Genomic DNA, 263,000 nt, shown 5'->3' with positions numbered 1-263,000 from the left:
CTCTCATGGGCTTTTCAGCCAGATCCGAATGCCTTTAGGGCTGATTCTGAGGCCAGAGTGCTATTTAGGACATCTGCCATTCTATGAGTCTGCTGAGTATCTCACTTCCCATGTTGAATCACTCTCCCCTTTATTTATTCTATCGGTTAGTGTTAGCAGGTACTAGACTTGTTTATGTGCTCCCTTTGACTCTTAGTCCTTTCATTATGATCAATTGTGAACTGAAATTGATCACTTGGACTAGTGAGATGGCATTGGTACATGCCACCTTGATGGGATTGAATTGGAATCCCCTGGTATGTTTCTAACTCTACCATTTGGGGCAAGTCAGCTTGAGCATGTCCCAAATTATATATCTCTTCCCTCTCTTATTCCTACTCTTATGTTTAACAGGGATCACATTTCAGTTAAATTTCAACACTTAAGAATAACTGTGTATTAATTACAGAATTAAACCAGTCATATTAAGTAGAACAGACAAAAAAAACTACTAAGAGGGATAATGTATTAAGTTGTTCATTAACAGTCAGGGCTATGCTGATCAAGTCACTGTTTCCCATAGTGTCCATTCCACTTCAACAGGTTTCCTTTTTGGTGTTCAGTCAGTTGTCATTGTTTCTTACTGCGGTATAGTATTCTAAAGAGTACATATCCCATAATTTCTTTATCCAGTCTACTGTTGATGGGCATTTAGGTTGGTTCCAGGTCTTAGCTATTGTGAATTGAGCTGCAATAAACATTAGGGTGCACACCGCTTTTTTGTTTATCAATTTAAACTCCTTTGGGTAAATTCCAAGGAGTGGGATGGCTGGGTCGAACGGTAGGGTTATCTTCAGGTTTCTGAGGAATCTCCAGACTGACTTCCATAGTGGCTTGACCAGTTTGCATTCCCACCAACAGTGGGTTAGTGTCCCTTTTTCCCCACATCCTCGTCAGCATCTGTTGTTGGTAGATTTCTGAATGTGAGCCATTCTAACCGGGGTGAGGTGAAACCTCATTGTGGTTTTGATTTGCATTTCCCTGATTGCTAATGACCTTGAACATTTTTTCATGTGTCTTTTGGCCATTTGGATTTCCTCTTTTGAAAAATGTCTATTGAGGTCCTTGGCCCAGCTCTTAAGTGGGTTGTTGGTTTTGTTGTTGTGGAGTTTCTTGATCTCTTTGTAGATTCTGGTTATTAACCCTTTATCTGTTGCATAGTTTGCAAATAATTTTTCCCATTCTGTCGATTGTCTCTTCACTCTCCTGATTGTTTCTTTTGCAGTACAGAAACTTCTCAATTTGATGCAATCCCAATAGTTGATTTTGGCTTTGACTGCCTGTGCCTCCCGGGTCTTTTCCAGAAATTCTTTGCCTGTGTCAATATCTTGAAGGGTTTCTCCAATGTTCTCTAGTAACTTGATGGTGTCAGGTCGTAGATTTAGGTCTGTAATCCATGTTGAGTGGATTTTTGTGTAAGGTGTAAGGTAGGGGTCTTGCTTCATGCTTCTGCACGTGGAAATCCATTTTTCCCAGCACCATTTATTGAATAGACTGTCCTTGCTCCAGGAATTAGTTTTAGATCCTTGATCAAATATAAGTTGGCTGTAGATGTTTGGGTTGATTTCTGGTATTTCAATTCTGTTCCATTGGTCTATCCATCTGTTTCTGTACCAGTACCATGCTGTTTTGATTACAACTGCCCTGTAGTATGTCCTGAAATCTGGTATTGTGATGCCTCCGGCTTTGTTTTTGTTGTACAAGATTGCTTTAGCTATTCGAGGTCTCTTGTGCCTCCATATAAATTTCAGCACCATTTTTTCCAGATCTGAGAAGAAGGTCTTCGGTATCTTGATTGGTATTGCATTGAATCTATAAATTGCTTTTGGGAGAATGGACATTTGATGATATTGATTCTTCCAATCCATGAGCATGGAAGATTTTTCCATTTCTTGGTATCCTCTTCTATTTCTTTCTTTAAGGTTTTGTAATTTTCATCATAGAGATCTTTAACATCCTTGGTTAAGTTTATTCCAAGGTATTTGATTGTTTTTGTAGCTATTGTGAATGGGATTGATCTTAGAAGTTCTTTCTCAGCCGTGGCATTATCTGTGTATACAATGGCTGTTGATTTTTGTGCATTGATTTTATACCCTGCTACATTGCCAAACTCTTCTATGAGTTCCAATAGTCTCTTAGTAGAGTTCTTTGGGTCCCCTAAATAAAGAATCATGTCATCTGCAAAGAGGGATAGTTTGAGTTCTTCCTTCCCAATTTGTATCCCTTTAATTTCTTTTTCTTGCCTAATAGCTCTGGCTAGAACCTCCAGAACTATATTGAATAGCAGTGGTGAGAGTGGGAATCCCTGTCTGGTACCAGATCTCAGTACAAATGCTTCCAACTTTTCCCCACTCAATAGGATGCTGGCTGTGGGATTTTCATAGATTGCTTTGATTGTATTGAGGAATGTTCCTTCCAAACCCAGTTTGCTTAGAGTTTTCATCATGAAAGGGTGTTGAATTTTATCAAATGCTTTCTCGGCATCTATTGAGATAATCATATGGTTTTTCTTCTGCAGTCTGTTAATGTGGTGAATCACATTGATTGATTTGCGAATGTTGAACCATCCCTGCATACCAGGGATAAATCCCACTTGGTCTGGGTGGATGATCTTTCTGATGTGTTGTTGCATTCTATTGGCGAGAATTTTATTGAGGATTTTTGAATCTATGTTTATCAGGGATATAGGTCTGTAATTTTCTTTCAGTGCTGCATCTTTTTCCGGCTTAGGAATTAAGGTGATGCTGACTTCATAGAAAGAATTTGGGAGGACTCCCTCTTCTTCGATTGTTCTGAATAGTTTGAGAAGAATTGGAGTTAGTTCTTCTTTAAATGTCTGGTAGAATTCAGCAGTGAATCCATCTGGTCCTGGGCTTTTCTTTGTTGGGAGGGCCTTTATTACTGTTTCAATTTCTGTCTCAGTTATGGGTCTGTTTGGGTTTTCGATGTCTTCCTGGTTCAATTTAGGTATGTTGCATGTGTCCAGGAATGTATCCATTTCTGATAGGTTTCCCTGTTTGCTGGCATACAAGTCCTTGTAGTAATTCCTGATGATTCTTTTTATTTCTGTGGTGTCTGTTGTTACGTTTCCTTTTTCATCTCTGATTTTATTGATTTGGGTCTTTTCTCTTCTTTTTTTAGTTAGTTGGGCCAATGGGGTGTCAATTTTGTTTATTTTTTCAAAAAACCAGCTCCTCTTTTGGCTGATTTTTTGGAATGTTTTTCTTGATTCAATCCTGTTAATTTCTTCTCTGGTTTTAATTATTTCTCTTCTCCTACTAGATTTGGGTCTGGTTTGCTGTAGGTTTTCTAGATCCTTGAGGTGAATTGAAAGCTCATCGATTTGGTGCCTTTCCAATTTCTTGATGTAGGCACCTATTGATATAAAGTTTCCTCTTAACACTGCTTTTGCTGCATCCCATAAGTTTTGGTATGTTGTGCTGTTATCCTCATTTACTTCCAGAAAATTTTTGATTTCTCTTTTAATGTCTTCTATGACCCATTGTTCATTCAGGAGCATGTTGTTCAATCTCCATGTGTTTGCATATGCTCTAGGGATTCCTGAGTTGCTAATTTCCAACTTCATTCCTTTATGGTCTGAGAAGCTGCATGGTATGATTCTAATTCTTTTAAATTTGCTGAGACTTGATTTATGGCCTAGTATGTGGTCAATCCTAGAGAAGGTTCCATGTACTGCTGAGAAGAATGTAAAATCTTTAGCTGTAGGATTGAAAGTTCTGTATATATCTGTTAGATCCATTTGGGCTATAGTGTCGTTTAAATCTACTGTATCCTTGTTGATCTTCTGTCCTATTGATCTGTCTATTTCTGAGAGTGGAGTATTGAAGTCCCCCAGTACTATAGTTTTGGGGTCTAAGTCTCCCTTTAAGTCCGTTAACAAATCTTTTAGATAAACTGGTGCCCTGTAGTTAGGTGCATATACATTGATAATTGTTATATCTTCTTGTTGAATTGATCCCTGAATCATTATATAGTGTCCCTCTTTGTCTCTCTTAACAGTTTTTGTGGTAAAGTTTATGTTGTCTGATATTAAGTCAGATCCATGACTGTCACTTATGCCAGCAAGAGACAGGCACCTGTACTGCTCCCCAAGTTCCCTTATACCTCCACACTGACATTCACAGACACAGAAATCACCCACACAATTCTTGAGTAATAGGAGGAAAGCCCAGCACCAGGAATTCTATGGAGATGGTGGTAGTGGTTGGAACGGCACACACTAAGAAGGAAGACAGAGGAGAGTTTCCATGGTTCTGTCCCCCCAACATCATGGGCAGATGAGGCTACATTTCCCATAAAGCAATGCAGACCTCCATTAGGAAGCAGTGAGGATGACCCATATATTTACTAGATAATCAGCCTCCTGTGACACAGAGAGTATACATCAGAACTTGTCTAACCACATGAGATACCCACATAATACTCGAATTCCTCATTAATTCTTGGTTTGACAGATATACATTTCAAAGCAACATACAATAACTGGCAAAATTCAAATGTGGAAATAATTTTTGGAAATTATGAAATTTATTATTTAAAATTGTCATAATTAAATTGTGGTTCCAGAGCCTTTCATACAAATATTAAGAAAAAAAAAAAACTCCAGGGACTCTTTTTAACATAATACATAATACATAATATTATGTACATACATATGTATTTAATGTACATAATACATAATATTATGTACATACATATGTACATAATATACATAATACATTCATATGTATTAATATTCCTGAAAAAAGGATTTTTTTAACTTTTATTTAATGAATATAAATTTCCAAAGTACAGCTTATGGATTACAATGACTTCCCCCCCCCTTAACATCCCTCCCACCGGCAAACCCTCCCATTTCCCACTCCCTCTCCCCTTCCATTCACATCAAGATTCATTTTTGATTCTCTTTATATACAGAAGATCAGTTTAGCATACATTAAGTAAAGATTTCAACAGTTTGCTCCTACACAGAAACATAAAGTGAAAAATACTGTTTGAGTACTAGTTATAGCATTAAATCTCAATGTACAGCACACTAAGGACAGAGATCCTACATGAGGAGTAAGTGCACAGTGACTCCTGTTGTTGACTTAACAAATTGACACTCTTGTTTATGGCCCCAGTAATCACCCTAGGCTCTTGTCATGAGCTGCCAAGGCTATGGAAGCCCCCTGAGTTCACTGACTCTGATCATATTTAGACAAGGCCATGGTCAAAGTGGAAGTTCTCTCCTCCCTTCAGAGAAAGGTACCTCCTTCTTTGATGACCCGTTCTTTCCACTGGGATCTCACTTGCAGAGATCTTTCATTTAGGTTTTTTTTTTTTTCCCAGAATGTCTTGGCTTTCCATGCCTGAAATACTCTCATGGGCTTTTCAGCTGGATCCGCATGCCTTAAGGGCTGATTATGAGGCCAGAGTGCTTTTAGGACATCTGCCATTCTATGGGTCTGCTGTTTATCTCACTTCCCATGTTAGATCATTCTCTCCCTTTTTGATTCTATCAGCTAGTATTTGCAGACTCTATTCTTGTTTATGTGCTCCCTTTGGTTCTTAGTCCTATCATTATGATCAATTGTGAACAGAAATTGATCAGTGGGACTAGTGAGATGGCATTGGTACATGCCAATTTGATGGGATTGAACTGGAATCCCCTGGTATGTTTCTAACTCTACCATTTGAGGTAAGTCCTTGGGCCCCTGCACCCACATGGGAGACCTGGAAGAAGCTCCTGGCTCCTGGCTTTGGATTGGCACAGCTCCAGCCATTGCAGCTATCTGGGGAGTGAACCAGTGGTTGGAAAACCTCTCTTTCTGTCTCAACCTCTCTCTGTAACTCCGTCTTTCAAATAAAAAAAAAGGTACATGTAGTTGGAAATATTTCTTCAATATCTAACACAAGCGTAAGCCAATTAGAGAAGAACTCTTCATAAATTTTCCATATAGACATACAATATGTACACAAGTATAATACATAACATACATTACAAAAGAGAACAAAAGAATTTCAGTAATAGCTTTTTTTTTTTAAGATTTTAAGTATCTTTTTCCTTGTGTTCACCTGAAGAATGTAAGATTGGGATGAGAAATAATACAGGATGTGAGACTGCCTCTTTAAAGAAGGCAGGAGTAAAAAGAACCTAAAACGACTGAAGCTTATGTCCTTTTTTTTAAAAAGAAAATTTATTTATTGTACTTGAAAGTCACAGTTACACAGAGAGGAGAGAGAGAGAGAGAAAGAGAGAAAAAGAGAAAGAGAGAAAGGGAGGGAGGTCTTCCATCTACTGGTTCACTCCCCAGATGGCCGCAACAGCCGGAGCTGTGGCAGTCCAAAGCCAGGAGCCAGGAGCTTCTTCCAGATCTCCCATGTGGGTGCAGGGGCCCAAGGACTTGGGCCATCTTCCACTGCTTTCCCAGGCCATAGCAGAGAGTTGGATTGGAAGTGAAGCAGTGGGATCTTGAATTGGCGCCCATATGGAATGCTGGCACTGCAGGTGGCAGCTTTACCGGCTATCCACAGTGCCAGTCCCGAGGCTTATGTCCTTTTTCCATCATCAGCCAAAGCCAAAAAGATCCCAGAACTCCTTCTGCATTGCCACATGTGTGGTAGTGCCCCAGGTACTTGGGCCATAGTCTGTTACTTTCTCAGGTGCATTAGCATTGAGATGAATTGGAAGTGGAACAGCTGAGACTTCAATGAACACTGAGGTGTGATTGCTTGCATGTAGTTGATGGATTAACCCACTGTGCCACAACACTGACCTGATATTGACATACCATTAACTAAAGTCTATATTTTTATTTCCTTTCATATTACATAATATTCTTTTTCTGTTCCAATAACTCCAAATTATTATTTGAAAATCAGAATCTAGCTCTTTTAGTAATAAAAGTAATACACAGAGCAGTATTGTGATTCTGCAGGTTAAGCTGTTGCTGCTTCGAATGCCAGCATCCCATAATAGAAAGCCTGATATGAGTCCTGGCTGGGCTTCTGTTCCAGCTTTCTGGTAATCCCGCATCCTGGTAATGCACTTAGGAAGGCAGAGGAAGATGGTCCAAGTGCTTGGATCCCCATCAACTATGTGGGAGACCCAGATGGGGTTCCTGGTCCTTGGCTTCAGCCTGGCCCACCCTACTTATTGTACCCATTTGGGGAGTGAACCAGTAATGGAAGATATATCTCTCTCTCACTCTCACTTTCTCAGTCTCTGTCTTTAAAAAATACATCTTTAGCAATAATGTACATATTAGCTATTAAACATTGCAGAAGAACATAAAAATATAAGCATTATTCCCTTCTTTCTAAGGAGTACTAGTCATACTTCCAAGAACAAACTACTCTTAAAGGATTCTTACATTCCATTCTGAGACTTCCATATACATATACAGAAGGGTACTTTAAAGCATCATAAAAAGTGGAATTAAATTATTTGTCTGTTTTACTATAATAAGTTTTCAAGCTGATGCATACAAGAAGGTTTCAAAACCATTTGGGTATATTATGAAAAAAAAAATTGAATGAATTTCAATTGTTGCACCAAAGTAATGTCAGCTTTTAACTCCCATTTTCCATGAGGCTTTTGAAATGCCTTCATAAAGATATATGTGCATGGGGCCAGCATTGTGGTATAATGGTAAAGCCACTGTCTTTGATGCTAGCATCCCTTACAGTCATTACTGTGTGTCCTGGCTGCTCCACTTTTGATAAAACTCTGTGAATGTGCCTGGGAAAGCAGCAAAAGATGGTCAAAGTCCTTGGCTTTGGCACCCATGTGGGAGACCCATATACATTTCTGTTTTATTCCCATAATGAACAATATTACAAAGAACTTACATGGCTTTATGTATTTGACCAAATATATGTAAGATAAATTCCTGTAGTTGAACCATACCAAAGAACATTTGCATTTAAAGTATTTCACAGAGAGATCTGTCAAATTTTTCCTCCAAAGAGACTCTACACCCATATGAATGCAAGAACCTGTCTCCTCACACCTTCAATACATGTATGTGTGATCAGTCAGAATTCCCTCAGATGCTCCCAATTTACCATCTCTTTTGATCTCTATCTTCAAGCTTGCTTTTCTTCTTTTTAGCTCTCTGATCACACTTAGTTTTCTTACCAAACTTCTCTGTGAATACGGTCCTGCACTTATTTCCTCTATACTCACCCTCTTCATTGCCTTTTCTCATGCCTCCAACCTCACTTTTCCTGCTCACAAACTTCCTATATAGCTTCCATGGAGTTCAGCACAACTGAACAGAAAACAGGTGCTCTTTCCCTGGCCTCCGAACCTGTCAGCCTCCAGAACCAATAGAAAATGTTAATCAGGAAACATGGAAATAATTAATGTGAGTCACATTATAAGAAGAAGTAAATTCCCAATGGTATAGCCACAGGGAAAAGGCATCCAGAAAAATTCTGTATTGTCTTTTGTTAAGATAGAATCTGGGGCTCATGCAGTGGCATAGCCATAATAAAGATTGCCACTTGTAGTGCTGGCATCCCGTAAGGGTGCCAGTTTGATTCCTGGCTACTCCATTTCTGATCCAGCTCCATGCTAATGAGCCTGAGAAAGCAGCAGATGATGACCCAGGTGCTCGGGCACCTGCTCCCATGAGGGAGACCTGAATGAAGCTCCCGGCTCCTGGTTTCAGTCTAGCCCCACCTTTGACATTGTCATTTGGGGAATGAACCAGCAGATAGAAGATCTCTCTCTCTCTCTCTCTCTCTCTCTCTTTGCCTTTGTCTCTCCCTCTGTAACTCTGCCTTTCAAGTAAATAAACATTATAAATAGAAAAAATATATAGGTAATTTTAAAAGCAATGGAATCTTTTTTTTTCTTTATTCCATACTACATAGAATTCCTGTCTTTCAATCATGATTTTTATTCACTATTCCTTCTTTGAAACTGGGGTCAGAATAGACAAAAAAAGTGGATGAGAAAGAAAGGGAAAAAATAAAAACCTAAAAGTACCAGATTGGACAGGAAGACTGGAGAAGAGAGAATAAAAATAAGGTTAAGAAATAAAGCCAACTTCTTAAATCATTAAAAACAGAAATGAAGAAAGGAGGAGGAAATAGGCAAAGAAGTATGGTTATGTTCTGAGAATTATATCCATTAAATACATGGAATCTGCTCTCTTTATATTAATAAATATAAGTGTTTAAAAATTAAAAGCTTTTTCTTCTTTTATTGAATCACTGCAGTGCTCCAAAAGCAGAATTCAAAGGCAAGCATGGGTTTCAGGGTTGGGACAGAGTGCAAAGGGCAGTGACAGCCTTATTCCTCTAATAGCAACTTCTGCACCCCAACTTGTGACCAATCACCCAGAATCAGCTTCATAAAATAAACCTCTTAGGGGGAAGGCTCAGAGAAAATCAACAATCTCACAATCTCTTTGCCTATGAAGCATCTTGGAAATAAGCATGCTGCTGAAGAAAGTGAGATTATGGCCAAGCTGGATATAAAGAACACAAGGATATAAAGCTTGGAGGCAGTTTGGTGATTTATGAGCACTCACAGTGAACTGCAGATGATGGAAAGGCATGGATCACAGAATGGGAGCCAAAGTGGGCAGCCCAGAAAGCAGTGATCACCCAGACTTTAAGCTGAGATTTGTGAGTATTTGCAAAGTGTACAATGAGTTCTACATACAGCAGCAGTAATTTTTTTTCCTTTGGACATAAGGCAAAACATTTTTTTTTAATTTTTAACTATTTTTTCATTTCCTTTGAAAGGCAAGGAGAGAGGTGGGAAGAGACAGATTTCTTCCATTTGCTGGTACCTCCCAAAGTGCCCACAGCAGCTGGGAAAGTGCTAGCCTGAAGCCAGGATCCTGGAACTCCATTCAGGCCTGGGTGAGTTCAGCTGTTCCTGAGGACAGAGTCCTCAGTGATACCTGACTTTGTAAAGACACATCGCAGTATAAAATCACACCACCTACTGAAGGCTTTTGGGATCTAAGAGAAAACTAACTGCATCACAGATGAGAGCAAAGCATTGACCCAGAGGCTGCTGTGACCCAACAGGTTTCCTGCCTACCTGAGAATCAGCCTGCTCACTAGCGAACCTAGGAAAGAGGACCAAGCAAAGCCACTTGGGACCTGTGAGCAGAGCCCATCTCTTGAGTGAGCAAGAAAGAGGAGCCAGTCATGGGCAATTCTGGGCCCCCTTAACCCTGGAATGGGTGCATGAACTAGCCAACTCCAATTTAGACTGAGTGAACAGACCAATAGGCTGGCCAAAGCTTGTATCAAGGGGCCAGCACTGTGGTGCAGTGGGTAAAAACCACCCCTGTCATGCCAGCATCCCATTTCGGCACAAGTTCAAGTCCTGGCTACTCCACTTCTGATCCAGCTCTGTACTATGGCCTGAGAAAGCAGTAGAAGATAGCCCAAGTCCTTGGGCCCCTGCACCTGTATTGGAGGCCTGGTGGAGGCTCCTAGTTCCTGGCTTCAGATCAGCCCAGCTCCAGCCATTGCAGCCATTTGGGGAGTGAACCAGCATATGGAAGATGCCTCTCTGTCTCTGCTTATCAGATAAATCAATAAATCTTAAAAAAACAATACTGTGTCACCTATTCAGGAATCTGGATACAAGAGTGATCAAGAAAGAACCATCAAGAGAGGTACACAAGAGGAGCGATTGTGGTAAACAGGTAATAAGTGCACAGATTCTAGCCCAAGACAGCAGACAATGGCAATGTTCTCGTCTGTTGTAAAGTTTTATTGGGAACAGCTTGGGGAACATATCTGTAGACAATTCCTATGTAAGACACACATGGGCCCTTTGCAATAGGTCTATAAATATTATCATTACTAGTATTTACTTGAGCAATGATCATCAGGAACTACCTCAGGGAAGAGCAATTAAAGGGAATTGTCTCAGTCCCTTTCCTAGGGAATATTGCATCCTACTTCTTACAACCACTTTCCTAATTTTTCATTCAAAAACAACAGAATCTTTTTTTCTATATTCTGTACTGGATAGGAATCAATTGCTCATGATTTTCATCATTTTATTGTTATTATTTGTATTATTTATTCAGGGGAAATAATTCATCCCTGAAGAGGCTTTTTTTCCAGATACCCAACAACTGTCTTGGAAATCACCTGTGATGTCGGATGGATGGACAAGCAACCCCACTGGAGTCATCTTCTAGGAGAAAGGACACTATACCCAAATGGCTATATTTCATTCCACAGAAAAATGCAACCTGAAACAAAGAACTTGTCCATCAGTCCCCTGGTTTAAGCAAAGGGCATATGTACATTATTCCAGGTCTGCAGCCCTTTTCACTCTACTCACGTATGGACTATCTGCATTAGGAAGTAGAATGTGAGCCAGAAGTAACCACAGCAAAAGTGGTCAGCATTTCCATTATAAAACTGATTTTAATGACCTCAAATTCAGTCATAAAAATTCTGCTCTTAGCAAGGGACACACACACACAGCCATATTCATCCCTTTATGAAAACTTTATTGTGAACTGCTTATTTAGGAGTGTCTTTGCATTTAATTACAGCAGTTCTCTACTGCTTATAAAAATAGCTACATAAAACCTGAAAAATGAGTCAACTACATCAAACTATTTAAACCAAAAAAACCCTGGGGCTGGTAGTGTAGCAGTACCGGCATCCCATATGGGTGCTGGTTCAAGTCCCAGCTGCTCCACTTCTAATCCAGCTCTCTACTATGGCCTTGGGAAGCAGTAGAAGATGGCCTAAGTCCTTGGGCCCCTGCACCCATGTGGGAGACCCGGAGGAAGCTCCTGATTCCTGGCTTCAGATTGGCACAGCTCCAACTGTTGCAGCCATCTGAGGAGTGAACCAGTGGAAGGAAGACCTCTTTCTGTGTAATTGTAACTTTCAAGAAAGTAAAAAAATCTTTAAAAAAAATAAAAACCCTAAAAGATAAAATGTTAATTCTGGCAATCTACACAAATGACCCATGTCCACTTTGTGTTTTGAATACTTCCTGACATCTCTCTGGCTTTCCCCTCCTCCCTCACCCCTCACTCCCTTTCTACATCATTGCCCCACATACCCCTGAAGCTCTCTCCCTTTGGAGCAGTCTCAAATGATGGCATCCCATATGAATGCCAGTTTCTTTTAAGATTTATTCATTTATTTGAAAGTTGGAGTTATACACAGAGAGAGACAGAGAGGTGACGGCAATGTGGTATAGCATGTAAAGCCACCACCTGCAATGCTGGCATCTCATATAAGCACCAGTTCATGCCCCAGCTGCTCCACATCTGATACAGCTACCTGCTAATGGGCTGAGGACAGCAGAAGATGGTCCAAGTACTTGGACTCTTGCCTCCATGTGGGAGACATGGATGAAGCACCTGGCTCCTGTTGTGGACCTGGCCAGGGCCTGGCCCAGCCCTCACTACTAAAACCATCAGGGGGGCCAGTACCATGGCTTACTTGGTTAATCCTCCACCTGTGGCACTGGCAACCTGGGTTCTAGTCCCTGTTGGGGCACCAGTTCTGTCCTGGTTGCTCCTCTTCCAGTCCAGCTCTCTGCTGTGGCCTAGGAAGGCAGTGGAGGATGGTCCAGGTACTTGGGCCCTGCACCTGCATGGGAGACCAAGAAGAAGCACCTGGCTCCTGGCTTCAGATCAGCACAGTGCCAGCCACAGCATGCTGGCCACAGCGGCCATTGGAGGGTGAACAAACAGAAAAAGGAAGACCTTTCTCTCTGTCTCTCTCTCTCACTGTATAACTCTGCCTGTCCCAAAAAAAAAAAAAAAAAAAAAAAAAAAAAAAACCAAAAAACATCAAGGGAATGAACCAGTAGAGGGAAGATCCCTCTCTCTCTGAAACTCTGCCTTTCAAATAAATAAATATATCCTAGAAGAAAGAAAGAGAGAGAGAGACATCTTTCATCTGCTAGTTTTCTCCCCAGATGGGCACAACAGCCAGGGCTGAGTCAGGTGGAAATAAGAAACCAGGAGCTTCATCCAGATCTCCCACAATGGTGGGGGGAACTCAAACACCGGAGCCATCCTCTATTCTTTTCCCAGACCATTAGCAGGGAGCTGGATCATAAGTAAAGCAACAGGGATATAAAGCATCACCTATTTGAGATGCTAGAATTATAGGCAGTGGTTTTAGCCCATGATGCCAAAATGCTGCCCCCCGTGAGTGCCAGTTTAAGTCACAGCTGCTCCACTTCTGATTTGTCTCTGTTAATACACTTGGGGAAGAAGCAGAAGATGATCCAAGTATCTGGGCCCCTGCTCCCACATGGGAGCCTTGGATGGAGTTCCAGCCTCCAGTCTTTCAACCGGCTCAATCCTGTTCATCGTGGCCATTTGAAGAGTGAACTGGCAAATTGAAGATCCTCATCCTTCTCTGTCTCCCTCTTCCTCTGTAAACCTGCCTTTAAAATAAAATGCTTAATTCTTACAAGAAAAGGAAAAGGGTAAAAGAGGAGCCACATACAAATAACAGAGCAAAGCTACACTTGTGCAATCCCTCAGCAGCCTTCTGTCTTAAGTGGGAAGTCTCCAGCTTACAGACACTGACATAAAAGTCACACTTACAACATATTTCAAAATAACAGAGGACAGGTTTACAAGGCAGGTTGATTTTAAGATGACTTTTATTGTAAAGTTACACTATCAATAGGCAGATCCCTTTTAGTGCAACCAAGTGAACCCAGTGCCTACTTCAAGGAAACAGCCAAGATGTGCTGACAGTGGAGATAGCTGAAATGTCTCTGTTACTCTTCTCAACATCCTAAACAGAAGGGAAGAAGGTACTCATGTCTGTGATTATAGAGGATGGAAGCACACCAATTTCAGAAGAGGGGCAGAAAAGCTCAGAGAGAGTTTTCTTAGAAAAGAAAAGAAAAGAAAAGAAAAGAAAAGAAAAGAAAAGAAAAGAAATCTCAAACTATAATGCGGGTTGAAAAAAAAAACCATCAGTTCTCACCAGGTTCCAGGAAAACTGCTCATGTGAGCCAAACAATGGTATAGTTCCCATTATGGGCAGGTGTAACCCAACCAGGAACTCAGAGAATGAGCAAAGCTTTTCCAAGATGAAACATGAACTGTGAACCAGTCACACAGGACATCTATGTCTAGTGCTCAATGCGAGTCCCAGAATAATCACCCAGCAAACCTGTTAGGTCCCAAGAGAAGTCAGCTTTTTAGCCTTATGGTCACAAGGAAAACACAGCTGCTTGAAATGCTTTATGGTAACTAATAACACCTTCGTCCTTCTCTGAAAAACAAGGGCTGACAGTTAGGAAAACAGAATTATATGTAGTCTACCAGATGTGAATCAATGGAAAAGCTAGAAAATCATGTCAAGAAACATAATGATAAAAGCAATGAAATGAGGGATGGATGAGTTTCTTCACCCCTTTTCCTCCTTCAAATTCCCTAGGAACCTACACTTGTTAACATAGTGGCATTCACTCCACTGCCAAAACATTGGAAGGTAAGACAAGTTTGTCTACTTGAAGGTGCCCAATGTGAGTCCTTCAGTCTTTTTCAATGCCCAGTGTCACACAAGAAGCAGTCTTCCCAGGGAGAGGCCAAGTAGCTGGGCCATCATCCCCATTACAGACCAGCAGAAACAGCAAAGAGAAAAAGTGGAGAAGAAAGTTAGGGAAAAAAAAAATGGAAACCTCAATTTGTGGAGACTCCATCTTTCTGGCTTACAGGTGCTCAGACAAGAGCCACCACAGGTTTTAGGAGCCACTGGGGGGCAGCAGCACATCAGGGTCACTCAGAAAAATCAACAGCTTCCTGTTGTCTATACAAAGCTGATTTTGGTCTGTACACAATCCAGGTGAAATGCAACTGAATCAAGAAAAGAAAAAGACTTACAAAAACCTTCAAATACAGTATTCCACTGGAAATGAACTTTGCAAAGCTAAGTCACCCAATAGAGTAGATGGGGGAATCCATATTTCATAGAAATGCCATCCATGATAGCCCTGATATTCAGAGACCAGTTTTGAGTTTTACAATCCCCCCACATATGCATCCTCTCTTCATCTCCCCCAACAAAGACCAGACACTGAAGAATCTCCATATCATGCACATCTAGGAAAGCACATCTGTACACATGAGTTGTACAAACTGTGCACATGGATACCTCATGCACACTGGCCATAAACATACATCTCCACATGTCACTTAAGACTGTTCCAGAACCAGGTTCTCTGAGCCAACAGTAGCAACATTATTTTTGATACATACACCTCTCTCATCACACAGGATTCATATTTCTCTTTCTGGAAAGTAATAAAGTCATTTTCAACCACATGATTGACATCTTTGACAGTATGTAGAAACAGAATTGATGTCTTTGGGATGTGTTGTCTAGAAGTGTCTGTCTTCCACAGGATTGGTAATTGTAGCCATTCATTCCCACTTAAACAGATTTGTTAACTTTCTTGGATTTGCCATTAACATTTGACAGGGGAGAGGATTTTTTTTTCCTGCCAAGATTATTTGTATATTTATGACATCATTCATGGATCACACAAAATTACCAAATTAAAAGTTATATGCTGTAGATTGAGTATCCAGTGCCACATGCAGTTGCCTTGGCAGGGCCAGAACAGATGATTTCATGGACGGGCTATTTCCCACCTCTGATTTAAAGCAAAATGTTAGCTAAAGTTCTGACTTCTTTCACTTTGGTTACTGGCCAAGTTGGAGCCAATGTCCACTAAAGGCCCCTGGAACCTACTGGAGTTAGAAGAAACTTTTTTCCATTTCCCTTGTAATTCTAGAGTGCACTTTCATAGCCACCACTTCCACTTCAAATTGTCTGTGGATGACCTAGTTCTGTGGCACACTGGTTTAAGCTACCTCCTGCAAAACAACCTTTCTACATGAGCACCAGTTCAAGTCTCAGCTCTCCACTTCCAAACCAGTTTTCCATGAACAGGTCTGGGAAAGGCAGCAGATATCCCAAAAGCTGTAAAGGACTTGTCCCACCTATCCTTTCCTCTCTTTTTTCTTAACCCACTTCCTCAACTTTGTGGAGACCCAAGTTGCCAAACCAACCCTTCATGTGTCCTTGCAATGCAAATAGCAAAGCTGATAAGTAGCACAGAGCATCTTGTGAAACAGAAAAGCTAGACATCCATTTTTCCCCAATTGCTTTCTACACCTACCCACCCCTTTTAGTGAAAAATTCCCTCTGCACTGAAGAGCCAGGTGGGTGTCCTGGCTCACCTGCCAACAGCCCTTTCCTGAGATGGGCTGCACCCCCCTTTGCTTCCAAGAAAGCAAACTGTCTCTGTTGAGGTCAGTCTCTGTCTCCTTTTCCTATCTCTCCTTCTGAGGGTACAAAAGGCCAGAACTTGAGCTATTCCAAACCTAATAACTTGGGTCCCTGCCACCCACATAGGATTCCCAAAAGGTGTTCCAGGCTGTATCCAGGATTCACTTTCCAACTGAGCTAAGGACACTATCCAGGACTCACTTTCTATTTTTACTTCCTAGATGGCCTCATTGTGCTCAACAATTACTAATCCATGAAACACCACAACACATGAATCACTGAAACACAGTTATGCATGTGAAAACTTCATTATCCTGAAAGTCAGTGAAAGGAATGGCTGAGAGCCAAGAGCCGCCATAAGAATGGCCTTAATAAAACAGTCCTGGGAAATGGGGAGTAAACTAAGTTCACAGAGAAAGCAGATAGCTACTACCCAGAGATAAGGGCTACTACCCAGAGATAAGGGCGACAGAACATCCTGGTATGCACATAAGCCCCCTCCCCTGTGCTTGTTCAAGCTTAACAAAAAAAACCGCAAGGCACGTAGGGCACGTAGCCACCCCTTTCTGCTCTTCAAGGACCCCCTCCCCTTGTCCAAGCTTAGACACGTAGCTTAGACACGTAGCCCCCCGTTTCTCCTCCTCCTCGACGACTTCCTCCCCTTGTAGTTGCCCAATAAACTTATGCCACCCTATGGTATGTTAATTTTGTGGTTTTGCCCTTTAAAAACTGTGTAAAGTGATTGTACGGGGCTCCTCTCTGCCTCCGCTGCTTGCGGCAGCAAGTAGAGGGCCCATTTGCGTAAATGAAATAAAATTGCCTCCTGCCTTTTGCATCGTCTGGCCTGGAGTCTGTGTTTCTGGGGTCGTCACAAAAGGACACCGCTTTTGGGGTCCTTCATTGGGGGCTCGTCCGGGATTTGGGGGACCCAAGACTCCCACACTCCATCGACCTGATGGAGGTAAGTTTGCTTACTTGTGTATTATTGTAATTGTGGTTTGTACTGTTTGTCTTTGTCTGCCAGGGCGACGTGGAATCCATCCTGGGGCACCTGTACAGGCTCAGTATTGAGAATACTGGACCAGTGGGGGAGACAGACGTGTCCTGAGACCCCTGGTTCAACCCTGGAGGATGCTCCAGTGGTGGTCTGGGAAGGAGGGAAAGAGGGAAAGAGGGAAAGAGCCTGGCCAGACGGCCGCTCCCTTCTGATAGTTTCGGTTTTGTCTAGGTCTATTGCCGCGCAGCTTGTGATTTGTGTTCTGTGTGTCGCTGTTTTTGTTGTCCTTTATTTCTTACTGTCTCCCCCATCTGTTTTTATTGTTGTGTTTGATTGTTAGATGTATACTTGTATAAAAAATGTGTATTGTATTCTTATAATGTGTTAATGATGTCTAATTCTCAATGCAACTCTAGGGCCAAATGTAAGGACAAATTTTTGGGATGGAGAGGCTTGTACCTAGATTTGGCTCTGGTAACCAAGAAACTTTGCTGCCGAATGACCTTCTCCTGCTCCTTGGGAGCCTGGCCAGCTCCCGGGGAGGGGGATAAAGGAATGTTTTCTGATAAACAGGTGGGCATGCTTCATGTCTCGGCTCTCTGGCCAAGACCCGAGATGGGACGCACTGCTTGCCTAACATCTTGGCAATGAGCCACCCTTGTCCTTGGGGGCTTTAAGGGGGAGCTGGAGCAAGCCTCTGTTGCTGCTGTTTCATCCTGGGGGAGCACACAGTCAAGCTGAATGTTAAATGTGCCCGTGATGATTACTAATGATGTTTAATTCTCAGTATGGATCCTTCTCCGGAGCTGTGTGAAGATTGCCTAGTGATGCCCACAGTACTGTAAATTCTACCAAACCTCCTTTGTAGGCTTTGGGGAGGTGAGGATAAATTTTGTTATCTGTGTAGTGATGCATGTGTAAGCAATTAAAAAAAAACAGTATAGGATAAATGTAAATTAAAAAAAAATGCTGCCCTTTGGAGTCAAACTGCTAGATAGTGGTAGAAAAATTATATCAAGCTCTGTACTGCTGCCAGAGACAAATAAGGTTATTCAGTGTAAACAATACAGAATTCCAGGTGGATATGAGGAAATATCTAAAACTGTAAAAAAATTATCTTAGTGCTGGAGTAATGATTCCCATAATCACTAAAAGGAATTATCTAATTTGGCATGTTAAGAAATCAGATGAAACCTGAAAAATGACTGTGGATTACAGGGAATTAAACAAAGTTACTCTCCCATTGACTGCTACAGTCCCAGATACCATCATTTTAATGTAAAAGGTCACAAACATAAAAGCGTGTTCTTGATAAGAAAAGTTAAAAGAAAAAGATACTTTTAAATAAAAAAAGGACATGGTTTGTAAAAATTGTTTATCTTAATGGCTGGTTTATACTGGAATGAAAAAAGGGGGGGAGAAGAGAAAGGTTTGAGCAAGTTACAGAAGGTGTGAGAAAGTTGCAAAATGTTATGGAAAGCATAAGTTAAAGCAATAAGTTAAAGTAATCCATTATGTTCTCTTGATGTCTCTGTTAAATTCTAACTGTTTAAAAACAGCTGCAAAAAGAGCAGTGGTGAAATGGAGGGATCCTATCACCAATCAATGGAATGGACTTGATCCAGTACTGGTATGGGACAAGGGCTCCTAAGGGATGGGTTTTTCCATGTAACCAACATGCCTTTCTGCAATTGCTCCCTGGGCCGTGTGGCCCTGATGCTAACATCTGTATTTACAGCAGCGGATAGAGCACGTCAGTGGTGTGCTTTATCTGAAGACTACAATAACAATCATCCTAATAGGAGAGGACACTGCCCTTGCCATGGCTGCATCAGTAGTAAGTGTTCCTGGACTGGCTTTTGGAAATAATCATGGACCATGAAGGCTTACATGTTTGGTGACCAAAGCAATCAATCTTACTGCTACTGTGCTATCCAATATAGCCAAAGAATTGGATCAAGTTCACTCAGGAGTGCTTTTAAGCCATGCAGCTAACAATTACTTACTGTTAAAAAAAATCATATAAGTTGTAAATCTGTACCTGGGGGATGTTATTTTAACATTACTAACAATGTGCCATATATAGAGTCTGTTATTGATTAACTTAAAAGTAAAATGCAACATATGTTTATTACTAACCCACTATTCATTTGAAGGGTTTCAATGGATTCATTGGTTATTAATGTTGACTGGACTGCTACTGCTTTTCCTACTTTGTATGGGATGTATTCTGTGTGTTCTGCATTTTATGCTGACTTCGCTACAGTATGAATGGACTGAGATTCATCATTTAAAACTTTGTACCAAACCTCCTTTGTAATCAAAATAATTGATATTTGGCTGTATGTTTCATCTCTCACCTAATGTGGGGCTGGAATGGTACTCAAAGACGGGTAAGACGCTCAGCATCCTGTACCAACCTAAGACAGGGCTCTAGGCCAAGCTGCCAGAGTTACCGATGACGGGTAAGGACAGAGATGACTGAGGGCAACCTAAGACAGAGGCCATTCTCAATTAAATAAAAAAGGGGGAGATGTGGGGACCCATGGCTGACCATGGGCCCACATGCTAAGGCCTGGCTTGCTGATCATTGGCATTAGCCCTTACACAACAGTATCAAGCCCTGGCCACCAGTGACTGTATTGAAACCCCTCATTAACGGGCACACAATTTTAGGATTAAAATTAGTTCAAAAAAAAAAAAATGGGAGAATGAAAGGAAAGGCTGAGAGCCAAGAGCCGCCATAAAAAATGGCCTTAATAAAACAGTCCTGGGAAATGGGGAGTAAACTAAGTTCACAGAGAAAGCAGATAGCTACTACCCAGAGATAAGGGCTACTACCCAGAGATAAGGGTGACAGAACATCCTGGTATGCACATAAGCCCCCTCCCCTGTGCTTGTTCAAGCTTAACAAAAAAAACCGCAAGGCACGTAGGGCACGTAGCCACCCCTTTCTGCTCTTCAAGGACCCCCTCCCCTTGTCCAAGCTTAGACACCTAGGGCACATAGCCCCCCATTTCTCCTCCTCCTTGACGACCTCCTCCCCTTATAGTTGCCCAATAAACTTATGCCACCCTGTGGTATGTTAATTTTGTGGTTTTGCCCCTTAAAAGCTGTGTGAAATAGCTGCTCGGGACTCCTCTCTCTTGCTCGCTGCTTGCAGCAGTAGAGGGCCCATTTGCGCAAATGAAATAAAATTGCCTCCTGCCTTTTGCATCGTCTGGTCTGGAGTCTGTGTTTCTGGGGTCGTCACAAAAGGACACCGCTTTTGGGGTCCTTCAGTCAGAAATAGTTTTCAAAGTCACACCTTCTACTCCACTATGCAGGGTATTCTGTAGGAAGAGATGCAGTTTTTTGTCACCTCTCTTCTTTCTTACCCTTCCTCACATTAACAACTTGTATAGATGCTTCCACAGACCACAGTCATTATGAAACTATAGAACTAATATCCCCACATGTCAAAAATGTCATAGGCTTAAACATGGAACCCCAAACAAGGCAAGTAATGGGCCCTCTTCATTAAAACTGTATGGACTGTAAGATAATCAGCTTGGAGGATCTTTGGGTGACTGTAAAGACTGGGCAGAGAGAAAGTATTACTTTTCTATATTTATGCTTTTATGGTCCTCCACTCTATGCAGATCCAGATTAAAATAGCTCCAGTTAACCCACACAGTAGATAGACTGTGTTAATTTCAGCTCACTTTGCAAAGAGATCAGTGGCAGGTAATTGATGGAACAAGGATATAAGCCACTCTTGCTCATCGCCCAAAAGATAGATCAACACGGGGCCAGTGCTGTGTGCAGTGGGTTAACACCCTGGCCTGAAACGCCAGCATCCCATATGGGTGCCTTTCGAGACCCAGCTGCTCCACTTCCAATCCAGCTCTCTGCTATGGCCTGGGAAATCTGTAGAAGATGGCCCAAGTCCTTGGGCCCCTGCACCTGCCTGGGAGACCCAGAGGAAACTGCTGGCTCCTGGCTTTGGATCGGTGCAGCTGCAGCTCTGGCCATTTTTGGAAGGCCTCTCTCTCACTCTCTCTCCATGTAACTTTGACTTTCAAATAAATAAATCTTAAAAAAAAAAAAAGAAAAACATTGGAATGTATTCCTTGCCCTTGAATCTCAATTGAGTCTCACACCCTATGGCCCTCATACCCCACCCTGCATTCTTTCCCAAGTACCCAAAGCCCCACCCAGTTCCAGGAATTCCCCTCCACCTGCAGCCCCCTATCTCCATTCCCATCCCAATCCCTCCTAAAATATAAGAGTGACAGCCCCTGGGGATCCGGGCATCCTGCCACATAGTCCATCAATGTACATCAAGGCAGTTGGTCACACACCTCTAGGAATTTATTTCCTCTGAATAAATTCAGTCTGGCTGTAAATCCACACACTGCCTGCTCTCTATTCTGCACCTCTTTTCCTAACACTGTGGTGCCCTGTGTGAGGAGGCACCAATCTGCAACTCTTTTCCTAACAGTAATAACAGTTGACATCCTTGCTAACAGAAGGAAGGGCTAAAGACAGACATCAAAAAGCAGTGAGATAAATCAACAGCTATGATTCCATGGTCTCAAATTCAAGATTGAAAAAATGTTGGTCAACTAAATATGGAAGAGGTAAATCCACAAAGCTTCAGCACACCCTTCATACTGCTCCCACTTGGAAAAGGTCAACTGAACACTAGGATACCAGCTGCCAGCTGTGCCCACAGGGACCCCACTGGGCCAGCGAGCACAGGATGCAGGCTGTGGAGCAGATTCTAGTCTGATCCTCCTTCTCCAACCTCCTACCCCCTCGGGCTCCCTGCTGAAGGCTATCAACACCCACCCTGCTGGAATGGCCTCAGGATACAGCAGGAGGCCTGACCAGAAGGCATTCTCTGATCCACTCAAAGTGAGAACCGGCCTTATTTATATTTAAATAAATATATTTAAATATTTAGAGAAAAGGAATCTTGCTGATCTTCGCTGTGCTCTTATCTGTCCTACTTGTGCAGCTCCCCAATCTGTTAACCCTCCCCTTATAACTCTAAAATAAAACACGTTAAGGAAAGTTTGGGCAAGGTAGCTTGCTACTGTTCTTGCACTGGGAGGCTGCAAGTGGCGATGGGAGATGGGACAGCCCAGATTCCAGCCCTGACTTTGCACTGAAAAGCTGCCAGGATCACTGAGAAGCAAGTGAGCCACATCTGGGAGCCGCCAGCGGCCCTAGCACCCACCCCTTCCCCGACACGAATCCGCGCACCTTCTTATTCTCCATACTTGCCATGGAAAGTCCAGGGAGCACGTCCTCTTTCTTCCGGGCACAGAGGAACAAAGTAGAGTGTGGGGCAGAGAAAGTCCCCAGCACGTGGGACCCACAGGCAGCAAATGAAGAGGCGCAGCAGCAGCGGGTGGGAGGCTCTGGGTGTGTGTTTGCAAACTGCCTGGGATTGCAGTGTGGAGCGAGAGGCAGTGAATGTGTGGGAAGGATCAGAGCAGTCAGAGCAGCCTCACGGTACTGCACAAGCTTCCTCTGCTCCTAACTCAGAGGCGCTTGGGCAGGAATGCGCTCCCACAGATTCTTTCCTAACAGGGAATACATCGGGACACCTGAGGACTCTGGGAAATGGAGTCCAGGCTGGGGCATCTGGCTCTCCTCAAGGGCTTCAGAGGGCATTTGCTTTCTCTTCCTTCTCACCTCAGAATCTCAAGGATCAGTTGGTATTCTTCCTTTCGTGAACAAAAGCCTAGAATCTTTTTACCCAGAGGTTTTCTCTTTCATTAGAAGGCTCTTTTCTAGCATTTTCTTCTTAGCATAAACCTCTCCTGCCACCAGATCTCCCACAGGCCCACATCAGAGGGCAGATGATAATGACTTGTTGAGTGCACAGAATATTGAGGTGTCATCTAAATAGAAGACTCATGAGTCAAAACTCACCTCATGAGTGTACTGCAAGGTGAGAAAACTGAGGCAGGGGATTTTGGTCATGCTCAACCTTAGAGGCCTCCTTAAAAAGCAAGAACAAACAAGCAAACAAACAAACAAAACCTATCATAGCTCAGAAATGCCCAGCTGCCCACCTCTTGAGTACATGCTCCTGGAAAATGATACATCCCCTAAAACCAGAAGTAGGGGCAGGCACCATCTTGATACCCTAGAAAGCATATGCAGAGAGAAAAAACCCAACCCTACTAGAACCCATGTTTCAAAGGATCCAGCAGAAGCCTCAGAGGCTGGCCTCATGACAAATTTGCCCACAGGGGAGGCAAGACACAGAGGGTGTGAAGTGTTAGAGTAGACCGCCCGAAAAATGTCACTAAGAGACGTCTCTTATGCAAACAGCAAGGGGAAGCTTTATTGATTATCCAGCATGCTGGGGCTGTCTGATCATCATGAGCAGAGCAGCCCCGAATAACCAAAGGTTAGGGTTTATAAAGGCAAAAACCGCAAAATCGGGAGGGGGGAGAGAATACACGGTTGCTACGTGGTTGCTAATATTTTACAATCAGCAATTATATCTTAAGACATAGACAAATCACATTTTCATTATTAGCTCAGGTAACCCAGGTGTAACCTTTTTATTTTTAAGCTTGAGCAATCATGCTAGGGGGTTTTTGCGCTCTGCCAAGGGTGATGTTGTGCACTGCTATTGTCTGACTATTTGAGATCATAGTTTCAGACCAGAGTCTCACAGTAAGGGGGGGGGGGTGTTTCTTTCCCAGAATGCAGTCTCAAGTGCTCCAAAATGGAGTCCCTACTGTCAAGGTGCTACTTTACTCTGTCTTATTTTCACAGCTGCACCAGCAAGGTTTAAACCTGTAAGCTTAAGCTTAACTTTTTACACCCGCACATATGCAATTTTAACTCTTCATTCCCCACTCCTCGTTGTGAGGATTTCTAATCTTAGAGATTATTCATTTTTGTTTCTCTTAATGTGACATATTGATGTCTTACAACCATGAGTTTAACATTTTTAACTTGTTCCCGCATGAAGGTGATGAGTCTATTTAATACACAAGGTCCTATGGTTACAATTATGAGTAGAACAATTAAGGGTCCTGTTAGGGCTGACAGTAGAGTAGTAAGCCATGGGAACTAGCTGAACCATGACTCACACCATCCCTGTTGAGTTTCCCTCTCCTGTTGCCATTTTTTTCAGTCGTTTTTTGAGTTTGGCCATGGAGTTTTTAACCACCCCAGTTTAGTTGGCATAAAAACAACATCTTTCCTTTAGGGTCGCGCATAAATCCCCTCCCCCATGAAAATGAGATCCAACCCCCGCCTGTTCTGTAATACTGAAATGTAGATACTGGGCTGCATCTGGGAGATTGTGGAAGATTTGTCAGGCAGAAGGGGCGGGGATCTCCACCTGGCAGGTTATCAGGTAGAAGGGGGCAGGGCAGGATGCAAAGGCCAGGCTGCCCATGAAACATTGTCAGGATGACTGAGATGTAGATGCATATGCTGGACACATTAGGCCTTTATGTCACACACACACATAAGCTTATAACTGACTTACTGCCTAACATTTTTTTTTCAAGAGGTAATACCCAAAATTCTTCTTTGGGATTATGGATGGAGTTCCGTTTTCTGTAACTTCTTCGAAGCTGGCATGTGGGCGTCGAGGGGGATTTGGGTATTTCCTCTTGCTACCTGTCTTATGGTGTGCAACAGTGGCTTTGGAAAGACTGTGTTGTTCGATCCAGAGGGCTGCTCAGGTCGTCCAGTGGAATGGGCTGGAAGTCTTGCCTGATGACCATTTGGAGTTCAACAGCTTTTAGTCTGTTAGAGGGCATTAAAAACACATGGTGCAAAGAGAAGCATCAAGATTGCAGAAATTAGTGGGCCAAGGAGAGGAAATAGCCAGGATTTTTATGATCAGATGTTAGGCCAGAAATCCCAGCCCTGCTTGGCCTGGTCCTGGAGCTGTTTGGCTTTTTTCCAGAAAAAGTACAAATTTGGGTTTGTGTCTGTCTAGTCTGATTGACCCAGAGACTATATATATATCTGTCTGTCTATCTATATATATATATTGGATAACTAGTAGCCAGTTTTGCTAGGAAGTTAAGCCAATGTACAAGACGAGAGTCTCAGGCTGGGAAAGAAGACAGACTAATGAATTATTTACATTTAACTATTTATATTATGGATTATTGTGTACACCCCTCAAGAGATAGGCCCTTTAAGTCCTCAGTGAGGACCTGTCCAAATAGGTGTAGGGCTATCTGAGTTAGCTGTTACTGAAAGCCCTGTTTTTAGGAACTGGCAGGGAGGGCTTTCTAAGCTTAATGTTATTGGATAGACTTTTAAGGCCTGGCTGGGTGTGTGAGGCCCAGAGCTATCCATGGGATGTTGGAAGAGAATTGAAAGAGATGCAAATCTCCTTTAAGGGAGGCACCCTGTTGACTTGCATTACATGGCTGGACTAGGAGGAGAGCTGAATAGGAGGCTGATAGAAATAGGCAACTTGCGTTTCACTGACCCTAGGCCATTCCCTCAATAGCAGGGGCTGGAGCTGGAAGCTGGGCAGAGGCTGGGCAGAGCCAAAGGCTTTTTAGCTCGGGGCCACAGGGTCTGCGGTTCTGAACCAGGAGTCCTTCGACACCCAGGGCAGTTCCGTGTCCAGTGACCATGCTCTTGGCAGAGCTGACAGAAGGCATTTGCTGTCATGACAGCTGCTTGTCCAATGTCCTGGCTCCTTATATCAGTAACAGGTGCCGTTTGGGGTGCATTGGCCTTGCTGGGTCTCCTTGACGGCAGATCACCGTGTAAAGCAGCCATTGATTGGCCTGTTGCCTATCCTTTGCTGCTAGCTTGCTCCTTGTTCTCCTGGTGTCTAATAAAGTAGACCAAGGAGGCAGCCTCTATGCTGTCAGTCAAGCGGGTGCTCAACCCAACCCTGATTTTTGGAGATCTTTTTAATATCAGGGTGAGCTAGAAAAACTATGGTCATGGACAAATTATGACACTTAGTATTTTCCTGCGAGTTAAGACCGTGCCCATGAGGAAAACTATGACCTTTTAGGTAAGATCAACTGTGGTGACCTGTTTGTATACTTTGAGGTCATCAGTGTAACTTTTTATTTATTTTTTTAGTTTTGTTTAAAAGGGGAGTTCTGCCCATTTACCACATACACCGAAAAATTGATTTAGCTGTTAGTTTAACCTCTTTTTTTTTTTTATGTTGTTTGGGGCCCTATACTGTGGCCAGGCATTATTACAGAAAAGGTCAGTCATCCCTTACATAAGGTCTGGGGATCAAACTGTACATTACAGTGGAGAGTCCTGCAGAACAGTAGTAGTAACTTCCCTTCTGGAAGAGAAAAGAGGAGAAGTGAGGCAGTGAGTTGGGTCTCTAGCCTGACTTTCTGGGCTTTTAGATTTAACTGGCAGTTTAACCAGTGTTTACTGCGTAGCCTGACTTAGAGGAGAAATTGTGGCAGAGGTCTCTGCCATTCTTTGGCTTCTGGGTATTTACCATGTAGCCTGTGGACACTAGAGTATTTTTGGTTTTTTGGAACCCAGTTTTCTAGCATCTGCCGCATAACCATAATTTAACAGAGACAGTAGAGTACACAATGGATTAACATGAATTTTATGTCTCTTGTTGTCGAATAAACCAGAAATAATTAAAAAAAACCTTGTATATAAGCGTTTACATAATTTAGAATTATTTAACAGAGTCAAAAAGAGCTTACAGGACCTAACTCTAGAAATGGCAGAGTAACCGATTAAGCAGACACTGTTAAAATAGACATTACAGTTTTTGCAAAAACAGATTCCAAGCTTTATGATTTAGACCATTTTTAGATATTTACTAATATTAGTACACATTTTTTTTTAAACCCATTGTTATAACAGAAGATCAGACTTCAACTTTAGGTCAGTGTAATTTTGGCATTAGCACTCAACTCTGTAAACAATATTTTAAAATCGTAAACATTTTAAAACTTTTTATGACTTGTTTACACCTTTTGAAACTTTATACCCATAGTTACTTTTACATAGCCTTGAATTGTCATGTATGGACAACCTATGAGAAATATATTTTTTCAAGTTTTACTTAGCACTGATGCCTAGATGACTTAAGACACTGAGTTATTAATGAATACCACACCATTATTTGAAATAAAAGTTAAAATTACACTTTTATGTTTTTAAGTAACATGAGGATAACACCTCCTGGACAGCAAACACTAGTGCATGTTTACAACTTTGAAAAGATCTTTATCATTAAGAGAAATAAGTTTAAAGCATATTAAAGACTTGTAAAACTGAGCAAGCAAGCCACTGAGCAAACCAAAGGGCATTTGTATTACCTCAATTTTCTGAACTAATCTGCATTGGCTTACTTTAGTTAACAACATAAAGGCTTGTATACACAGAATTGTACTCTTATTTTTATAAGACCACTTTAGCTGGAAAGCAAAAACATAAATACAACATAGGTCTGACACCATTTATAACATTTTAATATATTTTATATAATCTGAATTGACCCAAGCAGCTGTTACTTTAACAAATTTAGAGTCTCATCCTTTGAGAGTTCCAGGGATCCGACTGGAAGCCCAAAGTTGGAAGACTCGGTTTAGAATTTAAGCTGTCAGAGAGTGAAACCATTTAGACAAAATTAGTACATTTCTGATCAGTTGGGTAATCACTCAGACATTAAAAACAGATAAACAATGTAAACAAACTTTGCATTGTAGTTTTTCCAATCAAGACTTTAATGGCAATAGAAAAACGCGAAACCTTCAAGACAGGTGAATGCTCTCAGATGAGTCAGGGACAGCAGCACAGAAAAGAGCTGATTATTAGCATATGAACCCACTGTTTAGGTTTTCATTAGCTGCAAAGAGAAAAACTCATCAGGTTGGAAAGGGTGAATGGCTTAAGGTTCTGGCTCCCTTAGGTAAGGTCAGCAGTAGCATTGAATTGGAAATTCCTCCAGGAGAGGAAAAAGAAGCAGCACTGGGGTGGGGGCTCTGCCCAGAGATATTTGGCTATGCCTGCCGGGGTGCACCAGGCCACATGGACTAGAATAGAGTGCAGAGAAACGCTGTGGTCCCCCATTTACAGGGAAGACTGCACACACCAGGGCTCGGCAGGACTAACCGTGGGGTTGGGTAGGTGCGCCGTTTCACCAAGAGTGTTGGGAACCTCCTAACCAAAGCCAGATCAATTAGGACTACTGCAGACACTCAGTCAATTACAACAGATATTTAACTTTAGCTCTTTTCCAGATTTAGTCCTCAGGCAATCAAAGCTTAGCAACAGTAATAGTTCACAAAAAACTTTAAGACGCACCAGAGCTACCATAAGCTGCAAAGACGGAAAACTTTCTACCAGGTTGGAAAGGGTTAACAGGTAACAGGTAACAGCTCTTCCCTAGGTGGAGAGACCTCTGGAATTTCCCTCTCCCTTTCTCCTGCCCAGTGGTATTGGAATGGAGATGAGGAGAGCAAAAGGGTGGGGGAGGGAGCCCCCAGGAGGAGGAGGAAGGCAGAAAGCAATGAAGCTCCTCATGTCTGGGGGCTGAGTGGGGTTTGAAATCTCCTATCACTCAAGGTTACCCACTACCTAGTTGTCTGAGTTTACCTGAAGGGCCAATATTAGCCTCGGCCAAAGCTAAGCCCTGCTCATGTAGCAGTAGGCAGCATGACCAGGCGTCCCTCCGAGAGAGAGACCTGATCCTCGGGTCACAGTCCAGCCGCCGGGAAGCCAAAGCAAGCTCAGGGGGTCTCCAGGCTCTCAGCCAACTGCCCTTCCTAATTTCCCTCCCGTCCTTACAATCCCTCTGGAGTTTCGGCTGTAGCTGAGCCGTGGCCAGGGGACTCCGCGTACTCGGAGAGCTGTGGGGTGCCGGACACTCAAAGGTCACTTCCACAGATCTGGTCCCGCTTGAGGGAAAGAATACTGACCTCTGATGTCTTCTCAAAATCCCGGTCCGGGTGCCCATGACGGCCAGGCAGGAGAATGGCCTCTTTCACTCAGCGAATGAGTGGTAAATGGAATGAGCCCTCTGGGGGGGCCAATCCACTCCTAGAGCAGACCATTCAGAGGCACAGAAAGACTGCTGCTTTACCTTCTTAATCAGAAGAGAGAGATTAGATCCCCTAGCCCGTACATCAGGCCAGTGAGCCAAAGTAAGAGATAGCAGCGTGGACACAGTTTGACCCATGTTACAGACAGAAAAGCAATTCCCCAAAAAAACTGAAACCTAAAATGTAACCGCTGTTGGCACAAAACTCTCACCTAGGGGAATTTCTGATGGGAGTTTCGCTGAGCGTCCTCAGTCTCCTGGTCCTCTCGGGGCATCCCCCAAGGTGGTAGCCTGGGGCTTCCAGGCACGTCTGCCAACCACAGTGCATACTGTGCCAACCCAAAAACTGAAACCAAAACAGGCCTGTAACCTGAAAAACTGAAACCTGAAGCGCGCATATACTGAGTCCCTACCTTAGGCGCCTTGATACTTACCCCAAGAGATGTCCATTGGAGGCGTCCACGGGCAGCCGAGATCTCGTTGGGGCCTCCAAATGTTAGAGTCGGCCGCCTGAAAAATGTCACCAAGAGACGTCTCTTATGCAAACAGCAAGGGGAAGCTTTATTGATTATCCAGCATGCTGGGGCTGTCTGATCATCATGAGCAGAGCAGCCCCGAATAACCAAAGGTTAGGGTTTATAAAGGCAAAAACCGCAAAATCGGGAGGGGGGAGAGAATACACGGTTGCTAAGCGGTTGCTAATATTTTACAATCAGCAATTATGATCTTAAGACATAGACAAATCACATTTTCATTATTAGCTCAGGTAACCCAAGTGCAACCTTTTTATTTTTAAGCTTGAGCAATCATGCTAGGGGGTTTTTGCACTCTGCCAAGGGTGATGTTGTGCACTGCTAATGTCTGACTATTTGAGATCATAGTTTCAGACCAGAGTCTCACAGTAGGGGGGGGGGGGGTGTTTCTTTCCCAGAATGCAGTCTCAAGTGCTCCAAAATGGAGTCCCTACTGTCAAGGTGCTACTTTACTCTGTCTTATTTTCACAGCTGCACCAGGAAGGTTTAAACCTGTAAGCTTAAGCTTAACTTTTTACACCCGCACATATATAATTTTAACACTTCAGAAGGTGTATTATGAGTTGTAGCCTTGTGGTGCTGGCTACAGCTACTAACACACTAGGAATAAGTGGTAGGCAGCAGTCTAAGCTATCCCTGCCTCTGTCTGGCCAGCACCGTAGCATGCATGGACTGAGCCTGCCCTTGGAGTGCCTGCTGAGGCCAACAGATACATGGAGACCTAAAGTCAGAGGAAGGAGGAAGCACTGCTGCAAGGTTGGAAAGTTGCCATAGCAATGGCATTTTCAGGGGGTGATGTGGCAGGGGCCCTGGGAAAGTGGGCTGATCTGATCCTATGTTCTTCCTCTTATGTTCTTCTAAGCTTAGCTTTGCCTGGGTTGAGCACAACAACCTGGGTGGGTAATGCTGAGAGGCCACCAGATGAGATTCTGGTTAATGTATGCAGGTTGTGAGTCACAGTGCACAGAGTATGTGCAACACTGGGTGTTGACCAATGTGCTCACCCACATGCATGATCTGAGGGTCTGACACAGGGAAAGTAGGGCATAGGGTTTGTAAGACAGACTGGTGAGTGAGTGAACTGGCTGACTTCTTAGCTGGGACTACTAGAGAAGGGGAGGAGAGGTTTGCAGGCTAGAAACAGAGCAAAGAGATAGCAGTTAGTACATTCCATTTGCCCCTTCCCCAAGATGCACAGCCAAGGTTAGCAGCTGACTTCTTAAATCTGAATTGGTGGTAGTAGTCATGTTTGAAGTTGTGAAGAAGGGACTCATGTGGCTAACATTCTGCCTGTCCTTCCTGCAAAAGGTCCAGCAAATAATATTTCCTTAAAACAAACATAGGCATGCACATAGTGTGAGGCTTTACAGAAAGTTCTTGCAAAATATAAGTACTCCTTGCAGACTTGAAACATGTTATGTGTGTGGCCACTCATTGGGATTTGTAGTTTCATCATTAGGGCTGGATTTTGCCCTGGTGGAGCACAAAACTGTGTCTACTGGAGTCTCTGGCCACTCCTATTGCATTTACCTTTGTTAGTCATTTCCTCAGGTTCCCAGCTGAAAGGCACCAAACATGAATCTCTTTAGCTAAAGACTAAAATCTATCTGAACTGCAATAGGTAGTAATTGGCTAAATTTTCATTACAAAGTTTCTACCAGAGCTTGCCTTCATCAAAGTCTGTTTTATTCTGACTTTTTCATGCACAGTGATGGAGCCAGGACAAAAAGCCTTAAATCCATGCTAACCTCTCACTTACATAACAAGCAGTCCCCTGTTTCTCTACCTTGCTAATACAATCCCACCTCGCATTGATTATTCCTGCCCTAACAGGCCTATTGGACACAACACTATTTGAAGACTCTTCATATCAGTCTGAGAGCTCTCCATCTCCTCCCAAGCTGTCTGCCCCTTCTCAGCTCAGCCTCACAGTCCAGCCTCAGTCTAAACCCCTCCCATCTCACACTGTTATCTGAAAGGACCTTTAAAACTAGCCCAAACTCTTCCTCTGTCTCAGCAGCCCCCAGCTTTGGCTCAAACCTCCAAGTCCCTTCCAGCCCCTTTGTATTATAAACCACTAGTCTGCAAGGGAGGGTGTTCTTTTTTTTTCTGCTATGTGTTCACTGGCAACTCTCTTTCATGAATTCACCTGAGAGGGAGCCCCTCCCAGGTTTTAGTCTTCCAAATAAAACTGGTCTGACTGTGGCTTCATGCTTTCTCCTCTTTCCTAACTCACAGCATGTCTTGTTTTGAGGACTTGTGTTTGGAGATTTAAGTATACCACCTCAATCTCCTACAATTTAAAGGCCAATTTATGGCCAGTGCCACGGCTCACTAGGCTAATCCTCTGCTTGCAGCACTGGTACCCTGGGTTCTAGTGCAGGTTGGGGCACCGGTTCTGTCCCAGTTGCTCCTCTTCCAGTCCAACTCTCTGCTGTGCAATCTGCCTTTCAAAGGGATGCTGGCCTTTTTCCTCTCCTAGAGATTCCATAGTGAAACACAAAGCAGCCTGGAATGACATGCTTTTCATTAGTTAGAGCAGTGCAGTAAATGAATGACATTGAATTAGGTTGGCTGAGAAAAAGAAGGAAAAATTTAAACAACAGTTTTTTTGTGATGATTCTTTGATAGCTGACATCGAAGTATGTTTCTAGAATGAACAAGGTAAGGGTTTACTGCACATGGTGAACTGAATAAGCAATAACTTTATCATAGCCTTATCAACTGAAAATATGTAACTTTAAACATTATTTTTAATGCTTATATAAATTAGCTTTCACTTAGACACTGTAAACCATATTTTTCTATTACATAGTTCACCCACTTCTTGAGTGTCTGCTATTCAATGCCAGGTGCTTGATCCAGTGGCAGAATTATCATCCAGCTTGAGCCACTCTACTGAACTATCAACAGTAGTTAAAGAAGAATCCTAAAGCAGAGGTTAAAATTAAACCAATATTTTGATTTACAATGAATGTAAAATACAGCAGAGATCATGGTGCATGAAGCAATTTTGAGTTTACATGTTTATAATATTTCAATGTTTAAAATATCTTTTCTTCCTAAAGATAAAGTGTAACATGTGCATATGTATACAGCCATCTATGTACACTGGATTGTAGTTGTGCTCCTGGTGAATCTTTTCTCCCCAGATTCACTTAAAAATTCATGGGAGTACCACTGCTATAAGACCTTCTACTAAAAATATTTCACAGTAAGACAGAAAAAATAGCTGGGACACATTATTAAATTTTCAAGTAATGTTATGCACAGTATTATTAATTAATTAATTAATTAATATATGCTCAACAGTAAGCTTAGAACTATAAATGTACCATGTAATTAACATTAGAGAATAAAACTGTTACAGGTAATGGGAGAGGACATAGAGAAGCATTTTTCCTGCTGCTCAAAGAGAAACAAAGAGAGGGAAAAGCCTAGGATGTCATCCATTCAGTACGCTTGTCTAAATTCTTTACATATGTTTCTACATTTTTTCAATTAAATGAAGTACAGATAATTCTGTAACAATGTCAAATTGCTTCCCTAATAGCTACTTGCCTTGCAAGTCAAATTTGCTTTATATTAGGATTTACAAAAATAATAAAAGTCAAGATGAGAAACCATTATCATCCTGGTTCCAAGTGACATAATTTGGCCTTTCATCAAAACTGGTAATTTCTGAAGTTTTGCTACACATGAAAAGAACAGGTGTCACAGAACATGATTAAAAAATTTGTTAAAAATTAATAGAAAATCACCCTTGAAGGAGCTTTCCAAAAGACACTATAGGCAGCAGTTCAGTTAGAAATATCAGCCCTGAAGAGGTAGAAAATTTGAGCACATTATCTGAAGACAGCTTTGGCACCATCTTCTCTCTCCTCAGGATCAACGTTTTCAAGTAAGACAATTTCATGGTAACAGGAAACCAGGTTCCATAACTGAACAAAAAGGTGCTGGTCAACTCCCATGTCTCAATAATTAGTTTATTACATACAAAACAGAACATGGTTATGGACATGCCTGCACTTGATTTATTTTGGTCTGTTTCCATGATCAAGTTTATTCATAAGTGAATTTGATTTTAATAAATACAAAAAGGTATCATTCGTAACAAAGATACAAAGAAAACCCCCTGCAATAAAACCTATTTTCAAAAATATCAAGAAAACAACAGGGAGATGATTTGGTGCAGCTTTCTTAAGAGATCATAGAGAGGACACGGTTTTAAATAAAAATGGCAAGATCAATAACCAACAAGCAATATCAGTTGCACAGAACTAGATGATTCTGTAACATTTCTCTTTGAGGTCTTAGTTTTCAAACTACAGATCACCCTGAAGAAGTGGCAGCTAATGACAGGTATCACCATCACAAACAGAGGCCTGTTGAAGTTCAATACAGTCCTGCATTAGTTCACATCATTTAAGTATTTCTAGCATAGGACATGATACAGGACAAAACTCAAAGTAGGAATAAAAATATTATTCTGCAGTGGAATAAAGGCAAAAAATGTTTGAAAGTGTTAACTTTTAAAGCTTTAAGCATTCCTGTTTAACCAGGATTTTTAAAAAATTATATAATCATAAAATTGGCAAAGGTTAATGGGAAGACAAAGAACTACAAATATGTGAAATGATGAATTAGGTTAAAAATTACTTTGTACTGGGGCCGGCGCCATGGCTCACTTGGTTAATCCTCCACCTTGCCGCGCTGCCATCCCATATGGGATATGAATCAATGGAAGGAAGACCTTCCTCTCTCTCTCTCAGTGTCTATAACTCTACCTGTCAAATAAAAACAAATTACTTTGTACTTTTTGATGTTTATACTGCTTCTTGGGGCTGGCACTGTGGCACAGTTGGTTAATCCTCCGGCATTACTGGCAACCCATGTGTGTGTCAGTTCTAGTCCCAGCTGCTACTCTTCCAATCCAGCTCTCTGCTATGGCCTGGGATAGCAGTGGAAGATGCCCCAAGTGCTTGGGCTCCTGCATCCACGTGGAAGAAGCTCCTGGCTCATGGCTTCAGATCAGCGCAGCTCCAGCCATTGTGGCCATCTGGGGAGTGAACCAGTGGATGGAAGACCTCTCTCTCTGTCTCTGCCTCTCTCTATAACTCTGTATTTCAAATAAATAAAACAAATCTTAAAAAAAAATACTGCTTCTTCATGAATCTGTAATTACTACTCTAAAAGTTACATGCAGGCTGAGGGCAGTCCTCCATTACAGAAAGTAGAAAATGAAACAAAATGAAGTTCTAATACTAGGAAACAATGGTTAAGCTCCAAAAGATGTTTTTGAGTATTCCTTTTCACTAATGAGGGTAGTCTGTCCTTTTCAGTAGAGACCTGGTTCACTTTGTTGAGCTTCATTAACTTTGTCCAGAAATATCAGTAGTGGGATCAATTCCTCCTGAACCTCTCTGTGCACTTTTGATGCAAAGATGACAAACATTTTATTGCTGGTGAGTTGGCTGAGATATGGTTTTAGCTCATCACCAATCACTGCATGAACAGCCACCAGACAGAGGACACCAGCTTCCTGAACACTGCTCTCTGAGTGATCATAACCCTGTATTAGGCCTAGCATACTTTCTGGCAATAGTAGGTTAAGGGGTTCCTTGGACTTTCTCGCTATCACATTTGTTTGCATTTTGATTACAGCCATGTTAATTGGGTAATCTGTAGTCTGGATGATAGGACCAGGCACTTTGATACATTGCTCTGGAGTAATGGAAGTAGCTAATGCTGATGCAGCTCCCTCAGCCGATCTCATCACCTCCTTATGAGGATCTTTATGTGCTTCCAATGTTTTCATTACAGTCAGTTCTGCATCGTTTTTAAATCTTGCTGGTTGATGCCTTAGGTTCTCTCAAAACCTCTAATGCCAAAGCCCTGATTGTTGGCTCTTTATCTCCAAGGGTTTCAAGCAATAAAAGCAATATTGTTTTGAAATGTTCATCCCAAACACTGAAAGATTTTTCCTATTCCACTTTCATGAATTCTTAGAGGGTGATCTTTCTTTCTTCCACACGTTCATTGTGATTAGACAGCTCCTTCAATAATTCTGCAACTAGGTCAGAATGCTCTAAGGAAAGATCATCAGGAAATTGGGCAGCATCATCATCAAACATGGGTTCCTTGACTGTAGAAATGTTGAAGGGACTGATGCTATCTTAAGAATGGTGTGGATTATAGTCTTGAGAGCATAGGTAGGAGTGAGCAGGCAACAAATGGAGCAATGAAGTTTTATTATCAAGAGCTGTTTGGCTTGAGTCAGTAGCATCACCTCCTGCTCTTGGGTCAGCAACACCAGGACCACCACACACTGAATCACCATCATCTTTTTTAGAATCCTTTTTCAATGGCTCATTCATATCTTCTTGACTACAGAAACTGAAATTCTGTATTGCTTCAGTGACACCTCAAAGAGAGCTGTAAATATCTTCAGAGTTTATATTTTCTGAATCATACTCAAATGCACTTGGAGATAATGTATTCTGTGATTTACTGGTAGGAGAAGTAAGAGGAATGGACTAGTTGGCTGGCGATCATGGTGTTGGCCTCATCAAAGGATTCCCCATGGAATTCTGCATTCTGTTGCTGGTATTTCAAAGGTGATTATGAAGAAGCTTGGTAGCACCATCCTGAAAAGATTTTGGTAAAGTTCCTAATAACATTGTAAACTCCAGTGTATTGAGTTCAAATAAAGAAATCAGCACTGATTGTGCTGCCTTCCGAACATCAGAACATTTGGGTTCTGTTGCCAAATGATAACTTGAGACATTGCCAGGCAAGTTTCACTGTAATTTATAAAATCTCATGTGCCCATCTGTTTGGCTATAGTTTTTATGTATATAAGTATAGCAACGTTCACCTTGAAGCTTGGTGTTTGGGTCTGGTCAACTGTAAATCTCATTAGAATATTAAACTGAAGATCAATTGGAAAAGATTCTCTGGTGCCATCAGGGCTTTTCTGAACTTTTGCCTGAACAGACCCAAGCAAGTCAGCACCCATTTCTTTTTTTATTAGTTGTGTGAGCAGCACAGATAACCAATCTTGAGGATCATCCTTGTGGACCTGTATCAAATCCACTAGGCTCTCCAAAAACATGTTGAACACCCTGCCATAAGGATTAGAAAATATTCTTGTGAAAATCTCACATAATCTTTTCAGGTCAACTCGACTTAAGGGTCTCTGATTTTTTTTAAATAAGTTCTGCAGGCCCAGGAGTCCTTCCTTCCTTTCTGACCAATTGGAACTAGCACATCTATTAAGGACTTTTGCAGCATCTTCCATCTGCCTCATATATGTTGGACTACTACCATTTTGAGAACTATATAAGCCTTCTTAATAACCACTAGGCACATTGCTGTTGGCATCATCATCTGAAAACATTCCATATAATTCATATCTTTGAGCAGGTTTTTCCAGGGCATCTGCTACTGCCTCTTCCACATTGGAACCTGTGTTCAGGACTCTCATATCACTGACTGATTAAAACCAATACCTGGATTAATGTCAAGATTATAATTGAAATTGTTAAGATTGTAATTGGTATTGTCAAGATTGTAATTGACATTAGTTTCACATAGGTTTTAGTTCAGCTTGACCCCAGTAATCATGTATTCCCCCATGATCCTAGCAACCATATATTCCCCTCCCAATTTTGCATTTTTTGCCTTTATAAACCCTGTTGCTTTGCGCTGCAGGGTCGATAGTTCTTTAGGGCATGCACCCATTCTCCATGCTGGCAATAAAGGACCATCAAATTTTATCAATGTGTGGTGCTCCTTTGTTTACACTCACTCAGGTACAACAATGAGACTTTTGAGGCTGTGATAGAGACCATTCCAATCTGCCTTGGATCATTTCCTCTGAGGGAAATTCTCATGCTGCTAGGACACCCAGGAAACCCTGTGGAGAGGCACATGTATGTAGAAATCAGGACATAGCCAAAGTCCAGTGACAGCTTGTCAACCATGTGAATGAGCTTTAAGTGAGTCCATCAGCCTCAGTCAAGCACTCAGATGACTGCAGCTCAGTGGATGTCTGACTTCAGCCGCAGGAAAGACCCTGCACCACACAGTTACTCCATCATTTTCCACATTTCCAGCTCACAGGATCTCTGAACAATATCAACTGATGATCTAATGATTCTTTTAAAGCCGGAGTTGGGATAATTTCTTGAGAGCAACATTAGATAGCCTAAGTAAGGACATTTTTGGTTGTTGGAAAAGAAATTTTCTTGGCTTGCTTATTGTCTTATATCTAACTGTGCTCAAAGACCGTTTTACCTCATACAGTTGTTCCCCTAGAAGCATGCAGTGGCAGCAGGGAGGCATGTACACTATGATCCTGAAGTGCTCGGTGTTTACCATGAGGCCAACTGCAGCCGTTATTATGTGTGGATGCCTTGGTTGTTCCTGGCTTAAGGACTATGACTGTCTTGCAGGCCTACACCATTGGGCTGCATCAACCTGCTGCTGTGGGGGCTGTTTCTATAGAAAGCAGGAGGGGAAGAAGAGAACCTCAGCATTGGGCACTTGGGAGACAGGAGGAATAGGACCTTTCAAAGAAAAATGGGCTCAGATTTTTTAAAGCTTTCTTTTTTTATTTGTATTTATTTGTTGAAGAGACAGTTATAGAAAGAAAAAGGAGAGAGGAAAGAAGAGAAGGAGAGTGATGGAGGGAGAGAGGGAGAGAGAGAGGGAGGGAGAATCTTTCATCCACTGGTTCATTCCCCAAAAGGCCACAGTAGCCAGGATTGAGCCATGTCAAAGTGAGGAGCCAGTCACTCCATCCAGGTCTCCCACATGGTGCCATCCTCCATTGCCTTCCTAAGTACAGAATCAGGGAGCTAGATCAGAAGTAGAGTAATCAGGAGAATACCCATATGAAATGCTGGCACTGCAGGCTGTGCCTCAAGCCACTTCTTGTGGGCTCATTTCTTGTGACTGATTTTTCTGTGGTCTTTCTTTAGAAAAGTAGAACAGTGGCAGACAGCTCTGTGATGTAGCAGGTAAAGCTGCCACATGTGGAATCAGCATCCCATATGGGAGCCAGTTCATGATCTTTCCTCTCCACTTCCTGTCCAGCTCTCTGCTGATGTTCCTGGGATAGCCCAATCACCTGGCCCCCTGAGACCCTGTAGGAGATCAAGAAGAGGCTCCTGGCTTAATCCCAGCCCAGCTCTGGCCATTGCAGCCATCTAGAAAATGAACCAGTGGACGGAAAATTCTCTCTCTCTCTGTCTAAATTTTTTAAATGAAAACAAAATAGGTAACAGAAAATATAAACCAGGGAGAGTTCAGGTGACATAAAAGAATCAGTTCCACATCAGTACACATATAAAAAAGGAAAAGTGGTGTATTTTACCTTTAGCAGACTTTACTTTTCCCTTCTTCTCTTTCCTATTCTCCATTGAAGAAATGGCTTGCCACTGGGGCACTGGCATCAGGACTTCTGAGGCCTTGGAAGGCAGGATATGGGTAAGGAGAAGTCCAAAGAAGGAAAGTATGGGTGAAAGGGAATAGCATTTGGGAGTCGCCCATGCTATATTTTTTCAGCTTCTACCTCCTTCCTGTGCTATAGAGTCATCTCTACTTTTTCAAACACCATATTATTTCTCTTAAACACCACATTATTTCTCTTAGAGTGACCAAATATGCTTTAGTAGGAAATGAGACTACAATTGCACACACATTCATTGCATGCCCACCTGAACTTTCATAATCACATGGTACTTCCATTATGAAATTTAGTGCCTCCTGCTTCACAGCACCTGCTTATATATGTGTGTTTGTAGGCTTGAAGTGGATTCTAAACTCAGATAATTACAGAGCTTTGTTCTCTTTTCTTGAAGAGGGTCCCATCCATGTTCCTGAAGGTAAAGTCTTATCTGTGCCTCAATTTGGTCCATCATGGCCATTTCACATCTTTCTCTCAAGAATGTTCACTTATTTATTTACTTATTTCTTTAAATGCTTATGGCATAATGTAGTGCATATTTTAAAGACCTGTATCACCAATTTCCTTCCTAGATTTAGGCACCAAGTCCTTCCAGACCTAGGCCAAGCTAGTTCATGCAACTTACCAGGGCGCACCTGATTTTTTAAAGATTCATTTATTTATTGAAAGGAAAAGTTACATAGAGGCAGAGACAGGGTTGGGGAGAGAAGATCTTCCATCCACTGGTTCACTCACCAAATTACTTCAGTGGCTGGAGCTGGGCTGATCTGAAGCCAGGAGTAAATAAGTAAATAAATAAGTGAACATTCTGGCCAGGAGCCAGGAGCTTCTTCTAGATCCCACATGGGAGTAGGGGACCACACATCTGGGCCATCTTCTACTACCTTCTCAGGCCACAGCAGAGAACTGGATCAGAAGACGAGCATTCAGGTATTGAACCAGTGCCCATATGGGATGACAGGATGCAGGTGGTGGTTTCACCCACTACACCAGTGTCAGCCATGATTTATGCCTGATTCAAGATTATCTTCTGGGGCCAGTGTTGTGGCATTGAAGTTTCAGCCACTGTTTGTGAAACTGGCATCCCATCTGGATGCCAGTTTGAGTCCTGGCTGTTCCACTTCCTATCCAGTTCCCTGCTAATGCATCTGTGAAGGAAGCTGAAGATGGCCCTAGTATTTGGACCTCTGACAGCATGTAAGAAGACACTCCTAGCTCCTGGTCTTGGCCTGGCCCAGCCCTAGCCATTGCAGCCATGTGGGAAGTTAACTAGTGAACCAGGCCAAACCCATGGGGAAGGAACTCAATTTGGGTTTCCCACTTGGGTGGCAGGGTTCCTAGTACTTGGGCCAAATTGTGATGCTTTCCCAGATGCATTCAAACAGAGATGTATTGAAAGCAGGACAGGCAGCATGTGAAGTTTTAAGCTTTTTGTTTAGTGAGAGAAATGCATAGGAGAGTGAGGGCCCTATCTAAAAGAGAAAGGGAAATATGGGTTCATACCAAGCACCAGAAGCCAGCTACATGGAGGGGCATTCTGGTGGGAAAGCATGGGTCAGGTGGCCAGAAGACCATGTGCCCCAGAGGCACAGAGCAGCAAGGGGATTCAGGGCAAAAGGAAGAAAAAGGGCAAAGGGCAAAATGTCAAAAAAGCCAGATCCACTATACTTCAGGCCTTTCATCCACTTCCCAAGTGGAGTGGTTAACTAGTCTGGCAGATGGGTACACTGGTGTGGCCAGGAAGGGGCATGAGATCACACAGGGGACATGGTGAAGGTGTGGCCTTCCAGCTCACAAACCTGATCAATCCTGTCCTATATGCCTGCCTACAACAATTAGAGACATAGATATGTGACAACATTTTCCTATTAAAAAAAGATTGAAAACTCTCTCTTTTAGTGTTTGATTTATTTTCTAGGCTAAATAAATTTATCCTTTAGGAGCAATTATTCCAAATAGTATTATGATAACTTCCTTTTCATTTTAGTAAAGACAAACAATGAATTTAAATGGAGGCAGAAGGGGCCAGCATTGTGGTACAGTGGGTTAACATGCAGCTTCTGATGCTAGCAGTCCATGTGGAAGTGGTGATTCAAACCTCAGCTGCTCTGCTTCTGATCCAGCTTCTTGCTAATACACCAGTATTACACTCACTCCCTGCCAATACACCAAAGAAATCAGCAGATAATGACTCAAATACTTGGGCCCTGGCCACTCCTGTGGGAGACGTGGATAAAGTTCCAGGCTACTGGCTTCAACCTGGCTCAGACTCAGCTGTGAACCAGGAAATGGAAGACCTTTCTGTTTCTCTAACTTTTCCTTTCAAATAAATAAACAAATCTTTGAAGAAAAAAGAAAAGAGCTTCAGAAAACATTTATTTGTATGCCCCCCCTACAGTAAAACAGATACTGTGTCTACCATATCATAGGCACAATCCTAAAAAATATCCAAAAATGTAAATAGAGAATGGATTCTGCCCTATATTTAAGTTTATATACATGTATATATGATATATATGTATGTATATAAACAAGGAAGAACAGAAAAGTATAATTTGCCAATTCTACAAATGAAGTGAAGAACTTAAAGTAAGGGTATAGAGGAGGAAATCGTATATAAGTCTGGGAAGCTCAGAAAATGCTGCAAAAGTAATGTCATATTTTGACAAATGGATTAAGCACAAAGATATTGTGAGAAGGTTATTCTAGACAGGGAAGCATGAGCAAAATATGAGCTATGAAACAACATGGCAAACGATGGGTACGAAAGTCATGTGATAAAATAAGAATATATTTGATGGGAAAGAGGCAGAGTGATAAATGGCAAAGTCAGAGCCAATCCACAAATGACATGGGTTATACTAGAATGTGAACCTTTACCTTCATTAAATTGCAATCCTCTCAATAAGCAGTTGTTATGACATGAAAAATATACTTTATAATGGCCACATTAAGGGCTATGATATAGCAGATTAAACCACTGCTTGTAGTGCTGGCATCTCATATGGGGGCTTGCTCAAGTTCCAGCTGCTCCACTTTTGATAATTTGTCTGGGAAATCAGTGGAGGACAGCCCAACTACTTGGGCCCCTATACCCTTATGGGTGACCCAGATGAAGCTCCTGGCTCCTGTCTTTGGCCTGGCCCAGCCTTGGCCACTGCAGACATTTAGGGAGTGAACCAGCAGATGAAAGACCTCTCTCTCTCTCTTGCTCTCACTCTCTCTCTCTCTCACTCTCCCTCTCCTTCTCCCCCTTCCTCTCCCTTTCTGTCTCCTTCTCTTTCTCTGTAACTCTGTCATTTGAATAAATATAAATGAATCTTTTTTAAAAAGGCCATTTTAGCAATAATATAAAGATACATGATTATGTGTTCAGGATATGATGTACCAGAACATTCACAAGACGCATCTAGATAATAGATTTGGATAAGGGGTAGATGAATACACTCAGGAAATACATATGCATTAAAAATATCTTTCAGCTGGTGCCACAGCTCACTAGGCTAATCCTCCACCTGCGGTGCCGACATCCTGGGTTCTAGTCCCGGTCGGGGCACCGGATTCTGTCCCGATTGCACCTCTTCCAGGCCAGCTCTCCTCTGTGGCCTGGGAGTGCAGTGGAGGATGGCCCAAGTCCTTGGGCCCTGCACCTGCATGGGAGACCAGGAGAAGCACCTGGCTCCTGCCTCCGGATCAGCGCGGTGTGCCAGCCACAGTGCGCTGGCCACAGCGGCCATTGGGGGTGACCCAATGGAGAAGGAAGAGCTTTCTCTCTGTCTCTCTCTCTCACTGTCCAGAAAAATATCTTTGAATTTTGAAATTACAGATATCAACATTTCTTTTAAGGGCACAAAATATACTTTCATTACAGTATATAAATATTTATTTCTGGGCTAATGACAATATGTATTTTTCAGTTTAATGAAAATATTTAATATTAAAGTAACAATCCAAGGTGCTATGGAATAACTATCTGAATGTTAATCTTTAAATTTTAAGATGTAAACTAGAAATGCCTGTCATTATAGAGTAATAAAACATTTTAAATACTACCATGATATAAAAGATACATATATAACCATATTTTAAAATTCACAAGGTTGATATATTCACTTTGAAACATCATATTATAATAAAATTCTTTGAAAAGTTTAAGAAAAAATATATTATGAAAAAAGAATGCAGAGACTTCAAAGACTTTTCCAACAAAATAATGTTTTTTAATTCCATTTATAGGGGTTCATACAATCTTCCTTCCTTCCTTCTTTCCTCCCTTCCTTTCTTCCTCCCTTCCTCCCTTCCTCCCTCCCTCCTTTCCTCCTTTCCTCCTTTCCTTCTTTTCTTCTTCATTTATTTGAAAGACAGAGTTACAAATAAAGAGAGGGAAAGCTAGATCTTCCATTCACTTGTTCAGTCCACAAATGGCCACAATGGCCATTTATTTATTTGGATCAGTCTAAATAAAGAGCCAGGAGCTTCTTCCAGGTCTCCCATGTGAGTGCAGTGGCCCAAGTATTTGTGCCATTACCTGCTGCTTTTCCAGGTGCATTAGCAGAAAGCTGGATCAGAAGTGGAGAAGCCAGGTCTCAAACCAATGCCTATATTGGAAAGCTGGCATCCCAGGCAGCTTTACCCTATGCCACAATGCTGGTCCCTATTTTTGGAATTTTTGAAGAATCTTACAGCTTTAATGTTTTGGCCAAATGATTAAGACACCTGCTCTCCATAATGAAGACCCTGAAGTTGATATCTGGTTGTGCCTCTGGCCTCCAATTTCACCCAAAAGCAAGCCCTGAAAAGCATTGGTGATAACACAATTAATTAGAATCCTTCTACCCATATGGGAGCTCAAGATTAAGTTTTTGGTCCTGGCTTCTTCCCATTTCAGGCAGTTGGAGAGTAAATCAGTGGGCATGATGGGAGCTATCTCTCAATCTCTCTCTCAGTTCCTTGTTCCCAGATTTTGCCTGGCCTAACCCCAGCTATTGTGCATATTTGGGGAGTAAGTAAATCAGCAGGTGGACAATCTCCCTGGTTCTCAAAGAAAAAAAAATACATGCAATTAAAAAGCCCTGAAAATAACATGTGAGAATTTTGATTTCTGGTGTTGATTTATATTTTAATTCCATTTCACTTGAGAAATGCACTTGGTAAGATTTCAATTTTCTAGAACTAATAGTTGAGACATTTTCTGAATTAATAGGTGCTCTCACCTGAAGAGTAGTTAAGAATATGTGTTCTGGGACTGGTGTTGTGGTGTAAGGGGTTAAGCCACTGCCAATTCTGAACCAGCTTCCTGCTAACGTAACTGGGAAATGAGCAGAAGATGGCCAAGTGCTTAGCCCCTAAACCCATATTAGAGACTCAGAAGAAGCTCCAGTCTCCTGGATTTGGCCTGGCCTACCCTTAACTGTTGTGGTCATTCGGGGGAGTGAACCACTAGAAGGAAGATCTCTCTCTTTGTCCCTTCCTCTCTCTCTCTGTAATTATGCCTTTCAAATAACTAGATAAATAAAACTTTTTGTTTTTTTTTTTTTTTTTTTTTTTTTTTTAGAAAAAGAGCATGTGTTCTGATGCGGCCAAGTAGAATGCTTCTTATAGAATTGTTAGAAAAGTTGATCTCCACTGTTGTTCACATCTGCTGTTTCATACTGATTTTATTTCTGGTAGTTCTATCTTTTCTTGGATATCAGGTTTTAACATTTCCTTCCAGTTATTCTGTTGCTGTCTGATTCTCCTTCTACTGTGTCAATATTTTCTTTTTTTTTTTATTGAGTAAATATAAATTTCCAAAGTACAGTTTCTGGATTACAATGCCCCCCCCCGCACAATTTCCCTCCCACTCACACCCCTCCCATCTCCCACTCCCTCTCCCATTCCATTCACATCAAGATTCATTTTCAATTCTCTTTATATACAGAAGATCGATTTAGTATATATTAAGTAAAGATTTCATCAGTTTGCACCCACACAGAAACACAAAGTGTCAAATACTATTTCAGTACTAGTTATAGCATTTTCATTGAGTATTATTCATCATAGCTAATTCACTGCAGCCAAGATTTGGAAGAAATGTCACTGTAAAGATGAATTTGTGAAGAAAATGTAGTCCATACACACAATGGGATTTAATGCAGCCATTGGAAAGAAGAAATTCCTTGACATGGATGAAATTTGAGGATATTATGATAAGAAAATAAGCCAAACAAAGAAAAATACTATAAGATTCCACCTAATTAAAGTCTTTAAAGCACTCAAAATGCTAGAAGTAGAAATATGGTTCTGGATGGCAGGAAGGGTTTACTCTTTAATGAGATGAAGAAGTACTGGAGATCCATTACACAAGGATGTGTTTGTGTGTGTATCACTACTGAACTGTACATGTAGATGTTAAAGATGGTAAAGTTAGTATGTGCTTTTATCATAATTATCACTTGGGGGTTATTTTGTTTGTGAGATGCTGTATCCAAATCCTCTTGTACCTTACCCTAAAAATGGCCCTGCCTGTGGTCTTAAGTCACTCTGAGATTGCATGTGAGCATAGCTGTCATCAGGTCACTCCCAGGTGGATGTTTGGCAGTCCATGACTGGTGTGTCCAGAAATATCGAGAAACATTGCAAATATATGCTTCTTTTCTCTTCTCCCAATCTTGTCTGTGTGGTTATCAGAATGGTTTTGCTTGAGAGTACAGGAAGCCCCAGAGGTCTCCAGAGTTCATGACAATGCAACTGCAGTGCAGTAGGAACTTGCTCTGTCATGAATGGTACCTCCATTTGTCAGTAAATGGGCAGCTTCCTTTTCCTGGCCCAGGATTTCTAAGTGTGCCCAGGAAATAGTAGTTCCAATATTACTTCATTAGGTCTCTGGCAGATGTTTATAGCATGCAGAAAATAACCACGAAGGTATAGCCTTCCCCAGATTTTCACTGGCCTTCATGTTCCATTAAGGATGCTGTTTCAGAGAAGGAACATGAGAGTCTGGCATTTTTCTTCTCTATCCCATGGCAGTGACTGCAGTGGGCTTAAGTGTGTGGTGAGCACAGGAAACATAGCTGAGTGGAGAAATTCACAGTGCCCTGAAGAGTCAGTGTATTCTTCCATGAGTTCAATAAACACAGTGGTAAAAGGTGCTGGAAGAGGCCCATATAGTATTGAGGGAGGAGAAAACAGAGGGTTAGAGTAGGCAACAAGAAGGAATTGTGTGTTTATGTACAAAAGTTTTAAATGTATAAAAATTTTACTTGAGATTTAATGGAGTATTTTCATAATTTCTTTTTTTTTTAATTTACTTTTTTTGACAGGCAGAGTGGAGAGTGAGAGAGAGAGACAGAGAGAAAGGTCTTCCTTTTCCATTGGTTCACCCTCCAATGGCCGGTGTGGCTGGCACGCTGCGGCCGGTGCACCGCGCTGATCCAAAGGCAGGAGCCAGGTGCTTCTCCTGGTCTCCCATGGGGTGCAGGGCACAAGGACTTGGGCCATCCTCCACTGCACTCCTGGGCCATAGCAGAGAGCTGGCCTGGAAGAGGGGCAACTGGGACAGAATCCGGTGCCCCAACTGGGACTAGAACCCGGTGTGCCAGTGCCGCGAGGTGGAGGATTAGTCTATTGAGCCACGGTGCCGGCCAATTTACATAATTACTTCAAAGTATTCATTCACAGTTCCTTCCTTGTTTCCAACAAACCAGTTTCCTTCTTGTTAATTAGTGTTATTTGCAATTATAATATAGTTTTAACTTATTTGAGAGACAGAGAGAGAAAGTGACACAGAGAGGAAGAGAGCTCTCATTTGCTAGGTCAATCCCCAAAGGTCTGCAATCACTAAGACTGAGCCAATACCAAAAGTAAGAGCCAGGAACTTAAATTGGTGCCCAGAACCAAAATACTTAATCCATAATGCATTAGGAAACTGAATTCAGGAGCTGGAAGCAGACATCAAACCCAGCCACTCTGATTGAGAAAGATATCTTAAATGCTAAGCTAAGTGGATTCTGTCTCAGATCTTGGCCAGAGAGCCGAGACATGAAGCATGCCCACCTGTTTATCAGAAACATTCCTTTATCCTCCTCCCTGGGAACTGGCCAGGCTCCCAAGGAGCAGGAGAAGGTCATCCGGAAGACAAGTTACTTGTTTACCAGAGCCAAACCTAGATACAAGCCTCTTCATCCTAAAAATTTGTCCTTACACCAGCTTAACAAACAAACAGAACAAAACAAAGCAGGCAGAAGTTGGGATTGCAGCATCCCATATTTGAGTGCCAGTTTGAGTCCCAGCCACTCTGCTCTGATCCAACTTCCTACTAATATGCCTGGCAGGACACCAGAAAATGGACCAAGTGATTGGTTGGGTCCCTGCTGCCCACCTGGGAGAGCCAAATGAAGTCTCTGGCTTCTGAATTTTGCCTTGTCTACCCCTGGTGTTGCAAGTTTTGTAGAGTGAACTAGAAGATGGAAGATCTCTCCTTCTCTCCTTTCCAAGTAGATGAAAAATAAACAAACATAAAACAGTTTAAACATAAAACTATTTGTTTTAGATTCTGGGGGCCAACTTTGGAAAGGTGTTACTTCATGCCTGGTGCATGTGCCAGGACCTGAGCCTCCTGTTAGTTCCTAAAGACAGAAATAGGCAGCAGTGAAACTCTGTGGTTAAATTTGCACTGACAGTTTTCGGAAGAGGGCCAGGTTTCCATTAGATCCTCAGTGGACCCTGTTTGAACCATCATGTTTGTGCCAGGTGTTGCATTTCTCTCAGTAATGCCTATATACATATACTGTATAGCTATATATACATTTATTTGTATACTCTTCCTAGGGAAAGGAAGCATGTCCTTTGTTTTAGTATACACAGCAACATCCCTGCACCACACCTTAACATGGGGATGAAACTCATGGCCAGAAATGTGGGAGCCTTGTTAAATATACTCTTCATCCATCCACCTTGGAATGGGGGTGGTAACACTCTGATTTTGACCCACTGATGTTGCTCCATCACAGTCTAGGTAAACACAAACAAATCTGACCTGTTCTCCAGCTGCAAGGTACCTGAAAAAAAAAAGAACTTAAGGCTTTTGACCCCCAGCTTTGTGGAGTCCAGATAATAAGCAGGCCAACTACCACTCAGAGAGGAATGCCTGCATTTTACGGACATAAGTAGAAATTATCAGACCAAGAATGTGATGTCTCCAGAGGTAGGATCACTTAGTCTGGCTCTAGGATATTTCCACAGGGTCATAGGTGATTTTTTAAAAAAAGATTTATTGATTGATTTGAAAGTCAGAGTTGCACACAGCGAAGGGGAGGCAGAGTGAGATCCAAAGCCAGGAACCAGGAGCTTCCTGCAGGTCTTCACACATGGGTATAGGGGTCCAAGCACTTGGGCCATCTTCTATTGCTTTCCCAGGCCATAGCAGAGAGCTGGATGGGAAGTGGAACAGCAAGGACTTGAACTGCTGCCCATATGGGATGCCAGCACTGCAGGTGGCAGCTTTACCTGCTATGCCACAGAGCTGGCCCCATAGGTGCTTTAAACCCTGGCAAGATTGCCTCTCATTCTGAAGCTCTCTTCCCTCCTCTAGTTTCCCACTGCATCCAGGGATGCCTGAGAACTCACAATTAACTACACTTCTCCTCAGGGTAGAGCCTGAGTACCACCATCAGCATTGCCAGCACACATTCAACATCTTATTACTTATTCAAAAAATAGGCTCTTATCCTGGTGCAACTCTGTACAGAGGAAGCCAATATCTTACTGGGAATGTTGTATCTTTAGTAGGCCTTGTTAAAGGGCCAAGTCCTAGTTGTTTCTGTTAGTCAGAAGTCAGCTTCAATAGGCAGCATGATAGTATAGTGGCTTAAGCATCTGCTTGCAGTGTCAGCATTCCATATGGATGCTGGTTCAAATCCTGGCTGGTCTGCTTCTTTTTTTCTTTTTTTTTCCCGTAGAAACCATTGAAGCTTATTGGCAGTCACAATGCTTACACCATTTGTAGCAAACACTCTCACATGTCTATCCCAACCTGATCACATGAGAAAGGATTCACCACACAGTCACCAGAGAAGGGAGGGACTCAACAGGCCTGTTTCCAGGGGTGGAGGAAAAAGAAAAGCAAAACCTCGTTGATGAGTGGCCCATGGCAAGAGCTGAACTAGAGATGGGTACAACCAGCAGCAATAATTGTGAGGAAAGTACAAGGTGAATAGCTTTCTCCATAATTTTTCCTCTGTAGGTTCATTCTTTATTAAATATTCAAAACATTTTTTATGGTTCCCATTTCATAAAAACATATACTTTCAAGGGGTGGGAGGATGTTTACTCCATGCTAGGTAGGCCTTGTTATGAGAACCCCTCCACTGAAGGAACTTCCTCCTGTTCATACATTCACAAGTGCAGGTGCATGTATAAATATCCACATGCATACATCCACACACCCTGCCTCAAGGGCTGGGGAAGGCAAAGGTATTGGCCACATGCACCTGGGCCTCTGGTGGCATCAACCAAACTGCTCAGCCTGAGAGCAACCGGCTCCCTTAGTTCTCTGTGGTCTGTGTGTCCAGAGGCCAGAAATCCTAAAACACACTGTGAAACCCAATGTGTAGGAGGCATCTATTGGAGGATGAGCATGAGCCCCAGATGAGGAAGGGTGGAGGTGAGGACACTGAACGCTGTTAGGTGGCTGCATGGCATGGTCAGAGCCAGGGGCTGGGGCACTGCTCTGGCATGGCTTAAAGGTCCTAAAAACAAGAGTTCACATGGTAACAGGACGTGACCATTTCTGGGGTGAGGAAAGGGTAATACAAAAAAATGTGCATTTGGAATTTTTACTTCTTTTGCCTCTCTACAGTTAATCACTAATTAAATCTCTGCACTTTGACACACCCTTGTCCAGTAAAGCTTCAGGCCAACAGGATACATGTCTTCACTCACATGCACACCCCTCACATCAACACTAGTGCACTAGACCCTGTAAAAATTTTTGTCACACTATTTGTTTTTAAACTGGAGTCAATATAAACCTTGTTCAAATGTTATGAAAAAAATGTACATGTTTATACAAGGCAAGCTGTGGCAGGACACTGGGGGTTCTCCCCCTCAGGAGGCCCCAGGAGGAGGGGCTGGAGGCACAAATGTCCTTGTCTCTATCTCCTCCCACCACCATTCCCACCCCATCCCCAAGAACCAGCAGTGCCCTGCCCTCAGTGAGTGCATTTACATCTGTTCCCCTGAGAAGTAGCTAGGTGACTTTTGCCATTGCCCCCACACCCCTGGATGAAGGAGCTCAGAACAGGCAGGCCCTCTCCCTTGCAATTGTTCTCTCCTCTGGGCCAGACCCAAGGGACACTGCTCTGTAAAAGTAGAGTCCAAGGAAGTGTGAGCTCATCATGTCATTGCTGTTCATGGGTTGGTCCACTTCTAATCCAGCTCCCTGCTAATATGCCAGGAAAAGCAGCAGGGGATGGCCCAAGTGCTTGGACCCCTGGACCCATATGGGAGACCCAGTGGAAGGTCCTGGCTCCTGAGTTTGGCCTGACCAAGCTCCAGCCATTGCAGCCATTTACGGAGTGAACCAATTGATGGAGGACATTTCTCTCTCTCTCTCTCTCTCTCTCTCTCTCTCTCTCTCTCTCTCTCCCTTTCTCTCTGTGTGTGTTTGTGTGTCCCACTCCCTATTTTTAAAATATTTACTTTTATGAATTTGAAAGGCAGAGTTACAGAGAGAAAGAGAGGGGAAGAAAAGAAAGTAAAACAGAAATAGCTTCCAATTGCTGATTCACTCCCCAAATGGCTGCAGCAGCCGGGACTGGGTCAGGCTATTTGCCATAAGTCCCACATGGGTGCAGAGGCCTAAGTATTTATATCACCTTCTGCTTTCTCAGGCTCATTAGCAGGCAGCTGAGTCAGAAATGATGTCAACTGGTGCCAATATGGGCTGTGGGCATTACAGGTGATGGCTTAACTGGCAATCAGCAGGGCCAAAATATTCCAGAGATGCCATTTCCTGCTTCCTCCTTCTGCCAGAGACCTTTAGAGCCTGACCATTTGACCAGTTCCAGCCAAAAGTACATTCTTACTTAGACATTTGCTTATTTATGCTTATTTCCACCAGCATAAGAATCCATCTACTGAACATCAAATAGAATTTGAGATTTTTATATTGCAATACCTTGGGTCAAGTTCAGACTCTATCCTGAATAAACTTTTCACTAATTCTGAGATTTCAGGTTCCCCCACAAGCTTGAAATATAGGAGGAGGGCAGATGGCATCAGGGCGCTTTCATTGGCTACTGATCTGGGCAGATCAAAAGTTTTTATTCTGACTCCTTTCAATGTTTAGTAAAGGCAGCTGATCTCCAAACTTGTCTTCAGCTTTTCAGTCATATTGCAGGAAGACATGAAATTAGCATCTACCTTGGAATGGTTCAGATCCTACTGAAAAAGAAAATTCTGAGCTGATGGGTCAAAAAGTATTCAAAGGTTATTTTATTTCATGTTAAAACTGAGATCTGCATTCCAGGAAGAGCTTCTGCCTTCCTGTTCTAACATGCAGCCTATGCTGGGGCATGTTGCTGAACTGAACCTGCACACACTCGTAACTGTGATGACCACAATGTCCATTCTTACATATTAATTTCACCCTAAAAGAGAGCAGATGGCCATAAACAAATGTCCATCTGTCCAGATCTCAGAAGTTGCTGCCTGGGGAGAGAGAGATCATGAGATCCACACCTACACCTCTACCTCATGGTGTTTCAATCTGGGCTGTGGGTTTCCCAGTGATATCAATGGGAGGTACAGACTACAGATGAGACACTTCTGCTGTGATGCTAGGTTATTTGTTAGGATTTATTTATTTTTTTTATTTTGAAAGTCAGAGTTACACAGAGAGAGGGGAAGCAGAGAGAGAGAGAGAGAGGTCTCTCATCCAGTGGTTCACTCCCCAATTGGCCTCAATGGCTGCAACTGTGCTGATCCAAAGCCAGGAGCCAGGAGCTTCTTCCTGGTCTCCCACATGGGTGCAGGGGCCCAAGGACTTGGCCATCTTGTACTGCTTTCCCAGGCTATAGCAGAGAGCTGGATCAGAGGTGGAGCAGCCAGATCTCGACCTGGCACCCATATGGGATGCCAGCATTTCAGGCCAGGGTATTAACCTGCTGTGCCACAGCACTGGCCCCAGCTAGGTGATATTAAAATGGGAGTCCAATAGAGAAAAGTTGAAGATCTTAGGGAAGCTGCAAGCCTGCACCAAAAGACCAGGTGAAGGGCAGGTAACTGTCTACTAGGTACCTCTTAAGTTTTTTGCCCAGTTTCACCAGCTAGCACTAAGAGATGGGTATTATCATCTTGATTTTCTAATGAATGAATTGGACATCATGGGAGTTAGGCAATAGTCCCAGGTCACACATGAGTAGAGGAATAGAGTCCACTATGGGCAAGCAGACTTCTGCCCATGCTTATTATCCTGAAGTACATGGCCTGTCTCTGTTCATGGGGAGTTGACCAACTTGGCATAGGAATGGACAACCAGAGCTTCACACCCATGCACACAGAAAGCTGAAAGAATTTCCCAGAATCCCTCCCTTTTGTTTCCTTAACATTCCACCTGGTGTAGGTTAGATGTATTATCTCTTTTTTATAAAATTTCACTTCCTATAAATCTTCAAAATAATTGTGTTGACACTCAGCAACCTCAAAGTGGCCAATGGTATTTTGACACCATTGTCACTATCACCATCATCTCATGTATTTCTGCTTGAAGGCCTTTGGGCCACTGTAATTATGACCATTTGTTCTCACACTGAATCTTTCCAATCTTAGGTCACTGGGAACTTCCTCATGCCAGCCCCATTGGGGTTTTATTCATCCCACTAATACAAGTGAAGCTTCTTGCAAAAGCCTCTCATGCTGTCTTTCTGTTTCTTCCTAGAGCACCCAGTTGTGTGGCCCTCTGTAGGAAAACGAAAGCCTCATGGACATACATCAAAGAACTACTCTAAGGGTGTAAAGTTCAAGGCTTTGCTACTAGGAAACAGAAAGTAGTTGAGCGTCTATGTTTTTCTTTAGCCAAAATAAGAGCCTAGAAGACTTAGCTCTGGAATAAAGTCACTAAAAGCATTCCAAATGGGTCTATCAGCTTTTATTTACAGTATTATGACAGTTGCTCTTCAAGGAGCACACTCTTCTCCCTCTTATTCAAACATATCTTAAACTCTGGTCCTGACTGCTGATGCAGATGCAAGAATCTGGCCTGGAAGGGACTCTGGAGATCATGCCACAGTGAGGCCCCATTCTTCCTGGTTCTAACCTAGTAGCTATGAAATGGGAATGCTCACCCAATCCTATCCCCGAGTAGTCAGACTGTATCAAAGCATCCAATAACAAAGAAAATTAATTAGAATTTTCATGTATTTGGACCTTAGGTGTTTGCAAGTGTAGATAATGAGACAGAAAATTTTTGGGGAGGGGGAATCACAAGACAATTGGCTTCCTGGAAATACACCTTCAACACGGGCTGCCTATAGCTGCTCAGCACAAAGTCCCAAGAAAGTCAGCTTCCAGCAGCACAGCAATGCTCATCAGAAGCTGTACTCTGGCAAGGTTTTCTTTCCTCTTATGAAAGGAGCGTGGTACTTCACCTTCTGCAAGTTGCCATAGGGAGTCTGCTCCCCTGGGGCTACTTTGTGCCATGCCCAGGGCACTGCCTCTGGAGGTCTGTTGGCTTTCCAAGGGAGATGGATGGACTTGGGTGCATACTGGATGTCCCTGCCTAGGCACTCACAGAACCTGAGGGCAGGAGACCAAGCTTTTACATGCTGGGCCATGGCTGGTCTGAAACTGTCACTCCCTCAGGGGGACTGTGAGAACCCTGTTGTGTAGCTCTCTGACCTGTCAGTCTTCCTGTTCTTCCGAAACACAAACCTCAGAAGGGTGAATGTCCCCTGCAATGATCATCAGAAGGGTAAGCAAGCAAACTGTTTCTGTCTCTGCTTTTCAAAAAACCGTACTCTCCTTCATAGCCATTTTTCTTTAAAAAACACCAGGTCTCTGTCAGACACTTAAATCAATTAGCATGGCTCTCAACAGGAGGAATAGTCTATCCTTCTACCCTATATGTTTTACCTTCTCTTCTGCTTAAAATCAACAGTCAGACAGCAAAGACCAGGCCTCCCTCCAAACTTTGGCTTGAGAGTATTAGTTGAGACTCTTTTTGTCAAAGCTCACTCCCAAATTCAGGCATGTAAGACTGAGCTCAAAGCAAGGGGATACAAGTCCACTGTTTCTAGTACATGAGGCAGGAAGTTGATGCAGGTAGGGCACCCAGTGTGGATCTCAGCCCTTCAGACATGCTATTAGAATCCCCCCAGATCTCAAGTGAGAAAGGGTTAAGTGTGGGTGTAGGCACATAGTCCTACCAATCACTCCCTCCCTCACTGTGGGCTTCAGGATGCATCTAATTCCATAGATTGGTAATTTGAGAAGCATCTCAAGCTAAGGAGAGAAAAACATCTCAAACTAAGGAGAGATAAAAGCATAAATGTACTTTTATCTCTATAATTGTATTACAGATGTGAAGCAAGGCATTTCTGGTTGACAACACTTTAGAGTGAATTCTCAAAACCTGGGATTCCTTTGACCCCCAAAGTCTAAAGAACAAAAAAGTGTCTTGATAATTTTTGTCATCATTATCTAGCTGGGTTATAAACTAGAAGATGGAGAGGACTGGCTTCCTGTGAATCTAGATATTTCACCCAGCCTCTATCTTCACTGCCTGTCAACAAGTGTTGTCACTGCAGATCATCCCTCGTACTATAGCTTAAAAATCCATGAACAGCTTGTGGGGCCAAACTTCTTTTTTTATTTAATTTAATTTAATTTATACAAGTTTCATGCATTTTGTAAGTGCAGATTTAGGAACGTATTGTTATTTCCCACCCTAGCATCTCTCCCACTCACACTCCAATACTTCTTCCTCCTCTCATCTATGGCATTCTTCTCAAATTTCAAAAAACTAATGCTAAAATTCATATTGAAGCACCAGAGACCCCTCCCTGAATAGCTAAAGCAATCATACAATGGAGCCAAACTTCTATTGTGCATGTATAAGAGCTTAAAAAGTTAAAATCTTTTTAAAAGAAGGCTAATTTGTTTATTTATTTCAGAGGCTGTGTGTGTGTGTGTGTTTGTGTGTGTGTGTGAGAGAGAGAGAGAGAGAGAGGGAGAAAAGTCTTCCACTTGCTGGTACACTCCTGGAATGACCAGGAAAAGGAGAGAAAGTTCTATATATGTAAGAATTTATGCTTTCACAGCAAAATGGGCCAAAACAAAGTGGTTAAAATCATACATTGAGGGACATTATGCATGAGGGACATTATGATGCAGTGGGTAAAACCACTGTCTGTGATGTCAGCCTCACATGTGGGCACTGCTTTGAGAGCTGGCTGCTCTACTTTCGATCCAGATCCATGCTATTGGCTGCACAAGATGGACCAAGTGCCTAAGCTCCTGTCACCCACATAGGAGACCCAGACAATGCTCTTGCTCCTTGCTTTGTCCTGACACAGCTCTGGCCATTGTGGACTTCCGGAGAATGAGCCAGCAGATGGAAGATCTCTTTCTGTGCTTCTTCTACTCTCTTGTAACCTTTTCTTTAGATTATTTATTTATTTGAGATAAAGAGTTACAGAGATAGGGAGAGACAGAGAGAATGGTCTTCCATCTGCTGGCTGCAATTGCCAGAATTGAGCTGATCTGAAGCCTGGTGTCAGGAGCTTCTGGGTCTCCCACATAGGTGCAGGGTCCCAATTACTCGGACTAATTTCTACTGCTTTCCCAGGCCATAGCACAGAGCTGGATAGGAAGAAGAGCAGCAGGGACACTAACCAGTGCCCATATTGGGTTATAGCACTCCAGGCTGAGACTTAGCCCAACAAACCACAGCACCAGCCCCATTACTCTGACTTTCAAATAAATAAGTCAGTCTTCTAAAAAAGAAGTACTGATCCAAATGCCTATTGGTTTCTGTAATTTAAGCAAGCCTTTGATAACCTGCTTTAAATCTGTTTTTCTAAAAAATGGAGATCATTGTAAAAATCAAGAGAATGACTAGGAGAAGAAGGAGGAGGAAGAGTGGAATCATGGGCTGGAGGGAAGGTAAGGTGGGAAGAAGTATCACTATGTACCTAAATCTGCATATATGAAATACATGAATTTGTAAACCTTAACTAAAATGAAACTTTAAAAAAAGGTATTTTCAAAATCATTAACATGCACTTGTACCTGTATTGGCTGGACACGAAGTATTGTAAACTTACTCTTGTCAATTATGTAAAAACATAATAATTTCTGTTAAAATTACAAATAACTCCGATAAAGGCATAATGTTCATTGTGTTCTGTGTATTTAGTACAAAGAACTAGCTTATAGAGTTTTCTTTGGTCTGAACATGATTTAAAATATAAATTTACTTGTCTAATATCTCAGTCTCTTATGCCATCTATATGTAATTGGAAAGTATACATTGTTCACTTTGGGTAAAGGTAAGAAAAATGTCTCTAAATACCAACTTAAATATGCTTTGCATCTTAAATTCTTTGGAAATGACTATCTAAATTTATTAGCAAGTATATTTTCATAAATTATTCACATATCACAAATAATTCAAGACTGCTTTAAAGTAACTAAAGGCTTAAGTAAAAATAAATCTTTATAAAGTAACTAAAGGTTTACATAAGCTGCCAAATTAGTGACTAAGTCATAAAAGATTTGAGAAAAAATTCTTTTTTTTTTTTTTGACAGGCAGAGTGGACAGTGAGAGAGAGAGAGACAGAGAGAAAGGTCTTCCTTTTTTCTGTTGGTTCACCCTCCAATGGCCACTGCAGCCAGTGTGCTGCGGCTGGTGCACCACACTGATCTGAAGCCAGGTGCTTCTTCTGGTCTCCCATGTGGGTGCAGGGCCCAAGGACCTGGGCCATCCTCCACTGCATTCCATGTGCCCCAACTGGGACTAGAACCTGGGGTGCCAGCACCGCAGGCAGAGGATTAGCCTGTTGAGCTGCGGTGCCAGCCAGAAAAAAATCTTAAAAGCATAATTTCTGCATAGTACAACTGACTATGACTTCGAGATACTGTCCACAGCATCTTCAATACAACTGACATAAAAATAATATATAATCTTCATGGTATTTTTGACTGTAAGCTCATTTTGATTCCGAAGTTGTTAAATTGCTCTAAATTATAGGATAATATTCTGTGCTAAGACCAAGGAAACACAAATTTTGCATTTTATTAAAGTAACCTCTTGCAGTGTCTACTGTCCTTAAGTTCAGAGTTTTTAGAAAGAGCTAAATCTTAAAATGGTTAAAGTTGCATTTGAATATGTACCTGTTCTAAAATATTTAGTGATCACTTTATGACTTTGATTATATCTTGCTTACAACTGGTTAGATCACTTTAATTAAATAGATGGAAATCATTTCATACATTAAGTGATCTTATTTTGACCAGTTATCTTAAACCCTCTTAGCATGTCTGTCAGGTTTTCTGAAAATAAAGTTGATAAATATTTTGGACTTCATATCAAAGGCTATGCCTCTCATATTGCAGAGCTAATACCTAGTTAGGCTACTTGAATTATTTTAAAAGTACTTTCAAGATGCAAAACAATGCTGAAATTGAAGGTATTTTTTTTTAACTTTTATTTAATGAATATAAATTTCCAAAGTACGGCTTATGGATTACAATGGCTTCCCCCCCATAACGTCCCTTCCACCCGCAACCCTCCCCTTTCCCATTCCCTCTCCCCTTCCATTCACATCAAGATTCATTTTCGATTCTCTTTATATACAGAAGATCAGTTTAGCATACATTAAGTAAAGATTTCAACAGTTTGCTCCCACACAGAAACATAAAGTGAAAAATAATAGATGATTTTTTAAATGATGATGAAATCAGATCAGACCTATTGTCATGTTTAATCCCAGCGAGAGTCAAGTTGGGAGTTGCTAATTCCTTCTTTTTTTTTTTAACAGAAGATCAGTTTAGTATACATTAAGTAAAGATTTCAACAGTTTGCACCCCCATAGAAACACAAAGTGAAATATACTGTTTGAGTACTCGTTATAGCATTAAGCCTCAATGTACAGCACATTAAGGACAGAGATCCTACATGAGGAGTAAGTGCACAATGACTCCTGTTGTTGACTTTACAAATTGACACTCCTGTTTATGGCATCAGTAATCTCCCTATGCACCAGTCATGAGTTTCCAAGGCTATGGAAGCCCCTTGAGTTCTTGAGATCTAAATGAAAGATCTCTGTGAGTGAGATCCCAGTGGAAAGAACAGGTCTTCAAAGAAGGAGGTACCTTTCTTTGAAGGGAGGAGAGAACCTCCACTTTGACTATGACCTTGTCTAAACAAGATAAGAGTCGAAGGTATGTTGATATAAAAATACTCTTGATACAAATGTCCAAAAATTCACAAAAATCTAACATTCTTATGGAATTGTTATGTAATGATGGAAAGGCCTAGAGGCTTAAAAGGGACAAATGATTATAAAGTCTTTTAGATATTTTCTAAAATGGTGTGCAGATTAAACATAAGTGTACTCATTGTCATTTAATAAGTTCTTAAATTTTAATTATGACAAAAGTATTTTTGCTATACACAGTTTTATATTCTCCAAAAACACTTGTAATCAGATTTATGGAGAAAGATTCTAACAAAAATGAGCTACAAGATGACTAATCAGAAATTTGCTCAAGAAAAAAGGAATTTGGTCGCAAGAAGAGAACAAATATCAAGATGAAGTCACTGGTGTCAACCCTGAACAAAATTAAATGAAGCCAAGATGTTGTGGAGGAAGGAGTTTTATGCAAGGTTGCATGATAGCAGCTCAATATGGAATGGTTAAAATGCTGGGTGTCCTTTATTTGCTATTATTGATTTTGGTATTGTTTCACTTTGGCTTAGATGCCTCCCTCAAAACTCTGTAATGTGACATTGCTAAAATTCCTGGCCTTAAAACTCTGTATATTTTGAAACTTTTGTAAAATTTGTCTCTGCAAGTCTAGAGGCTGTCAACCTACAGATGCACTGTGGATGGAAGCCCAGAAGAATCCTCATTTTATCAGGTACCCTATAACCAACCCTCAGAAAACGCTTTGCTGCCCACCCAGTTCTACACTGCTTGTGAGCACAAAGTAGCCAGAGTGATCGTTGTCCCACAATCCTCTAATAGAACTTAGGGCCACTTTTTGTTTTCTGAGAGGGGATTTGAGGAGCTAGAAGGGTTAATAGACAATTGGTAAAGTCCCCTTTGGTAATAGGGAACTAGGTCTTCCTTAGGTGCTGAAACTTTTCATCTGCTCATTAGACAAAATACATTTCTCCAAGAAAATGAAAGATAGGGAATATAATTGGTCTCATACCCATAGGTACCCATATAAGAAACAAGATTCTGGCATCATACAGGAACACACCACAAAGCAATGTCTCAATTTCCAGCTCTAGAAACCACTTCTAGCCTTAAAATCAATATAGGCATTTTTCATCTTTCAGGAGAGTAAGCATCTGAGGGTTGTTTGGACAGGGAAAAAACCACACAGAAAAATAGGCCTCCATATGAATGGGCAAGTTCTCTAGATATCTGCAGAACTGTGACTTCTGTGACAAAGGAAGTGAACCCAAGCCTGTACATATGTTCATTGTGACATGAGTTGGAACCAGCTCTCAACATCTCCCATTTTCAGAGAATCGTCTCCTTCAACCTCTAATCGGCACCGTGGTGCCAAGGGTGACATCCGAATCAGTTAAGAGGAGCAGAATCAGTAGTAGTGATGAATCCCTGAAAACAAATTCTTCATTAAAGCCTAATTAAGAGTTGATAGGGGCCAGTGCCATGGCTCACTTGGTTAATACTTCATCTGCAGTGCTGGCATCCCATATGGGTGCCGGTTCTAGTCCCAGTTGTTCCTCTTCCAGTCCAGCTCTCTGCTGTGGCCCAGGAGGGCAGTGAAGGATGGCCCAGGTGCTTGGGCCCCTTCACCCACATGGGAGACCAGGAGGAGTCACCTGGCTCCTGGCTTCGGATCTGTGCAGTGCCGACCATGGCGGCCATTTGGGGAGTGAACCAATGGAGGGAAGACCTTCTCTCTGCCTCTCTCTCTCTCTCTGTCTATAACTGTCAAATAAAAAAAAAAGAGTTGATAAGGGACAGCTGTGATTTGGCCCAATCATCTCAGTTGAGAAGGATGGGGCAGGTGGAAAACAAGTGAAATACAGTAAAGTATTCCATTTCAAGGCCTTGGGGATAATATATGAGTGTAGGACTCAGATCACAAGCATTACATTGCAGAAAAAGCAGTATAATGTGTGTTGGAATGTAGATTGCAGTCATGATTTATATGTAAAATATTGCCTCCTGGGAAGCATTTAGAAAAACCAGATAAACCCTCCATGTAGGGCTGGAATACAGGTGTTCATGGGCAAAGATTCAGATGGAGTGCCTACATTTACTCATCCAAATAAGACTTTGTGTGAAACTCCAAGCACTGCTTTTGAATATTTGGATCCATAAACAAAGGAGATTTCCAGCAATTTTCACTTCCTTGAAAAGATCTTTCCCAGGCATGAATGAGGTCCATAACATCAGCAACTGCAGAATTTTCCTTCCCATGAACAGTTAAGATTTTGGACCCCTGAGTAAGGGTATTAGTCTTAGAAACCTGGAGAGTCTCCGTGTGTTTGAATTTGAATTGTGCTGTGATTAGACAGACTCTCCAAGCTGCTCATTTTTAGGGAAATGGTTCTTAATGCCTCCAGGTCTCAATGTTTTTTGGAAATAGGAAGGACATCAGGCAGAATAAGAAACATCTGCAACTGTCTGGAGCAATCTGATTCCTAACAGGCACTCTTTAAGGCTAATAAAGCTTGATGTGGAACTGCTGTGGCTTGCTCCAGCCATCGTAAGTAGAGTTTGCAGGATGTGGAATATAGACAAAATTCAGAAAATCCTTTCTTTTCTGGCACTTGGGAGCAAACTCAGAAGGCAGGAGACAGATCATATGGATGTATTTTCTACCAGTGTTGACGAACATGACAGAATTCAAGCAGTGGCTGTGTCTTATGGTGCAATATAATTTCCTGAACAATATCTGGTAAAAGTAACTGAACCCCCTCAGGAAGGCCAGGAATAGGGATGATCATATAAACATTTTTGACAATTGTTAAAAATCTACAATTTCTAAAAATCCTGGGAAGTAATCTCTAGCGCATCTCTGGATACCTCTTTACACCATAAAAAAGAAAACCAATACAGGTGTTTTGAGTTTTTTCTGTGAGAGTAAACATACCAAATATTTGTGAGCACCATAAGCACACCAAGCAGTATAATATACCTTCATATTAATGGCCAAGGTCTTTGGGTAGCTGCAATATTGGGATGATTGATGTAAGTGAGCCTGAACTTATCCATGTATGAGTTGCATCCTTGTTTGGCAATTGTTCCCAAAGCTGTCCTTTTTAGGTCAAATGGTTCTTTTGGCCACTAGGTGGTAGTGTGGTGCCGGGGGAGAATGTCTAATTTATCAGAATGGGAGACATCTGCAGCTATTCTGAGTCCCCTGGAACAAATGCCTCATTACAGTAATTGAAGTTTGATGATAAACAAATGTGTCTTGGCCAAATCATGCTGAGTGAGGAGGATGCAGAGGGTGGAAAGTAGGTAAATATATAGAGAACTCCATTAAAAGCCATTGGTGGGAATATATGAATGCAGGACACAGATCACAGGCATTTCATTTGACACAAATCATGTCAGACAATTTGGAATTAAACAGAGGCCATGATTTAGGTGAAAAAGAGCATTTCCTCAGATTAGGATTATAGTTATTGTTAATGTAATGTTTAGAATTATGAGTAATATTAGGTTTAGGATAAGAGGAACCTTGGAAGCTTCAATTAGCATTAGGATTAGAGTTAGCATTAGAGATATTGCTAGTAGAGGGAGTGTTTGTATTTAGGATTAGGGCTTGAATTAGCATTGAGTCTAAGGTTAGACTTTGGGGTAGATTTAACATTAAGATTATATGGCTAATGTAGAGTTAGTGTAGGTATTAAATTTATGGTTGAAACCTTGGTTATGTGCTGCTCCTCCGCACGCGGAGGAGCCGCACCGGACCGGGCGCTTGTTATTCCCTTTTTTTACAAGTCCTTTCTATAGTAAAGTAAGAATAAGTAAACAGCAAAACTCCCAAAGCAAGAATGAGTAGAGAGAAATGAGAAAGAACGAAGTAACGAACTTCCCCGTGAACTCTCCAACACACTCTCCAACCAACCCACACCACTATGCCGTCTCTCTCCTCCTATATAGTCCTCCTCCACCAATCCCAACTCGGCTGCCCACACGTCGAGCACGCCGCTCTCCTCCAATCAGGAGCAGCTCCTGCAGCTTGTCAAGTTGGTGAGAGGCAGCTGGGTAGAAGCTGTTTACTCCTCTCCCAGCGCCATATTGTGGGAGAGCAGATGCATAGAATAAGTCTTAATTCCAGTAACAGTCTAGTCCGAGTTGCTCCCCACAGATCCCCCTTTCTTTTTATTTTTTGGCGTTGATACGCGCCTGTGTAAAGTTCAGCGTGATCTTCATGCTATTGACTGTCTTGTTTGTCGTGCTACTTCAGAGTTCGTTGAAAAATGTCCCATATTCCAAAGATCCCAGGGATTGGTTATTCATTGTTTTCTTCCTCAAATGGAGTTTTCTTCTTCTAGATCTTCTGCTGGCAGGTTTATCAACCGAATTCTTCTCTCAGGGGTCCATATTGGTTGTGCCGCACCCTGTGGAAAAAAACAAACGGCGCCTCGTACTCTTCTGAGTAAGGGGAACGGGCCTTTCCATTGGTTGTCCTGTAAATCCTTCCACATTACCCACTGTATTGATTCCTTATCAACTGATTGAGCATGCATTTCTGCAGGTGTTTTACCGTTCTTTTTCTTGTTCAAAAAATTAATTGTATAAAGAGCTAGGGCCAAGACATCCTTGTTGGATGTGGCCATTTCCCCTATTCCCCCTTTTTGTTTAATTATTAAATTTTTTAAATATAAGTGAGCGCGTTCTACCACAGCTTGCCCCTGTGGATTGTATGGAATACCGGTAATATGGGAGATTCCGAATTCTTTCAAAAATGCAGCAAAACGCTTTGATGTATACGCTGGGCCGTTATCCGTTTTGATCACATGAGGAACTCCCCAGGCTGCAAAAGCCTGCAAGCAGTGTTGGATTACTTGTTGTACTCCTTCTTTATTCATGGCTGTGGCCATAATTACACCTGAGTATGTATCTACAGTGACGTGAACACAGCTTTGTCGCCCAAAAGAGGGGATATGTGTAACGTCCATCTGCCAGATATGTCCTGGTTTAAGGCCACGGGGATTGGCTCCCGCAGGAATCTTTGGAACTATGGTAACAACGCACTTTTCACTGGATCTAATAATATCTTCTGCTTGCTTGCGGGGAATATTAAATTTAAAACTTAAAGTGTGGGTGTTAACATGCCATTTAGAGTGATATTCTTTAGCTTGTTCCAAAGCGGTGCATGCAAGCAAGAATCTTGAATAGTGATCTGCCATCATGTTTCCTTGAGTAAGTGGGCCAGGTAAATTAGAATGAGCTCTTATGTGGCCTATGTAAATAGCATGCTCTCTTTGATTTAATAACCCCTGAATTTCACTTAGATAAGAATAGACTGAGGAGGATTTAAGAATAAGGCACTGTGTAGCGAGCATCTGAACTGCATTCACCACATATGCACTATCAGACAAAATATTCATGGGTGCACTCTCTCTGCGTAATACTGTTGCGATAATAGCTAATTCTGCATGTTGTGGAGAAGGGGATGCTGTTAAAACGAAATATCGTTGATTGTTAAATATAGCTGCTCCTGTTCCGCCTTTAGCTCCATCCGTAAATACGGTAACTGCCCCTTGAATTGGATCCCTTCGCACCTTCTGCACCCGTTTTATTGAAACCTGTGTGCAGAAGTTAACAAATGGATGGCGAGGGTAGTGATTGTCAATCTCTATTTGTAGAATGAGAACTATGTATGCCCATTGCCAGCATTCCCTTGTAAAGGCTTCTACTGCCTCTTGAGCAAAGGGAACTACACATCGCTTTGGAGTCTTCCCCGCCATTTCTGTCGCCTTTTTTATTGCTGTTAATATTAAATCAGCCACCGCAATGCCTTGGGTGTATAGTACACGCGGTGCATGTGAATGTGGGTATACAAACAACAAGGGTCCTCCTTGCCAAATGACTGCGAAGGGATACAGCTGTTCCATAAAAATTAATATTTCTAGGGCTTGTTGTGGATCACATCTTTCCATCTGCATTGCTTTAATTTGTTTTTCAATTTTCTGTAACGCCAAGCGGGCTTCTATTGTCAATCTACGAGGGGAATCAAGCTGGGCATCTCCTTCTAAAATATTGAATAATGGCATCATATCTTCGGTAGTTAATTTACAATAGGGCCTCAACCAATTTAAATTGCCACATAATTTTTGGAAGTCATTAAGGGTCTGTAACCCATCTATTGCAATTTCAAATTCTAATGGGGTTACCTTTTCAGAAGTTACTTTAAGTCCTAAGTACTGTACTACTTCCCCTTTTTGTATCTTCTCTGGCGCTACTTGTAACCCAACTTTTTCCAAATATAATAGCAGCAGCTTATATGCTTCCATTAGGTGACTTTCACTTTCGGCCGTTATTAACAAGTCATCCATGTAGTGTAAAATTTGTACCTTTGGGCACTGTTGTCGAACCGGCTCTACTGCTTGGTCAACATATAGCTGGCATATGGCAGGACTGTTGGTCATTCCTTGGGGAAGTACCCTCCATTCATATCTTTTGTCGGGACCTTGATGATTAATGGAAGGTACGGTGAAAGCAAACCTCTGAGTGTCTTGTTCATGTAGAGGTATGCTAAAAAAGCAGTCCTTCAGATCGAGTACTATTAGTGGCCAATGCTTTGGGATCATAGTAGGAACCGGGAGTCCGGGTTGCAATGCCCCCATGGGTTGCATCTGCTGATTAACAGCCCGTAAATCATGCAACAACCGGTATTTCCCTGATTTTTTCTTTATCACGAATATTGGCGTATTCCATGGGGAGGTTGATGGTTGCAAATGGCCTGCCTCTAATTGTTGTGATACTATATCATTTACCGCAGCCAACTTTTCCTGGGTAAGGGGCCACTGTGGTATCCACTTTGGCTTGTTGTCCAGCCATGACAATGGCAGCGGCTGCATCTCAGTGGCCCCCACGAAAAACCCGTGTCCTGTCTTTTAAAATCGCCTTTGGGCTGGGCTAGGTCCCTTCTGCCTTCTCTGGAGCCTAATCCTCTCTCCTGATATCCCTTTTTATACATAATACGCCGTCCTGTAGAACTCTCCAATTGATCCTCATTTGTTAACGTCAGTCCCAATTGTTCTAAAATGTCTCTTCCCCATAATGTGATGGGGAGTGCACTAACATAAGGTTGCACATTTCCCTTGTTCCCTTCTTGATCCTGCCAATGAAGCACCTGAGCACTCCTTGATGGTGTCATGGCCGCACCTAGGCCTACTAAAGTATTATCTCCTGGCTGAAGGGGCCATGACTTCGGCCAATCATTTTCCAAAATTATACTTACATCCGCACCTGTGTCTAGCAGGCCCTGAATTGACTTTCCTCTAATGGTTAAGGTCCACAGAGGTCGATCTGCTAAAGACAGGGACAAGGCTGCAAATTTCTCCCCTTGGGGTCCATTAACATCCTGCGCTCCAATCATGATTAGTATTTGAGCCACAGGTTCTTCTGGTTTGATTTGAATAATACCCTTTGTAGATTGTATTAGCACTTTTAACTTATCAAAAGGTAATTGAATGACTCCGGTGATGACCATTAGGCCTCTCAAAGCATTTGTTTCTTTTCCTACGATTATTCCAAGTCCGTTATGCTCCGCTGAAATTGTTTCTGCCCTCACCTCTATGGCTTGTGGCCCCATTTGAGGTGTCAGTACCGAATATTCGGTGGCTCGTAACTCTGCGCGGTAAATATTTGGTTTTGGGACCGTGGCACCCACCGATTGTTTTGGCCCCGGGGTGCAGGGGCCCACATTCCGTTTTTTTGCTGTTGACCATATACACCTGATCTTCTTATGGGGCCCGGCTCATTTGGCATCCTCTGGGGATTGCCTGCGCTGTTTATTTTAAAGTAACATTCACTGACCCAATGATTTCCTCTTCTACAGCGTGGGCAAAGGCCTGGTCTTCTCGAGTTCTCTATGCCCTGACGATCTCGGGCTGGAAATCTGGCCCTACATTCCCTCATTAGATGCCCTTCTCGACCACATCTAAAGCATATACGTCCCCTCATGTTCTGTCTAAATTGTCGGGTTACTGCTACTGCAGCATGTGATCCAGAAACTACATCATCCATGACATCCCTACAGATTTTCAAAAAGGTAGGGATGTCCTTATGCTGCCATGGTCTAAGAGCTTCCCGACATGTTTTATTGGCCTGCTCATACGCCAATCTTTTGACTAAGGGCATTGCTTCTTCCACGGTTTCGAAAATGTTTCCTGCTGCTTCCATTAATCTGTTCACGAAATCAGCGTAAGGTTCAGTAGGGCCCTGTACTATCTTAGTTAGGCTGTGTCTTACTTCTCCTTTTCTGGGTATCACCTTCCAGGCTCTTCTTGCTATCTCTCTCACCTGTAAGAGGACAGCTGTTGGTAATCGGGCCTGCTCATCGGGACTAGCAAATCGCCCTTCTCCATTTAACATTTCCTCATCCCATGCTTGATTCCCTGTTTGATAGTTCTGCTTTGAATATTCTCGTGCAAATTCTTTATAAGCGGCTAACCACAAGAGGAAGTCACCCCCGCCTAACACCGCCTTTACTAAGTTTCTCCAATCCTCAGGTATTAGGCCTTGCTGCCCAATGTTATCAAGGATTGCCTGAGTGTAACTTGCATGGGGCCCATACAATTGTACTGATTGCTGCAACTCTTTAAGTAATTTATGGTCAAGAGGCGTCCATCCCCTGTTTCCCTGTGGATCCTGAATTACAGGAAACACCTGGCCTGGTTCCTGGTACTGCTCCCAAGCAGGTTTTCTATAAACAGCTTCCCTTTGCTTGTTTTCGGTTCTTGGCCTTTCTAGCTCCTCCTGCATACCTACTCCCTCCATCACTCCTTCTTCTTCCTCCCACTCTTCTTCAATCTCATATGGAAAAAAGGGGCTTTTCTTTACAGGAGGAAACTTTGGTAGTACCAATGGGCGATACCGGGGTGGTGATTCATCCTTTATGGTTGAATTTGCCAGCCTTGTATGGCCAGGATATATTCTTGGCATCTCTCTCGGGGGCGAGGTTCCCTCCTCAGCTTCCTTCTCCCCCCCATAAGCTTCCTGGCTCTCTAAATCCTTCTTTGATTTTCTTCTCACTTGTTCGTTACAATAGTTGCTCGCCTGGCTGCCCTGCCATAATTCTTCCTGCATTTCACTCCCCTCATTAAGCAACAACTCGATCCCTTCCGTGGGGTTCTGAAGCACCTGATCAACGAGTTGCCACAGCTTCAGCACTTCTATCGGTTCCCCAGCCTCGCGCATTTTCCGTCCCACCTGCCTCCACTGCTGTGGAAACCAGGGGGACGTCTCTACGATTGCTCTTACGAATGCATGAATTTTCCTCCCCCCTTGTTTCCCTTGCTTAGAGGAAAAGCTGCGAGGAGGTGGGGAGTAGGAAGAGAGAGAGAGAGAAACCATATTTAGCCCATGGATGATCTTTAGGGAGAAACAGAGGATGGTGCCCAGCAGGAGGAAGAGGTAGCCAGTGGGCAAAGAGTAGCCAAAGAACTCCATTGTCTGTACCGTCTGTGACATGTTGGAGCAGTGGGCGCAATGGAAGACTGAGTCTCCCAGACGTTCCCAGTTAATACCTCCTTCCTAGCTTCTAATTTTCTTCCCCCGCGGCTTTTTTCCTAGGTTTTAACTAGCTTTTCACCGGCACTCTTTCCGTCCGGCCTTCCCCTAGGCTCTTTGCTAGTCTCCCTCTCCAGTAATTTCCCACTTCTTCCCGGTCTTTCCCTCCTAGGTTTCCTATCCGAGTCACGGCACCACTTGCTGCTCCTCCGCACGCGGAGGAGCCGCACCGGACCGGGCGCTTGTTATTCCCTTTTTTTACAAGTCCTTTCTATAGTAAAGTAAGAATAAGTAAACAGCAAAACTCCCAAAGCAAGAATGAGTAGAGAGAAATGAGAAAGAACGAAGTAACGAACTTCCCCGCGAACTCTCCAACGCACTCTCCAACCAACCCACACCACTATGCCGTCTCTCTCCTCCTATATAGTCCTCCTCCACCAATCCCAACTCGGCTGCCCACACGTCGAGCACGCCGCTCTCCTCCAATCAGGAGCAGCTCCTGCAGCTTGTCAAGTTGGTGAGAGGCAGCTGGGTAGAAGCTGTTTACTCCTCTCCCAGCGCCATATTGTGGGAGAGCAGATGCATAGAATAAGTCTTAATTCCAGTAACAGTCTAGTCCGAGTTGCTCCCCACAGTTATGGCTCAGATTATGGTTGGAGTTAGACCTAAGGTTATGGTTAAGGTCATGGCTCATTTTACAGTTGGCTTACTGTTATGGTGAGTGTTAAATTTAGAGATTTTTGCTAAAGTCAGGATTATACTTATGAATAGATTTATGGTTAAGTTGAACGTTAGAGTTAAGATAACAGTTAGTGCTAGGATTAGGGTTAGGGTTACATATTTTATAAAGGATAGTATAGTGGCTCACATTAGGATTTGAACTAAGTTATGTTTTGAGTTAGGGTTTGTTGCTCCCCCTCTTCGTGGAGGAACGACACAGGACCCTGCGCTGTTCTTTTGTCTGCTCGGCCCTTCCCGGGTTTGCTGCTGGTCCTTCCCGGGTGGGCTGCCGATCCTTCCACCTCTGTGGAAGGGCGGTTCCCCCTGCCACTTTCCCCACTTCCTCAGGGGAGCGACACACTGCCGGCCGGCTCTCTTGGGGGCTGCTCAGATGTTCCTTCAGATAGATGTTCCTGGTGCATGTTTTCTCTCTCCTCCTTTATAGTCCTCTTCCACCAATCCCAACTCTGCTACCCACATGCCGAGTACGCTGCTCTCCTGCAATCAGGAGCAGGATCAGCTCCTGCAGGTTATTGTTCGAACTGGAGGCAGCTGCGTAGAAGCTGTTTCCTCCTCTCCCAGCACCATATTGTGGGAGAGCAGATGCATAGAATAAGTCTTAATTCCAGTAACTTAGTCTAGTCCGAGTTGCTCCCCACAAGGGTTAAAGTTAGAAAAGAGAATAGGATTATTGTTAGGGATAGTGTTATGTTTAGGTTTAGGGCTAGGGTTACAGTCTTGGTTGTGGCTAGAGTTAGGGTTAGGATTAGTCCAAGCTTAGAGTTATAGTTAGGGTTAGAATTAAGACTAGGTTAATGATTAGTGTTAATGCTATGGTTAGAGCTGGAGTTAGGTGTAGGATTAGGATTACTCCAAGAGTTCAGGCTAGCTTCAGGGTCAGGGTTATTGTTAGATTTACAGTAAGGCTTAGGTTTAGGCCTATGTTTAGGATTCCTTTTAATGTTAGTGTGAATGTCAGGTTTAGGCTTGGGTTAGATCTACGATTTTGGGTGTTAGTTCTACGTTTAGGGTTAAGGCTGGGGATACCTAGTATTAGATTTAGGGTTAAGGTTAGGGCTATGGTTATGGTTAGATCTAGGACTAGGTTTATGACTGTGGTTGGTATTAGGCTTAGGGTTGGGTTAGGTCTAGTATTGGGTTATAGTTAGGGTTATAGTTAGGGTTAGAGCTTGTCTTATGGTTAGATTTAAGAATAGCAAAATTATAGAATTAAGATTAGGGATAGGATTAGTTAAGTTTAAGGTCAGGATAAGGGTCAAGGCTAGTGTTAAGAGGTAGTCCTGGGGTTAATGTAAAGATTAGAATTAGTGCTAGGGTGAAAGCTAGGATTAGGGTGAGGGGAAGTGATTATTTTAGACTAAGAGTTAGGGATATAATTATGGTTAGGGAAAGGGAGGGAGAAGTCTTTGGGTTAAAATGGGGTTTTGGTCTGATAAGGTTAGGTTTATGCTTTGCAGCAGGTGTAGCATTGGGACTGAATCTATGATTATAATTAGGGTAAAGGCTATAGTTTGGGTTATGGTTACTGTCAGGGAATTACAAAGGAGATGAAGCTTCACTCTAAGCTGCTCTGCAAGAGGAAATGGCCTAACCACAGACCATTGTTACAACTATGTAACCCTTCTACTAGGACTACAGGGCCTAGGAGGGTGGTGTTGCTATGACTACAAGACCCTGGGAGGGTGGCACAGGGATGAAGTTGCCCTTCAAAAACTGTATATAAGTGGACCCTCAGATGCTGTAAAGCAGAGGTTGCTCAGCCTCTCTCCCTGGTCTGTAGTGCCTTGTGCCCTCGGGGATTCTCCTGGTCTGTAGTGCCTTGTGCCCGCAGGAGTTTGGCTGAACAGTCTCTCCCTTGAGATGCCATAATAAAGGTGTGCACCTGAGTCTACATATGAGAAGAATGTCTTTGGTATCTTGATTGGGATTGCATTGAATCTATAAAATGCTTTTGGGAGAATGGACATTTTGATGATGTTGATTCTTCCAATCCATGAGCATGGAAGATTTTTCCATTTTTTGGTATCCTCTTCTATTTCTTTCTTTAAGATTTTGTAGTTCTCATCATAGAGATCTTTAACGTCCTTGGTTAGGTTTATCCCAAGGTATTTGATTGTTTTTGTAGCTATTGTGAATGGGATTGATCTTAGCAGTTCTTTCTCAGCCATGGCATTGCCTGTGTATACAAAGGCTGTTGATTTTTGTGCATTGATTTTATATCCTGCCACTTTGCCAAACTCCTCTATGAGTTCCAATAGTCTCTTAGTGGAGTTCTTTGGATCCTCTAAGTAAAGGATCATATCGTCTGCAAAGAGGGATAGTTTGACTTCTTCCTTCTCTATTTGTATTCCTTTGATTTCTTTTTCTTGTCTGATGGCTCTGGCTAAAACTTCCAGAACTATGTTAAATAGCAGTGGTGAGAGTGGGCATCCCTGCCTGGTGCCAGATTTCAGTGGAAATGCTTCCAACTTTTCCCCATTCAATAGGATGCTGGCTGTGGGTTTTTTATAAATTGCTTTGATTGTATTGAGGAATGTTCCTTCTATACCCAATTTGCTTAGCGTTTTCATCATGAAAGGGTGTTGAATTTTATCAAATGCTTTCTCTGCATCAATTGAGATAATCATATGGTTTTTCTTCTGCAGTCTGTTAATGTGGTGAATCACATTGATTGATTTGCGAATGTTGAACAATCCCTGCATACCAGGGATGAATCCCACTTGGTCTGGGTGGATGATTTTCCTGATGTATTTTTGTACTCTATTGGCCAGAATTTTATTGAGGATTTTTGTGTCTATGTTCATCAGGGATATTGGTCTGTAATTTTCTTTCAGTGCTGCATTTTCTCTGGCTTAGGGATTAAGGTGATGCTGGATTCATAGAAAGAATTTGGGAGGATTCTCTCTTTTTCGATTGTTCTGAATAGTTTGAGAAGAAATGGGATTAGTTCTTCTTTAAATGTCTGGTAGAATTCAGCAGTGAATCCATCTGGTCCTGGGCTTTTCTTTGTTGGAAGGCCCTTATTACTGTTTCAACTTCTGTCTCAGTTATGGGTCTATTTAGGTTTTCGATGTCTTCATGGTTCAATTTTGGTAGATTACATGTGTCCAGGAATCTACCCATTTCTGGTAGATTTTCCTGTTTGCTGGCATACAGGTCCTTGTAGTAATTTCTGATGATTCTTTTTATTTCTGTGGTGTCTGTTGTTACGTTTCCTTTTTCATCTCTGATTTTGATGATTTGGGTCTTTTCTTTTTTTAGTTAGTTGGGCCAATGCGGTGTCAATTTTGTTTATTTTTTCAAAAAACCAGCTTCTCACTTGGCTGATTTTTTGTAGTGTTTTTTTGGATTCAATCCTGTTAATTTCTTCTCTGGTTTTAATTATTTCTCTTCTCCTACTAGATTTGGGTCTGGTTTGCTGCAGTTTTTCTAGGTCCTTGAGATGCGCTGAAAGCTCATTTATTTGGTACCTTTCCAATTTCTTGATATAGGCACCTATTGCTATAAATTTGCCTCTCAATACTGCTTTTGCTGTATCCCATAAGTTTTGATATGTTGTGTTGTTGTCTTCATTTACTTCCAGAAAGTTTTTGATTTCTCTTTTGATTTCTTGAATGACCCAGTGTTCATTCAGGAGCATGTTGTTCAGTCTCCATGTGTTTGCATACTTTCTGGGGTTTCCTGAGTTGCTAATTTCCAGCTTCATTCCGCTGTGGTCTGAGAAGCTGCATGGTACGATTCTAATTCTTTTAAATTTGCTGAGACTTGCTTTATGGCCTAGTATGTGATCAATCCTAGAGAAGGTTCCATGCGCTGCTGAGAAGAATGTGAAGTCTGTAGATGTAGGGTTGAATGTTCTGTAGATATCTGTTAGATCCATTTGGGCAATAGTGTCAATTAAATCTGCTGTTTCCTTGTTGATCTTCTGTCCTATTGATCTTTCTATTTCTGAGAGTGGAGTATTGAAGTCCCCCAGTACTATTGTATTGGAATCTAAATCTCCCTTTAAGTCCCTTAACATATCTTTTAAATAGACCTGTGCCCTGTAATTAGGTGCATATACATTTATAATAGTTACATCTTCCTGTTGAATTGAACCCTTAATCATTATATAGTGTCCCTCTTTGTCTCTCTTAACAGTTTTTGTATTAAAGTTTATTTTGTCTGATATTAGTATGGCTACACCTGCTTTTTTTTGGTTTCTGTTGGCATGGAATATCTTTTTCCAACCTTTCACTTTCAGTCTGCATGCCTCTTTGTTAGAGAGATGTGTTTCTTGTAGGCAACAAATAGTTGGGTTGTGTTCTGTGAGCCAGTCAGCCAAACGGTGTCTTTTAACTGAAGAATTCAGACCATTAATGTTCAATGTGACTATTGATAGGTAGTGACTTTGCCCTGCCATTTTCCCAGAGATATTTTCTAGTATATGCTTTGAGCTTCCCATGCTCTTTTACTGGTAGGTGTTCTTCCTTTCCCTTCTTTCATATTGATGGGCATGTTTCTGTGTTTCTGAGTGTAGCACATCTTTAAGTATCTTTTGCAGGGCCGGACGAGTGGCCACAAAGTCTTTCAATTTCTGTTTGCTATGAAAGGTCTTTATTTCACCTTCATTCACAAATGAGAGCTTGGCAGGATATAATATTCTGGGCTGGCAATTTTTCTCTCTTAGCACCTGTGCTATGTCTCGCCATTCCCTCCTAGCCTGTAGTGTTTCTGATGAGAAGTCAGCTGTGAGTCTGATTGGAGATCCTCTGAGAGTAATCTGACGTTTCTCTCTTGCACATTTTAGGATGTTTTCTTTATGTTTCACTGTGGTAAGTTTAATTACCACGTGTCGTGGTGAGGATCTCTTTTGGTCATGTTTATTGGGGGTTCTATGAGCTTTCTGTACTAGGATGTCTCTGTCCTTCTCCAAACCTGGAAAGTTCTCTGCTAGTATCTCACTAAAAAGGCCTTCTAATCCTTTCTCTCTCTCCATGCCTTCAGGAACTCCTAGAACTCAAATGTTGTTTTTTTTAATAGTATCCTGTAGATTCCCAAAAATATTTTTTAGATTTCTAATTTCCTCTTCTTTTCTTTGGTTTGACTGTATGTTTTCCTGTGCTCTATCTTCTAAGTCCGATATTCTCTCTTCTGCTTCACCCATTCTGTTTTTAAGGCTTTCTAATGTGTTTGTCATTTGATCTATTGAGTTCTTCATTTCATTTTGATTTCTCTTCACTATCACACTTTCCTGTTCTACTAGTTTCTGAGTTTCATTTTGATTCTTCCTTAAAATTTCATTTTCACGAGAGAGATTTTCAATCCTGTCCAATAAGGATTTCTGTAGTTCAAGGATTTGCTTTTGAAAACTTCTAATTGTTCTTATCATAAATTTTTTGAAATCCGTATCTTGCATTTCTTCTATCTCATCATCTTCATAATCTTGGTTTGGGGTGTTTTGTTTATTTGGAGGCATCATAGTGTCATCATTGATCTTGTTCCCTCGATTTCTGTGTTTGTTGCTTGGCATAGTTAATTCTTCTTTTGTCACTGTGCATTTTTTTTTAATTTTTTTTTATTTTATTTTATACTATGTCCGTGTTAAGTGGACTGCCTGCTGTTGGAGGAGCCTTGGAGGCTTGAGATGGGTGCGGCCTGAGAGCTCTGCTTGGTTCTTCCTGGTTAACGGTGTGCAAAGGTGACACCCTCAGGTTATGCGTGGTAAATCTCTCTCTTTTTATTTATTTATTTATTTTATTTATTCAGGGGGTAAGTAACACCGCACGGCACGGCTTCTCCCCAGAGTCTGTTTAGGCTCCTCTGGGCTCCCACTGGGTTGCCTAGGCTACTGAATTGTAGTGACTCAGTTCCTTAGCTCTCCGCTGTTGAGCTGTTGATATGTAAATCCAGAGAGGGGGCCTGCTCTTTGTCTCTTTCGAATTCTTCAAGCCTTGAGAGAGAAACCCCCAAGCTCTTTTTTTTTTTCTTCTTTCCGGTAGTGAGTCTGCTGCACTTTCCAGCCCCCCTCTAGATTCTGACCCCCTTTTCCCCGCCAATGTCTCGGGTTATTGAGCTCACCTCCCCTTCCAGCGCCGATGTGTGGACTCCGAGCCCTGGACGTCGGAACTCTCCCCGCAGTTGTCTGTGTTTTTTCATGAACTCCCCTTCCTGCACTGGCGCACAGACCCTGCGGCTTCCACGGCAACCACAGCACGGCTTCCGCGCGGTGGGCGACCTTGTTCTCCCAGTAGGTCCTCCGATTCACAGCCACTCGATCCAGAAGAGTTTACTCTGCAATATTTTCCTGGTTCTTTTTTCTGAGGCTACCGTAACTCCCCTTTTATTAAACTAAATTTTCCCTGACTATCGGTGCGCCACCTTACTATTCCGCCATCTTGGCTCCGCCCCCTCAGGAATTATCCAAGATTAGGTTTCAATGCAAATTTAAAGGAATGGTTGTCGTAAGCCTAGGAACACCAAAGAGGCATTGTGCCTTCAAATATGAAGACGTGCATACATATGGACTACTTGAAAAATGCAGTGTGCATGAAACTGGCATAATGAATTTGCAGTGTGCATCAGAACACACTTGCAACAATTTTTTTCCAGAAAAAGATTAACTGAATTCTCTTTCACTACACAGTGGTTAATAAATAATACATTTCCATTATTCAAACACTGGTTAAATAAATCATACTTGAAATTTCTGTTGTACCTTAAGTTATAATAGCAATAGGGTTAGTGTCTCAATTTGAACACAGCTACATTCATTATACTTTGAATATTCATTAATTGGTTGATGAATACAAATCTTAATATGTAGCAAGAACAAAATCAAAGAAAACAGGAAACGAATGTTGCTGGATAACAGTGTTTCGCCAGAAGTTACCTAAAAAGATGAAATTACCTCGCAGTGTCATACCAGCTGACATCATCAGAGTACACCATGGGGTCTTCATGCCAAAGAAAGGCAAAGCTTGACTTAACACTGTATGCATTTACCACTGGGCTTTCCAGTATGAAAACTTCACACACTGTATGGGTGAATTACAAACTGCAGAGGGGGCGATCCCGGGAGGAGCCCATGAATGCATGAGTGCCCACACTCTGGTCTTGCGGGGAATATGAAACAGCCCGTGCCGTTCAGAGGGCCTGATGTGACAGCCCCTACCCCAGCTACCAGCTCATCCCCTGAACGGCCACGGTTCCGGTCAGGAGTGGATCACACCAGCAGTCCCTGGGAGAGGACCCCGCCCTTCAACCCCCTCTTGCCAGGAAGCCTCAACAGCACATGTGCAAGCCTCGAGCTTCCCAAAAACTATGTTTCTGAGGCTCGGTTTCACCCACAGGCGTGTTCCTGAGGCCGGCCACTGCCTCTAGCTAGGACTTGTGGCCTGTTTGGCGCACCGGGCGGGCTCCTAGAGAGCCAGCTGATTGGGGCATCTGGGGTCCTGCTGGCTCCATGTGCGAATGGCAGACGTTAGCCGAGTGGGGCCAGGCCTGGCCACCCTGACCAAGGGCCGATCCTCACCCTGCAGCCAGCAATCTGCCCTGCAGTCGGTTGGGGGCCTCAGGTCAGTGCTGTCCCAAGCTCTGCGTGTATTGGTGTGCAGTGCCGTGTGCATTCTTCCTGTCCCTAGCCCTAACTGAACCTTGCCCCTGCTCTAGAGCTTGCGGTCTTCTCAGGCTTTTTGCTGAAGATCGGGGGCTGTGCCCCAGGCTGGAATGTTCAGGCTTTCATCTTGGACCTGCCTCGCCCCAGCCCAGTGGCTTCATGGGCTTCTCAGTCTGCCTGGAGCACCAGCCAGTCTCTTTCTCAGGGAGCTAGCCAAAGATTGAGTCCCAGTCCCGCAATATGTCTGATCTGTCGGAAAGGCTGATCATCCAGCAGATTGCTAGAACAAAACAGGCGCCTTGCCTGGGATCCAAAGAGGAGTTTAGATTTTCTATGTCTTTATGGTTCAGTTTAGGTAGGTTGTATGTTTCCAGAATCTGTCCATTTCTGAGAGATTTCCCAGTTTGTTGCCATACAACTCTTTGTCGTAATTTCAGATGACTCTTTTTATTTCTGTGGTGTCTATTGCTACATTGCCCTTTTCAACTCTGATTTTATTGATTTAGGTTTTCTCTCTCCCTTTTTTGGTTAGTTGGGCCAATGGTGTTTCAACTTTGTTTTTTTTTTTTTTTTTTTCAAAAAACCAGCTGTTCATTTTGCTGAGCTTTTGTAATGATTTTTTGGATTCATTTCTGTTTATTTCTTCTCTAATTTTAATTATTTCTCTTCTCCAACTAGTTTTGGGTTTGGTTTACTGTAGATTTTCTAGATCCTTGAGATGCATTGCTAGCTCATTTATTAGTTGCCTTTCCAAATTCTTGATGTAGGCACCTATTGCTATAAACTTTCCTCTTAACACTACTTTTCTGTATCCCATACGTTTTGATATGTTGTGTTATCTTCATTTGCTTCCGGAAAGTTTTTGATCTCTCTTGATTTCTTCTATGACCCACTGTTCATTCAGGAGCATGCTGTTTAGTCTCCATGTGTTTGCATATGCTCTACGGATTCCTGAGTTGCTAATTTCCAGCTTTGTTCCATTGTGTTCTAAGAATATGCATGGCATATTTTTGATTCTTTTGAAGTTATTGAGACTTGCTTTATGGCTTAGTATGTGGTCAATCCGAGAGTAGGTTCCAAGCACTGCTGAGAAGAATGTAAATTCTTTAAGTATAGGATTGAGAGTTCTGTAGATATCTGTTAGATCCATTTGGGCTATAATGTCAATTAAATCTGCTGTTTCCTGGTTGATTTTCTGTCTGGTTTATTTGTCCATTGATGAAAGTGGAGTATTGATACAATACAATACACTACAATACTCTTGTTTTGGATTCTAAGTCTCCCTTTAAGTCACTTAACATATATTTTAAATAGCCCAGTGACCTATAATTAGGTGAATTTATGTTTATAATAGTTACAACTTCCTGTTGAACTGATCCCTTAATCATTATATAGTGCCCCTCTTTGTTTCTCTTAACCATTTTAGTGTTATTGTTTATTTTGTTTCATATTAAGATGGCTATGCCAGCTCTTTGATGGTTTTTGTTGGCATGGAATATCTTTTCCAACCTTTCACTTTCAGTCTGCATGAAGCTTTGTTGGAAGGATGTGTTTCTTGTGAGCAGCAAATAGATGGGTTCTGTTTTTTAATCCATTCAGCCAGTATGTGTCTTTTAACAGGAGAATTCAGGCCATTAACATTCAATGTGACTATTGATAAGTAGTAACTTTGTCCTGCCATTTTACCAAAGATAGTTTCTAATATATACTTGGAACTTCCTGTGTTCTTCTACTGAGAGATTGTCTTCCTTCACCTTCTTTCATATTGATGACTGTGTTTCTGTGTGTAACACAACTTTAAGCTACTTATGCAGGGCTGGATGAGTGCTGACAAATTCTTTCAATTTCTGTTTGCTATGAAAGGTCTTTATTTCACCTTTGATCCACAAATGAGAGCTTTCTGGATATAATATTCTAGGCTGGCAGTTTTTCTCTCTTAGTACCTGGGCCATATCTCGCCATTCCCTCCTAGCCTGTAGGGTTTCTGATGAGAAGTCTGCTGTGAGTCTAATTGGAGATCCTCTGAGAGTAACCTGGCATTTCTCTCTTGAACATTTTAGATTCTTTATGTTTCACTGTGGTGACTTTTATTACAAAGTGTCATGGCAAGGACCTTTCTGGTCATGTTTATTGCTAGTTCTGTGTGCTTCCTGTACTTGGATGTCTCTTTCTTTCTCCAATCCCAGGAAGTTTTCTGCTAGTATCTCACTAAAAAGGCCTTCTAATCCTTTCTCTCTCTCTTCAGGAACTCCTAGAACCCGAATGTTGGGTTTTAATAGTATCCTGTAGATTCCTAATAATGTTTTAGATTTCTAATTTCCTCTTCTTTTCTTTGGTTTGACTGCATGCTTTCCTGTGCTCTGTCTTCCAAGTCTGATATTCTCTCTTCTGCCTCAGTGATACTGTTTTTAAGGCTCTCAACTGAATTTTTTATTTGTTCTATTGATTTCTACATTTCATTTAGATTTCTCTTCAATATCTGAAATTTTTGTTTTATTGAATACTCATTTCGTTTTTATTCCTCCTTAAGATTTCATTTTCATGAGATTTCTTTTCATGTGCTGCATGGATTTCAGTAGTTTGTGTGTTTGTTTTCATTACTTCTAAATATTCTTATCATCAGTTTGCTGAGTTCCATTTCTTGTATTTATTCTGTCTCTTCATCTTCAAAATTCTGTATTGAAGTGTCATGTTGTTTTGGGAGTGTCATGTTGTCTTCCTTATTCTTGTTTCCTCGGTTGTTGCATTTGTTGTTCAGCATATGTGGAGATACTCATTGTATGGTTTATTTATGTTAATCTCTGTGAAATGGTATCCTTTTGACCAAAAGGTTAACTCAGTGGCTATAACTCAGGCTTAAAGTTAGGCATTTAGTAACTTTCCCAAACTCTCTTATGAGTTCAAGTATTGTCTATTACTAGAGTTATTTGGTTCTCATATATATAGGATCATGCCACCTGCAAACAAGGAAAACTTGACTTCCTCTTTTCCAACTTGTATCCCTATAATTTCTTTTTCTTGCCTAATGGCTCTGGTTAAAGCTCCAAGATTAGCAATGATGAATGTGGGCATCCTGACAGGTCCCAAATCTTAGTGGAAATGCTTGCAACTTTTCCCATTTAATATGATGCTGTCTAGGATTATCAACTATTGCCTTGAATGGGTTGAAGAATGTTCCTTCTATGCACAATTTGCTTGTATACACAATGCCATGGCTGAGATAGAACTTGTAAGATCAATCCCATTGACAATAACTACAAAAATTTAAATGCATTGAAATAAAGTTACCCAATTATGTATAAGATTTCTAAAATGAAAATTAGAAAGGATTTTTAAAAATAGAAGAGAAAAAATTAGAAAAATAAAACTCTTCCATGTCTATGGATTGGAAGAATTAATAAAAATTAAAAAAAATAAAAAAAAGGTCCATACTACCCAATACAGTTTAGAGATTTAATGTGATCCCTATCAAAATACCAAGGACATTCTCTAAAGATGTAGAAAAAGTGTTTATATTCATATGAAGCACAAGAGACTCCAAGTAGCTAAAGCAATTTTAAACAACAAAATTAAATCTGAAGGGTAATAATTTCAGATTTCAAGATGTGCTATGTGGCAGTTATAATTAAAATTTCCTGGTGATAGCAACAAAACAGACATGTAGACCAATTGAATAGAATAGAAACTTGAGAAATTAATTTATGCAGCTAACTCAACTAATCTTTGACTACTGAGCTAAAACCAGTCTCTGGAGACTGAACAATCTCCTCTGTGGTGGAATGAGAAGGCCATGCCAAGATGGCCACTGGCAAGTGAGCATCAGTTACTTGGGAACGGCTTTGAGTCCCACCTGGCAATGGAGCCTGCCTGGCAACAGGCTGTGATTGGTTGGGGCATAGACCACCCCTTGACTGGATTGGCTGGTCTTGGCTATATAAGCTGTTGTACTAACTGAAATAAATGAGTCTGCAGGCTGCTTGCCTCAAGTCCACATTTACCCAACTCCCAGGATCTGTGTGGTGACTCTGCGCCTCTTGCCCCCACCATGCTCCTCCTCTCAGAAATGAATCCCCTGCAACATTGTTGAGAAATCAACTGCAACACTCCTCAACAAATGGTGTTGAGAAAAGTGGATCCACACATACAAAAGAATGAAACAAGATGACTACATTACACCTTATATAAAAATCAACTCACAATGGATACAGGATCTAAATCTATGACATAACACCAATGAAATATGAGAGGGAAACATTTGGGAAACTCTGCAAGACAAAGGTATAGGCAGAGTTCTTGGAACAGAGCCCAGCAGCACAGGCAGTAAAGGCAAAAAATAGACAAATGAGATATATCAAGCCAAAAGCTTCTGCACTGTGAAGGAATCACTTTACAAAGTGAAAAGGCAACTGACAGAATGGGAGAAAATATTTTCAGGGTACACAACTGCTAAATGACTAGCAACCAAGTCCTATAATGGGCTCAAGAAACTCAATGAGAACAGAACAATCCAGTTAAGAAATGGGCTAAAGATGTAAACAGGCATTTTTCTAAGCATGATATAAAAAATTGCCAGTAGTCAAATGAAAAAATGCTCAGGATCACTAGCCACCTGGAAATTCAATAAGAATGACAATGGGGTTTCAGCTCACCCCAGTTAGAAGAACTGTCATCCAAAATAAAGAAAAATAATAAATTCTGATGATGTTGTGGATAAGAAGGTACCATAATATACCAATGTTTGGAATGAAAACTAGTACAAACATTATGGAAGACAATATGGATATTCCTCAGAAATATGAAAACAGATCTACCATTTGTCCTAGCAATCTCACTCCTTGGAATTCATTCAAAGAAAAAGAAATCCTCATGTGAACAAGTTGTATCCCTGTGTTTATTACAGCTCAATACATGATAGCCAAGATATGAAATCAACCTAGATGTTCATCAATTGATGAGTGGATAAAAATGTGGCATGTACAGACAGTTCAATACTACTCAACCATAAAAAAGGAGTGGAATCTTGTGTTTTGCAACAAAATGGATGCAGCTGGAAAACATTATGCTTAGTGAAATCATCCAGTCCCCAAATGACAGACGTTTTTCTGATTTGTGCTAGTTAATACAGAATACAAAAAATTGTATAAGAATGAAATGGGTATCTTGTGATTAGATTGATATTTTAGTGTTAGGCCTGTGACTACAGAGTGGATTTAAAAAAGTTTTTGCAAAATCTAAAGAAAAAGAAGGAAGGGAATTCAGGGAGAATGTGGAAGGGGAAGAAACTATGATATCTTCTGATAACTGTACCTATGAATTATATGAAATCTGTTCGCTTTATATTAATAAAAATTGAAAAAGTGTTAGGTATCTATTTTTGCAAAAGAAAGAAACACAACAAAAATATTCCATGGAATTTGAGGTATAAACCTGCAGAATTAATTGTGGTGGAATGAGAAGGCCATGCCAAGGTGGCCACTGGCAACAGAAACTGCCTGGCAACAGGCTGTGATTGGATGGTTTTGGGAACCACATGAAACAGAGCCTGCCTGGCAACAGGCTATGATTGTATGGTTTCAGAAACTGCCTGGCAACAGGGTGTGATTGGTAGGGCATAGACCACCCCTTGACCAGCTTGGCTGCCTTGGCTATATAAGCTGCTGTAGAAACTGAAATAAACAGGCTGCTTGCCTCTGGCCTTCTTTCACCCAGCTCCTGGAGTCTGTGTTGTGACTCTGCACCTCTTGCCCCGCCACACTCCTCCTCTCAGAACGAATCCACCTCCACCAATTAATAGCAATTTTTAATTATAGTTTTTCTGGAGATTTCTCATTTAGAAATTTTAGCATCTTTCTACACACTAGATTTTTCTATAATTACTTACAATTAGAATAAATTGTCATGAATTGCAGATGTTACTTTAGAAGTTGTGCAATTAATTTGCAATTAATTGCAAGCTATAGCTGTCATCTGAATAGCATCTCATCTGTGTAACATCTAGTGCTCACTGCTTTATGATTAAAAAATCATAGAATAAACAAAATTTATGGTACTTCTGATGAAACATTCTAATAGGAAAAGGCTAACAAAGTTTGAAAAGATAATGAAAATGGGACTGACTTGAATAGAATCCTATTTGTTGTAAACAGTAGCTAGTAACTATTGTTTATTGTGGAATAAAAAATACTGATTTCTAGCTTGATTATCTTGCCTTAATTCACATTAAATTTAAACATCTTTTTAATTCACTTACATTAACTGTTAAATTTACTTTATTCCACTGATTCAAAGTCTAATCTCATCCAAAAACCACTTTACAGACACACCAAGAAATAATGTTTAATCTGAATACTCTATGATCCATGATGTTCACATATATGATTAATCATCACAGCAGGTTTCTAAAACCTGTCAAATGATAGAATTATTAAGTCTTAACTATCCACATCAGCAATGTAACTAGATACTGCCAAGATGTTTGTCAGGATTTTTCAATTTTAACCACCATACATACAACTTAGTCATATTCCAATCTTTCTAATTTCATGAATCAAATGTGCCAAATTATTTTAATGTGTATTTCCTTAACTATTAGAAATGCCAGGCACTTCCTTTGTTAGTCACTTGGATTTTCCCTTTTTGAAATTGCCTAAAACTTGGTGGGAGGATCCCTGGAAGAACCACCGACAATTTTTTTTTCCAAATATAGCCAATTATTCCAATATATTTTGTTTAAAAGTTGTTTTTAACTTATCTAAAATGTCATATTATCTTTATTTTTAAAAAAGTTTATTTATTTATCTGAGAGGTAGAGTTACAGACAGAGAGAGAGGGAAAGACAGAGAGAAAGTTCTTCCATCCACAGTTTCATTCTCCAATTGGCTGCAATGGCTGGAGCTGGACATCTGAATCCAGGAGCCAGGAGTTTCTTTCAGATCTCCCACATGAGTTCAGGCTCCCAGACACTTGGGCCACCTTCCACTGCTTCCTCAGGCAATAGCAGAGAACTACATTGGAAGTGGAGCAGCCGGAACATGTATTGGCACCAATATGGGATGCTGGCACTGCAGGTGGAGAATTATCCCACTATGCCATGGTATCAGCCCCAACATTATCCATCTATTTATACTTGTTTCTCTCAGGTAAATGAGATTTTTTTCTCTATGGCGTTTAATTCTGTTTTAGAAGTAAATCCAAATAATTAAAGGTATGCATTATTCCATGTTTCATTACTTTAACTACAATATCTGAGAGGAGTTTCTTTGGGAAAGAAAAGGTTTGTTTCAGCTCACAGTTTGAGGTAACAGGATCCAGTGTCCTCATCCTTCATCTTGGATGGATGTTGCTCATTGGTGTGGAGACATGATCATATGGTGCTCCAGGAAGGGGAGAAACAATAGCTAGGCAGAACCTGAACTCAGGTAATCAAACCTCTCTTGAAAACCATCTTCTAATGGTGCTCTCCCAACGACCTAAAAAATTACCACTGGCCCTACCATCTATCCACTACAATTTGATAATCTCTATCTTTAATCTTTCACTTTTAACATGAAAGTACCACGGTGTAAACAGCTCCATGAGTCATGGGGAAACAACTCCTACTGTACCCTTGACAGGTTATTCAGCAAGTGATTTGATTTTTCTTGTCCTTTCCTGCTCTGGCAAGTTACTATTGCAACTCCTGTAGTTCTAGATGATGTCATACATTGGTAGGATGATTATGAATCAGTACTAAGTTTCTCTTTTAAGAGTTCTGAGTATTCTGCAGGTTATGGATTTTAGGTTTTAAAATTTTGAAGTATTATTAGGACACTTAAGCATTTTCATTAAAGTACAATTTATTGGGATATAATGGGTACTATATCCCATAATAGACTCTTTCTGAGAAAACTGATAATCTTATAATATTGGGAATCCCTGTCCAATTATTTGTCCATTCTGATCTTAGTAGTCTTATATCTTTCTGATATATTCTGATTTATTTATTTATTTGAAAGTCAGAGTTACACAGAGAGAGAAGGAGAGGCAGAGAGAGAGAGAGAGAGAGAGAGGGAGAGAGAGAAAGAGAGAGGTCTTCCATCCACAATTGGGTTCACTCCCCAATTGGATGCAAGAGATAAGCTGTGTCCATCTGAAACCAGGAGCCAGGAGATTCCTCCAGGTCTCCCACATCAGTGCAGGGGCCCAAGGACTTGGGCTGTCTTCTGCTGCTTTCCCAGGCCATAGCAGAGAACTGAAGTGGAAGTGGAGCAGCCAAGACTCAAACTGCTACCCATATGAGATGCCAGCACTGCAGATGGTGGCTTTACCAGCTACACCACAGCACCAACCCCCAAAGCAATCTCCTGAAGGAAGAAAGGTGGAGGCTTCACACTTTCTGATTACAAAAGTATAGTAATAAAAAAGTATGGTACTTACCATAGACACTGGAGCTGTGGAACACAATAAAACCCAAGAAATAAACTCTTGCAATGATAGCCAACTGATTTTGGACATGGGCACCAGGAATACACAATGGATAAAGGATAATTTTTTCCATATATTGTGTTGGCAATAGTGTGCATTTATTTGCAAAAGAAAGAAAACATACTTTACATTTCATCACACAAAAATAAACTTAAAATGGATTAAAGTGTTAATCAAGAGCCCCAAAACCATGAAACTCCTAGAAGAAAATATCAGAGAAATATTCTTTGACATTGTTCTTGGAAATGGAATTCAGATAGGAAAACAAAAGCACAGGCAGCAAAGCAAAATGAAGCAAATGGCATTAAATCAAACTAAAAAGCTCCTGCATGGAAAAGGAATCAATCAAAAAAATGAAAGGATAACTTACAGAATGGGAGAAGATATTTGTGTATAGAGATGATCATATAAAACATACAAGGGACTCCTGGCAATTGGAGATCTACTATGCAGCATAGTGCCCAAAACTAAAATACTGTAATAGTTAGCCTTTCATTACTAAAAGAAAATACCTATTTCAAGCTTCTTATAATGCAAGGAGCTTTATTTGGGCTCATGATTTCAGATTTTCACAGTCTATGTTTGGACAGGCCCCATTGCTTCAACCATCTTGTGAGGCTAGAGGATGGCAGAGCATATAGGAACTATCACATAACAACTACAAAGCAATGAAAGAGTGGCTAGGCCAAACTCAGGCTGTTATAACCAACCTTCTCATCAGAACTCCTTTTCAAAGCATGTCTCCAGAGACCTAAACAGTTTCCCCTATGCCTACCTCTTAAACACCATAAAATCCACCTCCTAAATGCCATAATAAAGTCAAGTATTTGTGAAGGTTTTAACACATGGCCCCTTGGGAGACACACAAACTAATACCTAAACCATAGCAAAGAATGTATTAAATAACTAAATTTGCTAAGAGAATTGATATATATATATGTATCATATATATATATTTATTTATTTAAGGTACACAAATTTGATGTATTTCCTATATACAGATTTAAGAACCTAGTGGTACTTCCGACACTAACCTCCCTCCTGCCATGCCCACACAATTTCTTCCTTATTCCTCTACTATTCCAACTTGTAATATTTACAAAGATTCTATTTTCAGTTTACTTTATACTCATAAGATTAACCCTAAACCAAGTAGAGTTCAACAAATAGCATGAAGAAAAAAAAATTGTTCTTCAACAATAGAGACAAGAGATATAAACAATCATCAAATATAAAAGTGCAAATTCCACTCAAAGATCTTATGTGTTCTTAGAAAAGGAAACAACAAAACAATAATAAAAATAGTAAAGAGAGTGGAGTAAATTTTGAAAAACGATGGGTATGATTATGGGTTTGATGCTGGTAACAACGTCACAGGTGCATACTTATCACCAAACACAGTAAGTTGTGCACACCTATTTTTATATCAGTCATACAATAAAGTGTTTTTTAAAGTTTTGTATATATATATATATATATAAAATATAGTATATTTTTTTTAAAAATCTTTTTTATTTGAAAAACAGAATGAAAGAAAGAGACAGAGTAAGAGAGCTCTTCTATTCATATATATATATATATATATATAGCCAAGAGCTAGTGGGTGGCATAGGCATAAGCACTTGAACAACCTTCTTCTACCTTCCCAGATGCATTAGCAGCAAGCTGGATTAGAAGCACAAGAAGCACACCAGACTGCACCCTAACTGCCTAACTGGCTTTCTGATATGGGATGCCAGTGCCACAAGTGGCAGCTTAACTTGCTGTGCCATGATGCTGTCTCCTATGTATGTAGTTCTGAAATTTCTTTTTTGGAATTAGAATAATGATGCAGCAAAGCCAGCATCCAATTCCTCTGTGAGATTGACTCCTGTCAGTCCACTTCTGATCCAACTCCCTATGCATGCACCTGAGAAGGTAGCAGATGATAGCCCAATTGGTTGGGTCACTGCCACTCCTGAGGGAAAACAGGAAGGAGCTCCCAGCTACTGGCTTCAGCCTGGCCCAGCCTTGATTATTGTGGGCATATGAAGGAGAGTCAGTGGACAAAAAAATCTCTCTATCTCTCCCCCATCATACAAACTTTCAAATAAATAAATAAATTTTGTAAAAAATACTGCCTTAAATAATCTCTATTGCATTTTTTCAACATGTAACAATTTTTTGGGTGTATTGATTGAGAAATTGAATATTGGTAAATTTTCTGATTACTATTATTTATTTCTTTGTTAAGAGGTAGATGGAGTGAGCTCCTATCATTTCATGCACTTCTCAAATGCCTGAAATTAGCACTGCAGCTTCCAGGAGCTCAGTAATCAATCCAGATCTCCCATGTGAGTGGCAGGAATTCAATTACTACCTCACAGGGTGCACATTAGCAGGAAACTGGAATCAGTGTCTAAGCCGGGAGTGAGTTGGGACTAGAATCAAATTATTCATGTTTCTAGTTATAATTAGACACACATTGTTTGCTGCTAGACAGGAAATCTCACAAATGGGAACTGAGATAAGGCAATAGGTTTATTAAATAAGCTAGCATTTGGGGGAGTTCTGTAGTTCTAAAAATGATTAGCTCTTTAGTTCTATCAGTGTTCTTTTTCATTTGTAAGTTAGTAAGAAGCTTTGTAAAAAGGAGAAAGCAGAGTGGGCCACTGCTGTGTTGTAGGGAGCTAAGCCTGTGGTCCCGGCATTCCATATGGATGCCTGTGCATGTCTCAGCTGCTCCTCTTCTGAATCAGCTCTCTGCTATGGCCTGGGAAAGCAGTAGATGTCTCAAGTGATTGGGTCCCTGAAACAACTTTGGAGACCCAGAAGAAACTGTTGGCTCCCAGATTTGGATTGGCTCAGTTCTGGGTATTGTGGCCATTCGGGGACTGAGACAGCAGACGGAAGACCTTTCTGTCTGTTACTCTACATCCAAAAGAAATAATGGATCTTTAAAAAACAACAAGGAGAAAGGGGAGGTAATAGGAGAACAAACAACAGGAACAAAGTAGAGGGCCAGCTATGTATTGGACTCCAAACAGGTGATAAGCAGCTGATTGGGATTATAGCATATACAATTATTCTGCAGTTACAAATCCAATGCTTTGGTCGTGTGGACTCGAGTGAGCCAGATTACTTTATACCTATAGCTGGCTTTAACAGGGACAGTATTTGAAATTTTTAAGTAACAGCATTTGGAATTAAATAAGTGATTTGTTTCCCTTGAAATGAACCCTCTAGTTAGTAACAAGGACAGCATTTACCTTTTTTGATATTCAGATTGTGAAAAGAAAAAGGAAGATGTAGCATGGTTATAATCTATTACTGCTACTCCTTCAATCTATATCTAGGAACAGGAAAATTGGCTAATTTTGGCTGTGTTTTGCTGAGTGGGGGCTATGTGAGAGATTTGGTAATTATGGAATGTGGCAAAGGGAAATGTATCTTTTTTACTTCTCCCCTTTAAGAGAGAGCAAACCAAAGACATCTGTTTAGCTGTAAGTTTAGATTTTGGTTTACAAAGTTTTTATATGCACATACCTATAATGTCGTTATGTCCTCAGCAGGGTTTTGATACTATTATTATGTTACCCATACTTTTAAAATTTCTTGAAAAATAAAATGGATTTTAAATGGTATCCAGGAAAAAAAATTGAAAATCATTATAAATCATTGGAAGAAAGAGCTTGGATGATCCAGTCTGTTGTAGCCAGGTAGCCTGTCTTTAAATCTTGTGAACACTTATTCATATGTGGGATGAAGTGATGAAATGTTATTAAAAGCATAGAGTGAAAATTGACCACTATACAGATAATACTTTGATTTGATAGAATTCAGTTGAAGGGCCGTAGAATATATAACCACCTTGGCTAGAGAAGTTAAACACGTAAGATTCTAAGTGAGTTTTTTTTTTTTAATTTTGTATCAATGTTTTCAGGTTAAATCATTACCTCTAATAGTGATTGAAAATATTTTTATCACCTTACTGGATGTTCTGTATATAGATTTTACCCTCAGGTATGAGAATACAAAACATCAGAAATAGTTACCACCTTTTAATTGTATTGTTTGTGTAGGGTTGGGGCACAGGACAAGAAGATACAGATTCCAATAGGTCACAGAACAACTTGAAGCTGCTTGTGTTTTACCTCTCTACAACACACAGTGGCACTATGACATGAACAAGAGACATCTGTATATTTGCACATGCAGCCACAATACCCCCACCTTCACATAGAGCTATATCTTACCAAGAGCAGCATCCACGGTCTTGTTTAGAGTACCACACAGTTCCATATGTATTTTTAAAGATTTATTTATTTATTTGAAAGTCAGAGTTACACACAGAGAAGGAGAGGCAGAGAGACAGAGAGAGGTCTTCCATCAGTGGGTTCACTCCCCATTTGGCAGTAATGGCCAGAGCTGAGCTGATCCAAAGCCAGGAACCAGGAACTTCTTCTGTGTTTCCCATGCAGGTGCAGGAGCCCAAGGACTTGGTGCATCTTCTACTGCTGTCCCAGGCCATAGCAGAGAGCTGGATTGGAAGTGGAGCTTCCAGGACACGGACTGTTGCCCATATGGGATGCTGGCACTGCAGAAGGCAGCTTTACCTGTTCTGCTACAGCGCTGCCCCCCATATATATGTTTATAGACAAAAGTCACCTGGAAACAAGTCATTAAAAAACAGGGTGTTGGACAGCAAGCCAAGCCAGTGGACCTGTTGGTTATCAGGATATTCATTGCAATTTGAGACAAGCAGATAAAGGGGTAAGGGCATAAATTGTGGGGACTTGATACCTTCATCTTCTGATGTTCAGCTTCTCAACATTCTGCCATTTCTGGTATTCTCACTGTACAAGGTATGTGTGCCTCCACTTCTAGAAGTACCTAAGTGTGAGGTGCAGAGTACAAAATGTGGTGTGGAACCTTGCATCCCAAGGACATAACAGCAGTGCATGCTACAGAAAAAAATTATGACATAACATAGACTATTCCCCAGTCAGTTTCTCAAATTAACTTACTCAGTTGAGTAGGCAGGCGCCATCATGTCAAAACATCAAGCCAGAATTGTCTGCCTTTGAATTGGGAGTTTGTAGAAAGCTGACAGGTGACCTGCCTGAAGCTCCAAATAAAAAACACAACAGACTAACAACAGTACAACCAATCAAGTTTATACCAGGAAAAAAAAAATGTGAAAAAATGTAACTCTAGTCATATTAAGTTGGACCTCCAAAGAAAGTAGGAAAAGATGATTTCTTTTAGTTTGATCTCAGAATTAGAAACTGCTTTAACAGAGGAAGCCGAAGCAAGAAACTCTTAGATTTTTTAAAAGCTATTAAGAAGTATAAGAGCTGTTATGAAGTGATCATTTTTATTTACTCACTGAAAGGCTGGAAGGCCTTGAAATCAAGTGTTTTCTGTATAGTTTTAGACATATCAATATTTTAAATTATATTTTATTATTAACAGAACATGTTGTTTTAATAGTTTTAAAAATAATTACATTGTCATGAAAATCAGAAATTCCGATAATTTGGGAGGAATTCGGTAGGAAGGAAAGGTAAATATCTTGGCTTTCCTTAAAACATAGCCCAACAGAGTGTTATAAATGCTAGCAGTCACAGGAAAATCTATAAGCCATGAGACACAACAATTAAGGAGCAAACCAGCAATGTTAACAGTTACATGAATCTATAGTCTGACCACTTTGGGTCTCTATGTGGTTACTTTTTTGTCTTGCTTGATTACATAAGTTTCATTAATATGTTAGTTTTTTCATCAAAATGTGTGATGTTTTCATTCATTCGCTTTGTTGGAAACCTGTGTTAAAAATGTTTATTGGGGGAGTGCTCCAAGATGGTGGATTAGGGAGGGAGCACACTGATAGTCTGAGAAAAGATAGTTTAATAAAAGTGGAGATACTGTAGTCTCAGGGAAGAGTTAGAGGAAAAACAGCAGAGGAAACTTCCAGAACTAGTGGGACATGGTGGACCTACATGGAGGGCACAGATGCCAATGGCTTGGGTCCCCAGTCACCAAGTCTATGCACCAGCACAGAAAGGGAGGTGAGGCAGTAGCTCAAGAGACTGGAGGAAAAGCAGCAGGAAGTGCCTAGAGAGAATGAGGGTTGAAGCCCCATGGGGAAAAGTTCACCAGGCTAACTAGAGGAGAGAAATAAATAAATAAATGGACCCGTATGGACAATATTCTCTCTCTCTACTCACCTTACAAAAGTGGAGAAAACAATACAACAGGCACCATTTTGGACATACGTAACAGCTGCACCAGCTCAGGGCTGAGCCAGCTCTCAGCCAAGCAGAAAAACCTGACTCTGATGGGGAGCAATAACAGGAGGTTAAGACCTAATGAAGTGTGGTGTTTATGAACTGGGAAGCACTTGGCTCCTGGCTTCGGATCAGCACGTAGTGACCATTTGGGGGGTGATCCAATGGAAAAGGAAGACCTTTCTCTCTGTCTCTCTCACTGTCTAACTCTGAAAAAAAAAAAAAAAAAAGAACTGTTAAACCAATGTGGTTTTTGCATTGTATATATTATTATATATTCTTAAATAGTGTTAGTATGTATTCTGAAATAGTGTTAAAATCTATTATTTATTTGTTTATTTATTTATTTTTTGACAGCCAGAGTTAGACAGTGAGAGAGAGAAAGGTCTTCCTTCTGTTGGTTCACTCCCCTTATGGCTGCTACAACCAGCAGTGCACCAATCTGAAGCCAAGAGCCAGGTGCTTCCTCCCGGTCTCCCATCTGGGTGCAGGGACCCAAGCACCCGGGGCAACAGGGACAGAATCCGGCGCCCCGACCGGGACTAGAACCCGGTGTGCCGGCACCGCTAGGCAGAGGATTAGCCTAGTGAGCCACGGCGCCGCCCATAATTCCATGTGCTATTTTAAGTTTTATTTGTGATTCTTTGGATGAACAAAAATATATTTTGTGTTCTGTTGAAGTAATCTATTGTGTTCTCTTAATGTCTCTGTTAAGTTCTAATTGTTTAAAAACAGTTGATTTTTTTTTAACTAAGAGCTATGCGTTGTTTAAATATGTGCTTATTTTAAAGCATTTGAGTAATCATTTTGTATCAATGATTCAATTTGGTCTGTGTTAACAAAACCCAAGAGGAAGCTAGGCTGCACAAGCAATATAAAGATAAGTGGCAGGCCAATTAATGGCTGCTTTACACAGTAATTTCCCATCAAAGAGACCCAACAGGCCAGTCCACTACATTGGTTTTTGATGTGGAAAGCCAGGGCTTCAGAAGTCAGCTTATGAAAAGCCCTGGCAGCTATGCCAGCCAAGAGTTGGGTCACTGGAAACTGACCTGCCCTGGAGTCGAAGGGCTCCAGGTCAGAGCCACAGGCCTTAGTCTCTTGAAGCTGAAAAGCCCTCCACTCAGCCCAGCATCCAAAGTAACAACTGCTGTTGGGGGGATGGTCAAGTAAGGTCAACAACATTGCAGGCAGAACTGTATATTAACTAAAAATGTTTTCCTTTTAGAAAGCTGCCTACTTTCTCCTTGAGCCAGCTCTCCTCCCCAGCCAGCTAGGTAATGGAAGTCAACAGGGTACCCCCTTTATGATGTACCACATGTAAAGAGATATAGATAGGTCTGAGCCTCATAATTGATAAGGTCTGAAAGCCTACCTGATTGTTTTCAAGCTCTTTCTGTCAGTTTGTATTAGCCTCTCAATGAAAAAACTTGCTCATGATTTAGACACTTTTCTTAGGGCCTCAAATAATGACTCTGTCCTCAGCTTTAGATCCTGTGAGTTTACACTGCTTGTTAGATTCATTTTCTTCAGACTTAGAAAAATTCTAGGTGGCCATGAACATGAAACATCCAATGGAAGCAGTTTCTGCAAGCTGGCACTGCATTCCTCTGGAAAAGCCACCTCCTGCTGAGAAGACACCTCCTGCTGAAAGCCTGTCTTAACATCCCTTCCCAAAGAAACCCCTTTTCAGCATGAAGAATCCAGAGTGATCATTGCCCAGCTCCCCCTAACAGATGTTAGGGTTTCTATCTTCAGAAGGTAGGAATGTGAGGAGTCATATGGCTGAATATGTAGGGGATCCCAATGGAATTTGTTGGTAAAATATTTGCTTCCTTCCCCAAAACATTATCTTTAGCAAAGAACAAATAAACAAGCTGTGGTGAAATTAGAAGGCCATGCCAAGATGGCTGCTGGCAACAGAAACTGCCTGACAACAGGGTGTGACTGGATGGCTACAGAAACCACATGATAACTGAGCCTGACTGACAACAGGCTGTGATTGGATGGCTTCAAAAACCACATGACAGTGTAGCCGGGCTGGCAACAGGCTGTGATTGGATGGCTTTGGAAACTGCCTTGCAACAGGGTGTGATTGGTTGGGGCAAAGATCATTTACAATAATTGGTACTTAGGGAGAATAAAATAAAATACCCAGTGCTTGTAATCCAACTTCTTAGTAATTAACCTAGAAGGTTTCCAGTGATGATCCAAGTACTCGGTTTCCTGACACCCCCATCAGAATACCATATGCAATTTCTAACTCTTGACTTCAATGTGAGCAAACCATGGATGTTGTGGGTATTTGAGGAGTGAACCAGGCTATAGATGGCCCTTTTTCCCCTCCTCTTTATGTCACTCTCCCTTTCCAATCAGTAAAAAAGCCTTTTTCATAATTTCTGAAGATTAGATACAGAAGGCCTGCTACCTTCTCTATTTTTCCCATCAAAAAAAGTTATTTTTGAGTTTCTCTTTTCTCAAATAAAACCCATTTCCCCAAGAGTAAATTCAAGACAGTATGTGTGTATTTCACTGAATTTTGTAAATGGTGAGAGAAATAATACACACACACATGTGCATGCACACAATGTACACATCCCCCATTTACTACGCATCTTAAAGTTGGAATCAGGAAAGTGTAGCTAATAATAAAATGGCATTAGCAGCCTTCCCAGAGCTTGCAAGGAAAAATGTACATGAACATGTTAAAACCTGAAGCACTGGCATCCAATATTGCCTCTGGACCAAGTCGCAGCCAGCTACCTGATGATGTGCCTGGGAAAGCAGATGTCCCAAATGCTTGGTCCCCTGTACCTGCCTGGGAGACTGGGAAGAAGCTCCTTGCTCCTATTTTCAGATTAGCCTAACCCCAATCATTGCAGCTGTTTCATGAGTGAATCAGCAATTGGAAGCCCTTTATATCTGTCCCTCTCTCTCTCTGCAATTCTACCTTTCAAAATAAATAAAATCTTTAAAAAATGAAAAAAAGAAAACAGATTTGAATGAAGATGTTGTCTTTTCCGTGATTGTTTGATAAATATTTAACATGATGAGATGAGCTATTGTTGCTTAATATAGGCTGGATCCTATCTCAGATGTTGAGGTCCCAGGAACAAAACAGACATGGGTTTCTTGTCTTTATGAAAAGAATGCAGAATTTGGAGGTAATTTGACACATAATATTAGATGAATTAATTCATTAACAAAAAATAAATGAGCCAAAATCAATGCAATGGGAATAAATACCAAATACTCCCTTCAGAGAAAGTCATCTTCCCTCACTTGGGAGAGGAGACACTCCAAAGACACCATGTGGGCATATGGTCTTGACCTAATGAATCAAGGAAGTCCCCCACTAAACACTGGACATACATATGATCTGATACACCACTATCTGTTTGTCTAACACAGGGAAACCTCCTCAAAATGCCATCAACAGCGGAGGTGCTAGGAATTTGCTTTGTTATGGCAGCAGTGCTGTGCGTGTCTTTCCTTTGGCTAGAGTTGGCATACTGTGCTGCTCTTAAGCACTCAGACATGGGAAAGATACCCCCCTCTCAGAATCCTGTGCAGATTATGAAAGATAGTGAATCTGTGAGTGATAAGAGCCTGACATTCCAGATACCTGTCTCATAGAGAACAGTTGATGACTTAGGGAGAGAGAGCTCCAACAGTGAAAAAACAAGGTAGCAAACAAGGTAGAAAACAAGTTGGAACACATCATGCTGAGTGAAATAAGCCAGTCCCAAAGGGACAAATACCATATGTTCTCCCTGATCGGTGACAACTGACTGAACACCAAAAAGGAAACCTCCTGAAGTGAAATGGTCACTATGGGAAACGGTGACTTGATCAGCATAGCCCTGACTGTTAATGAACAACTTAATACATTATCCCTCTTAGTAGTTTTTTTGTCTGTTCTACTTAATATGACTGGTTTAATTCTGTAATTAATACACAGTTATTCTTAAGTGTTGAAAATTAACTGAAATGTGATCCCTGTTAAACATAAGAGTGGGAATAAGAGAGGGAAGAGATGTATAATTTGGGACATGCTCAAGCTGACCTGCTCCAAATGGTAGTGTTAGAAACATACCAGGGGATTCCAATTCAATCCCATCAAAGTGGCATGTACCAATGCCATCTCACTATTCCAAGTGATCAATTTCAGTTCACAATTGATCATAATGAAAGGACTAAGAGTCAAAGGGAGCACATAAACAAGTCTAGTACCTGCTAACACTAACCGATAGAATAAATAAAGGGGAGAGTGATCCAACATGGGAAGTGAGATACTCAGCAGACTCATAGAATGGCGGATGTCCTAAATAGCACTCTGGCCTCAGAATCAGCCCTAAAGGCATTCGGATCTGGCTGAAAAGCCCATGAGAATATTTCAGGCATGGAAAGCCAAGACACTCTGGCAAAAGATCTCTGTGAGTGAGATCCCAGTGTAAAGAACAGGTCTTCAAAGAAGGAGGTACCTTTCTCTGAAGGGAGGAGAGAACCTCCACTTTGACTATGACCTTGTCTAAACAAGATAAGAGTCGGAGAACTCAGAGGGCTTCCATAGCCTTGGAAACTCATGACTGGAGCATAGGGAAATTACTGATGCCATAGACAGGAGTGTCAATTTGTAAAGTCAACAACAGGAGTCACTGTGCACTTACTCCTCATGTAGGATCTCTGTCCTTAATGTGCTGTGCATTGAGATTTAATGCTATAACGAGTACTCAAACAATATATTTCACTTTGTGTTTCTATGGGGGTGCAAACTGTTGAAATCTTTACTTAATGCATACTAAACTGATATTCTGTTAAAAAAAAAAAAAAAGAAATTATCAATTCCCAACTTGACTCTCACTGGGATTAAACATGAAAATAGGTCTGCTCTGATTTCATCATCATTTAAAAAAATCATCTATTATTTTTCACTTTATGTTTCTGTGTGGGAGCAAACTGTTGAAATCCTTACTTAATGTATACTAAGCTGATCTGTATATTAAGATAATCGAAAATGAATCTTGATGTGAATGGAAGGGGAGAGGGAGTGGGAAAGGGGAGGGTTGTGGGTGGGAGGGACAGTATGGGGGGAAGCCATTGTAATCCATAAGTCGTACTTTAGAAATTTATATTCATTAAATAAAAGTTAAAAAAATAAATAAAAAAAAAGAAAACAAATATGTTATTACTTGACATATATGAGGCTGTAGCATAGATCAATTCATACAAAAAAGTAGAGCAGTTATTTGTAGGGCATGTAATGAAAAACATAAAAATAATTCTTTAGAGGGATGCTGGTGATTGTTGCAAAGCCGTATGATGTATTTAATGCCACTTAAATGTTTACTTCACATGGTTTAAGTGCCACATTTAGGCATACATACTTATATAAAACAATAAAAACTTTGACTTTTATAACCACTGTTCTAGATAATAGTCATAAATATGATTAATACATACATCCATTGTCCCATACCCATGTGGAAGTGACTAAAAGAATAGAATTAAAAGTTTGAAAGCATGAAAAGTCATTTTTGTATAGAAGCATAATTTTAGGGGCTGTCACTGTGCTAAAGGCACCAGCTAGGATGCCAGCATCCCAGATGGGTGCTAGTTCATGTCCTAGCTGTTCCATTTCTGATCCAGCTCCTTGTTGATATCTCTGAGAACAAAACCGAGCAAAGTTCATGTGTCTGGGCCCATGAATACACATAGGAGACATGGATGAAGCTCCTGGTTTCTGTTTCTGGCTTGGCTCAGCCCTGGCCATTGCAGTCACTGGGGAGTATATCAGCAGCTGGAAGATTCTCTGTCTCTTTTCCTTTAAATAAAATTAATTTTGAAAAGCATAATTTTATATCAGTAAAAATTATAGATGTATTCCCTGTTCTTTATTCTTTGTGGACCTTTATCTTGACACTTATTCACATGATAACCATTAACTCATAAATTCTTTCACTCCCAGGGCTGTTATCACACTTTCTAGCTACTACCATAGCACAAAATAGATTCAGTCTCAGATGGAAGATGGCCCAAGTGCTTGGGCCCTGCACCCATGGGAGACCAGGAGAAGCACCTGGCTCCTCCCTTTGCATCAGCGCGGTGCACTGGCCACAGCACGCCAGCTGTGGTGGCCATTGGAGGGTGAACCAATGGCAAAAGGAAGACCTTTCTCTCTGTCTCTCTCTCTCACTATCTGCTCTGCCTGTCCAAAAAAAAAATATATATGGAGACTTACTGAAGGATCTGCAGTACAGTCTCCACGCATTCCCAGTTCTATCCATCAAACAAGCATTTCTCTGAATAATTATCAGCAATAATCTGGTGTGAGTTTTCAAACCACAGTATAATTATCAAAACTATATAGAAGTAAAGTCAGTGAAAATACAAAATGTTCTTTCTATATTTGAATGCATTCATTCATAGCACATTTAATTCCAAATATGAACTTACTAAACCACACATTAATAAAAAAGTTAGAATTTCCCATGAGTTCTGCTGTATCCTATCTGCTTTCCAGGAAGATGGGCTGTCTGCAAAGAAAATATAGGGATCATCCTCCTTGTTCAGTTATGGATGGCTGCAGTGTCATGTAGGAAATGTAACCTTATGTTCCCTTGATTCACCAGCTCAGGTTCATGAGAAGCCTTTCTAGGCTGCCAGAAGATACTGCAAACTTTTAACAGTAAAACAAAAAATTCCAAAATGTGCAATACAGAAATGTCAGTTAAATTTCAAAGGATTTCCAACTAGATTCACAGGCGACTTCTCATTAGAATCTTTATGATATATGAGAGAATGGAGAGACATAGCGTGAGTCTTAAGAGAAAAAAAAAATCAGTCCACTGAGAATACTATACCCTGCAAAGTACTCCTTTATGTTGAATGTGAAGTAAAGACCTATCAAACAAAAAGAAACTGAATTTGTCAACACTCACCCAGCCTTATTAAAGAAGCTTTCAGGTGTTATGAGTTGTGATTTACAGCAAAAAGCTTTTCTGTAGTCATAACATTCATGAGGTTATTCTGTGTGAATTCTCTGGTGCACTATGAGTTGTGACTTCTGGCCAAAGGTTTTCCCACAATCATTGCACTCATAAGGTTTCTCTCCTGTGTGAATTCTCTGATGTTTCTTCAGGTCTGACATTTGGACAAATGCTTTTCCACACTCATTACATTCATAAGGTTTCTCCCCTGTATGAATTCTTTGATGGACTGTGAGATGTGATTTCTTGCCATAGGCTTTTCCACAGTCATTACATTCATAAGGTTTCTCCCCTGTGTGAATTCTGTGATGCATTATGACATGTGACTTCTTGCCAAAAGCTTTTCCACATTCATTACATTCATAAGGTTTTTCCCCTGTGTGAATTCTCTGATGGACTTTGACTTGTGACTTAGAGCTGAATGCTTTGCCACAGTCATTACATTCATAAGGTTTCTCCCCTGTGTGAATTCTCTGATGGATTTTGAGTTGTGGCTTACTGCTGAAGGCTTTTCCACAGCCATTACATTCATAAGGTTTCTCCCCTGTGTGAATTCTCTCATGGATTTTGAGTTGTGTCTTACTGCTTAAGGCTTTTCCACATTCATTACATTCATAAGGTTTCTCCCCTGTGTGAATTCTCTGATGGACTTTGAGTTGTGACTTACTGTTGAAGGCTTTTCCACAGTCATTACATTCATAAGGTTTCTCCCCTGTGTGAATTCTATGATGGATATTGAGCTGTGACTTGTAGCCAAAGGCTTTCCCACAGTCATGACATTCATAAGGTTTCTCCCCTGTGTGAATTCTCTGATGGATGATGAGATGTGACTTCATGCCAAAGGCTTTTCCACAGTCATTACATTCATAAGGTTTCTCCCCTGTGTGAATTCTCTGATGGATTTTGAGTTGTGACTTACTGCTGAAGGCTTTTCCACAGCCATTGCACTCATAAGGTTTCTCTCCTGTGTGAATTCTCTGATGCATTATGAGTTGTGCCTTTCGTCCAAAGGCTTTTCCACAGCCATTGCACTCATAAGATTTCTCCCCTGTATGAATTCTTTGATGGACTGTGAGATGTGATTTCTTGCCATAGGCTTTTCCACAGTCATTACATTCATAAGGTTTCTCCCCTGTGTGAATTCTCCGATGCATTACAAGATGTGACTTCTTGCCAAAGGCTTTCCCACAGTCTTTACATTCATTAGGTTTGTCCTCTGTATGAATTTCCTGATGTCTAATATCATCTACCTTCGAGTATATGGCTTTTCCACATTCATTACACTCTTGCGAGTTTTCCTGTAAGGAAGTACTGTGAATGATGGTATGGCAGGACTTAGACCTGAAGGATTTTCCACGAGGCTTACATGCATAGGGTTTTTTCTGTATATGTTGTCTCTGATTTATTAAAAGATCTGATTTGTAAAGAAGAGGTTCCACATATCCCATATCTTCATAGAGTTCCTCTCTTGTGTTGATTTGTTGATGCTTACTGAGGTTAGTATTTTTATGAAGAGTTTTTTCTATTTGAGTTGTCTTTCCAACAGTGACAGTTGACTTATTACAGGAGTCTCCCATATGGACCGTTCCAAATCTAAAGAATATCTTCTTCCTTTTGAAGTCTTTCCCTTGTCCACTATGTTCAAATGAAGGCTTCACAGTCTGAATCTTGTGATACTCACTAAGAAGCTCATAGCACTGGGCAGAGTTCCCAGGTACCTTAGCGGCATCAAGTTTCTCTCTAGCTTGCAGCTCATCAGCCCCACCATTGGGATACACATTGTGACACACGTTGTATTCCTCAGGTTTCATTGATGAATAATTTCTTTTTTTGTTAATCAGCTTTGAAACATGACTTGAATTTAAATTAAGTCTTTTATTTAATTCAACTCTTCTGGGAGTTGATGTCTTATTATTTGTAATAACATTCTGCTTAAAATTTTTTTCTTGAATTTCCTGGTTGGTCCTAATAATGTCATCACTCTTCATGGCAACTGAAATGAGACAAAAAAAAAATCATTGAATCACATATAATTACTTTCTTCTGGAATACTGATGTAAGGGGAATGAAGATTGTAACATAATCAGTAGAAGACACTTATTGACACTCATTATGCTTGTTTTTTTCCCTTAAGACATTGATATATTAGGTTGTACCAATAGATTTCTCTGTACAATCGTTTAGTACTTTAATTTTATTCAAGTATGGCAAATGGCTTTCCTGGTTAGATTTGTTAATTCACTGCTTAGGGTGCCTGTATCTCAAAATAGTGCCAGTTTGAGCCCTGGCTACACTGATTCCATTAAAGCTCTTGCATATATAAATGAGAAGGCAGCAAATAATGAATCATGTGCTTGGGACCTGTGATAAATCAGGTTAGACTAGATGAAGTTCCAGCCTTTTGGCTTCAGACTAGTCAGATCTCACTGTTGCAGGCATTGGGGAAATGAGCTTATAAATGATCTTTCTCTTCTCATTGTCATTCTACCCTTAACAATGATGAGACAACTATAAGATTTTAAAGAATGGATAAATATTTAGTAAGTATATTCCCCCATTGCCTAAGAAACATGTTTTTCCCTTTCCTTCTTCTTTAGTTAATTTTTATTAAAAAGTTTATGTTGTGTGCTCTCTGATATTTCAAACATAAATATAGGAACACTTTACTGGATCATTTTCTTGCAGGTGCAGAAGAGTGAAATGTGTCTGTACTCTAAACAGTATCACATGTAAGGACCAAGATTTGAACCTATAGTTGTCTCATGATCAGTCTTTCCAGGGGAACATTTGTGGATTTTACAAATGAGAAACTCTGCTTTTATCTGCACTCTATGATAGCTTCCCCATATTCATAAGGAAATCTAACATCTTCAGCATCTCAGAACTACAACAGGTACAGAAACATTGCAATATACCACCTTGGGTATACACTCTCTAACAGCTGAAACAATTTATTTTTGCAACCCAGAGTGTGTTTGCCTTCTTTGAAATACATTTTCTAGCTCATTCTGAAATCACTAGTCTTGGTTATCTCCCCTCAGGTTTTTCTATTAACACTCATATGTGATAATTTGTGTTTCTGGAGGCTTTTGATCAACTGTCTCTTATATTCAGAGAAATCTTAATTTCCTATTCCTTTCTTATCTTTTTTCTTTGAGACAGAATTCATACTTCAAACTACATATTTGAGACAATCAACATAAAACCATGAGGTTACTTGACCTTGGGATTCAGAATCTCAAGACTTTCTTGGTGAGTTTAGGATCACTTATTTTTCTGTTTCTATACAAGTTCCTGCTTACTTCAGGACCTCTGATGTCACAGCACAGAGGCTTACTTCTGACCATCTCTTAGCATTCCCTTATTTATTTACATACTTGAGAGTCAGAGAGATGGAGAATGAGACACACAGAGAGAATGAAACAGAAGGTTGCCAACCACAGGCTCTCTCCTCAAATGTTTTTAACAACCTACTTTTTTCTTATTTTATTTGAAAGGCACAGAGAAAGAGAAAGGAGAGAGACAGAGAGAGAGAGAGAGAGACAGAGATCAGATTTATTTGTTCAGTCATGAGTTTCTTAAAATATGTGCCTGGCCAAAACCATGAGTGGTAACTCATCTGAAAGAAGTTTTTCTAACTTGCCCAACTAACAAGAAATGAAGAAAAGAATAAATGCATGAAGGAAAAGGTATTAAATATAGAGAATTTGGGGAATGTATCTAACCTAGAAAAAAGCCTTAGTAACATCAGAAAAGGATTGCAACTTTTTTTTTAATCAAAGAATGTCTTTATCAAGAACACAGAGATTTAGAGATCAAATGACATCCCTAGATACTCTAGAATCCCTTGTCTGATGCACAAAGCCAGATATCATCAGGAGTAACACTTGGGAAAAAGTCATGGAAAGAGCATCAGTGAACATCTGTTGCAATCTTTCTGCCTTGGCCTCCCTCACCATTAAGTACGTACTGACCTGGAAGGTTCTGATTTAGGAATTCGTTCACCATCCATGGCTCTGCTCCTTGCTCCAACTTAAAGATCAAATCGGGTTTGGTAATGCAGTGTCCTATTAATGCAAACAATGTAAGACTTTGTGAAATCACTATCTTGGGTTATTTAAAGGAAAACAGCTTATTTCAGGAGCTATGCAACAAATGTTCCAATTTGGATCCTTTCCTAGATGATACAACCTTAGGATTATTCATGGACACAAATTCTCTAACTGCACATCATTAAACTTTATAAAGTCTTCACTTATTTTTCAAATAGCAAGGCAATGTGTTCATTACACATGTGATGGGTGCCACTCACCCAAGAAGAGCAGGCTGCTGTAGGTCTCCAGCATCACATCCCTGTACAGGATTTTCTGAGCTTTGTTCATGTGCTGCCATTCCTCCCAAGTAAAGTAAACAGCCAGATCTTCAAACATTATCATCACCTGTAATAGAACACTTGTGGTCAACAGATCAACTGTCACAAAGCAAATACTGGTGTTTTTTACCTTACAGATGGGTATGAAGGAAGAGGGAAGGATGTGCTTTCATTTCAGACTTGTTGAGCATTTGGACAGCCACACAGAAGCACTCAGCAGGGAGTCAAACCTATGGCCTACAGGCTGTGAAAAATGCCCCAACTGGAAGAAAACATGGGTTTCAGGTCACAAAGGGCCATGTATTTCAAGGGGAATTGCACCCAGGCTAAAAGGAGGACAATATTGAATCTCTCTCTCTCTCTCTCTCTTTTTTTTTTTTTTTTTTTTGGCCCCAAGATCAGTTTAATATTTCACTCTCTAGAGCAAAGAAAGATGATCTGAAAACTGGACACAAAGACCTCTTAACTTCTTTACAAACTACTGTCAATTATGTTAGGAAATTTACACGCCTCACTTTTTTATTAAAAAAAAAAACATCTTAAGCACAAGGGTAAGATAGCTGTCACAAATACAGAGAATCATAATAAAGATAAACAACACTGTTAGAGGAAGTAGTAAAGGGCAGGGGAGAAAAACCCAAGAGAATGAACCTTTCCCATAATGACTAACAGCATCCTGTAGATGCCTATGGTTGAAGACAAGCAGATTGCTTATTTCACAGCTCTCCTAGGGATCCTAGAAGCAGTGATGGTCCTGGTTGAATGCCATTAGACTACTGCTCAAGATACAGCCTCCCCAATTAAAAATGTAATTGGCACTTCGTAAACAGGAACATGGTCAAAATACAATGAAAACCTTACAGAATGTGTGAAGTCAGGCTGGAGTGAGTCTCTGACCCATGACACTCAATCTTTTCCTCATCCAGAAAAATTATTGAAGGTGAGAAATGAAGCTATGCAAAAAAGCCTATCCACAGATAGGCATTCCATAAGTGGTAATTTCCATCTATAAAATGGGGATAGTACCCATTTCCCAGGAGTGTGTTGGGGATTAAACAGGAGTGTCTGAAAAGCATATGGCTTGATGTTAAGTGCTCAATAATATTGACAGCATTCCATAAATCGTAACCACCACAGGAGATATCCTAAAGCAAATTCAATAGCAGCAAAAACCACATGGGCCTTTTCTGATTTACTGTGTTTGAAATTATTTTTATAGCTACCAAGTGTTATGATTGTATTTATGACACATTTTCCAGGAAAAGATTAACAAAAACCCTCAATATTTGTACTCAACAATATTTTTTGAACCAACTGAATATGCAACTTAATTTTTGTGCCCCTTGAAAGTTTTAACCTCAATTCAAAAGGTAATGGAGAAGGGAGGAAGAGGGCAAAATATCTGTGAACCATATAGATATTAACTTTGGAAAATACAAGGAATCTCTACCCATAATAACTACCACTAGAATGCTATTATGTAAAGGCATAAAACAAGATACATTTTTCTAATGAAATTTAGCCATTTTTGCTGGAAATTTTAGATTCCATTATACCAACTTTATTTTCTCCAAGAAAACTAAGCTATAAAAACATTTTCCCATTTCACTCAAAACAAAATACGAAAAGTAACAGAGATGCGTCCCTGGGCTCCTGCACCCACATGAGAGACCCAGAAGAAGCTCCTGGCTCCTGGCTTCTGATTGGGACAACTCCAGCCACTGTGGCCATCTGGGGTGAACCAGTGGATGGAAGATCTTCTCTCTCTCTGCCTCTCCTTCTCTCTGTGTGTAACTCTGACTTTTAAATTAATAAATTTCAAAAAAAAAAAAAAAGCCCTGGAATCACACAAATGAATTCATTGGAGATCATAACTTTATGTTTCACATTTCTGCTTATATGTGGTCATATTTTTGTTATATTTTAAGAAACTTATTAGCACATGAAGTCTGAGTCAGCGTAGTTTTACTATTCAGAAAATAGGAAAAAGCTCACAGTAATTTTCTGAAGCGGCATGGATACTAAATATTGGTCAAGACTTTCAAGAAGAAATTACTGAAAGTGAGTGGGAAAATTTTGATACGCCTTTTAATGTCACACAATCCATACATAACATCAAGATCAAAAGGAAAGGCATGCTCAGGGCAGTCTTCTAAAGAAATACTTATTTGAAACTGGTGAGTTTCTGAAAGTAATCTGAAAAATCAAAGTTTTCTTTTTTGAACAGATTTATTTATTTATTTGAAAGTCAGTGTTAGACAGAAGGAGAGGCAGAGAGAGAGAGAGAGAGAGAGTCTTCCATCTGTTGGTTCACTCCCCAAATGGCTGCAATGCCTGGAGGTGTACTCATCCAAAGCCAGAAGCCAGGAGTCAGGAGCTTCTTCCAGGTCTCCCACATGGGCAAAGGGGCCCAAGGCCTTGGCCTATCTTCCACTGCTTTCCCAGGTCATATCAGAAAGCTGGATCAGAAGTAGAGCAGCTGGGACTTGAACCAGTGCCCATATGGGATGCACTGCAGGTGGCAGCTTTACCCACTATTGCACAGTGCTGACCCCAATAAATGTGTTTTTTAATTAAGTGTAGCAAAATAGAAATCACCATCCAAAAGTTAGGTTGCCAGGCATCTACAAATCATCTGACACTACTCAAACCATCTATCTCCTGAAATATAATTTATTTCATCTTTTTACATGCAGAGACCCTCACAGACATTCCTTGAGCTACCAGGATGAATTCCTAGAATATAGAGGGCAGCAGCATGGCTCTAGATATCAAGTATATAGCAGACTAGGTTTCACAGACCCCCCATTTCTGAAAAACATGATAGCAGAATGAAGTAATGGGCATGTGGTAGAAAGCAATGTAGACAGTGACTCTCAGACATGAGGGGTTGTCCCTCCACCCCAGGCCACACCCTCAAGACCATTTAAGAAACATCTGCTATGCCCTTGCCTGTCTTTCTAATCCATACACAACTTTTTTTTGAAGGCTGGTCCAGAACTGCCAATATCACCAGTCCTTCCATAACTTATGGATGAGGTAAGGTAATATCAACTAAATCGTATTCATTCTGGTCAGTATGATTAATAACTGCTAGGATCATGCAATCTAGGATCTTTGCATTTCAGTGACTTTTTGCTGTGCTCTGAAGTAGTAAGGAATTGTCTCAGAGAGCATCAAGTGATATTCTGTCAGAAATGATTCTTATTCCTGGAGTTCCCTTCTTCAAGTATCATAAAAGCTACTCACTTCCAAAGGAAATAGGACTGTCAGCCAGGACCCAAAAGTCCATGTTGCTAGAAACTAGGTGTTGTATAAACTTCCATAACCTCAAATGAGTAGTGCTGCTCAGTCTACACAGTGCAGGAAACTAGAAAATTCATTTGGAGAAGATATACCATAAGCCCCACAAATGCAACTGTCACATAGTGTAAGTCGGCCTGCACATATCTCACAATGGTTTCTCAAGAAATGTGGGGACATTTCCCTAGTACTACTAATATACTTCATCTTACAGATGGGTAAACAGTGACAGGGGTACAATCTACATTCAGTTAGCCCATACACATTTCAGCTAAAATGGTCTGAAAACCCATCTCCATCCTGTGGCCATCTTGGCTGAGACAGATTGTCTGTAGTAACTTTGGAACTACCTTCTGTACACCTGGAGTCACACTGCATCATTTGACAAAAAAACAATCCTTGAAAGCCCAACCTTATTCACTCTTTCTCCAGCTCTAGAACTGAGGATTTACCACTGGTGTCTCTTCCTGGACCAGCCAAGATCTTTACGGTGGATCTGAATGACAGATTCTAACACCTCAGATCCATGACTGTTACTTTTGCCAGCAAGAGACAGGCACCTGTACTGCTCCCCAAGTTCCCTTATACCTCCACACTGACATTCACAGACACAGAAATCACCCACACAATTCTTGAGTAATAGGAGGAAAGCCCAGCACCAGGAATTCTATGGAGATGGTGGTAGTGGTTGGAACGGCACACACTAAGAAGGAAGACAGAGGAGTGTTTCCATGGTTCTGTCCTCCCGACATCATGGGCAGATGAGGCTACATTTCCCATAAAGCAATGCAGACCTCCATTAGGAAGCAGTGAGGATGACCCATATATTTACTGGAAAATCAGCCTCCTGTGACAGAGAGTATACATCAGAACTTGTCTAACTACATGAGATACCCACATAATACTCAAATTCCTCATTAATTCTTGGTTTGACAGATATACATTTCAAAGCAACATACTATAACTGGCAAAATTCAAATGTGGAAATAATTTTTGGAAATTGTGAAATTTATTATTTAAATTGTGGTTCCAGAGCCTTTCATACAAATATTTAGAAAAAAAAACTCCAGGGACTCTTTTTAACATAATACATAATATTATGTACATACATATGTATTTAATGTACATAATACATGATATTATGTACATACATATGTACATAATATACATAATACATTCATATGTATTAATATTCCTGAAAAAAAGGATTTTAATCCTTTAAAATGATGCTTGACCTTACGTACTAAATTAATTTTGGTCCATCAATGGATCTCACTTCACAATGAGGAAAAATATTAATACATTAAGTGGATTAATATGGCTGGAAAACAGAGTGAGTGCCATCTGAAATGTTTGTGAATATTTAAAATTGAACTACTTGGTAATTCTATACCCAGTTACTGAAATTTATCTACTCATCACTCCATCCAATTATTTGTGTATATTTAACAAAACTTTATTTATTCATTTATTTTTTTAATTTGGATTCTTCCACAAACTAGGCAAAGAGACAAACATGATCATGTCATGGAGCTCCTGCTTTTACTCCTTTTCCTGTCTAAATGAGGATGGGCTGAAATTATCAACTTCTTGAGGATCTGAGTGGTAGTGTCACAGGCCATTGACTCTTGGTTCACAGCTATTGGTCAGTTTTCTATGTATAATGTAATAATTGTGCTGTTCAAATTCCTGTATCATCTCTAATCTGGTATTTGCCTTTCAGTGACTTTATTCTACAAATTGAGGGGGGTCAGTCTCTTTTTTTTTAAATATTTGCAGAATTTTTTAAAGATTTATTTATTTACTTAAGAGGCAGATTTACTGAAATTTTGTAAGTTACTTGGCTAGAGAAAATAAGAATTCATAGATCACAAACTAAAATAATTAAGATGGCCCTATAAAAAAACTCAAGGTCTTCAAGCATTAACATTTATTACCCTAGACTTAATTATCAAAAAGCTGATTATTTCAACTATTCCCTATTTGGCAGCCCAATTTTATCTATTAAATCTGAAAAAAAAAATAAATAGCACCTCATGTTAGATTACTAAAATCTTAATGCTATGTGCCACCCATATGTCTACTGTAACTTATATCTAATACCAATGTATCTGATGTCTCTCATTAGATAAATGATGTGTCTCAACTATTACAAGTGTGGAGACTTTTATTCAAAGCTTTTCCAAAAGCCCCTCAGTCTCTGCCTTCACTTTGAAAGGACACTTCTAGGATATACATGGGCACCTCATTGATTTTGCCAGCAAACACATTTTTTTCAATGGGAATACAAGCATAAATCACATTGATAACATCCTCCTTGAATGACACTATTTGACACATTGTGAAGAACAAGGCTAATATCTTACAGTTCATTTGGGCCATCTAGCCCAAACCTTGGAGAGTTGGAAACTGTTATACTGGGCCTACCCATAAATGGGACATTGTGCCAGGTGGGTTTTGTATACTTGAACTGCAAGGGCAGTATCACAGAAATTAATGCTCCAAACTGATCCAGCTCCCTGCTAATGTGTCTGGGAAAGTAACCACAGGATGTTCCAAATGCTTGGGCTCCTGCACTCATGTGAGACACCTGGAAGAAGCTGCAGGCTTTTGATACCAGTCTAGTCTAGCCACAATCATTGCAGCCATCTGGGGAGTGAACAAATCAGAAGATCAATCTCTCCCTCTCTCACTCTATGACACTTTCAAATGCATAAATAATCTTTTAAAAAGTAGATCATTTCAATGGATTCCCCAATGCTCAATCATGATGACTTTTACTACTTTACATCTTTTTTATTCTTTTTTAAAGATTGACTTATTTGAAAGGCAGAGGGGATCTGGTGTGGTGGCACAATGGGCAAAGCTGCCGCTCGTTCAGTTGGCATCCTGTATAGGTGCCAGTTCAAGTCCCAGCTATTCCACTTTTAAACCAGCTCCTTGCCAATGGGCTGAGAAAAGGAAGATGGCCTAAGTACTAGGGTTCCTGCCACCCACATGGGAGACCCAGAAAAATCTCCTGACTTCAGCCTGTCAAATTTTTCCTCCAAAGAGACTCTACACCCATATGAATGCAAGAACCTGTCTCCTCACACCTTCAATACATGTATGTGTGATCAGTCAGAATTCCCTCAGATGCTCCCAATTTACCATCTCTTTTGATTTCCAAGCTTTCTTTTCTTCTTTTTAGCTCTCTGATCACACTTAGTTTTCTTACCAAACTTCTCTGTGAATATGGTCCTGCACTTATTTCCTCTATACTCACCCTCTTCATTGCCTTTTCTCATGCCTCCAATCTCACTTTTCCTGCCCACAAACTTTCTATATAGCTTCCATGGAGTTCAGCACAACTGAACAGAAAACAGGTGCTCTTTCCCTGGCCTCCGAACCTGTCAGCCTCCAGAACCAATAGAAAATGTTAATCAGGAAACATGGAAATAATTAATGTGAGTCACATTATATAAGAAGAAATAAATTCCCAATGGTATAGCCACAGGGAAAAGGCATCTAGAAAAATTTTGTATTGTCTTTTGTTAAGATAGAATCTGGGGCTCGTGCTGTGGCATAGCCATAGTAAAGATTGCCACTTGTAGTGCTGGCATCCCATAGGGGTGCCAGTTTGATTCCTGGCTACTCCATTTCTGATCCAGCTCCATGCTAATGAGCCTGAGAAAGCAGCAGATGATGACCCAGGTGCTCCGGCCCCTGCTCCCATGTGGGAGACCTGAATGAAGCTCCTGGCTTCAGTCTAGCCCCACCTTGGACATTGTCATTTGGGGAATGAATCAGCAGATAGAAGATCTCTCTCTCTCTCTCTCTCTCTCTCTCTCTCTGCCTTTGTCTCTCCCTCTCTGTAACTCTGCCTTTCAAATAAATAAACATTATAAAAAGAAAAAAATATATAGGTAACTTTAAAAGCAATGGAATCTGTTTTTTCTTTATTCCATACTACATAGAATTCCTGTCTTTGAATCAATAGCTCATGATTCTTATTCACTATTCCTTCTTTGGAACTGGGGTCAGAATAGACAAAAAAGTGGATGAGAAAGAAAGGGAAAAAATAAAAACCTAAAAGTACCAGATTGGACAGGAAGACTGGAGAAGAGAGAATAAAAATAAGGTTAAGAAATAAAGCCAACTTCTTAAATCATTAAAAACAGAAATGAAGAAAGGAGGAGGAAATAGGCAAAGAAGTATGGTTATGTTCTGAGAATTATATCCATTAAATACATGGAATCTGCTCTCTTTATATTAATAAATATAAGTGTTTAAACATTAAAAGCTTTTTCTTCTTTTATTGAATCACTGCAGTGCTCCAAAAGCAGAATTCAAAGGCAAGCATGGGTTTCAGGGTTGGGACAGAGTGCAAAGGGCAGTGACAGCCTTATTCCTCTAATAGCAACCTCTGCACCCCAACTTGTGACCAATCACCCAGAATCAGCTTCATAAAATAAACCTCTTGGGGGAAGGCTCAGAAAAAATCAACGACCTCACAATCTCTTTGCCTATGAAGCATCTTGGAAATAAGCATGCTGCTGAAGAAAGTGAGATTATGGCCAAGCTGGATATAAAGAACAAAAGGATATAAAGCTTGGAGGCAGTTTGGTGATTTATGAGCACTCACAGTGAACTGCAGATGATGGAAAGGGATGGATCACAGAATGGGAGCCAAAGTGGGCAGCCCAGAAAGCAGTGACCACACAGACTTTAAGGTGAGATTTGTGAGTATTTGCAAAGTGTACAATGAGTTCTACATACAGCAGCAGTAATTTTTTTTCCTTTGGATATACAGCAAAACATATTTTTAAAAATTTTTAACTATTTTTTCATTTCCTTTGAAAGGTAAGGAGAGAGGTGGCAGGAGACAGATTTCTTCCATTTGCTGGTACCTCCCCAAGTGCCCACAGCAGCTGGGGAAGTGCCAGCCTGAAGCCAGGATCCTGGGAACTCCATTCAGGCCTGGGTGAGTTCAGCTGTTCCTGAGGACAGAGTCCTCAGTGATACCTGCCTTTGTGAAGACACATCGCAGTATAAAATCACACCACCTACTGAAGGCTTTTGGGATCTAAGAGAAAACTTTAGCTACATCACAGATGAGAGCAAAGCATTGACCCAGAGGCTGCTGTGACCCAACAGGTTTCCTGCCTACCTGAGAATCAGCCTGCTCACTAGCGAACCTAGGAAAGAGGACCAAGCAAAGCCACTTGGGACCTGTGAGAAGAGTCCATCTCTTGAGTGAGCAAGAAAGAGGAGCCAGTCATGGGCAATTCTGGGCCCCCTTAACCCTGGAATGGGTGCATGAACTAGCCAACTCCAATTTAGACTGAGTGAACAGACCAATAGGCTGGCCAAAGCTCGCATCAAGGGGCCAGCACTGTGGTGCAGTGGGTAAAAACCACCCCTGTCATGCCAGCATCCCATATGGGCACAAGTTCAAGTCCTGGCTACTCCATTTCTGATCCATCTCTTTGCTATGGGCTGAGAAACAGTAGAAGGTAGCCCAAGTCCTTGGGCCTCTGCACCTGCATTGGAGGCCTGGTGGAAGCTCCTGGTTCCTGGCTTCAGATGAGCCCAGCTCCAGCCATTGCAGCCATTTGGGGAGTGAACCAGCATATGGAAGATGCCTCTCTATCTCTGCTTACCAGATAAATCAATAAATCTTAAAAAAAAAAAAAAAATACTGTGTCACCTATTCAGGAATCAGGATACAAGAGTGACCAAAAAAGAACCATCAGGAGGGGTACACAACAGGAGTGAGGGTGGTAAGCGGGTAATAAATGCACAGATTCTAGTCCAAGACAGCAGACAGTGGCAATGTTCTCGTCTGTTGTAAAGTTTTATTGGGAACAGCTTGGGGAACATATCTGTAGACAATTAATATGTAAGACGCACATGGGCCCTTTGCAATAGGTCTATAAATATTATCATTACTAGTATGTACTTGAGCAATGATCATCAGGAACTACCTCAGGGAAGAGCAATTAAAGGGAATTGTCTCAGTCCCCTTCCTAGGGAATATTGCATCCTACTTCTTACAACCACTTTCCTAATTTTTCATTTAAAAACAACAGAATCTTTTTTTCTATATTCTGTACTGGATAGGAATCAATTGCTCATGATTTTCATCATTTTATTGTTATTATTTGTATTATTTATTCAGGGGAAATAATTCATCCCTGAAGAGCATTTTTTTTTCCAGATAGCCCAACAACTATCTTGAAAATCACCTGTGATGTCGGATGGATGGACAAGCAACCCCACTGGATTCATCTTCTAGGAGAAAGGACACTTTACCCAAATGGCTATGTTTCATTCCACAGAAAAATGCAACCTGAAACAAAGACTTGTCCATCAGTCCCCTGGTTTAAGCAAAGGGCATATGTACATTATTCCAGGTCTGCAGCCCTTTTCATTCTACTCATGTATGGACTATCTGCATAAGGAAGTAGAATGTGAGCCAGAAGTAACCACAGCAAAAGTGGTCAGCATTTCCATTATAAAACTGATTTTAATGACCTCAAATTCAGTCACAAAAATTCTGCTCTTAGCAAGGGACACACACACACAGCCATATTCATCCCTTTATGAAAACTTTATTGTGAACTGCTTATTTAGGAGTGTCTTTTTGCATTTAATTACAGCAGTTCTCTACTGCTTATAAAAATAGCTACATAAAACCTGAAAAATGAGTCAACTACATCAAACTATTTAAACCAAAAAAACCCTGGGGCTGGTAGTGTAGCGTAGCAGGTAAAGCCGCCGCCTGCAGTACCGGCATCCCATATGGGTGCCGGTTCAAGTCCCAGCTGCTCCACTTCTAATCCAGCTCTCTACTATGGCCTTGGAAAGCAGTAGAAGATGGCCTAAGTCCTTGGGCCCCTGCACCCATGTGGGAGAACCGGAGGAAGCTCCTGGCTCCTGGCTTCAGATTGGCACAGCTGCAACTGTTGCGGCCATCTGAGGAGTGAACCAGTGGAAGGAAGACCTCTCTCTCCCTCTCTATCTCTGCCTCTCCCTCTCTCTGTATAATTCTGACTTTCAAGAAAATAAAAAAAATCATTAAAAAAAAAATAAAAACCCTAAAAGCTAAAATGTTAATTCTGGCAATCTACACAAATGACCCGTGTCCTCTTTGTATTTTTGAATTCCTCCTGACCTCTCTTCTGGCTTTCCCCTCCTCCCTCACCCCTCACTCCCTTTCTACATCAGTGCCCCACATACCCCTGAAGCTCTCTCCCTTTGGAGCAGTCTTGTAGACTGCCAGTCAATCATGTGAGAAATGTTACCTACTTCAAAATGGTTTTGTAGGGCATGCCTGAATGGCATCTAATGGCAATAAGCAGGCCTTTTAATATCCCTTAACTATATTTCCAGCATATGTGGGGCCAGCATTGTGGCATATTAAATAAAGCCACTGCATATGACACTAGCATCCCACATGGGCTGTGGTTCATGTCCCAGCCACACTACTTCTAATCCAGCTTCCTGGTAAAGTGGCAGAGGATAGCCCAAGTGTCTGTGCCCTGTTCCTTCACAGGAGACTTGGATGAATCTCTTGGCTCCTGCTCTGACCCAGCCCAGCCTTGGCTGTTGTGACCACAGAGGGTGTGAACCAGTAGAAGGAAGATTCACTTCTCTCTCTTTCTCTCTCTCTCTCTCTCTGTGTGGTGAGAGTGTGGGTGTCTTTCCCTCTTTCTAATTCTGCCTTTCAAATAAATAAATATGTCTTAAAAAAGTATTTTAGGGGCCAACGCCGTGGCTCACATGACTAATACTCCATCTGCAGCACTGGAATCCCATTTGGGCACCGGGTTCTAGTCCCAGCTGCTCCTCTTCCAGTCCAGCTCTCTGCTGTGGCCTGGGAAGGCAGTGGAGGATGGCCCAAGTACTTGGGTGCCTGCACCTGTGTGGGAGACCAGGAGGAAGCACCTGGCTCCTGGCTTTGGATCAGCATAGCGCCAGCCATAGCAGCCATTTGGGGGGTGAACCAACAGAAGGAAGACATTTCTGTCTGTCTCTCTCTCGCTCACTGTCCAATTCTAACTCTACCTGCCAAATAAGTAAAAAAAAAAAAAAAAGTATTTTAAAAAGGGTCCACACAGTGGTACAGCAAGTTAAAATCATAGTCTGCAGAACTACCATACCTTATAGGTACCAGTTCATTTCCTGGTGGTTCCAATTCCCATGCAACTCCCTGCTAATGGTCTGGGAAAGCAGCAGAGGATGGCCCAAATTCTCGGGCCTCTGCAGACACATCAGGGATCTGGCTTTGGGCTCTAGGCCTCAGTCTAGCCCAGCCCAGGCTGTTCTGCCTATTTGGTGAGTGAGCCAGTAGATGGAACATCACTCCTAAAATAAAATAAAAAATAAAATTAAAAAGAAACAAACACACACACACACAATTCCTGTCTTTCTGCCTTTCTGCTTTAAAAAAAAAAAAGATTTATAAAATAAAAAAAAGCTGGTCATGAATATTATGACTCAAGTTGACATATGATGGAACCAAGAAAGCTACTGCTAACTTTGTCTAGTGCCTCCTAATGCTTTCCTGCAGAAAAATCATTTCTCTTCCTTTCCAAGCACCCAAATACCAAAGGTACCAGTGCAACCCAGCATAACACTGTTTAGGGCTGCTTCAGTATTGAAGGAAAAAAATAGGAGCAAGGACACAAACCCAGGATGGTTTCAGGGTGACAGGATCCTCCTTACTTTGCACCTTGGTTTCTAATTGGAAATGGTTACAAGGCGAACTTCAGATACTGCAGAGCTGCACAAACACCTTCAGTCAATCACAGACATTGCCATTGGCTCCCTGTGTGTACACTGGAAGCACAACACAGAGCACTCCACAAGGCAGGAGCATGTTATACAAAATTTCTCCACCCTGCTGACCACAATCTAAGAATGTGCTGATCCAAATGCATTTCAGTTCAAGAAAGAGACTACCTGACGTTTTCTCCCTCCGATGTATTCCTGTGTGAAGAATCCATCCTCATGGCACCACCACCCAATGAAAGCCAGGCTACTAGCAGAGCTGTGGCTTTGATGCTCTGAGAGGAATGGGTAACATCTATGGGTTCTGACTGGACTAAAAAGCTTCTCCCTGCTCTAGGAGTCTGATACAGATTTGAATTAAAAGATAGAAACACAAAAACCAGCTGAATCTGTTAGGAAAGAAGAAAGGAATATTGGTTTCTAATAGTTACTTTGTATCATATTAGCCTTGAGAGGATTTCATTTAGTACTTACTTTTGAGGAAATAAAAAGATTGATCCAGTTCAGTCCCAACACATAGCATCTTCAGCCACTGATCGCATTACAGCTTGCCTTCATCACTATTTCCACTCAACAAATGACAGCCCAACACAATGCTGACACCTGTTCACTAGGCATCTCCAAAATCTTGACACACAGTCAACAAAAGGGAAATGATGGGGCTGGTATTGTGGCACAGTGGGTTAAACTACCACAGCCTCAAATGATGGCATCCCATATGAATGCCAGTTTCTTTTAAGATTCATTCATTTATTTGAAAGTTGGAGTTATACACAGAGAGAGAGACAGAGAGGGGAAGGCAATGTGGTATAGCAGGTAAAGCACATCTAGGAAAGCACATCTGTACACATGAGTTGTACAGACTGTGCACATGGATACCTCATGCACACTGGCCATAAACATGCATCTCCACATGTCACTTAAGACTGTTCCAGAACCAGGTTCTCTGAGCCAACAGTAGCAACATTATTTTTGATGCACACACCTCTCTCATCACACAGGATTCATATTTCTCTTTCTGGGAAGTAATAAAGTCATTTTCAACCACATGATTGACATCTTTGACAGTATGTAGAAACAGAATTGATGTCTTTGGGATGTGTTGTCTAGAAGTGTCTGTCTTCCACAGAATTGGTAATTGTAGCCATTCATTCCCACTTAAACAGACTTGTAAACTGCCTTGGATATGCCATTAACATTTGACAGGGGTGGGGATGTTTTTTTTCCTGCCAAGATCATTTGTATATTTATGACATCATTCATGGATCACACAAAATTACCAAATTAAAAGTTATATGCTGTAGATTGAGTATCCAGTGCCACATGCAGTTGCCTTGGCAGGGCCAGAACAGATGATTTCATGGACTGGCTGTTTCCCACCTCTGATTTAAAGCAAAATGTTAGCTAAAGTTCTGACTTCTTTCACTTTGGTTACTGGCCAAGACAGAGCCAATGTCCACTAGAGGCCCCTAGAACCTACTGGAGTTAGAAGAAACTTTTTTCCATTTCCCTTGTAATTCTAGAGTGCACTTTCATAGCCACCGCTTCCACTTCAAATTGTCTGTGGATGACCTAGTTCTGTGGCACACTGGTTTAAGCTACCTCCTGCAAAACAACCTTTCTATATGAGCACCAGTTCAAGTCTCAGCTCTCCACTTCCAACCCAGTTTTCCATGAACAGGCCTGGGAAAGGCAGCAGATATCCCAAAAGCTGTAAGGGACTTGTCCCACCTATCCTTTCCTCTCTTTTTTCTTAACCCACTTCCTCAACTTTGTGGAGACCCAAGTTGCCAAACCAACCCTTCATGTGTCCTTGCAATGCAAATAGCAAAGCTGATAAGTAGCACAGAGCATCTTGTGAAACAGAAAAGCTAGACATCCATTTTTCCCCAATTGCTTTCTACACCTCCCCACCCCTTTTAGTGAAAAATTCCCTCTTCACTGGAAGAGCCAAGTGGGTATCCTGACTCACCTGCCAACAGCCCTCTCCTGAGATGGGCTGCACCCCCCTTTGCCTCCAAGAAAGCAAACTGCCTCTGTTGAGGTCAGTCTCTGTCTCCTTTTCCTATCTCTCCTTCTGAGGGTACAAAAGGCCAGAACTTGAGCTATTCCAAACCTAATAACTTGGGTCCCTGCCACCCACATAGGATTCCCAAAAGGTGTTCCAGGCTGTATCCAGGATTCACTTTCCAACTGAGCTAAGGACACTATCCAGGACTCACTTTCTATTTTTACTTCCTAGATGGTCTCATTGTGCTCAACAATTACTAATCCGTGAAACACCACAACACATGAATCACTAAAACACAGTTATGCATGTGAAAACTTCATTATCCTGAAAGTCAGAAATAGTTTTCAAAGTCACACCTTCTACTCCACTATGCAGGCAACTCTGTAGAGAGATATGCACTTCTTGTCATCTCTCTTCTTTCTTACCCTTCCTCACATTAACAACTTGTATAGATGCTTCCACAGACCACAGTCATTATGAAACTATAGAACTAATATCCTCACATGTCAAAAATGTCATAGGCTTAAACATGGAACCCCAAACAAGGCAAGTAATGGGCCCTCTCAATTAAAACCGTATGAACTGTAAGATAATCAGCTTGGAGGATCATTGGGTGACTGTAAAGAACTGGGAAGAGAAAAAGTATTACTTTTCTATATTTATGCTTTTATGGTCCTCCACTTTATGCAGATCCAGATTAAAATAGCTCCAGTTAACCCACACAATAGATAGATTGTATTAACTTCAGCAAACTTTGCAAAGGGATCAGTGGCAGTTAATTGTTGGAACAAGGATATAAGCCTTAGCCATTCTTGCTCATCGCTCAAAAGATAGATCAACACGGGGCCAGCACTGTGTGCAGTGGGTTAACACCCTGGCCTGAAATGCCAGCATCCCATATGGGCACCAGTTTGAGACGCAGCTGCTCCACTTCCAATCCAGCTCTCTGCTATGGCCTGGGAAATCAGTAGAAGATGGCCCAAGTCCTTGGGCCCCTGCACCTGCCTGGGAGACCCAGAGGAAACTGCTGGCTCCTGGGTTTGGATCGGTGCAGCTGCAGCTATGGCCATTTTTGGAACACCCCCCCCCCCCCCCCCGCCTCTGTGTTGTAACTTTGATTTTCAAATAAATAAATAAATCTTTAAAAAAAAGATAAACATTGGAATGTATTCCTTGCCCTTGAATCTCAATTGAGTCTCACACTCTATGGCCCTCATACCCCACCCTGCATTCTTTTCCAAGTACCCAAAGCCCCACCCAGTTCCAGGAATTCCCCTCCACCTGCAGCCCCCTATCTCCACTCCCATGCCAATCCCTCCTAAAATATAAAAGTTACAGCCCCTGGGGATCCGGGCATCCTGCCACATAGTCCATCAATGTACATGAAGGCAGTTGGTCACACACCTCTAGGAATTTATTTTCTCTGAATAAATTCAGTCTGGCTGTAAATCCACACACTGCCTGCTCTCTATTCTGCACCTCTTTTCCTAACATTGTGGTGCCCTGTGTGAGGAGGCACCAATCTGCAACTCTTTTCCCAACAATAACAGTTGACATCCTTGCTAACAGAAAGAAGGGCTGAAGACAGACATCAAAAAGCAGCCAAATAAAGCAACAGCTATGATTCCATGGCCTCAAATTCAAGATTGAAAGAAAGTGTGTCCACTAAACATGGAAGAGAGGTGAATCCACAAAGCTTCAGCACACCCTTCATGCTTCTCCCACTTGGAAAAGGAAAACTGAACACTAGGGTACCAGCTGCCAGCTGTGACCACAGGGACCCCACCGGGCCAGGGAGCGCAGGATGCAGGCCTTGGAGCAGATTCTAGTCTGATCCTCCTTCTCCAACCCCCTGCCCCCTCGGGCTCCCTGCTGAAGGCTAACAAGACCCACCCTGCTGGAATGGCCTTTGGATGTAGCAGGAGGCCTGACCAGATGGCATAGTCCTATCCACTCAAAGTGAGAACCGGCCTTATTTATATTTAAATAAATATATTTAAATATTTAGAGAAAAGGAATCTTGCTGATCTTCGCTGTGCTCTTATCTGTCCTACTTGTGCAGCTCCCCAATCCGTTAGCCCTCCCCTTATAACTAAAAAATAAAGCACGTTAAGGAAAGTTTGGGCGAGGTAGCTTGCTACTGTTCTTGAGCTGGGAGGCTGCAAGCGGCGATGGGAGACGGGACAGCCCGGATTCCAGCCCTGACTTTGCACGGAAAAGCTGCCAGGATCACTGAGAAGCAAGTGAGCCACATCTGGGAGCCGCCAGCCGCCCTAGCACCCACCCCTTCCCCCGTCACGAATCCGCGCACCTTCTTATTCTCCATACTTGCCGTGGAAAGTCCAGGGAGCACGTCCTCTTTCTTCCGGGCACAGAGGAGCAAAGCAGAGTGTGGGGCAGAGAAAGTCCCCAGCACGTGGGACCCACAGGCAGCAAATGAAGAGGCGCAGCAGCACGGGTGGGAGGCTCTGGGTGTGTGTTTGCAAACTGCCTGGGATTGCAGTGTGGAGCGAGAGGCAGTGACTGTGTGGGAAGGATCAGAGCAGTCAGAGCAGCCTCATGGTACTGAATGAGCTTCCTCTGTTCCTAACTCAGAGGCGCTTGGGCAGGAATGCGCACGCACCGATTCTTTCGTAACACGGAATACGTCGGGACACCTGAGGACTCTGGGAAATGGAGTCCAGGCTGGGGCATCTGGCTCTCCCCAAGGGCTTCAGAGGGCATTTGCTTTTGTTTACATTCTCCTCTCTTCCTTCTCACCTCAGAATCTCAAGGATCAGTTGGTATGCTTCCTTTCCTGAACAAAAATCTTAACGAGTGACACCCGCTGCTGATAACTGATACCCAAACCTTTGCTCCTCATAAAGTGCATTCTTCTGGAAAAGTCTTATTTGCTGCTTTGTCCCTGGAAATTTCTCTCAAATAATAAATAACTACGAATACAATATAACTTTTTGAAGAGGTGTGGAAGGCATAGTTTAACATCCAAATTTGAGAATACAATTTTTATATGTGTTTTATTGATGTTTATAATTAGTTTTTAAAGAATTTTATGTATTTGAAAGGCAGAGTTACAGAGAGGCAGAGAGAGAGACAGAGAGAGGGAGAGAGAGAGAGAGGTCTCCCATGCACTGATTCACTCCCCAAATGACTGCAATGGCTGGAGCTGAGCCTATCTGAAGCCAGGAGTATCTTCCAGGTCTCCCACGTGGATGCAGGGGCCCAAGTACTTGGGCCATCTTCCTCTGCTTTGCCAGGCCATAGCAGAGAAATTGATAGGAAGTGGAGCAGCCTGGACTCAAACCAGTACCCATATGGCATGCCAGCACAGCAGACAGTGGCTTTACATGCTACACCACAATGCCGGCCCCTATACTTCTTTTCAAATTATTTTTCACCATCTTTTAATGCACCAAGCACAGAAACAAACAAGGGAACTGGATACAGAACTAACATTGTTGTGTGTCTTATAGGAGCCGGGTTAAGAGACTAAATGCCTTACATCATATCATTTATACCTTAGATTAATTCTGGAGACAGTATCATCAGGAGTTTACAAAGAAGAAACTGAGGTACAAAGAGTTCAGCATTTACCCATGGTGATATCACTAAAAGATCTGGGTTCAAGGTCAACCAAATCTACTACTGGTTTAGGAAATCTTTGTTTTGTCTTGGGGCTTAGTTTATAAAACCCCAGATTTCTCATCTGGAAAAACAGTGAGAAATAATCTACACTATAGAGAACCACCAACAATTATAACTTGTCTAAAAAAGGAAGGAGATTCAAAGTTGCTATTATTCCATGGTCATTTTTCTTAGGTTTAATGTCAAGGAAGCACATATAAGTATTCTTAAGAATATGTGTGGGTTTTTTTTTAAAGCTTTTAAGTAAAAATGTAACTGGATAACTGGATGACATGGAGTTCTATGTTTATGATTACTTCTGTCCATTATAGTCCATGGGGTTAGGCTGTTGCTGGATTAGGAATGCTTAAATGTTCATCCATTTACTTCACACTAGTATTTACTACCCTAGGCAATATTCTTTCAGTAGATTCCTCTTTCTTGCCAAATTGAAAATTTCATGAGGACAAGAAATGTGCTTGCATTGATATTGTAACTCAGCATCTTGACAGTCTCTTAATTGAATGAATAATTGAAAATATAAAAAATTAACAAATAAGATTTCTGACCTCCAAAAACTGTCTAGTAAAGGATTAAGTCTGTTTGATGACTGCCACAATTAGGTGGATATATAATTTGTTGTTCTGATACAAATTTGATCATAAAAGGGACATATAAATCAGTACACAGGGTTGAAAAGCATAAACAGAGATCATCCAGGGCCACACAGTTTAAATGTTCACTCTAGCTATGCAAGACATTCCATTTATTTATTTAATAAGCATTTATTGAGCAATCCTTTGTGTGGTGTATTGATAGATCTAGGCACCTGGAGTGCCTGCTGAGGCCAACAGATACATGGAGACCTAAAGTCAGAGGAAGGAGGAAGCACTGCTGCAAGGTTGGAGAGTTGCCATAGCAATGGCATTTTCAGGGGGTGACATGGCAGGGGCCCTGGGAAGGTGGGCTGATCTCCTGATCCTATGTCCTTTCTCTTATGCTCCTCTAAGCTTTGCCTGGGTTGAGCACAATAATCTGGGTGGGTGATGCTGAGAGGCCACCAGATGAGATTCTGGTTAATGTATGCAGGCTGTGAGTCACAGTGCACAGAGTATGTGCAACATTAGGTGTTGGCCAATGTGCTCACCCACATGCATGATCTGAGGGTCTGACACAGGGAAAGTAGGGCATAGGGTTTGCAAGACAGACTGGTGAGTGAGTGAACTGGCTGACTTCTTTTTTTTTTTTTTTTTTATCTTTTATTTAATGAATATAAATTTCCAAAGTACGACTCATGGGTTACAATGGCTTCCCCCCCCATACCGTCCCTCCCACCCACAACCCTCCCCTTTCCCACTCCCTCTCCCCTTCCATTCACATCAAGATTCATTTTCGATTATCTTAATATACAGAAGATCAGCTTAGTATACCTTAAGTAAGTATTTCAACAGTTTGCTCCCACACAGAAACATAAAGTGAAAAATAATAGATGATTTTTTTTTAAAATGATGATGAAATCAGATCAGAGCTATTGTCATGTTTAATCCCAGTGAGAGTCAAGTTGGGAATTGAAAATTTCTTTCTTTCTTTTTTTTTTTTTTTTTTACAGAAGATCAGTTTAGTGTACATTAAGTAAAGATTTCAGTCATTTGCACCCCCATAGAAACACAAAGTGAAATATGCTGTTTGAGTACTCGTTATAGCATTAAGCCTCAGTGTACAGCACGTTAAGGACAGAGATCCTACATGAGGAGTAAGTGCACAGTGACTTCTGTTGTTGACTTTACCAATTGACACTCCTGTCTATGGCATCAGTAATCTCCCTATGCACCAGTTATGAGTTTCCAAGGCTATGGAAGCCCCTTGAGTTCTCCGACTCTTATCTTGTTTAGACAAGGTCATAGTCAAAGTGGAGGCTCTCTCCTCCCTTCAGAGAAAGGCACCTCCCTCTTTGAAGACCTGTTCTTTCCACTGGGATCTCACTCACAGAGATCTTTTTGCCAGAGTGTCTTGGCTTTCCATGCCTGAAATACTCTCATGGGCTTTTCAGCCAGATCCGAGTGCCTTTAGGGCTGATTCTGAGGCCAGAGTGCTATTTAGGACATCCGCCATTCTATGAGTCTGCTGAGTATCTCACTTCCCATGTTGGATCACCCTCCCCTTTATTTATTCTATCGGTTGGTGTTAGCAGATACTAGACTTGTTTATGTGCTCCCTTTGACTCTTAGTCCTTTCATTATGATCAATTGTGAACTGAAATTGATCACTTGGAGTAGTGAGATGGCATTGGCACATGCCACCTTGATGGGATTGAATTGGAATCCCCTGGTATGTTTCCAACTCTACCATTTGGGGCAAGTCAGCCCGAGCATGTCCCAAATTATACATCTCTTCCCTCTCTTATTCCCACTCTTATGTTTAACAGGGATCACATTTCAGTTAATTTTCAACACTTAAGAATAACTGTGTGATAATTACAGAATTAAACCAGTCATATTAAGTAGAACAGACAAAAAAAAAATACTATGAGGGATAATGTATTAAGTTGTCCATTAGCAGTCAGGGCTATGCTGATCAAGTCACCATTTCTCATAGTGTCCATTTCACTTCAACAGGTTTCCTTTTTGGTGTTGAGTCAGTTGTCACCGATCAGGGAGAACATATGGTATTTGTCCCTTTGGGACTGGCTTACTTCACTCAGCATGATGTGTTCCAGATTCCTCCATTTTGTTGCAAATGACTGGATTTCGTTGTTTCTTACTGCGGTATAGTACTCTAAAGAATACATATCCCATAATTTCTTTATCCAGTCTACCGTTGATGGGCATTTAGGTTGGTTCCAGGTCTTGGCTATTGTGAATTGTGCTGCGATAAACATTAGGGTGCAGACCGCTTTTTTGTTTATTAATTTAAACTCCTTTGGGTAAATTCCAAGGAGTGGGATGGCTGGGTCGAATGGTAGGGTTATCTTCAGGTTTCTGAGGAATCTCCAGACTGATTTCCATAGTGGCTTGACCAGTTTGCATTCCCACCAACAGTGGGTTAGTGTCCCTTTTTCCCCACATCCTCGCCAGCATCTGTTGTTGGTAGATTTCTGTATGTGAGCCATTCTAACCGGGGTGAGGTGAAACCTCATTGTGGTTTTGATTTGCATTTCCCTGATTGCTAGTGACCTTGAACATTTTTTCATGTGCCTGTTGGCCATTTGGATTTCCTCTTTTGAAAAATGTCTATTGAAGTCCTTGGCCCATCTCTTAAGTGGGTTGTTGGTTTTGTTTTTGTGGAGTTTCTTGATCTCTTTGTAGATTCTGGTTATTAACCCTTTATCTGTTGCATAGTTTGCAAATATTTTTTCCCATTCTGTCGGTTGTCTCTTCACTCTCCTGACTGTTTCTTTTGCAGTACAGAAACTTCTCAATTTGATGCAATCCCAATAGTTGATTTTGGCTTTGACTGTCTGTGCCTCCAGGGTCTTTTCCAGAAATTCTTTGCCTGTGCCAATATCTTGAAGGGTTTCTCCAATGTTCTCTAATAACTTAATGGTGTCAGGACGAAGATTTAGGTCTTTAATCCACGTTGAGTGGATTTTTGTGTAAGGTGTAAGGTAGGGGTCTTGCTTCATGATTCTGCACGTGGAAATCCAGTTTTCCCAGCACCATTTATTGAATAGACTGTCCTTGCTCCAGGGATTGGCTGATCTCCTGATCCTATGTTCTTCCTCTTATGCTCTTCTAAGCTTAGCTTTGCCTGGGTTGAGCACAACAACCTGGGTGGGTGATGCTGAGAGGCCACTAGATGAGATTCTGGTTAATGTATGCAGGTTGTGAGTCACAGTGCACAGAGTATGTGCAACACTGGGTGTTGACCAATGTGCTCACCCACATGCATGATCTGAGGGTCTGACACAGGGAGAGTAGGGCATAGGGTTTGTAAGACAGACTGGTGAGCGAGTGAACAGGCTGACTTCTTAGCTGGGACTACTAGAGAAGGGGAGGAGAGGTTTGCAGGCTAGAAACAGAGCAAAGAGATAGCAGTTAGTACATTCCATTTGCCCCTTCCCCAAGATGCACAGCCAAGGTTAGCAGCTGACTTCTTCTTAAATCTGAATTGGCAGTACTAGTCATGTTTGAAGTTGTGAAGAAGGGACTCATGTGGCTAACATTCTGCCTGTCCTTCCTGCAAAAGGTCCAGCAAATAATATTTCCTTAAAACAAACATAGGCATGCACATAGTGTGAGGCTTTACAGAAAGTTCTTGCAAAATATAAGTACTCCTTGCAGACTTGAAACATGTTATGTGTGTGGCCACTCATTGGGATTTATAGTTTCATCATTAGGGCTGGATTTTGCCTCTGGTGGAGCACAAAACTGTGTCTACTGGAGTCTCTGGCCACTCCTATTGCATTTACCTTTGTTAGTCATTTCCTCAGGTTCCCAGCTGAAAGGCACCAAACATGAATCTCTTTAGCTAAAGACTAAAATCTATCTGAACTGCAATAGGTAGTAATTGGCTAAATTTTCATTACAAAGTTTCTACCAGAGCTTGCCTTCATCAAAGTCTGTTTTATTCTGACTTTTTCATGCACAGTGATGGAGCCAGGACAAAAAGCCTTAAATCCATGTTAACCTCTCACTTACATAACAAGCAGTCCCCTGTTTCTCTACCTTGCTAATACAATCCCACCTTGCATTGATTATTCCTGCCCTACCTGGCCTATTGGACACAACACTATTTGAAGACTCTTCATATCAGTCTGAGAGCTCTCTATCTCCTCCCAAGCTGTCTCCCCCTTCTCAGCTCAGCCTCACAGTCCAGCCTCAGTCTAAACCCCTCCCATCTCACACTGTTATCTCAAAGGACCTTTAAAACTAGCCCAAACTCTTCCTCTGTCTCAGCAGCCCCCAGCTTTGGCTCAAACCTCCAAGTCCCTTCCAGCCCCTTTGTATTATAAACCACTAGTCTGCAAGGGAGGGTGTTCTTGTTTTTTTCTGCTATGTGTTCACTGGCAACTCTCTTTCATGAATTCACCTGAGAGGGAGCCCCTCCCAGGTTTTAGTCTTCCAAATAAAACTGGTCTGACTGTGGCTTCATGCTTTCTCCTCTTTCCTAACTCACAGCATGTCTTGTTTTGAGGGCTTGTGTTTGGAGATTTAAGTATACTACCTCAATCTCCTACAATTTAAAGGCCAATTTATGGCCAGTGCCGCCACTCACTAGGCTAATCCTCTGCTTGCAGCACTGGTACCCTGGGTTCTTGTGCTGGTTGGGGCACCGGTTCTGTCCCAGTTGCTCCTCTTCCAGTTCAGCTCTCTGCTGTGGCCCAGGAAGGCAGTGAAGGATGGCCCAAGTGCTTGGGCCCTGCACCCATATGAGAGACCAGGAGGAAGCACCTGACTCCTGGCTTTGGATAGGTACAGCACACTGTCCATAGCAGCCAATTGAGGGGGTGAACCAATGGAAGGAAGACCTTTCTGTCTCTCTCTTGCAATTTCCTACTCTGCCTGCTAAAAAAAAAAAAGCCAATTTATAAACAAGGACTTGGAGGTTAACACTACTGATGTGTTTCTATGATCTAAGAAATTCTCTTGGCTGCTTTTATTGGGAGGTGGGTGTCAGGAAGGGAGTTGCTGGTGTTATGCCACCACAAAACACACCAAACACCAGAGTAAGGGAAAGGGTTTTTTGGGGGAAACCTAGCAGACTGGAGGGAAGAGGCAAAGAAGGAAAAGGAGAATAAGAGAGAAAGAGGAGAGAGAAGAGGAGCTAGCTAGAGAAGAGAAGAAGTGAAGAGAGCCACGTGTTCAGGAACAGGTCCTTTTAAAACTTTGCTGGAGGGTGGGCAGGGAAGCAGTAGTAGCGAATCCCATTAAGAGGGGGGTGAGGCTGACACCAGTGGTTGGGCCATGTGGCTACCTGGCTTCCAGCAATGGTGGTGGGGACTAGGGCCTAGGATGCAAATCAGAGTGTAGATCGCACCATAGATAAAACTGTGCCATTTTCCTAACAGTAGGGAAGAGATGGATGAGGTTTCCTTTATGAATTCTGTGGTACTTCACTAAAGCTTTTAACACTTTGGAGATTTAAGCTCTTCAGATTAAAAGCTCATTAACAATTCCTACTCAAAGATGCTGAAAATAATCAGCTATCTAGGTTATAGACCTTAGCTGTGTTCTTACTCCAACTTGAAATTTCTAAAGAGGACTTCACTTAATGTTTTGAAAGTGAAGTTTTCAGGAAGAGAAGACTAAGAACTATGCTTTTTCCCTTTACTTAGAATTTAGTTGTGTTAAGAAAGGGGAGTGTGGAACCCAGGGACTGTTGGGAGGCCTGACCTCCTAATGGCTACCCATGATTTCCTACAGCTTTTTTATGTAAGTGAAATCAGATGAGAAAGGTTAATGTGCAAGCAAGAGGACTCTGGCCATCAATATATTGTCCATAGTGGAGACTAGGGTGCATGCGGAGTCTTCAAGAATTCCTTTAAAAAATGTGTATAAGGGAAAAACTAGATACTGATTTTTAAAAATTGTACCAACAGTAACTTACCTTTTAACTCCATTTCCCCTGTGCACTTTTTACAATCCTTTGGGTATAGTTTACTCTATGTGAGGTCTAGAGCACTCTGGGGATACAGGAGACATTATTATAACTGAGACTGCATCATGTGTTGATTGCACTTTATAGGCTCAGCGTATGGGAACTCAAGTGTGGCCCATTGGACTTAGCCTGATGGGACAGTAGTCATAATAAAGGCAAGCTAGTACTGAGTAATTACCAGCGGGATATGGTCCTTAGCATTTTAAATGTGTTGCCCTATTTCATTCTTGCTTAAATGGTAGGTATCATTATTATCATAATTTTACAGGTGAAGAAGAACAGAGATTGCCCAAGATGCTATTGGTAAAAAGCGGCAAAACCACCATTTAAACCTGGAAGGATTCTTTAATGATGATGCTTAATTTTAGTTGGATGTGTCAGAGTCTGGCTGACTGTACATACTCTGTATAGGCTCTGCACAATGAGGAAGGTGAAAACTTTCAAAAGTCATTACACATGACTTAAATTGATGGAGCTAGAGAAGAATTTGAGGCCCAAGGGACTTTTCCCCCACCTTGGATGAGAAATCTAAGAATCCTGGTGTCTCCCATATAAGCCAACTTTCAGGAGTGGGTGATGTATAGTTCTTTTGCAATCTGTCTTTCAAAGTGATGTTGGCCTTTTGCCTCTCCTGGAGATTCCATAGTGAAACACAAAGCAGCCTGGAATGACATGCTTTTAATTAGTTTTGAGCAGTGCAGTAAATGAATGACATTGAATTAGGTTGGCTGAGAAAAAGAAGGAAAAATTTAAACAACAGTTTTTTTGTGATGATTCTTTGATAGCTGACATCATTTCTAGAATGAACAAGGTAAGGGTTTACTGCACATGGTGAACTGAATAAGCAATAACTTTATCATAGCCTTATCAACTGAAAATAGGTAACTATAAACATTATTTTTAATGCTTATATAAATTAGCTTTCACTTAGACACTGTAAACCATATTTTTCTATTACATAGTTCACCCACTTCTTGAGTGTCTGCTATTCAATGCCAGGTGCTTGATCCAGTGGCAGAATTATCATCCAGCTTGAGTCACTCTACTGAACTATAAACAGTAGTTAAAGAAGAATCCTAAAGCAGAGGTTAAAATTAAACCAATATTTTGATTTACAATGAATGTAAAATACAGCAGAGATCATGGTGCATGAAGCAATTTTGAGTTTACATGTTTATAATATTTCAATGTTTAAAATATCTTTTCTTCCTAAATTAAGGTGTAACATGTGCATATGTATACAGCCATCTATGTACACTGGATTGTAGTTGTGCTCCTGGTGAATCTTTTCTCCCCAGATTCACTTAAAAATTCATGGGAGCACCACTGCTATAAGACCTTCTACTAAAAATATTTCACAGTAAGACAGAAAAAACAGCTGGGACACATTATTAAATTTTCAAGTAATGTTATACACAGTATTATTGTCAATATATGCTCAACAGTAAGCTTAGAACTATAAATGTACCATGTAATTAACATTAGAGAATAAAACTGTTACAGGTAATGGGAGAGGACATAGAGAAGCATTTTTCCTGCTGCTCAAAGAGAAACAAAGAGAGGGAAAAGCCTAGGATGTCATCCATTCAGTACGCTTGTCTAAATTCTTTACATATGTTTCTACATTTTTTCAATTAAATGAAGTACAGATAATTCTGTAACAATGTCAAATTGCTTCCCTAATAGCTACTTGCCTTGCAAGTCAAATTTGCTTTATGTTAGGATTTACAAAAATAATAAAAGTCAAGATGAGAAACCATTATCATCCTGGTTCCAAGTGACATAATTTGGCCTTTCATCAAAACTGGTAATTTCTGAAGTTTTGCTACACATGAAAAGAACAGGTGTCACAGAACATGATTAAAAAATTTGTTAAAAATTAATAGAAAATCACCCTTGAAGGAGCTTTCCAAAAGACACTATAGGCAGCAGTTCAGTTAGAAATATCAGCCCTGAAGAGGTAGAAAATTTGAGCACATTATCTGAAGACAGCTTTGGCACCATCTTCTCTCTCCTCAGGATCAACGTTTTCAAGTAAGACAATTTCATGGTAACAGGAAACCAGGTTCCATAACTGAACAAAAAGGTGCTGGTCAACTCCCATGTCTCAATAATTAGTTTATTACATACAAAACAGAACATGGTCATGGACATGCCTGCACTTGATTTATTTTGGTCTGTTTCCATGATCAAGTTTATTCATAAGTGAATTTGATTTTAATAAATACAAAAAGGTATCATTCGTAACAAAGATACAAAGAAAACCCCCTGCAATAAAACCTATTTTCAAAAATATCAAGAAAACAACAGGGAGATGATTTGGTGCAGCTTTCTTAAGAGATCATAGAAAGGACACGGTTTTAAATAAAAATGGCAAGATCAATAACCAACAAACAATATCAGTTGCACAGAACTAGATGATTCTGTAACATTTCTCTTTGAGGTCTTAGTTTTCAAACTACAGATCACCCTGAAGAAGTGGCAGCTAATGACAGGTATCACCATCACAAACAGAGGCCTGTTGAAGTTCGATATAGTCCTGCATTAATTCACATCATTTAAGTATTTCTAGCATAGGGCATGATACAGGACAAAACTCAAAGTAGGAATAAAAATATTATTCTGCAGTGGAATAAAGGCAAAAAATGTTTGAAAGTGTTAACTTTTAAAGCTTTAAGCATTCCTGTTAAACCAGGATTTTAAAAAAATTATATAATCATAAAATTGGCAAAGGTTAATGGGAAGACAAAGAACTACAAATATGTGAAATGATGAATTAGGTTAAAAATTACTTTGTACTGGGGCCGGCGCCATGGCTCACTTGGTTAATCCTCCATCTTGCAGCACTGCCATCCCATATGGGATATGAACCAATGGAAGGAAGACCTTTCTCTCTCTCTCTCACTGTCTATAACTCTACCTGTCAAATAAAAACAAATTACTTTGTACTTTTTGATGTTTATACTGCTTCTTGGGGCTGGCACTGGGGCACAGTAGGTTAATCCTCTGGCATTACTGGCAACCCATGTGTGTGCCAGTTCTAGTGCCAGCTGCTACTCTTCCAATCCAGCTCTCTGCTATGGCCTGGGATAGCAGTGGAAGATGCCCCAAGTGCTTGGGCTCCTGCATCCACGTGGAAGAAGCTCCTGGCTCATGGCTTCAGATCAGTGCAGCTCCGGCCGTTGTGGCCATCTGGGGAGTGAACCAGTGGATGGAAGACCTCTCTCTCTGTCTCTGCCTCTCTCTTTAACTCTGTATTTCAAATAAATAAAACAAATCTTAAAAAAAATACTGCTTCTTCATGAATCTGTAATTACTACTCTAAAAGTTACATGCAGGCTGAGGGCAGTCCTCCATTACAGAAAGTAGAAAATGAAACAAAATGAAATTCTAAAACTAGGAAACAACGGTTAAGCTCCAAAAGATGTTTTTGAGTATTCCTTTTCACTAATGAGGGTAGTCTGTCCTTTTCAGTAGAGACCTGGTTCACTTTGATGAGCTTCATTAACTTTGTCCAGAAATATCAGCAGTGGGATCAATTCCTCCTGAACCTCTCTGTGCACTTTTGATGCAAAGATGACAAACATTTTATTGCTGGTGAGTTGGCTGAGATGTGGTTTTAGCTCATCACCAATCACTGCATGAACAGCCACCAGACAGAGGACACCAGCTTCCTGAACACTGCTCTCTGAGTGATCATAACCCTGTATTAGGCCTAGCATACTTTCTGGCAAAAGTCGGTTAAGGGGTTCCTTGGACTTTCTCGCTATCACATTTGTTTGCATTTTGATTGCAGGCATGTTAATTGGGTAATCTGTAGTCTGGATGATAGGACCAGGCACTTTGATACATTGCTCTGGAGTAATGGAAGTAGCTAATGCTGATGCAGCTCCCTCAGCAGATCTCATCACCTCCTTATGAGGATCTTTATGTGCTTCCAATGTTTTCATTACAGTCAGTTCTGCATCGTTTTTAAATCTTGCTGGTTGATGCCTTAGGTTCTCTCAAAACCTCTAATGCCAAAGCCCTGATTGTTGGCTCTTTATCTCCAAGGGTTTCAAGCAATAAAAGCAATATTGTTTTGAAATGTTCATCCCAAACACTGAAAGATTTTTCCTATTCCACTTTCATGAGTTCTTAGAGGGTGATCTTTCTTTCTTCCACACGTTCATTGTGATTAGACAGCTCCTTCAATAATTCTGCAACTAGGTCAGAATGCTCTAAGGAAAGATCATCAGGAAATTGGGCAGCATCATCATCAAACATGGGTTCCTTGAGTGTAGAAATGTTGAAGGGACTGATGCTATCTTAAGAATGGTGTGCATTATAGTCTTGAGAGCATAGGAAGGAGTGAGCAGGCAACAAATGGAGCAATGAAGTTTTATTATCAAGAGCTGTTTGGCTTGAGTCAGTAGCATCACCTCCTGCTCTTGGTTCAGCAATACCAGGACTACCACACACTGAATCACCATCATCCTTTTTGGAATCCTTTTTCAATTGCTCATTCATATCTTCTTAACTACAGAAACTGAAATTCTGTATTGCTTCAGTGACACCTCAAAGAGAGCTGTAAATATCTTCAGAGTTTATATTTTCTGAATCATACTCAAATGCACTTGGAGATAATGTATCAAATCCACTAGCCTCTCCAAAAACATGTTGAACACCCTGCCATAAGGATCAGCAAATATTCTTGTGAAAATCTCACATAATCTTTTCAGGTCAACTCGACTTAAGGGTCTCTGATTTTTTTTTAAATAAGTTCTGCAGGCCCAGGAGTCGTTCCTTCCTTTCTGACCAATTGGAACTAGCACATCTATTAAGGACTTTTGCAGCATCTTCCATCTGCCTCATATATGTTGGACTACTACCATTTTGAGAACTATATAAGCCTTCTTAATAACCACTAGGCACATTGCTGTAGGCATCATCATCTGAAAACATTCCATATAATTCATATCTTTGAGCAGGTTTTTCCAGGGCATCTGCTACTGCCTCTTCCACATTGGAACCTGTGTTCAGGACTCTCATATCACTGACTGAAGATGACGGTCAGCTTGATTGACTGATCCCATACCCCAGACCCAGGGGTTGAAAAATCAAACAGGATTTGTGTCCTGGTTGCTCTCCTGATTTTCTTCCCAGCTGCATCCCTGACTCACATTGGTCAAGGAATATGACTATTCTGGGCAACTCAGAGTCTTGATGGGCTAGCATCTCTGCTACATCCCTGGCCTCTTGGTACCTTGTTTCTTTTCTGTACTAGGGCAAAATTGACCAGGACTCTTTGAACACCAGAACTCACAGTATAGAGGGCTATTGTGGACAGAACTCTTCCAGAAGACCCCGACTGGCTACCAGGCTGTGATTTGGAGACCATTTTCACTCAGCTTTGTCCTCTAGAATCCATCTTGGCATTTCCCATGCCAGAATGCGGTGCTGAAAGCTTTGCTCTCACCTGGCCTAGGAAGCATAGGAACCTGGATTCAGCGCACGTGCAGCCATCTGCACCCAACTGCCCACTTTGCACAGACTGCCCAGAAGCATGATGTGCCTTGGCACCAGCAAAAGTATTCACATCAATGTCACTTCGTGAACACTGCAGACTTCCTGGAAGGGAACTGGCTTTGCTGCTATCTGCTGATACTCTTCCAGCCACAGCTGACAGATTTGCTGTAGACCATTTGGAAGAAAAAGGGTAATTAAAACTTTCTTGTGAGCTAGATGAGGACCTGTCTGATTGTGGAAGAGATTCGACACTGCTGGAACTCTTCAAGTAGGCATGAATACTTTTGTTTAACAGGTAGTATTATAGACAGTGAGAGAGAGAGAGACAGATAAGTCTTCCTTCCATTGGTTCACTCCCCAAATAGCTGCTATGGCTGGTGCTGCACCAATTTGAAGCCAGGAGCCAGGTGCTTCCTCCTGGTCTCCTGTGAGGGTGCAGGGGCCCAAGAACTCTGGCCATCCTCCACTACTATCCCAAGCCACAGCAGAGAGCTGGACTGGAAGAGGAGCAACTGAGACTAGAACCTGGTGCCCATATGGGAAGCCAGTGCCTTAGGTGGAGGATTAACCAAGTGCGCCATGGCACCAGCCCCCCTCCTTAATTTTTTTGACCAAGACAGCTGCATGTCTTTGTAAGGAATGAGTCTGCCACTCTTGCAGCAAGAAATCTAAAAATTCAAATGAACCTATCCTCACAGACTGATTTTGATGTGCAATTGCATATTATTAAAGGCACAAGTCTGGACACATGTGTATTCTGAATGATGAACATGATTGCTGCACATCCAGAAGTTGCCATGTCTGTTCCAGCTATGGTAACACAAGCTTCCTGAACCACTTGGAATCTAAAATCCTTAGCTGCAAATTTAAATGACCCACCCAACAAGCATAAATGTGGAGAAAGCAATCATATTGTGCAGCTCCAGCAACCAGCAGTGACCAGATGTTCTTAAGTGCATTGGCACGCTGATCCCAGTCATGTTTGTCCTCTGACAAACTTTCCCTGATTTTATTTAATGTTTCTTCAAGTTCTTGACTAGAATAGATCTGAATAGAAGGGACATCTGTAAAAGCTTTTACAAAATCATCCTCATCTGGCCCAAGTCCTTGGGCCCTGCACCTGCATGGGAGACCAGGAGGAAGGCTTTGGATTGGTGCAGTGTGCTGGCCATGGTGGCTATTTGGGTGGTAAACCAAGGGAAGGAAGACCTTTCTCTCTGTCTCTCTTTGTCACTGTCTAACTCTGCCTGTCAAAAAAAGAACAAACCACAAAATCATCTTTGTCAATGGCTCCAGCACCTCCTTTTGAAGCATCTTCAAGCTAAGGGCCACCTGCTGAACCAGGTTTCCTTGCACTGTTAACAGGATTTCTGGACATTTTAGGTTCAGGAACCTTGAAGGCTGAAGCAGCTGATGATGGTCTATTTCCATCCCCTGATTTTTTCATCATCAAAGCGTTTATGTTTGCAGACACTCAAAAATCATACCACCTGGATTTTGCACTTCTTTAAATTTAGAAATGATCATTTTTAATCTAGCAGAAGGAATTCCTCTTGTTAAAGATCTACTCACACTTTCTCTCCCACATGTCTATAAATCTCCACTATACCCAATATTGCAGCTTCTCTCACTTGACTATTAGAATCTCCAAATAGGACACACAATGTTACACCAACTTGATGAGGACTAATGGCTGAGTCCCAAAATTGTTTAATGTTTCAATAAGACACAGACACATACCTTGTTGAGATAGAAAATTCTCGTTTTTAAAAACTGAAGCCAAGAGTCCCCATGCACACATAGGTGGTGCTACTTCATTCATGAACTTCAATATCACTGTTTGAGCTTCATCTCAAACCTTATTTTTGACATCTTCCATTCTATTAAAATTTCAATAATTTTTGCTGTGTAAGATTTAAATTGTGCTGAAAATTTATGAAAAAGGCACTTAAATTGCCAATCCCATTAATGATACCTGATCATTGCTCGATCTCACCCAGCCAATGAGCGCATCAATGATCTTGGCCAGGTGGCTCTGGTCATCTTCCAGGTCTGAGATGGCACTGGGGGTATTGAGATACAGCAGGAGTTCCTGGATGACCTGCAACCTGCTGCCAACATCCTTCTGCAACACCTGGGCACTGAAATACTCCATGCTATGGGGTTCCATGGCTGCAGCCAGTGAGGGGCCAACTTGTGCACAGCCTCCAGTGTGGGTAGGCACCGGGAACCCACAGAAAGTGCCCCAGAGGTGTGGCTCCTGGGGCTAGGCAGGCGGTGGGAGCAGTGCCAGGTGCCCAGCTACCCCCAAACTAATCAAACTTGCACCTGCTGAGCTCCAGCCCACTTCTGAGACATTTCTGTGCTAGGCAGTGAAATTTATTGTTTGAAGTTTGAGTTAGTTTGAACTGTAGGTGTTGGGTTTAAAAAGTGGAAAGGCACAACATCGCTGCTTTTATTGTTTCTATTTTTTGAAATGATTTATTTGTAAGTTAACTTTAAGCTTTGATTTTTTAAAAAAGATGTTATTTATTTACTTATTTTAGAGGTAGAGTTACAGATAGTGTGAGAGAGAGAGAGAGAGGGAAAGGTCTTCCTTCCATTAGATCACTCCCCAAATGGCCACAATGGCTGGAGCTGTGCTGATCTGAAACCAGGAGCCAAGAGCTTCATCCATGTCTCCCATGTGGGTGCAGGGGCCCAAGGACTTGGGCCTTCTTCTACTGCTATCCCAGGCCATAGCAGGGAGCTGGATTGGAAGAGGAGTAGCTGTGACTAGAACTGGTGCCCACACGGGATGCTGCACTGCAGGCCAGGGCTTTAACCTGCTGTGCCACAGCACCAGCCCCTGATTTTTATATTTAATTAGGCTTCAGAAAGTCAGACATCTAGCAAATTTCATAAAAAAGTGTCAAGGGAAAATAATTATTTCACATGTTTAAATTTTTTTTTGAGACTTTCAGCAATGCTCCCATTACTACTGCATTTGTGTTTTCTTTCTTTCCATAGTTAAAAAGTCCTATAGTCATTCAGGGCCTCTGGGGAGAGTGAGTCTGAATGAAGGCAGCCAATGGAAAAGCCTAAGGCTATGGTCACCTGTGCTCTCCAGGCCTTGTTCAGTCCCCCAGCATGTTAGCTCCTAGTGTAGGGGGCTGGGAAATTTCCAGAATGTCTTGAGCAAACTCCCCTGTGGTGGACATTGTTTTCACACTGGGAGAAGGGAAGAGGCTGTGCAGAGATGTCCAAACTGAGACGGGAATGCCAGGGGCGAGGGATCAGTAATGAGGCTGAGCAGAGAGCCTTGGTCTGTTCCCCTGAGCTTTAATGTGAACAATGGCCACTCAGTGTTCACAGATTTTTCAACCTTCTCTCTTTTGAGCTTCGGCACTCCATCTACAACTGAAGGCCAGAGTTGCATGCAGTTTTGAAAATGATTTGGGAGACTCAGAGCTGTAATAATACATCAGGTACTGGAATGAAGGTTTTGAACTTCCAGTAATAAGTACTGTGATTTAGAAGAGGGAGGCAGAGACATGGGAGATGGAAGTGTTGCAAGGGCATCACTGAAAACTAGTTAGGACAGGGCCACAGTGGGCACAATACTGGAGGAGTGGCCAGGCTTTCTCATCTTTACTTTCCTCCCCAAAGTTTTAGATGCATCTTTGTTTTAAACTCTACCATCTTTACAGAATATAGCAACTCCCTTTCGTTGTATTTACTTTCAAGAACAAGGAAAGTTCTAAGTTCCCACTTATTTCCTCCCTGTTCTGTTCAAGATTAGTGCTCCAAATTCACTAGAATACTGATGTCCATTGCATTGATGCATCCATGGTGACAATAGCATCATTCCCTCCTCAGAGGCATCACCATTTTTAGATTTTGAGACCATGTGTGTTAAGCCACAAATTCATCCTCAGGTAGCTGTCACATCATAGCTTCTATAAAGTTGAGGTATGCAAAGAGGGAGGGAGGGCAGTTGTGATTCCTGAGACCCAGAGGAGCTTTCTCATTGCATCCTGGCTTTTGTGACCTATCTGGAGTCTACTTTGGAATCTGGACCTGCTTCAGGCATTCTAGGGTGAATAGACATCACAGTGGGCTCAGAAGTCTCAAGGAAGAACTGGGTGCATTTTTTTCTCTCTGCTTTCAGCTTTTATGAATTGGAACATATGCTTCTCTTCCATCCTCTCTCTCTTTCCCTCCTATCTACTTTTCTTATATGCTTCTTGTTCTTTTAAGTGCTATTGCAGCTATCTCCAAGATGATCCCCAATGATCCTTATCAGTATTCACACCCTTTGCACACTCACTGAATCTGAGATAGCCCCGTAGAAACAGTAGTGTTATGGAAGAAATGACATGTTGAAGTAACACCTTGACAGTAGGGACTCCATTTTGGAGAAACTGGGACTCCATTCTGGGAAAGTACCCCCACGCCATGAGACTCTGGTCTGAAACTATGATCTAAAACAGTTGGACAATAGCAGTTCACTACATCACACCTGGCAGAGCATAAAAACCCCCTAGCATGATCACTCAAGCTTGGAAGTGGATAGGCTGCACCTGGGCTAATGATAAAACTGTAATTTGTCTATGTCCTACATATGATTAAAACCAATACCTGGATTAATGTCAAGATTATAATTGGAATTGTTAAGATTGTAATTGGTATTGTCAAGATTGTAATTGACACTAGTTTCACATAGGTTTTAGTTCAGCTTGACCCCAGTAACCATGTATTCCCCCCGATCCTAGCAACCATATATTCCCCTCCCAATTTTGCATTTTTTGCCTTTATAAACCCTGTTGCTTTGCGCTGCAGGGTCAAGAGTTCTTTAGGGCATGAACCCATTCTCCATGCCGGCAATAAAGGACCATCAAATTTTATCAATGTGTGGTGCTCCTTTGTTTACACTTACTCAGGTACAACAATGAGACTTTTGAGGCTGTGATAGACACCATTCCAATCTGCATTGGATCTTTCCTCTGAGGGAAATTCTCAGGCTGCTAGGATACCCAGGAAACCCTGTGGAGAGGCACATGTATGTAGAAATCAGGACATAGCCAAAGTCCAGTGACAGCTTGTCAACCATGTGAATGAGCTTTAAGTGAGTCCATCAGCCTCAGTCAAGCACTCAGATGACTGCAGCTCAGTGGATGTCTGACTTCAGCCGCAGGAAAGACCCTGCACCACACAGTTACTCAATCACTTTACGCATTCCCAGCTCACAGGATCTCTGAACAATAACAACTGATGATCTAATGATTCTTTTAAAGCCAGAGTTGGGATAATTTCTTGAGAGCAACATCAGATAGCCTAAGTAAGGACATTTTTGTTTGTTGGAAAAGAAATTTTCTTGGCTTGCTTATTGTCTTATATCTAACTGTGCTTAAAGACCATTTTACCTCATACAGTTGTTCCCCTAGAAGCATGCAGTGGCAGCAGGGAGGCATGTACGCTATGATCCTGAAGTGCTCGGTGTTTACCATGAGGCCAACTGCAGCCGTTATTATGTGTGGATGCCTTGGTTGTTCCTGGCTTTAGGACTATGACTGTCTTGCAGGCCTACACCGTTGGGCTGCATCAACCTGCTGCTGTGGGGGCTGTTTCTATAGAAAGCAGGAGGGGAAGAAGAGAACCTCAGCATTGGGAACTTGGGAGACAGGAGGAATAGGACTCTTTCAAAGAAAAATGGGCTCAGATTTTTTAAAGCTTTCTTTTTTTATTTGTATTTATTTGTTGAAGAGACAGTTATAGAAAGAAAAAGGAGACAGGAAAGAAGAGAAGGAGAGTGCTGGAGGGAGAGAGGGAGAGAGAGAGAGAGAGAGGAAGAATCTTTCATCCACTGGTTCATTCCCCAAAAGGCCACAATAGCTGGGATTGGGCCATGTCAAAGTGAGGAGCCAGTCACTCCATCCAGGTCTCCCACATGGATGGCAGGAGTGCAAATATTTGTGCCATCCTCCACTGCCTTTCTATGTACAGAATCAGGGAGCTAGATCAGAAGTAGAGTAATCAGGAGAATACCCATATGAAATGCTGGCACTGCAGGCTGTGCCTCAAGCCACTTCTTGTGGGCTCATTTCTTGTGGTTGATTTTTCTGGGGTCTTTCTTTAGAAAAGTAGAATATTGGCAGACAGCTCTGTGATGTAGCAGGTAAAGCTGCCACATGTGGAATCAGCATTCCATATGGGAGCCAGTTCATGATCTTTCCTCTCCACTTCCTGTCCAGCTCTCTGCTGATGTTCCTGGGATAGCCCAATCACCTGGCCCCCTGAGACCCTGTAGGAGATCAAGAAGAGGCTCCTGGCTTAATCCCAGCCCAGCTCTGGCCATTGCAGCCATCTAGAAAATGAACCAGTGGACAGAAAATTCTCTCTCTCTCTCTCTCTGTCTAAATTTTTTTAAATGAAAACAAAATAGGTAACAGAAAATGTAAACCAGGGAGAGTTCAGGTGACATAAAAGGATCAGTTCCACATCAGTAGACACATAAAAAAGGAAAAGTGGTGTATTTTACCTTTAGCAGACTTTACTTTTCCCTTCTTCTCTTTCCTATTCTCCATTGAAGAAATGGCTTGCCACTGGGGCACTGGCATCAGGACTTCTGAGGCCTTGGAAGGCAGGATATGGGTAAGGAGAAGTCCAAAGGAGGAAAGTATGGGTGAAAGGGAATAGCATTTGGGAGTCGCCCATGCCATATTTTTTCAGCTTCTACCTCCCTCCTGTGCTATAGAGTCATCTCTACTTTTTCAAACACCATATTATTTCTCTTAAACACCGCATTATTTCTCTTACAGTGACCAAGTATGCTTTAGTAGGAAATGAGACTACAATTGCACACACATTCATTGCATGCCCACCTGAACTCTCATAATCACGTGGTACTTCCATTATGAAATTTAGTGCCTCCTGCTTCACAGCACCTGCTTATATATGTGTGTTTGTAGGCTTGAAGTGGATTCTAAACTCAGATAATTACAGAGCTTTGTTCTCTTTTCTTGAAGAGGGTCCCATCCATGTTCCTGAAGGTAAAGTCTTATCTGTGCCTCAATTTGGTCCATCATGGCCATTTCACATCTTTCTCTCAAGAATGTTCACTTATTTATTTACTTATTTCTTTAAATGCTTATGGCATAATGTAGTGCATATTTTAAAGACCTGTATCACCAATTTCCTTCCTAGATTTAGGCACCAAGTCCTTCCAGACCTAGGCCAAGCTAGTTCATGCAACTTACCAGGGTGCACCTGAATTTTTAAAGATTCATTTATTTATTTGAAAGGAAAAGTTACATAGAGGCAGAGACAGGATTGGGGAGAGAAGATCTTCCATCCACTGGTTCACTCACCAAATTACTTCAGTGGCTGGAGCTGGGCTGATCTGAATCCAGGAGCCAGGAGCTTCTTTTAGATCTCACATGGGTGTAGGGGGCCACACATCCAGGCCATCTTCTGCTGCTTTCTCAGGCCACAGCAGGGAACTGGATCAGAAGTGGAGCATTTGTGTATTGAACCAGTGCCCATATGGGATGACAGCAATGCAGGTGGTGGTTTCACCCACTACACCAGTGTCAGCCATGATTTATGCCTGATTCAAGATTATCTTCTGGGGCCAGTGTTGTGGCATTGAAGTTTCAGCCACTGTTTGTGAAACTGGCATCCCATATGGGTGCCAGTTTGAGTCCTGGCTGTTCCACTTCCTATCCAGTTCCCTGCTAATGCATCTGTGAAGGAAGCTGAAGATGGCCCTAGTATTTGGACCTCTGACACCATGTAATAAGACACTCCTAGCTCCTGGTCTTGGCCTGGCCCAGCCCTAGCCATTGCAGCCATGTGGGAAGTTAACCAGTGAACCAGGCCAAACCCATGGGGAAGGAACTCAATTTGGGTTTCCCACTTGGGTGGCAGGGTTCCTAGTACTTGGGCCAAATTGTGATGCTTTCCCAGATGCATTCAAACGGAGATATATTGAAAGCAGGACAGGCAGCATGTGAAGTTTTAAGCTTTTTGTTTAGTGAGAGAAATACATAGGAGAGTGAGGGCTCTATCTAAAAGAGAAAGGGAAATATGGGTTCATACCAAGCACCAGAAGCCAGCTACTTGGAGGAGCATTCTAGTGGGAAAGCATGGGTCAGGTGGCCAGAAGACCATGTGCCCCAGAGGCACAGAGCAGCAAGGGGATTCAGGGCAAAAGGAAGAAGAAAAAGGGTAAAGGGCAAAATGTCAAAAAAGCCAGGTCCACTATACTTCAGGCCTTTCATCCACTTCCCAAGTGGAGTGGTTAACTAGTCTGGCAGATGGGTACACAGGTGTGGCCAGGAAGGGGCATGAGATCACACAGGGGACATGGTGAAGGTGTGGCCTTCCAGCTCACAAACCTGATCAATCCTGTCCTATATGCCTGCCTACAACAATTAGAGACATAGATATGTGACAACATTTTCCTATTAAAAAAAGATTGAAAACTCTCTTTTAGTGTTTGATTTATTTTCTAGGCTAAATAAATTTATCCTTTAGGAGCAATTATTCCAAATAGTATTATGATAACTTCCTTTTCATTTTAGTAAAGACAAACAATGAATTTAAATGGAGGCAGAAGGGGCCAGCATTGTGGTACAGTGGGTTAACATGCAGCTTCTGATGCTAGCAGTCCATGTAGAAGTGGTGATTCAAACCTCAGCTGCTCTGCTTCTGATCCAGCTTCTTGCTAATACACCAGTATTACACTCACTCCCTGCCAATACACCAAAGAAATCAGCAGATAATGACTCAAATACTTGGGCCCTGGCCACTCCTGTGGGAGACGTGGATAAAGTTCCAGGCTACTGGCTTCAACCTGGCTCAGACTCAGCTGTGAACCAGGAAATGGAAGACCTTTCTGTTTCTCTAACTTTCTCTTTCAAATAAATAAACAAATCTTTGAAGAAAAAAGAAAAGAGCTTCAGAAAACATTTATTTGTATGCCCCCCTACAGTAAAACAGATACTGTGTCTACCATACCATAGGCACAATCCTAAGAAATACCAAAAAATATAAATAGAGAATGGATTCTGCCCTATATTTAAGTTTATATACATGTATATATGATATATATGTATGTATATAAACAAGGAAGAACAGAAAAGTATAATTTGCCAATTCTACAAATGAAGTGAAGAACTTAAAGTAAGGGTATAGAGGAGGAAATCGTATATAAGTCTGGGAAGCTCAGAAAATGCTGCAAAAGTAATGTCATATTTTGACAAATGGATTAAGCACAAAGATATTGTGAGAAGGTTATTCTAGACAGGGAAGCATGAGCAAAATATGAGCTATGAAACAACATGGCAAACGATGGGTATGAAAGTCATGTGATAAAATAAGAATATATTTGATGGGAAAGAGGCAGAGTGATAAATGGCAAAGTCAGAGCCAATCCACAAATGACATGGGTTATACTAGAATGTGAACCTTTACCTTCATTAAATTGCAATCCACTCAATAAGCAGTTGTTATGACATGAAAAATATACTTTATAATGGCCACATTAAGGGCTATGCTATAGCAGATTAAACCACTGCTTGTAGTGCTGGCATCTCATATGGGGGCTTGCTCAAGTTCCAGCTGCTCCACTTTTGATAATTTGTCTGGGAAATCAGTGGAGGACAGCCCAACTACTTGGGCCCCTATACCCTTATGGGTGACCCAGATGAAGCTCCTGGCTCCTGTCTTTGGCCTGGAGCAGCCTTGGCCACTGCAGACATTTAGGGAGTGAACCAACAGATGAAAGACCTCTCTCTCTCTTGCTCTCGCTCTCTCTTCTTGCTCTCGCTCTCTCTCTCACTCTCTCTCTCTCTCACTCTCCTTCTCCTTCTCCCCATTCCTCTCTCTTTCTGTCTCCTTCTCTTTCTCTGTAATTCTGCCATTTGAATAAATATGAATGAATGTGGGGAGCAATCCGGACTAGACTAAGTTACTCGAATTAAGACTTATTCTATGCATCTGCTCTCCCACAATATGGCGCTGGGAGAGAAGTAAACAGCTTCCGCACAGCTGCCTCCAGTTCAACCAATTAACTGTAGGACTTGCTCCTGATTGGAGGAGAGCAGCGTACTCGGCGTGTGGGCAGCCGAGTTGGGATTGGTGGAGGAGGACTATAAAGGAGGAGAGAGACGGCATGCACCAGGAACATCTATGGGGAACATCTAAGGGAACCCGTGCAGCCCCCCAGAGAGCCGGCCGGCGGTGTGCCGCTCCCCTGCGGAAGTGGGGAATGCGGCCAGGGGGAACTGCCCTTCCACGGAGGTGGAAGGGATAGTAGCCAACCCGGGAAGAACCAGCAGCAAACCCGGGGAGGGCCGAGCAGACGAAAGAACAGCGCAGGGTCCTGTGTTGCTCCTCCACGAAGAGGGGGAGCGACAAATGAATCTTTTTTAAAAAGGCCATTTTAGAAACAATATAAAGATACATGATTATGTATTCAGGATATGATGTACCAGATCATTCACAAGACGCATCTAGATAATAGATTTGGATAAGGGGTAGATGAATACACTCAGGAAATACATATGCATTAAAAATATCTTTCAGCTGGTGCCGCAGCTCACTAGGCTAATCCTCCACCTGGGGTGCCAGCACACCGGGTTCTAGTCCCGGTCGGGGCGCTGGATTCTGTCCCGGTTGCACCTCTTCCAGGCCAGCTCTCTGCTGTGGCCTGGGAGTGCAGTGGAGGATGGCCCAAGTCCTTGGGCCGTGCACCTCATGGGAGACCAGGAGAAGCACCTGCCTCCTGCCTCCGGATCAGCGCTGTGTGCCAGCCGCAGTACGCTGGCCACAGCGGCCATTGGGGGGTGACCCAATGGAGAAGGAAGACCTTTCTCTCTGTCTCTCTCTCTCACTGTCCAGAAAAATATCTTTGAATTTTGAAACTACAGATATCAACATTTGTTTTAAGGGCACAAAATATACTTTCATTACAGTATATAAATATTTATTTCTGGGCTAATGACAATATGTATTTTTCAGTTTAATGAAAATACTTAATATTAAAGTAACAACCCAAGGTGCTATGGAATAACTATTTGAATGTTAATCTTTAAATTTTAAGATGTAAACTAGAAATGCCTGTTATTATAGAGTAATAAAACATTTTAAATACTACCATGATATAAAAGATACATATATAACCATATTTTTAAAATCACAAGGTTGATATATTCACTTTGAAACATCATATTATAATAAAATTCTTTGAAAAGTTTAAGAAAAATATATATATGAAAAAAGAATGCAGAGACTTCAAAGACTTTTCCAACAAAATAATGTTTTTTAATTCCATTTATAGGGATTCATACAATCTTCCTTCCTTCCTTCCTTCCTTCCTTCCTTCCTTCCTTCCTTCCTTCCCTCCTTCCTTCCTTCCTTCTGTCTTTCCTTCTTTCCTTCTTCATTTATTTGAAAGACAGAGTTACAAATAAAGAGAGGGAAAGCTAGATCCTCCATTCACTTGTTCAGTCCACAAATGGCCACAATGGCCATTTATTTATTTGGGTCAGTCTAAATAAAGAGCCAGGAGCTTCTTCCAGGTCTCCCATGTGAGTGCAGTGGCCCAAGTATTTGTGCCATTACCTGCTGCTTTTCCAGGTGCATTAGCAGAAAGCTGGATCAGAAGTGGAGAAGCCAGGACTCAAACCAATGCCTATATTGGGATGCTGGCATCCCAGGCAGCTTATGCCACAATGCTGGTCCCTATTTTTGGAATATTTGAAGAATCTTACAGCTTTAATGTTTTGGCCAAATGATTAAGACACCTGCTCTCCATAATGAAGACCCTGAAGTTGATATCTGGTTGTGCCTCTGGCCTCCAATTTCACCCAAAAGCAAGCCCTGAAAAGCATTGGTGATAACACAATTAATTAGAATCCTTCTACCCATATGGGAGCTCAGGATTAAGTTTTTGGTCCTGGCTTCTTCCCATTTCAGGCAGTTGGAGAGTAAATCAGTGGGCATGATGGGAGCTATCTCTCAATCTCTCTCTCTGAGTTCCTTGTTCCCAGATTTTGCCTGGCCTAACCCCAGCTATTGTGCATATTTGGGGAGTAAGTAAATCAGCAGGTGGACAATCTCCCTGGTTCTCAAAGAAAAAAAAAATACATGCAATTAAAAAGCCCTGAAAATAACATGTGAGAATTTTTTAAAATTTTGATTTCTGGTGTTGATTTATATTTTAATTCCATTTCAGTTGAGAAATGCACTTGGCAAGATTTCAATTTTCTAGAACTAGTAGTTGAGACATTTTCTGAATTAACAGGTGCTCTCACCTGAAGAGTAGTTAAGAATATGTGTTCTGGGACTGGTGTTGTGGTGTAAGGGGTTAAGCCACTGCCAATTCTGAACCAGCTTCCTGCTAACGTACCTGGGAAATGAGCTGAAGATGGCTAAGTGCTTAGCCCCTAAACCCATGTTAGAGACTCAGAAGACGCTCCAGTCTCCTGGATTTGGCCTGGCCTACCCCTAACTGTTGTGGTCATTCGGGGGAGTGAACCACTAGAAGGAAGATCTCTCTCTTTGTCCCTTCCTCTCTCTCTCTGTAATTATGCCTTTCAAATAACTAGATAAATAAAACTTTTTTTTTTTTTTTTTTTTTTTTTTTTTTTTTTTTTTTTAGAAAAAGAGCATGTGTTCTGATGCGGCCAAGTAGAATGCTTCTTATAGAATTGTTAGAAAAGTTGATCTCCACTGTTGTTCACATCTGCTGTTTCATACTGATTTTATTTCTGGTAGTTCTATCTTTTCTTGGATATCAGGTTTTGACATTTCCTTCCACTTATTCTGTTGCTGTCTGATTCTCCTTCTACTGTGTCAATATTTTCTTTTTTTTATTGAGTAAATATAAATTTCCAAAGTACAGTTTCTGGATTACAATGCCCCCCCCCACATAATTTCCCTCCCACTCGCACCCCTCCCATCCCCCACTCCCTCTCCCATTCCATTCACATCAAGATTCATTTTCAATTCTCTTTACATACAGAAGATCGATTTAGTATATATTAAGTAAAGATTTCATCAGTTTGCACCCACACAGAAACACAAAGTGTCAAATACTGTTTCAGTACTAGTTATAGCATTTTCATTGAGTATTATTCATCATAGCTAATTCACTGCAGCCAAGATTTGGAAGAAATGTCACTGTAAAGATGAATTTGTGAAGAAAATGTAGTCCATACACACAGTGGGATTTAATGCAGCCATTGGAAAGAAGAAATTCCTTGACATGGATGAAATTTGAGGACATTATGATAAGAAAATAAGCCAAACAAAGAAAAATACTATAAGATTCCACCTAATTAAGTCTTTAAAGCACTCAAAATGCTAGAAGTAGAAATATGGTTCTGGATGGCAGGAAGGGTTTACTCTTTAATGAGATGAAGAAGTACTGGAGATCCATTACACAAGGATGTGTTTGTGTGTGTATCACTACTGAACTGTACATGTAGATGTTAAAGATGGTAAAGTTAGTATGTGCTTTTATCATAATTATCAATTGGCGGTTATTTTGTTTGTGAGATGCTGTATCTAAATCCTCTTGTACCTTACCCTAAAAATGGCCCTGCCTGTGGTCTTAAGTCACTCTGAGATTGCATGTGAGCATAGCTGTTATCAGGTCACTCCCAGGTGGATGATTGGCAGTCCATGACTGGTGTGTCCAGAAATATCGAGAAACATTGCAAATATGTGTGGTGAGTACAGGAAACATAGCTGAGTAGAGAAATTCACAGTGCCCTGAAGAGTCAGTGTATTCTTCCATGAGTTCAATAAACACAGTGGTAAAAGGTGCTGGAAGAGGCCCATATAGTATTGAGGGAGGAGAAAACAGAGGGTTAGAGTAGGCAACAAGAAGGAATTGTGTGTTTGTGTACAAAAGTTTTAAATGTATAAAAATTTTACTTGAGATTTAATGGAGTATTTTCATAATTTCTTTTTTTTTTAATTTATTTTTTGACAGGCAGAGTGGAGAGTGAGAGAGAGAGAGAGACAGAGAGAAAGGTCTTCCTTTTCCATTGGTTCACCCTCCAATGGCCACCATGGGTGGCACGCTGCGGCCGGTGCACCGTGCTGATCTGAAGTTAGGAGCCAGGTGCTTCTCCTGGTCTCCCATGCGGGTGCAGGGCCCAAGCACATGGGCCATCCTCCACTGCACTCCTGGGCCATACCAGAGAGCTGGCCTGGAAGAGGGGCAACTGGGACAGAATACAGCACCCCGACTGGGACTAGAACCCGGTGTGCTGGCACCGCAAGGCGGAGGATTAGTTTATTGAGCCACGGTGCCAGCCTATTTTCATAATTTCTTCAAAGTATTCATTCACAGTTCCTTCCTTGTTTCCAACAAACCAGTTTCCTTCTTGTTAATTAGTGTTATTTGCAATTATAATATAGTTTTAACTTATTTGAGAGACAGAGAGAGAAAGTGACACAGAGAGGAAGAGAGCTCTCATTTGCTAGGTCAATCCCCAAAGGTCTGCAATCACTGAAACTGAGCCAATACCAAAAGTAAGAGCCAGGAACTCAAATTGGTGCCCGGAACCAAAATACTTAATCCATAATGCATTAGGAAACTGAATTCAGGAGCTGGAGGCAGATATCAAACCCAGCCACTCTGATTGAGAAAGATATCTTAAATGATAAGCTAAGTAGATGCTCATCTTTATCAAATTTTTTAAATACATGAAGTATATGGAAAATATCATTTCTTTACTTTTGGCCATGCAGTAAGTGCATAACAAAATAAAAGTTGGGGTAATGTGACAATTTTTGAATGATTAGTGAAGTCACATTAAATTGAGTTTCCTTCTATCTATTTAACAGATAGATACATTTAGATACAAAAGAAATAATGACAACTGATATCATCTAACAAAGGTAAATGCAATAGGAGTGGCCAGAGACTCCAGTAGACACAGTTTTGTGCTCCACCAGAGGCAAAATCCAGCCCTAATGATGAAACTATAAATCCCAATGAGTGGCCACACACATAACATGTTTCAAGTCTGCAAGGAGTACTTATATTTTGCAAGAACTTTCTGTAAAGCCTCACACTATGTGCATGCCTATGTTTGTTTTAAGGAAATATTATTTGCTGGACCTTTTGCAGGAAGGACAGGCAGAATGTTAGCCACATGAGTCCCTTCTTCACAACTTCAAACATGACTACTACCACCAATTCAGATTTAAGAAGTCAGCTGCTAACCTTGGCTGTGCATCTTGGGGAAGGGGCAAATGGAATGTACTAACTGCTATCTCTTTGCTCTGTTTCTAGCCTGCAAACCTCTCCTCCCCTTCTCTAGTAGTCCCAGCTAAGAAGTCAGCCAGTTCACTCACTCACCAGTCTGTCTTGCAAACCCTATGCCCTACTTTCCCTGTGTCAGACCCTCAGATCATGCATGTGGGTGAGCACATTGGCCAACACCTAATGTTGCACATACTCTGTGCACTGTGACTCACAACCTGCATACATTAACCAGAATCTCATCTGGTGGCCTCTCAGCATCACCCACCCAGATTATTGTGCTCAACCCAGGCAAAGCTTAGAGGAGCATAAGAGAAAGGACATAGGATCAGGAGATCAGCCCACCTTCCGAGGGCCCCTGCCATGTCACCCCCTGAAAATGCCATTGCTATGGCAACTCTCCAACCTTGCAGCAGTGCTTCCTCCTTCCTCTGACTTTAGGTCTCCATGTATCTGTTGGCCTCAGCAGGCACTCCAGGTGCCTAGATCTATCAATACACCATACAAAGGATTGCTCAATAAATGCTTATTAAATAAATAAATGGAATGTCTTGCATAGCTAGAGTGAACATTTAAACTGTGTGGCCCTGGATGATCTCTGTTTATGCTTTTCAACCCTGTGTACTGATTTATATGTCCCTTTTATGATCAAATTTGTATCAGAACAACAAATTATATATCCACCTAATTGTGGCAGTCATCAAACAGACTTAATCCTTTACTAGACAGTTTTTGGAGGTCAGAAATCTTATTTGTTAATTTTTTATATTTTCACTTATTCATTCAATTAAGAGACTGTCAAGATGCTGAGTTACAATATCAATGCAAGCACATTTCTTGTCCTCATGAAATTTTCAATTTGGCAAGAAAGAGGAATCTACTGAAAGAATATTGCCTAGGGTAGTAAATACTAGTGTGAAGCAAATGGATGAACGTTTAAGCATTCCTAATCCAGCAACAGCCTAACCCCATGGACTATAATGGACAGAAGTAATCATAAACATAGAACTCCATGTCATCCAGTTATCCAGTTACATTTTTACTTAAAAGCTTTAAAAAAAAACCCACACATATTCTTAAGAATACTTATATGTGCTTCCTTGATATTAAACCTAAGAAAAATGACCATGGAATAATAGCAACTTTGAATCTCCTTCCTTTTTTAGACAAGTTATAATTGTTGGTGGTTCTCTATAGTGTAGATTATTTCTCACTGTTTTTCCAGATGAGAAATCTGGGGTTTTATAAACTAAGCCCCAAGACAAAACAAACATTTCCTAAACCAGTAGTAGATTTGGTTGACCTTGAACCCAGATCTTTTAGTGATATCACCATGGGTAAATGCTGAACTCTTTGTACCTCAGTTTCTTCTTTGTAAACTCCTGATGATACTGTCTCCAGAATTAATCTAAGGTATAAATGATATGATGTAAGGCATTTAGTCTCTTAACCCGGCTCCTATAAGACACACAACAATGTTAGTTCTGTATCCAGTTCCCTTGTTTGTTTCTGTGCTTGGTGCATTAAAAGATGGTGAAAAATAATTTGAAAAGAAGTATAGGGGCCGGCATTGTGGTGTAGCATGTAAAGCCACTGTCTGCTGTGCTGGCATGCCATATGGGTACTGGTTTGAGTCCAGGCTGCTCCAGTTCCTATCAATTTCTCTGCTATGGCCTGGCAAAGCAGAGGAAGATGGCCCAAGTACTTGGGCCCCTGCATCCACGTGGGAGACCTGGAAGATACTCCTGGCTTCAGATAGGCTCAGCTCCAGCCATTGCAGTCATTTGGGGAGTGAATCAGTGCATGGGAGACCTCTCTCTCTCTCTCCCTCTCTCTGTCTCTCTCTCTGCCTCTGCCTCTCTGTAACTCTGCCTTTCAAATAAATAAAATTCTTTAAAAACTAATCATAAACATCAATAAAAAACATATAAAAATTGTATTCTCAAAATTGGATGTTAAACTATGCCTTCTACACCTCTTCTAAAAGTTATATTATATTAGTAGTTATTTATTATTTGAGAGAAATTTCCAGGGACAAAGCAGCAAATAAGACTTTTCCAGAAGAATGCATTTTATGAAGGAGTAAAGATTTGTGTATCAGTTATCAGCAGCGGGTGTCACTCGTTAAGATTTTTGTTCAGGAAAGGAAGCATACCAACTGATCCTTGAGATTCTGAGGTGAGAAGGAAGAGAAGGAGAATGTAAACAAAAGCAAATGCCCTCTGAAGCCCTTGGGGAGAGCCAGATGCCCCAGCCTGGACTCCATTTCCCAGAGTCCTCAGGTGTCCCGACGTATTCCGTGTTACGAAAGAATCGGCGCGTGCGCATTCCTGCCCTCTGAGTTAGGAACAAAGGAAGCTCATTCAGTACCGTGAGGCTGCTCTGACTGCTCTGATCCTTCCCACACAGTCACTGCCTCTCGCTCCACACTGCAATCCCAGGCAGTTTGCAAACACACACCCAGAGCCTCCCACCCGTGCTGCTGCGCCTCTTCATTTGCTGCCTGTGGGTCCCACGTGCTGGGGACTTTCTCTGCCCCACACTCTACTTTGCTCCTCTGTGCCCGGAAGAAAGAGGACGTGCTCCCTGGACTTTCCACGGCAAGTATGGAGAATAAGAAGGTGCGCAGATTCGTGACGGGGGAAGGGGTGGGTGCTAGGGCGGCTGGCGGCTCCCAGATGTGGCTCACTTGCTTCTCAGTGATCCTGGCAGCTTTTCCGTGCAAAGTCAGGGCTGGAATCCGGGCTGTCCCGTCTCCCATCGCCGCTTGCAGCCTCCCAGCTCAAGAACAGTAGCAAGCTACCTCGCCCAAACTTTCCTTAACGTGCTTTATTTTTTAGTTATAAGGGGAGGGTTAACGGATTGGGGAGCTGCACAAGTAGGACAGATAAGAGCACAGCGAAGATCAGCAAGATTCCTTTTCTCTAAATATTTAAATATATTTATTTAAATATAAATAAGGCCGGTTCTCACTTTGAGTGGATAGGACTATGCCATCTGGTCGGGCCTCCTGCTATATCCAAAGGCCATTCCAGCAGGGTGGGTCTTGATAGCCTTCAGCAGGGAGCCCGAGGGGGCAGGGGGTTGGAGAAGGAGGATCAGACTAGAATCTGCTCCAAGGCCTGCATCCTGCGCTCCCTGGCCCGGTGGGGTCCCTGTGGGCATAGCTGGCAGCTGGTATCCTAGTGTTCAGTTGACCTTTTCCAAGCGGGAGCAGTATGAAGGGTGTGCTGAAGCTTTGTGGATTTACCTCTCTTCCATGTTTAGTTGACAAACTTTTTTTTCAATCTTGAATTTGAGGCCATGGAATCATAGCTGTTGCTTTATTTGGCTGCTTTTTGATGTCCATCTTCAGCCCTTCTTTCTGTTAGCAAGGATGTCAACTGTTATTACTGTTAGGAAAAGAGTTGCAGATTGGTGCCTCCTCACACAGGGCACCACAATGTTAAGAAAAGAGGTGCAGAATAGAGAGCAGGCAGTGTGTGGATTTACAGCCAGACTGAATTTATTCAGAGAAAATAAATTCGTAGAGGTGTGTGACCAACTGCCTTCACATACATTGATGGACTATGTGGCAGGATGCCCGGACCCCCAGGGGCTGTAACTTTTATATTTTAGGAGGGATTGGGATGGGAGTGGAGATAGGGGGCCACAGGTGGAGGGGAATTCCTGGAACTGGGTGGGGCTTTGGGTACTTGGAAAAGAATGCAGGGTGGGGTATGAAGGCAGTAGGGTGTGAGACTCAATTGAGATTCAAGGGCAAGGAATACATTCCAATGTTTATCTTTTTTTTTAAGGTTTTATTTATTTATTTGAAAGTAAAAGTTACACACAGAGGGAGAGAGAGGCAGAGAGAGATAGAGATAGAGAGAGGCCTTCCAAAAATGGCCAGAGCTGTAGCTGCACTGATCCAAAGCCAGGAGCCAGCAGTTTCCTCTGGGTCTCCCAGGCAGGTGCAGGGGCCCAAGGACTTGGGCCATCTTCTACAGATTTCCCAGGCCATAGCAGAGAGCTGGATTGAAAGTGGAGCAGCTGGGTCTCAAACTGGTGCCCATATTTGCATTTCAGGCCAGGGTGTTAACCCACTGCACGCAGCGCTGGCCCCATGTTGATCTATCTTTTGGGCGATGAGCAAGAATGGCTTATATCCTTCTTCCATCAATTACCTGCCACTGATCTCTTTGCAAAGTGAGCTGAAATTAACAGAGTCTATCTACCTGTGGGTTAACTGGAGCTATTTTAATCTGGATCTGCATAAAGTGGAGGACCATAAAAGCATAAATATAGAAAAGTAATACTTTTTCTCTGCCCAGTTCTTTACAGTCACCCAATGATCCTCCAAGCTGATTATCTTACAGTCCATACAGTTTTAATTGAAAGGGCCCGTTACTTGCCTTGCTGGGGTTCCATGTTTAAGCCTATGACATTTTTGACATGTGAGGATATTAGTTCTATAGTTTCATAATGACTGTGGTCTGTGGAAGCATCTATACAAGTTGTTAATGTGAGGAAGGGTAAGAAAGAAGAGAGATGACAAAAAGTGCATACCTCTCTACAGAGTTGCCTGCATAGTGGAGTAGAAGGTGTGACTTTGAAAACTATTTCTGAGTTTCAGGATAATGAAGTTTTCACATGCATAACTGTGTTTCAGTGATTCATGTGTTGTGGTATTTCACAGATTACTAATTGTTGAGCACAATGAGGCCATCTAGGAAGTAAAAATAGAAAGTGAGTCCTGGATAGTGTCCTTAGCTCAGTTGGAAAGTGAATCCTGGATACAGCCTGGAACACCTTTTGGGAATCCTATGTGGGTGGCAGGGACCCAAGTTATTAGGTTTGGAATAGCTCAAGTTCTGGCCTTTTGTACCCTCAGAAGGAGAGATAGGAAAAGGAGACAGAGACTGACCTCAACAGAGACAGTTTGCTTTCTGGGAAGCAAAGGGGGGTGCAGCCCATCTCAGAAGAGGGCTGTTGGCAGGTGAGTCAGGACAGCAGGCTTTATCCAGTGAAGAGGGAATTTTTCACTAAAAGGGGTGGGGAGGTGTAGAAAGCAATTGGGGGATAATGGATGTCTAGCTTTTCTGTTTCACAAGATGCTCTGTGCTACTTATCAGCTTTGCTATTTGCATTGCAAGGACACATGAAGGGTTGGTTTGGCAACTTGGGTCTCCACAAAGTTGAGGAAGTGGGTTAAGAAAAAAGAGAGGAAAGGATAGGTGGGACAAGTCCCTTACAGCTTTTGGGATATCTGCTGCCTTTCCCAGGCCTGTTCATGGAAAACTGGGTTGGAAGTAGAGCAGCTGAGACTTGAACTGGTGCTCATATAGAAAGGTTGTTTTGCAGGAGGTAGCTTAAACCAGTGTGCCACAGAACTAGGTCATCCACAGACAATTTGAAGTGGAAGTGGTGGCTATGAAAGTGCACTCTAGAATTACAAGGGAAATGGAAAAATGTTTCTTCTAACTCCAGTAGGTTCTAGGGGCCTTTAGTGGACATTGGCTCTGTCTTGGCCAGTAACCAAAGTGAAAGAAGTCAGAACTTTAGCTAACATTTTACTTTAAATCAGAGGTGGGAAACAGCCAGTCCATGAAATCATCTGTTCTGGCCCTGCCAAGGCAACTGCATGTGGCATTGTATACTCAACCTACAGCATATAACTTTTAATTTGGTAATTTTGTGTGATCCATGAATGATGTCATAAATATACAAATGATCTTGGCAGGAAAAAAAAAATCCTCACCCCTGTCAAATGTTAATGGCAGATCCAAGGCAGTTTACAAGTCTGTTTAAGTGGGAATGAATGGCTACAATTACCAATCCTGTGGAAGACAGACACTTCTAGACAACACATCCCAAAGACATCAATTCTGTTTCTACATACTGTCAAAGATATCAATCATGTGGTTGAAAATGACTTTATTACTTTCCAGAAAGAGAAATACGAGTCCTGCGTGATGAGAGAGGTGTGTGCATCAAAAATAATGTTGCTACTGTTGGCTTCAGAACCTGGTTCTGGAACAGTCTTAAGTGACATGTGGAGATGCATGTTTATGGCCAGTGTGCATGAGGTATCATGTGCACAGTTTGTACAACTCATGTGTACAGATGTTTTTTCCTAGATGTGCATGATGTGGAGATTCTTCAGTGTCTGGTCTTTGTTGGGGGAGATGAAGAGAAGATGCATATGTGGGGGGATTGTAAAACTCAAAACTGGTCTCTGAATATCAGGGCTATCATGAATGGCATTTCTTTAAAATATGGATTCCCCCATCTACTCTATTGGGTGACTTAGCTTTGCAAAGTTCATTTCCAGTGGAATACTGTATTTGAAGGTTTTTGTAAGTCTTTTTCTTTACTTGATTCAGGTGCATTTCACCTGGATTGTGTACAGACCAAAATTGGCTTTGTATAGACAACAGGAAGCTGTCTGTTGATTTTTCTGAGTGACCCTGATGTGCTGCTGCCCCCCAGTGGCTTCTAAAACCTGTGGTGGCTCTTGTCTGAGCATCTGTAAGCCAGAAAGATGGAGTCTCCACAAATTGAGGTTTCCATTTTTTTCTTCCCTAACTTTCTTCTCCACTTTTTCTCTTTGCTGTTTCTGTTGGTCTGCAATGGGGATGATGGCCCAGCTACTTGGCCTCTCCCTGGAAAGACTGCTTCCCTGGAAAGACTTCCCTGGGAGGACTGATGGATTCACATTGGGCACCTTCAAGTAGACAAACTTGTCTTACCTTCCAATGTTTTGGCAGTGGAGTGAATGCCACTATGTTAACAAGTGTAGGTTCCTAGGGAATTTGAAGGAGGAAAAGGGGTGAAGAAACTCATCCATCCCTCATTTCATTGCTTTTCTCATTATGTTTCTTGACATGATTTTCTAGCTTTTCCATTGATTCACATCTGGTAGACTACATATAATTCTGTTTTCCTAACTGTCAGCCCTTGTTTTTCAGAGAAGGACGAAGGTGTTATTAGTTACCATAAAGCATTTCAAGCAGCTGTGTTTTCCTTGTGACCACAAGGCTAAAAAGCTGACTTCTCTTGGGACCTAACAGGTTTGCTGGGTGATTATTCTGGGGCTCGCATTGAGTACTAGACATAGATGTCCTGTGTGACTGGATCACAGTTCATGTTTCATCTTGGAAGAGCTTTGCTCATTCTCTGAGTTCCTGGTTGGGTTACACCTGCCCATAATGGGAACTATACCATTGTTTGGCTCACATGAGCAGTTTTCCTGGATCCTGGTGAGAACTGATGAATTGATGGTGTTTTTTTCAACCCGCATTATAGTTTGAGATTTCTTTTCTTTTCTTAAGAAAACTCTCTCTGAGCTTTTCTGCCCCTCTTCTGAAATTGGTGTGCTTCCATCCTCTATAATCACAGACATGATACCTTCTTCCCTTCTGTTTAGGATGTTGAGAAGAGTAACAGAGACATTTCAGCTATCTCCACTGTCAGCACATCTTGGCTGTTTCCTTGAAGTAGGCACTGGGTTCACTTGGTTGCACTAAAAGGGATCTGCCTATTGATAGTGTAACTTTACAATAAAAGTCATCTTAAAATCAACCTGCCTTGTAAACCTCTCCTCTGTTATTTTGAAATATGTTGTAAGTGTGAGTTTTATGTCAGTGTCTGTAAGCTGGAGACTTCCCACTTAAGACAGAAGGCTGCTGAGGGATTGCACAAGTGTAGCTTTGCTCTGTTATTTGTATGTGGCTCCTCTTTTACCCTTTTCCTTTTCTTGTAAGAATCAAGCATTTTATTTTAAAGGCAGGTTTACAGAGGAAGAGGGAGACACAGAAGGATGAGGATCTTCAATTTGCCAGTTCACTCTTCAAATGGCCACGATGAACAGGATTGAGCCGGTTGAAAGCCTGGGGCCTGGAACTCCATCCAAGGCTCCCATGTGGGAGCAGGGGCCCAAATGCTTGGATCATCTTCTGCTTCTTCCCCAAGTGCATTAACAGAGACAAATCAGAAGTGGAGCAGCTGTGACTTAAACTGGCACTCACGGGGGGCAGCATTTTGGCATCATGGGCTAAAACCACTGCCTATAATTCTGGCATCTCAAATAGGTGATGCTTTATATCCCTGTTGCTTTACTTATGATCCAGCTCCCTGCTAATGGTCTGGGAAAAGAGTAGAGGATGGCTCCGGTGTTTGAGTTCCCCCCACCATTGTGGGAGATCTGGATGAAGCTCCTGGTTTCTTATTTCCACCTGACTCAGCCCTGGCTGTTGTGCCCATCTGGGGAGAAAACTAGCAGATGAAAGATGTCTCTCTCTCTCTTTCTTTCTTCTAGGATATATTTATTTATTTGAAAGGCAGAGTTTCAGAGAGAGAGGGATCTTCCCTCTACTGGTTCATTCCCTTGATGTTTTTTTTTATTATTATTATTATTTTTATTTATTTGACAGGCAGAGTTAGACAGTGAGAGAGACAGAGAGAAAGGTCTTCCTTTTTCCATTTTTTCACCCTCCAATGGCCGCTGTGGCCAGCGTGCTGAGGCTGGCACTGCACTGATCCGAAGCCAGGAGCCAGGTGCTTCCTCCTGGTCTCCCATGCAGGTGCAAGGCCCAAGGACCTGGGCCATCCTCCACTCCCTTCCCAGGCAACAGCAGAGAGCTGGACTGAAAGAGGAGCAACCAGGACAGAATCTGGTGCCCCAACAGGGACTAGAACCAAGGGTGCCAGCACCACAGGTGGAGGATTAGCCAAGTGAGCCATGGCACTGGCCTCCCTGATGGTTTTATTAGTGAGGGCTGGGCCAGGCCCTGGCCAGGCCCACACCAGGAGCCAGGAGCTTCATCCATGTCCCCCACATGGAGGCAAGAGTCCAAGTACTTGGACCATCTTCTGCTGTCCTCAGCCCATTAGCAGGGAGCTGTATCAGATGTGGAGCAGCTGGGACATGCACTGGTGCTTATATGAGATGCCAGCATTGTAGGTGGTGGCTTTACCTGCTATACCACATTGCCATCACCTCTCTGTCTCTCCCTCTCTCTGTGTATACAACTTTCAAATAAATGAATAAATCTTAAAAGAAACTGGCATTCATATGGGATGCCATCATTTGAGGTTGTGGTGGTTTAACCCACTGTGCCACAATACCAGCCCCATCATTTCCCTTTTGTTGACTGTGTGTCAAGATTTTGGAGATGCCTACTGAACAGGTGTCAGCATTGTGTTGGGCTTCATTTGTTGAGTGGGAGATAGTGATGAAGGCAAGCTGTAATGCGATCAGTGGCTAAAGATGCTATGTGTTGGGACTGAACTGGATCAATCTTTTTATTTCCTCAAAAGTAAGTACAAAATGAAATCCTCTCAAGGCTAATATGATACAAAGTAACTATTGGAAACCAATATTCCTTTCTTCTTTCCTAACAGATTCAGCTGGTTTTTGTGTTTCTATCTTTTAATTCAAATCTGTATCAGACTCCTAGAGCAGGGAGAAGCTTTTTAGTCCAGTCAGAACCCATAGATGTTACCCATTCCTCTCAGAGCATCAAAGCCACAGCTCTGCTAGTAGCCTGGCTTTCATTGTGTGGTGGTGCCATGCCCACATGAGGATGCATTCTTCACACAGGAATACATCTGAGGGATAAAACGTCAGGTAGTCTCTTTCTTGAACTGAAATGGCATTTGGATCAGGACGTTCTTGAGATTGTGGTCAGCAGGGTGGAGAAATTTTGTATAACATGCTCCTGCCTTGTGGAGTGCTCTGTGTTGTGCTTCCAGTGTACACACAGGGAGCCAATGGCAATGTCTGTGATTGACTGAAGGTGTTTGTGCAGCTCTGCAGTATCTGAAGTTCGCCTTGTAACCATTTCCAATTAGAAACCAAGGTGCAAAGTAAGGAGGATCCTGTCACCCTGAAACCATCCTGGGTTTGTGTCCTTGCTCCTATTTTTTTCCTTCAATACTGAAGCAGCCCTAAACAGTGTTATGCTGGGTTGCACTGGTACCTTTGGTATTTGGGTGCTTGGAAAGGAAGAGAAATGATTTTTCTGCAGGAAAGCATTAGGAGGCACTAGACAAAGTTAGCAGTAGCTTTCTTGGCTCCATCATATGTCAACTTGAGTCACAGTACTTATGACCAGCTTTTTTTTTTTATTTTATAAATTTTTTTTTTTTAATCAGAAAGGCAGATAGACAGGAATTGTGTGTGTGTGTTTATTTTATTCTAGGAGAGATGTTCCATCTACTGGCTCACTCACCAAATAGGCAGAACAGCCTGGGCTGGGCTAGACTGAGGCCTAGAGCCCAAAGCCAGATCCCTGATGTGTCTGCAGAGTCCAAGAATTTGGGCCATCCTCTGCTGCTTTCCCAGACCATTAGCAGGGAGTTGCATGGGAATTGGAACCACCAGGAAATGAACTGGTACCTATAAGGTATGGTAGCTCTGCAGACTATGGTTTTAACTAGCTGTACCATAGTGTGGACCCTTTTTTAAAATTCTTTTTTTTTTGCTGATTTGGCAGGTAGAGTTAGAACTGGACAGTGAGCGAGAGAGAGACAGAGAGAAATGTCTTCCTTCTGTTGGTTTACCCCCCAAATGGCTGCTATGGCCGGCGCTATGCTGATTCAAAGCCAGGAGCCAGGTGCTTCCTCCTGGTCTCCCACACAGGTGCAGGCACCCAAGTACTTGGGCCATCCTCCACTGCCTTCCCAGGCCACAGCAGAGAGCTGGACTGGAAGAGGAGCAGCTGGGACTAGAACCCGGTGCCCAAATGGGATTCCAGTGCTGCAGATGGAGTATTAGTCATGTGAGCCACGGCGTTGGCCCCTAAAATACTTTTTTAAGACATATTTATTTATTTGAAAGGCAGAATTAGAAAGAGGGAAAGACACCCACACTCTCACCACACACAGAGATAGAGAGAGAGAAAGAGAGAGAAGTGAATCTTCCTTCTACTGGTTCACACCCTCTGTGGTCACAACAGCCAAGGCTGGGCTGGGTCAGAGCAGGAGCCAAGAGATTCATCCAAGTCTCCTGTGAAGGAACAGGGCACAGACACTTGGGCTATCCTCTGCCACTTTACCAGGAAGCTGGATTAGAAGTAGTGTGGCTGGGACATGAACCACAGCCCATGTGGGATGCTAGTGTCATGTGCAGTGGCTTTATTTAATATGCCACAATGCTGGCCCCACATATGCTGGAAATATAGTTAAGGGATATTAAAAGGTCTGCTTATTGCCATTAGATGCCATTCAGGCATGCCCTACAAAACCATTTTGAAGTAGGTAACATTTCTCACATGATTGACTGGCAGTCTACAAGACTGCTCCAAAGGGAGAGAGCTTCAGGGGCATGTTGGGGCAATGATGTAGAAAGGGAGTGAGGGGTGAGGCAGGAGGGGAAAGCCAGAAGAGAGGTCAGGAGGAATTCAAAAATGCAAAGAGGACACGGGTCATTTGTGTAGATTGCCAGAATTAACATTTTATCTTTTAGGGTTTTTATTTTTTTTAATGATTTTTTTTATTTTCTTGAAAGTCAGAATTACACAGAGAGAGGGAGAGGCAGAGATAGAGAGGGAAAGAGAGGTCTTCCTTCCACTGGTTCACTCCTCAGATGGCCGCAACAGTTGGAGCTGTGCCAATCTGAAGCCAGGAGCCAGGAGCTTCCTCTGGTTCTCCCACATGGGTGCAGGGGCCCAAGGACTTAGGCCATCTTCTACTGCTTCCCAAGGCCATAGTAGAGAGCTGGATTAGAAGTGGAGCAGCTGGGACTTCAACTGGCACCCATATGGGATGCTGGTACTGCAGGCGACGGCTTTACCCGCTACGCTACACTACCAGCCCCAGGGTTTTTTTGGTTTAAATAGTTTGATGTAGTTGACTCATTTTTCAGGTTTTATGTAGCTATTTTTATAAGCCATAGAGAACTGCTGTAATTAAATGCAAAAAGACACTCCTAAATAAACAGTTCACAATAAAGTTTTCATAAAGGGATGAATATGGCTGTGTGTGTGTGTCCCTTGCTAAGAGCAGAATTTTTATGACTGAATTTGAGGTCATTAAAATCAGTTTTATAATGGAAATGCTGACCACTTTTGCTGTGGTTACTTCTGGCTCACATTCTACTTCCTAATTCAGATAGTCCATACGTGAGTAGAGTGAAAAGGGCTGCAGACCTGGAATAATGTACATATGCCCTTTGCTTAAACCAGGGGACTGATGGACAAGTCTTTGTTTCAGGTTGCATTTTTCTGTGGAATGAAACATAGCCATTTGGGTATAGTGTCCTTTCTCCTAGAAGATGACTCCAGTGGTCTTGCTTGTCCATCCATCTGACATCTCAGGTGATTTCCAAGACAGTTGTTGGGTATCTGGAAAAAAAGCCTCTTCAGGGATGAATTATTTCCCCTGAATAAATAATACAAATAATAACAATAAAATGATGAAAATCATGAGCAATTGATTCCTATCCAGTACAGAATATAGAAAAAAGATTCTGTTTTTAAATGAAAAATTAGGAAAGTGGTTGTAAGAAGTAGGATGCAATATTCCCTAGGAAGGGGACTGAGACAATTCCCTTTAATTGCTCTTCCCTGAGGTAGTTCCTGATGATCATTGCTCAAGTAAATACTAGTAATGATAATATTTATAGACCAATTGCAAGGGCCCATGTGTATCTTACTTATGAATTGTCTACAGATATGTTCCCCAAGCTGTTTACAAGAAAACTTTACAACAGACGAGAACATTGGCATTGTCTGCTGCCTTGGGCTAGAATCTGTGCATTTATTACCTGCTTACCACCCTCGCTCCTCTTGTGTACCTCTCTTGATGGTTCTTTTTTGGTCGCTCTTGTATCCAGATTCCTGAATAGGTGACACAGTTGTTGTTAAGATTTATTTATTTATCTGGTAAGCAGAGACAGAGAGGCATCTTCCATATGCTGGTTCACTCCCTAATGGCTGCAATGGCTGGAGCTGGGCTGATCTGAAGCCAGGAACCAGGAGCTTCCACCAGGCCTCCAATACAGGTGCAGAGGCCCAAGGACTTGGGCTACCTTCTACTGCTTTCTCAGGCCATAGCAAAGAGCTGGATCAGAAATGGAGTAGCCAGGACTTGAACTTGTGCCGAAATGGGATGCTGGCATGACAGGGGTGGTTTTTACCCACTGCACCACAGTTCTGGCCCCTTGATGCAAGCTTTGGCCATCCTATTGGTCTGTTCACTCAGTCTAAATTGGAGTTGGCTAGTTCATGCACCCATTCCAGGGTTAAGGGGGCCCAGAATTGCCCATGACTGGCTCCTCTTTTTTGCTCACTCAAGAGATGGGCTCTGCTCACAGGTCCCAAGTGGCTTTGCTTGGTCCTCTTTCCCTGGTTCGCTAGTGAGCAGGCTGATTCTCAGGTAGGCAGGAAACCTGTTGGCTCACAGCAGCCTCTGGGTCAATGTTTTGCTCTCATCTGTGATGCAGTTAAAGTTTTCTCTTAGATCCCAAAAGCCTTCAGTAGGCGGTGTGATTTTATACTGCGATGTCTTTACAAAGGCAGGTATCACTGAGGACTCTGTCCTCAGGAACAGCTGAACTCACCCAGGCCTGAATGGAGTTCCCAGGATCCTGGCTTCAGGCTGGCACTTTCCCAGCTGCTGTGGGCACTTGGGGAGGTACCAGCAAATGGAAGAAATCTGTCTCCTCCCCCCTTTCTCCTTGCCTTTCAAAGGAAATGAAAAAATAGTTAAAAATTTGAAAAAAAATATTTTGCCTTATGTCCAAAGGAAAAAGAAATTACTGTTGCTGTATGTAGAACTCATTGCACACTTTGCAAATACTCATAAATCTCAACTTAAAGGCTGGTTGGTCACTGATGTCTGGGCTGCCTACTTAGCTCCCATTCTGTGATCCATCCCTTTCCATCATCTGCAGTTCACTGTGAGTGCTCATAAATCACCAAACTGCCTCCCAGCTTTATATTCTTGTGTTCTTTATATCCAGCTTGGCCATAATCTCACTTTCTTCAGCAGCTTGCTTATTTCCAAGATGCTTCATAGGCAAAGAGATTGTGAGGTCGTTGATTTTCTCTGAGCCTTCCCCCAAGAGGTTTATTTTATGAAGCTGATTCTGGGTGATTGGTCACAAGTTGGGGTGCAGAGGTTGCTATTAGAGGAATAAGGCTGTCACTGCCCTTTGCACTCTGTCCCAACCCTGAAACCCATGCTTGCCTTTGAATTCTGCTTTTAGAGCAGAATTAGAAAAAGCTTTTAACTTTTAAGCACATATTTATTAATATAAAGAGAGCAGATTCCATGTATTTAATGGATATAATTATCAGAACATAACCATACTTCTTTGCCTATTTCCTCCTCCTTTCTTCATTTCTGTTTTTAATGATTTAAGAAGTTGGCTTTATTTCTTTTTTTTTTTTTTTTTTGACAGGCAGAGTGGACAGTGAGAGAGGCAGAGAGAAAGGTCTTCCTTTGCCGTTGGTTCACCCCCCAATGGCCGGCATGGCCAGCGCGCTGCGGCCTGCGCACCACGCTGATCCGATGGCAGGAGCTGGGTACTTATCCTGGTCTCCCATGGGGTGCAGGGCCCAAGCACTTGGGCCGTCCTCCACTGCACTCCTGGGCCACAGCAGAGAGCTGGCCTGCAAGAAGGGCAACCGGGACAGAATCCGGTGCCCTGACCGGGACTAGAACCCGGTGTGCCAGCGCCACAAGGCGGAGGATTAGCCTAATGAGCTGCAGCGCCGGCCGGCTTTATTTCTTAACCTTATTTTTATTCCCTCTTCTCCAGTCTTCCTGTCCAATCGGGTACTTTTAGGTTTTTATTTTTTCGCTTTCTTTCTTATCCACTTTTTTGTCTATTCCCACCCTAGTTCCAAAGAAGGAATAATGAATAAAAATCATGAGCTATTGATAGACAGGAATTCTATGTAGTATGGAATAAAGAAAAGAAAGATTCCATTGCTTTTAAAGTTACCTATATATTTTTTTCTTTTTATAAGGTTTATTTATTTACTAGAAAGGCAGAGTTACAGAGAGGGAGAGACAAAGGCAGAGAGGGAGAGAGAGAGAGATATCTTCTAACTGCTGGTTCATGAGAGAGAGAGAGAGATCTTCCATCTGCTGGTTCATTCCCCAAATGACAATGTCCAAGGTGGGGCTAGACTGAAGCCAGGAGCCGGGAGCTTCATTCACGTCTCCCACATGGGAGCAGGGGCCCAAGCACCTGGGTCATCATCTGCTGCTTTCTCAGGCTCATTAGCATGGAGCTGGATCAGAAATGGAGTAGCCAGGAATCAAACTGGCACCCCTACGGGATGCCAGCACTACAAGTGGCAATCTTTACTATGGCTATGCCACAGCACAAGCACCAGATTCTATCTTAACAAAAGACAATATAGAATTTTTCTAGATGCCTTTTCCCTGTGGCTATACCATTGGGAATTTATATATATATATATAAATAATATATATAATGTGACTCACATTAATTATTTCCATGTTTCCTGATTAACATTTTCTATTGGTTCTGGAGGCTGACAGGTTCAGAGGCCAGGGAAAGAGCACCTGTTTTCTGTTCAGTTGTGCTGAACTCCATGGAAGCTATATAGGAAGTTTATGAGCAGGAAAAGTGAGGTTGGAGGCATGAGAAAAGGCAATGAAGAGGGTGAGTATAGAACCACCCTAAATGCCCATCAACGGTAGACTGGATAAAGAAATTATGGGATATGTATTCTTTAGAGTACTATACCGCAGTAAGAAACAACAAAATCCAGTCATTTGCAACAAAATGGAGGAATCTGGAACACATCATGCTGAGTGAAATAAGCCAGTCCCAAAGGGACAAATACCATATGTTCTCCCTGATCGGTGACAAGTGACTGAACACCAAAAAGGAAACCTGTTGAAGTGAAATGGACACTATGGGAAATGGTGACTTGATCAGCATAGCCCTGACTGTTAATGAACAACTTAATACATTATCCCTCTTAGTAGTTTTTTTTTTTTTGTCTGTTCTACTTAATATGACGGGTTTAATTCTGTAATTTATACACAGTTATTCTTAAGTGTTGAAATTTAACTGAAATGTGACCCCTGTTAAACATAAGAGTGGGGATAAGAGAGGGAAGAGATGTACAATTTGGGACATGCTCAAGCTGACTTGCCCCAAATGGTAGAGTTAGAAACATACCAGGGGACTCCAATTCAATCCCATCAAGGTGTCATGTACCAATGCCATCTCACTATTCCAAGTGATCAATTTCAGTTCACAATTGATCATAATGAAAGGACTAAGAGTCAAAGGGATCACATAAACAAGTCTAGTACCTGCTAATACTAACTGATAGAATAAATAAAGGGGAGAGTGATCCAACATGCCAACATGGGAAGTGAGATACTCAGCAGACTCATAGAATGGCGGATGTCCTAAACAGCACTCTGGCCTCAGAATCAGCCCTAAAGGCATTCCGATCTAGCTGAAAAGCCCATGAGAGTATTTCAGGCATGGAAAGCCAAGACACTCTGGCAAAAAAAAAAAAAAAAAACAAAAAAAAAAAAAAAAAAACAAAAAAAAAAACACCTAAATGGAAGATCTCTGTGAGTGAGATCCCAGTGGAACAGGTCTTCAAAGAAGGAGCTACCTTTCTCTGAAGGGAGGAGAGAACCTCCACTTTGACTATGGCCTTGTCCAAATAAGATAAGAGTCAGAGAACTCAAGGAGCTTCCATAGCCTTGGAAATTCATGACTGGTGCATAGGGAGATTACTGATGCCATAAACAGAGTGTCAATTTGTAAAGTCAACAACAGGAGTCACTGTGCACTTACTCCTCATGTAGGATCTCTGTCCTTAATGTGCTGTACATTGAGGCTTAATGCCATAACGAGTACTCAAACAGTATATTTCACTTTGTGTTTCTATGGGGGTGCAAACTGTTGAAATCTTTACTTAATGTATACTAAACTGATCTTCTGTTAAAAAAAAAAAAAAGAATTAGCAATTCCCAACTTGACTCTCACTGGGATTAAACATGACAATAGGTCTGATCTGATTTCATCATCATTTAAAAAATCATCTATTATTTTTCACTTTATGTTTCTGTGTGGGAGCAAACTGTTGAAATCTTTACTTTATGTATGCTAAACTGATCTTCTGTATATAAAGAGAAACAAAAATGAATCTTGATGGGAATGGAATGGGAGTGGGAGTGGGAAAGGGGAGAGTTGCGGGTGGGAGGGACGGTATTGGGGGGAAGCCATTGTAATCCATAAGCTGTACTTTGGAAATTTATATTTATTACATAAAAGTTAAAAAAAAAAAAAGTGGAGCAGCCAGGACACACAGTAATGACTGTAAGGGATGCTAGCATCAAAGACAGTGGCTTCACCATTACACCAAAATGCTGGCCCCATGCACATATATCTTCATGAAGGCATTTCAAAAGCCTCATGGAAAATGGGAGTTAAAAGCTGACATTACTTTGGTGCAACAATTGAAATTCATTCAATTTTTTTTTTCATGATATACCCAAATGGTTTTGAAACCTTCTTGTATGCATTGGCTTGAAAACTTATTATAGTAAAACAGACAAATAATTTAATTCCACTTTTTATGATGCTTTAAAGTACCCTTCTGTATATGTATATGGAAGTCTCAGAATGGAATGTAAGAATCCTTTAAGAGTAGTTTGTTCTGGGAAGTATGACTAGTACTCCTTAGAAAGAAGGGAATAATGCTTATATTTTTATGTTCTTCTGCAATGTTTAATAGCTAGTATGTACATTATTGCTAAAGATGTATTTTTTAAAGATAGAGACTGAGAAAGTGAGAGTGAGAGAGAGATACATCTTCCATTACTGGTTCACTCCCCAAATGGGTACAATAAGTAGGGTGGGCCAGGCTGAAGCCAAGTTCCAGGAACCCCATCTGGGTCTCCCACATAGTTGATGGGGATCCAAGCACTTGGACCATCTTCCTCTGCCTTCCTAAGTGCATTACCAGGATGCCGGATTACCAGAAAGCTGGAACAGAGGAGCAGCCAGGACTCATATCAGGCTTTCTATTATGGGATGCTGGCATTCCAAGCAGCAACAGCTTAACCTGCAGAATCACAATACTGCTCTGTGTATTACTTTTATTACTAAAAGAGCTAGATTCTGATTTTCAAATAATAATTTGGAGTTATTGGAACAGAAAAAGGATATTATGTAATATGAAAGGAAATGAAAATATAGACTTTAGTTAATGGTATGTCAATATCAGGTCAGTGTTGTGGCGCAGTGGGTTAATCCATCAACTACATGCAAGCAATCGCACCTCAGTGTTCATTGAAGTCTCAGCTGTTCCACTTCCAATTCATCTCAATGCAAATGTGTCGCTCCCCCTCTTCGTGGAGGAACGACACAGGACCCTGCGCTGTTCTTTTTGTCTGCTCGGCCCTTCCCGGGTTTGCTGCTGGTTCTTCCCGGGTTGGCTACCAACCCTTCCACCTCCATGGAAGGGCGGTTCCCCCTGCCACCTTCCCCACTTCCGCGGGGGAGCGGCACACCGCCGGCCGGCTCTCTCAGGGGCTACACAGGTGTTCCTTCAGATAGATGTTCCTGGTGCATGTTGTCTCTCTCCTCCTTTATAGTCCTCTTCCACCAATCCCAACTCTGCTACCCACACGCCGAGTACGCTACTCTCCTCCAATCAGGAGCAGGTCCTGCTGTTTATTGGTTGAACTGGAGGCAGCTGTGTAGAAGCTGTTTCCTCCTCTCCCCAGCCCATATTGTGGGAGAGCAGATGCATAGAATAAGTCTTAATTCCAGTAACTTAGTCTAGTCCAGAGTTGTTCCCCACACTAATGCACCTGAGAAAGTAACAAAATATGGCTGAAGTGCCTGGGGCCACTACCACACATGTGGGAATACAGATGGAGTTCTGGGATCTTTTTGGCTTTGGCTGATGATGGAAAAAGGACATAAGCCTCGGGACTGGCACTGTGGCATAGCAGGTAAAGCTGCCGCCTGCAGTGCCAGCATTCCGTATGGGCACCGATTCAAGACCCCGCTGCTCCACTTCCAATCCAACTCTGCTATGGCCTGGGAAAGCAGTGGAAGATGGCCCAAGTCCTTGGGCCCCTGCACCCACATGGGAGATCTGGAAGAAGCTCCTGGCTCCTGGCTTTGGACTGACATAGCTCCAGCTGTTGCGGCCATCTGGGGAGTGAACCAGTAGATGGAAGACCTCCCTCCCTTTCTCTCTTTCTCTCTTTCTCTTTTTCTCTTTCTCTCTCTCTCTCTCCTTCTCTCTGTGTAACTGTGACTTTCAAGTACAATAAATAAATTTTCTTTTTTAAAAAAAGGACATAAGCTTCAGTCATTTTAGGTTCTTTTTACCCCTGCCTTCTTTAAAGAGGCAGTCTCACATCCTGTGTTGTTTCTCACCCCAATCTTACATTCTTCTTCAGGTGAACACAAGGAAAAACATCCTTAAAATCTTTTTAAAAAAAAGCTATTACTGAAATTCTTTTGTTGTTCTCTTTTGTAATGTATGTTATGTATTATACTTGTGTACATATTGTATGTCTACATGGAAAATTTATGAAGAGCTGTGTTCTAATTGGCTTACGCTTGTGTTAGATATTGAAGAAATATTTTCAACTACATGTGCCTTTTTTTTTTTTTTATTTCTAAGACGGAGTTACAGAGAGGTTGAGACAGAAAGAGAGGTTTTCCAACCACTGGTTTTCTCCCCAGATAGCTGCAATGGCTGGAGCTGTGCCAATCCAAAGCCAGGAGCCAGGAGCTTCTTCCAGGTCTCCCATGTGGGTGCAGGGGCCCAAGGACTTAGGCCATCTTCCACTGATTTCCCAGGCCATAGCAGAGAGCTGGATCGAAAGAGCAGTAGCTGGGACTAGAACCAATGCCCATATGATATGCCGGCGCTTCAGGCCAGGGCTTTAACCCACTGTGCCACAGCTCCAGTGCTTACATTGGAACTTTGGTAACTATTTGACAGTTTTCTGGGGCTGGCGCTGTGGCTCAGCTCGTTAACACCCTGCCCTGAAGCTCTGGCATCCCATATGGGTGCAGGTTCGAGACCCGGCTGCTCCTCTTCCCATCCAGCTCTCTGCTACGGCCTGGGAAAGCAGTAGAAGATGGCCCCTGCACCCACATGGGAGGTCCGGAAGAAGCTCCTGGCTCCTGGCTTCGGATTTGCGCAGCTCTGCCCATTGCAGCCATTTGGAGAGTGAACCATTGGATGGAAGACCTCTCTCTGCCTCTCCTCTCTCTGTATGACTCTGACTTTCAAATAAAGAAATAAATCTTTTAAAAAATTGTTTGCTAAGCTTTCATTTGATACTAAGTTATTAAGAGTAAGCAATCTGGGAAGCCTGACTTGTTCCCTCATTTCTCTATTCTCTTGAACATTGGAAACTGATTCCATTCTGAAGAACTCTCCATCAAGATGTACAGTTTTATCTTTACACCTTAAAAAAGGATGACTAACAGTTTTTTGTATTAATAGCCTAGCCACATATAGAAAAAATTATGATTTTACAGCTAGATTTATCTTGCCATGGATGCAATAAATAGGTGAGCCATCTCTTTCAAACCAAACTAAGGGAAAGTCTTCTTATTTACTTCAAAATTTATAAGACAGTTTGCATAATGTGGTCTTTTTTTTTTTTTTTTTTTTTTTTTTTTTGACAGGCAGAGTGGACAGTGAGAGAGAGAGACAGAGAGAGAAAGGTCTTCCTTTTGCCGTTGGTTCACCCTCCAATGGCCGCCGCTGCAGCCGGCGCACCGCGCTGATCCTGGCAGGAGCCAGGAGCCAGGTGCTTTTCCTGGTCTCCCATGGGGTGCAGGGCCCAAGCACCTGGGCAATCCTCCACTGCACTCCCTGGCCATAGCAGAGAGCTGGCCTGGAAGAGGGGCAACCGGGACAGAATCCGGCGCCCCAACCGGGACTAGAACCCGGTGTGCCGGCGCCGCAAGGTGGAGGATTAGCCTATTGAGCCACGGCGCCGGCTCGATAATGTGGTCTTAATATTTGATCTTAGCTAGAAGGACATAGCTTTCATCTTATCTCACAGAAAAAACTGTCATAACATGCATGTGACCACAGGTTTCTAGCTTAGGCCACCGAAGATTAGGGATGGGATTAAGCACCCCCTTGGTTGACATTCCTAAAGGCTAACCCTGTGGTCTACTTTAATAGGAAAAGGACAAGGAAAAGGGGAGTGAGCTAAGTAGCAGGAGCCGTATAACAATAGGTGGCAGCCCAATTAACTGCTGCTTTACGTGGTGGTCTGCCATCAGGGAGACCCAACAAAGCTGGTACATTCCCAAATGGCACCTGTTTTCACTATGAGGAGTCAGGGCACTTGGCCAGCAACTGTTGTGACAGAAACTGGCTACTGAAGACCCCTGCTAGTTCTGCTAAGAGCAAGGACACTGGAAACAACTGCTCTGGGAGTTGAAGGACTCCTGGGTCAAAGCTGCAGGCCCTATTGGCCCTCTCTGAACTGAAAAAGCCCTCTGTCCAGCAGCCAAGCTAAGCATCACTGTTGGGATGGTGGCCTAGGGCCAATAACATCGCAGGCTTTAATTTCCTTTTAGAGATGCCACCAATTCAAAACTAACATATTTAGTCCAACTCTTCTCCTAGGCCAGCTAGTCATGGAAGTCAACAGGGTGTCTTCCCTAAAGAGATTCACACCTCCCTTATGATGTCTTTCTCTCTCTCTCTCTTTTTAAGATTTATTTATTTATCTGAAAGTCAGAGTTACACACAGAGAAGAAGAGGCAGAGAGAGATCTTCCATTTGCTTATTCACTCCCCAATTGGCCACAATAGCCAGAGTTGTGCCAATCCAAGGCCAGGAGCCAAGAACTTTTTCTGGGTCTCCCACATGGGTTTGGGGGCCCAAGGACTTGAGCCATGCTCTACTGTTTTCCCAGGCCATAGCAGAGAGCTTGATCAGAAGTGGAGCAGCTGGCACTCAAACCAGCACCCATATGGGATGCCAGCACTGGAAAAAAATAGCTTTACCTGCTACACCACAGTCCTGACCCCCTTTACATCTCTTCTAGTAACCCATGTAAAGATATAGATAGGTCTAGGCCTCACATATACCTGGCCAGGCCTTAATGCCAACCTGGTTATTATCAAGCCCCCCTTGTCAGGTTCTGTTTGTTTCTCAGTAGAATAACTCTCTCCTGGTTTGCACAACACCTTTCTTAGATCCTCTAATAAAGACTCTGTTCTTAGTTTTCTACCCTGTGTATCTAATCTGCATGTTAGATTTGTTTTCTCCAGAGGTGAAGCATTGGAATTCTAGATGACCATGCACATGAAACCTCAAATGGAGACAGTTTGTGTGAGCTGATTTTGCAGTCCCTTGAACAGCCACCATCTGCCAGAATCCTGTCTTGACTATGAGTCCCTATATCATCCCTATTCAGCTAGAAGAAGTAAGAACTGTCCTCACCTTAACCTGTGACAGCAGCCAGGGTTTCCATAAGCAGAGAGAGGAAATGAGGGCACCCAGGACTAGAAGCAGGCCAGACTAACTCCATCCTACAGCTCCTTGCCAGCACATACACACCAGACAAAACAGGAGTGTTCAGGCATATAGCTGTCTTCACACTATGGACAGGACTCTTGCTTTCCTACATCCCCCTTTGTCCTCATCATTTTGGCCATCTTTTCCACCATGGACAATATCTCTAATTTCTCCTTTTAGGCCCATAATCATAGTGCTGCTATACCTAAAACGTATAATTGACATGCTTCGAAGATCATTACAGGAGCATATGACTGCTATATGCCAAGCCCTCATGCAGGAACAACACAAGATTGCTCTTGTTCAATCAATCTGATCCAGAGTATAGATACTCCATTCCATTTCAATGCTTCATATCAACAGGAAGTAGCCAAAAAAATAACTGGTGCCCCTTCTCCTTATCTATACTCAGAGTCAGGATTGATGGCACAAGGACATAAGCCTCAGTTATTTTGGGTTCTTGTTACCCTTGCCTTCTTTCAAAAGACCAGTTCAGTCTCACACTCTGTATTGTTTCCCACCCTGCCCTCTGCATTTTTCTTCAGGTTTGACAGCCCACAAATGAACTTGAAAAACCTGTGTGGAAAAGCTCACCTCTACCTACTGTTCTGCACCCCCACTCCTAGCCCACCTAAGTTATAACAATGTCTAGCTTCCTGGGGTCTTTGCTCTCTGCCATGTGTTTGGTCTGTATGCACACTGGTAGTTGGTCAACCTCTGCAACTTTATTTTCTTTGATTAAATGTGGTCTGGTTGTCTCCTCTCTGTTTCTGCCCCCTTTTCCTTATAGCTTGTCCCAGCCCCAGTCATTGCAGGAACTTGGGGAGTGAACTAATGGATGAGAGACCTCTCCCTCTCTGTCTGTAAATCTGCCTTTCAAATGAAAATAAATATTTTAAAAATAGTATATAAATAGTAGTACTACATCGGTGGTGTACCATGTTAATATGACATGTTGGTAATAGTGGGAACTGGGGTGTGGGATATCTGTAAATACTTTTGTCTTTGCAATTTTTTCTGTAAATCTGAAAAATCTTTAAAAATAACATTTATTTTGAAAAAAATAACTTGGAAGTGTATATTATGGGAAAGGGCCATAACGGCATTTAAAAGTTGAAAATTGAGGGTGGCGCCTTGGCTCACTAGGCTAATCCTCCACCTAGTGGTGCCAGCACACCGGGTTCTAGTCCCAATTGGGGCGCTGGATTCTGTCCTGGTTGCCCCTCCTCCAGGCCAGCTCTCTGCTATGGCCCGGGAGTGCAGTGGAGGATGGCCCAAGTCCTTGGGCCCTGCACCCCATGGGAGACCAGGAGAAGCACCTGGCTCCTGGCTTCAGATCAGCGTGTGCGCCGGCCACAGCGTGCTGGCTGTGGCGGCCATTGGAGGGTGAACCAACGGCAAAGGAAGACCTTTCTCTCTGGCTCTCTCTCTCACTGTCCACTCTGCCTGTTAAAAAAAAAAAAGTTGAAAATTGAAGTGATGAATTAATGCAGAAAAATGCTTCCCCTGGATCTAGTACAAATTAATTGGTTATGTTTCCTCTGAATGGTGTGATGAATGAGAGTATAGTCACAGTTGTTGGAAAAGTCATTTTGTTTACAAAATTAATTTGATGAATAAGTTTTATTTTTTTAAAGACTGTATTTATTTGAGAGAGTTACAGAAAATGAGACAGACAGAAAGGTCTTCCTTCCGTTGATTCATTCCCCAAATGGACACAGCTGCCGGAGCCAAACCGACCTGAAGCCAGGAGCCAGGTGCTTCTTCCTGGTCTCCCGTGTGGGTGCAGGGGCTCAAGCACTTGGGCTATCTTTCACTGCTTTCCCAGGCCACAGCAGAGAGCTGGATTAGAAGAGTACCAGCTGGGACTAGAACCAGCACCCATATGGGATGTTGGCGCCGCAGGCAGAGGATTAACCTGCAGCACCACAGTGCCAGCCCCACTGAATAACTTATTTAAAAAATTAAGTGATGGTTATTTAAATCTCATAATCCAGAAATCACAGACTCATTGCAAGCTACATGGTGAAAAAAGTTTAAAAGTGAAAGCATTAGGGTGGGTGTTATGTTGCAGTGAGTTAAGCTTCCACTTGGGATCTCTTCATTCCATGATGGAGTACATGGAATCTTGTCTTGTCACCACTCCAGCCTAGCTTCTTGTTAATGCTGAAGAATGAGAAGCAACATATGATGGTCCATGTCCTTAGATTCTATTCTGTCCAGCAGTATGAGAGCACCTGGCTCCTGAGTCAGCATGGCCCAGTTTCATTTGGGAAGAAAACCAACAGATGGAAGATTGTCTAAATTTCTTTTTTGTGCATTTCTCCTCTTTTGTTCACTCTTTCAAGTAAATGAATGAGTGAATAATTTTTTTTTTTTGAATGAAGAGACATAAAATTGATCAAGTGCTTGCTGTTTTATTTAAGTGAACAAAAGAGTGGACAGAAAGCAGATGTGATTTGTCAATATAATTCCATTTAGCCAGCTCTAGGAGTTGTCATTTCTATGAGGATTTTTTCTACAAGATGGCATGATGGGGGCCAGGTCATGACATCCCATTCCTAGTCATCTTCCAAATTAGATGCCTTTGCTCCTCATGCAACACAGAGGTGACTGTAGCCATTGTCTGAGTTCTTTGCAGGATTAGGATTGAGGAACAGAGCCTTACCATTGACTCAATACGATATGTGCTCATTTCTCTTCTTGCCTTTGGTTAAGACCAAATGTAAGAATTGCCCCTTTGAATCAATTTATATTCTCACCAGAGAAAGGTGTCTTGGTATTACCTTTCTATGTAGTAGAGGAAGAATCTCTGGACCCTGTTACCAGTTGTTGGCAGCTAGTTTAAGAACTGGTACCCTTGGTAGTATAGGGTACAGACACTCTGGTATATTTTAATGCCATTGTCTAGTTCTCCAGGACTCAAATACAGTTACTACTACACATGATGAGTAACCTGTTACCCATTCTTCCAAATATCCATATCTCATTTTGATAGGATTTCATTTTGTCTTCTCTATTATTAAGCTATATCAAGGATCAGTTTTTCCTAAAACTTTTTTGATGATTTTCCTAGAAATTGTATACATTTATAACTGATAAACTCACTTGCAATTAGCAGTTCACTGTTTATTGGGCATTCAAATCATATTTCTATAATTTTTTTTAAAGATTTATTTATTCTACTTGAAAGTCAGGGTTACACAGAGAGAGAAGAAGAGGGAGAGAAAGAGAGTGAGATCATCCGCTGGTTCACTCCTCAGATGGGCGCAATGGCCAGAGCTGTGCCAATCTGAAGCCAGGATCCATGAGCTTCTTCGGGGTCTCCCATGCAGGTACAGGAGCCTAAGGGCTTGGGCCATCTTCCACTGCTTTCCCAGGTCATAGCAAAGAGCTGGATAGGAAATGGAGCAGCGGGACATGAACCGGTGCCCTTATGGAATGCCAGCCCTGCAGGTGGCGACTTTACCCACTATACCACAGTGCTTGCCCCTTCTATAATTTTTTTTAAAATTTCTATTTGAAAGAGTTACAGAGATAGAGAAATATCTTCCATCTGCTGGTTCACTCCTCAAATGGCTACAAAAGTTGAGGATACAATAGGCTGAAGTCAGGAGATTCATCTGGGTCTCCCGTAGGAGTGTCAGGGGCCCAATCAGGCCACTTTTGTTATTTTTCCTGGGCTGTTAGGGACCTGCATTGAAAGTGAAACAGTTGGAGCACAAATCCTCCCATTTGAGTTCAAGTTTAGTTTCCCAACAGTAACATTTTCGGAACACCAGTTTATCCAGTTGCAAATCATGTAAAGGCTGATCAGAAAGTTATAGTGAAAAGGCCATGTTGATCTGCTGATTTGGGGCTGTGTATTTCAATAAAAGTGACAGGGATGGAGGGTATTGTCTCCTAACTGTGTTTTATGCTGTTATACATGGAAATGTTTTCTTAATTTCATTTGCAAATAGTTCATTGTTAGTATATACAAATGCCTCTGGTTTTTAAAATTTTATTGAAACAGTTTAATCAAATGTGTGCTACTCATTGATTATAGGGGATAGTGCAGTATTTGAACACATATACACCATAGAAACTGATCAAGCTAGATAACTGGTGTTTCCATTTCCTCTTCCTGTTTTGAGGCTACCAGCTCCTGTCCTCCAGTTCTTTATGCAGTACTTAATATGTACACTATTGTCATCTAGCTATACTATGGAACAGCAGGGGTTACTCCTGCCTCACTGTACTTTGCTACCTATTATCCATTCCTCCTCTCTCCCTAGCCTCCACACTTCTCAGTCTTTCATAATCACAATTCTATGTTCACATCCATTTGTTTCACTTCCATATATGACAAGAAACTGGGAATTTGTGTTTCTGTGTCTGGTTTATTTCAATTAATTTGATGATATCTTTTTATACATTTTGCAAGATGTAACAACATTTTTGTGTGTGTGTGTGTCTAAATGATGTTCCCTTGTCCACTTTTTCATTGATAGACAGCTAGATTGGTTATAGTTCATGGCTGCTGTGAACAGTGTTTTAGTCACTATAGTAGAATTGCTGTCTCTTTGATGTGAAAGTTTCATTTCCTTCTGATACATAGCCGGGAGTAAGAAAAGTATGTCATCTAATAGATCAATTTTTATCTTTTTTGAAGAATGACCATACTGTTCTCCATCACACCTGAATTAATTTGCATTTTCACCCACAGTATGTGAGAGTTATCTTTTCCCACATCATCATAAGCATTTGTTCTTTTTTTATCTTTTTGGGATAAGATGAGAATATTGTAGGTTTTTTGCTTCTTATCAGTTTAACTTGTTTATTAAAAATTTGTTTATTTGAATGACAGAGTTACAGAGAGAGAAGAAAATACAGAGATCTTTCATCGACTGGCTCACTCCCTGAAGAATCACAGCAGCTGGGGCATGGCCAGATTGAAGTCAGGGGCTTCATCTAAGTCTTGCACATGAGAGGCAGGGGTCCAAGACCCTGGGCCATCTTCTGCTGCTTTCCCAAGTGCATTAGCAAGGAGCTCAATTGGAAGTGGAGTAGCCTAGACATAAACTGGCACTCACATGGGTTGCTGGCATGTGGCAGCTTAACCCACTGTGCCACAATTCCAGCCGTTCTCTTTATCAATTTAAATTCCTCAAAAAAGTCATTAATATTGGCATCTACATCATTTTCTTTTCATTGTTATTCAATTTAATGAAGTCTTGTTTGTATTTCAATTATTCCTCTCAAATTGCTCTTCCCAAGGTCATTAGATTACCATATTGCTTAAATGTAGTTTATGCTTTAAATTTCTCATTTACTGAGTGCATGGACCAGTGAATGGAGGACCTCTGTCTGTCTCCCTGCCTGTCTCTGCCTCTGCCTCCCTGTGACTCTGCCTTTCAAATAAATGAGTGGATCCCTAAAAATAAAGCAAAATAAAATAAAAAAATAAAAGCTTCCTTTGGTAGTATGGACATTTTGGTGATATCAATCCTTTCAATTTATTAATGGGGAATATTTTTCCTTTTGTGCATTTTCTTCTATTTAATATTTTGTAATTTCCATTGTAGAGTTCTTTCACTTTCTTGATTAAATTTATTCCAAGACAATAAAAGTATTTTAGGTATTGTAAATTGTCCTGACATGGTAAGTTTTTTATCAGCCATGAGATTTTCGTGTGTTGATTTTATATCTTGCAACTTTACTAAACTCTTATGAGTTCCAATAGTCTTTTAGTGGGGTCTTTTGGTTTCCTATATATAGGATTATGTAATCTGCAGGCAGGGGTAATTGGACTTTCTCCATTCTAATTTGTATCCCTTTGATTTCTTTTTCTTGCATTATTGCTCTGTTTAAAACATTTTGAACTGTTTTTGAATAGCATGGCAAGAATGAGTAACTTTGGTTCCAGATCTTATTGAAAATGCTTCTGACATTTTTTATTCGGTATGATACTGATTAAAGATTTATCATATATTGCCATTAATGTGTTAAGAAATGTTCCTTTTATACCCAATTTGCTTAAGGGTTTTATAATGAAAGCATATTGTATTTTATCAAGTGCTTTCTATGCATCAATTGAGATCATCATGTGGTTTTTATTCAGTTGATTAATGTGACATATTACATTTATTGATTTGCTTATATTGAATTATTTCTGCATACCAGGGACACATCCCTCTTGGTCCACGTGAATCATTTTTCTAATGTATTAAGTTCCATTAACTAGTCTTTTGATGAGGATTTTCATTCTATAATTCTCTTTCTTTGTCGTATATATTTTTTCTGGTTTATGAATTAAGGTGATGCTGGCCTAATAGAAGGAATTTGGGAGGATTCCCTCCCTTCCAACAATTTTGAATAGCTGAAGAAGATTTGGAATTAGTGCTTCTTTAAAAGTCTGGTAGAATTCAACAGTGAAGCCGTCTGGTCCTGGGCTTTCCTTTGTCGGGAAGGTCTTTATTACTGATTCAATCTGTCTTGTATTTTGGTTTGTTTCAGTTTTCTATGTGTCTTCATAACCCAAATTTGGTTTGTGTCCAGGAATCTTGATTTCTTTTAGGTTTTCCATTTTGTTAGCCATCTCATCAGATGCTCACAGTCTATATTGCACTGGTAATCTGAGTTTTGGGTACTCCACTTCCAAACCAGTTCCGTGCCGATATCCCTGGGAAACAGAGGATGATGTGTCAAATTCCTTAGTTCCTGTCACCTAATTGTTCTGTCATCAAAGTGGAGGACTTGAGAGCATGGTCCAGCCACAGCTGTTGCAGACATTTAGAGAGTGAACCAGAAGTTGGAAGATCTCTCTGCCTCTCTCTTTCTCCCTCTCTCTTTCTCATTGTGTGTGTGTATGTCTCTCTCCCTTTTTTAAAAATCATTTTAAAAATATTTACTTATTTATTTGGAAGTCAAGAGTTCCAGAGAGAAGGAGAGACCAAGAACTTCCATCAACTGATTCTCTCCTGAGTTGGCTACAATGGCCAATGTGTGGCCAGGCTGAAGCCAGGAGATTTTTCTGGGTCTCCCATGTGGGTGGCAGGAACCCTAGTACTTAGGCCATCTTCCTTTTCTCAGCCCAATGGCAAGGAGCTGGTTTAAAAGTGGAATAGCTGGGACTTGAACTGGCACCTATACAGGATGCCAACTTAACGAGCGGCAGCTTTGCCCATTGTGCCACCACACCAGATCCCCTCTGCTTTTCAAATAAGTCAATCTTTAAAAAAGAATATAAAAGATGTAAAGTAGTAAAAGTCATCATGATTGAGCATTGGGGAATCCATTGAAATGATCTACTTTTTAAAAGATTTATTTATGCATTTGAAAGTGTCATAGAGTGAGAGAGGGAGAGATTGATCTTCTGATTTGTTCACTCCCCAGATGGCTGCAATGATTGTGGCTAGACTAGACTGATATCAAAAGCCTGGAGCTTCTTCCAGGTGTCTCACATGAGTGCAGGAGCCCAAGCATTTGAAACATCCTGTGTTACTTTCCCAGTCACATTAGCAGGGAGTTGGATCAGTTTGGAGCATTAATTTCTGTGATACTGCCCTTGCAGTTCAAGTATACAAAACCCACCTGGCACAATGTCCCATTTATGGGTAGGCCCAGTATAACAGTTTCCAACTCTCCAAGGTTTGGGCTAGATGCCCAAATGGACTATAAGATATTAGCCTTGTTTGTTCTTCACAACGTGTCAAATAGTGTCATTCAAGGAGGATGTTATCAATGTGATTTATGCTTGTATTCCCATTGAAAAAAATGTGTTTGCTGGCAAAATCAATGAGGTGCCCATGTATATCCTAGAAGTGTCCTTTCAAAGTGAAGGCAGAGACTGAGGGGCTTTTGGAAAAGCTTTGAATAAAAGTCTCCACACTTGTAATAGTTGAGACACATCATTTATCTAATGAGAGACATCAGATACATTGGTATTAGATATAAGGTACAGTAGACATATGGGTGGCACATAGCATTAAGATTTTAGTAATGTAACATGACGTGCTATTTTTTTTCAGATTTAATAGATAAAATTGGGCTGCCACATAGGGAATAGTTGAAATAATCACCTTTTTGATAATTAAGTCTAGGGTAATAAATGTTAATGCTTGAAGACCTTGAGTTTTTTTTATAGGGCCATCTTAATTATTTTAGTTTGTGTTCTATGAATTCTTATTTTCTCTAGCCAAGTAACTTACAAACTTTCTGTAACTCTGCCTCTTAAGTAAATAAATAAATCTTTAAAAAATTCTGCAAATATTTAAAAAAAAACTGACCTCCCTCAATTTGCAGAATAAAGTCACTGAAAGGCAAATACCAGATTAGAGATGATACAGGAATTTGAACAGCACAATTATTACATTATACATAGAAAACTGACCAATAGCTGTGAACCAAGAGTCAATGGCCTGTGACACTACCACTCAGATCCTCAAGAAGTTGATAATTTCAGCCCATCCTCATTTAGACAGGAAAAGGAGTAAAAGCAGGAGCTCCATGACATGATCATGTTTGTCTCTTTGCCTAGTTTGTGGAAGAATCCAAATTAAAAAAATAAATAAATAAAGTTTTGTTCAATATACACAAATAATTGGATGGAGTGATGAATAGATAAATTTCAGTAACTGGGTATAGAATTACCAGGTAGTTCAATTTTAAATATTCACAAACATTTCAGATGGCACTCACTCTGTTTTCCAGCCATATTCATCTACTTAATGTATTGGAATATTTTTCCTCATTGTGAAGTGAGATCCATTGATGGACCAAAATTAATTTAGTAGGTAAGGTCAATCATCATTTTAAAGGATTAAAATCCTTTTTTTAGGGATATTAATACATATGAATGTATTATGTACATTATGTACATATGTATGTACATAATATTATGTATTATGTACAGTAAAGACATATGTATGTACATAATATTATGTATTATGTTAAAAAGAGTCCCTGGAGTTTGTTTTTCCTAAGTATTTGTCGCTCCCCCTCTTCATGGAGGAACGACACTAAACCCTGCCTAGGCAGGACCCTGCGCTGTTCTTTTGTCTGCTCGGCCCTCCCCGGGTTTGCTGCTGGTTCTTCCCGGGTTGGCTACCAACCCTTCCACCTCCATGGAAGGGCAGTTCCCCCTGGCCACTTTCCCCACTTCCGCAGGGGAGCGGCACACCACCGACTGGCTCTCTCTGGGGCTGCACAGGTGTTCCTCTTAGATGTTCCCCTTAGATGTTCCTGGTGCATGTTGTCTCTCTCCTCCTTTATAGTCCTCTTCCACCAATCCCAACTCTGCTACCCACACACCGAGTACGCTGCTCTCCTCCAATCAGGAGCAGGTCCTACAGTTTATTGGTTGAACTGGAGGCAGCTGTGTAGAAGCTGTTTCTCCCTTCTCAGCGCCATATTGTGGGAGAGCAGATGCATAGAATAAGTCTTAATTCCAGTAACTTAGTCTAGTCCGAGTTGCTCCCAGTTGCTCCCCACAAGTATTTATAAGAAAGGCTCTGGAACCACAATTTTATTATGAGAATTAATAAATAATAAATTTCACAATTTCCCAAAATTATTTCCACATTTGAATTTTGCCAGTTATAGTATGTTGCTTTGAAATGTATATCTGTCAAACCAAGAATTAATGAGGAATTGGAGTATTATGTGGGTATCTCATGTCGTTAGACAAGTTCTGATGTATACTCTCTGTGTGTGCTGTTCCAACCACTACCACCATCTCCACAGAATTCCTGGTGCTGGGCTTTCCTCCTATTACTGAAGAACTGTGTGGGTGATTTCTGTGTCTGTGAATGTCAGTGTGGAGGTATAAGGGAACTTGGGGAGCAGTACAGGTGCCTGTCTCTTGCTGGCATAAGTGACAGTCATGGATCTGAGGTGTTAGAATCTGTCATTCAGATCCACCATAAAGATCTTGGCTGGTCCAGGAAGAGACACCAGTGGTAAATCCTCAGTTCTAGAGCTGGAGAAAGAGTGAATAAGGTTGGGCTTTCAAGGATTGTTTTTTTGTCAAATGATGCAGTGTGACTCCAGGTGTACAGAAGGTAGTTCCAAAGTTACTAGAGACAATCTGTCTCAGCCAAGATGGCCACAGGATGGAGATGGGTTTTCAGACCATTTTAGCTGAAATGTGTATGGGGTGACTGAATGTAGATTGTACCCCTGTCACTGTTTACCCATCTGTAAGATGAAGTGTATTAGTAGTACTAGGGAAATGTCCCCACATTTTTTGAGAAACCATTGTGAGATGTGTGCAGGATGACTTACACTATGTGACAGTTGCATTTGTGGGGCTTATGGTATATCTTCTCCAAATGAATTTTCTAGTTTCCTGCACTGTGTAGACTGAGCAGCACTACTCATTTGAGGTTATGGAAGGTTATACAACACCTAGTTTCTAGCAACATGGACTTTTGGGTCCTGGCTGACAGTCCTATTTCCTTTGGAAGTGAGTAGCTTTTATGATACTTGAAGAAGGGAACTCCAGGAATAAGAATCATTTCTGACAGAATATCACTTGATGCTCTCTGAGACAATTCCTTACTACTTCAGAGCACAGCAAAAAGTCACTGAAATGCAAAGATCCTAGATTTGCATGATCCTAGCAGTTATTAATCATACTGACCAGAATGAACATGATTTAGTTGATAGAACACTGGTGATATTGGCAGTTCTGGACCAGCCTTCAAAAAAAAGTTGTGTATGGATTAGAAAGACAGGCAAGGGCATAGCAGATGTTTCTTAAATGGTCTTGAGGGTGTGGCCTGGGGTGAAGGGATAACCCCTCATGTCTGAGAGTCACTGTCTACATTGCTTTCTACCACATGCCCATTACTTCATTCTGCTATCATGTTTTTCAGAAATGGGGGGTCTGTGAAACCTAGTCTGTCATACACTTGGTATCTAGAGCCATGCTGCTGCCCTCTTTATTCTAGGAATTCATCCTGGTAGCTCAAGGAATGTCTGTGAGGGTCTCTGCATGTAAAAAAAAAAAAAAAAAGATGAAATAAATTATATTTCAGAAGATAGATGGTTTGAGTAGTGTCAGATGATTTGTAGATGCCTGGCATCCTAACTTTTGGATGGTGATTTCTATTTTGCTACACTTGATTAAAAAACACATTTACTGGGGCTGGCACTGTGCAATAGTGGGTAAAGCTGCCACCTGCAGTGCCAGTATCCCATATGGGCACTGGTTCAAGTCCCAGCTGCTCCACTTCTGATCCAGCTTTCTGATATGGCCTGGGAAAGCAGTGGAAGATGGACCAAGGCCTTGGGCCCCTGTGGCCATGTGGGAGACCTGGAAGAAGCTCCTGGCTCCTGGCTTTGGATGAGCACAGCTCCAGGCATTGCAGCCATTTGGGGAGTGAACCAACAGATGGAAGACTCTCTCTTTCTCTCTGCCTCTCCTTCTGTCTGTGTAACGCTGACTTTCAAATAAACAAATAAATATTTTAATAAAAAAAACACATTGATTTTTCAGATTACTTTCAGAAACTCACCAGTTTCAAATAAGTATTGCTTTAGAAGACTGCCCTGAGCATGCCTTTCCTTTTGATCTTGATGTTACATATGGATTGTGCGACATCAAAAGCCATATCAAAATTTTCCCACTTCACTGTCAGTAATTTCTTCTTGAAAGTCTTGACCAATATTTAGTATTCATGCAGCTTCAGAAAATTACTGTGAGCTTTTTGCTATTTTCTGAATCATAAAACTACACTAACTCAGACTCCATGTGCTAATAAGTTTCCTAAAATATAACAAAAATATGACCACATATAAGCAGAAATGTGAAACATAAAGTTATGATCTCCAATGAATTCATTTGTGTGATTCCAGGGCTATTTTTTTTTTTTTGAAGATTTATTTATTTGAAAGTCAGAGTTACACACAGAAGGAGAGGCAGAGAGAGAGAGAGGTCTTTCATCCACTGCTTCACCCCAGATGGCCACAGTGGCTGGAAGTGTCCCAATCAGGAACCAGGAGCCAGGAGCTTCTTCTGGATTTCCCATGTGGGTGCAGGGGCCCAAGGACTTGGACCATCTTCTACTGCATTCCCAGCCCATAGCAGAGAGTCAGGAAATCAAGAAGTCGGTCTTTTGATTACAACTATAGAAGATCTTATAGTCCTAGAAACAGTAGACCAACTGGAAGACCTCACCCTACCAGAAGCCATTCCGACAATGATTGATCAAACTGTAGCTGGAATACCCAGTACAGTTCTGCTTACTACACTTCAAGAAAGATCTGAAAGCAGAAAAAGAACCATAGAAGGGCAGTTCAAGCAATCAAAGGGTGGGTGGAAGGTGCTGCAGTATGAATATGGATATTTTGAGTCTGGTCTGAAAAGACAAAAGAATTATCAAAATCTACATGGAATAATTGAAGTCCCTTCAAGTTTGAAAGTAAGCATTTTAGGACAAATAAAAGGAAGTTCAACTTTGTACTTGTGGAAACTAATCCCTAAATATGAATAGGTTTATATTGATTCATGGGTAACAGGTCCATAATAAATTATTTAAAACTAGGATGTCTGGATATCAAGGAAGACACCCATAGTCTCTTACAGTGCCTGTATTGGTCTGTCTCAAACTGAATTGGGTGGGAAAAGGTATCGTCCAATATACATTTTTTCTGGATTCTCCTTAAAATTCCTTTTTAGCCATTATTAGCAAACTTTGCCTTTGTTTATTCTGGTGCCAGTATTTTCCACTTAATCATTTGCTTTGTTGGCATCTGAGTATACTTGCTTAAAAACCACATATAGTTGACTTCTTTAACCACTTTTTCCCATGTAGATTCCAATTATACTTGACATCCAGTTTGAGGGGCCCATCTCTTCTCACTTCTTTCCTAATCAGTATGTTCAGTGAATATTTATTGAGCACTTAAGACTGGGCAAAACATTGTACAAAGTAATTGGATAGAAAAATAGATAATTCCCATATTCAATAAATGTCTACTGAGCACATTCTAGTGTATCATTACATATGGCCTCACTGTTTTGTTTGAGGTGTATCATTTGTGACTATATTATACCATTCACATCTTAATGTAATTATAAAACCTGATATACTACCAAAGATAGGTAATTTTGTGGTTTATCTACCTTTCAAAAAGTATCTGGGGCTGGCGCCGTGGCTTAAATGGCTAATCCTCTGCCTCCATGCCGGCATCCAATATGGGCACCGGGTTCTAGTCCTGGCTGCTGCTCTTCCAGTCCACCTCTGCTGTGGCTCAGGAAGGCAGTGGAGGATTTCCCAGGTGATTGGGTGCCTGCACCCGCATGGGAGACCAGGAGGAAGCACCTGGCTCCTGGCTTCAGATCAGTGCAGCACCGGCCGTAGTGGCCATCTGGGGGGTGAACCAATGAAAGGAAGACCTTTCTCTCTGTCTCTCTCTCTCACTAACTCTACCTGTCAAATAAAAAAAAGTATCCAGTGTTTGTTTGCACCACATTCATAATGAAAAAAAATGGTGTTTCAACCTGTAGTGCACTGATTTATTGTGCCATTACTGTAATATACTAGAGTTATATTAGTTAACTCTGCCTCGTTAAATACTTTAGGAAATAATCCCACAAATAAGTATTTAACTTTGCATCAGAGATAAAGGAGATTCTGTGTGCTATAATTAGATTATTTTGAAGCAGACAGCTGTTATCCCAACTGATTTAGTAAGTTCTATAATGAGAATAAATTCACCAAATTATAATTTTTAGTGATTTACATGTACAATTTATAGGGGACATTTTCTGTGTATAGTGAAAAAAAAAAACTTTTATAGTGTCACAAAATGTTTTTGATTCCTTAGTTCCTTATTAGGATATGAATTTTTAAAGATTTATTTATTTTACTTGAAAGTCAGAGTTACACAGAGAGAGGAGAGGCAGAAAGAGAGAGAAAGATCTTCCATCCACTGATTCACTCCCCAATTGGCCACAATGGTTGGAACTGCACAGATCCAAAGCCAGAAGCCAGGAGCTTCTACCGGGTTTCCCACGTGGGTGCAGGGGCCCAAGGACTTTGGCCATCTTCTACTGCTTTCCCAGGCCATAGCAGAGAGCAGGATCAAAAGTGGAGCAGCTGGGACTTGAACCAGTGCCCATATGGGATGCTGGGACTGCAGTTTTCAGCCTAACTTGCTATGCCACAGCTCCCACCGCAATCCTTATTTTATTAAAAAAATAAAAATTTGTTAAATTTGCTGAGGATCAAAGAGCAAGTAGATCTGAGGTTAGAAGCCATTTTTCTCTTAGCTCACCTTTGTTGCTTGTTTTCTTTTCTTTTTTTTTTTTTTTTTGAGTCAAATTGAGAATGTTATTATAACTTAGTTTTCATGCAGAAAATAAAGTTGGTATAATGGAATCTAAAATTTCCAGCAAAAATGGCTAGATTTAATTAGAAAATGTATCTTGTTTTATGCCTTTACATAATAGCATTGTAGTAGTGTTATTATGGGTAGAGATTCCTTGTATTTTCAAAAGTTAATATCTATATGGTTCATGGATATTTTGCCCTCTTCCTCCCTTCATTTCCTTTTGAATTGAGGTTAAAACTTTCAAGGGGCACAAAAATTAAGTTGCATATTCAGTTGAGAATTGGTTCAAAAAATATTGGTGAGTACAAATGTTGAATGTTTTTGTTAATCTTTTTCTGGAAAAGGTGTCATAAATACAATAATAACACTTGGTAACTCTAAAAAATAATTTTAAATGTGGTAACTCAGAAAAGGCCCATGTGGTTTTTGCTGCTATTGAATTTGCTTTAGGATATCTCCTGTGGTGGTTACGATTTATGGAATGCTGTCAATATTATTGAGCACTTAACATCAAGCCATATGCTTTTCAGACACTCCTGTTTAATCCCCAACACACTCCTGGGAAATGGGTACTATCCCCATTTTATAGATGGAAATTACCACTTATGGAATGCCTATCATGTGGATAGGCTTTTTTGCATAGCTTCATTTCTCACCTTCAATAATTTTTCTGGATGAGGAAAAGATTGAGTGTCATGGGTCAGAGACTCATTCCAGCCTGACTTCACACATTCTGTAAGGTTTTCATTGTATTTTGACCATGTTCCTGTTTACAAAGTGCCAATTACCTTTTTAATTGGGAAGGCTGTATCTTGAGCAGTAGTCTAATGGCATTCAACCAGGACCACCACTGCTTCTAGGATCCCTAGGAGAGCTGTGAAATAAGTAATCTGCTTGTCTTCAATCTTGGGCATCTACAGGATGCTGTTAGTCATTATGGGAAAGGTTCATTCTCTTGGGTTTTTCTCCCCTGCCCTTTACTACTTCCTCTAATAGTGTTGTTTATCTTTATTATGTTTCTCTGTATTTGTGACAGCTGTCTTACCCTTGTGCTTAAGATGGATTGGGTTTTTTTTTTTTATAAAAAGATGAGTCATGTAAATTTCCTAACATAATTGACAGTAGTTTGTAAAGAAGTTAAGAGGTCTTTGTGTCCAGTTTTCAGATCATCTTTCTTTGCTCTAGAGTGAAATATTAAACTGATCTTGGGTCAAAAAAAAAAAAAAGAGAGAGAGAGAGAAAGATTCGATATTGTCCTCCTTTCAGCCTGGGTGCAATTCCCCTTGAAATACGTGGCCCTTTGTGACCTGAAACCCATGTTTTCTTCCAGCTGGGGTATTTTTCACAGCCTGTAGGCCATAGGTTTGACTCCCTGCTGAGTGCTTCTGTGTGGCTGTCCAAATGTTCAACAAGTCTAAAATGAAAGCACATCCTTCCCTCTTCCTTCATACCCATCTGTAAGGTAAAACCACCAGTATTTGTTTTGTGACAGTTCATCTGTTGACCACAAGTGTTCTATTATAGGTGATGATAACGTTTGAAGATCTGGCTGTTTACTTTACCTGGGAGGAATGGCAGCACATGAACAAAGCTCAGAAAATCCTGTACAGGGATGTGATGCTCGAGACCTACAGCAGCCTGCTCTTCTTGGGTGAGTGGCACCCATCACATGTGTAATGAACACATTGTCTTGCTATTTGAAAAATAAGTGAAGACTTTATAAAGTTTAATGATGTGCAGTTAGAGAATTTGTGTCCATGAATAATCCTAATGTGTATTGTCGCTCCCCCTCTTCGCGGAGGAACGACACAGGACCCTGCGCTGTTCTTTCGTCTGCTCGGCCCTCCCCGGGTTTGCTGCTGGTTCTTCCCGGGTTGGCTACCGACCCTTCCACCTCCGTGGAAGGGCGGTTCCCCCTGCCACATTCCCCACTTCTGCGGGGGAGCGGCCCACCGCCGGCCGGCTCTCTCGGGGGCTGCACAGGTGTTCCTTCAGATAGATGTTCCCCTTAGATGTTCCTGGTGCATGCCGTCTCTCTCCTCCTTTATAGTCCTCCTCCGCCAATCCCAACTCGGCTGCCCACACGCCGAGTACGCTGCTCTCCTCCAATCAGGAGCAGGATCAGCTCCTGGAGGTCATCACTCAGGTTGGCAAGAGGCAGCTGCGTAGAAGCTGTTTTCTCCTCTCCCAGCGCCATATTGTGGGAGAGCAAATGCATAGAATAAGTCTTAATTCCAGTTAATCAGTCCAGTCCGGGTTGCTCCCCACAGATCCCCCTTTCTTTTTATTTTTTGGCGTTGATACGCGCCTGTCTTCGGTGTCCCACGGCACACACTCTGCTCTGCTTGCTAGAGTTGCCCACAGGTGCTTACAAGCCCTACCAATCAGGCAAACCAAATCCGGGTCCTCTCTTCGCCATGTTGTGAGGAGGTTTTTAGGCGCTGGTGCGTGCCTGAGTTCGGTGCCCTGCAGCACATGCTCTGCTCTGCTAGAACTGCATGCAGGTGCTTACAAGCCCTATCAGGCAAACCGAATCCAAGCCCTCTCATTGCCGTCTTGTGGGGAGACTTATTAGTGTTGGTTCGTGCCTATCTTCGGTGACCTGCATCTCATACTCTGGTCGAGCCGCCTGCTGGTGCTTACCACCTTACTAATCAGGCAGACCGAATCCAAGCCTTCTCATTGCGGTATTGTGGGGAGACTTATTGATGTTAATTCGTGCCTGTCTTCGGTGACCTGCGGCACATAAGCTGCTAGCCACCCGCAGGTGCTCACCACCTCCCTAATCAGGCAGACCGAATCCAAGCTCTCTCATTGCCATGTTGATGGGAGGCCTTATTTTTCTGTTTCTCTATCTCTGGGCATTCCTATTTCTCCTATTTTACTTCTATCTACCAGCATTCCTATTTCTCTCATTTCACTTCTAGACTTCTGTTTCTCTTATCCCTGCGGCATCCCAGCGCCCCCCCCCCCGAGGCTGCTTCTCGGCACCTCGCCCCGCGGCAGCTTCACGGCTCTGTGCAGCTTCCCGGCTTCGCGCGCGCACTCCGCGGTCTCCGCGCCCTTCACGCCTGCACCACGGCCTCGCGCCAGCCCCGCGTTCCCTATCTATTCATGCCCCGTGCTCTCTCTGCACGCGGCGGCTTCCGCGAATCACACAGCGTAGCTCACGTTTCCACCACTAGCATTCAATCCAAGTTCCCCGGACTAACCTGGCGAATTCCAACCTGGCGGCCCACATCTCTGCCTCTGGTTCCAGATTTTCGCCTTTTGCTCCCCGGCTGACTTGAAGAATTCCAAGCTGGCTTACATCTCCGCCTCGGCCTGCACTCGCAGCTTCATCCTCCCTAACATTTTTCTCTACCCAGTATGTTTCCCTAAGTTTTCTTCCAACAATATTCCTCCCTCATTTCTCCTGGCTTCTCCCCACAGTCCGTAGCCAAGTCTAAGTTTCTTATAGGTTTCACTTTCACTTTCAACCTGCAGTCCGTATCTGAGTCTAAGTTTCTTCTTGCTTTCACTTTAAATCCTAACTTCTTTCCCACAGTCCGTATCCGAGTCTATGCCTAGGCTTTCGATAGCTTCTTCGGCACCTTTTCTGTCCAGCTTTTCCCTAGGCTCTTTGCTAGTCTCTCTCTCTGGTATTTTCCACTTCTTCCCGTTTCTTCCCTCCTAAGTTTCCTATCCGAGTCACGGCACCATTATGTCACTCCCCCTCTTCGTGGAGGAGCAACACTAAACCCTGCCTAGGCTTCATATCCGAGTCACGGCACCATTATGTCGCTCCCCCTCTTCGCAGAGGAATGACACAGGACCCTGCGCTGTTCTTTCGTCTGCTTGGCCCTCCCTGGGTTTGCTGCTGGTTCTTCCCGGGTTGGCTACCGACCCTTCCACCTCCGTGGAAGGGCGGTTCCCCCTGCCACATTCCCCACTTCTGCGGGGGAGCGGCACACCGCCGGCCGGCTCTCTCGGGGGCTGCACAGGTGATCCTTCAGATAGATGTTCCCCTTAGATGTTCCTGGTGCATGCCGTCTCTCTCCTCTTTTATAGTCCTCCTCCGCCAATCCCAACTCGGCTGCCCACACGCCGAGTATGCTGCTCTCCTCCAATCAGGAGCAGAATCAGCTCCTGGAGGTCATCACAAAAGTTGGCAAGAGGCAGCTGCGTAGAAGCTGTTTTCTCCTCTCCCAGCGCCATATTGTGGGAGAGCAGATGCATAGAATAAGTCTTAATTCCAGTTAATCAGTCAATTCCGGGTTGCTCCCCACATGTATCATCTAGGAAAGGATCCAAATTGGAACATTTGTTGCATAGCTCCTGAAATAAGCTGTTTTCCTTTAAATAACCCAAGATAGTGATTTCACAAAGTCTTACATTGTTTGCATTAATAGGACACTGCATTACCAAACCCGATTTGATCTTAAAGTTGGAGCAAGGAGCAGAGCCATGGATGGTGAACGAATTCCTAAATCAGAACCTTCCAGGTCAGTACGTACTTAATGGTGAGGGAGGCCAAGGCAGAAAGATTGCAACAGATGTTCACTGATGCTCTTTCCATGACTTTTTCCCAAGTGTTACTCCTGATGATATCTGGCTTTGTGCATCAGACAAGGGATTCTAGAGTATCTAGGGATGCCATTATATCTCCAAATCTCTGTGTTCTTGATGAAGATGTTTTTGATTTAAAAAAAAAAAGTTCCAATCCTTTTCTGATGTTATTAAGGCTTTTTTCTGGGTTAGATATAGTCCCTAAATTCTCTATATTTAATACCTTTTCCTTCATGTATTTATTCTTTTCTTCATTTCTTGTTAGTTGGGCAAGTTAGAAAAACTTCTTTTTTTTTTCTTTTTTTTTAACTTTTATTTAATGAATATATATTTCCAAAGTACGACTTATGGATTACAATGGCTTCCCCCCAATACCGTCCCTCCCACCCACAACCCTCCCCTTTCCCACTCCCTCTCCCCTTCCATTCACATCAAGATTCATTTTCAATTATCTTAATATACAGAAGATCAGCTTAGTATACATTAAGTAAGGATTTCAACAGTTTACTCCCACACAGAAACATAAAGTGAAAAATAATAGATGATTTTTTTTAAATGATGATGAAATCAGATCAGACCTATTGTCATGTTTAATCCCAGTGAGAGTCAAGTTGGGAATTGATAATTTCTTTTTTTTTTTTTTTTACAGAATATCAGTTTAGTATACATTAAGTAAAGATTTCAACATTTTGCACCCCCATAGAAACACAAAGTGAAATATACTGTTTGAGTACTCGTTATGGCATTAAGCCTCAATGTACAGCACATTAAGGACAGAGATCCTACATGAGGAGTAAGTGCACAATGACTCCTGTTGTTGACTTTACAAATTGACACTCCTGTCTATGGCATCAGTAATCTCCCTATGCACCAGTCATGAGTTTCCAAGGCTATGGAAGCTCCTTGAGTTCTCCGACTCATATCTTGTTTAGACAAGGTCATAGTCAAAGTGGAGGTTCTCTCCTCCCTTCAGAGAAAGGTAGCTCCTTCTTTGAAGACCTGTTCCACTGGGATCTCACAGAGTTCTTCCATTTAGGCATTTAGGTGTTGTTGTTGTTTTTTTTTTTTTTTTTTTTTTTTCCAGAGTGTCTTGGCTTTCTTTTTTTTTTTTTTTTTTTTTTTTAATCTTTTATTTAATGAATATAAATTTCCAAAGTACGACTCATGTGTTACAATGGCTTCCCCCCCCATACCGTCCCTCCCACCCACAACCCTCCCCTTTCCCACTCCCTCTCCCCTTCCATTCACATCAAGATTCATTTTCGATTATCTTAATATACAGAAGATCAGCTTAGTATACCTTAAGTAAGTATTTCAACAGTTTGCTCCCACACAGAAACATAAAGTGAAAAATAATAGATGATTTTTTTTAAATGATGATGAAATCAGATCAGACCTATTGTCATGTTAATCCCAGTGAGAGTCAAGTTGGGAATTGATAATTTCTTTCTTTTTTTTTTTTTTTTTTTTACAGAAGATCAGTTTAGTGTACATTAAGTAAAGATTTCAGTCGTTTGCACCCCCATAGAAACACAAAGTGAAATATACTGTTTGAGTACTCGTTATAGCATTAAGCCTCAGTGTACAGCACGTTAAGGACAGAGATCCTACATGAGGAGTAAGTGCACAGTGACTCCTGTTGTTGACTTTACCAATTGACACTCCTGTTTATGGCATCAGTAATCTCCCTATGCACCAGTCATGAGTTTCCAAGGCTATGGAAGCCCCTTGAGTTCTCCGACTCTTATCTTGTTTAGACACGGTCATAGTCAAAGTGGAGGTTCTCTCCTCCCTTCAGAGAAAGGCACCTCCCTCTTTGAAGACCTGTTCTTTCCACTGGGATCTCACTCACAGAGATCTTTTTGCCAGAATGTCGTGGCTTTCCATGCCTGAAATACTCTCATGGGCTTTTCAGCTAGATCGGAATGCCTTTAGGGCTGATTCTGAGGCCAGAGTGCTGTTTAGGACATCCGCCATTCTATGAGTCTGCTGAGTATCTCGCTTCTCATGTTGGCATGTTGGATCACTCTCCCCTTTATTTATTCTATCAGTTAGTATTAGCAGGTACTAGACTTGTTTATGTGCTCCCTTTGACTCTTAGTCCTTTCATTATGATCAATTGTGAACTGAAATTGATCACTTGGACTAGTGAGATGGCATTGGTACATGCCACCTTGATGGGATTAAATTGGAGTCCCCTGGTATGTTTCTAACTCTACCATTTGGGGCAAGTCAGCTTGAGCATGTCCCAAATTGTACATCTCTTCCCTCTCTTATCCCCACTCTTATGTTGAACAGGGATCACATTTCAGTTAAATTTCAACACTTAAGAATAACTGTGTATAAATTACAGAATTAAACCAATCATATTAAGTAGAATAGACAAAAAAAAAAAACTACTAAGAGGGATAATGTATTAAGTTGTTCATTAACAGTCAGGGCTATGCTGATCAAGTCACTGTTTCCCATAGTGTCCATTTCACTTCAACAGGTTTCCTTTTTGGTGTTCAGTCAGTTGTCACCGATCAGGGAGAACATATGGTATTTGTCCCTTTGGGACTGGCTTATTTCACTTAGCATGATGTGTTCCAGATTCCTCCATTTTGTTGCAAATGACTGGATTTCGTTGTTTCTGACTGCGGTATAGTATTCTAAAGAGTACATATCCCATAATTTCTTTATCCAGTCTACCGTTGATGGGCATTTAGGTTGGTTCCAGGTCTTAGCTATTGTGAATTGAGCTGCAATAAACATTAGGGTGCAGACCCCTTTTTTGTTTGTCAATTTAAATACCTTTGGGTAAATTCCAAGGAGTGGGATGGCTGGGTCGAACGGTAGGGTTATCTTCAGGTTTCTGAGGAATCTCCAGACTGACTTCCATAGTGGCTTGACCAGTTTGCATTCCCACCAATAGTGGGTTAGTGTCCCTTTTTCCCCACATCTTCACCAGCATCTGTTGTTGGTAGATTTCTGCATGTGAGCCATTCTAACTGGGGTGAGGTGAAACCTCATTGTGGTTTTGATTTGCATTTCCCTGATTGCTAATGACCTTGAACATTTTTTCATGTGCCTGTTGGCCATTTGGATTTCCTCTTGAAAAATGTCTATTGAGGTCCTTGGCCCATCTCTTAAGTGGGTTGTTGGTTTTGTTTTTGTGGAGTTTCTTGATCTCTTTGTAGATTCTGGTTATCAACCCTTTATCAGTTGCATAGTTTGCAAATATTTTTCCCATTCTGTCGGTTGTCTCTTCACTCTCCTGACTCTTTCTTTTGCAGTACAGAAACTTCTCAATTTGATGAAATCCCAATAGTTGATTTTGGCTTTGACTGCCTGTGCCTCCTGGGACTTTTCCAGAAATTCTTTGCCTGTGCCAATATCTTGAAGGGTTTCTCCAATGTTCTCTAGTAACTTTATGGTGTCAGGTCATAGATTTAGGTCTTTAATCCATGTTGAGTGGATTTTTGTGTAAGGTGTAAGGTAGGGGTCTTGCTTCATGCTTCTGCACGTGGAAATCCAATTTTCCCAGCACCATTTATTGAATAGACTGTCCTTGCTCCAGGGATTGGTTTTGGACCCTTGATCAAATATGAGTTGGCTGTAGATGTTTGGGTTGATTTCTGGTGTTTCAATTCTGTTCCATTGGTCTATCCATCTGTTTCTGTACCAGTACCATGCTGTTTTGATTACAACTGCCCTATAGTATGTCCTGAAATCTGGTATTGTGATGCCTCCGGCTTTGTTTTTGTTGTAGAAGATTGCTTTAGCTATTCGAAGTCTCTTGTGCCTCCATATGAATTTCAGCACCATTTTTTCCAGATCTGAGAAGAAGGTCTTTGGTATCTTGATTGTGATTGCATTGAATCTATAAATTGCTTTTGGGAGAATGGCCATTTTGATAATATTGATTCTTCCAATCCATGAGCATGGAAGATTTTTCCATTTCTTGGTATCCTCTTCTATTTCTTTCTTTAAGGTTTTGTAATTTTCATCGTAGAGATCTTTAACGTCCTTGGTTAAGTTTATTCCAAGGTATTTGATTGTTTTTGTAGCTATTGTGAATGGGATTGATCTTAGAAGTTCTTCCTCAGTCATGGCATTGTCTGTGTATACAAAGGCTGTTGATTTTTGTGCATTGATTTTATACCCTGCTACTTTGCCAAACTCTTCTATGAGTTCCAATAGTCTCTTAGTAGAGTTCTTTGGGTCCCCTAAATAAAGAATCATGTCATCTGCAAAGAGGGATAGTTTGAGTTCTTCCTTCCCAATTTGTATCCCTTTAATTTCTTTTTCTTGCCTAATAGCTCTGGCTAGAACCTCCAGAACTATATTGAATAGCAGTGGTGAGAGTGGACATCCCTGTCTGGTACCAGATCTCAGTGGAAATGCTTCCAACTTTTCCCCATTCAATAGGATGTTGGCTGTGGGTTTTTCATAGATTGCTTTGATTGTATTGAGGAATGTTCCTTCCAAACCCAGTTTGCGTAGAGTTTTCATCATGAACGGGTGTTGTATTTTATCAAATGCTTTCTCGGCATCTATTGAGATAATCATATGGTTTTTCTTCTGCAGTCTGTTAATGTGGTGTATCACATTGATTGTCTTGCGCACATTAAACCATCCCTGCATACCAGGGATAAATCCCACTTGGTCTGGGTGGATGATCTTTCTGATGTGTTGTTGCATTCTATTGGCGAGAATTTTATTGAGGATTTTTGCATCTATGTTCATCAGGGATATTGGTCTGTAATTCTCTTTCAGTGCTGCATCTTTTTCCGGCTTAGGAATTAAGGTGATGCTGGCTTCATAGAAAGAATTTGGGAGGATTCCCTCTTCTTCGATTGTTCTGAATAGTTTGAGAAGAATTGGAGTTAGTTCTTCTTTAAATGTCTGGTAGAATTCAGCAGTGAATCCATCTGGTCCTGGGCTTTTCTTTGTTGGGAGGGCCTTTATTACGGTTTCAATTTCTGTTTCAGTTATGGGTCTGTTTAGGTTTTCTATGTCTTCCTGGTTCAATTTAGGTAGGTTGCATGTGTCCAGGAATCTATCCATTTCTGATAGGTTTCCCTGTTTGCTGAAATACAAGTCCTTGTAGTAATTTCTGATGATTCTTTTTATTCCTGTGGTGTCTGTTGTTACATTTCCTTTTTCATCTCTGATTTTATTGATTTGGGTCTTTTCTCTTCTTTTTTTAGTTAGTTGGGCCAATGGGGTGTCAATTTTGTTTATTTTTTCAAAAAACCAGCTCCTCGTTTGGCTGATTTTTTGTAAGGTTTTTTTGGATTCAATCCTGTTGATTTCTTCTCTGGTTTTAATTATTTCTCTTCTCCTACTAGATTTGGGTTTGGTTTGCTGCAGTTTTTCTAGATCCTTGAGGTGAATTGGAAGCTCATCTATTTGGTGCCTTTCCAATTTCTTGATGTATGCACCTATTGATATAAACTTTCCTCTTAACACTGCTTTTGCTGCGTCCCATAAGTTTTGGTATGTTGTGCTTTTATCCTCATTTATTTCCAGAGAGTTTTTGATTTCTCTTTTGATTTCTTCTATGACCCATTGTTCATTCAGGAGCATGTTGTTCAATCTCCATGTATTTGCATATGCTCTAGGGATTCCTGAGTTGCTAATTTCCAACTTCATTCCTTTATGGTCTGAGAAGCTGCATGGTATGATTCTTATTCTTTTGAATTTGCTGAGACTTGCTTTATAGCCTAGTATGTGGTCAATCCTAGAGAAGGTTCCATGTACTGCTGAGAAGAATGTAAAATCTTTAGCTGTAAGATTGAAAGTTCCGTATATATCTGTTAGATCCATTTGGGCTATAGTGTCGTTTAAATCTACTGTATCCTTGTTGATTTTCTGTCCTATTGATCTATCTATTTCTGAGAGTGGAGTATTGAAGTCCCCCAGTACTATTGTATTGGAATCTAAATCTCCCTTTACTTCCCTTAACATATCTTTTAAATAGACCGGTGCCCTGTAATTAGGTGCATATACTTTTATAATAGTTACATCTTCCTGTTGAATTGAACCCTTAATCATTATATAGTGCCCCTCTTTGTCTCTCTTAACAGTTTTTGTATTAAAGTTTATTTTGTCTGATATTAATATGGCTACACCTGCTTTTTTTTGGTTTCTGTTGGCATGGAATATCTTTTTCCAACCTTTCACTTTCAGTCTGTATGGATCTTTGTTGGAAAGATGTGTTTCTTGTAAGCAGCAAATAGATGGGTTTTGTTCCTTAACCCAATCAGTCAATCGGTGTCTTTTAACTGGACAGTTCAGGCCATTCACGTTCAATGTGACTAATGAAAAGTGGTAACTTTGCCCTGCCATTTGCCAAAGATAAGTTCTAATATATGCTTTGAATTCCCTGTGATCTTTTGCTGTGAGGTTTCCTTCCTTTACCTTCTTTCATATTGATGACCGTGTTTCTGTGTTTCTGTGTGTAACACATCTTTAAGCATCTTTTGCAGGGCTGGACGAGTGGCGACAAATTTTTTCAATTTCTGTTTGCTGTGAAAAGTCTTTATTTCACCTTCATTCACAAATGATAGCTTTGCAGGATATAATATTCTGGGCTGGCAGTTGTTCTCTCTTAGTACCTGGGCTATATCTCGCCATTCCCTCCTAGCTTGTAGAGTTTCTGATGAGAAGTCAGCTGTGAGTCTGATTGGAGAACCTCTGAGAGTAATCTGACGTTTCTCTCTTGCACATTTTAGGATCTTTTCTTTATGTTTCACTGTGGGGAGTTTAATTACAATGTGTTGTGGTGAGGATCTCTTTTGGTCGTGTTTATTAGGGGTTCTGTGAGCTTCCTGTACTAGGATTTCTCTTTCCTTCTCCAAACCTGGGAAATTTTCTGCTAATATCTCACTAAAAAGGCCTTCTAATCCTTTCTCCCTCTCCATGCCTTCAGGAACTCCTAGAACCCGAATGTTGGGTTTTTTAATAGTATCCTGAAGATTCCCGACAATTTGTTTTAGATTCCTAATTTCCTCTTCTTTTCTTTGGTCTGACTGTATCCTTTCCTGTTCTCTGTCTTCTAAGTCTGATATTCTCTCTTCTGCTTCACCCATTCTGTTTGTAAGGCTCTCTATTGTGTTTGTCATTTGATCTATTGAATTCTTCACTTCAGTCACTATCACAGTTTCCTGTTGTACTAGTTGTTTCGTTTCATTTTGATTCCTCCTTAATACTTCATTTTCACCAGAGAGGTTTTCTATCTTGTCCATTAAGGATTTCTGTAGTTCAAGAATTTGTTTTTGAGAACTTCTTAATGTTCTTATCAATTTTTTGAGATCTGCTTCTTGCATTTCTTCTATGTCATCATCTTCATAATCTTGAATTGGGGTGTCTTTTTCACTTGAGGGCTTCATGGTGACTTCCTTGTTTTTATTACCTTGGTTTTTGCGTTTGTTATTTGGCATATTGGAGATATTTGGTTTCTTCACTGTGGTGCTTTTTCTTGTTATACTATGACTCTAGATTAAGTGGACTATCTGTTTTTGATGGAGCCTTAGAGGCTTGAGATGGGTGTGGCCTGAGAGCTCTGTTTGGTGTGCCAAAGGTGACACTCCCAGGTTAGGCATGGTAAATCTCTCTCTCTCTCTTTCTTTTTTTTGATTCAAAAGGGAAGTAATTCCGCACAGCTGAACGAAGTTGGAGGTAGTTAGCAGGCAAATGATATACCCACAGGAGCCAGAGATCGGAAGCTCTTTCCCAAGGACCACACAGGGAATCTGTTCGGCCCTCAGAGTGGGCTCAAAGTCTCCTTCAGTCTCCCACTGGGTTGCCAAAGTTACGGAATTGTAGCGTCTCTGGAGAGTGCTCACGTGAATTCCGTGAGTTCTCTCCCCCACCGTCTCTTTTTTCACAGTCTCAGTTCAGTAGCACCACGAATTTACTAGGTCCTAATCTCCTGTTAATTCGCCCCGCCCAGAGTCAGGTTTTTCTGCTAGGCTCAGGGCCAGTGCAGACCTGAGGTCGCTCTGCTTATGACGTATGTCCAAGAAGGCGCCTGCTCTTTGTCTTGCTCACCCTTGAGAGGTGAGCGGAGAGAGAGAAACCCGTGTCTGTACCAGTCACCTTTTTTTCTCTCTCTCTCTCTTCCAGTTAGCCTGGTGAACTTTCCCCCTCCCCCGGGGGTCGTTCCCTCTAGTCTCCTCTGTCCGCTTGCCTGCCGGTGTCTCAGGCTATTGAGGTTCGGCTCACCTCGCGTTCCAGCGCTGGTGTGTTGAGTTTGCCGCTGGTGTCCCGAACTGTGGGCTCCCATGCTCTCCACGCAGGTCCACTGTGAATCACGCGTTCTGGAAGAGTTTCTTCTGCTGTTTCCTCCCCTACTCTTCCTTGAACCTGCAGTATCTCCACTTTTATTAAACTATCTCTCCCCGGACTATCAGTGTGCTCCCTTCCTATTCCACCATCTTGCCTCCTCCCCAGAAAAACTTCTTTCAGATAAGTTACCACTCATGGTTTTGGACTGGCATGGAACTTGCTATTTTAAGGATCTCATGACTGAACCAATAAATGTGATCTCTCTCTCTCTTTCTCTTTCTCTCGCTCTTGCTCTCACTCTCTTTTCTCTTTGTCTGTGCCTTTCAAATAAAATAAGAAAAAAATAGGTTGTTAGAAACATTTGAGGATAGAGACTGTGGCTGGCCACTTTTAGTTTCATTCTCTCTGTGTGTCTCATTCTCCATCTCTCTCACTCTCAATGATGTAAATAAATAAGGGAATGCTAAGAGATGGTCAGAAGGAAGCCTCTGTGCTGTGACATCAGAAATCCTGAAGTAAGCAGGAACTTGTATAGAAACATGAAAATAAGTGATCCTAAACTCAACAAGAAGGTCTTGAGATTCTGAATTCCGAGGTCAAGTAACCTCACGGTTTTATGTTGAATGTCTCAAATATGTAGTTTGAAGTATGAATTCTGTCTCAAAGAAAAAAGATAAGAAAGGAATAGGAAATTAAGATTTCTTTGAATATAAGAGACAGCTGATCAAAAGCCTCCAGAAACACAAATTATCACATATGAGTGTTAATAGAAAAACCTGAGGGGAGATAACCAAGACTAGTGATTTCAGAATGAGCTAGAAAATATTTTTGAAAGAAGGCAAACACACTCTGGGTTGCAAAAACAAATTGTTTCAGTTGTTAGAGAGGGTATACCCGAGGTGGTATATTGCAGTGTTTCTGTACCTGTTGTAGTTCTGAGAAGCTGAAGATGTTAGATTTCCTTATGAATATGGGGAAGCTATCATAGAGTGCAGATAAAAGCAGAGTTTCTCATTTGAAAAATCCCATAAATGTTTCCCTGAGAAGACTGAACATGAGACAACTATAGATTCAAATCTTGGTCCTTACATGTGATACTGTTTAGAGTACAGACACATTTCACTCTTCTGCACCTGCAAGAAAATGATCCAGTAAAACATTCCCATATTTATGATTGAAATATCAGAGAGCACACAACATAAACTTTTTAATAAAAATTAACCAAAGAGGAAGGAAAGGTAAAAAAGTGTTTGTTAGGCAATGGGGGAATATATTTACTAAATATTTATCCATTCTTTAAAATCTTATAGTTGTCTCATCATTGTTACAGGTAGAATGACCATGAGAAGAGAAAGATCATTCATTAGCTCACTTCCCCAATGCCTGCAACAGTTAGGTCTGACTAGACTGAAGCCAAAAGGCTGGAATTTCATCTAGTCTAACCTGATTTATCACAGGTCCCAAGCACATGAATCATTATTTGCTGCCTTCTCATTTATAGATGTAAGAGCTTTAATGGAATCAGTGTAGCCAGGGCTCAGACGGGCACTATTTTGGGATGCAGGCACCCTAAGCAGTGAATTAACAAATCTAACCAGGAAAGCCATTCTGCCATACTTGAATAAAATTCAAGTAGTAAATGATAGAACATAGAAATCTATAGGTACAACCTAATATATCAATGTCTTAAGGGAAAAAGCCAAACATATAATGAGCAACAATAAGTGTCTTCTACTGATTATGCTAAAATCTTATTACACTTAGAAAGCAAGGAACTTCACTGCCTTTACATCAGAATTCCAGAAGAAAGTACTTATATATGATTCATTGATGTTTTTTCTCATTTCAGTTGCCATGAAAAGTGATGAAATTATTAGGACCAACCAGGAAATTCAAGAAAACATTTTTAAGCAGAATGTTATTACAAATATCAAGACATCAACTCCCAAAAGAGCCGAATCAATAAAAATACTTAATTTAAGTTCAACTCATGTTTCAAAGCTGATTAACAAGAAAAGAAATTATTCATCAATGAAACCTGAGGAATGCAATGTGTGTCACAATGTGTTTCCCCATTGTGGGCATGATGAACTGCAAGCTGGAGAGAAATTTCATGCCGCTAAGGTACCTGAGAACTCTGCCCAATACTGTGTGCCTCTTAGTGAGTATCACAAGATTCAGACTGTGAAGCCTTCATTTGAACATAGTGCACAAGGGAAAGATTTCACAAAGAAGATATTCCTTAGATTTGGCACAGTCAATATGGGAGACTCCTGTAATAAGTCAACTGTCACTGTTGGAAAGACAACTCAAATAGAAAAGACTCTTCATAAAAATGCTAACCTCAGTAAGCATCAACAAATCAACACAGGAGAGGAACTCTATGAAGATATGGGATATGTGGAACCTCTTTACAAATCAGATCTTTTAATAAATCAGAGACAACATGTACAGAAAAAACCCTACGCATGTAAGCCTCATGGAAAATCCTTCAGGTCTAAGTCCTGCCATACCATCATTCACAGTACTTCCATACAGGAAAACTCCCATGCAAGTAATGAATGTGGAAAAGCCACCTACCAGAAGTTAGATGTCATTAGACATCAGGAAATTCACACAGAGGACAAACCTAATGAATGTAAAGACTATGGAAAAGCCTCTGGCAAGAAGTCAAATTTCATGATGCAGCAGAGAATTCACACAGGAAAGAAACCTTATGAATGTAATAACTGTGGCAAAACCTTCAGCTATAAGTCACAACTCATAATCCATCAGAGAATTCACACAGGAGAGAAACCTTATGAGTGCATTGACTGTGGAAAAGCCTTTGGACGGAAGTCACAACTCATAATCCATCAGAAAATTCAGAAAGGGGAGAGACCTTATGAATGTAAAGACTGTAGAAAAGCCTTTGTCCAAATGTCAGACCTTAGAAGACATCAGAGAATTCACACAGGGGAGAAACCTTATGAATGTAATGACTGTGGAAAAGCCTTCAGCTATAAGTCACAACTCAAAATTCACCAGAGAATTCACACAGAGGAGAGACCTTATGAATGTAATGACTGTGGAAAAGCCTTTCGTTATAGGTCACAACTTTTAACCCATCAGAGAATTCACACAGGGGAGAGACCTTATGAATGCCAAAATTGTGGGAAAGCCTTTGGCCAGAAGTCACATCTCATAATGCATCAGAGAATTCATACAGGTGAGAAACCTTATGAATGTAATGACTGTGGAAAAGCATTTGGCTGTAAGTCACATCTCATAACCCATCAAAGAATTCATGCAGGAGACAGGCCTTATGAATGTAATGACTGTGGAAATCCCTTCAGCTATAAGTCACAACTTATAATCCATCAGAGAATTCACACAGGGGAGAAACCTTATGAATGTAATGAGTGTGGGAAAACATTTGGCAAGAAGTCATGTCTCATAATGCATCAGAGAATTCACACAGGGGAGAAACCTTATCAATGTAATGATTGTGGGAAAACATTTGGCAAGAAGTCACATCTCATAATGCATCATAGAATTCACACTGGGGAGAAGCCTTATGAATGCAATGACTGTGGAAAAGCCTTTGGCTGTAAATCACATCTCAAAATCCATCAGAGAATTCACACAGGGGAGAAACCTTATGAATGTAATGACTGTCGAAAAGCCTTCAGCTATAAATCACAACTCAAAATCCATCAGAAAATTCACACAGGAGAATAACCTCATGAATGTAATGACTACAGAAAAGCTTTTTGCTGTAAATCACAACTCATAACACCTGACAGCTTTTGTAAGGCTGGGTGAGTGTTGACAAATTCAGTTTCTTTTTGTTTGATAGGTCTTTACTTCACATTCAACATAAATGAGTACTTTGCAGGGTATGGTATTCTCAGTGGACTTTTTTTTTTTTTCTCTTAAGACTCACACTATGTCTCTCCATTCTCTCATAGATCATAAAGATTCTAATGAGAAGTCACCTGTGAATCTAATTGGAAATCCTTTAAAATTTATCTGACATTTTTGTATTGCACATTTTGGTATTTTCTTTTTGTTTTATTGTTAAAAGTTTGCAATATCTTTTGGCAGCCTAGAAAGTCCTTCTCATGAACCTGAGCTGGTGAATCAAGGGAACATAAGATTACTTTTCCTGCACTGCAGCCATCCATAACTAAACAAGGAGGATGATCCCTATATTTTCTTTGCAGACAGCCCATCTTCCTGGAAAGCAGAGAGGATACAGCAGAACTCACGGGCAATTCTAACTTTTTTATTAATGTGTGGTTTAGTAAGTTCATATTTGAAATAAATGTGCTATGAATGAATACATTCAAATATCGAAAGAACATTTTGTATTTTCACTAACTTTACTTCTATTTAGTTTTGATAATTATACTGCGGTTTGAAAACTCACACCAGATTATTGCTGATAATTATTCAGAGAAATGCTTGTTTGATGGATAGAACTGGGAATGAGTGGAGACTGTACTGCAGATCCTTAAATAAATCTCCATATATTTTCATATGTGCAAGTTATAATGCCAACTGTCCAAGATATATTTTCAAGAGAATATTTGCATTTCTTTTTTTCTTTAACCAACTCAATATAGACTCACTTTAGCATTTCAGAAATTTACCAATAACCAATTTCTAGTCAGATTTAAAGACTATTTTCTACCCTTTGTACTTGAATGTATTTTTAATTTTTTACATATTTGACAGCTAGAGAGACAGATTGACCAAGTGAGAGAAACAGGCATATACAGAGTTCTCATCTACTCTTTCACTCCCCAAATGCCCAGAGCAGCTAGAATTTGATGGATACTGGCCCAAGTCACCCAAATTAGGGGTACACTCTGCTAGACTACAATGGTCTACATGATCAGGAAGGTGTAATGAGGAGCCGGAATAGGGAATCAAACAAAACCTCTCTGATGTGGAACTAGGGCAGCTTAACTAGCATCTTATCTACTATGCTACATGTTTGTCCCATTTTAAACTCTTTTTGCCATTTTTGCAACTACTGTCCATGATTTTCTCTTGGCAATTCATCTTCATTAGTTTCTACCAAGAACTAACTGGTGTTATGCTTCTTTCCTGGACTCCTCAACGACCTTCATTGTATGACCCATCCTAATGCTATATGTAGTTTCTCATTCATTCCACCCCCTAATTCACCATGACTGATATGGCCATATGTTGTTTTACATTCCTGTTTCTTTCTAGCTTGGGCGTCTTTCCAAGCTCTGGATACTTTCAACTTTCTGTTGAATTCTTCTTTGTAGATTTCCAAATGGTACCTCAAGTTCAATAAATCCAAAATGAGAACCATATCCCAGTTTCTTCCATTATCTATGTATAGGATTGCTACCAAATAGCCTCATTCCAAACCATAAATATGCAATTTTCCTGGACTCTTGCTTCTTTCTAAAGTCTGTTTTGACCTGGTGTTGAGTTCAGCTAATTCTGTTTTTTTAATTTTATTTTAATGCTCACATGCACAGTGAATAGAGGAAGAGCTGAAGTTGCTCCAAAGAAAATATTGTAAATTCACATTATTTGTACCAGAATGTTGCTTCTTGCCAAAGCTAAATTTAGGATGTGTTAGCAAAATGATGAGACTGAATCTATTTTGGGCTATGCTAGTAGCCAGAAGATGTGATAACAGCCCTGGGAGTGAAAGAATTTATATGTTAATGGTTATCATGTGAATAAGTGTCAAGATAAAGGTCCACAAAAAATGAAGAACAGGGATTCTGCCTATAATTTTTACTGATATAAAATTATGCTTTTCTTTTTTTTTTTTTTATTTTTGACAGGCAGAGTGGACAGTGAGAGAGAGAGACAGAGAGAAAGGTCTTCCTTTGCCGTTGGTTCACCCTCCAATGGCCGCCGCGGCCGGCGCGCTGTGTCCGGTGCACCGCGCTGATCCGATGGCAGGAGCCAGGAGCCTGGTGCTTTTCCTGGTCTCCCATGGGGTGCAGGGCCCAAGCACCTGGGCCATCCTCCACTGCACTCCCTGGCCACAGCAGAGAGCTGGCCTGGAAGAGGGGCAACCGGGACAGAATCCGGCGCCCCAACCGGGACTAGAACCCGGTGTGCCGTCGCCGCTAGGCGGAGGATTAGCCTAGTGAGCCGCGGCGCCGGCCTAAAATTATGCTTTTCAAAATTAATTTTATTTAAAGGGAGAGAGACAGAGAATCTTCCAGCTGCTGGTATACTCCCCAGTGGCTGAAATGGCCAGGGCTGAGCCAAGCCAGAAACAGAAACCAGGAGCTTCATCCATGTCTCCTACTTACATTCATGGGCTCAAACACATGAACTTTTCTCGACTTTGTTCTCAGAGATATCAACAAGGAGCTGGGTCAGAAATGGAACAGCTAGGACATGAACCAGCACCCATCTGGGATGCTGGCATCTTAGATGGTGCCTTTAGCACAGTGACAGCCCCTAAAATTATGCTTCTATACAAAAATGACTTTCCATGATTTCAAATTTTTAATTCTACTCTTTTATTGATTTAGTGACTTCTACATGGGTATGGGACAATGGATGTATGTATTAACCATGTTTATAACTATTATCTAGAACAGTGATCAATAAAAGTCAAAGTTTTTATTGTTTTACATAGGTATGTATGCCTAAATGTGGCACTTAAACCATTTCAAGTAAATATTTAAGTGGCATTAAATACATCATACTGCTTTGCAACCATCACCAGCATCCCTCTAAAGAATTATTTTTATATTTTTCGCTACATGCCCTACAAATAACTGCTCTACTTTTTCTGTATGTATTGATCTATGTTAGAAGCTCTTATATGTCAAGTAATAACATATTTGTTTTTTTTTTTTTTTGTATGAACAGTTTATTAAAATTGCTTTTGGATTTTTTTTATTTAGTAAATATAAATTTCCAAAGTACAGTTTATGGATTACAATGGCTCCCCCCCATAATTTCCCTCCCACTCGAACCCTTCCCATCTCCTGCTCCCTCTCCCATTCCATTCACATCAAGATTCATTTTCAATTCTCTTTATATACAGAAGATCGATTTAGTATATATTCAGTAAAGATTTCATTAGTTTGCACCCACACAGAAACACGAAGTGTAAAATACTGTTTCAGTACTAGTTATAGCATTACTTCACATTGGACAACACATTAAGGACCCATCCCACATGAGAAGTAATAATTTCCTTTGGAAATTTATATTTACTAAATAAAAGTTCAAAAAAATATTAAAAAAAGAAGATTAATGTTTCACTAGTAAAGGTGATTAAATCAAGAAAAAGAAACACAAGTAACCAATTTCAGGAAATTATAGAGCATACAGAACTCCCCAAGATAGCAAGAGAATTTTGTAGGATTCTTAGAAATGAAATTTTGACTCCATAGATCAAAGTCTACCTTATTTTGAAAACTAGTTTTCCAAAATACAGGTACATCTAAACTTGAGGCAATTTTTGTAAAACCAAACAAACTAATGAAGAAGTTTCACAATTAAAATTTCATGTCTAGTCTTGTGGAATTCTTTCAAGTCTTTAAGGTTCTCAAGCTCACTATAAGTAGAAATAAACAGGGAATACTTTTAAATTTCTTTTGGGGAGTCAGTATAACACAAGTTGGACCAAGATATGAAATAAAGTTGAATAAAAAAGCATCTTCCATAAAAAGATATATAGATATTCTAAACAAAATACCTTTATATGAATTAAACTATATTTGAAAATTGGTGGATCAATTAAAAAAAGATACATTAAAATGAAAATGCATTTAATATTCTCAAAAATAACTTGAATCACTCAGGTGTGTGAACAATATAAGAACTAAATAATAATTTACATAAATTTAAACAGGGATTTAATAAAATTAAGCATCCAGTCATAAAAATCAATTGCCAGAAAAATAATCAAAAAGAGTTTTCCTTATAGTCGTAAGATTGTCTTAAAAACCTACAACAAACTACTTAACACAGGATCATAGAAAACTAACTTCTTCCTATTCCAGACATGGCTGCCTCTTCTCATCATCTCCAAGATTGTCCCGGAGCAGTAGTCAGGGAAGCGAAATGACAAAAAAGTAATATCAGGTATAAGAATCAACTTTAAGCAGTAGAACTCTCAGTGTATGTGGATGACACAATTCTATATACAGAGAATATTCAGTATACTCCAGAAACAAATACAAATCAGTAAGTGAATTTAGCAAGATCACTGTGTAGAAGATAATCTATTGGATTGGGCTGCTAATTATGAGCAAGAAGCGAATAGAAACTATCAATGGACAAAAATAGACTATGAAAAGTATAACTACAAGAGAAATTAATGAAAATGATAAAATTATGTAGTATCTTAAAAATCTGTCCCAGTTATTTTCTTATATAAAGTGAAAAAATTTCATGTATTTCATCTATTCAGATTTAAGAGAATACTGACACTTCTCATCAACCCTCCCTCACACCTCCTACCCTTCTTCCTCCTTCTTTTCTTAGTTTTCTCTTACAGTGAGTTACTTTTAGCTTATTTTGTAATCATACCTCATATATATACATATATATGAAGATTTTTGTATGAAAATAGTGACACTTCTCCCACTGCCTTATCTATTGTCAACTAACTTTCTACATATAAGATTTAAGAGTCATAAAATTATGTAATATCTTTAAACATTCCTTAATTCATCAATTTTTTAAGAGATCCAACAGGAAAATGTTCTGAGAATAATGAAAAACAACAACGAAACCCCACAAATTCCCAGGAATCAACCAACAGATTGTAAATTGTAACTCATCTGAAGTAGGTTATTAGAGGCTCCAGATCCTGGAACTCCTGCAGGAACATGAAAACAGCAGCAACCTCAGCTGACAGGAGAGTCAGGGCCCTGGACTACTAGGCTCCAGACCTGAGTCCCAGCCATGCCTCTCAATCTGCTGACTTGGTACAATCACAAGTGATCACCTCCCTGCTGTGGAGATGCTGACTGGCTATGGCTTGGTGTCAGCATGCATGCACATGGGCTTTGCAAACTTCCAATCAGGTGCCCAGGGAGCAACAAAACAAATTGCCCAAGATCATTATATCACAATAGTATCCATGCTATGCTGATGAGAGATGCCTGTGGTGGTTCAGGCTCTGCCACCATGTGAGGAGGAAGCCAAATAGAATGGAAGCTGGACCTGGTGATATGTGGGGCCAGTTGTCCCACAAAGGTGTAGGTGGTGTGGGCAGACTGATTGGAACTGGCTGTAGGGGAATGTGGACTTTTCCATGATCAGCTTTGGAATTTGGGGACTTGAGTCTGCCACTGAGGCAGCTTTCCTCTGTCCCCTGCACCTGCTGGGTGAGGAGTAGGCCAGCCAAAGGACTCCCAGCGACCTGTCCCTTCACCATGCACCCATTCAGGTTCAGGAGATGCAAGCATGTGAGTCATCACCAGCTGCCTCCTAGAATGCACATCACCAGGAAGCTGGAATCAGAAGGGGAGTTGAGACTCAAGCAAGCACATTCTCATATGGGATGTGGGTGTTCTCAGTGATGCCAAAACCACTGTGCCAAATTCTCACCTCATCTGCCTATTGTAAATAAGCCTGATTAAACAGCTGCCTAACTTTTATCATAAAGGAATTACATTAATTAATATTAATATATATCTTTGTCATTTTTGGCTGAAAATAAGCTATGTGTAATAAATAACTTAGAATAAAGGGCAAGACTTTAATTGTATAAAGCTTTTTTAAAAAATAGTTCCTGTTCTATAACAAAACTAATGAATTACATGCAGCCTAATCCATGGAATTCAAATTACATAAACTTCAAGCAACAAATGTATTTCTTAAAATCATAATCAAAACTTTATCATGAATCCCAAGCCAATTAGGAAAACAATTTTGCATAAATAGCAAACATATAAAATTAAAAAGCAAAAATAAAATTACATATCTTTTTAAAAAACTGTTTTTCTATTAAAAATAAATTATGGAGTGGGCATTTGGCACAACAGTTAGGATGCTGCTTCAGACCCTTATATCACATTTCAGAGTGCCTGGACTTCATTCCTGGTTCCATTCCTGATTCCAGCTTCCTGATAATTCATTCCTTGTGGGGCGACATGTGGTGGTCCAAGTAGTTGAGTCACTGTCACTCATGAGGGATACTTGGCTCCTAGTTTGGCCTAGTCCAGTCTTTTGTGTTAAGAAACACCAGATGGGGCACATGCTCTCTGTTTTCCCTTTCAAAAATTTAAAAATAAATAAAATAATAAAATGAATTAACTATGACAAATAAACAACCCAAGGAAAACTCAATTATAGTTAAAAATAGAAAATAAGAGAAATTAAATAAGAAATCTGTTATATGGGGGGAAGCCATTGTAATCCATAAGCTGTACTTTGGAAATTTATATTCATTAAATAAAAGTTAAAAAAAAAAGAAATCTGTTATTAAAACCAGAAGAATAGATATATTCTCTCATGTTCAGGAGATGATACAGAACAGAGAAACAAAGAGTGAAACAAAGTATAAATAAATAACCAAGGTAAAATAAAGCTACTAAGTTGACAATGCAAATATATTGGTAGATACTAAATTACATGACTCTAATTTTCCCTAAGAAAATCATGCACTGAGGTGGAAATAACTCAAGAATAGCTTCAAGATTTATTTTTTCTGTTTTATGCATTCTCCTAAGGCTCAACATTAGAATTTTCATAATGAAATAATGGTTTTATAAACAAAATACAAAAGGACAGCATGAAGTCAAACAACTCAGTAGAAAGAAAACAAATCCTAGGTTAAATAGATGAAATTGCATAATGTAGATGATTTAATGAGTTTGTGTTCTCACTCATTATCAGTTCATGCTAATTTTGCAAGTACATCAAAGAACTTTTTTTCATTAGGTCTTTTGCTGAGTGGGGTAGTTGTGGAATTAACATGGAATGGAAGTGGTTTTTTTTTTTTTTCTCACAGCTTAAGAGTAATTTTGGCATGATCTCTAAACCCTGAGTTATTAGGAAGGTGCTTGTATATGAGTGTAGTCCATCACCTGCCCAAGATCCCTTCTAACAACCTAGCCTGACCTCCACACACCACTGTGCAAGAATAATTACCATTGTTGGGAAAGAAGCCTGAGAAAAGGATTTCAGCATTCATCTTGGAGTTGCCAACATCTTTATCTGTACAACAGGACTCCAAATGGTTAATGAAAAATGGGATTGAAAGATAAAATGAATTTTCCCAAAACTTTTGAAAGTCCACTCGTGTATCAAAATATCAGGTTGAATGCCTTGAATATGTACTATGTTGTCATATTATATTCTAATTATTATATTTCAATGTTTTCATATTATATTTCAATAATCTTGAAAAACTACCCTATGTGAAAATATAAATTAAAAATAACTTGAGAAGCTAAGTTATACCTTATATCTTTGGGATTGGGAAGGTTATAGAACAGAAATAAATTTTAAAACACTCATAAATGTGACTAGCTAAACATCCTATTTTGAAAGTTAAAAGACAGGCACCTCAGCTCACTAGGTTAATCCTCCACCTTGCGGCGCCGGCACACTGGGTTCTAGTCCTGGTTGGGACACCAGCTTCTGTCCCGGTTGCCCCTCTTCCAGGCCAGCTCTCTGCTGTGACCAGGGAGTGCAGTGGAGGATGGCCCAAGTCCTTGGGCCTTGCACCCCATGGGAGACCAGGAGAAGCACCTGGCTCCTGCCATTGGATCCGCGCGGTGCACCGGCCGCCTCGCGCCAGCCGCGGTGGCCATTGGAGGGTGAACCAACGGCAAAGGAAGACCTTTCTCTCTCTCTCTATCACTGTCCACTCTGCCTGTCAAAAAAAAAAAAAAAAAAAAAAAAAGAAAGTTAAAAGATAGATGACAGCTGGACAACGTAATATGTAAGAACCAAGATGACATCCCAGTACCAAATTATAGAGTCTTCCTGACCCCTAAGGCGTTGACCAAAAACCTTGATCATAATAAAATGCTTTGTTGTTTGCTTGCCTAGTTGCTAACACTGTTATTGGCAACAGAAAATGGAGTCAGACTCCCAGAAAGAGCTATGCTGAGAGGTCAAGGTCTGCAAACTGAGACCCTGCTTCTGACAGAATCAGAAAACTAGGGGGGATTAAGGACAACACTGGGGAGAAACAAGGAACCAAGGACCCCTTAAACAACAGCTCCTCACTCGCGTGGGCCCTCCTACCTTCAGCCGGGATTCTCCCCACCACAGGATCTGGAAAGCCAAGAGACACCGCACACAGTGTCTAGAGAAGGCTCCAGGGCTGACAGGTCTCTGCGAGGCAGCACAGGAATCGAGTCCCAGATGCCAGTCACGCCCCACACTGAGGACCAGCGCGGGAGAAGGAAATGAGGAGTTAGCAGTAAGAAAGGGCCCAGACACAACATCTGGGAGCTCTGCGAGTCCTGTGAGGCTTTTCCATCAACTTCTGTCGAGTTTGCCTTCCCCTTCCGCTCACTCCCTGTCCCCCAGACTCACCACTGCCAGGTGTCTTGTGGTGAAGGAAGAGCAGAAAACAGCGGACGCTGGTTACCTCCGGAGTTTCCCAGCCATGGAACCTCCTCCCTGGACCTCTCTTCTCAGTGGAGACTGGAAGATTACTCTGGTGCCAACATCCTGCCTGATTGTGTATTGTTAAGCAATCGCCCCTGATTGGACAGTTTGGATAGCTGCGAGCACACACAATGTCATAAAGAACGCAGCCAATCAGCATCCTCTGTAGGACAGACACTTACATAGAGGGCAGAGTTGAGTCCTGCATTCAGTTTTGAAGCTGTGTTCTCCAGGGCACCACCCTCCCAGCTGAAGGAGGGACTTTCACCTGCTCGTCCTGCCACGTGCTGGGCTCCCTTCTTCCTCCTGGGTCTGTGTTCCTGAGAGGTTGCAGTGGCCTACTTCAGGTCAATTACAATTTAGTGGCTGTTGCTCGGCTTCTGAGCCTTTTTTATTCATGACATATTGACACGATTTTTTTAAGTCATGTGTTTTTATTTTGATTTGAAAAATATTTAATAATGTCAAATATTTTAGTCCTTTTTTTTTCATTTCTCTTACAGGTTTTCTTTCTAGTCTGCCCATTCCCTTTAATATTGTTTTCTATTAGTTTCTCATTGCACTTAGTAATCTAGTTGATTCAATATATTTTTGTATTATTTATATATTGATCTTTCCAGTACTTTCATCATCAAATATATTTGTTTTTAGATTTCATGGATTATCTCTGCATATAAACATCATCCAATATATTCACATTTTGTTACTTAGAAATTGGTCTCTGTGCCTTAGAGTTTCTTTTACTGTTTCCTCTCTCTTACTCCTGCACTGGAAATTTGAAGAACAATAGTGCCAGTATTGAGGTCTAGGTTTACTCCCAGTATGGTTGGGGGGCATCCAATGATCATGTATTTGTTATATTGCTTTTTTGTACATTGCTTTCAATCTTAGTCAGAGTAAGGAAGTCACTGGATTTATTTTTTTTAATGTTCTGCTAGTAGGTTTTTTTTAATAAACGCCAAACCAAATTAAATGTTTTACAATATGTAATCATCAAATGATCAAGTTATATTCTTCTTGTAATTTTTACCTACCTGGATGACTTGTCTGAAAACCTTAACCATCGGTACATTTTTAAAATTATCTCCTTCTTCCTATTGATTTGTTTTCTTATGCAATTTGATTAATTACATTAATATTTTGCTTAGGATACCTATAGCTTGGCTTATGAAATGGATGCTTTTAAATAACTTGATTTTTATTTCATGTTCTGGTACCCTTACATCAACATCAATGTAATACTGGTTTCCCAAAAGAAATTTTAAAATATTCTCTGCATTTTCTACTTTGTGTAGGTCTGGGAAATGTAGATTTATTTTTCTTCCTTAAAGTTTGGAGTATTCTGTAAGTCTGCACCTGAAATTTTGATTCTGTGGTTTCGTTTCTTGCTTCGTTCTTTGGAATTTTCAAAATGTGATTCAACTTGGCTGGCGCCGCGGCTCACTAGGCTAATCTTCCGCCTTGCGGCGCTGGCACACCGGGTTCTAGTCCCGGTCGGGGCGCCGGATTCTGTCCCGGTTGCCCCTCTTCCAGGCCAGCTCTCTGTTGTGGCCAGGGAGTGCAGTGGAGGATGGCTCAGGTGCTTGGGCCCTGCACCCCATGGGAGACCAGGAAAAGCACCTGGCTCCTGGCTCCTGCCATCGGATCAGCGTGGTGCGCCAGCCACATCACGCCAGCCGCGGCGGCCATTGGACAAAATATGGTGGATTTTGATCTTTGCAGTCAACTTTTAAGAATTTCAAACATTTCTTCTAGTGTCTCTATAAAACAAAGATTCTGTTTTACTTACTGAAACTAGTCATTTGTGTTATTTTTCCTTTGTTTCCTTTACTAATGATTTATTAAACTTGTTAACATCATTGTTAAAAAAAATTGGATCCTGCTTTACTTGTCATACTTTTTAATGGCATTTCTTCAATGTCTGCCTTTCTTTTTTGTTACCTATATTCAAAGTTCTTTCATTTTTTAAAGACTCATGTATTTTTTTAAGGAAGAGGTACAGAGAGGCAGAGGCAGAAAGTGAGTGAGAGAGAGAGAGAGGTCTTTTTTCTAATTGGTTCACTCACCAGATGCCCACACTGGCTGGAGTTATGCCAATATGGACCCTGGACCTTGGAGCTTCCTCTAGGTCTCCCATGTGGGTGCAGGGACCCAAGCATTGGGCCATCTTCTAATACTTTCCCAGACCACAGTAGAAAGCTGGATCAGAAGTAGAGCAGCTGGGACTTGAACTGTCCTCCATATTGGATGGTGGATCTGCAGATGGCTGATTTACCTGCTAAGCACAGTAACGGCCCTTTCTTTTTAATTCTTGACAAGGAAGCCATAATGATTGATTTTCTCTGTTTTATTCTAACATAATCATTTAAGACTAAATTATTTCTAAGCATTGGTTTATCTGCATCTTCTTTATTCCATCACGTGTTTCCAAACCCTATATGTGCAGACCCTGTCTGACTCCCAGTGTCTCCACCGACATGTGCCTGCAACCATCACAGGCTATACATGTCTCCATTTTGGTTCCTGAAACTACCTGTTCTGATTGGTAAATTTGTGCATTAACCATTCTATACACTTATATATCCAGGTAATCACAGCCCATCAATCCCCTTTCCATGTCTGCAAAAGGACTATGGCCCCTCAAAATATATCACATCCTCATCCAGCCATGTCACTCCTGCTTTCTTTTAGAAGTACTACTGATGATTTCTGAATTGTCAGTTTATAAATCAGTCTTTTGTGACACATAGAACATATTGTGACCATTGTGCAGTGAACTAATGAATGGAGGATCCCTCTCTTTGCCTCTCTGCAACACTATCTTTCAAATAAATAAATCTTTTAAAAAATTTAAAAAGGTGGTTTGGAAGATTAAACTGAGAAGTTGTTAAAGTTTAGAATGCATATTCTGTATATGAATTAAGAGGAAAATAAATTTCTAATTCTAAACCATATCACCAAGCTATAATAATTAGAACTAAGTGATATTTATTAAAAATTCTTCTCAAATATTCTATCTTGATTGTATATGTTTTTTTATATTTTTCCATCCTTTTATTTAATGAATGTATATTTCCAAAGTACAAAATATGGATTACAATGGCTTCCCCCCATAACGTCCCTCCCACCCGCAACCCTCCCCTTTCCCACTCCTTCTCCCCTTCCATTCACATCAAGATTCATTTTCGATTCTCTTTATCTACAGATCAGTTTAGCATACATTAAGTAAAGATTTCAACAGTTTGCTCCCACATAAAAACATAAAGTGAAAAATACTGTTTTGAGTACTAGTTATAGCATTAAATCATAATGTACAGCACACTAAGGACAGAGATCCTACATGAGGAGTAAGTGCACAGTGACTCCTGTTGTTGACTTAACAAATTGGCACTCTTGTTTATGGCGTCAGTAATCACCCTAGGCTCTTGTCATGAGCTGCCAAGGCTATGGAAGCCCCCTGAGTTCACCGACTCTGATCATATTTAGACAAGGCCATGGTCAAAGTGGAAGTTCTCTCCTCCCTTCAGAGAATGGTACCTCTTTTTTTGATGACCCATTCTTTCCACTGGGATCTCACTCGCAGAGATCTTTCATTTAGGTTTGTTTTTTTTTTTTGTTTTGTTTGGTTTTTTTTTTTTTTTTTTTTTTTTTTTTTTTTTTTTGCCAGAGTGTCTTGGCTTTCCATGCCTGAAATACTCTCATGGGCTTTTCAGCCAGATCTGCATGCCTTAAGGGCTGATTCTGAGGCCAGTGTGCTGTTTAGGACATCTGCCATTCTATGGGTCTGCTATGTATCTCACTTCCCATGTTGGATCTTTCTCTCCCTTTTTTATTCTATCAGCTGCAAAGCAATGAGTATGGAACATTGTTCAATACGTGTTTTTATAAAACCTGAACAGCTATCTCTAAATGGTATTTGGAGATAGTTCTATCTTACTATTTACACAAATATTACCAATCCTGAATTTATGTCTGATTAAATAAACCTAAGAACAATTAGACAATTTAAATAGAAAGTGTTCAGGCTGGGACCAGGAAGCAAGATTTTTAAGCTTTCCAGGTAATTTGAATTAGCATCCTGAGACCCACATCCTTAGTTGTCTCCAACCCATTTCTGACAAGTGGTATGAATGGTAATTAGAGGGGCTGAGATTCCTGCCTTGATACTAGATAGGTAGGGAGGCAGAAAGGAAGCAGGCCCTGTAGTCAAAACCCCAACAGTAGGCACATTCAAACACTGAAGATGGACATATATACCAAACATTTCCTGGAGTCAAGATTCTTGATATCATTTACTTATTAATTCTACTTGAGATCTACATTATAAGTAAATAATTTAAATTTATTGTAACACCTTAATGCAGATATTCATTACACATTTACTTGTAATAGCAAAAAACTGAAAACAACTTGGGTAAAAGACTAAGTATACTGTGGTGGATTTAGGGGACAGAAATACAGGAAGTTTTTGAAATGTATAATAAATTTACAATTACTTGTAATATTTTAGCATACTATAAGGAATCCACACATTTTCCTACTAGGATAATTACGCAAAAGTCAGCCTATACTATGCTCACACACATATTTTCTTCATAAAGTAGATACATATTCTCTATATATGAGTATATATATATGTAGTATAAACTTCATGCAATTTAAACAATTTAATCATGAATAAAATAAATAGAATTAATTACATGATGAGTTTTGGGAAAAAAGGCAAAAATAAACAACTGACTAGGAAGACTGGTGGTCTCACCTCAGCTTTTGTGCATGCTCTTACTTCCTCACCCAGCCTCTCTTCTGTTACATTTTGCCAATCATAATTCCCTCAAGGAAGTCTTCCCTTGTCTAGACTCTTTCAGTTCATTTTCCCTGTGTGTTCACATCATCACATGTTTCCTCTCTGCTAACTTAGAAGAACAGCAGCTTTCTCTCAAGACACAATGAACTAGGATCCAGAATTAACATTCCTGTGTGTATTGTGCATTGTATTCCTGAATTAAACTGGACTACCAAAAGCATACATACATGCATTCTATCACTTTAATCTCATGCAAATCCGATTTGCCAAGATACATTTCAACACTGCTTCCTTGGTCCTTGCTGAAATCTTTTCAGAATGAAATTTGAAATTGTACTTCTTGTAACAAATAAAAATGTGGCAGCATCCTTAAACATAGTTTAAAGGCCACTTGAACAATTTCTACAAGAATACAGGGTATAAAGTGTATAGAAAGCTTTAGTTTTAAGGACTGATGGGCATTTTATTTTCTGATAAGAAGTGTATAATGCTCCCTTTTTAGTGATAGATGCCAAGGTGCTCACAAATGTGAACATCAATAAATATACTGAACTTTTATGAAATATAAGATTGATTCTCCTTTTCTTTAGCCCAGGGTTTCTACTTCAACTACTATATTATTTCACCACAACATGTTCTGTGTTTTCTCTGATCATTCTGATTTGTTTTCAATGGCTTGTGTACCAATGATTATGTATTTCATTGTAAAGAAATTGAAACTGGTGGAACAATAATTTATAAAGATACATATAAATATCTTTGAAATAATAATTTCCACAAAAAGTATAATCTAAGAAAAGAGAGGAGTGGAAATCACCATTGAGAAAGAAAAGAAAACTTAGAGTGCTATTTGTGTGTGGGCTTGTGTGTGTGTGTGTGTGTGTGTATTTAACTAATGGCTCCTATATTGAAAATAGAATAATATCTAAAAGTCTGGAAAAGACATTTCACTAAAGAACATCTTGAAATAAATGTATAAAAAAGTTCCAACTTCATTAATTACAATAATATTAATGTTAAATTCTCGAGAAGATAACATTATGTATAAACTAGAAAATACAAAATGCAACATAAAGAAAATACTATTTATTGTAAGATTATAGAGCTAAGAGCCTTCTCATTTAGATCCAGTAAGAATTTAAATTTTTAAAAAATTGAAGAAATAATTTAAGGATACTTATTAAAAGCAAACATATCCATACATAGTGCCCAACAGTTCCTCCTCAAGCTACATATTCTTAGTCATTCATAGATATATTTTCCAAAATATGTGATAGAGGAGCAGTATTTTAAACCATCCAGAATTGCATGCCTCACAGTACCCATGAAGTGATAAAGAAATAAATGAGGAAGTGAAGTGTGGCATATTCACCCATAAAAATACCATACAAGAATAAAAATGAAAGATTCATGGTCAACTACAATTTTGTGCAACAGAGTGGGTGAATCTCACAAACACTATTCTAATGAAATAAAATAGAGGCAAAATAATTACATACTTTATGAGTCTGTGTATGTAATTATGTTATAGGCAAAACAGGACAAAGTTAACCTGAGGATATGTTTGGATAGTAACTAGAAAAGGACTGCTGAGATTTTTTATGGTATTGCTGATCTTTTAACCTGCTCCTGGTAATATCATTGTGGTGGTTGAACATTCACTAATAGATTCACATAAGATACGTGTATTTTGAATGCATACAATTCATCTACCACAGTTTAAAAAAATCATTTTAAATAGGACATATCTGAGACAGAAAAATCTAAAAATCTTTTTTCCTTGTGTTGCCTTGAAATTCAATGTGTCTCTAAACAACAAAAGTACATTGAGATTTGTATGCTAAATGGAAAGAAAATACCCCCCCTGCCTTCTCATAGATTTGGTTGGAGAGGTCAAATGTAATAGACATGACTCTCCTTATCATATATTACCACAGTAGTATGTGATATTACTTATCAACTAAACTATTTTAACTAACACGTATTTAATCCTGATATATCATTTGAATTAAATAAGAAGTCTTAAACAAAAAACAAAGATTTTTATATAATATTTAATTTACAAATGGTAACGCAAAAATATTGTAGGAAAAAAATAATTTCCACCTCATTTTCAAATCAAATTGTTTTAAAATTAGAAAATAAAAAATATAATTCATAACATGCAGAGAAAAATACATCTTTTCTCATTATTATATGTAAGAGAAAGCTTTCCTAAGCAAAATCCCTTTAACTTTTAAGAATGAGTATGTATGGCCGGCGCCGCGGCTCACTAGGCTAATCCTCTGCCTTGCGGCGCTGGCACACCGGGTTCTAGTGCTGGTCGGGGCGCCGAATTCTGTCCTGGTTGCCCCTCTTCCAGGCCAGCTCTCTGCTGTAGCCAAGGAGTGCAGTGGAGAATGGCCCAAGTCCTTGGGCCCTGCACCCCATGGGAGACTAGGATAAGTACCTGGCTCCTGCCATCGGATCAGCGCAGTGTGCCAGCCGCAGCGTGCTGGCCACGGCAGCCATTGGAGGGTGAACCAACGGCAAAGGAAGATCTTTCTCTGTCTCTCTCTCTCACTGTCCACTCTGCCTGTCAAAAAAAAAAAAAAAAAGAATGAGTATGTATATCTTATGTTAAGCTCCTAAAATTGTAACACAGTATTTGTAAATTACTCACACTTCTATATTAAATATCTATATCAGTGGAATTTTGTTTGCAACTGGTGACTTAAAGGTGATTGTCAACCTTTAGTATAAAATATTTATCAATTATTTCCATTATATAAAGGATAATAACAAGGTTATCTGTCAGGGATCTTTCCTGTGCTGTGGAGGCAGCAGCGAGTGAAACAATAAAATTCCCTGCCTTCAAGAAGCTCACTCTCTAGTGGAAGAAAACATAGGATTAGTAAAATTAATATCAGAATATAAAACAAGAAAGGGAGATGAGGGATTTGGATCAGGGATAGAGGGTTTAAAATAGAAGTTTAAAATTTTCAACAGAGGATTCAGGAAAGCATTCACTAAAAGGTTAATTTATGAACAAAAATTTGAAACATCAGAGATCCTGATATGGAGGAAATGCATTTCAGATAGAGGGGACTGGAAGAGTAGAAACATGGAAGCAGCCATGCAATGGCTACATACAAGGAACAGCAAGGGTGCCATTGTTAAAGACACTGAAGGAGTGAGGGAGGAGGGTCTAGTGCAGGTGTATAAGGAATCTCAGGTGGCTAAGTCACATAGTTCTTCACAGGAATGGAAGAACTTGACCTTTTATCCTGAGAGAGATGGGAGTTACCTGAGGGGATGTGCTGAGGAACACCATTGTCTGAGTTTTAAAGCAATCTTGTCTGGATTCTAGAATTCAGTAAAATGTTTCTTAAAATTTCACACTGCAGAATAATAATGATAGAAACATGGAAGAGAAAGAAAATGAGACAAGAATAAAGAGTAGAATCACTTTCCTTCTTTGGTAAAAAATCTACTGAGTACATTTTAAAGATATGTTGTGCATTTTTTTAAATGATCTAGTTTTGGATTTCTGCCTTCACAGTGCATTTACATTAGGAGGTAAAACATGATCAGAAATAATTACATCACAAGTAGGAAACAAGGAACATAGAATAACTTTCTATCTTGGGTGACAGGGAGAAGTAAGGATGCTCACTTAAGGCTATTTTGCTCATCACAAAGCCGAACCTCTCAACGTGCACTAGGTCTCTTGTCAACTGCTAGATTGCTAGCATTTAAAGTAGCTCTTTGCATGTGGTCAGCAATCAGTATGTATTTGGTACTTATTGACAAAATGAAATTGCATATGTAGCTAGGTTCAGAGAAAAGCATTCAAGCAAAGATACTAACATAAGATAAAAAAACAACAATTGGAGCTTGTTTCCTCAGTCCTATCTGCTGAAGCTAATGAAAATAGTGGTAGATAAAAATAACAGCAAAGACCAGGGTCAGATCACAGAAGATTATATGGAACTGTGGAAGTACGATGTTCATTTTTTTAAGAATTGTTGAGCTCCAGATTTTAGTACTGCTAGGAATACAATTTTGTACAGAAAAAAAAAAACATTCTAATCGTACTGATTATTGATCGAGCCAGTCAATTAATTTGGTGGCTGGAATACAGAGACTAGTTTAGGTAAGCTATCCAAATCAAGGAAGAAGATGAAGGATCACATTATTCTCACTTGGTCTTTTTATCATTACTACTTCCACTGTACTGGGTAGGTATTCCTAAGTCTTACTTTGTTCAGATAATTATTTATACTTAAATTATTTTAATGATTTTCATTGATAATATAACAAGTTTAGCACTTGAAGGAGACAATTCTACTTATCCCCAGGCACGTTTTCCTTCATTTTATGCAGCAAACACTTTATGTTTGAGCTGGAACCAGAGCTACCAGTACGAGACTATTTCCCAATCTATTTCAACTAACCATGGACTAGGCAGAAAGCTATATGTGCTAATATGCCACCTTATGGATTACTGTACTTATTTTACCTGTATACACCCATCAAACATTCTCATGTTAGTGTTTTTATGTGTATCTTTGTGTATATGTGTGTATCTATGTGTGCACCAATTTTGACAAAGACTGTATAGAAAATTGTTCTGTGAGCAACCCTAACAGTCAAAAACCAAGTCCTCCTATGAGTAGTCCTTCTAACTGTTGTGCTCTAAAGCACAAACAGAGGTGTGAAAAAAATTACATTTTTTTCTAAGTTGAATTTTCTTAGCTGGTCTTTTCTGACTATACTATTTTGAATTCCTTCTCCACACTTCTCACAAATGCAAAATTTCTCCCCAACTTCAATTGAATTGTGTTTTAGTAGCTGTCTGTGTCAGGTCATTTAACATATCATAATCCAAAGGGGAAATGTATGCACTTTTTGAAATAGTCTCCAGGCCAAGAAGGGATCCTTTGTTTTGACAAAGTCAACGAAAGGTAATTTTACTGGATTGAGGTCTTCTGGGAACACATATCTTTATTTTATTTTTCCTCAAAAGTAAGCCAGGATTTAGATAAAGTGCAAAAGTGTGATTTGCACCAAGGAAGTTGTACCAAATAAGGAGCACATAGGCATGAAAGGGACAAGATCTAGGTAGAACTTCTAATTTTAATATAAGAAAACAAATCTCCAAATTTATTTATATATATATTTATATATGTGTGTGTATGTATATTAAAGTATTTATTTGTTCGAGAGTCTGAGTTACAGAGAGGAGCAGCAGAGAGAGGAGAGGGAGAGAGAGACGTCTTCCACCTGATGGTTCACTCTCCAATTGGCTGCAACAGCTGGAGCTGCGCCAGTCTGAAGCCGGGGGCCGGGAGCTTTTTCCAGGTCTCCCACATGGGTGCAGGGGCCCAAGGACTTGGGCCATCTTCTACTGCTTTCCCAGGCCCTAGCAAAGAGCTGAATTGGGAGAGGAGCAGCCGGGACTAGAACCAGGGCCCATATAGGATGCTGGGGCTTCAGACCAGGTTGTTATCCTGCTGCACCACAGTGCTGGCCTCCTAAATTTATATATTTTGATCTCCTGCTGATCACTGGCTAAGTATTATGATGCCTTTTCTGGCTCCAAAGTTTAGTCACAAAAACTCAAATTCCATTATTGCAGGTTCCTCTCAATTATTTCCACACCCACCTACCTTTAACATTATTCAACATGCACAAGTCCAAAACTGACTGATCCTTAATGAAATGTGTACACTGAAGAATCAACACAACAAGGGGAATAAAATTTCTTGCACACTGTGCACATGACTTTCATATGTAATGTATGTATCTTAAGGAGAAGTCTAGATTTAATCTTTTATATTGCAATACACACTTACTTGTACCATGTAAGATAATCGCTGTGATAAAGGAAAACACACTTTTAAAAAAAGATTTATTTTTATGTTTGAAAGGCAGTTCTGGAGGGGAGGGAAAGAGAGAGGGAGAGAAAGGCAGAAAGAGAGAAAGAGGATTTCCACTGGCTGGTTCACTCCAATATGGTTTCCTCAGCCGGGACCAGGTCAGGCTGAAGCCAGGGGACAGAGGCTTCATTTGGGTATTCCTACTGTGGGTAATCAGCAGGGAGCTGTATCTGAAGTGGAGTATCTGGGACTCCACTGCAGGCAGTGGCTTTAACCTGCTGCCATGCAGCACTGGCCCCAGAAAGAACACTTTTAAAAATTTACATTATATTCTCCATTTAACATACTTGCTGCAATCAAAAATATTTTGTAAATGACATGCTAAGAATAATCCAGACCCTCACTAAACCTTCAAAATATAAACTAGCCCACATCTCTGTGGCAATGTAACCCTGTAAATAGCCATGTTTTCTAAACATATCTTGCATTTCCACTAATTTTCTGGAGTAACCCTTGAAATAATTTTGACCTAACAACCCTGGAAGAGTTCGTTTGCAAATCTTATGCTTGACAGTGTTTATAAACAACCACTCTCCAAAGTTTCATTCACAAAACTGAACTTATGTCATTTGGTTTTTTTAAAAATCATTCATTTTTGCAAAAGGTAGATTTAATCTTTGTTTAACTCTTTCATCTCAGACCTTCAATGAGAGGTTTCAGAAGTTTAAATGCACCCAGAGGGGTTTCCTCTGATTCCAGCCATCGTCACCAGGTTCCTCCTTATCTACCCTAAGCTGAAAGGTAGTCGACCTCAGAAAGGCACCGCACAGCCTTGGTTGCACAGTAAGGGGGCTGTGGGACGTGGCCTGACCTGAGGGTGCAGTGGTTACCTGCATCCCCAGAAGGGTGGGATACGGTGAGTACCCTGTTTTGTGATCAGGGGGTAGACTGCGGACCAAGGACACAAACTGATTCTCTGGGTCCTCAGCCAGGCTGGCGGTGGGCATCCTGTGAGCACCAAGGAGCCCAGCCTGGTGGCATGGCTGAAGACCAAGTGCTTTCCCTCTGTCACTGACAGGTGTTACCTGTTGGCTCCCAGGGGTTCCTGGTGGTTAAGGTGCAGTTTTACACCACACTTGGGTGCAAGGTGGCCCAAAGAGGGTGTACCTTGCGGGCACCCAGGTACCTATGCCTACAGTCATTGGGCAGCAAGTTGCTGGGCAGGCAGGAGCCTAAGTGCTCATGGGCACCCACCGACCCCTCCCACCAGCAGCGCTCAGGAATGAAATCATCCAGGCTTTCCCGCCCTCTCGTCCAGCAGTCACAATGCATACTTGCAGGCAGCCCACAGCCCTGTGCCTGCTGTGAGTCATAGTTTGAAAATACAGTCTCTCCTCATGCCACCAGGAATCACTGCCAAGGGTGTCTCTGTTGCCAGCAGTGTTGGAGTTGCTTAGCAACGAGGAGGCCCACCTTTGGAAACTGGTTGGAGGTTTAGCCAGGGACCTGCCATCTTCCCGCCCCTTGCCTCCCTAAACACCTTCACCCAGGAGATACCAAACATCTGGATCTACCGCAAACATACCTTTTTTCCATTTTTCCCAACCTCCTGCTCACAACCGTAACATCCACTCTTTTAATATACTTTCTATGAGAACAAAACACTTTCTAGGAAGATGGTGGCAGAAAAAGAGATCCTGAGCTTAAACAAATGCCCAGACAAGATGCTGATGAGGGGGGCCCAGTGCTATGGCATAGTGGGTAAAACTGCCACCTGCAGTGCCAGCACCCCATATGGGCACCGGTTGGAGTTCTGGCTGCTGTAATTCTAATCCAGCTCTCTGCTATGGCCTGGGAAGGCAGTAGAAGTTGGCACTAGTCCTTGGGACCCTACATCTGTGTGGGAGACCTGGAAGAAGCTCCTGGTTCTTGGCTTTGGTCTGGCCCAGCTCAGACCCTTGTGGCCATTTGTGGAGTGAACCAGCAGATAGAAGACCTCTCTCTCTCTTGCTCTCGCTCTCCCTCTCTGCCTTTTGAATAAATGAATATCTAAAAAAATGCCAGTGAGTACCAAGCTTCTGGCACAATGGCTGTTCCAGGTGCACCAGCCTCACTCCTTGTGTCTGAGGGCTTCACAGTTACAGCCACAATGAAAAAATCAATCATACATGATCTTCCTGAACTGAATGCCCTCGCTCTGAGTCAGGGTACGTGAGATATAGAGGTTAGCGAACCTAGAATAAATTCTGAACCCCTTCCCTGGGTCTTTTTTGACAAAAATGGCAATCATTCATGCACAACAGCATGTGGGGGTCAGGCTGGGTTGTTATAAAGGATCGTGGGCAAGTCAAGTGATTGGCTATATTCATTTATAAGCACCTTCCTAGTAACTCATGGTTTCTAGATCACATCAAATTACTCTTAAGCTGTTAACACAAAGAGAAACACCCCCATTCCTTATTAATTCCAAAACTAGCTCCACTCAGTAAGTACCTATCAGAAGGCAAGTTCTTAGCTTTGATGAACTTGCAAAATTTAACATGAGCTGATAGACAAATGCAAACATAAATTCATTAAATCATGTACAATAAGAAATTTCATTATTTAGCTTGGGAAATTTCAGAGAATCCTAGGATTTACTGTAATAATATTCTTACAGAAGTCACAGCCTGTGAAAGTATTGAAAGGAAACTCAGTATGAAACCTGTCTCTTGTTAGACCTTTTAAATGATATTTCAAACAATCCAATATTTAATTCAGGTGTATCTTTGCCTTTTAATACATTTTTTATTTCCTTTTTATAGTTTGTGGTATCAGCAAATTACTCTTGGGGCCGGTGCTGTGCCACAGTGGGTTAAACGCCCTAGCCTGAAGTGCCGGCATCCCATATGGGCACCAGTTCTGGTCCCAGCTGCTCCTCTTCTGATCCAGCTCTCTGCTATGGCCTGGGAAAGCATTAGATGGCCCAAGTGCTTAGGCAGAGAGAGAGAGAGAGAGAGAGAGAGAGAGAGATCGTTCAGCCACTGGGAAGGGATGATACAGGCCATGTGAGTGGGGTACCAGGATGCCTATACCCGCTTCCACCATGTATGCTTAAAGGACTTGGCATCATGACCAGTGTAAATCTGGTAAGGCTACATCCTTATATTGTGGGCAACAGGGTGCACAAGGGAACAGCTATCCTGTCCTGGGGTGAGGGACTGGGATGGCAGACAAGAAGCTTCGGTGTGTACTGGGGGCATGGGAGGAGACGCAGGATCTCATGGTGGTTTGTGTGTTGGTTCCCAAGGGATGGGGTATTTTTTCTGTGATCTCAGAAAATCATGTGTGGCAGGGCCAGGGCCCAGCAACCAGGGCACCTGGTGAAGAACAGTGCCACAGCCTGGCCAGAAACTGACTGCCCAAGCATTGACCTGGGCCTGCAGGCTTCCAGCTACTACTCTGGGAAGGAGGCATGGGATGGGAGCCGGAAAGGGGTTGAGGGCTACGTGGAGATCCATTTGTGTGTGTGTGTGTGTGTATGACAAGAGAGGAGAGAGAGAGAGAGAGAGGAGGGGAAAGGGGGGTGAGAGAGAGAGGAGGAGGAGGGGAAAGGGGGGGTGAGAGAGAGAGAAAGCCCAATCCTGAGCTAACTGTCACCTTCCACGGTCCTCTGAGGGCTTCCTCCTGGCTAGACACTCCTGGCTGTGGGACGACACCAGTCTGAGCGCCCTCCAGCTGCTTGCCCCTTCAATGACAACTCTTCACACCCTGACTGCCCCCAGCACCAGGTTTTCCCAGCTTCCTTCACAGGGGCCTCCTGGGCCCAGGAGGTGTGTCTTCCCACAGGCATTGCAGGAGACACTGCGGTATGCTTTGTGCCTGCCGGGTCCTGGATCTTGAGTGCAGCCATAGCTGGCCGTGTACTTTCCCCAGGCTCAGAACATCCTAGATCTCACTGTGTCCATAGCCTTTGGGGCCTCAAGCCCCAGACTCCTGGAAGCCCCTGTGCCATCTCAATCTCCCATTCCTCGCCCCAACACTTCTCCCCTACCCCCACCCCTTCTGACAGACACCCCCCCCCCATCCACACAGTTTCTGAAACATTTCATTCAGGAGGCTCCCTGTGTCCAGCACATTGCCCGGCATCTCCTAAATAAGGTGACCAGGGCAGGTCTGCAGCAGTGCCTGCTGTTGCCCTGGAAAACTTGGGCCTGTGAGGGTGAGGCTGACCCCTGTGGCAGGGTTCAGAACTGTGCAGGTGGTGGCTACATGATGCCAAGAGGCAATATCCCAGCCTCGGGTCTCGGCCTGTGGCCCCGAGATAGACATGCACTTCCGCTGGTCCCCCAAGGTGCATGTGTGCGGGAGAGCCCTGCCACTCCAGTGCACGTGGCTCCCCATGACCCAGGAAGCTCAGGGGAGGAGCCGAGGGCTGCCACCTTGGCACAGCCAGGCTGGGCCTGGTGCCCTTGGCATGAGTGCCAGACTCCCATGGCCAACAGGGAGACCCCCGGGGTGTGGGAGGGGCTGGTGGCATCACCCCACTGTGGCTGAAGGGGCCTCAGCCTGGGACTGGACCAGCCCCCAGGCCTCATTCAGGAGAAGGCAAGGCTCTCTCTGAGCTTGATCTTTACTGCTGCGCGTGGCGGGTTCTGCGGTTCTGGAACCAGATCTGGATTCGGCCTTCGGGAAGGCCTGTTCATCTGGCCATTTCTTCCCTGATAGCCTTGCCTGGGAAGTGATTCCACTTTAAGGCTCACAGGAGGATCTCGGCCAGTGGCCTCGAAATGGATGTGTGCTTCTTCCAGTCCCCAGTCCCACCAACTCTCCCCCATGGAGGGCCCCAAGTCTAGCGGGCCTTGTGCACTCCATAGATGCTTCCTCTCATTTATAACCATGCCTGCACCTGGATTTCTCGGGCCAGCTCTTCTCTGAACCTGAGGGTGAGATGAGGGATGAAGGTCAAAGGAGGCACACAGACTGTCCATTTGACCCACAGTCAAAATGGTCCTGGGTCTTCGAGGTTCCAAGTAGGAGGACACTGGGGCTGTGCCACGATGGTCATCCATGCTGTCAGGACTTCCACCGGCTCCAGTTCTGAACACTGTGGGATGCTCAGTGCTGTCCTGGCTTGCCCACCGGCCTCTTAAATACCAACGCTCGGCTCACCCTCCTCATGAATATTCATAACCTGCCCAGCTTTTCCACTACTTCCCAATCCCCTGAAGGGAAATCCTGGAGTCCCCATGGATTCAATGGCCCCAGGAAATGCTGCCCAGCACCACATCACATTCAGGCATACTCATTCCATAGCAGGGCCCACTGACCCTGCTGGGAAGAGGGGCAGTCCCTCGGGTTTGGTCTGATCTCATCTCCCTGTCCTTCTGCCCCCCTCCTACTTCCCTGTGGTTCAGGCTGGCTGCGGGATGCCACCCCGGCTCGCCATGATCGTTGGGCTGCTGCACAGCTGGTATGTGGGAGGAGACGGGGGGGGGGATTGGGCTGGGCTGGGTCAGCTGTAGGTGTGGTATTGTGGGATCCAGAGCCCAGCACAGCAACCTCCAAGGTCACTGCCAGGGCATGGGAGAAAAGCAGGGGGAGTGGAAGCACAAGGACCAACAGCGGGGTGGCAGGTGGGAGGGATGGCTAGGAAGACCTGTGTGGTTGGGTGGGAAGGCATCCTTGGGCAAAGCCTGAAGAACTGTGGGCAACATCTTGAGGGACATGGGAAGAACTGATTGGTGTGAAGGGGGCCGCCTGTGTGTCACACAACCTCCCCGGAGCCTAACAGTCACCTTGGCCACCACAGGTGGTGGAGTCGGTTTCAGCCACTGGGAAGGGATGAGGCAGGCTGAGGGAATGGGGCGCCAGGATTCTTGTACTTGCTTCCGCCACATAGGCTTAAAGAACTGTGGCTTGTGGCCAGTGTGGGGACCGATAAGGCTACCACCTTGTATCATGGGTGACATTTTGAGCCGCAGAGCAGCAATCTTGCCCTGGGGTGTGTTTGGGGGAAGGAGGCTTTGATGTGGGATGGGGAGGTGGGGTGAGAAGCAGGAGCCAGTGGTGTCTTGAGTGTTGGTCCCCGAGGGACAGGGCATTTCTCCTGTGAGTTCAGAGAAGGAGTGTGGTGGAGATGGGGTCAGGGCACCCAGGGGACTTGGGGAAGAACCGGGTCCCTGGAGGGTGGTGGAGAATGTGGACCAAGGTCCATCTTCCAGTGGAAGGCAGAAGTTGAGCACTGGGGGTTCCCTGCAGTGAGCTGAGCTCCAACGTCACGCCTTTGGCCAGCTTCAGAATTTTGCGGGTGGCCACTAGGTGGCCCCAAAACACAATGCCTCAGCTTGCAGCGAGGCTGGCAGCCAAAACCTTGACCTGGGCTTGCAGGCTTCCAGCCACAGCTCTGGGAAAGAGGTGGGGACTAGGGCAGAAAAAGAGGTTGAGGGTGATATGGAGATAAGTGTTTGTGTGTGCATCTTTGGGTGTGTGTGTGTGTGTGTGTGTGTGTGTGTATGAGAGAGAGAGAGAGAGAGAGAGTGAGAGAGAGAAACCTGAACCGAGCAAACTGCCACCATTCCCTGATCCTCTAAGGGCTTCATCCTGACTACAGGCACCCCTGGCCGTGAGTCATTGCCGGTCAGAAGGACCTCCAGCTGCTTCCCCTGTGTTTCCAACTCTCCACACCCTAACTTTAAGCTAACCTTAAACCTAGCCCTAATACTAACCCATAACTCTAGCCCTAGCCCTAAACCTAACCCTAGCCCTAGATCTAGCCCTAGCCCTAGCCCTAACCCTAGCCCTAATCCTAACCTTAACCCTAATTCTAACCTCTAACCCTAGCCCCAACCCTACCCCTAACCCAAACCCTAACTATAACCCTAACCTTAACCCTAGCCCTATCCCTAGCTCTAGCCCTAACCCTAACCATAACCATAACCTAAACCCTAACCCTAACTTTAACCCTCACTCTCACCCTAACCGTCACCCTGACCCTGACAGTGATCTCTAACACTGACCTTGACCTCTAACTCTGACCCTGACCCTAATCCTTACCTTTCTCTTTCTCCTCGTTCTCATCCCTCTTTCCCATCCTCCTTCATTTTTCTTATCCTCCTCCTTCTCTTTCTCCTTCTCCTTTCTTCTCCTTCTTTCTTGTCTTTCTCATTCTTCCCTTCCCTCAACTTCCTCTTTCTCCTTCCCTTTTGTAGTGTGCATCAAATTCCAATTCTTCTTTGCTGGTATTTACAATAGTAGTTTACTTTTTATATGGCAAATTTAACTTATTTCCTATTATCATCATCAATTCTCATCATGAATGGGTTTATGCTCTCTATTTCTCTTTGAATTTCCAAAATGACATTGAATTATCTAAATTGTAATGAATTAGTGACAGTACAGGGTCTGCGAATGTATGACTACCATTTAAACAAATCCTCTTATTGTCTTGCACTCTGCCTCTTGGCTGGCAGATGGTGTGCTAGTCTGCCTTCTCTTCTTGCGGAGGTTATTTGATGTGGAACTTCATCCCAATGCCAGTTTTTGCATCTGGTCTGCAGTAATTATCTCCTTCATGAAAACATATCTACAGGGGCTGGCGCCATGGCTCACTTGGTTAATCCTCTGCCTGCAGTGCCGGCATCCCATATAGGCGCCGGGTTCTAGTCCCGGTTGCTCCTCTTCCAGTCCAGCTCTCTGCTGTGGCCCAGGAAGGCAGTGGAGGATTGCCCAGGTGCTTGGGCCCCTGCACCTGCATGGGAAACCAAGAGGAAGCACCTGGCTCCTGGCTTTGGATCGGCGCAGCGCGCCAGCCATAGTGGCCATTTTGGGGGGTGAACCAACAGAAGGAAGACTTTTCTGTCTGTCTCTCTCTGTCTAACTCTATCTTGTCAAATAAAAAAAAGAAAACATATCTACAATGACTTTCTGGTCTAAAAGTCAGTTGATAGACACTAACTTGAAAGGGTCACACAGAATTTCACTTTAAGTGTGGACACAGTCTCCTTTCAGATTATCAAAAATAAAAATATACTATTGTGCACAAATTAAATGACTACAAGGAATGTATGCCCTGAAATAAGGAAATTTATACCTCTTGTACACAGCAGATATTTATAACACAACAAATTAGAATACTAGATTTTGAATATATAGTCTTTTTTTGTAATTTATATTTTAAGAGTTTGTGAACAGACATGGCATTTGTGCAGGTAAGTTTTACCCATACACTTAAGTATGAAAATAAACTTCTCATTACATTAAGAATGCTAGAACAAAGTTTGTAAGACATTCTTCTCTGACTCCTTCTGCCACTACATAAATACTGGCTTATGGGTAAGGAAGTTTCCACAAGGTTGTTTTATAGAAAGCTGTCTTCCAAATAAAAAGGAGATCAAACCACACATGTTTTACATGACATTTCTCCCGAAGCAAAGTACTTATGCAGGAATTACTTTCATGAAAATGTATAAACACCAAGAAAGCTCATAAGAAAAAATAGGAGGGGAAGTTGGTGTTGTGGTGCAGCAAGTTAAGCTATACAAAGACTTCTTGGATAAGATCCTAGGGACACGGGCAAAAGAAGCAAAAATAGACAAATGGGATTATATAAAGCTAAGAAGTTTCTGTTTAGCAAAGGAAACACTCAACAGAATGAGGAAACACTCAAAAGATTGGGAGAAAATATTTGCCAATTATGGATCTGATAAAAGATAAATATCCAGAAAATATACGGAACTTGTAAGAAACTCAACAACAAAGCAAGTGATCCAATTAAGAAATGGGCCAATACATGAATGGGCATTTTTCAAAGGATGAAATAGAAAGGGCCAAGAGACACATGAGAAAATGTTCAGGATAGCTAGCCATCAGGGAAATGCAAATAAAAAGTACTTAGATATTTCACTTCACACCAGTTAGAATGGCTATCTTCCAAAAATCAAAAATAACAAATGATGGCAAGGACGTGGGAAAAAAGATACCCTAATACATTGTTGGTGGGAATATAAACTGGTACAACTATTATGGAAGACAGTGTGGATATTCCTCAGAAATCTGAAAATAGATCTACCATATGATCTAGCACTCCATACCTGGGGGTATGCCAACAGGAAATGAAATCAGCATATGAAAGAGATAACTGTACCCACGACCTTCATGTCATGGCTGCTCCTTTCAATCTAGCTCTCTGCTAATGGTCTAGGAAAGTGATAGAAGATGGCCCAAGTGCTTAGGCCACTGAACTCATGCGGGAGATCCAGAAGAATCTCCTGGCTCCTGGCTTTGGATCAGCTTAGCTCCACTATTGAGGTCATTTGGGGAGTGAACCAGCAGATGGAAGATCTTTCTCTCTGTCTCTCCCTCTGTAACTGTACCTCTGAAATAAATAAATAAATAGGAATAAACAAATAAGATTTTTTAAAAAAGAAATATATATATTCATGATGTAGTACTACTCAATCTTTTGAAATAAAATGGATGCAACTTGGTACAATTATGCAGGTGTCATATATTTTCTTTGATTTGTGGCAGCTAATATATAGAGTAAAAACAAAAACTTTATATGCATGAAATTAACATCTTCCATTTTTTTTGACAGGTAGAGTGGATAGTGAGAGAGAGAGAGAGAGAGAGAGAGAGAGAGAGAGAAAGGTCTTCCTTTGCTGTTGGTTCACCCCCCAATGGCCGCTGCGGCCGGTGCGCTGCAGCCAGTGTACCGCGCTGATCCGAAGCCAGGAGCCAGGTGTTTCTCCTGGTCTCCCATGCGGGTGCAGGGCCCAAGCACTTGGGTCATCCTCCACTGCCCTCCTGGGCCACTGCAGAGAGCTGGCCTGGAAGAGGAGCAACCGGGACAGAATCCGGCACCCCGACCTGGACTAGAACCTGGGGTGCCGGCGCCGCAGGCAGAGGATTAGCCTATTGATGAGCCCCGGCACTGGCCAACATCTTGCAATTTAATTATTGCTTAAAACCCTTATCTACATTCCCAGTGAGTAGTGGTCTTTGTACTTTTTACTTGTTGAACTCTTTTCTTGGTGGAGCAGTAAGTTTGTAAAGTAAGTTAAAAATGTTATTAAAAAAGAAAAACAGAAAGGAGGAGAAGGGAGGGAGGGTAGTATCATTATATCCTTAGAGTTGTATCTATGAACTACTTGAAATCTGTTCTCTAAAAAAGTTAAAAGACAAAAATTCTACATATTCATGCACAGTAAGTGATGTTTCAGTATATATTATGCATTGAATAATGTTCAATTGTGGTAAGCCTATTTATCTTTCCAAACATTGTACTTCTGTCTGTACATATGTTAAACAGTATTACTAACATTTATCATTTTCTATGATACAAGTATGTCTGTAAACCTAATCTTCTTGCCAAATCCTCGTCATTGGGGAGCTTTAGTAATACAATAATCTAAGATGCATACAATACTTTATTTTGCTTATTCTGTGCCATCCATCTTCTAATTTTGCTATCAAATGCAAGATATCAAAAAATTAATGTCCATGATAGAGTTTCCATTGAATGAAATAAATCCCCCTAGGTTGTGGCAATCCTGTAATCCTTCAACTATTTATTGAGCCCTGGAATGCAGTGATGTCATCAATAGATCATGGAATGCTGCTGGGGCCTTACTGATGATTTGTAACATAATAGTCTTGATGCTCTACTGAGCACTAGGCAGGGAACTGATTAGGAAGACAGACTCTCTCATGAAATTTTTTCTTGAGTGTTCAATTTTAATTCTTTGTCATGATTAACTCCCTGAGAACAGAATTGGGAGGATAAAGGTGCCAGAGTTGAGCAACTCTGCAAAGGTTGAACCATGAATTGGAAAAACAAAAACAAAACATCTAGAATGCATATACTCCCCACAAGCTGCAAAAATGTCAAGGGCCATGTCTTAGAATATTCTCTGGGCATAGGGTAATCAGGAATTGCCTTCTAAAAAGGAAGAAGTCTTAGTTGTACTGGAGGAGAGGAAAAGAGAAAAGGAAAGAGGGGCAAAGAGCTTGAGTGAAGGAAGGAGGGAGAGGGGTAGAGCTGTGTGTGTGTACATGGGTCTTCCTGAGGATCCAGGTCACTGAGTAAAAAGCAAAAGTACAGACTACCTGAGTGATTATCTGTGCAGCTTAGGGCTTACTCTATTGGGTTACTCAGTCACAGATACAATGTTTGCTTGGTACACACAAATTTTTGTCAAAAATGTAGCAATTTATTTTATTTGGCTTTTTGATGAAAGTATCAGAGAAGCAAATGATGCTGTTATAAGTTTTACATTAGTATTTTTCCTTTGATTAGAGAAGAAAATAAAATGATACACAAACCACTGCAGTGCTATGAGTAGCAGTGAAACAATGAATTATAAGGTAAAAATACCTACAAAAACAGAGGGAAGCACAAATATATCAGTGGACAACTGGGCTTTGCTGAAGAAAAGAGTGGGCAAGGGAATAAGGGGATAATAGTATCAACAGAGATGCACAGGGGAAGTATCTCGGTGTGAGCCAGGAGACAGGATATAAGATTGTCAGGAAGCTATGAAAGCACTAAGAACTTAAAACAGGCCCAGAGTAGTGGTACCCTCAAGAGACAGACTTTAGAGGCAAGAATTGTGGCATGGCAGGTGAAGCTACCTTCTGCAATGCCAGCCTCCCATGTGGGCACTAGTTCAGTTTCTGGCTGCTTCATTTCTGATTTAGCTCCCTGCTGGTGTGCCTGGGAAAATGGGGGAGGATTGCCTGGGTGCTGGTTCCTGCACCCACATGGCTGACCAGAACAGCCCAGTTCTGGCTGTTGCAGCCACTAGGGGAGTGATCCAGTGGATGGAGGGTCTCTCTCTGTCTCTCTCTCTCTGTAATTCTGCCTTCAAACAAAATAGATGGATCTTTTACAAAAAAGTGATGGACTTTAGACACAGTACATACAGAAACACTTGTTCAAGATAACACACACACACATACACACAAATAACAACAATATAACTCAAGAACATGCTATCAACATATAAAGCTGCTCCAGAATCAAATAACACACATCTTCCTCACCTAAATAAAACTCATAATATTCACATTTGTAAATATCAAGTCAATAACACATTAAATTTTCACTCAATTTGAAATAATGTGTTACAAAGTTACACATACCCTGCCCATTGCATTCACCATATGCCATTTTGCTGTGATATGTTCAAAATACACAACCAGGCACATTCATGAGATATCCTGACAACTTTCAGAGTTAAATACTGAATGGTGAGTTGTGTTAAAATTAACAAATAATGATATGATAAAATTTTGAACTTTTTTTAAAGTAAAAATGTGGGTTCAGTGTTGTGATACAGTGAATTGGGCTACAGACTGTAATGCCAATATCCAATATGAGTGTTAGTTTAAAACCTGGCTTCTACACTTTAGATCCAGCTCACTGTTTATGCATCTGGAAAAACAGTGGAAGATGGACTAAGTATTTCTCTGCTACCCACATAGGAGACCTGAATGAAACTCCTGGCTTCTAGGTTTGGCTTGGCCCAATTCCAGTCATTGGGGCCATTTAGGGTGTGAACCAGTATACTGAAGATATTTATCTATCTATCTATCTATCTATCTATCTATCTTCCTCTTCTTCCTAACTCTGCTTTTCAAAAAAATTAAAAAATAAAAAGTATACATTGTTTTATTTGGAGATGTGATTTTTTAGATGTGAACTACAGAAAGTGAAAGTGTGAAAAATGTCATGGATGCAAGCAGAGGCAAAAGTCCTGGGAAAAGTTGTCAGGCATGAGAAGCTCAAAGGCAGGAACCATGTAGAAAGCACAGAGAACTGACATGCATCAGCTCCCTGCCCAGAATAGAGAGCTGCTCAGGACAAAATGTCTACCTGGGTGTGGGACAAGATGGTGAGGGCTAGGGAAAAAAGTGGCTGTGAGGAACAGCACATGGGGGCTCTACAGTTTCTTCAGTGATATTGATTCTCCTATGTATGGAATTGGGCCCAGGAAGCAAAGAACTGCAGTGTGATGGCATCAAGGTTCCACAAGAAGCTTTTAGAAAACAAGGTTGACAATATAATAAGAGTTGATAGTTCTACTGCCCCATAAATACAGACATCATCAGAATACAAAATTAGTACATGGGATGCATTCTAACCAAATAGATAAGTTTTAATCCAAACTCCATGAGTCAATGATAAAACAATGTTTCTGTGCACATGCATGTTGAAATAGACTTCATTTTCTACAAACTCGTGGATGATATCTGTTCTCAGAACTCAGCACATGGTATTCAGAATACCTATGGGATGGACAAATGAAGGAATTAAACACCATCTGTCAATGACCTTTCTTCCATTTTCTAGGAGTCTCAACCTCATATCAATATGATCCACAATCCTGATACTTTTTGGAGGATAAACCCTGGTCCCTAAGGCAAAAGAGTCATGTGTTGAATTGGAATTGAAATATGACACCTGCCACTCCACTTTGTCCAGGCCCATTAAAGCTGGTAAGGGTTATCATGAGGAGGAAAGCCAAGGCTAGGCATATCAGTACTGTGCAAGGGGAGCAGACCTGTTGCCATTAAACTACTCAACACAAATCATAAAAATCTAATGACCACAAAAATCAAAAAGTATGTTAAAGCCAAAAAATAAGCACAATAACATAACAAGGATTGAGGGGACGGCACCATGGTGCAGTAGGTTAATCCTCCACCTGTGGCACCTACATCTCATATGGGCGCCGGTTCTAGTCCCGGCTGTTCCTCTTCCAATCCAGCTTCTGCTGTGGCCTGAGAAGGGAGTAGAAGATGGCCCAATTCCTTGGGCCCTTGCACCACATGGTAAACCAGGAAGAAGCTCCTGGCTCCTGGTTTTTGGATCAGCACAACTCCAGCCATTGCGGCCACTTGGGGAGTGATCCAAAGGATGGAAGAACTTTGTCCCTGTCTCTTCCTCTCAATGTCTGTAACTCTATCTCTCAAATAAAAAAAATAAAATCTTTAAAAAGACATAATTGAATTTGATTCAGGATTGAATCAAAACATTTTGAGATAAGGAAATAAATCATGTAAAATTACTAAGGGAAATAATTTATTTGAAAAAATTAAAGTGAACCTAATAAATGACAATTGGGAACAAATGCTCAGCTAAGACATGGGTATGTGTTTGAATATAAGGGGCTTTGTTGATTTAAATACAAAAAGAGTTATCACTAACATGGAACAGGTGTAATTAAAGTATTGGCTAACAATGACATGTGAGATATTGCCTTTTTTTTTTTTTCAGGCAGAGTGGACAGTGAGAGAGAGAGAGAGACAGAGAGAAAGGTCTTCCTTTTGCCGTTGGTTCACCCTCCAATGGCTGCTGCTGCCAGTGTGCTGCAGCTGGCGCACTGCACTGATCCGATGGCAGGAGCCAGGTGCTTCTCCTGGTCCCCATGGGGTGCAGGGCCCAAGCACTTGGGCCATCCTCCACTGCACTCCCGGGCCACAGCAGAGAGCTGGCCTGGAAGAGGGGCAACCGGGACAGAATCCGGCATCCTGACCGGGACTAGAACCCGGTGTGCCGGCGCCGCAAGGCGGAGGATTAGCCTATTGTGCTGTGGCGCTGGCTGAGATAGTGTCTTAGAAGCTGAAGTGTTCTAAGCTGCTATTCATCAAAGCAGGATAATGCTGTTGACACCAATATGTCACCCTGAGCTCAGGAAAGCAGGAGAATGAGTTAAGTCACAGCTACCTTTGAGACAAAACAGCTTTAATTCAAGCTGATTTTATATATAAATATACATTTACATACATATGGATTATTAACAGCTGCTACAGATGACCACACGCCTAGCAATCTAAAACCATATGCATTTATTCTATTACAGTCCTGGGAGTGTCAGAAGTTCAAGTATAACACATAGGGCTAAGTAGGGTACTGGTGAAGCTGATTTTTCAGAGATTCCAGTGTAAAAGGTTCCTTGCCTCTTGCAGCTTCCTGCATTCCTTGGTTCACAGCTCCTTTGTGTCTTAACTCCAACCTCTTGCTTCCATTGTCACACCTCTTTTGCCTTTGACTTTCTTGCCTCCCTCATATAAGTGTCTTGGGACTACATTTAGGACACATCTATATTATATAGGATCATCCCTCATTACAAAATCCTTGATTTAACAGTATCTGCAAAGTCCTCCTTGCCATAGTAGGCAATATTCATTGGCTCTAGGGATTAAGGTATGAGCATCTTCAGTGGAGAGTATTATGTAGCCTTCCACAGCCAACACAAAATAGTTAAACACAATGACAGAGGCATAGTTAGGTAAACAATTACTAAAGTGTCTTATATTGATTGCACTCTATGTGAGTTTATTTTTTAAGATTTATTTATTTATTTGAGAGTCAGAGTTACAGAGAGAGAAGGAGAAGCAGAGAGAGAGAGAGAAAGGTCTTCAATCAGATGGTTCACTCTCCAATTGGCCTCAACAGCCAGAGCTGCACTGATCTGAAGTCAATAGTCAGAAACTTCTTTCAGGTCTTCCACAAAGGAGCAGGGGCCCAAGGACCCGGGCCACCTTCTACTGTTTCCCCAGGCCATAGCAGAGAGCTGGATTGGAAATGGAGCAGCCAAGACTTAAACTGATGCTCATATGTGATGCCAGCACTGCAGGCAGAGGCTTTACCTGCTACACCACAGTGCCAGCCCTGACAGCATAGCTTTTTTTAAGAGTTTATTTATTTGAGAAGTAGAATTACAGACAGAGAGAAGGAGAGACAGAGAAAAAGGTCTTCTATCCACTGTTTCACTCCCCAGATGGCCAAAATGGCCAGAGCTGAGCTAATCTAAAGCCAGGATCCAGGATCCAGGAGCCAGGAGCTTCTTCTGGGTCTCCCACATGAGTACAGGGGCCCAGGGACTTGCATCATCTTCCACTGCTTCCCCAGGCCATAGCAGAGAGCTGGATCAGAAGAGGAGAAGCTGGGACATGAACCAGTGCCTTTATGTGATTCTGGCACCACAGGCAGAGGCTTAGCCCACTATGCCTCAGTGCTGGCCCTGGCAGCATAGTTTTAAGGAGGTAATGTTAAATACAACAGATTTCTTACACTCACTCTTCTATTTGAGAGTTATGTTGGAAAATTTCTTTCCTATACATCCATCAATTCCCACAAAACACTCCCTGCATTCGCTCTTCTGAGCTGCCTCTGCTCCAGGATTTGGAGCAATAGCAGACCCTCTCCCCATCAGTCTCTATATTTTTATTTCCATTTAGGTAATGAGCCCTGTATACTCTCAGTTCACAGAAGAAAAGAAAGGGTCATGGAATTTTACTACATGCATGTACAAAGGGAGAGGGGCACTGCCACATGGAATACACAGGAAGAATAATACCTCCCAGGAAGGAAAAGAGTAGAAAACAGGCTTTCCAGGAAAGATGCCTGCAAAAGTCCACCTCGCTTACGGGTCTGTAAGGGAACTACTGAGAGTGAGTTCAGGTTGGATATGGAAGGCCAGAAGCATGAACAGGAGGTTGCCAAAATAGCAGAGCCACCAGCTGTAGAGGACAGGCAAGGGCAAGTGTGTCTGAGTGGCCAGTGACCCTATAAAAAGACTTTAAGTGCACAGGATGTTTGAGTCTCCTCTAGCCTGGGAGACCTTCAGAAACACAGGCAGCATGGTTTCAAGGAAGGCTTTGGCTGCTGTGTTGTTGCTGTTGTTTTTTATCTTGCCTTTGCCTGGCCACACAGTGAAAGACATGAAAGTGAAGATGAAAGGAGAAAGAAGGCCACAAGAACACACCTGGATGCAGTAAGAACATTATCTTGACACAAGGAAATCCTCAAATAAACAGGCCATTTCCAGGTCATAGAAAGAGGAAGTGAAATGGCAGCACTCTACTGAGGCAGAGCCATATTCTCTAAGCATCCAGAGTGCCAACCTGTGTTTATATAACCTGCCACCACAATGACCAACAGGATCAGAGAACACTCTTGGATGGTATCCAGTGGACTCCCCAGAAAGAAGGAACCCCTCAGCATACAGGTGAGCAAAATGTTCTCACACAGACTACCCAGCAAGTCACGGCAGCATGTCAGCCTCACATTGCAGTTCTGAGAACTTCCTCAGGGTGGAAATTGCTGAAAGGCTGTAAAAGAAATGAGGACCCACAGGTGGCAAAGCATCTCATAGCACCTGGGGATCGGAGTTCTGAGCAAAGGCAGGGTCAGTAGCAGAAAACTCCACCCACGTCACCTCCTTGGCCTTACAATGGTATGGTAGTCTTTCCTTCATGAGCATATACACATGGAGTGAAACAACTGGAACTGCAACCATCCTGAGGCCCCCAGTGGGTGTAATCCATTTTCATTTTCCCCTGGGAAATGTTTCCTTTGTATGTGCCAGAATCCTATAGCAAAGGCCATTTCCTCAAAGATGTCAACTGTAACTTGGAAGAGGGACATAGAGGCTACATTGCTGCCTTGGATCACTGCTTACTACTTTTAATATGATTTCCTCCCTGGAGAACACTGGAATCCTTTTCCAAACCTGCAAAGTTCTCGTATCTTATTATTTTTGTTAAATCATCAAGTGTTTTGTTCTGAGTGACCAGACGAAAGGAAATTAACACAGACAAAACTGCAAAGCCTTTGCAAAGCCAGGTGCATACTACAATAAATCAAAGTGTACCTTTTTTAGTGAATTGACAAATGAAGGGTTCAGCTTTCATACTCCAAAAGTCACAAGTAGAATGGACTCTGAAATTGCCCTGAGCTTTCTAAATCTTGAGAATGGCTGAATGCTTATCACCACAATCAGCAAATATTTCTTCCTTGTGTGTTCGTTTTCCTGTAGCCACAAAGGCCCACTGGCCTGAAATGAAGGTGTATAGCATGGCATTACGGTCTAGAGAACAGTGATCACTGGCAGCCTCTCAAGTCAAGCTGTGGTTGATCTGAAGATGTAGCAGCTCCCATTTAGCCTCTCTCTGATACCTGGTAAACATGTGGTTACAGCTGTCAAGAAAAAATTCAGAGTTAAGAGGGGCCCGATGGATGCTAGAATCCTTTCACCCAGCTGGGGCCTCTGCTTTATCCTCTCAGGTCAGAGGACATGAAAATATCTCTGTGGTTGCCTTGTGGAGTCTAGAGAGATGTTTTAGGACTGTGTATCTAGTCCTGCTCTACCTTCTAAAATATGAAATCTCGTTTGCTTCTTGCATATTTGAACACCTGGCTCAATGCTCATGCTCCAGCCATATTCTGCCTTTCACTTTGGTCCCCCTTTATCCCTTCCCTTGCACTCCCTCCTCTTTATAACAGCTGTTAATCTATGCTCCGTGTAGAGAGGGACTGTGGGAGGACGACGGCCCGCGAGGCTCCCCGCAGACAACGCAGCGGCGATGTCCGCGAGCCAGGTGGCAGCGGCAGGATGGCCTGGGCTTCAGCCTCCCTCCTGTCCCTGGAAGCGGACCAGCGACCAGCGTGGGAGCGGGAGCAGCAGCAGCAGCGGCAGAGGCTCCAGCGCGTCTCTCTGCCCCTTCGCCTGAGCCCAGGGAGGGGGCCGCTGCCCGAGAAAGGGAATTCTCTTCACCGGGGTATGGAGACTGTTCAATCACCAGGAGCACAGTTACAATTGTTGGGCTGGATAATGCAGGGACAACTACCGTCTGTTACCAATTTTCTATGAATGAAGTTGTATACATGCATCCCCTACAACAGGAAGTAATGTAGAAGAGACAGTGATTCATGTGATACATGACAGTGATACATGCTTCCTAAAGTGGGATATTGGTGGCCAGGAATCTCTTCGTTTTTCCTGAGACACTTACTATACTCGCAGAGTTTGTAATGGTTGTTGCGGACAGTACAGAGAGGATTTCTGTAACTAGAGAAGTACTCTATAAAATGTTAGCACATGAGGACTTAAGGAAAGGAGGATTACTGATTTTTGCTAATAAACAGGATGTTAAAGAATGCATGGCTGTAGCAGAAGTCAGTTTTTGAAGCTGACTTCTATCAAAGATCACCAGTGGCATACCCAGGCCTGCTGTGCTCTTACTGGAGAGGGATTACGTCAAGGACTCGAATGGATGATGTCATGATTTAAGATTAGATGATCTCTACTGACCTCTTGCAGACGTGTGTGAACAGTGTGCTGGACTTTACCTGAAAGCTGCAAAATTTAATGGTTTAGATATATTTATAATAAACTGATTTAAACTTTTTCTATAAGAAGAAAATTTCAGACTACTTGCTTGAAAACAAAGATGAAGTCTCACCTTCCAATTTACTTTCTCATAATTCCTTCCAAAGTAAGTTATGGAAGCTGTGATTGACATTTTTCTCATAATGAATGCCCTCAGGACGTCGTGTGGCCTGAGGTAAGTACAAAGGGAGAGGAATGCATTTTGAACTTCTAAGAGCTTTAGTATCAGTATAACCCTCCCTTGCTGAATGTTGTTATTTTCTTGTCCCACTAAGTCAAACTACAAACCACAGATACTAGATTTCCAATATTTCAAAAGGTAACATTACTTATGAAAAGTATTTTGTGTACGTATTGTGTAAATACCTCAAGTCAAATTAATGGCTTTGGTTTGGTGCTAAAGAAAATCAAGTAACACAAAAATTATTAATATCTTTGGTTATAGCCATAATGAGATGAGCACTGGCATTGCTGGTTAAGTGCCATTTTGTATGTTTCCTCTTTGTTCTCTGTATTGTACTAACTAGACCCCAAATCATGGAGCTGCTCTTACAAAAAAGGAAAAGTCAAAAGCTTGATAACTGTGCACCTTTTTTTGCCCAATCCCACATATGAAAACATATAATCCCAATTAAGTGGAATATGTTATCAAACTCTTGGTTTAGGATTATGAATGGACAGAACTGTGCAATGAGCAGTTACCAGATTCTTCTTTTAGCTGGTAATTATGCCATCTAAATTGCTAACCAAATTATTCATGAATCAGTCAATCATAAATTGCGATTAAAAACTACCAATTTTTTTAGTGTTAATTGAGTACTGATAAGAAACATGTCTATCCAGAGAAGTAATGCTCTATAAATATTATTAAATAATTTAGCCATAGTCTTTTTTAAGTATTAAATTATATTTGAAGTAGTTAAATGAATTTGAGATTTAAGACTAAGGCATATTCAAGCAATAGCATTAATTAACTTGCAAATTTATTATTTTAGGAATTGGAATACTTTGAGTTTTTTTTTGTTTTTTTGTAAGTTTTCTTGTATCTTCCACATAAATGCATTATTTGACAATTATAAAATGTGAATATTTTTGGAATGCTTTCGAGAATTTGGTTTAAAAATCGATTGACATGATGTGTTATTTGTACTAGGAAATAACTTGACCCAAAATACCTTCTGTGTTTGCTTAGGATATTTTGTTTGATCTCTAGAAGTTGAGGTTTTCCTGTCTCAACTGTAAGTAAACATCCTAAATGTGTTAAAGCATATTCTCAGATACTCTATTTAAAGTATTTTTCATGTCCTAAAAGATTAATCTGAACTTTTCTAAAAACCCTTTTAACTGGAGCTTTTCCAGCTTTCATTTTTGTTTTTGTTCTCCTTTTTAACTGGTGGTTTCCAGTAGGCAAAAGAAAATGGCAGACATGCTAGTTGTATTTCTTTAAGAAACTTCTCTAAGAAAAGGGAAATGGAACTGGTCTAGTGCACATTACAAATCCTTCAGATAATAGGATCCCTAATCAAATGTACATTTCACCCCTTCCCACCTGTTATTGTAGCCCCTTACTGTGCTGGAGAAATAGAGCAGTTCCTGCGTGCATGACCATAGAGGTCAGCCTGTGTGGATTTAAATCCCACCTGTGCTTCACCTCAGCCGTGTGACTTCGGACAAAGCCCAGAGCCTTTTGTATCAGAGTCTTCATCAGTAAAGTAAGGTTGATGATAGCACTTACATCATGCATCTGTTGTGTGGATCTAACTGGTGGAAATCTGCAGAGTATGTTCATGAGTACTTGGCAAGCACTATGCAATTGTGAGCTATTATGATGATGTGCTATTGGAGATTTTAAAAAATGTCTCTAGGTCAGAGAATGCATTGAAAAAACTACTCCCCTCAGCAACCCCCGCTGAAACACTTATTATTCTTATGAATGTTTAAAAAAATACTGCAGTCCCATTAATTATTGAATTATTAATGCAAATAAATATTTCATTATAACTTCCTATAGTCCTTTTCATTTTAAATTGAAATGTCATTAAATTATGCTGATCAATGGAATAAACTGACATGGTACAAAAGCTGTTTTTCTTATTTAAATGTATTTTACAACTATGAGGCCAGTTCTGTGGTGCAGTGAGATATGTTGCCACTTGTGATACTGGCATGCCATATCAGAGCACCAGTTCAAATCCCGGCTACTACATTTCTGATCCAGGTTCCTGTTGATGCATCCAGGAAGGCAGCAGATGATGGCCCAAGTACCTGAGCCCTGCCACACATGCATGAGATCAGTCCAGGGTTCTGGCTCCTGGCTTCAACCAGGACTAGACCTGGCTGTTGTAGACATATGACAGTTGTTGTAGCCAGTAGACAGATCTTGATCTCTTTCCCCCTGTCATTCTGCCTTTCAAATCACTAAATCTTTTAAATATATATGTTTTAGAATTTTATATTGTATATATTTGCATTATTCTTTAGTATGAGATCACCAACTTCTATGTAAAATCAATTGTGGAGTAAAGCAGTTAAAGAAGAAAAATGGGGAGGGGAGGGTCATATTATTAGTGTACAGTTTCTGCTACCATGCAGTGGCTGTAGCATTGGTAGCAGACTGTCCCCTTTAACAAATTTCCATAACATTCCAAACTCAAAGCCCCCTTGCAATATTTTCTCATTCTTTCCCTGAAAGTTCTGAATTTTCTGCTTTAACAGTGGGTCTGATCATTTATTATTTATTTATTTATTTATTTATTTTTGACAGGCAGAGTGGACAGTGAGAGAGAGAGAAAGGTCTTCCTTTACCGTTGGTTCACCCTCCAATGGCCACTGCACCGCACTGATCCAAAGCCAGGAGCCAGGTGCTTCTCCTGGTCTCCCATGCGGGTGCAGGGCCCAAGCACTTGGGCCATTCTCCACTGCACTCCTGGGCCATAGCAGAGAGCTGGCCTGGAAGAGGAGCAACTGGGACAGAATCCGGCGCCCCGACCGGGACTAGAACCCGGTGTGCCAGCGCCGCAAGGCGGAAGATTAGCCTATTGAGCCGTGGCACCAGCCCTGATCATTTATTTAAGTTTCTGCTTTCTTAGGAAAACTGCTGAGGGCATGATCACCCTTTACTGGCATGATTCCATGCCCCTCTATGGGAAATTGCCTCTCCTACCTGATCATGAAACTTTGTCCAGACTCCTGCTCCAAGAAGCAGACTGGAGTCATGTTCTGTATCCTACTGGCCAGTATTAAAACCTTTCTTTCCTCAAAGACCAGCATCACAGATTGTGTGTGCGTGTGTGGTGACAGTATCAGTAAGAGCAGTATGAAGGAGACAAACCAAACAACTGATGATTTAGAGGTCAGTCTAAATGGACAGGTGGCAAATCTCCCTTGGTTTTCTGATCCTGGAAAGTTAATACTGAACTTTCTTGAGGTTTCAAAGTTTACTTTTTACTTGTTTAGTGTGGCCAAATTCTTTTAAGGTTTTTGTGCCTCATCTGATTAAGTAGCACCTAAGACAGTCTGCCATCTTGTGGCCAGTTAGGGCACTACAATAATGCAAATGGAGCCTGAGACCCTGGCATTCAGGCCATGGCAATTTCCTAAGATAGAACAGCAAATCCTGCTATGTTTTAGGACTGATAGTACAGCATTTAGGGGTAAGAGTACAGCATTTCTACTGAACTACTTTCTTTACTCTGGTTTCACTGATTTATCTATACGTACATCTACTAACTATACCTATCTGTATTCATATTAATAAAATGGAAAACCTTTTGAGTGAAAAAGGAAGTTGTAGAGAACCATGCACATAGCATGATACCATTTAGGTAAAATTTGAGTAACCAAAGTCATATACAGCTTCTATAAATACCTTTTTTTGGAAAAAATTGAAAGACCCACATCAGATTCCTAAGTGATGGCCTCTTTTGAAGGTGAGTGAGTTGAGAATGGCAGCACTAGGGTGAAGGCAAAGAAGCAGTTGTGTATATTCAGAATGCCAATAGAGTAGAAGTGATTAACATTGGCAATTATGTATTTTTGTGTTTTGTATTAGTGACATCTTATTGAAAAGAATTAGAATTATAATAGCCCTCCCCCCTCAATCCAGTTTCGCTTTCCATGATTTCAGTTACTTGTGGTTAACTGCTGAAAAAAAAAAAGCTACTTGTCTTGGGGTAGGGGTATGGCACTGTGGCTTCAGACACCCACATCCCATATCAGAGTGCCTGATTTGTATCCCAGCTACTACTCTGTGCTTCCAATCCTGCTTCATGTTGGTGGACCTGGGGCTTGTTGGTTCTGCCCCTCATGTGAGAGACCTGGATGAAGTTCCAGATTCCTGGCTTCAGTCTGGATCAGCCCCAGCTATGGTGGGCATTTGGGAAACAAACCAGCAGAAAGAAAATAATCTCTCCCTTCCTTATTTCTCTGTCACTCTGCCTTTCAAATAAATAAAAATACTACTTGTATTGAGTCTTTTGAGAGAGACAGTATTCACATAACTTTCCTTACAGAATGCTGACAGTGTTTGTCGTATTTTATCATTGTTGTTACTCTCTTACTATGCCCAATTAATTTTTTTAACTTTTATTTAATGAATATAAATTTCCAAAGTACAGCTTATGGATTACAATGGCTTCCCCCCCAATAGCTTCCCTCCCACCCGCAACCCTCCCCTTTCCCTCTCCCTCCCCCCTTCCATTCACATCAAGATTCATTTTCAATTCTCTTTATATACAGAAGATCAGTTTAGCATATATTAAGTAAAGATTTCATCAGTTTGCACCCACATAGAAACACAAAGTGAAAAATACTGTTTGAGTACTAGTTATAGCATTAAATCACAATGTACAGCACAATAAGGACAGAGATCCTACATGAGGAGTAAGTGCACAGTGACTCCTGTTGTTGACTTAACAAATTGACACTCTTGTTTATGGCATCGGTAATCACCCTAGGCTCTTGTCATGAGTCGCCAAGGCTATGGAAGCCTTTTGAGTTCACCAACTCTGATCATATTTAGACAAGGTCGTAGTCAAAGTGGAAGTTCTCTCCTCTCTTCAGAGAAAGGTACCTCCTTTTTTGATGACCTGTTCTTTTCACTGGGATCTCACTCGCGGAGATCTTTCATGTAGAGTTGTTTTTTTTGTTTGTTTGTTTGTTTGTTTGTTTTTTGCCAGAGTGTTTTGGCTTTCCATACTATGCCCAATTTATAAATGAAACTTTACCATACGTGTGTGCCTATAGGAATAAATATCATGTGTACAAGGTTCAGAACTCTCTGCAATTGCAGGCATCCACCAGGGATCTTAAAAGATATTCCCTAATGATCTTGGGGGACTACTATAGTTTGAAATTAAAGAATATTCTATCTTGCCCACCTAGAGAAAGACAAAGAAAATAACAGGTCTGCTCTGAATTTTATGAAGAAATTTTTGGAGATAAAAGTAAAAATGCTTACTGGGAGGGCAGTGGAGGATGGCCCAGGTGCTTGGGCCCTGCACCCGCATGGGAGACCAGGAGGAAGTGCCTGGCTCCTGGCTTCGGATCAGCACAGCGCGCTGGCCATAGTGGCCATTTGGGGGGTGAACCAATGGAAGGAAGACCTTTGTCTCTCTCTCTCTCACTGTCTAACTCTGCCTGTCAAAAAAAAAAAAAAAAAAAAGAAAGAAAAAAAAAGAAAGAAGCCAGCCAGCTCTGACCAAGGTGACCCTGCTTGGGTTTAAAAAAAAAAAAAGGTAAAATGCTTAAAGCCAATCTGTGGAATTATTAAATTAATTTATTCAATTATATTATTAAATGGAATTATTATGATGAAAAATAATAACCAGGTATCTTCTCTCTCTTCTTTGGCTCAGAGCACTAAATCAGTTCCCAGAGGTTGGCGGTCAGGTCTGTTTTCACTCTGAAGCCTGAAGATGAATTAGTTTTTTCTCTGGTAATAACTTCTCTGATTCAGTTCATGTCGACAAGATACCGTAGAAATGAAAGCCCTTTTTTCCAAACTGAAAAATTCAAACAAAAGCTAATAAAACTAATCACCTCAAATAAACTGGGGAGACAAGGTAGAAAAAATCATTTCTCGCTGATGAAAGTAAGAGTGACAAAATTTAGACAACCACAATGGAGCATGCCACCTGATTTTCTGAAACACTTTACGTAACAAAAATGTATAGATCTGCCTTTCACATCTCTAAGTTCTGAGTGTATGAAACTAACTTCAAATAACTTTTCCATCAAAGATATCTATCATCTCCCTTTTCTCCAAAATATTTGAGCTTTATATTGGCACATATCCATGTTACAGTTAAAATAACTGTGAACCCTTGGAGAGTCGAAGTTTTATTCATCTTTATATCTCAGGAATCTAGCCCAGTGCAAGGCACACAAAAGATAAAGAGTGTTTTTTTTTTGGTTTTGATTTTTTTTTTTGCAGTGTACTCTGAAGACCATTTAAAATTGTTATCCAGAATGCATTAACCAATTATTCTGTTAAAACAAGTCCTTAGTGCTGAGTCATAGCCATGTATATTCACTGAATGGTTTCTTTGCATCTGAGGTTAGGCAGTAGGTGAGATATTAGGATAAGACAATAAAGCAGTCATTGAACTTAATCAGGAAATCCCAAATAAATCAAAAATTAAAATCTTAGAGGCCAGAAGAGTAAGCAGGCACTTGGAATGCCAGCATGCCATATCAGAGTGCCAGTTCCAGTCCCAGCTATTCCACTTCTGATCCAGCTCCCTGCTAATGCACCCTGGGAGGCAGCAGTGATGGCTTCACTGCTTGAGCCCCTGCCACCTACATGCGAGATCCAGATGGAGTTCCTACCTCCTGACGTCAGCCTGGCCAAGCCTGAGATGCTTCAAGCCAAGGGGGAGAACACCAGTGGATACAAGAGTCTCATTCTCTCTCTCTCTCTCTCTCTCTCTCTCTCTATCTCTCTCTGTGTGTGTGTGTGTGTGTGTAGCTCTGCCTTCCAAGTAGATGAAAATAAGTAAACATTAAAAAAGAATAATCAGTATCCTTATGAAAAGGAAAAGTACAGAATGCAAGAACCAACTACTAAGGGGAAGTACATAAAAGCTAAGCCATAAAATAAGGCTTTAGTTATAGTAATTGCTCATGAAATCAAAGAGAAAAGTAAAGCAGCTTTCTATTCTGATGGTATAAGAAAGAAAAAACAAAGACCACTGATCACATTGTTTGTAATTTACTAAGTTTTGAAAATCATCAATGGATGCTACATTTTGAGAAAAGTCTTTAGCATCTAATTTGATACTCATAATTTTTCTTGTTACTTTGTTAATATGGTGAATTACACTGATTATTTTTCAAATTTTTAATCAATCTTGCATTCTTGTAGTAAACACAATTTCATCAACATGTACTATAATCTTCTACATATTTTTTTTGCTTTGGTATTCATGAATGATATTGGTCTGTTATATCAGGATAGGACTGGCTTCAAAAGGTCTAAGAATTGATATTATTCCTTAAGCAGGTGGTGTATTTCATCAACGAGGTCATCTCAGGCTAATTTTTAAAATATAAGGTTTTCAGGTTATGTATTTCTTCTTGAGTGAGCTTTCCTTGTCTGTGCATTTCAAAGGAAATTGAAAACAGAAATTTCATGTATATTATACATATTTTTGGCAGAAGGCTCATAATATTTCATTATTCTCCCCTTAATATTTTTAGTATCTGGAGCGATATCCACTTTCTGTGTCCTGGTACTGGTAATTTGTTTCTTCTTTTTTCCTGAACATTTTAACAACATTTTTCTTGATTTATTTAATGAATTAGCTTTACACTTCCTTGAGTTTTTTTTTCTATTGTCTTCTATTTCATTAATTTACACTCTTCTCTACTATTTTTTCTGCCTCCTTTGGAATTTTTACTTGCACCTAGTTTTGTTCCCTTTCTCTTTCTTCTAGAACTCCAGTTACACATATATTAGACCTAAATTTTTTCCATAGCTCACTGATTCTCTTTATTTTTCATTCAGCTTTTTTCTTTCTCTTTCTTGTTGTACAGTATCTCTTGCTCTTTCTTCAGTGTTTAATATATTGTTAATCCCACTCAATAGTTTTCATTTTACCACCACTGGAAATTTATTTAGATTCCTTTTCTATTTTTAATGTCTTTTCTTTTTTTTTTTTTAGATTTTATTTAGGTATTTGAGAAACAGAGTTACAGACAGTGAGAGAGAGAGACAAAGAGAAAAGTCTTCCCTCTGTTGATTCACTCCCCAAATGGCCTAAGCTGCACCCATCCAAAGCCGGGAGCCAGGTGCTTCTTCCCAGTCTCCCACATGGGTGCAGGGACCCAAGCACTTGGGCCATCCTCTGCTGCTTTCCCAGGCCATAGCAGAGAGCTGGATTGGAAGAGGAGCAGCTGGAACTGGAAGTGGCATCCATATGGGATGCTGGTGCCGCAGGCAGAGGATTAACCTGTGCCACAGCACCAGCCCTGAGTGTCTCTTCTTAGCATCCTTATGCTGTCCTTTTCCTTATTCAACATGTGGAATGGGATTGTAATTGCTACTTTCCTGTCATTGTCTAAAAGTTTTTTAATCTATACTAGTTTCTAAATTGATTTGCCTACTCATTGTTGGTCATAGTTTCTGCTACTTTCTATACCACAGGGGTTTTGTTTGGAAGCTGGATGCTTAAGTAGTCAAAGATACAACAGCTTATGACAAACTGGGTCATAACCATATGTAGATGATGACTAACTTCTCCTCAGAAACAATGGAAAAAAAATCTTGAATGTAGTGAAACAAATTATCCTTCTCTGCCTGATTCTATATCTAGTGATGCTACTGTAAAACACTAGGTGAAAAGGGGCAGGCATTTTAGTTCATTGAATCAAGTTGTTACTTGAGATGCTTACATTCCTTATCTAAGTACTGGACCCTGAATCCGTTCTAGTTTCATGGTAATGCACTTTCAGAGGCAGTATATTATGGCTCAAGTACTTGCATCCTTCTACCCACAAAGGAGATTTAGGTTGGATTCTAGTCTCCTGGCTTTGTTCTGGCCTTGCTCCAGATCTTACAGGCATATGGGAAGTGAACCAGCAGGTAGAACTCTTTGTCACTTTGTCTTTCAAATAAACACACAATATATAAGGTGGGCAAAAGACATTTTCTGAACAACAAAACACCAACATAATCACTGTGGACCTATGCTATTGAAAGGAAAAGGAAGTCCTCCAGGCTTAAAGAAAATGATACAAGATTAATACTGGGATTAGCCTGGGTGGGGAAACTCTTTTCTGCCAAGGGCCATTTGGATTTATAACATCATTTGCAGGCTATAAAAATTATCAACTTAAAATTTAACTTGATATAGATTTATTGAATTGGTAGTCCCACCAGAAGTCTTTTTGACAGGGCCAACAAATGACTGCCAGATGTTATCCACACCAAATTTATAGGAAAAAATCATTAAAATGGTAATCATGTGTGTAGGTAAATATAAAGAACTTTACACCTTTTTATTCTCTTACTTTATTCAAGGGATATGATTATTTGAAGTGACATTTATCACACCATGTGAGACGTTCATATTTTGTTTCACTGTCAAAATAAGGGGATAAAAATAGTACAGTGTCTAGGAGTCATAAATAGAACTATTCAATTGAAAAATCCCAGTAAATATATATGAAACAGTGCAGTGTGATTCCAGTTTACTCTGATATGCTATTCACATTGTACATTCTTATAGCAATTATTAACAAATTAAAGCACATCATTATTATAATCAAAGGAAACTAATTATTATGTAAATCAAAGGAAACTAATGCAATAATGCAAAATATTTGTTTGCCAGAGAAGCTATAATGCAATGCTACAGATAGGGCAATTTAAACAACCGAAATTTGTTTTCTCATAATTCTGCAGAATGAAAACTCAAGAACTGTTTGCAGATGTCTTTTTTCTGTGGTCTCTTTTCTATTCTAAGACAACCAACTTCTACTCTGTCCTCACAGAACCTTGTCTTTCTGTGCTTCCACCCCTGGTGTGCCTCTCTTACAAAGACACCAGTTGAGTTGGATTAGGGCTCATCTATAGGAGCTCAATTAAACTTAATTACCCATTCAAATATTCTACCTAAATGCAGTCAGTTGGGGTTAAGTGTCCACATATGGATTTTAGGGAAAGCATAATTTAGTCTATAACATTGAGTTAAGCAGCCAATAGGAGAAACACTATGTAATTTTTAAAATATTTCATTGTACACATTTACCATAGTGCTTTGGGTATCAGTTAAGATGCTATGTACTACACTGGGGTACCTAAGTTTGATGCCCATCTCTGACTCCTGACACAAGCTTTTTCTGTAAGAATGCACTCTGATAGGTAGTAGTGATGGCTCAAGAAACTAGGTTTCAGCTACCTATGAGAAAGACTTGAATTGAGCTCCTAGCTGTTGTCTTCAGTCAGGCCCAGGCTCAGTCACTGCAAATACTTGGAAAGTAAACTAACTGATGGAAACTCTCTTTCATTATCAGTATCCCAATAAACAAATAAAATAATTGGTTAAAATCATTAAAACATTTCATGGTCAAAACTAAGGTGAAAAACAAAAAGCAGAGGAACTAGTCTGATGAAATAGAAAATAAGTCACCAAGTGCCAGACATAATTTCAACTACATTAACAATTATAAGTAAATGGACTAAAAATAAAGGCAGGGTTGTAAAGTTTGATTAAAAGACCAGAAGATTTCAGTATGCTATCTGAAAGTGCCACACTTAAAAACTAACACAAAATTAGGCTGAAATTAAAATGATGAAAAAGGGTACCTAAAGCTTAGTGGTTAAGATACCCCACTCCACAATGAAATATCGTGGTTTAATATCCAATTCTGTGTCCCAGCTCTACTTTCCTGCTACTCCAGACCCTGGGAGACAACAGTGATGATTCAAATAATTGAGTTTCTGGCTTCTGGCTTCAGTCCAGCACACCCCCAGCTACTGCAGTTATTTGGGAAATAAGCCAATAAACAGTACCTCTCCATTATACTCTTTCCAAAATAAACAAAAATCCTACACTATATATGTACCAATTATTACAAGTTCAATTGGATTCATTATTTACCAGTAAACAATATCATCTTTAACAAAAATATAATCAAAGGTATAAAGAGAAATGTCATCATAATAGATTATAAATCAGAATGATTTAATAATTATAAATGTTAATATACTTGAAAAACAAAGGCTCAAAACACATGAAACAAAGTCCATAGACCTAAACAAGGGAGGCCAGCGCTGTGGCACAGTAGGTTAATGCTCTGGCCTGAAGTGCCGGCATCCCATATGGGCACGGGTTCTAGTCCTGGCTGCTCCTCTTCCCATCCAGCTGTCTGCTATGGCCTGGAATAGCAGTAGAGATTGGCCAAAGACCTTGGGCCTCTACACCCTTATGGGAGACCCAGAAGAAGCTCCTGGCTCCTGTCTTTGGATTGGCACAGTTCCTGCCATTGTGGCCAATTGGGGAGTGAACCATCGGATGGAAGACCTCTCTCTCTCTCTCTCTCTCTCTCTCTTCTCTATGTGTAACTCTGACTCTCAAGTAAAAAATAAATAAATCTTTAAAAAATGCACAAGGAACTAAAAATAAAATTAGATACCATTAGACAATTTATACTCATTTCAAACTAATTGATAAAAATCAGTCAATTATAAACATAAATGATAGCATAATATCCTAACTAATATTTGCACACCACTGTATAGAACCAAGATAAAACATATACCGAGCCATAAGTCAAGACTAAAATCATGGGGTCGGCATGGTGGTATACTGTATAAAGCCACAGTAAGCATCACCAGCATCCCATGCAGGTACTGACTCATTTCCTGGCTGTTCCACTTCGATCCACCTAATGGCTGGGAAAAGCAGAAGATGGGCCAAGTGCCTGAGCCCCTTCTAGGCACATTGAGAAATGGAAAAAGCTCATGGCTCCTGGCTTCAGCCTGGACCAGCCCTAGCCATTGTAGCCATCTGGAAAGTGAACTAGTGGTTGGAAGAACTCCCTCCTCCCTCCACCTCTTTTTTTTTTTTTTTTTTTTTTTTTTTTTTTTTTTTTGACAGGCAGAGTGGACAGTGAGAGAGACAGAGAGAAAGGCCTTCCTTTTGCCATTGGTTCACCCTCCAATGGCCGCCGTGGCCAGCACGCTGCGGCTGGCGCACTGAGCTGATCCGATGGCAGGAGCCAGGTACTTATCCTGGTCCCCATGGGGTGCAGGGCCCAAGCACTTGGGCCATCCTCCACTGCACTCCCTGGCCACAGCAGAGAGCTGGCCTGGAAGAGGGGCAACCGATACAGAATCCAGCACACCGACCGGGACTAGAACCCGGTGTGCCGGCGCCGCAAGGCAGAGGATTAGCCTCCCCCCACCTCTTGATCTTGCTCTTGCTCTCACTCTTTGTAACTCTGCCAATTAACATAAACCAATAAATCTTTATGAAAAATCCTGAGACTTTTGGCTCCTGGCTTCAGATTGGCACAGCTCCAGCTGTTGCAGCCCACTGGGGAGTGAACCAGTAGATGGAAGACCCCCGCCCCTCTCTCTCCCTCCCTCTGCCTCTGCCTCTTCTCTCTCTGTGTAACTCTGTTTTCCAAATAAATAAACCTTTTTAAAAAGAAAAAAAGAAAAAGAAAAAGCCCGAGACTGGCCTGTTGGAGATACGGGGCCTAGGCAAGAGCCAGAGTAAACCATCAGACTTGAGAAGGTTGAATGTTGTGAAGCTGCAGGTTAGGCTGCTCCTTGGGAAATACCATAGCCCATAACCACATGCCTGGCTTGCACCATGGCTATTTCACATTCCAATGCAACATCCTGTTCATGTGTGTGAGAAGCAGTGGTTGATAGATAAGTACTTGTGTTCCTAACCCTCCATAGGAGACCCAGATGGATTCCGGCTCCTAAAAATATATATGTTAACTCCTCTTGATTTAATTTTACAGGTAATTAAATTCATCCTACTCACCAAGGCATATTAACATTTTTTTATTCAGGTATTCTTCTTTCTTTTTTTTTTAACTTTTATTTAATGAATATAAATTTCCAAAGTACAGCTTATGGATTACAATGGCTTCCCCCCCATAATGTCCGTCCCACCCGCAACCCTCCCCTTTCCCACTCCCTCTCCCCTTCCATTCACATCAAGATTCATTTTCGATTCTCTTTATATACAGAAGATCAGTTTAGCATACATTAAGTAAAGATTTCAACAGTTTGCTCCCACACAGAAACATAAAGTGAAAAATACTGTTTGAGTACTAGTTATAGCATTAAATCTCAATGTACAGCACACTAAGGACAAAGATCCTACATGAGGCATATTAACATTTGATGTTGAACAAATATAGAGAAATATGTAAGATCTCCTCCTTTAGGAAACAAGAATGATTTATATATTTCCTAGGTATTCAGCCCTACTCTCTGGAGAAAATACACGATGCAGCAGAATTCTTTCTCAATCACACACTAACCAAGTGGAATTCTGGAGGTTAATTTTTAGGTAGACAAACTCATATTTGAAAGGCAGGTGGTAGGTATGGAGAAATTCAAATGTGGCAACACATTTTGATGATTATTGTCCTTATGTTTATTTTAAGTTATGATAATTATACCATAGTTCTGAACATACATCTCTAATTGTTACAGATGTTTGCTTAAAATATGTGGAAAAGAACAATTATGCTATTCTACTTTAAGACACTTAAACAAGAAGCTAATATCACAATGGCAACTCATATCTAAATCTGTAAAATGATATTTGCTGTCACCTAATAAAATAATTAGTGTGCCATCCATGGATCATATTCAAGAGTTTATAAAACTACTGTACAGCATATACTGGGATAAAATAATGGGTCTGAAGGCAAGGAGCATTTCAAATTCATTGTACAAACACAAAAGTTCCAATCTCTGTGAATTACTTAAGAACTCTTGAAATCTATCTGTCCACATGTTCATCTGGCCATTTAACAAAACTTCATTTACAATTCTGAGATTTGGATCTGAACTTTTTCCTCCATTTGCTGGTTTCTGATACAAATTATGCAAGGAGGTCAACATAAGGGTTTCATGGAGCTCCGCTGCTTTTGCTGTTCCTCTCTAAATGGGGATGGTCAGGGTTGGTGTGAGCTTCAGTGGAAGTAAGACAAGGTACAGATTTTAGGCCCTCAGCCTATCCCTGGTTTTCTCTATTTCTCAGACATGATTTGCCCTGTTCAAATTCCCATGTCTTGCCTAATACTGCCATTGCCCTGAGTGATACTGTGCACATATGGGAAGCTCATTCTTGAGCTTCCGAGCCTGGGTTCCCTCACCTCAAATCACAGAATGACGTATACCCTGAAAAAACAGGCCTCAATGACATATTCCTTGAAATAAAACATGAACTTTTAGGGATCAAAGAGCTAGCTCAGCATCATGGAATAGTGGGTTCTCATTTCCTTGCCCAGGAATTGTTCTTTCTGATCATCTCACATCTCTGCCAAAAGGAGTTGTTCCTCCTAGGTTTGGAGATACACATTCCATGAGGAACCCTGATAGAAGAGAAGCTCTGAAGACCATACTCACCAATAACTGGCTAATCTCTTTTATTATTCTTTTTTCAACTTTTATTTAATAAATATAAATTTCCAAAGTACAACTTTAGGATTATAGTGGCTTTTCCCCCCATAACCTCCCTCCCACCCACAACCATCCCATCTCCCACTCCCTCTCCCTGTTGCTTCATCGAGATTCATTTTCAATTATCTTTATATACAGAAGATCAACTTAGTATATACTAAGCAAAGATTTCAACAAGATGGCACCCATATGGGATGCCAGCACTGCAGGTGGCGGCTTTACCCACTACACCACTGCACCGGCCCTCATAGCCATAATTCTTGATATGCATACTCAGGAGGAAGAAGGGCTGGAGTGGGGAAAGGGGCAAAAAACAGAAGGAAGGGGAGGGGTATACTGGAGGAAAGGAAAATGATGAGGCTGGAAAGGCATGGAATCAGAAGCCAAAACAATGCCATAGGGTTGATCAGAAAGAGTCAAACTCCAGAGTGAGAGAGCAATCACCTGAAGAATGAGCCCCCAAGGTTATCTCAATCCCACATCCCTTACCCTTACCCCATGGTGACCAAAACCACTTAGTGGACCAAGCAGGACCAATTTTCCTGAATTAAATTGGAAGCTAACAGAGTAGAGATGGGCAGCCATCCCCAAACAAATCTCTCATGTAGGCAAAAGGTTGTTTACTCACAGGCATTTCCTCAGTAACCCACAGCAGAGAAATGGAGGTACCTGCATTGTCTCATTCATGGGCATCTTTGGAACTCAGTGTAGCAAAGGAAACCACAGCCAAGTAATAAAGACAAAGACATGCATGTTTGTCTCCTGTAGAATACGCACACTCACCATGGATGGCCCAGCCTTCATTGACAGATTCTTCTTAAAGCTCATCTGTGTGAGAAACAGCCTCACCAATCAACTCAAGCAATGAATTCAGGAAGTGCACCAACATCCAGACTTAATTGATTAAGAATCTTGCAAGACTTCATGCTCGGTAGGCCAACACAAAGGGGAGCAGTTTACAGAAAGCTATTCATCTCCTAGCATGCAGATTCCTCCCTTGACTCCTCATTGGCTGAGTATCACTGGGATTACAATCTTCCTGGTATTTGCTTCACCTGTTTTTGCCACTAAGCTCCTGTTTGCCTAAAAGTTTTCAAGTACATGTAACCTAGTAGTCTTATCTTAAAAATGAATCAAGTTTGAGTTCAGTGATTTTTTTTAAAAAAGATGTACATATTTGAAAGATAAAGTGTCACAAACAAGTGGAGAACGAGAAAGAGAGATTGATTTTTTTTTTTTGACAGGCAGAGTGGACAGTGAGAGAGAGAGAGAGACAGAGAGAAAGGTCTTCCTTTTACCGTTGGTTCACCCTCCAATGACCACTGCGGCCGGCACGCTGTGGCCAGTGCACCGTGCTGATCCAAAGCCAGGAGCCAGGAGCTTCTCCTGGTCTCCCATGCAGGTGCAGGGCCCAAGCACTTGGGCCATCCTCCACTGCACTCCCAGGCCACAGCAGAGAGCTGGCCTGGAAGAGGGGCAACCGGGAAAGAATCCAGTGCCCCGACCGGGACTAGAACCCGGTGTGCCGGCGCCACAAGGCGGAGGATTAGCCTATTGAGCCACGGCGCAGGCTGAGAGATTGATTTTTGACCTGCTGATTTAATTCCTAAATCATCACAGTTGCCTAGGTAGAATCAGGCTAAAGCCAGGATCCCAGAACTCCATATAGGTAGATGGTGGCAAAAACTCAGGTATTTGAACCATCATCTGCTGTTTCCTAGTTGCATAGCAGTGACCTGGATGGGGAGAAGAGTAGACTGAGTGTTCAAATTTCAAATACTCAAAACAGTCAGGTCCAGGCCAGGCCAAAGGCAGAAGCTTGGAACTATATGGACATTTCCCACATTTGTGGCAGGGACCCAAGTTCTTGTGCCATCACTTGCTACTGTCTATGATCTACATCAGCATGAACAGGAATCAGTAGCCACAGCTGACTAGAGCCCAAAGCCCTCAGTGACAGGGAGGTGTTTCTGGGGATGGATTTGGCTTTGATCCCTTCCCAGAACAGACCCAGATGGGAATTTCTCCTAAGGGAGAGTATAGCTCACATCCACCCAATTCTGGCTTCTGCTCAGAAGAAATACAGTGAGAAGGGATCGCAAACCCTTCTTCCATATCCACCTGATCTTTCAAGCAAAGCAATCTAGGCCTTCTTGCCCAAGGTTTATCATAAGCTATACAATGCAGACAAAGCCAAACATGAACAGAAATGCACCTTAAATGAATCATGAGCATGTACGTCTGACTATGCATTCGATACATCCCAAACCTAAAACAGTATTACTCCCTTATGTATCTCTCCTATTAATATGGATTTGCCATAAAGAACTCAAACAGAATCTTCTTCCTTGGGTTGCTAGACCCCCTACTTACACATCTGTATGGTAAAATTGCCCAAGTGGGAATGAGCTTTCTCCTAAGATAAAGAAAGATGGGAAGCTACAAATCCTTGGAAATACGTTGGTACTTTTCACAATTAATGACTAGCCTGCCTGGATCATATAAGTCAGCTCAAAGCAATGTTTGCTTATGTGTCTTTGATATCTCCCAGGTTTTCCAGACTTCACACATTTCATGCAACCAGATACATTTTTTTTTTTTGACAGGCATAGTGGACAGTGAGAGAAAGAGAGAGACAGAGAGAAAGGTCTTCCTTTTGCCGTTGGTTTACCCTCCAATGGCCGCCGCGGCTGGCGTGCTGCGGCCAGCACACCGCGCTGATCCGATGGCAGGAGCCAGGTGCTTCTCCTGTCTCCCATGGGGTGCAAGGCCCAAGCACTTGGGCCATCCTCCACTACACTCCCAGGCCACAGCAGAGAGCTGGCCTGGAAGAGGGGCAACCGGGACAGAATCCGGTGTGCTGGCGCCACGAGGCGGAGGATTAGCCTATTGAGCCACGGCGCCAGCTGCAGCCAGATACATTTTGTTAATCCTTTGTCCTCATGTCAGGCTGCAAGGGTCAACTAACTTACATAATTGACACTGTCATGGACCTTTGTCAGCATACCCAATTTATGCACTACACAGAATCCACAGGATGTTCCTGACCGAATGCTTAGCATCCAACACCAGCCCTTTAGACTATCTCCAGAGTACAATTAGTGTGTGCAAAACCATTAATTTTGGCCGGCGCCGCAGCTCAATAAGCTAATCCTCCGCCTTGCAGCACCGGCACACCGGGTTCTAGTCCCGGTCAGGGCACCGGATTCTGTCCTAGTTGCCTCTCTTTCAGGCCAGCTCTCTGCTGTGGCCAGGGAGTGCAGTGGAGGATGGTCCAAGTGCTTGGGCCCTGCACCTGCATGGGAGACCAGGAGAAGCACCTGGCTCCTGCCTTCGGATCAGCGCGGTGCGCCGGCCGCAGCACGCCAGCCTCAGTGGCCATTGGAGGGTGAACCAACAGCAAAGGAAGACCTTTCTCTCTGTCTCTCTCTCACTGTCCACTCTGTCAAAAAAAAAATTAAACCATTAATTTTATGGACTTCACCATCCCTTGATTCAGAGGTGTCACAAAAGTCAACCAGGAAACTTTCCTACAAAAGATAAACTGATAGGGTTTAACTGGTGCTGTGGTTTCAAAGTGTCCACTAAAAGTTCTTGGCTTGGAACCTTAATTAGTCAGTGGAGCAGGTATGGAACATGGCACCTAGTAGAAAGTGTGTCAGTCATGGGAGTGAAGCTAGGATAAATGAATTAATGTCTATAATCCCAAGGGTGAGTTCTTCCAGAACTAGATTTTTTATTTTTATTTTTTTTTATCACAAGAGTGAATTGAGATAGTCAGGCTGCCTCCTCTGTCTTGCCCCCTTCACTTCCCTCCACTAATTTTCTGTTTTCTGCCTAAGATATGGCAGCTTCAGAGCCTCACCAGCTGTAACTATCAGATCTTGGATTTCCTGGCTTCAAGAACCACAAGTCACAATAAACCTCTGTATAAATTATCCAGTCTCAGATATCTGGCTTACAGCAATAGGGAGTGGAGTATAATAAATGGAAAGGCTGAACAAAGAATTCACTTTTATCAGCTGACTTCAGATAGTGACAGTCCCTAAAAGAGCACTGAAACCATGCCCAGTGGCCCAGGGATCCTCCTGCATGGCATTTAGAACGTCACTCTTTGTGAGAGCTACTGGGGAAGTAATAATACTCTCCAAACTATACACCATTGAACACAGACCTGAAAATGGAATAAGTAACTTTTCCCACTTGAGGCTCAAATTTCAAAATGTCATACATGAGCCAACAATGGTTTCTTTACCATAGAAACAACCAGGAAGGTGGCATCCATTACTCCTGCTTACCCAGAAGCATCTGGGCAATTCTCCTTTCTCCATCTTCAGAGACCCCTGGTATCTCTTTCAAAAATTTCCATGATTCAGGTATCCAGTGGCTCATGTGTAAACATGACACATACCCCTTGTTTGAGTCATCTGTCATCTCAAGTGTATATGTCAATTGACTCTGGTGTGATGAGACTTTCCTGAAGAAGGAAAGATCACATTTTGTGAGATCCAGACACAGAATGTTGTGAGAACCTTACCTTCAGGAGAACACAATATCTGTCAGCTGTGTCACCGGTGGCCCGAGCTTTCACTGCCCTGGCAATTAGTTGCCTCAAATGTTCCATGGAGTAAGTACATAATCTACATTCATCTTGACTGTTCATTGTTACAGAGAAAGTTTCAGAAGTTTGTAATGACAATCTCTGCATGAGGAACAGATTGAGGCCAGCATTGGGAACGACTGAAAGTGGCACTCCAGCTACCTCCCAAAAGCATTTAAATAAATGTGACATATAAAGGACCCCCAGGACCAGACACTTTAACCACAAAGATAGCTCACCAAATGTAGTGAGGCTGAGGACAAAGGTGACACAGGACTAAGAAGAGATGCTCCATTTGGGGACTACCTCCCAGCATGGTACCATTCAAACAAAACAGGGAGAGATCCCCACCCAGTGTTAGGACAGGACCTACGAACGCCTGAGGAACCAGAGGCTATCAGAGAGAGGATCTCTTTAGCAGCAAGTGGAGAGACTCAGGGTTAAAGTGTTCAGTCAGCATCAGTGATTGTAGACTTTGCTTCTGTAGGACTACTGATCCGTGTAGAGCAGAGGATGGAAGGGGTTTCTTGGCCTATGCAAAGCAAGTAATATGAAAACAACTAAAATATGCTACTTTGGACTATATTCACCCACTGGATTTCTAAACATTTCCCATTCAGGGGTTTTTGGGGTAATCTCAAGAATAATGCGAACAATTAAACCATGAGGTCCATTCTACAACAACATTCAAAATCTACTGTTGATGCTCATATTTAACAGCAAGGATTACAAGAGAACTATTAAATACCACATTTCTAAGAAAGCAAAGCATATTTACACATATTAAAGCATCACCGTTGTGTACTTCTTTGTGTGCCAATCACCAGAGAGCTGGCTGAGGACTCGGATTCCAAAAGAGAATGTATTTCTTCTAGATTTAACATGAATAGATTATTCTAGGAGCCAAAAAAATAGCTCTTCTTTCTCCCATAAGCTAGCTCTGACCACAGTATCTGTATCAAGAGTTGGTTAGCCAAGGTTCCTAAGGCAGCAAAAGAAATTCTCCACCTTGATTCTAAGAATATCTCACTGACTTTCTGACCACGAATCTAATCTGCGATAAGAAAACACCAGCACATCCCCATTAGCAATTCAACCATCATACAAGAGAACTTGGATAAAATATCTTGCAACTGGGCAGGCATTTTTCAAGGCGGGAAATCTAAGTTGTAGTCAGAACCACAAGCTCAAGTAAGGCTGAAATGTGATAGGATATTTGGATCATTGTGTCCCAGTGATCTACCCAGGTGGACTTTATTGGCATAGCGCCAGGACCATGGCATATAAGCCTGAAGGAATTAACCCAAATAGGAAAATCCAGGGTATCTTACTGCTCCTACCGATCCCCAAGACAGGTGAGTGGATTTTAGGACTGAAGTGACCAAATTTGCATCTCCTGCTGAATACACATGCACGAATATCAAATATGCTCCTGCATTTTGAGACGAAGCATTTCTCTGTGCTCCACTTTGATTTGTCCATTGCCTTCTTATGTAAATTTGCTATATATACCCAAAAAGCTTGTGCATTCATGGTGCAATTTTGTTTCATTCATCTTTACTTACACTGTGTGGCACCTCAGCATTCTACAGGTACTCAAGATTTCTGCTGGCCAACTAGGTATATTAGGCAGAAATGTCAATGTAATTAGAATCAATAGAATACAAAAATCTCCATGTATGTATAGCTGTATATCTTTTAACCCTCCATTCTATATACCTGCCATTTCCCTACTGGCAGGGAAAGAAAGAGATTTATTACAGCTACTGGCACACTTGAGCCAATTAAGGGGGATACCAGGAATCGAGATTACCATGTCCCAGTATGAAGATTGGGGAGAGCCACTCACAAGATTCTAGGACACTATGCAGAGTATTCTATTATCAATTATATAAGGCATTAAGGGAGGAGGTGCCCCCTCTTGCTCACAGACTGGTCAGCTCCTTGCTCTATTCAAGCCTCACTAGGAAGTGTAATTTCTTTAACATGGTCAAGCTGTTTAGATGTTAAATCTAGCCAGAAATATCTGCAGAGACACATCAAGAATGAAGCTTCATCAAACATATGGGTACTTGGCAGTCAAGTCCAGTCATTATATAAAATTAACTGTCATACTAGGATCACCTGTGAAATAAAAACACCAAGTTTAAGGGAGGATTTTCAATTTCACAGCCATAATCCTTGATATGCATAGCAGGTAGGAGGAAGAGAGCTGGAAGGGGAGGTGGAGTATACTGGAGGGCAGCGAGATGGAGAGACAGAAAAGGCAAATAATCAGAAGACAAAAAATATGTCATAGGATAGAGCAGAAGGAGTAAAACTTCAGAGAGAGCAGCCACCTGAAGACTGAGCCCCCAACTTTAGTTCAATCCCCCACCCCTCACCCCATGGTGATCAACACTACCTAGTGGGCCAACCAGGCCAATTTTCCTCAATTCAGGGAGAAGCTAACAGAAAACAGAATGGCAGCCATCTGCAAACACATTTCTCATGTGGACAAAATGTTTTTCATTCATAAGCATCACTTAAGTACCTACAGCAGCAAACTGGGGAGTATGCCTTCCCCCATCCCTTGGGGTCTTTCAAGCTCAATGTACCTTAGAAAACCACAGCCAAGTAATGAAAGGGAATACACGCATGCTTGTCTCTTTGAGAGCACTCACACACTCATGGTGGATGGCCATGCGTTTACTGACAGATGCTTCCTAAAGCTCTGTGTGAAAAACAGCCTCACCCATCCACGCAAATGATGGACTCAGACTCAGACAGGACAATAAAAGCAAGACTTGATTAATGAACTTGCTAGTCCTAGTGCTTGGTGGGTCAGCACACCAGGGGTAGCAAGCTATTTATTTCTTAGCAAGCAGATCTCCCCCCAGTTCCTCACTGGTTGAGTAACAATGGGGTTATAATCTTTCTGGCATTAGCTTTAGCTGCTTTGGCCATTAACATCTATTTGCCTAAAAGATTCAGGCATATGTAACTTATCAGTCTTTGAAAATAAACCAAATATTTACTTTTTTTGTTTTGTTTTGTTTTGGACAGAGCAGACAGTGAGAGAGACAGAGAGAAACGTCTTCCTTTTCCATTGGTTCACCCCCGAACGGCTGCTGCGGCCAGCGCAACGCGCTGATCCAAAGCCAGGAGCCAGGTGTTTCTCCTGGTCTCCCATGCTGGTGCAGGGCCCAAGGACTTGGGCCATCCTCCACCGCACTCCCAGGCCACAGCAGAGAACTGGACAGGAAGAGGAGCAACCGGGACTAGAACCCGGGGTGCCGGCACCACAGGTGGAGGATTAGCTTATTGAGCCACGGCACCGGCCAATCAAATATTTACTTCTCACAGAGTGGAATGATGGAGAGAAGTTCTTGGGCAGCACATCTTTGTGCAGAGCAGCATGTACTGGAGGTGAACAAAGGTAAAGTATTGGCTCACACTCCTGAAGAAAAGCTTACATTCTGATCTGTGGGAAATATCACTAAACACTCCCATTCCTGAATATTGCCTGGAAATGGTCTACCATAAACTGCCTGCATGTCTCTGGCCTCTGGCAAATTAGGAATTCCCCAAACACACTCCCTGACAGATCTTAACCTAGTACTTCTCTCCAATGGTGGTATAGATTCCAACCAGTATTACTGGAGTTTTGCCCCCTAAGTGCTTGAAACAAAGAAATTCAGACTTGTCCCTGGGACTTTGGTTTTCAGCACCTAAGCAGCTGTGTGTTTCCAGCTCCCATTCTATAACAAGCAAAGTCCCTTATCATCCATCCCCACCCACACTCCAACATGGGATTCTCCAAAAGAACTGTGGGCTCTGTTTCAGGTCCTTGTGAGATTTTCCGATTCCACAACAATCATCAGGAGGAATCTGGA

The 263,000-nt window shown here is 41.4% G+C and overlaps 2 protein-coding genes and 2 pseudogenes across 20 annotated transcripts; 2 read left to right on the top strand and 2 right to left on the bottom strand.

Annotated features, from left to right (window-relative positions):
- Positions 1-35,253: 35,253 nt before the first annotated feature.
- LOC127485933 (CLIP-associating protein 2-like) lies at positions 35,254-134,715 on the bottom strand (annotated as a pseudogene).
- Positions 89,382-119,475, bottom strand: LOC138844769 (uncharacterized). Of its 12 annotated transcripts, none has more exons than XR_016217684.1 (7): positions 119,128-119,475; positions 102,668-102,794; positions 102,330-102,422; positions 98,308-100,348; positions 90,104-91,575; positions 89,880-89,969; positions 89,382-89,744 (listed from the first exon to the last, which is right to left on the bottom strand). XR_016217684.1 is itself a non-coding variant. In XM_089309567.1 (5 exons), the coding sequence occupies exons 3-5, from the start codon at positions 102,789-102,791 to the stop codon at positions 98,391-98,393; spliced, it is 2,175 nt and encodes a 724-aa protein (XP_089165693.1). In that variant the 5' UTR covers positions 102,792-102,794; positions 114,175-114,379; positions 119,128-119,475; the 3' UTR covers positions 96,131-98,390. The 12 variants fall into 12 exon arrangements, 2 of the variants coding, with proteins under 2 accessions (XP_089165693.1, XP_089165692.1); XR_016217685.1 differs by having other exon boundaries at positions 89,382-89,969; positions 90,104-90,204; positions 91,307-91,575; XR_016217681.1 differs by having other exon boundaries at positions 89,880-91,575.
- A 15,373-nt stretch (positions 134,716-150,088) lies between the features above and the next one.
- LOC138844770 (uncharacterized) lies at positions 150,089-213,057 on the top strand. 8 transcript variants are annotated; one of them, XR_016217691.1, is made up of 5 exons: positions 150,089-150,410; positions 186,165-186,291; positions 189,032-189,124; positions 199,312-201,262; positions 201,413-213,057. XR_016217691.1 is itself a non-coding variant. In XM_070054792.2 (4 exons), exons 2-4 carry the CDS (start codon positions 186,168-186,170, stop codon positions 201,180-201,182), a joined length of 2,088 nt encoding a protein of 695 aa, XP_069910893.1. In that variant the 5' UTR covers positions 150,089-150,410; positions 186,165-186,167; the 3' UTR covers positions 201,183-213,057. The 8 variants fall into 8 exon arrangements, 5 of the variants coding, with proteins under 5 accessions (XP_069910893.1, XP_089165694.1, XP_069910895.1 ...); XR_016217690.1 differs by having other exon boundaries at positions 150,091-150,431; positions 201,549-213,057; XR_011381157.2 differs by having other exon boundaries at positions 150,091-150,431.
- A 26,189-nt stretch (positions 213,058-239,246) lies between these two features.
- On the top strand, positions 239,247-239,780 carry LOC127485653 (ADP-ribosylation factor-like protein 5A pseudogene; annotated as a pseudogene).
- Positions 239,781-263,000: the final 23,220 nt, after the last annotated feature.

The sequence above is a fragment of the Oryctolagus cuniculus genome, chromosome 12 (genome assembly GCF_051225735.1).
Source record: "Oryctolagus cuniculus isolate XC-2025 breed Fujian yellow rabbit chromosome 12, ASM5122573v1, whole genome shotgun sequence".
Lineage (NCBI taxonomy): Eukaryota > Metazoa > Chordata > Mammalia > Lagomorpha > Leporidae > Oryctolagus > Oryctolagus cuniculus.
This window is presented reverse-complemented; position numbering and strand designations above follow the sequence as displayed.

What these genes read in the sequence shown, in the direction of transcription:
- LOC138844769 (XM_089309566.1), bottom strand. An exon ending in CAGCAGCCTGCTCTTCTTGG is followed by an intron (nt 102,423 to 102,667) that starts GTGAGTGGCACC and finishes TTGCATTAATAG; the next exon opens with GACACTGCATTACCAAACCC. An exon ending in CCTAAATCAGAACCTTCCAG is followed by an intron (nt 100,349 to 102,329) that starts GTCAGTACGTAC and finishes GTCTCATTTCAG; the next exon opens with TTGCCATGAAGAGTGATGAC.
- LOC138844770 (XM_070054791.2), top strand. An exon ending in CAGCAGCCTGCTCTTCTTGG is followed by an intron (nt 186,292 to 189,031) that starts GTGAGTGGCACC and finishes TTGCATTAATAG; the next exon opens with GACACTGCATTACCAAACCC. An exon ending in CCTAAATCAGAACCTTCCAG is followed by an intron (nt 189,125 to 199,311) that starts GTCAGTACGTAC and finishes TTCTCATTTCAG; the next exon opens with TTGCCATGAAAAGTGATGAA.